Below are 272,585 nucleotides of genomic sequence, written 5' to 3'. Positions count from 1 at the left end.
CTTGTCTGCTGTTTACACAGCCTGGTTCCCAACAGGCCACAGACCAGTAGCAAGCCATGGACTGGAGGTTTAGGGACTGCTGCTTTAGGAGACCTTAACCTCCCCTGCTCTCCCTCTTCAGAATTTGGTAGAACTTGAGACTACAAAGCAGATGCTCCAAGTTGGCAAGGGTCCTACATCTTCCTCTTTCTTTCTTTCTTTCTTTCTTTCTTTCTTTCTTTCTTTCTTTCTTTCTTTCTTTCTTTCTTTCTTTCTTATTAATTAATTAATTAATTAATTAATTTGACTTCTATGCCACCCAATCCCGAAGGACTCGGGGTGGCTTACAACAATAATAAAAATACAATATAAATAGATACAAAGGGATAAAAAAGCACTTAGAAACAGAACTTTACATGTGGGTATACAGGCAACGCTCAACTTACAGCCACCCATTTCGTTAGCATGGAAAGTTACAGCAGCATTGAAAAAAGCAGCTTGCTCAGATTTATAACCATCGCAGGGGTCACTTGGGTGATAAAAATTCAGACACTTATACACTGCTCCCAAAAATAAAGGGAATACTTAAGCAACAGAATATAACTCCAAGTAAATCAAACTTCTGTGAAATCAAACTGTCCACTTAGGAAGCAACACTGATTTTCAATCCATTTCACCTGCAGTCGTGCACATTCAACTTTGTACAGAACATTCAATGAGAATATTTCATTCATTCAGATCTAGGATGTGTTCTTTGAGGGTTCCCTTTATTTTTTTGAGCAGTATATTTATCAATGCTCGACTAGGGGACAATATAGGGGAATTATTTTAGGTCTCTTTTCCTGGTTTTGCTTAGATTTTGCTTTGCTGCTTTGTTGATTTCAATGGGGTTTTTGTACCTGGCCAACCGTGGCAAAAAGAAGATTGCAAAATCAGGTATGATTCATTTAACCTTGCTTAGCCATGGAAATGTTGGTACCAATTGTGGTTATAAGGCAAGAACTACACATACATTGATTTAGGTATACATCGACATATATACTGTATATACAGTATACCCAATTCTTAGTAACAGAATAACAGAGTGGGAAGGGACCTTAGAGGTCTTCTAGTCCAACCCCCTGCTTAGGCCAGCTATCCTATCCCACTTCAGATAAATGGTTGTCCAATCTCTTCTTAAAAGCTTTCAGTTTTGGAGCATCCACAACTTCTGGAGGCAAGCTGTTCCACTGATTAATTCTTCTAACTCTCAGGAAATTTCTCCTTAGTTCTAAGTTGCTCCTCTGCTTGATTAGTTTCCATTTATTGCTTCTTGTCCTGCCCCCTCAGGTATCTTGGTAAATAGGTTGATCCCCTCAGATATTGGAAGACTGCTATCATGTCAGTCCAGAGCTTCTTTTTATTAAACCGGACCAATTTCTGCAACCGTTCTTCATATATTCTTCATATGTGCCTGCCCATCACCCTCTGCCCTGCCACCCCTGCCTGGCACTCACCATGGACTTTGCTTGGGGACAGAGAAGTTGCCGATTGGAGAGAGGAGGACCCATGAGATGCCAAGGTGTTGGGCTGGGGGCCGTTGTAGCTGTCCATAGCAAGCTTGTGCCTGAAGGCTTCCTCTTTACGGCGGTTGGCAAACCAGTTGTAAACCCGCACCTCGGTCACCAGGTTGGAGCCCAGCCCCTGGGCCTGGGATGGAGAGACGCCACGCTGAAGGCATTCTGCCCTGCCAAGGAAGGGCATGGTTGGGTCAGGTCTGGAGCAATCAAAGGACCTTCCCAACTGGATAGGTTCCCAATATGGCACAACTCAATTCCTGGAAGTTCTCAGTCACCGACTGGGAATTTTGGGCGGAACGGTGCTGATTCTCAACCTTAGTCACTTAAAGATTGTGGTTGTGGAATCCTTAGAGTTGAAGTCCACGCATCTTCAAGTGGCCAAGGTTATGAAATAATGTTTAGGAAAATCTGAGTGACCTCCAGATGTAACTGAACAGATGTCTAAACCAATCCGTTTTTGCTTTGAAATTCTTTGTTGTTCTAACTATAAGAGAAAAAATAATCCATTTCTCAGGGTTCCCCCTTCTCATAGGGAGACCGAACTTTATCAGAATACTGTAATAAATTGCTTTCAAATGATCCTCTGACTTGGTTGCTTATTGGGAAAGGGAAACCGAGGCAGAACCAAGGGTTGGATTTGGCCACCAGCTCCCAAGAGGGATCCCAAGGCCTTCTCCTCCCAAAGGAGCCCAACCCGGGACGGGCGTGAGGCAGTGCCCGTCTCCCCAGTACCTGTTGCATTCCTCCACCAGAGCCTCCCTCTCTTCCTTGCTGGGGTTCTTCTGCCTCTCGTAGGCTTGGAAGAGGATCTGCTGTGACGCCGGGCCCCACTTGAACCGGTTCCTCCGGCCCTTCTTGACCGGGAGCTCCTCCCCCATCGGGTCCTCCAGCATGGGGGCCTGGCCGGCGTGGGTGAATTCTGGAGGGGCAAAAAGAGACTCTGGGAAGGGATCAACGGGGCAGGGCTGGAAAGGAAAGGATTGCTGAGCTCTGCAGAAGAGAGCAGAAGACGTTCCTTTGCACAGACGTTTTCTTGGGATCTTGGTGGCTTCTGTTTTCAGCTAGACCCCCCCCCAAACACATACACATCTGTTCCCTCCAAGACTAAAAGTTATTTATTACTCTTTATTTATTTTGTCAAGCACATATTAGATAGTATATATAAGTATAAACATGGTTTGAATGCATGAAATGAATACAAATAAAAGGGAACATTAGGACGGGGACGGTAGGCATGATGGTGCGCTTATTAATGGTTGGGAATAATTTGTTCATTATTATTTATTTATTAAGCACAAGTCAATAGAGAGTGTACAATATTAAATATTCATGATTAAAACTTCACAATTTCACCCCACCCCAATAATATATTGGGATTAATGGGAACTGATGGAGGCCTGGTTTAGATCCCACCCTTAACATTTGTTATCTTTTAGGGCCTGAAGGATGCTGGGCAACTTCACATGCATGACAGAGAGGACATAGATAATTACATGTAGGTGTATAATTAATTAAATCCAATTAAACCTAATTGTGGGGTTGCTGCCTATCCTCTTGGCCCCATCGTCATCTTTTTTCGGGATAGAGATTCCAGAGTGACATTTGCAGATTCCCCATACACCCCCAACAAAAAATGTTTCCAAGGATCAGGATTTCAGATCCAGAGGATGACATGTCACTGTATTTCCACAGAAAACATTTTCTGCTCGGCTTGCAACCCAGGAAGGGGAAATAATATGCTCCCCGTCCTTTGGCAGGGATGGTTAACATCGGGCCATTTCCTGCTGAGAACCATCAATGAGAAACTAAGACAAAAGAGCTGCCGAGCCTCAGAACTGGATCAGAGCCTCTCATAGATGGAAGATGTCATTTTCCCAGGCCCACCCACCCTTCTGCCTCATCCTCTGCCCACAGCAGCTCTCTGCCCCACAGAAGGAGGAAGACCTGCCCAGATCTCAGGTGGAGTCTGCCAAGGGCACCGTCTCCCACCTCTGCGCTGGGAAAGCTTGCTCAGAGGAGCTATTTATTTATTTATTTGTTGGATTTGTATGCCGCCCCTCTCTGAGGACTCAGGACGGCTCACAACATAGCAAACAATATACAATGTAGAAATCTAAAAATCCAATTAATTTTACTAGAAAAACTTTAAAGCTCTACTACCATTTAAAATCATTAATTCCCATTCACATCACAAAACATATTACATTTGTTGGCCAGGGGGCCAGGGTCTAATGGCCCCAAGCCTAGCAGCACAGATAGGTCTTTAAGCTTTTACGGAAGGCAAGGAGGGTGGGGGCAGTACAAATCTCAGGGGAGAGCTGATTCCAGAGGGTCGCCCCCCCCCCCCCCCACAGAGAAGGCTCTTCCTCTAGGTCCTGCCAAGCGACATTGTGTAGCTGACAGGACCTGGAGTAGGCCGACTGTGGGACCTGACCGGGCGCTGGGATTCATGCGACAGAAGGCAGTCCTGCAGGTATTCTGGCCCAATGCCATGTAAGGCTTTGTAGGTCATAAACAATACTTTGAATTGAGTCTGGAAACCAACTGGTAAAGAATGCAGACTGTAAAGTATTGGAGAAATATGTGCGTGTCTGGAAAAGCCCACGACTGCTCATTCAACTGCATTTTTTACAATTTGTAGTTTCCGAACAGCTTTTCAAAGATAGCCTCATGCAATGCCTCCATCCTGGGCGTCTTGGAGCAGAGATACCTCCAAGCATCTGAGCTGGCCCGTGGTCTACACGCAGGAGTTTGGGGAAGGGGGCACGCCGCCGGTTGCTGTACTTACGCTGGGCCACCTCTCGCTGCTTGCGAACGTACCAGGTGTACAGGGCGGCTCTCTTCTGGGTCTTCATGGGGGTGCCCTTGTTGAGATGCTGGGAGAGGTGGGACTGGTTCAAGCCCGTTGTGTCCACCACCTCCCGTTGAGGGATATTGTGCTGCTGGAGGTAGGACTTCACCATCTTTGCCACCCTCCAGGGATCCTCCCTGGAAGAGACGGAAAGCAGCTGATTCAGAGGGGGGGGGCCTTGCCCCTCCACCGAATCTTGAATAAGAAAATGCATATGGCCACCCAAACTCACTCTTAGTGACTACGAGCAGTTTACAAGGATAAACAATCCAGAAAGTATAATCTTTTAAGTTACTATCACTGCATATGATTGCCAAAATGAGGATTCATGAATTTGATATAATTTAAGTGAATTAGCAAGTTGATAATAAGCAATAAGGACTTAGTACTCCAGAAGACAGGTGCAAAATACAGAAGGATCTTGACAAACTTGAACAATGGGCGCTATCTAACAAAATGAAATTCAATGGTGAAAAAAGTAAGGTTCTACATCTAGGAAAGAAAAACAAAATACACAGGTACAGTATAGGTGGTACATTGCTCAACAGTAGTAACTGTGAGATGGATCTTGGAGTCCTAGTGGACAACCATTTAAATAGGAGCCAGCTGTGTGCAGCAGCTGTCAAAAAAGCCAACACAGTTCTAGGCTGCATCAACAGAGGGATGGAATCAAGATCAGGTGAAGGGTTAATGCCACTTTATAAGGCCACACTTGGAATACTGCATTCAGTTTTGGTCGCCACAATGCAAAAAGAATATTGAGACTCTAGAAAATGTGCAAAGAAGAGCAACAAAGAGGATTAGGGGACTGGAGGCTAAAACATAGGAAGAACGGTTACAGGAACTGGGGATGGCTAGTTTAATGAAGAGAAGGACCAGGGGAGACATGATAGCAGTGTTCCAATATCTCAGGGGTTGCCACAACAGGAGGGAGTCAACCTATTCTCCAAAGCACCTGAGGGTAGAAGAAGAAGCAATGGGTGGAAACTAAACAAGGAGAGAAGTAACTTAGAACTAAGGAGAAATTTCCTGACAGTCAGAACGGTTGATCAGTGGAACTGCTTGCCTCCAAAAGTTGTGAATGCTCCAACACTGGAAGTTTTAAAGATGATGGACAACCATCTGTGTGAAGTAGTGTAGGGTTTCCTTCCTAAGCAGGGGGTTGGACTAGAAGCCTTCCAAGGTCCCTTCCAACTTTGTTGTTATTATTATTATTATTATTATTATTATTATTATTATACATATTTTCTTTTTTTTCTTACTTTTCTTTTTAGATTTCAGTATTAGTACATATAATATTGTGAATCACTTATTGTATAGTAGATTCTTTTAAGGGAATTTATAATATAACCATTGGAAGTAAGCATAAATTGCACAGTCAGTGTGTTCATATATAAAGTTTTTATGATAAAGGATTTGAATAATTGTAAATGTGAGTAAACCAAGAACTAAGATATATCGATGTTCCTGATGCAAATTAAGATATAAAAGATCAGTATTGCTGTTAATATGAGATCACAAGGCAAGCTAAAAGTTACAGTTTAACTTATTATTGGGTATACAGAAATGGTTAAAAAAAATTAAAAAGGTGAGTTAAGATATTAAAGAAGGAGAAGAAGCAATGAGGCTTAAGAAAATTAAGAAGCACATGAAATAACAACTTAGCTGTATAACTTAGCTTTAGCAATTAATCTGGAACATAATTTAATTGGTTGGTGGTGGTCCCAGGAGATGAAACTAGGTAAGGAGGCAGCATGAGTCAAAATATATGTACCAATAATTAAGATCTACCGTAAATATATCAGATAAGAAATTTTGAAAAAAAGAGGAGGATCATGATGAAAATGATTTAGGGGAATATTTCAATACATTAGGTAATGGTTATACAGTGGTACCTCTACTTATGAACTTAATTCGTTCCATGATCAGGTTCTTAAGTGTGTGTGTGTGTGTGTGTGTGTGTGTGTATGTGTGTGTGTGTGTGTGTGTGTGTGTGTATGTGAAATGTTTTTTTAGCTGGAATTTTTAAAATTAAGGGAGACTAGGATGGTCCCATTTCGGCCTTGTTCTGGCCTCATCAGCTAGCCACACCCTTCCTTACTGGGATTCGATCTCGTGAACTCTACCTTGTAAGGATTTACCAGATCGAATCCCAGTAAGGAAGGGTGTGGCTAGCTGATGAGGCCAGAACAAGGCCGAAATGGGACCATCCTAGTCTCCCTTAATTTTAAAAATTCCAGCTAAAAAAACATTTGACACATACAGAATATAGTTGTCGGCTATAAATATATTAATGGCCTTGAAATGGTCCTGGGTTGGGCCTAGAGGCAAAAAGGAGCTGTGACGTTCCTTAAAATATACCAGGGTGATCCGACATAAATAAATATATATATATATATATATATATATATATATATATATATATATATATATATGTCACATGTTTTTTTTTGCTGAATTTGAAAATTAAGGGAGACTAGGATAGATCTATTTCGGCTTATTTTGGCCTCATCAGCTAGCCATACCCACTGGGACTTGAACCTGCAACCTTTGCCTTGTAAGGCAGAGAATTATCCTCTAGGCTACAGTATCCAATCCCTTCAGCTCTGCACCAGGGAAGGGTTACATATTTTTGTGTCGAATATATATATATATATATATATATATATATATATATATATATATATATATATATATATACACACTGTATATATATATATGTATATGTATATATATATATATATATGTATGTATGTATCAAATGTTTTTAGCTGATACATATATATATGTATCAAATGTTTTTAGCAATATGTGTGTGTGTGTGTGTGTGTGTGTGTGTGTAGATTGTTCTGAGTCCGGGTTTTGCCCCGTGTAATATTTTGAGTGTCTATGCGACGTTTCGGTGAAATCACATTCACCATCATCAGGCTGAAGTTATAAGCTTCGTGCTGCTGTAAATATAGATATATGTTTTCAGGGTGGCCTCGTATGCTAGATCTAAGCATCCTGCGGGCACAGTCCAGCCTGTGTGCCATGAGTTTGACACCCCTGATCTAACTTGATGTTATTTCTGGGGAAAACACCCTGGAATGAATGACTAAGAAGTTGGTTTGAGCCAGGAGTAAAGCAGGGAGGGGCAGGAATCCTTTCTAGGCTGTTTACTAGTCAACATATTTACAAATGACTTTTGAGGAAAGGTTAGAAAATATGCTTGTCGCATCTGCAAACAACAGAACAAAGAGGTGGAAAAATTGAAATATTTTGATCAGTATTTCTCAACCTCGGTCAGTGTAAAATGGGTGGACTTCAACTCCCAGAATTCCCCCAGCCAGCAAAGTTGAAATCCACCCATCTTAGAGTTGGTAAGGTTGAGAAACGCTGGTTTAGACGACAATATCAAGATGCAAGAGGATTTTGGATTTTGACAAAGGCGCTCATCTCCCCAGTAGCAATTAATAGGCCTCAAAAACAACCCATAGATGGTGTTGTGTTTATTCTGGCACAGAGGCCTACAACCGGTTTTTAAAAGAAGTAAAGAGAGAATGAGACTATTAGATGTACAAAGATGGTGTGGAAATTAAAACAGAGGCAAGAAACATGAACACGGCAGAAGTTGGGAAGTAGAGAAATTGACCTCTTTGATCAGGATAAGACAAGTAGAACTTTGGTAAAATACTGAATATCTCTGATGGACTTTTTGTTGGAAATGGGAAAAATAAGTTGACAAATTATAGATTTGCTGTTTAAAAAGGGAGGGAGCTACGTTGTAACTTTAAAGAGGGAAGAGATATAATCCATTTGTTTGTAAAGAATATTGGAAGTCTTTTTCCTTTCCTTTCCTTCACTGTTTTTTCTACTTACTCTTTCATCTTTTATATTTTTCTTTTTTAAGTTTTCACTATATAATTTCAAATTTATGGGAATATATCCATATGCATAGCCATATACTATACATATACATATGAGAAATAAAGAGATAAGTGAATTTAAGGTGGCCACTGTAGCTTATTTTATTATCTTGGAAAAATGTCCAATATTTAATTGCCCCATAATGCAGTTGAAGAAAATTGGAAATCAATTTGAGTGAAGGGAACACACAAAAAGGGCCCATCTGTCACCAGAATGATCTCAGTTACTTTGGAAGAACCCGAAATGTGGGGTTCTTGGGGGTAACCATTTCCTGGAGCAACCACTTCCTCTCCAATGCTTTGAAGGGAGGCCGAAAGGAGCGCTCAGACTATGCCCTGTCTGGGCTGCCTCGTGTGGGGCAGAGACAGGGAACCAAGGTGGTCCTTAGAAAAGTACAAAGAAGCCCAAACATTCAGAATGTCACCCTAATCCCCATCTCTCTGCTTGAGGGCTTCTGGGTGTGGGACAGCTGAGGAGGGGTCCCGGATCCCCTCCTGCCCTGGGCTTCGGTTCCTGACCCCCAGCCTTTAGCCCTCCTGCTTTTCCCTATGGGGCTCACCCCTGAGGTTCAAGTTCCTCCCTTGCCCGGTCCTGAGGTTATTCCTGAAGGGCTTCCTCACCTCCCTTTTGTTACCTGAACAATAAGTAACCCAGGTAGTTAGTTATCAACTCAAAGGGAACAAGAGCCTGGTTGATAATTTATAGCAGCATCTCAAATTTAAATGGAAAGTAAATATCAAGTTGTTAGCATTAAAAGAAAGCCCAATCCTCAGAAGAGGGAATTTGACTTTCGGGGTGGGGGGAAGGACTCCATGTTCCTCCCATCCACATCGTTCCTGCTGAACTCTCCTTCTCCCCTTTTTCATTCTCCTCGACGTGCCAGGTGTCCCCCTGTCCTGCCTCCCTCAGTGCTGAGCCAAGCCGAGGTCAACCGGGACCTTGGGTTCTTGGGAAACCTCCCCGAGACTCCTCGCAGAGGGCCAAGCGGGATGCCAGACTGCGTGCCAAGGATCCGACCATCCCTGCTGTCCTTTGACCCGGGACGGTTCTTCTCTCTCGCTTTTGTGGAATGCAGCAGACTTGGTGGGGGGACGGACAGGAAGAAAGGTAAGTGATGTGTTTTGTTCTTCTGGATGGATTTGGCCCTCCCTGGCTTAGGCTGGATTCTGCGCTGTCTGAGGCAACCCCGACTGGAGATGTTGCAATTTCCAGACATGGGCCCAAATGGCTGCAAAGAAAAAGTGAGGACGGGACCCACCTGGGCCCTAACGTCCATTTCACAGAAGGTGATTCTAGTTTGCTTAAATGGGTTTTCTTATTTGGGGGATAGAATTCCATATTATTTGACTGAAAGAGTAGTAGATGCTTGGAACAAACTTCCAGCAGACATGGTTGGTAAATCCACAGTCACTTAATTTTAAACATGCCTGGGATAAACATAGATCCACCCTAAGATAAAATACAGGAAATAGTATAAGGGCAGACTGGACCAGGAGGGCTTTTTCTGTCGTCAATCTTCTATGTTTCTGTGTTTCTATTTCCCATCCAATTTCGATTTCTTCTCTATTTAAAATAAATCTTGCTTGGAATTGTCTTTCAGGAAGTGGCATCCTCCACAATGAAGGGCTTGAGGCTCAACCCATGCTCTAGCCCCTGCCTATCAATTGAACATTTGTGGGCGGCTAAAGCAAGGCCCTTTTCAAACTCTGGGAACCCTCCCAGCCTCGGCTGTAGCCCTCCTCCCCATTTTAGGGATTTGGCAAGGGTCCCTCCCTCATGGGTGCTCCATGCCCCCAACACATCTATGTTCCTGAATTTGATGGCAATGGCAGGCAAGCTTGTCAGTTGAGGTTCTGGAGGAGGCCAGATGTTCTCCAGGACATCCACGGAGAGAACCAAACCAGGAGAAAGAGATGTGCCAGCACATCTGCACCCATAGACCTGGGTGTGTCAATCATCTTCTGGGTCATGGTTTCCTCTAGGGTGCTTTTCTAAGGCACAAGTGGACAACCCCACCCCCCGTGAAAGTGTTTTGATTCTCATCCAAGAATCTAGATGAGAATCAAAGAAGCCGCAAGAGAAGTCCAGCTTGGAAAGCACCTTTAGGATTCTCATCCAAGACAGGCTTTTTGTTGGCTCCTTCATCTCTCTCTCTCTCTCTCTCTCTCTCCCTCCCTCCCTCCCTCTTTATCTCTCTCTCTGGAAGGGTCTGGAAGAGTTTCTGTTTGGCTGTGCAAAGGCCACCTCACCTTCTGCGCCTTTGCTGTTACCAGTATTTTTCCTAAGGCCAAAGTCCAAAGTGCCTCCACAAGCTGGACAAATTAACAGAGGTCCATGTTTACTCTCTCCTCCCTTACAAGATAAAGAGCACAATGTGTTCCTAGGAGAACAGTAAAAAGGCCTGGGTGTATTCCAGAAATCGCCCTGGAACAAGGCAAGGCAGGTCTGGCTTCACACCAGAGGCAAAAGGGTGGGCTGACTTTTGGGGTGCAGCTTTTGTTGGCTGCAATGGTGTCTTTTCTGTTGGGTTGGGATGCTCCTCTTCCATCCCTCTCCATGCCAATCATTTCAAGGTGTTTTCCCCTCTCCACAAAGTGGCTGCAACCACCTTGCTAGCCAAGGAAAGTGAACAGACCTGGTTACTGGGTAGAACTCTCACTTTCCTGTAAGAAGTCATTGACAGGCGTGAAAGGGACGGTAGGACATAATAACTGAGATTGATGTAAGATCCATCCTTTCCCATTGTGTGTTTCTACCTATGTGCTATATAATTGAAAACTTTTAAGAATGTATACCAAAAATGGGCAATGATCTGTAAATAGATATATTTCTTTATGTAACAGAAACAAAAATAAAACATTTAAAAAAAGAGAGAAAGGGACAGTAGGAGGTGTTTACGAAGCCACACTGAGATGGTCTGGCAAGAGAAGAGGAGCAAGGGAAATGTTCTCCTTTCAGTTCCTTTACACAGAAACTTCCTTTGCTGAGAACAGGCACCAAGAAAGAGTAGGATTACTAGAGTCGGCTGCACCCACAGATCAGTGCAATCAGCTGCTCTGAAATAACGGGGTCCAACCATGGCAATTTAAACACTTGTGGACTTTCAACTTTCCAGCCTGCTGGCTGGAGAATTCTGGGAACTGAAATCCACAAATCTTCTAGTTGCCAAGGTAAGACACTCCTGCACTAAAGAGTTTTGGAAAAGGGGTCTTAAATACACATTAAAAAGTCTCCCCCTCTTTATTAGCTCATCTGAGCCCATAGACTAGATTTGCATTAGACCCCTGGCATTCCACACTTTCAATCACTTAATAAGAGAGTGGAAAAGGTCAGTTTCAGCCCTGCAAGACTGATTTTATTTTATTGCATGATTTTCTAGACATCCAAATGAGTATGAGGGTTGACTCCAGAGGTTCTGTTCTTAACCAAGAACCTGAGAACCACCGATGTGTTGCCAAGAAATAGAACGGCGTTGTGCAAAATGAGGATGTCAAGTCTATTAATGCTTTGGGTGTTGCCCCTTCCTGTTGTTGCTGCTGTTATTTCTAGGAGGGATGGATGCAAAATGGTGACATGGGGTCAAAATGGCTGAATTTGGCAGAATACAAGGATATCCATGGGGTGTAGTCAAAGAAGTGAAGATGAGGGCCAGGATAGCATGATGGAAACTTTTTATGCTGTTGCCTATAAAAAACAGCAGAGCTTCACTGACTCCATTGTGGTTGCCATCTTGACTTTTCTGACTGTACCCTCTGGACCCTACAGATAGAATGGAATAGAATAACAGAGTTGGAAGGGACCTTGGAGGTCTTCTAGTCCAACCCCCTGCTCAGGCAGGAAACACTATACCATTTCTGATAAATGGTTGTCCAATCTCTTCTTAAAAACATCCAGTATTGGAGCATTCACAACTTCTGGAGGCAAGTCATTCCACTGATTAATCAAGTAGTTAATCAATTGAGATCCTTGTTATGAATGTTAGAGCGGGTTCACATTGTGGGTTCCTTTGATCTTGCCCTGGAAGGGTTTGCAAAAGCGAATACTGATGGGAGATGGGATAGCAGTCTTTGAATTTGTGTTATTTTCTGTTGCCCAGAGGTCTGAAACTTGATTCATAAACAGATAAAACGTGAAAAGCTATTTCCTAATAGTGGTCTACTCTCTTGGTGGAGCACTGAAGAAGTCTTCTCTTCACTGGAGGTTTTCAATCCCAGCGAGGGGTTGGACTAAATCAGGGGCTTCAATCTTGGCAACTTTTAAAACTTGGGTATTTAAACTCCTAGAATTCTGTATTATGCCTGGGGAATTCTGGGAATTGAAGTTCACCGAGTCTTAAAAGTTGCCAAGCTTGGAGACTCCTGGACTAAATGACCACTAATATCCCATAAAGCTCCAAGATCCTTTGAAAAAAAATTGTTCGGTTGATGCTGAAATTTAGCATCCTGGTCTTAAGGGCCCTGGGAGCTGAAGAACTTAGCTGAAGGGCTCACATGGCCCTCAAGTCACTGTCTATCCCTCATTTAATATGAGGCTCAATCCTGGTAATCCTGGATATAGCAAACTATGTTACATGTGAATTCAGTTAGAGTTTCATGTTCCTTCCAAATCCTCTACCTGAGACTAAAACACAGGCGATAAATCGTGATTTGGACTGTGGGAAAACTAGATATCCCGGAGAGGAGAATATGTGAGGGAAAAGGTGGTTTTGTGGTTTGTAACTAAGTGATCAGATAGTTTATGATAGGGAAATGTTCTGCCTAGGGGACAAAAGAGAAGAACCACAAACTGGGAGGGAGTTTCCCAGAAGGACGGAAGGCATCCATGCTCCCTTGAAGAGATTGTAGGAAAAGACAATCTGGTAGCCCCCAATAACACCTTTTAAGGCTCAATGGTTTTACAGGGAGTCATATTGTGCTCCCTAACAAAAGAGGTTACTCCAAAATAATGGTCCTCAACCATGGCAGAGCTGGCTGGGGAATTCTGTGAATTAAAACCCACACATTAAGAGAAACATTGATTTCAAAGGTGTTTCCAGGCACTTTCTGACCTATATTCTCGGTGGCCTGTCCAGAACTTCTGAAGTGTCATAATTCTGGAGCTTCTTCTGAATGTTCTCTAAGAAAACAACAGAAGGAAGGAGACGGGAGGTTGCTCTGGCCTAGGGATGGACCCCACATTTGAAGGGAGGTCCCTGAGGTCAGCTGCTGCCCCAAGTTATCATGGATCTGACAATGACGGGGGAACCTGATGAAGTCAGTCACTATGGTTGGCCTCATAAATCCACAAAGCCACCTGGTATGGCTTTAGGATAACTCAGCTAAATCCTAGATGAGCTAATTCCGTAAATTTATGTCAGATATTTTGAATTCTGAAATAGTGGCAGATCAGAGGGCCAATATTGTTGTCTTTGGGCCATACTCCTGCAAAACTGGCCAGAATACTCTCCTTGAGCACAGGCACCTAGTTCAGGTGAACCTCCAGCCTATCTATCTATCTATCTATCTATCCTATCTAATCTATCTAATCTATCTATCTATCTATCTATCTATCTATCTATCTATCTATCTATCTATCTATCTATCTTTCTATCTATCTATCTAATCTATCTATCTATCTATCTATCTATCTATCTATCTATCTATCTATCTATCTATCTATCTATTTATCTATCTAATTTTATTTATCATCTAGAGATCTAGCCAGATAGCTATCATCTATAATCTACCTACCTACCTCTAATTTATCATCTTTCTTTTTTCCTTTTCTTTTTTCTATTTCTATTCCTTTCTTCCTTCCTTTCTCTCTCTCTTTTTCGATCATCATAATCTATCTTGTCTGTCTGTCATCTCTCTCTCTTTCTCTCTCTCCTCTATCTATTTAGTGAATGACACAGAGTACTCGGATAACAATAGTAAAAATATATAAAAGAAACACAAAATACTATGGTACATGTATGAAGGAAATGTGTACATAAGTACTTAAGTTCCTTCAACTTGCAACCACAATGGAACCCAAAATTTTTGTTGCTAAGTGAGACAGTTGTTGAGTGAATTTTGCCCTATTTTACAACCATTCTTGCCACAGCTGTTAAGTGAATCACTGCAGTTGTTCAGTTAACACCGTGGTTAACTGAACCTGACTTTGCTTGTCAGAAAGTCGCAAAAGGTGATCACATGACCCCTGTAACTGTCAGTTGCCAAGCATCCAAATTTTGATCACATGACTATTGGGGTGCTGCAATGGTCATAAGTGTGAAAAATGATCAAACTGTCACTTCAGGTCACTAAACAAATGGTTGTAAACCAAGGACTACCTGTAATCTATTTTGTAAAGTACGAGGGATTCATAAGTTAATTATAGGTAATAATTCAAAACACGTTGGCTCATGAGAATGGAATAAGTATTCTGTATATTAACCTCTCGCCTAGTGCTGACCTGGGCAGAGACCCCCGCTCCCTCCCTCTCCCCTCCTGCCCTGATGGTTTCCCAGGACCCCTTGCAGGACAGGACAGGTGTTCTCTGGCTTCTGCGCTTTTCTCCAAGAAGAGACACCTGATAAATCATCAGAAGTTAATGATCAAAAGGCTTATCTGAACCTTTTCGTTTATAAATGTATAAGACAAAAGAGAAATAATAAAGCCACTGGATAATTAGTAACCAGTCCAGTCCTGAAACGTTGGAAACCAAGCTGACCCTAGGTCTCCACGCAGAGTCAGGGCGACTTGGGGGATGAGAAGAAGGGGTAGCTAGCTTGGAAGCTGAACCCCAGAAGGGGAATTAGCCAAGGGAGAGTGGGGAAGGTCTCCCTAGCTGCACAGAGGAAGAAGCCCAGAAGCTTGTCTGCTTTGCCCCACAGGTAAGGATCTCATCTAGGGCAGGCTTGTCCTTTTCCTAGTGAGGGAAACGTCCTCCAATCTCTCGGGCAGAAGAGCTTCTCAACCCTTGAAATCTCTCTATTTCCCTTCCTTCTGAAGGAGAGGCGTCTGCATTGGCCCTGGTCACCTCAATGTGGGAAGAGATGGCTGCTCCCAACAGATTTGGAGGGGCTTCACGTTTTCCAGGGGAGCCTTTCATTAAATGCCTAGTGCGGGATCCCTCTTCACATTTTATTTGGGCAGATCTATGACCCACTCTTTAAGAAAAATGTAGAAAAGGCAATGTAAAAACAACTTTATTTCAAAATGCACAAGTTCCGTAAACCTTTTGTATGATGAGTCTACTTTTTGCATGTGTTTGTTTATGCTTTATGTTTCAAAAAACCCAATAAAAAAATAATTAAAAAAGATAATAATAAAAAAGACAGAATCAGAAAACAGCTCCTGCATTAAGATACAGGAGAATGAAAGAAACATATGGTGGAGAAGAGGATTGAAGGGGGGGTTTCTTCCATCCTGTTCAGAAACTGCCAGGAGTCATGATGTGTGTGTGTGTGTGTGTGTGTGTGTGTGTGTGTGTGTGTGTAGGGGGAAAGCAGTCAGGTCAGGCAACATAATGTGTTTCCCCAAAACGCATTGCCCAAGAATAGAGGGGCCTCGTATGAAGGCTTGAATTAATCCTGTAGAATTATTCCCCCTCCAAGAATTCAACCACCCATTTTTAAGGTGGCTAGGTGCGGTCTAACACCCTCTGTAAGTTGTGTGTTTGTGCAACTTGCTTCATTGTATGTCGTGAGTTACAATCAATCCAGGCGAAAGGGACTTCTGCCATCAACCCAGTTCTTCACAGCTCCCCACCTTCATCAACAGCTTGTTCCCCGTTTGGTTCTATGGGGTTCCTGCATGCCGTTTCCTCCTAGCAGGATTTGAAACTGCCCCACCACCACCACAAAAAGCAGGATGTGGAAGATTGTTTTCTGCTTTGACTGAGAAAGGATCCCCCCCCCCAATCAGATGTGCTTGAAATGTCCCTTGTCCCTCTACCCTCTTTCAGGATTCATGGTAGAAGTTGGATCTCATTGTTTGCCTTGGGATAAACCTCTGACGTTTAAGTTAGTTGGGATCCCTAAACTACTCCTGTGGTCATCTTTCTCTCACCAGGCCCCTCTCCGTGCACATTGGACTGCACCTTCCATCATCCCCAGCCAATGCCTCCTTCAGAGGGATCCTATGGGGGAAAGGGGTCCCAAAATGAAGGAGGAAGAAGACAGGAGCCACGGACGAAGGAAGAGGGGGAAGAAGACTAGAAGTGTGCTTACTGTAATAATCTCTCCACCACAGCTTTCTGGTGAGCAGCTTCTTCGGGGCTGAGGTTTTCCAGTTCCTTCATGATCGGAGGAGTGAAGTCTTCCCCATCATCCGAGGTCTCCTCTTCCGACATCCTGGACTCCCCCATTCCATTGGGGAGATGCGAGATCATCTCGCCACAAGGCTCCCCCTTCTCCACCTGGAGGGCTCCACCGAGCGGCTGGCTCTCCCTGTGGTGCAGCTCAGACTCCGCCAGAGCCTTGATCAGGGTCTCCTTGCTGAGCCCTGATTCAAGCAGGGCTCCCAGCAGCTCCACCTGAAGATGAGTCAGTTTGGAGACCATGGTCCTGACTGTCCTCCTCACCCGGAACCTGCGCGTTCAATGCCTTTTGCCACCGAGATCCCTTTTGGGGCTACATCATGCTTCCCAAGTCAGCCATCCAGGCGTCAGCAGAGTAGAAATGGCCGCGGGATCTTCTTTTGCCCCCCCCACCCCCAATTTCCCTAAGACCAAAAAAGAGAGAGAGACAGAGAGAGAAAAAAAGCTGCCTTAGGCCCCCCACCACTGTCCTGAGCCAGTCCTGATAAAGGGACCCTCGCCTCTCTGTTTACATTGGAGCAATGCAAATTCTCCAAGGTTCATATTTATCTGTGTGCTTAGGCAAGTAGCTGAACTTTGGACTTCGGCATTGCGACAGCAGTTCACAAAGTGCGTTAGGAGGCAGGGAGGGCGGGAGAGCAAAAAATGAGGGAGAGGAAGAGAGAGGAGGAAGGCTTACGGAGAGAAGAGCCCAGGGACGCCCAAGGACCCCACGCCAAGATCCTCTTTCATTTGTGGGGAAAGGAGCTTCCAATCAAGGCGAGAGAATGGGGGACCTCATCTAACAAGCTCTGTGGAAGATGGTTGTCCCAGACAGATGGGCCCTCCAGAGCTCCTCTAGATTGATGGAGAGTCCTCTCCAGGACGGGTGGCCCTCTTGCAGGACAAACGTAGAGAGGAAGCACAACAGGGAGTATGTCCCCTTCTCTGCTGCCTGCCTGGCGTGACTTTCTTGGTTGCCTTGTGTCATGGGACCTTCTCCCTTGAGCTGAAGGCTGCTTTGCCGACCTCGCTGGTCTGTTGCCTTTTTTGGCAAATAAACTTCATCCCTGTTTCCTCTTGTAGGGAAGGGAAAGAAACAGGTTTAACTCCAAACGTAAGGGATGAAGGTGAAAGGCATGCAGCCAATAGAACCGTGGGTTGTGCTTCATCCCAGTTCTGTTATGGGGCATAGAAAAATCATGTTCTCTCCATTCCAGGTCTGAGCTACTTCCCCCCCCCTCACAAAATGTGGCAGATGGATTTGCACAATTGTGCTTTTACTGTCCGCACAAGCAATCTAGAGATATAACAACAACAGCAACAAACATATCACATAGTCCTAAGGCACCTTGAAAGCTAGTATGAAGATGTGTTTGAGTTGTTTTAGTTCAAAATATTGGTTTTACTGGTTGATCATTAACTTGTGAACTAATATTATTGCCTGCAATTTCACAATAATTGTGTTTTTCTTTTGATCTAGTTTCTCTTACTAAGCATCTATACAATGGCTCAGCATGAATGTTACGATTACGATTGTTAACTAATTAATTGTGAAACAATCAGTTGCTAGAGGCGTTTCGCTTTAATCTGCAGTGGCTAAAGGGATATTTTACTGATAAGCCTCCTCCACTCACTAAAAAGAGGGGGGGAAAAACCAATAAATAAGAGTCATTTTATTTGCAAGGTAGGTCCTTGACTTATGTCCGTAAAAGAGCCGGACCAGGATAAGAGTTGGAAGGGACCTTTGAGGTCTTCTAGTCCAATCCCCTGCTCAAGTAGGAGACTATACCTGTGATGGCAAACTACCCCTGCATTAAGATACAGGAGAATGAAAGAAACGTAAGAAGGGGAAGAGGCATTGGGTTGGGGGGGGTCTTCCATCCTGTACAGAAACTGCCAGGAGTCATAATTGGGGGGGGGGGGCAGTCACAGTGCTAATGTCAGGCAGCGAAATGTGTGGCATGTGGAGCCATATCAGTGGGCACGCAAATTCAGGTCCGGCAGGCATGCGCAGGCTGTCCAGCTGATTTTTTATTTTTGGCCCTTCTGGGGCCCCTGGGAGTTGGGAAGTTTCCAGCCTCTGGAGAAATTCCATTTTTGTTCTTGCCAAGTTCCAGAGCCTTTCTAGGATCCTGGGGACGGCGGAAACAGCCTCCCCCACCCTTGGGGTCCTCCGGAGGCCAGAAATGGCCCACTCCCCAACTTGAAATGGGCCATTTCTGGCCTCCGGAGGACCTCCCAGGGGGGATGGGGAAGGCCGTTGTCGCCCTTCCCAGGCTCCTAGAAAGGCTCTGAAGCCTGGGGAAAGCGAAAAAGAGGTGTGCCATCATGTGCCAGGAGTGGTGGGAGGGGTCACAGGTGCATGCATGTTGGGGGGGGCACATGCAGTGATGGGCTCCTACGGTCAAGAACACAGTTCCGGTAGCAAAATTTGGAGCTCCACCTCAGAGCACCCAATTTGCACTGAAAGATGTTGAAACAAAATGCATAAGCCACACCCACAGTGTGGTAGTAAAAATTTTGGTAGCCCATCACTAGGCACATGGAATTATGGGTGTGGGCATGCATGCACGTGACCCCCCACCCCCTGCGCTCCCCTGCTTTTGGCATGTAAAACAAAAAAGGTTCCCCATCCCTGCTCTATTCCATTTCAGAGAAGTGGCTGTCCAGTCTCTTCTGGAGTGATTGATGGGAGCAACCACCACTTCTGAGGGCCAATCATTCCACTGATTGATCCTTCTCAGTATTGGGAAATTGCTATACTTTGTCCTAGGGTGCTTCTCTCCTTAGTTGCTTCTCACCTTGCCTTCTGGTGCTTTTGGAAATAAGTTGACCCTGCCTTCTTTGTGGCAGCCTTCTAATATTGCAACACTGCTCTCATGTCACCCCTAGTCCTTGTAACTCATAATGGTAATAAAGCAGGCACTATAGGACTGGATCCATTTTTACAATCTTTTTTGCAGTGGTAATAAAGGGAATCCATTGGTCGTAAAACAAACCCATTGTTCCTCATACACCTTTTTGCTGAAACCAGAAATAAATGTGTGTTTTCAGCAAAAACGTTGTAAAATGTGGTCATGTGACCATGTGACACTCCAAACTCTTTTTATAGTTTTATGTATGGAATGCATGTGTTGCATGGTTTTTAAATGAGGGGTTTTTAGTTGTTTTTTAATATTAGATTTGTTTACATTGTCACGCTGTTTTATTATTGTTGTGAGCCGCCCCGAGTCTTTGGAGAGGGGCGGTATACAAATATAATAAATAATAATAATAATAATAATAATAATAATTATTATTATTATTATTATTATTATTATTATTATTATTAAACTCTTATAAATGCAGGCTTGTGGCCAAGCTCCAGATATGCAGTCACATCCACCCATGCTAACCATAATGGTCACCAGGAAGCTTATATCGGGCAGGGAGTCAATTTTGGGTGGAAAGCATAGCAAAGGCTGCCTCCTGATTGGTGCAGGGGGGAGGAGAGTGGCCTAGAGGCCTATAAAAAGGGTCTGCTGGCCATGAGTAGTGTCCCACTCGAGAGCTGATTCTTGGGGTTTGCTGGAGAGATGTTTTAAGAGAGAATTCAACAGTAGGTTAGGCCAGGAATGTCCATCCTTGGCAACGTTACGATTCGTAGACTTTAGCTCCTAGAATTCCCCTGCCAGCAAAGCTAAGGTTGGACATCTCTGATGTAGGCAGTGACTTTTAGACATGGATATTTTTGAGTTTGAAAAGCTCCTGATGGAAACAACCAACAAGAACTGTATTCAGGAGCCACCTGCTGTTTCCCTGTTGCAGAAAACCACAAGTAACTAGATTTTGTGTACCACAGTATGCAATGCGTGGTCCTTTCTTCATAAAGTGAAAAGACGATAATCCTAAAATCTACCAATGTAAGAGTCAAAAAGGGAGGGATAGGACCGGACCCAAAAAGTGACGCTGGGAGAAGGTGGCTGCCTGTGTATCTCTGGTCTTTGGCAACTCGCTTTTGTATCTCCGGTCTTTGGCAAACCCCCCCCCCCCATGCCACCTTCCTCTCCTTTGTCTGAGATTTTCCTCCAGTCAGCAGGGCAGAGTTGCCAATAAAGCTGCAATCTTGACACAGGTGTGGGAGGAGAATGGAGAGGCGCTTGTTCTTTAGGCTCTGCAGATACAGGCAGGCAGACAAAACAGCTGAAGAAAAACAGGCCTTTGTCTCTCAAAGAGAATGGATGGTGCAGAAGAGAGAGAATTATAGTGGTGTATAGAGACAGAGCAAAGCACGAGGCCCAGGGTCTTCACATGCAGAGAAGAAAAAGTAGAATAAATCCTGAAGAGAGAAGCATTTAGGCAGAAGGCAGAATGAGAGTTTTTCCTGGATGTCCAGTTGGCACCCCCAGTTTGATGACTATCCAGCTTCCAAGGAATGCTCCTGACTCTACTTCCAAATTGCTCTTTATTGGAAAAGGTATAAGATCTCCCGCTTGAGCAGGGCATTGGACTAGAAGATTTCCAAGATCCCTTCCAACTTTTATTCCTTTATTCTGTAATATCTGTTATCACTCTTAGTTGGAGTCTGCCTTTGGAGTCATAGAATCATCGGCTGCAGAAGGAGTCCCCAAAGAGGCCAAATTGCCACTAGGAAATAACTGAGCATTTTTTTTTGGGGGGGGGGGGTCATAGCACATAGAATCATAGGCCTGTAAGGGATCTCAGAGGTCTTCTAGTACAACTCCCTGCTCATGACAGGTGAATTTATAACATCCTTGTCAAATGGTTGTCCAGTCTCTTCTTGAAAATCTCCAGTGTTGGAGCACTCACAACTTCTAGAGACAAGTCGTTCCACTAAGGAATTGTTCTAACTGTCAAGAAATCTTTCCTTAGTTCTAGACTGGATCTCTCTTAAGTTTCATCTGTTACTCTCATCTTGCCTTCAGGGTCTTTGGGATTATTGGGGGGGGGGGGTTGTTGTTGACCCCATCTTTGTTGCAGCCTCTCAAATATTGGAACATTTCTATGATACTGTGATAGCCACTCAAGTTCTGGAAGAACCTATCATGTCCCCCAGCCCCCCTCTTTGTTAGAGTAGACAATCCCTAGTTCTGACAACTGTTCATCCTAGGTTTTATCTTCTAGTTCCCTACTTATGCTCTTTTCTGCATTGTTTTTAGGGTCTCAGCAACTTTTCTATGTGATGGTGACCCAAACTAGATAGTTCTCCAAGTGTGGCTTCACCAGTGCAGTGTAAAGCAGTACTAACACTTAACATGATCTTAAAACTTAAATCCCCCTGGTGATGCAACCTAGGACTGCCTTAACTGTGAGACCTGATTAATGGTATCCGTATTGATTACTGTTTTTTTCTTCTCTTTTTAGATTTGCTGAGTAGCTTGATGGGCAAAGAGGATACAAACAGGAGTGTCTGTTCACTGGAAAGAAAATCTGAAATGGGGTCAGGGGCTGTGCCCCAACAAAGCAATGCACCCTTTCTAAGCCTCTGCTGATGCCATCAAAGGAATTGAAAGGTTCCTTTGGCTCCTGAAAATTCCACAAGTTCAACGGGGCATATTTTCGTTCTGCTGAAGTTTTAGACATATAAAACTTAAAGAAAATAATATTAAAGAGTTGCCTCTAAATTTGAAACATCTCCAAAACAGATGATTAAGTCATTTATATTTTCTCCTTAAGGTCTAGAACAGTGGTTCTCAACCTTTCTAATGCCGTGACCCCTTAATACAGTTCCTCATGTTGTAGCGCAAATTCTTCCATCAGAGCTTTAAGTTGATTGGCAAGAAGGTCAGAGGGACATCCCCACTGCAAACACCTTATTGGTCAGATTGTAAAAATAGGTTCCTAGGTTCCAAGGCTCCAGAATAGAAGCTTTAGTTCCTAATATCATGGGAAATTTGTCTTTTCCCATGGTCTTAGGTGACCCCTGTGAAATGGTCATTCGACCCCCAAGGGGTCCCAACCCACAGGTTGAGAACCACTGGTCTAGAAAATAACATGCTGCAGTATCATCATCAGACAATGGATTCTAATTCAAATGTCAAATTATGTTTTGCAAGAGTGTTGACTACTGTGTTTCCATGAAAATAAGACCCTGTCTTATATTTTTGAATTCTGAAATAAGCACTTGGCCTTATTGCCATGCACTCCAAAGCCCATTAGGCTTATCAGAGGATGTCGTATTTGGGCGAAACAGGGTATTAGTATTTTAATGTAGTTTAAATATTGATTTTTCATTTAAACTAGAGAGGCTGTTGTATTGTACTGTTAACTTTATATGAAAAAAGGAGGTCACTTTTACGTTTGACTTTTGTTGTTTCTTTTTAATCTGTTCTGTTATTCCTATTCTCTCTATCGTAGTTTCAATTCAATTCAATTCAGTTCAATTCTATTAATTTATTTATTATATTTCTATGCCACCCAACTCCTGAAGGACTCTGGACGGCTTACAACAGACTATAAAATACATTTAAAAACATAATAAAAGATTAAGATGAAAACAGTTTTAAAAAATCACATTTATGCATATCATTCAAGGCTGGACCTCATGAAATTACCAGATCAACGGCTCCAAGCCTGCTGGAAAAGTCAGGTCTTCAATGCTTGCAAGAAGGTCAATACAGTGGGGGCAGTCTGGATCTCAGGGGGTAGTTGGTTCCAGAGAGCTGGGGCAGCCACAGAGAAGGCCCTTCCTCACGTGCTTGCCAGCTATGTTGGCAGGAGAATTTTGGGGGTTGAAGTCCACAAGTCTTAAAGTAGCCAAGTTTGAAGATCCCTGGCCTATATCAATGATTCCCAATCTTTGCAACTTTAAGATGTGCGGACTTCAACTCCCAGAGTTCATATCACTATTTTATTTATTTATTTGTTTGTAAAACATGTACAAGATAGCATATACTGTATATAAACATAAACTAAGTAAATACAGATAAATGAGGTCAACAGGATAGTAGGACAGGAATGGTAGGCACACCGGTGCGCTTATGCATGCCTCTTACAGACCTCTTAGGAATGCGGTGAGGTAGATTGATCTGGTGTAATCATTATTAATCTGGTGGAAAACCAAACTTTCCCTTTTCTCTGATTTAGGCACTTCACTTTTAATCTTTGTTATAGGTTAGATTTGGAAATGTTATATGTCTGTATTGGACTGAACAAGTGATTTCTTATTTATTTTATTTATTCTTTCCAGCTAACATGACCTAATTGCTTCTGTTACGATCTATAAGCGACATTGGGGAAAATAAAACCAAGCATTTGTCTATTTATTTTAGAATTTTCTGCTTTGTAAAAAAAAAAAGTATTTTTTTCTTAATGCGGGTGGCCAGTAGGCTGCACAAAAGTTGGGATCTGAAAGAGTAATTGATGCTTGGAACAAACCTCCAGCAGTTGTGCTTGGTAAATCCACAGTAAGTGAATTTAAACATGCCTGGGATAAACATATATCCATCCCAAGGTAAAATACAGGAAATAGTATAAGGGTAGACTAGATGGACCAGGAGGTCTTTTTCTGCTGTCAATCTTTTATGTTTCTATGTTTCTAAGAACTAGTAGCAGAGATACAAGGTTCTCCCTTGACTTAAGCGCCTCTCTGCAGCCCAAAATGCCAAGCTGGCGTCCCTTGCCCAGCTCTGAAGTTGGATCTTTTTTGACCAAGGAGTGGGGAAGAGGCTTCGGGGTGGAGAGGCATCCATTCCTGTCCTTGTGGAATGCAGAGAAGCTCCCTGCTCCTCACCTCCCAACCCACCTGCAAGGCCCCACCTACACCGAGATGCGAAAGGAGGAAAGACGCGGTCTCCATCCATTCCCAGGACTGACACAAAATCTTGCAAGAGAATGGAGATTCCTCCTCGCCTCCTCCGACTCAGGTGGACTCTTACAAACATTCTCCTACTTAGAGGCCTTGGGACAAGCACCAAGCGCTGAGCCAACTCTTGGCTTTTTTTCTTAGCAACTAGCCCCATTTCCAGCCCAAAGAAGTCGATTTCCCCCTCCCATCCTCTCCACTGGAAAGGTACTCCGGGGAGACCATTAGACTACTTGAGAGAAAGTGAAGACTGCAGCCTAAAGCCACCATATCATTATGATGCCTATACATTACAGAATTTCTCAGTTCTCCTGGGAAAGTTGCTAAAAAGGTTAATGATGTAATTACTGTTATTATCATAAGCTTAATGAATGGAATTGCCTCATTTACTTAAATGCTGCCAAGCTATTTGCTCCTTGCTGGACGCTTCCCCAAAGGATAGCATCTCTGCTAATCCTCCTGGCAAATTTGTTCCTTTTTTTCATGTTAAAAGCTGTGAAGGACTGCAAGACAAGTTGGAAGCCCCAGATTTAGTTCTCTGCTGCAGACCCCCATTGGGGGTGACTTTTTGCAAATCCTCAGGATTGCAAAATGTAAATAGCAAGACTTCCTCTGTCACTCTAACCTAGAATTCTGGGAGTTGAAGTTCACCCATCTTAAAGTTGCTGACGTTGAGAAGCCCCTTGGCAATCCTTCTTAAACTCAGCAGCTGGATTCTACATAGCAAGAAGACACAACATGTGCTAGTTTCTTTTCACTGGGGTTCACCATTATATGGTACAGTGTTCTATAGGAATCATAAGAACTTAAGAACCTAAGAAGAGCCCTGCTGAATCAGGCCAAAGACCATTGAGTCCAGCATTCTATGTCACACAGTGGCCCACCAATTGTCCATGGGGATCTTGAGTAGAAAACGAAGGCAAACACCTCCCTTTCCTTTGACCCCCAACAAATGGTACTCAAAGGAATCCTGCCTGCCTCAACCAACATAGAGGTGGCACATGGACATCTGTTTCAATAACCACCTATGATACACTTGGCATCCCTGAATCTGTCTAATCCTGCCTTGAAGTTATCAAGGCTGACAGCAATCGCAACCTCTTCTGGAAGTGAATTCCATAAATCAATGACTCTCTGGGTGAAGAAATATTTCCCTTGATTTGTCCTCACTTTCTTACACATGAGCTTTAGGGAGTGCCGCCATGTCGTAGTATTGTGTGATAGAGAAAAGAATTTTTCTCTATCCACCTTTTCTATCCCATGCATGATTTTATACACTTCGATCAAGTCACCCCTTAAACACTGTCTTTCAAAGCTGAAGAGACCAAGGCGTTGCAACCTGGTTTCATAAGGGAGGGGCTCCATTTCCTTTATCATTCTTGTTGCCCTTTTTTGCACCTTTTCCAGTTCCATTATATCCTTCTTGAGGTGCTGTGACAAGGAGTGTATACAGTACTCCAAGTGTGGTCTCACCATGGATTTGTACAGAGGCAATACAACACTTACCGACTTATTTTCGATTCCCTTCCTAATCATGCCAAGCATGGAATTTGCTTTTTTTTTACTGCTGCTGCACACTAGGTTGACATATTCATTGAGCTGTCCACCAAAACCCCAAGATCCCTTTCTTCGGGGCTTGACTCACAAAACATAATTAAAACAATAGTGATAGCACTTAGACTTATATTCTGCTTTACAGCCCTCTCTAAGCCATTTTACAGAGTCAGCCTATTGCCCCCAACAATCTGAGTCCTCATTTTACCCACCTTGGAAAGATGGAAGGCTGAGTCAACCTTCATCCGATGAGAATTAAACTGTTGAATTGCTGGCAGCCGGCAGTCAGCAGAAGTACCCTGCAGTGCTGCATTCGAATTACTGTGCCACCGTAGCTCAGAGTTTAGCGTTGGCAAAGCCAACCATTTGAATGCAGGTAGTTCTCTATTTGCAGCTATTTGTTTAGTGACCATTCAAGATTATAACCATTGAAAAAAGTGACTTATATGACCATTTTTTTCATACAATTGTATATCCCTATTGTCACATGATAAATATTTGGATGCTTGGCAGCTAGTTCATATTAATGGTATTAATGGTTGCAGTCTGAGGTCAGGTGATCCCCCTTTGACAAGCAAAGTCAATGGGTACTAGATTCACTTAACAATATTACTAACTTAAAAATTGCAGTGGTTCACTTAACAACTGTAGCAAGAAGGGTCATTAATGGGGAAATATTCATTCTCTTGCTTAGCAACAGAAGTTTTGGGTTCAATTGTGGTTGTAAGTCAAGGGCTACCTGTACAAAGATATAGGGTTCTTTGTTTTTTCATTAAGAGTAAAGATTGTTTTGTTAACTGTGCAAGCATAAAATAAATGAAATTCGTTTAAAAACAACCTGAGCTACTGGATTCTGAATCCAACTTTCCTTCATTCCTCAGTTCAGCTTAACTGAGGACAACTGACCACTTTGATTCTTTGTAAAAAACACACAAAAGGCCTTGGCCCCAACTGCATGGGTGGGATGAATCTCTGGATGGGACCACGAGGAAACAGGTGTTCTGCACCAGATACAAAAGTGTTTTCATCTGCTGTGGGTGGCAGTTCTCTAGTTGTATTTTAGGGCTGTTGAAGGACATGCTCAGCTGATCAAAGAGATCCGTCATGGGTGCCATGGGATAAAGGTGCTAATTGATAGCAAAGTAGGAAATAATTTTTCCCAGTCTTTTTCAGACATGTTAAGTCTATCTGTTGGCTTATAGATGTCCAAATTCTAAGCATGATTACTGCAAATTAGATCTTTTTACAGTGTGCAATTTAAAATAAATGTTAGGGTTTTTTAAATTTAAGGGATTGGTGGCCTTTCATTTGCTGCAATTCTTTTTTTTCCTTTCTAATTCTTTTTAATCTTCTGTTTTCCCAGTTATACATCTTGTGTTATAAGACAAAATTTTCTATTAAAAAATGTCAGATACTTACATACTCTTCCCAGAATATGTGATAGAAACAGATAGTAGAATCCTGAATCTGGCAATATTTCATCTGTAGATAATAATAAATAAATAAAGAATAAAGAACTGAACTTGAAAGAATCATCACCGAATCATCATTATTCTTGGTTTTGGGCCTGACAGAAGATCACTTGGAAGCTGCAGCGGCTACGCCTTGATTCATCCATGGAACACAACTGTTTTGAGAGCTGCAAATTTTGGGGAAAAAATTGATGGGTTAGGTTGCCACCTTTAAGATGGGCTTGTGTTATTAGATTGCAGAAGGGACGTCATGCAGGGTCCCTCTTTTAAAGAATGTTAGCTGCACTGTGTTAAGGCAATCTTTTATTATTATTATTATTATTATTATTATTATTATTATTATTAATTAGATTTGTATGCCGCCCCTCTCCGCAGACTTTATTTATCACTGCCCCCATTCTTTGAAATAGCCTTAAGGTTTGACTTGCCCCAACTTTATTGAGATTTAGGAAACCTGGCTAGGACTGGGAAGGGATTTGATTTAGAACAAGAAGATATAATAACATAGTTGGAGGAGGTCTTTGAGGTCTTCTAGTCCGTGGATCAAGCAGGAGACCCTAGACCTGTGTTGGCAAATCTATGCCATGCATGCCAGAGGTGGAACACAGAGCCTTCTCTGTGGGCACGCGGGCCATCGTCAGGTGCTCTTGTGGGTTCTGTTGCATGCATGTACACTGGATAACTGGTCTGGCGCACATGTGCACCAGCCAGTTGCTCTCTTCTGGGTCCAGACATGTGCAACAGAACCTGGAAGAGCAGCTATTAACAGTGCACGTGCCCAGAGGACTCTACGTGCCTCCTCTGGCACATGTGCCATAGGTTTGCCATCACGACCCTAGACCCTTTTATCTTAGGATGGATATATGTTTAGCCCAGGCATGTTTAAATTCAGTGACTGTGGTTTTACCAACCACGTCTGCTGGAAGTTTGTTCCAAGCATGTACAACTCTTTCAGATAAATGAAGGCAAGCCATACCACTGATTAATTGTTCCAATCTCCTCACAAACAGCAACAACATAATCTAAGCTGCGTTTAGGCACTAGTGAGCTCAAGGTTGAATTGTGCAGTTGGAAGATGCTTTATTATTACAGTATTATTATTTATTAGATTTGTATGCTGCCCCTCTCCGAGAACTCTAAGTCTTTAAAAGTCTTTAATCTAAGGAAGCAGATCTTGGATTCACTGAAATATTTGGCAAATTTAATTATTTATATGGGCACTAATCTTGCAAACATGACTTTTTGGGGCTAATCAAGTTAAAACCATGCAAACAAATAAGAGCAACCCCCCCCCCCCCCATGTTTTACAAAGCAGCCAGGTCTTAAACCAGCAACCTTTGCTCAAAGACCCCCGGCAAAGTAGATTTCACCATTAGTGTCCAGCTTGATCCTTCAGGAAATTCTGCCTGATGTCTAGGTTGAACTTGAAGCTTGAAATAAAGGCATGTACATAGCATGGAACCTTATGATCAGCTGTACATATCAAAGGGGGGAGGGTGAGTCCAAGGTGTGATCCCAGGAAATAAATATAATCCCAGGCTGGATGGGCCTGTCCTTGTGGCTTGACTGAGATGATTTTTGTGTGAAGCAGTATGCACAGCCCAGCACTTCTGCTACTCTGTTATCAAAGGCTGAAATATCAGGGATTAATAAACTGAGTTTTAAACCTGTTTGGATTGGAAGGTATCAATAACAGTTGATGCAGCCTGGGATTGTATTTATTCCCTGGGATCAAATTTTTGACTCACATTCCCTTTGACATGTGCAGCTGACAATAAGGTTCTATGCTATTTTCATGCCTTTATCTTTTTTCCCTATTGAAATGTATTTGCTCTTGTTGGAATTCATCATTTACCCCAACATCCTCTGAATTTTAATCAGTGTCTCTATTTTGTTGCTGGTTCTTGACCAAATAAAGATTACTTGTAGCTTAAATTAGATATCATTTTCTAATGAACCAAATATGACTTGAAAGAAAAATATCTGATTCACCTACAAACCAGATAAATCATATTTCCTAACTCATCCAATTCACATTAGTATATTAAATTGCAGACATACAACAGACCTCTGTAGTATGCCGCTTGACACTTCCTTCCAGTCTGATGCAGTTACTAATGTTAGGATAATAATTTTTTAAATTAATATACTGCCCAACTATCAGTGATGTTATAAATAGATTACCAATGGTTAAAAACATTTAATCAAGAAAACATTTTTCAAAAGTGCTGTGAGACATTACCTAGTTCCTGGGGCTAATGGCATGACTGGCCCGAGATCTCTCAGCTGGTTTTGTGCCTAAGGGAGGACTGGAACTCACCATCTCCTGGTTCCTAGCCTGACGCCTTAACACATTGATTGCCCCCTAGGCCGAATCTGAGCACTCCAGCAACATTTTGCTACAGAATCCAGTAAATGAGAGCCAGTTTAAGGCATTATCAGAGAATGTTTACTATTTTTAATTTATTTTTATTTTATTTTAGTTTGAAGAGTATGTACACTTTATTCAGAATATTCATACTGGCATTCATTGAATCAGCTATACATATAGTCGAGGCTCGACTACTGTAATGCTCTCTACATGGGGCTACCTTTGAAAAGTGTTCGGAGACTTCAGATCGTGCAGAATGCAGCTGCGAGAGCAATGTTACACCAACACTCTGCAGTCTGCATTGGTTGCCGATCAGTTTCCGGTCACAATTCAAAGTGTTGGTTATGACCTATAAAGCCCTTCATGGCATCAGACCAGATTATCTCCGGGACCGCCTTCTGCCGCACGAATCCCAGCGACCAGTTAGGTCCCACAGAGTCGGCCTTCTCCGGGTCCTGTCAACTAAACAATGTCGTTTGGCGGGACCCAGGGGAAGAGCCTTCTCTGTGGCGGCCCCGGCCCTCTGGAACCAACTCCCCCCAGAGATTAGAATAGCCCCCACCCTTCTTGCCTTTCGTAAGCTCCTTAAAACCCATCTCTGTCGTCAGGCATGGGGGAACTGAGATATTCTTTCCCCCCTAGGCTTCTACAATTTATGTATGGTATTTTTGTATGTATGATTGGTTTTTAAAATGAGGGTTTTTAGCTGTCTTAGTATTGGATTGTTGCATGTTGTTTTTACCACTGTTGTTAGCCGTTGTTAGCTGTCTACGGAGAGGGGCGGCATACAAATCCAATAAATAAATAAATAAAATACATATATTTATTTAAATTATTAGTGGAATACACAATATTTGTAGATGGCTAGTGAAACTTCTCAATAATGGAATGGTGGTAATTACTAGCTGTAAGACATAACAATCGTAAAGCTTTAAAAACCTACCATTGCCGGCGGACATGGGGGCCGTGAGTGATGAGACTATCTCCAGCCGATATGAGATATGATTGGATTGGATGAATGTATCTGAGTGTACATGGGGTCTTTTAAAATGTTTTGATAAATTTTCATATTTTATAGTTATTAGATTTCTTATATATTGTTATATTTAATGTTGTAGGCCACCCTGAGTCGCTTTGAGAAAGGCGGCATAGAAATCTAATAAATAAATCATAGCTGTAGTTTATTTATTTATTCAACTTCTATGCCGCCCAATCCCAAAGCACTCAGGGCAGCTTATACCATAATAACAATATAAAAATATACAACAATAAAAAAGTTGAATATAAGTTCTAGAAAAAAAAATACCCTTAACCCCAATAAAACCCATTTATATAAAAACCAATTGCATAGAACCAAGAGCTAAGCAGCAAAGTACATTATTCCTTGTGTTGGTGTCCTGATTTTTGAAGCCTAGTTTTGGTAGCCCTAGCCAAGAAATCACAAAGATGAAGCCAAGCCAGCTCTGCTCAAAAAAATAAAGGGAACACTCAAATAACACATCCTAGATCTGAATGACAAGAGCCGAGGTGGCGCAGCAGGTAGAGTGCAGTACTGCAGGCCATTGAAGCTGACTGTAGATCTGTAGGTCAGCGGTTCAAATCTCATCACCAGCTCAAGGCTGACTCAGCCTTCCATCCTTCCGAGGTGGGTAAAATGAGGACCCGGATTGTGGGGGCAATAGGCTGGCTCTGTTAAAAAGTGCTATTGCTAACATGTTGTAAGCCGTCTTGAGTCTAAGAAGAAGGGCGACATTAAAAAAATTGAATGAATGAATGAATGAATGAATGAAATATTCTCATTTAATACAGTACTTTGTTCTGTACAAAGTTGAATGTGCACAACAGCATGTGAAATTGATTGTCAATCAGTGTTGCTTCCTAAGTGGACAGTTTGATTCACAAAAGTTTGACTTGGAATTATATTGTATTCCCTTTATTTTTTTGAGCAGTGTATATTGTTTTCCACCTTCTTGCCAAAACCTTAAATGATAAACAAATTTTAGACTGGAATAACTAGGCACTATCCAGCTATTTTGATTTTTCTTAATAAATGGAGACCAGGAGGCTGCAAGTTCTAGTCCTTATATGCCGCCCCGAGTTTGCGGAGAGGGGCGGCATATAAATCCAATAAACCTAAACCTAAACCTAAACCTCTCTCAGGCACAGTTGGGAGACCTTGGGCCAGTCACTCACTCTCCGCCCTCGGAAGGAGGCAAGGGCAAAGCACTTCTGAAAAACCCTGCCAAGAAAACTGCAAAGCCTGAGCGGGAGGAAAACATGCCAGTCAACATGCCAGTCAATGGGGAAGGCCGGGGCTGGCAGATATCCAAATGGCCAAAACCCCTTTGGGCATCCTCTGAAGTTTGGCATTTCATCATTCTGCTAAACAAATAATTGTCAACATTGTCAAACTATTTACTATGTCTGCAGTACTATTACTACTAGTTTTTTTCTCATCATTCCTATCACCCATCTCTTCCCACTTATGACTGCATGACTGTGACTGCAACAAAGACAAATTCCTTGTGTGTCCAGTCATACTTGGCCAATAAAGAAATCTATTCTATTCGATTCCACTTATTGTTTGTATCCTTACAATTTTTATTAAGTTTCCTGATTGCTTATTTGACCCCTACGACAATTATTAAATGCTTTTTACCTCATGATGCTTGGCAAATGTATCTTTTTCTTTTATGAACACTGAAAGCATCTTCACCAAAGACAAACGCCTTGTGTGTGCAACCACACTGGGCCAATAAAGAATTCTATTCTATTCTATTCCCCCTCAGAAAGGGGTGGACTTCAACTCCTAGAATTCCCCAGCAAGCAGGGTGGGGAATACTGCCTGGCTTTGTTTGGACATAGGATGGACTAGGGAATGCGAGAGATATGGGGACCTCGGTGCTCCCTGCGCTGGGCCGCCCAATCCGCGGCCCGGTGACGGGCCCGACTGGACTTTCATACGTTCCCCTCAAGCAGGCCTGGAAGAACATACGCAAGCGCAGAAAGGCTGCCAAGCCAGCTCCGGCTGGACGGGGCCCCCTCACTCCGACTCGGCTTTCATACGTTTCCCCTCAGGCAGGTCTGGAAGTACCCGCGCACGCGCAGCCGGGCGGGCGGGGGCCTCCTCCCTCCGTCCCTTTCTCCACCAGGCGCCGCTGGCTCCCCCCCCAAACGCGCTCACTGTCGGGCACATGATCCTGCTCGGGCCACGTGACGCGCGCCCTCCTGCTCGCGCGGGCTGCGTGCGTGCGTGCGTGAGCGGGCGACGCGCCTCCGCCCCGCCCCCCTCCGCGCGAGAGCGAGCGAGCGAGCGAGCGAGCCCAGCGGCCTCCCCTCCGCCGCCGCCGCCGCCGCCGCTGCCGCCGCCCTCCCGCTCGGTTATGAGGCGCGCCCGCCGGCGCAGGTCTGTGCGGCGCGGCCGCCGCTGAGGCTCCGCCGCCTCCTCCTCCGCTCGGGCGGGGAACCGCCTTGCCAGCCGCCGCTGTCGCCGCCGCCGCCGGGATGGGCCGGGAGCCGCAGCCGGGCCGCCGCTGAGCACCAGACGCGGTGGGGGAGCCCAGAGCGGCAGCGGGAGGACGACGAGGAGGACGAGGAGGAGGAGGAAGGCCGGCCGGCGCCATGGCGGAGCAGACCTACTCCTGGTGAGCGCGCCGCCTCTCCGCCTTCCCTTCGCGGGCCGCGCTCCGGTTTTGAGGCCCGGGTTTCCCTCAGGCTTTGGGGCCTTTTGTCCCCCCTGAGGTAAAAGGGGCCGAGCGACCCCCTGCGGCGCTCGTATTTGTGTGTATGTGCGGGGGGGGGCGGCTGAATCGCACCTGGAGGCGACCACCTGGCTGGGAGGAAGGGCGGGGGGGGGCTCGGCCGCGGGCGTTGAGATGGAGCCGCTGGGCCTAGAAAGTGGGGCGCTCTGTGGTGGTTTATGTGTGTGGGGGGGTGGAAGATGGAGGAAGAGGAGGCCTCGCGCGCGCCTCCGTTTGTGTGTGTGTGTGATGTTGCCAGACAGGCTTGGGAACATCTGATAAAACAAGTCCGGGATGCTGCAACCGTCTCTCTTCCTCCTTCTCCTCCTCCTCTCGGGCCTTGGGGGCGCAGCAGCAGAGCATCTCACCTGCACGCACATCGCGCCGCCCTTGCTGCCTGAGTACATCCGTTGACTTTCCGGGGGTGGACAAGGCGCCTTTTAGGGGCCTCGCTGCCCTTCAGCCAGGAACAGGTTTGGTCCTGGGGAGAACAAAAAAACAAACAAAGCGGAGGCGGGGAGGGAGAGATGAAGAAGGCTGTTTTCCCAGGGGAAAGGGATGAATGATTGATTGATTGATTAATTAGATTTCCATGCTGCCCTTCTCACAGCAACTCAGGGCAGCTTACAATATTATAAATACAACAATATACACTGTTCAAGAAAAGAAAGGGAACACTCAACACATCCTAGATCTGAATGAATGAAATACTCTCATTGAATACTTCGTTCTGTACAAAGTTGAATGTGCACATCAGTAGGTGAAATTGATTGTCCATCAGTGTTGCTTCCTAAGTGGACAGTTTGATTTCACAGAAGTTTGATTTACTTGGAGTTATTTTGTGTTGTCTAAGTGTTCCTTTTATTATTTTTGAGCAGTATATAAAAGAAATCTAATTTACTTTCAAAGACTGATATAGATTGCTAAAAGTGTTAAAACTCCATATACAGACATACACATTCATCAGATTCAATCAATCATTGACAATCTCATAGCTCCCGCCCCCCCCCCCTGCCCGTTGGCAGAGGCGGGTCTTAAGAGCTTTATGAAAGACCTGGAGGGAGGGGGTGGTACATATCTCAAGAGGGAGTCTGTTCCAGAGAGCTGGGGCTGCCACAGAGAAGGCTCTTCCCCTAGACCCCGCCAGATTACATTGTCTGGCCGACCTGGCCTGGAAAATGCATGTGATTAAGAGAGCGCTTGGTTTTCTTTGTTGTCATGCTGATGGGGGCTCTTAGCAAGTTGCCTGGTTATGGGGGGGGGCAAGCTTGCTTTGCTTATGTCATGATAAAGGGGAGGGGATGCAGCTGTGCACGTGTCTCACAATGGCTTTTCTCCCTGAAATCTCCAGTTGTGAGAAGAGGCAGCATTGTCTTATCTGTTAATGCCTTCTTTAGGATGAACTCTGACAGAGGCATGATTCATAGTACGGTTCACACTCAACCATAATGTAGCTTAATTTTATTATTTATTTACTAATCTTAGGGACTACTTTGTCCAACAAATTCCTAGTGGTTTAGAATGTTCCTGTTAAAAGATCAAATTTGGACAACTTATAAAACACTAGATATATATTTTGATTATTGGGTCCTGTAAACCCAAGCATTGTACTTTGTAAAATGATGGTATATTGTTTAGTGTAATGTCTGAAAACGGTTAAGATCTAGTGGCCTTCATTTGTAAATGAATGGACATAATAAAATTATTATTTAATTACAATGAAAACTCGAACCACATGTTTTCTGAATAGTTTTTATCCCAGAGCTATAATTACACTTAACAATGTACTAGGGGGTCACCATCAGTGAACTGCTGGACAATACTACTTGGTCTGTTGTGTGGATGCTGGATGGCTCAGGTGGGAAATTATGGCAGGTTGAGCATGTTCTTTCAGATTGTTATGTATATTGAGATTGATCTTTGGCGTCCTATGGATTTCGTTGCATAGGTATACTGTGTACCTACATAAAATGACAATAAAGTATGTATTAATAATATTACATCATGTTTTTAAGTATAGTTGGGAATTTGCTATTCATACTTAGGATTCTCACACAAAGCAAGTAAAGGGAAAAGCTTGGGTAGCTATTGTGTTAAGTGGTGCTGTTTCATATTTACTGATCTTTTTGTAAGGTTAGGATTAGTTATTTGGCTAGAACCATTTTAGTCTAGTGGAAAGATAGGCGAAGTTGGCTCTTTTCTGACCTGTGGACTTCAACTCCCAGAATTATTGAGCCAATCATAATAGCTCAGAAGTCATAGAAGAGCTAACTTTGCCTATCCCTTGTCTAGTGGTTAAGGCAATAAGAGTAGAAACCTGGCAGTTGGGAGTTGTAGTCCTTCCTCAGGCATGAAAGCCAACTGTGTAACTTGGGGCCAGTTGCTCTCTTAGCCCAACTCACCTTAACAAGAATGTTTTTTGGAAAATAGGCGGAGGAAAGATTATTAGGCATATATACTGCCTTAGTTATTGATAAAAATAAAGGAATTTAAAAAAAAAACTGATTTCACATGGCTGAAAATTAGTGGAATGTAGGCTTAATTCCAAAGCTGGGTGCTTGTGAGGCAGTGATACAAGTGACCTCAATAAATTGTGGTTAAATTGAAATAACTAAATACTTAGAAAAATACTTTACTTGAAATTTTATGTTTTGGCCATCACATGCTATTTAAAATGATCTATAGCTAACATTCTAAATGAAATTTCAGTCTCGATTTCCATGATAACTGATGACATTTGTTGTTTGACAGAGGAGAATATTTGTAGTTCAGGGTTAAAACGAGGGGTCCTTGGGGCTCTCTGAACTTCTTTTCTTGCAGGTGTTTCATTACCAACTAGCAACATCATCATGTGATTCAAGGAAACAACCAAGCACATGGAGCATCTCATTTGTTCTTCTATTCAATTGTGTCTGATTCTTGGAGACTGCCTGGCACTTCTCTCTGGTTTTCTTGGCCAGTTTTTTTTCCAGAAGTGATCTGCCATTGCCTCCTTCCAAGGGCTGAGAGAAAGTGGCCAAGGTCATCCAGGACTAGGAATCATGGACTCCTGGTTTCCTGCCTGATGCTTTCACTTCTACCACAGATTGGCTATCAGTTGATAAATTAAAAAATATATATCTTGAGTCACAACAATATCCACTTGGAAGTTGTTGAAAAATTATTATATCAGAAATATTTCTGTTTAGGAGGTAAGATTGACTGGCCTATAATATCCTTATTAATTATATGATAAAAAGCATTATTGAAGAGGCAATAATTAAATGTACATACAGAAGAACAAGCTTGCTCTAAAGAACCAACATGGCTTCTACAAAGAGGTCAGCAAGCATGCCAGCTGGTTATAATCAACAGATTATATATTTGATATTTCAAACAGTTTTGTTGGTCTCCCTCATCCTAAGCACTTATAAAATCTTAAAAACATACAATAAAAAAGTGGGTCCTGCTGTAGATGTTCAAAATGGACGCAATATTTGGACAGTTACATTTAATTTATTTAGACTTAGAATTGAGTAGTAAATTGACCACTTTGCCAGTGATATCAGTTGTAAAATCAAAAGCAGACTGGGAACTTCAAAAAGATCTCTTCAAAGTAGATGAATAATGAAATACGTGGATTGCAATTGCAAAAAGTGTCTGGCACATTTTTTTCTTAAAAACATGTTACAATAATGGGATCCAAACTGGTGATAAGTGACAAGGAGGAGGTTCTTGAAGACAGACAATAGTAATTGTTACCCAGAGCAGTGGTAGGCAAAGCTGGCTGTTCTATGACTTCTGGACTTCAATTCCCAGAATTCCTGAGTCTATCATGTAGGAATTCTGGGAGTTGAAGTCCACATGAAGTCCAATTCTGGGAGTTGAACTCAGGAATTCTGGGAGTTGAAGTCCACATGTCATAGAAGAGCCAACTTTGCTTTACCCTTGACCCAGAGTATTATGGGTAATGTGAAAATGTTCCAACCAATAAATTCTTGAACCAAAGATTAACTGGCCACTATACTGTAATTTGATTGGACCACACTTGGAATGTTATGTGCCGCCCTGGTTGCCATAATTCAAGAAAATTGGGATATGTTATACATAGGAAAAGGCACAACAAAAGCATAAAAAATGATTAATGCGCTGGAATACCTTTCCAGTGAAGAAAAAAAGGGGTCTAGGAGTGAACATAAGATGTGATAAAGGTAAAATTAAGAAAATTATGGAAGATGTGAGCATACATTCCCCCCCCTCAATATTAAAGCATAGGTTTATTTGTTAAAATTAAATATAGGAAAATTCAACAATATACAAAATTTAAAAAGAGGGGATTTGTTTACATAATCCATGGTTAAAAGTATAGATCAAGTTACAGAGAATTATTATTGATATTGTTTTATGTTCTGTTTCCAAAAATCATGACCAGCGGATCTTAAATACCAGATTGACCACTGTGTTATCTAGAATGCTAAATTATATGAAGTTCATATGATCTACTAATCTCTTTAATTTTTGTGTCAGTGTGTTTAGGACTGCAATCTGAATTTTATAGTGATGTAATTGATCCAAGAGGTGAGAATTCCGAAGCTATAAGTGTAGGACTAATGTGGTACAGTATTTTGGATAGAGAAATGTGGTTTAAATTGACCTTTTAATTAAAAATTGCACTTGGTGGCTGTGGACATATATTGCAGTGTTCAGGTTCAGAGTTTGAGTTTCTCTCATTTCCTTGCAGAATTGTGTTCTGTTTTTTAAAAAATTGTATCCACATTAGAAAAACACTTGCTTCCAAAATCAGAAAATGGAGACTTTGTCATTTTGATTCTAGATTGCTGAAAACCTGTAGTTCTTATGGAAGCCATCTATGCTTAATATACTTTGTGTTTGCTAAACGTGAACATTTCATTGGTGAAACATTGCATTTTTGTACATTGTTTTACAATTGTGTCAAAATTATTATGTGACTGAAAATGACGACAGAAGCAGATTCAAACATGAGCAGCTGAATATCATCAACTTTCTCTCAGTATTAAGCTCTAATATAGGTAATCCTTAAGTTACGATCAAATTTGACCCCAAAATTTCTGTTGCTAAGCAAGACTGTTGTTAAATGATTTTTGCCCCATTTTATGACTTTTCTTGCCACCATTGCTTTAGTGAGCCAATGCAGTTGTTAAGTTAGTAACACGGTTGTTAAGTGAATCTGAATTTCCCATTGACTTTGCTTGTCAGAAGGTCATGAAAGGGGATCACATGACCCTAGAACTCTCCATAAATATGAGTCAGTTGTCAAATATTAGAATTTTGATCGCATGACCATGGGGACATTTCACTGTCATAATAAGTGAAAAAAACATGATATCACTTTTTTCCAATGCTGTTGGTAACTTTTAACAGTCACTAAATGAATGTTGTAAGTCAAGGACTAGCTGTTCTTTAGATGAAACATTTATTTACTTACTTACAATCTGGATTCTGGGCAAATTATTAACAGAGTACTGATATGAAAGACTACAAATTGTTTCAAATCGTTTTATCAACACTAAAACACCTCCCCCAAATGTTTCTGTAAATGAATATAAAAGACTCCATAAAATGGGACCAATGATGGGGGTGGGGGCTGGGTGATCACTTGGGAGTTTAGATTTCTGAAGTTTGGGGCCACAAAAGGAAAGGCTCGCTGCCTTTTGGGAGTGTGAGTTCATTGTTGGCCTTCTGAAGGTCCATCTTGGCAAGGAGGTCCAGGCGCTTTGTGATCTGTGGGTAATGAAGACACTTTGACTTGGACCCCAAATTCTACTGCTGGCCAATGCAGTGATTTTAGAAGAGGGTTTACCTCACATAGAAACATCGAATATTGACGGCAGAAAAAGACCTCGTGGTCCATCTAGTCTGCCCTTATACTATTTCCTGTACTTTATCTTAGGATGGATATATGTTTATCCCAGACATGTTTAAATTCAGTGACTGTGGATTTACCCACCACGTCTGCTGGAAGTTTGTTCCAAGCATCTACTACTCTTTCACTAAAATAATATTTTCTCACATTGGTTCTGATCTTTCCCTCCAACTAACCTCAGATTGTGCCTCCTTGTTCTTGTGTTCACTTTCCTATTAAAACACTTCCCTCCTGAACCTTAATAACCCTTTAACATATTTAAATGTTTCGGTCATATCCCCCCTTTCCCTTCTGTCCTCCAGACTATACAGATAGAGTTCATTAAGTTTTTCCTATAAGTTTTATGCTTAAGACCTTCCACCACTTTTGCAGCCCGTCTTTGTACCCGTTCAATTTTATCTTTTTGTAGATGAGGTCTCCAGAACTGAGCACAGTATCACCGGTGCTCTATACAGCGGGATCACAATCTCCCTCTTCCTGCTTGTTATACCTCTAGCTATGCAGCCAAGCATTCTACTTGCTTTCTCTACCACCTGACCGCACTGTTCACCCATTTTGAAACTCAGAAATCACTACCTCTAAGTCCTTCTCTTCTGAAGTTTTTGCTAACACAGAAGTGCCAATACAATACTCAGATTGAAGATTCCTTTTCCCCAAGTGCATTATTTTACATTTGGAAAGTGCAGTTTCCATTGCTTTGACCAAGCTAAATCATTTGCCATATTACAGACGCCTCCAGGAATATCAACCACACTTTAGAGTCATCCACAAATAGACAAACCTTCCCTACCAAACCTTTCCTATGTCACTCACAAATATATTAAAAAGAATAGGACCCAGAACAGACCCTTGTGGCACAACGCTTGTAACCAGTCTCTGCTCAGAATACTCGCCATTAAAAACAACCCTCTGACATGTACGCTTCAGCAAATCCACTGAACTATCCAGGGATTAAGTCCAATCTTCACTAATTTATTTATCAGCTCTTTATGTGGAATGGTATCAAAGGCTTTGCTGAAGTCCAAATAGACAATATCCACAGCACCACCTTCATCCAACACTTTTGTGACATAGTCAAAGAAACCAATGAGATTAGTCTGACATGATTTGCCTTCAGCAAAGCCATGCTGGTTTGGGTCCAATAAGTTATTGGTTATTAGGTGCTGATTTATCCTCTTTTTGAGTAGAGTCTCCATCATTTTAATTATAACTGATGTCAAGCTAACTGACCTGTAATTACTAGCTTCTTCTCTACTGCCCTTCTTGTGGGTAGGCACAACACTGGCCATTCATTCTCCAATCCTCAGGAACATCTCCTGTTAACAGGGATTGGTTAAATAAACCAGTCAGAGGGGTAGCAATGACAAATCTCAGTTCTTTAAGAACTCTGGGGTGGATGCCATCAGCACCTATTGCCTTATTTATCTTTAATCGTTCAAGTTCTTCTAAGACATTGGCCGCTGAGATCACTGGAGCTGAATCCCTACAGCTGGAAGCAATGCTATATCCACCCATAGTATTATATTGTAAGCTGCCTTCTGAGAAAACTGAACAGTAGCTATTCAAATGGTAAGCGATCTCCTTATTCCCATCAATGTATGTATGTTTCTATGGCCTTAGTTAGAAAGCGGCTCTGGTTGGTTCCTCTTTGTCTCAGTGGGGTATAAAAGGTCAGAAAGTAAACATCAGAATGCAAAATCTGCCTATCTCAATATAGTATGTTCTAGAACAGGGGTCCCAACTCCCGGCCCATAGCCTACTATCGTTCTGCAGTCTGTTTGGGACCAGGCAGCGAGTGCTTGCGTACAAAGCTCAATTGGTGCAAGTGATGTGTGTGCCCCTGTGCAAATGGAGATGCGCACATGCCTGCCATTCCCCACTCACCTTGCCGGTCTGCTCAGCCAGAAAGATTGGGGGCCTGCTGTTCTAGTTTTTCTGTGGAGTCAGATCTGCTCTGCCTCGTGAGACTTGACAATTGTGTCAAGACTCAACGACGTTTTGTTCCTCTTATATTGTTGTTTCTAAAAAGTGAAGGCGCTTTTGTGTACAAATTGCACACAAAATGCTTGCTCCTGATTTTGTGCCTCTACTGCGAGCATCCTGTGAGGGAGATTATGCCTAGAGGCTGAATCCTAAGGTCCATCCGAGAGCTTCTGTGGTTGAATGTGAGCTTGAATCTGGTTCTTGTAGTTGGGGCCCAACTTTGGAACATCTCGCTGACATGAAGAATATTGTCTAAAACTGTAAGCATTCTGTTCCTCAATTTTAACTTGAATTACATTGCTGCTTAATGCCTTTGGATGAAAATGGTGATGAGTGTTTGCCAAGCTCTCTGCCACACCTGATTTTAAGATTCTTTTAATTAAAACAAAAAAATGGAAATTAGTACACTGCAAAGCAGAACCTAAATTTAATTTATAATCTCAGCCTAGGCCTGTAACACCTCCCGTGTATAAAATATAAAAATGAGAAGCATCCGCAGTGTAGAGTTTTGTTGGGGAGCATGCCCACCTGCCCAGAAACATAGTAGCTGGAGAGAAGCTGCAAGCATTAGTGAGGGAGCAACTTCAATAGCTTGCCTCTGGCTAAATGGGAGTTTAGTGGCTAGCAGTGATTGCTTATATCAACCATTTTAGATAAGTTCCTTGCCTCTCCTAGTCATTTTCTGAAATGAGTGGCTCTCAAAATTAAATAAATACATAAAATAAGATGCTTTGAAAATTCCAGATATGCCCACCAGCCTATAAAGGTTGGGGATTGCTGGAGTTAGTGATTAGATGCATTGTTGCTTCACTCTCCCTAAATGTACTTTAATTATACTTACTTTGCCATCAAAACAGATTTATAGTTGGCAGTCGCCATAGTAAGCCCAATTTAGGTGTAGTCAAGCTGTTAAAAGTCTGTTATTGCAAAAATAATTTTATCGCACCTTTAAAGTTACTAATGTATTAAATCTTAAGCATGTACTTCATCTGATGGGAAATTAGGGTTGATTAAGGAGGAGAAAGCCAGTAACCATAATAGGCAAAGTGGTTTGTCCGGTTACTTTTCAGTTTGACATACAGTGGAACCCCGACATAAGAGCTGCTCTACTTAAGAGCAACTCGAGATAAGAGCTGGGAGGGGAGAGATATTTTTGTTCTACTTACAAGCCCAAATTCGAGATACAAGCGCCAAGGAGCTGTCTCCTGAAGCCAAACGCTAACTTCCGCGTTCGGCTTCAGGAGACAGCTGCGAAGCGGCGCGCATGTTTTAAAAGGTTGCAGCCGGCCTGGGGGGCTCGGGGGGGGGGGCCTTGCAGCTTTCTTTCTTGCTCTTTTTCTTTCTCTCTTTTACCTTCCCTTCCTCTATTTCTTCTTTTCTTTCTCCTTCCCACCTTCTTCCCTCCCTCCCTCCCTTCACTCATTCCTCTCTTACTCTCCCCTTTCATAAGTTTCCTTGCTTCCTTCCTCTGTTCCTGTCCCTTCCCTCTTTCTTTCTTTCTTTCTTGCTCTTTTTCTTTCTCTCTTTTACCTTCCCTTCCTCTATTTCTTCTTTTCTTTCTCCTTCCCACCTTCTTCCCTCCCTCCCTTCACTCATTCCTCTCTTACTCTCCCCTTTCATAAGTTTCCTTGCTTCCTTCCTCTGTTCCTGTCCCTTCCCTCTTTCCTTCCTTCCTTCCCACCCTCCGTCCATTCATTCACCCATTCCTCTCTTGATCGCTTAAAGCCGGTCCCTGGTGCAAAAAGGGTTGGGGACCTCTGTCCTACAGGATTGGGTGGCAGAGAAGTTGAACATATGTAAATTTAAAAGTTTAAGAAAGTTTACAAGTTAAGTGAAAGAAACTTCATTATTCATTTATATGTACATGTACATTTCTTCATTAAAAACATGTCTTTCTGCATAATTTAGACTAACTTTGTGAGTTTTTTGAGGGCTGGAACCAATTAAAATTATTTACATTAATTCCTATGGGGAAAAGTCGTTCGAGATAAGAGCTGCTCGACTTAAGAGCCCAGGTCCGGAACGAATTAAACTTGTATCTCGAGGTACCAGTGTACTTATGAGAGAGAGGACATCCCTGCCAGGGGCAGAAAAGACTTTGTGGATTATTATATCTTCATGTAAACTAATATATTAAACTGCAGAATGATTCATAGGTTGAAACATTTGGCTTCCAGACTGTTGTTTCAGGCATCTATAGGTAGAGATGCTTCCCTTAGTGATGGTCTCTGTCTCTTCCTCCTCCTCCTCCTCTTATTCTTATAGAAGGAACTTATCAGTGGGGTTAATAATCAGTGGGGACTCAGTAATTGGTGGGATGAACTCTGATGATGTCATTCTTGAAAATGGATATATAAAATCTATACCATATTGAAATAAATCACTTGCGTTGTTTTTATGCCATGTCTAAATATAACGTAGATTGTGGAATTAACATGATTTGTGGACTCTTTCTCTAAAAATTGTGCTTTCTGAAATATTTATTTCATTTATTAAACAAATTTATTTAGCCACCCAACTCACCCAAAGTGACTGTGGGGAAAAACATTTTTTAAAGAACATATGGGAAACTGCATACTAGATTCTTTAGAAATATCATGCTGACAGTTCCATCTTTTTTGAGATTTAAATCACTAGCAATATTTGCAGAAGTGGGAACTTATAACATGTTCTGAGCCAGTTTGGGATTTCACTTTTGAATTAGGTTTGTTTTATACATAATGCCATAGTAAATCATAGTTGCTTGTTTTCTTACATAATGCTGATCCATAGATTCTAGTTAGCAAATCTTGCTGAACTGTGTTTAAACATCATGCTAAGCTAAAACCAGACAACCTGAATTTCCACCTAATGTATGTATGTATGAACTTATAAATCATTCATTCCCATGATGGAGGTAATTGTCTTATATGGAAGTACTTTGGGGCCAGTAATGAGCCATATTTTTGCAATCCATTGTTCTAGGACTGTATAGGTTGTTTTCTGTTCTGTCTTTAATTCTAGCTTTAAATTAATCACAGTTCCTTGAGTTTGGAATGTCACTGAGATGTATTTAATTTTAAAATTAGAAGCAGATGCTTCCAGTTTATATGAGATATAAAAGAATAAGAGAATTTGGGATTGTTGCTCTATGTTTTATTCTTATATTGAGAAAAATCAATGGTTCAACACCACAAAATATTCCAGCCTAATAAGGGCCGTTTTCTGTATTCTAAGTTATAAATAGAATGTGATCTCAAAATGAACTTGGTTGTTTTGAAGAGTGTTATTCCAACAACAGTCTTGATCATAGAGAAATAACTTAAAAATTGAACTTCTTTTAATTTGAGCTTGAAATAAATATAAGTAGTTCTTGATTTATGGCTGGATATTAATGGTCATTTGCAGTTATGGCAGTCTTGGAACAGGCATTTTATGGCTATCATAAAACATTGTTCCCTAGTCACATGATCACATTTGGATGGCAGCCTGTTTGCATTGATGGCTAATTGCCATTTGCAGTCCTCTCTGCTGGCGTCCCCAGAAAGTCAGTGAAGAAGCCAATGGGGAAGTTGGCATGTGGACCGAATGGTGGAGTTGATGCCTGTTCCCCCAGCATGCTGAGGGATTTCTCCTCCAGCCTGCTAGAGGAATGGACCTGAAGCCTGGCAAAAACGCTAGTGAACTCCTACCCCAGCATTCTGGAAGCATTCTCAGAATGCAACTGTTTGCTATTGTTTCTTCCTTTAGAGAAATGGAAACAGTGGCATTCACTAAAATGCTAGCAAATGGCTGCATTCTGAGCCATCCGGAATGATGGTCTTCACAACAAGGGGACTCCAACCTTGGCAACTTTAAGCCTGGTTGATTCCCAACTCCCAGAATTCCAGGAGTTGAAGTCCTCTAGGTTTAAAGTTGCCAAGGTTGGAGACCCCTGGTCATGACTATTCTCTCCAAAATGCCCTCTCCTCATCCCAGCCCTCTCTCTGGTATTTCGCTTAATCGCCCAAGGGGTTGCTTAGGAATGCAACTGGAAGGGCTGAGATTGTGGTCATTGAGCGAAGTGGTCACACGGTTTCTCACTTAGCATCCAATTTGCTCAGTGACTGAGATTTTTGACCCAGTTGTGGTCATAAAGGGAAGACATCCTGCACTCAAAAAAAAAATTTTCATGAGACTTTAAGCTTTGTTCTTATGGATCATATTGAAGTGGCCTGCCTTATTTCAGGCTTGAAATAAATCAGATTTGTAATTTTGTATGTGCCTGTACATGTTTAAACCAAGTTTATACATGGTTTTATACTTTATAGATGTGTTGATAACTGGCTTAAATGTTTAATTGTGATGAGTTTATTACATTTGGCCATGCTGTTGTTTTATGTTCAGCTTCTGTTCTTGAGAGTTTAAAAAGCTGCCCTAGTAATCTGCTTACAGAATAGGCTGGCTTTGTGATGGTGTAGTACTTAAAGCAAATGAAGAATGGATTAGCCTGGCTGGACACAGTTGGATTCCGTCTCTGGATGCTTGCATATATCTCCAGACATATTAAACGTTTTATTACATTTAAATGGGCTTGGGAAAAATTTGGGTGTTGCTTATGCTTGTGTTTCCTGAATTGATCTGGAAATTAATGTTCCTTGACTTCAATATTGATTTTTCCCTCTTTAAGTATAGTTACTGCTTGAAGTTTTTTATTTGCAATCATGTCCATTATATTTTTTATTGAATTGTGCTGCATTTGAACATGCCATGAGGGACATTGCTGGGCGGGAAGGTATTCTAAACATCCAATTAATAGTAGTAATAATATTAGCTGCTGTTAGTTGTGGTATATCACAAGGGAAGCAGGAGAGCTGGTCTCCACTTAAAGCAGGGGTCCCCAAACTTGGCAACTTTAAGACTTGTGGACTTCAACTTTCAGAATTCGGAATTCTTGGAGTTAAAGTCCACAAGTCTTAAAGTTGCCAAGTTTGGAGAACCCTGGTTTACAGCATATACAGCAGAAGAGTGAGAAGCTTATGCAGAAACCATAACCCTGGGGGGGGGGAATTACTAACCCCCTCAGAGAGGGTCCGCAACTTGGGCGTCCTCCTCGATCCACAGCTCACATTAGAGAAACATCTTTCAGCTGTGGCGAGGGGAGCGTTTGCCCAGGTTCACCTGGTGCACCAGTTGCGGCCCTATTTGGACCGGGAGTCACTGCTCACAGTCACTCATGCCCTCATCACCTCGAGGCTCGACTACTGTAACGCTCTCTACATGGGGCTACCTTTGAAAAGCGTTCGGAAACTTCAGATCATGCAGAATGCAGCTGCGAGAGCTATCATGGGCTTTCCCAAAAATGCCCACGTCACACCAACACTCCGCAGTCTGCATTGGTTGCCGATCAGTTTCCAGTCACAATTCAAAGTGATGGTTAGGACCTATAAAGCTCTTCATGGCACCGGACCAGATTATCTCTGGGACCGCCTTCTGTCGCACGAATCCCAGCGACAGATTAGGTCCCACAGAGTGGGCCTTCTCCGGGTCCCGTCAACTAAACAATGTCGTTTGGCGGGACCCAGGGGAAGAGCCTTCTCTGTGGCAGCCCCGGCCCTCTGGAACCAACTCCCTCCAGAGATCAGAATTGCCCCCACCCTCCCCGCCTTTCGTAAGCTCCTTAAAACCCACCTCTGCCGTCAGGCATGGGGAAACTGAAATGTTCTTTCCCTCTGGGCCTCTACAGTTTATGCATGGTATGTCAGTATGTATGTCTGGTTTTTATAATAAGTTTTTTTAGTTGTTTTATTATTGGATTGCTACATATTGTTTTTATCACTGTTAGCCGCACCGAGTCCACGGAGAGGGGCGGCATACAAATCCAATAAATAAATAAACAAATAAATAAAATAACCATCCCTAAGTTTCTGTGGAGCAAAGGAAACATTTGTATGCTCTTCAGAAAGAAATAACTTTCTCCTAAAATGCATGTTTCAGAAACCATATAAAACAATGGGATAAATTCATTCTGAACATGGATCATTTAGAACACTAGATGTAGGTGAAATGGCTGAAATTGCATACAGTATTTATATGTTGCAGTTGGATTTACTATATAGTAATGCAGAACTTCATGTTTGCTTTCACAATGTTTATAGTTTGTTCATGAACTTGTGTGTTCCAAACAGAGATTAAAGATTAGATTTGTATTGGATAAAGGAGCTCAATTTACAAATGACTTGCTTATTTTATGCTAATTTATTTCAATCAATCATTTCAGTTAATTTTGACTTTTGATCTTGGTCATTTTTTTAGATAGGTGGTTTTGTGTGTATGTCTGTGTGAAATGGCCAGTCATGTACAAGTTACCCATCTATCTGTCTGGATCACATGTTCCCAATTGTTCCAAAAAACAATATACTGTACAGGATAGGTTTCTTTGGGAACCGACAACTGTATTGGACAGAGTACAGAATTTTAAAAACTCCGTTTATAACTTTTTGTTAATGAAGATTTAAAGACAGGAGGATTGTCTTAAATTCAGAGTTATTTTCCTTTATGATAAATACAATGTGCATGCAATATAGTATGAGTACTGAAATGGTTCTTCATAGAGAAAAATGTGGTTCCAATTATCCGCAAGTGAATGCTGGTCTATGGAGAACAAACATGTATAATTCATGCATATTCATAGGAAAGACGCTATGTATTGTTTGAATTCCAAATTCCTTCTATGGCACAAAATGCCGTTTATTGGCATAAGTTGGTAGCTGCGAGATGTGAATCCTATTCAGGATTTTCCATTGCTGACGTAGTTCAAAGCCTGGCACCTTTTTTGTGTTCTTTCTATAACTGGGCATTCAGCAAATCATTTGGCTTGAGATGGTCTCTCATGATTGGTAATACGGCATGGTTATTAGAAATTATCATTAATGGGAATTGACACTGTCAGGATATATTTTCTTAAAATGTATTTCAGTATCTGTAATTCTTCACTGATGAAAGCTTTACTAGACAGAAGCATACCTTTTTTATAGAATACTCTCATTTCTGAAGAGCAGCAGAAATCTGAAGTGCTTAGATTGCCCCTCCCACTTTAAATAGTGTGGCTAAAATAAAACAAATCAATCCAAAAATATAAATTTTATCTTAGTGCATCCTGCTGAATAATGGTTAGCAGTATAACAAGCTCCATAAGTAAATATAGTGCATGCATTGAAAAGTAATCAGATGCCATTTGGAGAATTCCATGCCAGCAGGGCACCATGGCTCTACTTGGAAAGCACAGTATTGATCTACTTTATTGCCATTATTGCGTGGTAATTACCACTTATATATAACACAAGAATAATCAATGATACATAATTTTTGATCAAAGGATTTTAGTTACAATAGTAAAAAAATAAGACAAAAGTAAATATCAAAAAGGGCAAGGAAAAAAAGAGAGAGAAGGAATATGATAAAGAAAACAACAAGCCTCTTTTTGGAATCCAATAAGAAAACATTTTTCTTTGTATTCCCCCTTTAATTTTTAAAACTTCAGGCAATTTCTTTTCTATATTCAATAAAGCAAAGCACCCTTTTCCAAATCATTATTTTGGCCTTCATTTGTAAGTCCATTTTCGGCAGATAATCTTGTCAGGAAAAAAGTGTCTGTCATTCTCTCACTGAGGGAATAATCCTCATTGGACATAATCTATCCATAGAATCAGACATTATTACTGACACTGGGTTAATATTATAACTTCTAATTTCTGGCTCTATTCTTCAAAGTTCTCCTTTTATATATATATATATATTGTTTGTTTGTTATTTATTTATTGTTTTTTATTTATTGTTACCTATTTACCTACCTATCTGCCACCCAGCTCCAATGGACTCCAATTGGACTAATACTTCCCTTGTTAATCATATTTTGTGCCATTTTGTAAATCCCAACTGACCAAGATCAAAAACTGAATTGTAATTCCCCCTCCCTTTCTTCTTATAATTTTTAATTCATGTTAAATGTCCTGTTTAAAAAAATTAAAGATATTTATCTTTGCTTTGAACCCTCAGAAAGTTATTTTTCTAGTTAATTCCAAAATCTTATAGTAGAGGTAAATATTTCAAATTTAACTGGACCCTGCCTTAATCCATTTGTAGTTTTCTTAGATCAAAATCTTATTTAACTTTTTGCTATTGATTTTATTTTTTATGTTCTTTTCACACTTATTGTTTCACACTTATTGTTTCAAATAACTTTAATTTCCAAAAGTGATTAGAAGGTGAAGCTTGTGAACTTGTCATGGGCCAGAACTCAGATATTGAGAAAAAGGCGCCAGCAGAACTTGTAGGATGTCAGCCTCAGAAGGCACAGAACTAAGAATAATCTGAGCTCATCAGGAGCTAGCTGGACAATTCAGGTGAATTTCATGATATCAGCTCCCCCCCTCCCCACTGAATAGAGGGAAGGCAAAGGGACATCATTCTATTAGTCTTCTGGCCAAGCAAGGGAGTAAATCTCTTGGTTGATACTGCTGGTTGCAGCCTCATTTAAGAAGCAGTTCTGACACTTGTTCCTTTTGCTTGGAAGCAATGTCTGGTCTCTGGCATCTTGAATGGCATCCCTGTTTGTGTAACAAACCCTGAACCTCTAGTCCAGGGGTTGCCAAGATTGAGAAGCCCTACTCTGACTCATAGGACTGACAAACAACTCTGACCCAGCTCTTGGAATATTAGATTGATTCTGGACTATTTTTTGGTGTGCTCCTATTTGAAAGCAATTCATTCAAGCAAGCACCTAAGACTCTGAGTTGGTTTCCCTGCTCCTATCTCTTGACTTGGAGCAAGCTGAAAAATAGCATACCAAGTATGTGTGAGTCAATAACTGAAAGAAACATTTGAACAATTTAGTTCAAACAATTGAACTGAAGCAGGACAATTAAAGCAGGACTCCTTTAAAAGCTCTGCAGTGTTTGTGAGCAAGCCCTGTGGTGTCCTCAGGAGGAGCAGCTGCAGGTACAGAGTTATATACAGTACTTCACTTTCCTGACCTGGGGAAGATTCCCCAAAACTGGTCTACTTATTGGGTCTTTGGCAGAGGTGAAATGCTATCGGTTCAGGCCGGCCTGCCCAAACAGGTAATAAAAAATGCTTTTAAAACTTTTTTTTAAAAGCTTCCGTTGACCAGCTGTGGCTTGTTTCCCAATTTCTGGTGGGCCCAGAAGGCTCATGTTTTGCTCTTCCCAGATTTCAAAAGAGTCCCTGGAGCTGGGAGAGGGTAAAAATGCTCTTTCCCATGCCTCAAAAATCAGATGGCCGGCACACACATGCACATTGGAGTTGAGTTATGGCAATGGCTCGTGAGCCAGCAGATATGGCTCTGTGTGCCACCTGTGGCACCTGTGGTTAGGTTGATTGTGGACACAGCAGATTCTCACAGCTGATCATCAGAACATTTTTTTAAAAAATTAGCATTTTTAAACTACTGGTAAAAATTCTTTTTTAAAAAAGTTACCCACACCCATCCAGTCACATGGCCCCATCAAGCCATGCCCCTCAAGCAATGCCCACAGAACTGGTAGGAAAATGTTTTGAATTTCACCAATGGTCTTTGGGCTTTGCCACAATTGTCGGCTCTGCTTTCCCAGTGGCATCTAGTTCACCATGCCTTATCTGGATGGCTGTAACATAAGAATGATCAATGAATGTATCATTAAGGATTGAAATGATTATAATAAATAAAATTTTTGCAACATAGAAATAACATCATAGTATCCTAAGAATATTTTTTTTGTGTGAAAGAAAATAATATTATTTGGACAATCTGTTGGAGAACAAGCTTTATGCTCTTCCATCAAAATGATTAAGGTCTGTATACCTTTTGAGAGAAACACATTTTAAAGACATTTTAATATCCCAAAACCATGTTCTTCTCTTATTATCTATATGTCAAATGTCTTTTATCATATTAATTGAAAATGTGAACTTTTCAATATCAAGTCCAGATTATCCCAGAAAATTCTGATTTTTAAAGACGTGTTCCAAAATGAGGACAGGTACAGAATCTCTTCAATTGCTTATGAACAATTTATTGGAAAAATATGCCAAGTTTTAGGGCAAAAATTGTGTCTTGCCTGAAATGATTTCCGCCATCATGTCTCTTATAATACCTTTCCTTTTAAAAATAACCCAATTTGCTCTTTAATAAAAAGTATGTATTATAGTGAAACTTATTTGCAGAATGCAAGTCCACTCTATGTTAGCAGAGCTTGTATTTAAGAGAAAATGTATTTCCTCTCTGATTTGTATAACTGGATGTGCAACATGGTCAATTATCTCCAATCTGGGGTATACAATTTGTCCTGGCCTTCCAGTTTTACAACCGTTGTAAATTAAGTGTGAATGCTTTTAATGAACCATGCAGAGTTCCTGCCAACAAACTGGATCCAAAGGAGAAGCTGATTAGTGAAGGAGAGATTCAAGATTCCCAGTGGTAGACTTCGCATTGTAATCATGTATTGTGTGGCAACACAGGGACTCTGCTCAAAACCCCATCTTGTACTGTAAAGATGAACAATTTCAGTAGTCAAACTCACCATGAACCTAAGGTGTATGAGAGCAAGCTGTAATGGAAGGTTTTTCCAGAATTCAACAGCATGTGGGCAAATCTTTGTCTAGCCCAGTAGTTCCCAACATTTTTTGGCCATGCCCCACCTAAGCATCTCTAAAATCCTGATGCCCCCTCCTCTGTGATATACAATTCTTACTATTCAAAAAGTGAACTCCATGTGGAGGAAGCCTAAAAGCCCATTAATCAAGATTCCAATTGCTCCCATTAAAAATCAAATTGGGAACCACATCTAATGCCTGCCTTTTTTTCCTAATTATTACAGAGCCTGGCATTTCCACACACAATTTCTTCTAACTAGTAATATTTCAGTGGATTACGTGATCTGATATCTAATTTAAAGTCAGATCTGGTAGCAGGGCCGCATCACTCTGGAACGGAATCTTTTGAGCTAGTAGGGCCCAGTCAATACATTTGTCCAGCTAGCGCTGTAATTCCTTTTTTCCTTCTTCAAAAAGGAGTGATCAGCTGAATCAAGAATCAAGGATGAAGTGGAATGGATCACTGACCCTACTGGGATTTGTATTTATACATTCACGAAGTGCCCAACTAATAATTTGTGGGTAGACTGGATATGTTAATAGGTTAATATGCCAAGAGAATGATTAATAGGTAATCATCTTGTCAGCTGTTTTGTGACACACACACACCCTGCGCACATTTTCTCATATGCTGAAAATGTCTTTAGTTGGCCAGGTCCAATAGTTTCCAGTCGTAAAGTTCATTGATATACTTTGCTGTTTGTGGGTGTGGTAAAAGGTATAAGATCTCCCACAGAAAGTCAATTAATTGAGAATGGGAGACATCTCATGGAACTGACTGACTTGGGAGCAGCAGAACTAAATGTGCATGTTACCACACACCGATTCCCCCCCATGTACCCGAGCCACACAATGCGTCTTCTGAACCCTCCCAACCTATGTGCTACCTCTTGTTCATCCCATTGTATCCTTCCCAACCTGTGCCTCTTGTGCACTTACCTGCACTGTCTGCAACGTACACACCTGCACACTCACAAACACTCAGTCATGAATCTGCCAGGGGGGGTTGAGACTTGCAACTTCCTGCTGGTTTCTCTGTTAACTTTGGTTTGAGGAAATGATCTTGCCTAATGACTGTGGAGTTCAATTAACAATCGCCTAGCGAAGCTCCATCTGCAGGATGTGGCAACACACGAAACCACACTCCCTGCGGTCTGCAGAAAAACCGCTCTCCACAGAACTGGTCCCTGGTGCCCAAAAGGTTGGGGGTCACTGAGCTACACAGTAGATAGCGTTTTAATAATATACGGTAAGTCTTGCTGAACATTTTCACAGTAATGCATTAAAATCAAGCCGGTTATATGGTGCAGCAGTGCAGAGATGCCTTGATAAAAAGAATAGTTGATATTGAGGAACAGCTTCTCCAATACATAGCAAAGCAGATCTTTCTGCATTTGAACAAATCCATGGTCGTGAATGCTGTGTACTACTGCAAGGAGACTTGTTAATTGATCAAATGCCATCAATCTACTACTAGACTCTCTAGATCAGTAGTGTCAAACCTCAGGGTTCTGTTTGACTTTGGGGGGAGGTGTGTGTCTCTGTGTGTGGCCACCTCGACATCACTCATGTCGAGGCACCTGTGGTGGCCCGAGCGCTCTGGCACTGAAAATGGGTTCCCGAGCTCCATTTCCAGCTCTGATGGCCTCCTGCAACCCTCTGCCATTGAAAACAGAGCTTGAGAGAGCTGTACATGGCCCTCCCCAGGTTCCATTTTCGCTGGCATAAACACTGTGGGCTGGTCCACTGTTTCCAGAGCAGCCCTGCAGCCAAAACTACCTAAGTACCCTGTGGGCCGGATCTGGGCCCCCGGCCTTGAGTTTGACACCTCTGTTCCGGATAATTTGCTTTCATGTTTCTTCCTATGATTCATGCTTATCTTCTAGTTCAGCTTCTCTCAGTGTATGTTAAAAATATTGATTGACTTAATAAGATAAGAATATATAGATTTGTCTCACTTCTTTGCTGACCTGGAGTTGGTTTGTTGCACCTGGACACGGAACAACCTGTTGTTTATGTAGATTTTGCATGACAATAGAGATGTTGTGAGATTCCCATTTTTCTAAGGACACCTCACAGCCTAACAGGGTTTCTAAAGCAACTCTCATTTCTTTTTCTACGTAGGGCTCTAATCTGTACTTTAAAAAATCCTTAATACTTTTACAAAGCAAGAATCGGTGTTGCCACTTTAAACATACCCTTTAAAACAGGGGTCTCCAACCGTGGCAATTTTAAGACTTGTGGACTTCAACTCCCAGAATTCCTCAGCAAGCAAGCAAGCTTTTTAAAAAAATACACCACAGTTTGCTCTCTCAACTCACAGCCACAGTTGAGTCCAAAGTTTCCATTGTTAAATAAGGCAGTTGTTAAATGAGTTTTGTCCCATTTTATGACCTTTTGTGCCATAATTGTAAAGTGAATCATGTAGTTGTTAAGGGAATTTGACTTTTCTTGTCAGAAGTCAGCTGGGAAGGTTGCATGGGCCTTGGAACAGTGCAAATGCGGTCAATACATGCCAGTTGCCAAGTGCCGAAATTTTGATTAAACTTTGCTGAGAAACATTTATATTATGCTGAGGTTCTTCACAAAAGATTTTCAGCAGGATAACAAAATACAATGGATTTACAGCAGTTTCAAAGAAGGAGGTTTGAGATGGGGTTTTCTTGCAGTGTAAATGTACAAAGGCATCTTTTTGCAAAATGTTTAAGCTGTTGCCTAAATCAATGCTTTATGAGTAAATGCTGCAAATAAAATTAAAACCAACTCCAAGAATAATCAGCTGTTTCATTTATTTTGTAAAGATTATGATAAGCATTTTGATAATTCGTTATTACAACCAGATGTTTGATGGCTTTCTCAAAGTGATTGACACATTTAGTAAATTTATAACAGAAATCAAATATACTTTTCAATTTCAAGTAATGGAAACAAAATTGGCATCTGTGGAAAATTTTAAATTTTTAAAAAAAACATGTTTTATTTGACAGAAATATCTAAGCAGCTTAATTAATCTCATATTTAGTTACACTTACTGATTTTTATCTCTGTATTTTTTGACTATTCAGGAAAGAAAATTCTGTCAACTATTAAAACAGTCAAGCAGATTAAAACTGCTGACATGGAGAAATTTAGAAACTATTTAATGTGCTCTGAGAATTGACAGGATGGCTGAATTCAGTGGCCTAAAAATCTTGAAGGGTGATGGTAAATACACTCGGAGAAAACATGTCAAGAGATAATTTTGCAACTATGCCACAGTGACTAATGAAAGCCTATTGTGTTCAAGGTGGAAATTTATAATTTCAGCAGCAGCAACCAGAAGCTGATGCTCTTTATCCACAATTGTGGAGTAAGTCTTCGGAGAAGGGTGGCATACAAATCGAATGAATGAATGAATGAATGAATGAATGAATGAATGAATGCTCATTAAAACTATCCATTTTACAACTTTGTACCTAGTTGAATTCAGTTCCTTTGCAGTTGTTTGTGTGAAAATTGATTTGATAGCCACTAAAGAGAACCTCCATAAATTCAATAAAACTTAAAATGATTTACAAAACTGAAATGTTAGAGGTGAATGAGAGTAGTAACTATTTATAAAGAGATATAAAAACCAGAAATGTTATATAGGTGGGTGATAAAATCTATTGCAAGCGTAAGAATTATTGAAAGACGGGTATCGCCTAGTGGTGGGAGCTGGGTGGCATATAAATTAAATTCATTGTAGGTAGTCCTCGACTTACAACCACAATTGAGCCCCAAATTTCCATTGCAAAGCAAGACATCCATTGAGGGAGTTTGGCCCCATTTCTCCATGTTAGTGGAAACAACATCAAGGAATGGGTAAACTCAGTCTATTATCCAGTAGGACTGAGTCTGCATAGTAGATGACTTCTGCTTTTTATTTTTAGTTTTAATAATTTTTATTGAATGTTTTACATTAAAAAATATTACATTCTGTTTATGGACAATTGTCCCACTTTCATTTACATTCTTTTCTTATTCATTTGTATCATATAATACTAATGTTTTGAAACATGCAATCAATTTCTGGTACCTTTTCTTACCACCCACTTATTTTGTATCTTCCAAGAATAGATTATTTCTAGCCTGTACATCTATTTGTCTGTCTGTCTGTTTGTTTGTTTATTTAATGCCGCCCTTCTCGAAGCAACTCAGGGCGGCGTATGACATAATGAAAATACAGTAGTAGGTAAAAAGAAATCTAATTATTGTTTATTAATAAAATCGTAAAAAGTCCCCATATACAGTCATTCCCATTCATTCACTTCAATCATTCACAACATCAGCTAGAGACAATCTTGTCTCTCACAGCCCCCATGCCCGCCAGCAGAGGTAAGTCTTCAGAGCTTTACGAAAGATCAGGGGGGAGGGGGCGAATTTGTTCCAGAGGGCCAGAGCCACCACAGAGCGAACTCCGGGGAGAGTTCGTTCCAGAGGGCTGGGGCCTCCACAGAGAAGGCTCTTCCCCTGGGCCCCACTGGACGACATTGGCTGACGGGACCTGGAGAAGGCCAACTCTGTGGAAACTAACCAGTCACTGGGGTGCATGAGGCAGAAGACAGTTCCATAGGTAATCTGGTCCTAAGCCATGTAGGGCGTTGTAGGTCATAACCAGCACTTTGAATTGTGCCCAGAGACCAATTGGCAACCAGTGCACCTCTGGAATGATGTTGAGATGTGGGCAGATCTTGGGAGCCCCACAGTAGCTCGTGTGGCTGCATTTTGCACAATTTGCAGTCTTAGAACACTCTTCAAAGGCAGTCCCATGCAGAGAGCTTTGCAGTAATCGAGCCTCCAAGTGATAAGGGCATGAGTGACTGTGAGAAGTGACTCGCTGTCCAAATAGGGCTGCTATTGGCGCACAAGGCATACCCCTGCAAACGCCCCCATCGCCACAGTGAGAGATGGTCTTCTAAGCTCAGCTGTGGATCAAGGAGGACGCCCAAGTTGCGGACCCTCTTTGAGGGGGGTAGAGACTCCCCTCCCAGGGTGATGGACAGTCGGTTATGTCCCTGTAAGGCAAAACCCACAGCCACTCCTTATCGGGGTGTTATCTAACCATATGTACCATTTATTCATTCATTCATCCATCCATCCATCCATCCATCCATCCATTTATTTATTTATTGGATTTGTGTGCCGCCCCTCTCCGTGGACTCGGGGCGGCTAACAACAGTGATAAAAACAGCATGTAACAATCTAATACTAAAACAACTAAAAAACCCTTATTATAAAACCAGACATACATACAGACATACCATGCATAAATTGTAGGGGCCTAGGGGGAAAGAATATCTCAGTTCCCCCATGCCTGACAGCAGAGGTGGGTTTTAAGGAGCTTACGAAAGGCGAGGAGGGTGGGGGCAATTCTAATCTCTGGGGGCAGTTGGTTCCAGAGGGCCGGAGCCGCCACAGAGAAGGCTCTTCCCCTGGGTCCCGCCAAACGTATCTTGTAATAAACCGAGTCATTGTTATCATTTATTGTTTTGGTGAGACTGTCCATCTCTATGCATTCTAGTATTTTGTTAATCACTTGTTCTTCTGTTGGTATGTTATGATTTTTCGACATCTGGGCAAATGTTATCTTTGCTGCTATTATTATGTGTAAAATAACGTATTGTGGTTTTTTATCTTGATTTCCGGTAAATATGCCTACTAAGAATAGTTCCGGTTTCATTTCTATATATTATTTTGTGATTTCTATCCATCTCCTTATCTTCTGCCAGTACTGTTTTGCTTCAAGGAAAGACCATCACATAAGTTGCTATATTATGTTTACACTTCCAACATTCTGGAGATGCATTGAGGTATGTTTTTGCAATTCTGGCTGTTGGGAGATGCCACCCATAGACCACCTTATATATATTTTATTTGGTAATATTTATTTATTTGGTAATATTTATATGTCGCCCCCTCCAAATAGGGCTTTGGGTGGCTTCCTTTTCTTTATATGCAATGGATCTCATCATTTTATAACTTTTGTTCCGTATACTCTCCCACTTTTCTAATTCTATGTTGTAGCCAAAATTTTGGGCCCATTTTATCATTACCTCCTGTTAAACCTCATCTTCCATTTTATAAGTCAATAAAAAATATAGAGTTTTGTTATCATTTTGGTGTCCTGTCCTAGCATGATTTTATCTAGTTCATTATCTTCTTTCTGAAATCCGTATTGTTCTATATCTTGTTTGTATCTAGACTTTATCTGAAGATATGGCCACCAATCAATTTCTATGCCTTACTCTCTTAATTCTCTTGTTTTTAGTTCTCTCTGTTCCTTTAAGATTTCTTTGTACAGTAATACCTCATCTTACGAACTTAATTGGTTCCAGGACGAGGTTCGTAAGGTGAAAAGTTCGTAAGATGAAACAATGTTTCCCATAGGAATCAATGGAAAAGCCAATAATGCGTGCAAGCCGATTAGGAAAATCCAAAACATTAAGGCTTTAAAAAAAAAAGCTGCCGGCAGACAAAGCTGAGGCGAACGGAGTGGGGGGAGGGAAACCCCTGGAGATCCAGAGGGGAGAATGGGGCAGGAAAGAGTGGAGAAAAACGGAGGAAACCCATGGAGATCCAGAGGGGAGAATGGGGCAGGAAAGAGTGGAGAAAAACGGAGGAAACCCATGGAGATCCAGAGGGGAGAATGGGGCAGGAAAGAGTGGAGAAAAACGGAGGAAACCCATGGAGATCCAGAGGGGAGAATGGGGCAGGAAAGAGTGGAGAAAAACGGAGGAAACCCATGGAGATCCAGAGGGGAGAATAGGGCAGGAAAGAGTGCAGGAAAACGGAGGAAACCCATGGAGATCCAGAGGGGAGAATGGGGCAGGAAAGAGTGGAGAAAAACGGAGGAAACCCATGGAGATCCAGAGGGGAGAATGGGGCAGGAAAGAGTGGAGAAAAACGGAGGAAACCCATGGAGATCTAGAGGGGAGAATGGGGCAGGAAAGAGTGGAGAAAAACGGAGGAAACCCATGGAGATCCAGAGGGGAGAATGGGGCAGGAAAGAGTGGAGAAAAACGGAGGAAACCCATGGAGATCCAGAGGGGAGAATGGGGCAGGAAAGAGTGGAGAAAAACGGAGGAAACCCATGGAGATCCAGAGGGGAGAATAGGGCAGGAAAGAGTGCAGGAAAACGGAGGAAACCCATGGAGATCCAGAGGGGAGAATGGGGCAGGAAAGAGTGCAGAAAAACGGAGGAAACCCATGGAGATCCAGAGGGGAGAATGGGGCAGGAAAGAGTGGAGAAAAACGGAGGAAACCCATGGAGATCCAGAGGGGAGAATGGGGCAGGAAAGAGTGGAGAAAAACGGAGGAAACCCATGGAGATCCAGAGGGGAGAATGGGGCAGGAAAGAGTGGAGAAAAACGGAGGAAACCCATGGAGATCCAGGGGGGAGAATGGGGCAGGAAAGAGTGGAGAAAAACGGAGGAAACCCATGGAGATCCAGGGGGGAGAATGGGGCAGGAAAGAGTGGAGAAAAACGGAGGAAACCCATGGAGATCCAGGGGGGAGAATGGGGCAGGAAAGAGTGGAGAAAAACGGAGGAAACCCATGGAGATCCAGAGGGGAGAATGGGGCAGGAAAGAGTGGAGAAAAACGGAGGAAACCCATGGAGATCCAGGGGGGAGAATGGGGCAGGAAAGAGTGCAGAAAAACGGAGGAAACCCATGGAGATCCAGAGGGGAGAATGGGGCAGGAAAGAGTGGAGAAAAAAGGAGGAAACCCATGGAGATCCAGAGGGGAGAATGGGGCAGGAAAGAGTGGAGAAAAACGGAGGAAACCCATGGAGATCCAGAGGGGAGAATGGGGCAGGAAAGAGTGGAGAAAAACGGAGGAAACCCATGGAGATCCAGAGGGGAGAATGGGGCAGGAAAGAGTGGAGAAAAACGGAGGAAACCCATGGAGATCCAGAGGGGAGAATGGGGCAGGAAAGAGTGGAGAAAAAACGGAGGAAACCCATGGAGATCCAGAGGGGAGAATGGGGCAGGAAAGAGTGGAGAAAAACGGAGGAAACCCATGGAGATCCAGAGGGGAGAATGGGGCAGGAAAGAGTGGAGAAAAACGGAGGAAACCCATGGAGATCCAGAGGGGAGAATGGGGCAGTAAAGAGTGGAGAAAAACGGAGGAAACCCATGGAGATCCAGAGGGGAGAATGGGGCAGGAAAGAGTGGAGAAAAACGGAGGAAACCCATGGAGATCCAGAGGGGAGAATGGGGCAGGAAAGAGTGCAGAAAAACGGAGGAAACCCATGGAGATCCAGAGGGGAGAATGGGGCAGGACAGGGTGGGAAAAAACTGGGAGGAACTCAAGTCTGGAGGTGGGGCATCCCAGCGGCAGGCGGCAGGTTCGTAAGGTGAAAAAAGTTCGTAAGAAGAGGCAAAAATATTCCGAACCCTGGGTTCGTATCTTGAAAAGTTCGTATGATGAGGGGTTCGTATCATGAGGTACCACTGTATATCTTCTTTGTTATCCATATCAATTTCGTTTGGATAAAGTAAGGCTTCCATAGTAGAGAGCCAGGTGGGTATTTTGTTATAGTTTTATTTTTTTGCCATATTTGGATGTGAATCTCTGATTAGGTGGTTTTGAAAATATTTATGAGTCTTGCACTTTCCGTCCCACAGAAAGGCATGGCAGCCTCTCTGGAGATCATGCCCTTCCAGAGTCAGAATTCTTTTGTTTTTAAATTTGGCCCCTATCGCCACCTGCTCTTCAGGGGCCACGGCCTCTCGGAAGGCCTCTCCCTGCTGGTTATAGCGGATGCTCAATAGCCCCGTTCTTCAATTCACATCAGGGTTCCATTTTCAGAGCCAGGGTAACCACGTATGAGAGGTCATTCCATCCCTGGGACAACAATAAAACTAAACTCAGAGCCTCTCCATCTATCCGACCGACCCATCCAACTGGCAGAATGCAATTGGCATTTCCATAGATATCAGTCTCCATCCCATATTTTCCACCATCTCTGAGCTGATTACACATCTAGCACACCCAGAATCCCAAAAGGCCAGCATCTTCCCCTGGGCACCAGGTGATGGCACCCGTAGTTCTACTGAGATGGCCTGGCCGTACATGATGAGAACGTTCTTTCCTAGGCCCCTAATTGGACACAAGAAGAGACATTTCCAGTGCAGTCTCCCTCCCAAATACCTAACCCTCCCTCTTCTCCCCCCCCCATTTCTATGACAGCCGAAGCAAGCAGGCAGTGTGGATGTTGACAGAGGGAGAGACTGTTTCCCACAGAAAAGAAAACACCCGGAGCCACAAAACCTGGGTAGGTGTGGCTGGGGTGTGTGTCATGTGACTGGGTGGGAGTGAGTGATGTTGAGTTGGCCAGGCTCACCCACTTTTTGTGGCTCCTAGTGTTTTCTTTTTTGTGGGAAACGTATCCAAATGGCTCTTTAAATGGCTGCAGACCCCTAGTATATATAGAGAAGATAAGTGCAGAGAGCACACAGCTTTGGGGATGGGGGGCTGTGCTAATTGTAATTGTATCCGATGTGATTCTGCCTAGCTTCACCTGCTGCTTCTTGTCTGTTAGAGAATTGTACTGCAGACAGCTAACACGAGTCTCCGTCTTTTTGTGTCATGTGCAGCTGAATATGCTTTAGGCTTTTCTTGCAGAGTTCTCCCTCCAAGCCCTTTATCATCCGGCTTGTGTTGCTGAACTCTCTCTCACATTTCCTTTGAAGGGTGCTGCCAAAAATGGGTCACACTGGACTCTGATCTAACCAATGCGGAGTTTTCCTCTCATGCTTTGTTTGCTGTTTATGAAGCTCAAGACAGCCTTGGACTCTCCAGGGTTGCTTCACCCTTGTTACTCTTATGCATTCCTGGCTATTTCTCCATAATGGATGAAACTATTATCCAGGATGGCTTGACTTAACCAGCTGAGGACTGAATTTGGGGCTCCGCCTTGCCTGGGATCCCTAGTTGCGACTCAGTCCTCAGACTGGACGGACCTGGCTTGGTCATCTCCATTCTTGTCAGTGTTTATCTGAGTCAGCGTCTCTACATCTTGGATCAAGAGTTTTGTCATTTCCTCGGCTCCTCAGCTGTCATCGGAGGGCCAGGTTGATTGGGGCTATGACCATGGGCTCACTCCGCTGCAGCAAGAGGCATCGAGATATATGGAAGCTCTGCCTCAAAACTGGAGGGTTCCCCTTCGACCTACTTCAGCACCTGTTGGGGGCTTTGGCTCCGTCCTCTTTTAGGCAACGCAGCATTGGCCTGGGGAGTTTTTGCACCAACCCCCTCGGACAATTATCAAACATGAAGCGGGAGGGCTCCAGTACTGAGAAGAGACTGTGGTCAGGACAGTTTAAATATTAACAGCCCAGCACGGTCGTAGGAATAACTTGGCTGGCAAACTGGGCACCTTCTCGGGCTCCGTTTCCCCACTGCCGCCATTTTCTCGTTGCTTCTGTGCCCACCTATGACGACCCTGTCGCTGGGGTCTTGTGCTTGTGCGACTGGAAAGCGCTGTGCTGACTATCAGCGGTGTGCCTGGGACAGCAGACGACCGGCAAACCACTCCCCACCGGTATTATTTTCTGAGGCTTGGCATTTTATCTAAGTGCAATATTGTTTCTGTACCTTCTTACAGTGCTGTTTGTTGCATAGATATAAATCACCTTAGAGTTAATTGATGGGATTATACACGTTTCTAGTTTTTTTGACATACAGTTGGCTGAGATTTCTCATTATCTGAAGAAGTAGATGGAAGGTCTTTTTACACCTTCATTTTTTTTCAAGCAGAAAGAATGCTTTTAGCAGGATTTTAATCCTCTCATGGTTTTAAACATTGTTTCAAATTGCCAGCTTGTTATTTTAAACTGTGTTTTTCTGTTTCTGTTGTTTCATTGTTTTAATTTATTTGTTTAGCATTACACCTCAGTAGTGTAAGAAATAAATCAAGTGATGTTTACCAAACAATAAACGCACTTCTTGTCCACAGGTTTATAATCTGAAAATATACAAAATGGGAGAAACAGACAAAAGAAATACCAGTTCTTAGGGCAACAGAGTTCTTGGCACGTTCCTCTCCTGCATCTGAGGGGAGAGCTAATTAGACAAGTCAGTTAGGAATTTTGGAATTGGAAAAGTTAATAAAAACTCATCTGATGAAATATTTTTATAGATTGTGCTTGTAAAACATAGTACAGCTGCTACACAGAAATCTTAATTGGAGGAGTCCATTTAAACCATTGAGATCAAACTTTTGGCTCAGTTCAAGGATTTAAATTAAACTATTCCAAACAAGAGGTCACCCCAGCTTGGTTTGAACACATCTTGTGAAAGGAAACCATCACCTTTCTGGCATTCAGTTGGAGCCTGCCTTAAATCCATTACTCCTTAATGCAGTGCTTCTCAATTATTTTCTGTTATTCCCCCCCCCCCCGGAAGAAGTAAACACTTCACCCTCCCCCCAAACGCTCAGCCAGGATGATTGTTTGCAATATTTGGCACATTTTCGCCGAAAAAACTAAAGTGGCTTATCAGCGTGATTGGGGTATAATGTGTTTACCGTAATTTATTTGGCTTCATGCTGTCCACTGCCAACATTTTTAGACAAAGTAAACTTACTGGTCTTTCCTCTTCTCCCACTGTAGTCACAGTGAAGCCAAGCGCTACATACACTTCATCATATTTCCTTGTTTTAGCTTTCGGGAGACTTATGTTTGTCTCATGATCTCCGTCTCTCTCCTTTCTTTCCATCCCTGTTAAATACTTTTCCATGGTATCTCTTAAGGTTTGTTATATGCACTTCATATCTCCTGCTCTGTCCTGTGTGCTATTGTTGAGTGCAAAAAACCCCTGCTCCCTGAGGCAAAAAAAAAGCACGCTTCCCGGGGTCATGCGCCCCCACCCCAGCATCCCTCAGCACTCCCTCCCCCAAGGGGGCCCACCTCACTATTTGAGAAATAGTGGAATATTCTGGAACAAAAGAGAGAAGCTTCCCAGTCTTGAATTAAGCCGCCATCTTGCTTGGATTTTTCCCTGTCTAAATCCTGACACTCTCCAGGGGTCGAATCATGACTTCTGTTGCAGCTCTCACTGAGGTTGGGGTGAAATGCACAACCAGATTTCATTAACATACAAATGACGCCTCACACCTAACCAGAAGATGACTCTCCCAGCAGCTTCATGGAGCTGCTGAATGGACCAAACCATAATATTCCATGAGAATGACCAGTGCAGTGCATCCCTCTGAATGCAGCTGAAGGCAGACTGCCATAGATCAAATGATCAGTTACTTCTACCTGTTCTCTATAATTGCAGTGACCCTGCTTTTTTAAAAAACAATCTTCTCTAAGAGGAGAATAATGGGGAAGGGATGGTAGACTGCAGGCTGTCCTGGTTCCCTGCAAAGTGGGCAGTGTTGCTGGCACTTTACCTTTTCTCTAAGAAGCATTTGCAGCTCCAATCCTGATCTCAATCCCTTCCCTAGCTGCTTCCCGTAGCCAAATGGAACAGGAATCCAATTTGAAAGTGACAGAAGAACTAAGACTACAGAGCTCTGTCCATTTCTTCAAGCTTCCCAGTCTCCAGCCCCTTCCACAGGGTACCACCTCTATCATCTCGCTACATTCTGTTCATTGGGTTTTGCTCCGAGCAAGAATGGGAATGATTTTATTCAGAAAGTGCCTGAGCAGATTATGGCAATTTAACCTAATAGGTTTTTCCAGTCTATCTTTTCTTACTAGGGATTAGCACACTCTAAATAGTAGTGCAACCGGCCAACATTCCACAGATGCAGCGAGGGCAGAGAACTCATTTGGAACATGCTCAGATTTGAGCTCAGAGATGTGCTTAGTCAAACTTCTTTCTCCTTTATGCCAGTGGTCTTTGCCTGCTTTATTTCTCTGAGCGTATCAGAAAACAAAGGGAATTTAAAAACATTGGTTGTAGAAGGGTTTGCTGGAAACAAGCTCAATTCCCCCCTCCCCAGATTAAAATATCCTTTATTTTTAATATTAAAAGAGACAGGATAGAAACAGGTTCTTAAAGGCAAAAAGCAGCCCCAATCTTCTTGCCATAGGGAAACAGCCTCAAATAGAAGAGACTGATCTTTTGGAAAATGAAGATGTAGTATCCATTCAGGAAGACTGGACCAATCTATTCATAAACAAAATGCATTGTCAGAAGGTTGGATCTGATGGAATGAAAATCTGCATTCCCCACCCAAATTCTAAGGAAAGGACACGACCTTTAGGACATAATAGGATTAATCCACTGCCATTAGAATAGCAAAAGGCACAAGGCTCATACATTGCATAACCCCCTGGAGCATCTCAATCAGAACCGTATACATATCCATCCACTCACTCAGCCATTTAGTCAGCCAACTCAGAAATATTGCTGCTATCACTGAAGTTACTGGAAACCAAATAAACCTTTCCTTGCCGTCAGTTAGCCTCCATTTTATTCCCAGCACCTTTCTCCCGGCTTGGAACCAGACCAGATTTTGCTTCCAACAAGTGGTTCTCCTTTGATACCATTTCAAGTCCCTCCTGCTTGTTTCTCTGCAATTGCACCTTCAGCTTTTATTTCTGGATCAGTTTCCCTGGGATTCTCTCACATTTTGCATTATTTTGTATATCTACCTCCAGATTCTTCAACCTAGAAGCCTTGCAGTGCTGATATCATAAGGCAAGGATTTTTGTCTTTTTCAACTCTTCAGCCCTTGTTCTTGCTATCCACGTAGCCTATCCTTATCTTGGTTATGGCTCAAAGTTTTACAGTGCACCAATAGAACTTTGAATGGCCTTGCTTTCTATTTGTATCAGTCTAAAAGAAAGATTCTCCAAACTTTGGCAACTTTAAGGCTCACGGACCTCAACTCCCAGAATTCCTTAGTGAACATGGGACTGGTTTGGGAATTCTGGGGGTTGAAATTCACAAGCCTTAAAAGTTGCCAACATTGGAGACCCTAGCCTAGAGGTTTGCATGGTCTAAATCCTTTGTGGAAGTCAAGTCCATAACCTTTCCTCTGTCTGTTAAGAAAATTAGCGAGATGGATATACAATTTGGAGATTCATTAGATCAGGGATGTCAAACTCAAGGCCCGGATCCAGCCAGCGGGGGTACTTAGATCTGGCCCGCAGGGCTACCCTGGAAACAATGAGGACCAACCCATTGTGCTGCTGCCAGCAAAAATGGTTTTCACTGGCAGAGGTTTGCAGGAGGGCATGGCAGCTGAAAATGGAGCTTGGGAGCCCATTTTTGCTGGCAGAGCGCTGGGGCTGCCTCAGCCACAGGTTGGCCACGTTCACCTTGACCATGCCCAGCCCCCCCAAAGGTCAAACACACCCCTGGTGTAGCCCTTAATGAAATCGATTCTGACAGCCCGGCATTAGATGACTTCAAGGTTATGCAGACTCCATGGAGGCTCGGTATGACATTGGTGAGGTGTATTATCTATGTAGAAAATTAGCAGACATCCATCTCCTAGAAGAATGAAATATTTTAGGAAATATTAAAAAGGTAGAATATTACATTTCCCTAAAGAAGAAATAGAGAATCATGCTCTTACAAAGACAGAAAGCAGACTCCCCCCTCCCCCCAGGACATATTTTGTCCCCATTAAGAAAGGTTGGGCCAGCCTTTTTACAAAACAGAAGACCTTAAACTCCTGGGTGAAGGGATTAAGGCATGAGCCTTCAGGACATAATGGGATTAACCCACCAAGACACAGAGCTCACTACATTGCACAAGTACATTGCATCATCCTTCAAGCTTCAACCAAACTTAGCTCAGACACACATGACCCTCTGGGTCGCCCAGAGTCAATTTTAGAGTGAGCAGCATAATAAATGAATGAATGAATGAATGAATGAATGAATGAATGAATGAATGGGAGTGACAAGAGCCAACAGTATATATGTTCTTGCACAGGAACAGGAAGGTCAAATACAAAGCCCAGAGAAGGTATAAAAGCCACACACACTCACTCCAGGTGGTCACCTGCCCAGAACCATGTGCTTGGTGGTTTTGTCCATCATTAAACCATCTTTCTAATCAGCCTCTATTTTGTCTTCAATGCCTTTCTCCCGGCATGGAACTGGATATTTCTTCCAACAATTGTTACATACCATGTTCAGGATGTGGACGGAGGTATTAACAAGATTATTCGAATGTACTGTTACCCTTTTCTCATTTGTGATAAACGATAGCTCCAGAAGAGATCTTAAAAAAAATCTCTAGAGACTGCAATGTGTAGGAATGTGAAGGCACAGATCGGGTGGTTCCATCCCAAAAAGCAGGCCTTTTTAGAAGAAAACAAGCCTAGGAGTAAGCAAATGGCTATGCCAATAAACTCATTGAGAAGTATTTAATGGTGGTTTATTTCCTTGGAAGAGGTGAGATATTTCTTGTAAAAACGGAAGAAAGCATTTGACAGCATCTGATCAGACTCATCAAGAGAGTTTTAAACTACAAAGGAAGAGGCTGAGTGACAGGGACCCAGAACCAAATATGCAACCAAGCACAGATGTACATCATAAATGGAGAAATGGGAAGCTAAGATGGAGGCTTCTGCATTTCTTAATAACTAAAAACTCAGTTCGTTTTGTTTGTAAATTGGATGAAAGTAAATCTTTTTCCATACCACTCTTGTAATATAGCATTTTAATCCAAATCCCAAACAGATTAATTCTCAGTTGTATCTTCTTTTTATCTACCCCTTTAAACCCATTCTTATGATATCAGAAAATCTTAAGAGAGGTTTATTAGTGCGTTGTTCCCAAATGTCCCTGAATTTTTCCAAAGTTAAAAAACTTTATTCTGTATTAGCAAGTCTTTATTTAATGATAATCTTTAGTTTTTTTCTGCTTGCTTCTAGTGCCAGCCTTCAAAGTTTCCTCTTATCATGTTTTTCTCTAATCCACAAACTTTTCCCACAGGAAGATTTCTTATACTTAAGTTCAAAATCTTCATATATTTTAATGGGATTTTAAACAACCCACAGAAAGGATTCTTCTAATTCATTTCAAAATATTATTTCTAAGCCATCTGCCCTTTACTCCAAAACCAACGTTCTAATCATCAATTTTCTGTTTATTTCAGAATATTGTTTTAAGTTTTTAAAGTTATATAAAACTTCTTTTGCCAAGGATTGTTGGAAAATCAATCAGTGATGGAATGTGCAGCTAGAGAAGGAGTTTGAGGAAGGGAAAAAATCTTAGCAACCCCACCTTGGTTTCCTAGGGAGAGGGCAACAAGAACAAGGGATTGTGCCCTCCTGACTGGACAGAGAAGGAAGGAGGGTAGCCACACCTAAATCTCCCAAGGTATATCTATTAGATTAGAACATGATAGCTAAAGTGGTGAGATTCTGTCTATTAGGTTTAAGCAAAGAAAGAACTGGACTCAATGGGATTTCACTTTGTCATCTTTGGGTTTGGTCTGACATCTGATGTGATGGAACCTGTCCTTCTGAAGGTTCTTAATATCCAAAAATCAATTAACAAGCAAGTTCCTGAAGTGATCTAGAAAGGAAGTGGGGGATCTCCGTATCCCTTTGAAGTCCCTGAATCCCAACTTGGGCAAAGCAGATTCCCCTCCCCGGCTTCCAGAGCTCTCAACTCCATAGAAGACAGCTGCTTGACAGTCTCCTTGCAGCGAGCCTCTGGATGGAGCGCTTGTGGGGGATCCCAGTGCTGGAATTTCAGGTGCCAGTCCATTTGCCTGGCCCTAGTTCTGCTGTGGTCATTGGCTCCACTGAAAATGGAGCGGTCTTCATTGCTTCCTGGAAAGTCCAATTGAAGTATTTTCGATGGCTGGAAGAGCTAGGGCCAGAAATAACAGGTGTAAATTATAGCTATCTAGACTTGATTTTCTAATGGCACAGTCCATCCTTTTTCTTGATGGTCCTACCAAAAGAACTCCCCAAGCATGTACCAGGTTACAAAGCCTGTAGCTCTCGTGGGGAATGTTCATGGGGGAAGTTGGTATTACTATTGTGTAGTGGTCAATAGATCATCGACTGGCATTGTGGTGAAGATTAGAGATGAGTGTCCTCATCTCTTTCCCACCAAGTGCGAAGTGGGTGCTGTAATAACTACCTGAATGCTAAGGGCATGAACACTGTTGTGTTTCATCACAAAATTGTTTCAGTTTATGTAGAGGACGTAATGTCAAAACAGCATGTGACAAAATGGGTACGGAATTTCAATTGAAGGAACACCTGAGTGGAAAACAACTTTTCCAATGACGAGGTGAAAATCAAAGTGACGAACTGGCTGAAAAAGGCGGTGGGAGACTTCTATGACGCAGACATCAAAAAACTCATCCCACAGATGACAAAAAGTATTGAACTGAAGGGTGATTATGTGGAAAAATAATGTAATACCTAGGCCACAATACATGTCACTTTTATTACAATATATTCCTTCTTTATATTTTTTAAAAAAATCTTGTAATCTTTCTGGATAACCCTCGTACGCTCAGCTGGGAGACCCTCACAGAAAGGGCTGCTTTAACGCTTTGAAAGGAGGGTCTTCCTTTGGAAAAGTGGTGTTTGGAAGTGCCCTCTTTCAGATGCCTTGCACAACTTTCTTTCTCATTGTACATTTAACCGTGTAATTGTAAGAAACCAGATCCTGGAGAAGGTTTTCTAAGGCATTATAATAATTAGGAGGAAAGGCAGTAGGTTGTTACTGTGTGTGTTTGAAGTTATAACAAACCTGCCTCTTGTGACTCTTCTGTAGAGCTGGAAGGCTGCCAGTTAGGTTCAGAGGTTTTGCTTCTTACTCCGAGAAGTGAAATTGTGGGATTCTGAACCCGAATCCTGCACTGCAGCTTCTACCCATCTGTTCCTTCATTCAGGATGTCTTCTAGGGCAAGGGTCTCTAACCTTGGCGATTTTAAGACTTGGGGACTTCAACTCCCAGAATTTCCCGGGATTCTGGGAATTGAAGTCCACAAGTCTTAAAGTCACCAAGGTAGGAGACCCCTGCCCTAGGGCAATAGAATAGTTGAACAGAAAGACTGACGGTCCCCTCATGGTTCCATTTCTGGAGCACTTTTGTTGCTTAGAAACTATAACCATCCGAGTGTCTGTTCTTTCTGCATGCTTTCTTGGGATATTGCTTTCTGAACCTGTTTCTTCCCCCTGTATCTTTCATTGGTAAAAGGGAGAATCACGTTTTGTGTCCATCACTGTCTTGAAGTGGCAAATGGCTTAATTATTCATGGTGACTGGCCTGTTTGAGATCCCTGTATAACGCAGAACTAAGTTGCAGGACACAGTGACCTTGGAAATTTGGGGGGGGGGAAATCTAGCAATAAGACCACATTTCCTAGAAGCGCACTGCTTGAAGGGGCCAGCGGAGGATAGTCTGATCTATATGATCTCAGGAAAGCTAATCAAGACCCAAGTTGAGGAGAAGTAGAATGAGGGATCACCAGCAAATGCCAGGTCTACAGAGTAGACTGGGAATTGGAAAAAGATCCCTGAAGAAGGCAGTGACAGTTGCTCTTGCCAAGAACGAAGACAGCTGCACCCGGAACTCTTCACATCCAGAAACAGAGTCTGCATTTCTTGCTTTCTCCTGCCATGGTTTTGCAGTTGACTTGCAAGGCAAGCTTTGTTTACAGCTGCACCTGTGGTTTACTTGGTGGGGGGTTCTTTTGCCCTATGGTATTTGTGTGCTGACTCTGCTTGTGTGTAATTAGTCTCCCTTGTGCTTGCCTCTCCCTGCTGTTGTGCCTATCCTATTCTTACAATCTGCCCAGGCAGTCAGTGGTCTGGCTTAAGAGACCCAGGGGGAATCTAGTGATGAAGGCTCCAGGCTAGAAACCAGGATACTGGAAGAGCTGAAGAAGCTTCCTGGATGAGAAGCGAAACATCTTCAAAGAAAATCCAGAAAGTCCAGTCACCCCTTGAAAAAGCATCTTTGGGTCAAGAGACTGGAAGTTCTAGTTTCACCTCAGGCGCAAAAGCTACCCGGGTGGTTCTCAGCCCCATTGTCAGTCTCAAGTGACAAGTTCAGAGGTGGGGCTGCTAAGGTGGCACGGTGACATGTGCTCGCCCCCGTGGCTCTGAGTGCTAGCGGAGTACGGGGCAATTATGCTACTGCACCTGCGCCATGCCCCCCACCCTGTTTACTAAATGAGATGTGTGGTTATGAATGAATTGTCTGGCTGATTTTAATATATTGCAATTTTAGTTTGTAATTTTTAATTGATGAAATTTGTTGTTGTATTGTTTGTATTATATCTTGTGAGCTGCCACGAGTCTTCGGAGAAAGGCGGCATACAAATCTAAATAATAATAATAGTAATAATAATATAATAATAATAATAGGCGCCCTGCGTGTCCGCACGCAATTTCGCTACCTGCCCAGTTGGAGTAGCAGAATTGCACTGGACTCCGCTAGCACTCAGAGCTACGGGGGTGAGCGCACGTCACCATTTCACCTTAGCTGCCCACCTCTGGACAAGTTGGTTGATCAATTCCTATCACAACCAATGGATCAATACTCAGTTCATCTGAAAAAGGAAAATAATCTTACACTTGTGGGAAAAATGCCAAGCTTCAAAAAAAAAATCAAAAAACACCCAGCCTCCTCTCAGTGGTTTCTCTCAGCTGGCAGATGAAAAGAAGGTTGAATAGAAGGCTCCCCTTATGTATCCATTTGACCTATTTCAGGAGAAGCACAGTGGAGGTGAGCTTGGGAAATATGTAGGACATGATTTGCACGTTGCTGTCAGAAAATAGGAGGATCTTAAAGCAAGTGGGGAGGGAGAGTCTTGTTGCCATGCAGGCTGAGCAGACATGTTACATCTCCAGGACCAATTATAAACCATGGAGGGAGGGGAACCTGTGGACAGGAAGGAGCCCAACGGTATGTCTTGACTATCATTTGACTAAATTATAATTAATAATAATGGTGTGTTCCCATTCAGATTATTACTCACTTTGCATCTGCACATATGTATTCTTTTGCAATGTGAATTTGAGTTGCTCCTTCATTTTAACATTCCATTTTGTATAATTTATTTTGTTTCTTGTTTAGAACTCTAGACTTTCCAAAGGAGCGCTGAACTAAGAGTTTACTTATACTGTTCATTCAGTATACGTAATAACCAGGATCATATTACAGTATAATGAATTCAGTATAATGACATCAATAGCATTCACAGTATAATGAATGCAGGATCATAAGTTTCCTAACAAACAGGAAGCAGCAGGTGAAGCTAAGCAGAATCACGTCAGGTACCTGTACAATTAGCACAGGTCCTCCCCAAGGCTGTGTGCTCTCTCCACTTCACTTCTCTATACCAATGACTGCGTCTCTAATGATCCATATGTTAAACTACTGATGTTTGCAAATGATGCAACAGTGATTGGTTTCATTCAAGACAAAGATGAATCCTCATACAGACGGGAGGTTGAGCAACTAGCCTTGTGGTGCAGCCAGAGCAATCTGGAACTGAACACGCTAAAAACCGTAGAAATGGTGATAGACTTTAGGAGAAACCCACTCATACTTCCACCTCTTACAATACTAGACAACACCATATCAACAGTAGAGACCTTCAAATTTCTAGGTTTGACCATATCCCAAGATCTAAAACGGACTGTCAGCCTGGATATCTACAAGGCAGGATTAGACAGATTCATGGATGCCAAGTGTATCATAAGAGGTTATTGAAATGGATGTCCAAGTGGACATATGTTGGTTGAGGCAGGCAGGGTTCTCTTGAGTACCATTTGTTGGGGGTCCAGGGAAAGGGAGGGTTTTGCATTCTCTGCTCAAGATCCCCATAGACAATTGATGGGCCACTGTGTGAGACAGAATGCTGGACTCAATGGGCTTTAGCCTGATTCAGCATGGCTCATCTTATGTTCTTATGACACCTAACATCAAAAACATCATCAAAAAAGCACAACGAAGAATGTTCTTTCTGCGCCAACTCGGGAAGTTCAAACTGCCCAAGGAACTGCTGATACAGTTCTATAGAGCAGTGTTTCCCAACCTTGGCAACTTGAAAATATTTGGACTTCAACAACCAGAAGTCCCCAGCCAGCATTCGCTGGCTGGGGAATTCTGGGAGTTGAAGTCCAAATATCTTCAAGTTGCCAAGGTTGGGAAACACACTGCTATAGAGGAATCATTGAGTCTGTCATCTGCACCTCTGTAACTGTCTGGTTTGGTTCTGCAACCCAACAAGACCGACACAGACTTCAGAGGATAATCAGAACTGCAGAAAAAACAATAGCTACCTACCTGTCTTTCATTGAGGACCTGTATGCCGTATGAGTCAAAAAGAGGGCCGTGAAAATACTTACTGACCTCTTACATCCTGGACACAAACTGCTTCAACTCCTACCCTCAAAACGACATTATAAAGCACTGCACACTAGAACAAGTAGACACAAGAACAGTTTTTCCCCCAAATGCCATCACTCTACTAAACAAATAATTCCCGCAACACTATTTCCCAAGTCTGCACCACTATTAATCTTCCCATCATTCCCGTCACCCGTCTCCTCCCACATCCCTCTTTGAAAAGCATAATCAAAAACAGTTATTGCCTGTGAACTGGGAGCCTTTTGCAAGCAGTATTTAAAAAGAAAAAACTGACTTGGAGCGTATGTGAGGATCCATATCACACATGTTGCACTGCCTTAAATCAAATGTGCCTTTTCTTGAAATCCCATGACTGCTGCAATATAAGTCCAGAATGATGCACGGCATGTCTGAGGAGTTGCAGTAAAGGCAACCTACCATGTTTTTGGAGTATAAGACGCACCTTTTTCCTCCCTAAAAGAGGCTGATAATTTGGATGTGTCTCATACTCTGAATGTAGCCCCCCAGCCCTAACTAGCTGCTAACAATCTTCCCAGCTCTTACCTTACAAGCTCTTTCATTGTTTCTCTGTGCGAATGTTTTCCAAGCCCTAAGTCTTTGCAGGGTTTTTTTCATTACAGTGATCCCTCGATTTTCGCGATCTCGTGCTTCGCGAAACGCTATATCACGATTTTTCCCACCCGATGACGTCACTCTCTTCCTTCCTTTCTCATCTTTCTTTCTCTCTCTCTTTCTCTATCTTGCTTCTTCCTCTCTCACACTCTCTTCCTCCCTCTCTCATCTCTTTCTTTCCTTCTCTCTCTTTCTCTATCTCTCCCCCTCTTGCTGGCGGGCGGCGGGCGGGCGGGCGGGGCGAGCGGGGGCATCAGCGAGGAAGACCCAGGGAAGGTTCCTTCGGCCGCCCAGCAGCTGATCTGCTCGGCAGCACGGTAGCAGCGAGGAGCCGAATTGGGGTTTCCCCTTTGCGTGGGCGGCGGGGAAACCCCGATCTTCGTCTGCTCGCTGCTGCTGCGCTGCCGAGCAGATCAGCTGCTGGGCGGCCGAAGGAACCTTCCCTGGGTCTTCCCCGCCGCCCACGCAAACTCCACCATCTGCGCATGCGCGGCCATGAAAAAAAGGGCGCGCATGCGCAGATGGTGTTTTTACTTCCGCAACCCTACATCGCGAAAAATCGATTATCGCGAGGGGTCTTGGAACGGAACCCTCGCGATAATCGAGGGATCACTGTACTCTAACTTGCTCTGAGTAAGTTTCTTTCCAGCCCTAATCAGATGCTAACAATGTTCCCATCTCTTCCCGGCTTACAAGCTCTTTCATTGTTACTCTCTGCAAAGAAGAATGTTTTCCAAGCCCTAAGTTTTTGCAAGGTTTTTTCCATTGCTCTACTTGCTCAGACTGTTTTTTTCCAGGTGCTAATGATGTTCCCAGCTCTTACTGGCTTGCAAGCTCTTTCATTGTTACTCTTTCAAAATAATTTTTTTTAAAGCCCTTAACCAGGGGATAAAATAATGTGCTGAAGCTGACTAGACTAAGGACGCTAGCCAGATGAATACCTGGTAAGCAGATTCTTTTCCCTATTTTCCTCTCCCAAAACTAAGGTGCATCTTATATTCTGGTGTGTCTTATGCTCTGAAAAATACGGTACTTGTTCATATACACACCGGATCCCCTTTTTTCTTTTTAAATCTGGATTACTGCAGTCCAGTTTCCCATTTGTCATATCATCAGGTTGCATTCATCATACTTAAGCAGTATGCAACAGGGAAACCTTATTTTGGGCATATGTCCTTTGTTCTCATTATGCGTTATTCCAGAAATAAGAATGATATGAACAGCCCTTTTGAAAATATTCTCCCAATCAGTAGCTTACCTCTTCAGCATGATGAACGGAGGTTTCTCTGTATTGCTCTAAGACTGTAGATGCCTGCAGAGTTGTATTTGGCCCTCACTGTTCTGTAAAGTAGAACAGTATTAACAGTATTATTTCATTTATGTGAGTGAGTGAGAAAGCTTGTATAAATATTTTGTTGACTATGGGCACAAACTGAATAAGTATTTTTCTGTTTATGCAACCAAAGATCTGACATTTTCCAAAGTTAAAACTAGTACAAACATGTTAACGAGATTCTCCTCTCAACAAATGTAATTAAATTTGACTCCATATCTCTTCAATAGAATTTTCTTAGCAGACTCCTGGATTTGGTTCCTTCTGAATTTTGGCAGTGTATTTCATGGATATAAGACAATTTTGCAGAAATTTATATAATAACATTATAACAATTGCACTTAGAACTAAACTGCTTTTAATTGAAGGTAACTTATAAAATTATTTATTTGCCACACATGAGTGTTGACAGAGGCCACTGAACCCAACTCTTTCAGTGCAGAAATCCAATTTACTATCCTTCTCTGTGTAAACTTACGGATTAAAAGATTTGGATGGACCTTATAGGTCATATAGTCCAACCCCCACAAACCCCGCATATAAATCCAATAAATAAATAAATATTGCACCAGCTGAAGTCTCCGAACGCTCTTCAAGGGTAGCCCCATGTAGAGCACACTGCAATAGTGAAGACGAAAGATGATGAGGGTGTGAGTGACACTGGGAGCACCTCCTGGTTGAGGTAGGGCCGCAATTGGTAGACAAGACGAACTTGTGCAAAAGCCCCCCTAGCCACAGCTGAGAGATGTTGTTCTAGCCTCAGCTGTGGATTTAGGTGGATACCCAAGTTGCGAACCCTATCTGAGGGGGAAATTGTTTCTTCCCCCCAGGACCAAAGACGGGCAGATGGGATTGTCTTTAGGAGGCAGGACCCACAGTTAATGTCACACAATTGTTGGCATTAACTACCAAGGGTATCAGCATATTGTATGCATCTCTGAGTTTTTGGGATATTGGCAGTGATATTACAAGCAGCAAGTATATTATGACATTGCAGGTAGACTGCATAGAACCGCAGGATTATCCTTGAATGAAATTCTGCTTTAGTTGCACCAGTATTATACTGGCCCACTCCTCTACCTCTAAAATTCATTATGTGAGGACAAGCATTAGCATGGCCATCTGTGTGGGCAATTAAAGAATTAATATAAATTTACAGAATTTATATTAATTTAGTTTATTGGTTGCTTACGATCTATTAGTGATGAGTGAATTGTGATAAAAGGAATGTATCTGAACATGAGAGCAAGATTATTCTTTTGTAATATCCATAAAGAATGAAATTGGAAAAAGAAAAACAAGTGAAAGAAACAAAAGTGATTGCAGAAGGAATTTAAGAAGAAAAGTAATGAATTCTGTATCAAAATTATTACAATATAATCTCCCAACAGAATGAATAGGAATGGATAAGGAAAAAGGATTTTAAAAACTGCTTAGAAAAGGGTAAAAAGAACCAGCTTCCAGAGTGCCACAGAACTATGATAGGAATATGTAATGGCGAGTTTAAAAAAAAAAAGTTAGTGGAATGACAAAGAGAAATGCAATGGATGACTAAAAAAGAATGTTAGAGAACAGTGCAGTACATGTGATTGTAAAGGAAGAAATAGTTGTAGAGAATATAGATAGATAAAATAGAACATATGGAAAAAAAATAATGGCAAAGTATAGTCAAAGAGAGCACACAATGGTTAAAAGGCAAAGAAAATGCAGAATACTGTATTTTTCAGACTATAAGAAGCACCAGAGTATAAGATGGACCTAGATTTTGAAGAGGAAAACAACGGGAAAAATAGTTTTTGGGTGTCTGCGCATCCGATTTTTGGCCTCCCTGTCCTCCAGGCCTGCAGGCCTCCCCAATCTGCTACGTGTCCTGTTTGTGCAAAAAAACCTAGCCCGTTTTCATGAATAAATGGGCCCGTTTTTGGCCTTTCAGACCCCCGTGTCCCATTTTTGCCTTCCTCAGTTCCCAGGAGCATTCTGCAGGCCTTGCACACCCTCTTTGCGTCCTGTTTTTGGCAAAAACGGGCCTGTTTTTAGCCTTCAGAATGCTTCACAAGTCCCGTTTTTGCAAAAAAATGGGCCCATTTTTGTTGAAAACTGAATGCACAAGAGGCTAAAAAACAGAACCATATTTGGTCTATAAAACGCGCAGACATTCTCCCCTCTTTTTTGGGGTGGGGGAATAGTCTGAAAAATAGTAACTGTGATGGGAGATTTTAAAAATGTTCTTGAAATTGGATGAAGACACCTAAACAAGGAGCCTTCAGGAGAGTGAGTAGAATTAAAAATAAAACTAATAAAATTATTAGGGATGAAATTGAAGTGAGGGCATACTGGGAGGTTTCTTTGGAAAGGATACCGGTATATGAAAGAACAGGATTGAAGTAAATGCTGTACATGTGAGCGCCCCAGAAAAAATGATAAAGGATGGTGGTGGTTCATAGATGCTCTATAAATACATTTTGAAATACTTACAACTGCAGATGAAGATAGTATATCTGGATAAAAGTGATTTGCTGTGCAGCTTGTTCAATGCGTGTCTGGGTGAAAATAATATTTGGAAGAATCTTGGTATTATTTCTCTATACAAAAGGAGAGACAGAGGGGTCAAGTATGCCTGCTGAAGGTTTTGGCAAAATTCTCATTGAAGTCAGGAAAGGTAAAAATCAAAAAACCATTGAGAAGGGCAGTGCCAGGCTGAGGGCAAATGCAGACCAGGCATTTGATCTTCAGCGAGTTATGTACAGCTGTATGAAGATGAAAAAAAAAAATTATGGTGTGTTTGTATATTTGAAAAAAATATATCTGCTAAGGTGGATTGGCTTGAGTAGGGCCAGTGTCAGCCTGCCAGATGCCAGAGGGCGCAGATGGTGTCCTGCTGGGCATTGTGCCTGTAGATTGAACCATGGCAGAGCCTTCCCCTGCCATCCCCAAGGCCTCTTCAGGATCCTCCTAGGCCAGCACCCTTCCTCTTTGGCTAACATAGTGCCAAGTGGTGGGGAAGTCCCCGGACCAAGAGGGCTGTATCCTGTCAAATTGAGCACCTTCCGAGTAAGCAGCCAGTTGCTGGCCCTGTAAGCAAGCCAAGCATTTAATTATTGGCAGCTGCTGAGCAAGGGAAGCTTCAGCTGGGTGCAATTCAGCAGGCAGAGGACTGCCTCTCATAGCTGGAAGCAGCTTTGGTTTCTGGCTTTCAGGTTTTCTTGGTCCTGGCTCTTAAGGTTTTTGGCCAAGCCTTGGGTTCTTCCACTGGCCTTTCCAAGAAATGGTACATTTTCTGATTAATGGACCAATTGACCTGGTTTATGTCTCCTTCTCAGCCTCCATTAAGCTAATATGTGCATACATGTTCCTTCTCAACTCTATTCCTGTTGTCTCTCTCATCTGCCCACAATTCCTTGGGTGTTTGACCCCCGCTGAAACTAGGATGTGAAAACGTTCCACATAAATATGGAATTGGGGTTAGTTGGTGAACATTGTAAGAGCAGTATACGATGGAAGTAGAGCAGGCAGGCAGGAGATGTTTAGTTCAGTACTGAATGGGGAATAAGACATGAGAAGGTAGATGAAAGTGGGTCGGGCTGTCTTAAGTCTTCCATCTTCACCACCCAGGAGGATTAAGCCAGCTGAAGAAGTAAAGGGAATTGGAACATTGGGCAAAAGCGATTACCATCAAGTGATGTCCAGAGGAGGAGTAATTGAATTTCTTTATACTAAATTATAGTCATTAGTAATATACTAGTTTATAGTAATTATATTTGAAGTTTATACTAAACTTCAGAAGCACAGTTGTTGGTGAGCACCATGTAGTTTGGATCCAATAGCTTGAAATCCTATTTTCAAGGAGAAATATATCTACAAAAATTATTTTCACATAACCTCTCCCATTGATCCATGTTTTGAAATTTTGCATCCATTTTATCATGCAATTTTTGGTCCTGTTCCCTTATCAATAAACAGTTTGTGAATACAATATAATGAACGATCTTAGTTTTATGCAAATGCTTCAGATTCTGTCATTTTTCTCAAATTCTTCTTCTTATTATTATTATTTTCATCATCACAAAAAACAGTAATATAGAGCAAACGAGATTTATATGCTGGATTTCGTATCACAATATTGGGTCGAACACTTCCCAAGCTTCTAGGATTGTGTGATTATTATTATTTTATTCACAAAAAAACAGTAATACACAGCAAACGAGATTGATATGATGGATTTCGTGTCACAATATCACAAGTTGAAGACTACCCAAGCATCTAGGACTGTGTGATCAATTTTCGTATGATGCGCACAGATCCAAGTACAGTGGCCTTTTGCAATGACCGATCGTGATTTTATCAATGTTTATTGTTTTCAAATGTCGGCTGAGGTATTTTGGCACAGCACCCAGTGTGCCGATTACCACTGGGACCATCTGTACTGGTTTATGCCAGAGTCATCATAGCTCGATTTAAGCCTCCAAGTATCCATCAAAGTCAATGTGTCATTGTGTTGGAAGAATTTTTTTCGGGGGGGGGGATCTTTCCTCCACTACCCTCTCTTTTGAAGTGGTTTATCCAGAGGTGTGGGTTTCTGCTGGTTCAGGCTGGTTCTGTAGAACTGGTACTGGGAATTTTCCCCTGTTCACTGAACTGGCAGTGATGGCCGTCTCGCCACACTCGCGAACTGGTTTTTCTCTTGTTTTTTTCCTCCTGCGCAGGTACAGAAGCTTTCTTTACTTCTATGCATGCCCAAAAGCTGGGTTTTTGATGCAGCCAGGTAACTTAGAACCCACCCCCGGGTTTATCTAAATTCAGTCTAGATCTCCATTCGTGTCTCTTGCAGTGATGATTTTCCCCTCTGCCATTTCCACCAGGATGTGGCAAAATTTTGTATGAAATTTTTAGGCAGAGCCCTGCATGGTTAAGTGTATAAACAAGGCAGAGAAAAGGCCCTATAAGTGGCCCAGCCTGGATTAACGCTGAAAAATAAGGCACTAATGTCATCTTAGAAATGTAATGGCTTTGTTAGCAATTACAAAATAAAATAATAATTAAATAATTGGATTGTTACATGCTGTTTTTATCACTGTTGTTAGCCGCCCCGAGTCTACGGAGAGGGGCGGCATACAAATCCAATAAATAAATAAATAAATGTAAAATATGGTTGTGTGAATCAAAGATTTGTAAAGGCAGGATTTTGAAAACCTCCTGTTTCATACTTACTGCTAAGTTATGGTGAGGGTTGCTTGTGTTTATTTAGCACTGTCAGAAATGTTCTCCCCTTCCCACACCCAAAGTGTGGTTTAATATGATATGTAAATAAGGTTAGTAGTCAACCCTCGCTTAAACAATTCTGATTTAGCATGATATGTGGATGTCTTAGTCTGGTTTTCTCAGGGCTTGTTTTGATTGCAGCCTTCGAAGCTTTCCTTCCCCACTTGTTTCCTGCTGCCTGCAACTGCGTTGTCATCTTGGTTGTCCCTATTTCCTCCTGTGCTTAGCCCTCTGTTTCTCAACTCTAAAGACTTCACAAGTGACCTGTAGACTTCAACCCAGGAGTTACAAAGTCCCCACTTTGTAGAATTGACTAGGCTGAAGGTGTAGCCAGCCTTTAATTGATATGCAGGTCAGGATCAGGGCAATTGCTTCGTTTACAGTAAGCTGCCTGTTTCCAGCAATTTGGCTTTTTCTTAATGTCTCCTGCTGCAGACAGATAAAAATGAGTTATGTCACCTTTTCATCTACTCTCAGGTAAAACAGCCGGAAACAAGACTAGATGAGCTGATTTTATTTAATTTTAAGGGTACATTAATAGAATCTTGCAAGTCTGAAGTCCCACCGTCCCTTTTAACCACGAGGGCAGGACCTAAAGTACAAAAATAAACTTTGAACTTCTGATCTGAGTTACACTTTTCACAATGCAGAAGGATGCAGTCTGCTTCAGGAGGGAGATTGTTAGAATTCAGTTTGAGCAGCTCCAACTGAAACTAGATTGACAGATCACTTGCAGTGCAGTCAGCAAATTACGACATGGGTGTTTTGTGGTTAGTGCTTTAATGAGTAATTTCACTTCTGGGATAAGGGAGAAAATAATTTACCTACAACCTTTTTTACATATCCTTCTTTGGGTTAAGAAACAAATTATTTTGAAACACAAAGTGCGGATTTACTTAACATTTAACAAATGGGTTTGCATTGTTCTAGAATTCAAAGCACTATGAATTTTTTACTGTGTATTGTAAGAATTGGTAGCGTAAAGGAAACCTGCTGCAGTCATAAACATTAATTGAGGAAAATAAACCTTTTCACAGAAGGGAAACCAAGCAAAAGACAGTAGTAAGCTGCATGATACCTGTAATAAAAAAATGCTCACCTCATAAAAGTCAAACTCTGCAACAAAAGTTTGCAAGTCTGATAATAAGCAGACATGAGTCCATTCCAGGATTTCTTCACTGCTTTGAAACTGGTTATCTCCTCCAGCGCTCATTTCACAGAAAACAAGCCATGAATTTCCCCAAATCATTTGGAAATTAATTTATCTGAAATGAATTGTTCTTCAAATGAATTTCCCACAGATTTATTACTTGAATAAATTACTGTTTAGCTAGCTCTGAATATAATCCTTTTCTTTGAGGCTGCCAAATCAACTTTCCCAGCTTGTTTCTCTGTCGCACTCCCTCCGTCTGTCTCTTTCCCTCCCTACCTCTCTCTTTTTCTATCTCTGTCTCGGTCTGTCTATCCCTCTCTCTGTCTCTCTCCCAGCAGTGGGCTACGAGACGGAACACTAGATTGTACTCGCCGCCGCAGCTCATAAGTTCTTGCGGGACCAGCACGATTTTGCTGCTGCACCTGTAGAGGAAGAAAAATTGTGCACGGAGCCACAGGGCGTCTGTGTTTCAGCTTGCGCGGAAGCAAAAAAACCTCGCCGAAACATGGGCACACCTGTGGTTCCATGCACAATTTTGCTTCCTCCACGGGTGCAGCAGCAAAATCATGCTGGTCCCACAAGAACTTACAAGCTGCGGCGGCAAGTGCAATTTAGCGTTCCGGTTTGCAGCCCACCGCTGCTCTCTCCCATTCTCTTGTCTCTGTTTGTCCCTCTCCCTCCCTCTTTCTGTCCCTCCCTCCCTCTCTCTTCTTTCTCTTTCTTTCCCTCCCTCTCTCATTCACTGTCTCTGTGTGTAAAAATATGCAAGCACATTTCATCCAAATTCATTTCTCCCTTCTCACCAAAAAACATAAAATAACAAAATAACTCTGCTGGATCAGAGGAAAAAGTTATTAATTCCATGGGTTTCTAGCAGCTGGGATTTAGAGGTGCATGACCTCAAGGATTACAGGTAACATAATCACCATAGACTCTCCGTGACCTCTGATCTCCCTTTGAAGCCATGCTGTTATATCTTTTGAGAGTGAGAGAGGTGCACACTCATCAGATGTATGCAGCCACCTCCTCATCTGTGGGGTTCAAACTCTGCTTCGGGAGTTGAGCTAAAGGGCTGTATGCAATTTAGGTGACAATATACACTGCTCAAAAAAATAAAGGGAACACTTAAACAACGCAATATACTGTAACTCCAAGTAAATCAAACTTCTGTGAAATCAAACTGTCCACTTAGGAAGCAACACTGATTGACAATCAATTTCATTTTGTTGCCTGCACATTCAACTTTGTACAGAACAAAAGTATTCAATGAGAATATTTCATTCATTCAGATCTAGGATGTTTTATTTGAGTGTTCCCTTTATTTTTTTGAGCAGTGTATATAATCACATCCATTTCTGTTCTGAGAACTTAAAGAAGGGAGCTGAATATCCCATTTTAAACTTCTCCCATAAAATTATCTGCATACATTTCTGTTGTTGAACAGATACTTTAAAAGAATTATGTTCTTTTGGTGTGAAACTTTTATGTTGTCTTTTATTCTTGGTATGGAATCTATCCGTTTTCTGCAGACCCAACTATGTATTCAGATATACTCTAGAATGCTAAATAACCTTCCCCAAGGGGTGCCCATTAAATACATTGAAGGGCAACTTTATCCCAGGCGGCAACAGTGGCTGAACTTGATGGGAATTAAGTTCCCACCCAACTGGATGCTGAGAGCATGGGAAAATCTGATTAAACTAGCACACAAACTCTTCTACTACCTCGTCAGCACAGCAACATCTTCAGTTTCCTTTGTCTAATAGTTGGTCTTGCGCAGAGGTGGGCTGCTAAGGTGGAACAGTGAGGTGTGCTCGCCCCCGTGGCTCTGAGTGCTAGTGGAGTCCAGCGCAATTAGGCTACTGCACCTGGACAGGTAGTGAAATTGTGCGTGGACACACAGGTACACCCATGGCCTAGGTGCAGTGGCAGAATTGCGCTGGGCTCTGCTAGCACTCAGAGCCATGGGCGCACCTGCATGTCCGCGCACAATTTTGATACCTGCCCAGGTGCAGTAGCGTAATTGCGCTGGATGTTGTTGGATGAGGGGATAGATGGGGAACTTATCAAATTTGCAGATGACGCCAAACTGGCAGGAATAGCCAACACTCCAGAAGATAGGTGCAAAATGCAGAAGGATCTTGACAAAGTTGAGCAATGGGCCCTATCTAACAAAATGAAATTCAATGTTGAAAAAAGTAAGGTTCTACATTTAGGCAAGAAAAAACCCCCGCACAGGTACAGTATTTGTGGCACACTGCTCAACAGTAGTAACTGTGAGAGGAATATTGGAGTCCTAGTGGAGAGCCATTTAAATAGGAGCCAGCCGTGTGCAGCAGCTGCCAAAAAGCCAACACAGTTCTAGGCTGCATTAACAGAGGGATAGAATCAAGATCAGGTCAAGTGTTAATACCAGTTCATAAGTCCACACTTGAAATACTGCGTTCAGTTTTGGTCGCCACGATGCTAAAAGGATGTTGAGAATATAGAAAAAGTGCAGAGAAGGGCAATAAAGATGATGAGGGGACTGGAGGCTAAAACATATGCAGGATGGTTGCAGGAACTGGGTATAGCTAGTTTAATGAAAAGAAGGACCAGGGGAGACAGGATAGCAGCCTTCCAATATCTCAGGGGTTGCCACAAGGAAGAGGGAGTCAGGCTATTCTCCGTACTGAAGGAGTGGGTCCAGCAGTCACATGGGTTGCTCCTGTCCAATCCGTTGGAACTGAGCCTAGTATTAAAAAAGACTGCTGGATCCGCCCCTTCCCCAGAATTCGCTCAGTTCGCATCCTCGGATGTGTGTGAATGCTCGTTCCTCTCGATAAAACACCTTCCCTTCGATCTCTCTTCAATAGCAAGTAAGATTTTTCCATTACTCAGCTTGCCGGCAGTTTTTTTCTCAGCCCTACAGGGCTTTGAGTTGGGGGAGAAGTTAGCGGCTCAGCCATTTGCGGTTTTTCCCTTCGTGCTGTAGCCGCGGCCGGTTTGTTAATTCCGGCCTTGGAGGTCCTGCCGTGAGCAAGCTTTATTTTTTTCAACTAATTAAGGGCTATTTACCTCCCGCGGTGTGGGACTTGTTTTGTCTCCCGGGCTTAGTCGCTCCTATTGCAAATAACGGAGCAGTTATTTTGGCGCCAAGGCTCTGACGCCCAGTAAGTTGCACTTTCGGTTCTGCCCTAAGGGGTCGGCCATTAGTGCCTACAGCCCGCCGCCTGACCCTGGAGTCGTCGCTTTGAGTTCCCTCGGGCCTATTCTCCACGGAAGTGGCCTCCAACCAGTGTGCCTTGGTTTTTCTTAAAGTTAAGTTAGTGAGGCCTGCCACGCTGCACTTAAGGACAAGAACTCTTGGTATCGCCCAGGATTGCCTCTTAAGGCGCAGCTGCTCCTGGGCCTAGGAGCAGGGTCACCTATCCTCTTGGGAATTCCACAAAATAATTCTTCTCTCCCCTATTTTTTGGCTCAAGCCTTGTCTTCTGTAATTGCTCAGACTATGGCTTCCCTTCCCAAGAGAGGCACTACCAAAGGTTCCAAAGAGGTTAGGCCTACTGGTAATCCTTCTGAGCTTCCCCAGGCCTCTTCCTCCTCTTCCTCAGGCTCTCAGTCTTTAGCCAAGCCCACTAGGGCTGAGAAGAGAAGGGACCTAGCCCTACAAAAAATACATGATAAATCAGCCAAACGTTTTAAGGTGCAGGCCCAAGTGCATATCAACCCTACCCCCCCGGAGGCCTCTAACCTGCCTCCCTCTGGGGTACCTGTGCTATCCCTGGATGAGCCAAACCTAAATCCACCCCAACCTAACCTATGGGGTTTAGGTCCAGAGGAGCCAGATATTACCGAGGATTTCCCCCAGCCAGAACCTGTTCAGGGCCTCAGGGATCCTCAGGCTTTTCCGGCTGATATTTCTTCCTTGCCACCGGAGTTTCAGTCTATCTTGACTATTCTGACTAACACTATTGATGCTAGACTCTCATCTTTAAATGTACCTCCTCTGTCTCATCCTCCCCCTCGCTCCTCCCGTCCCGTGAGTTCTTCTCCTTCCTACAGAGCCCCAGTCATGGAGGTCTCTGACTCCTCTCAGGAAGAGGATGAGGACGTGGATGCAGAAGAGGATGATGACCCCTTTCAGCGTCTGTCGGAGGATGAGGAATCTCAGATAAGATTCCAGCCCCAGCTGCTATTTTCCCTTCGCAGCTTTTCAAATCTCTCCTGCTAAAAGCTAGAGTATCCACGGGGCTAGCCGGGCAAGAGAAGCAAGCTACTCCTTCCACAGACCCCCCAGAGGAAAATCTTCCTTACTTCATGGAGGAACAGGAAGACAATGAGGTAATTCCTATGCCCAAGTTGTTTAAGGATGCCTTGCTTAAACAGTGGGACCACCCAACCATAGGCTTCACTCCCACTCCCAAGGACAAGAAGCTCTACAAGCTCTCCCCCTCCTATGAGGAACTCCTAACATGTCCCAGGCCAGATGAACCAGTGAAGACGCTCCACTCAACGGCTGCCATGCCTGGCGAGGCAGAGGAGGTCCTCCGGCCAGAGGACAAACGACTTGAACAAATGCTCAAAAGAAGTCTCCTTGCAGACTCATGGGCCATTAAGAGTGCTGCAGCGGCATCCTTCTTTTCCAGAGCTATGCTCTTATGGCTTCGTCAGCTCCAACTACACCTGCCTCCAGATGACTTACGGGGCCAACAGGATTTCAACAAAATTTTCGCAGCTGCCCAATATATAGCAGATGCTACTCTCCAATCTTCCAGATTTGCAGCCAGATCAGTAGCAGCCTCCACAACGGCCAGAAGGCTTCTATGGCTCCGCCCTTGGCAGGCGGGGGTAAGACAGAAATGGCAGTTAGCTATGGGTCCACTGAAACGTAACCTCCTCTTCGGAGATCTTCTGGACCCTCTCCTTACGGAAAACGCAGACAAGAAAAAGGTCTTGGGACCTACCACCAAGAAGGCCCCGAAACCGCAGTCCTTTCGGCGCACCGGGCGTCAGCAGGATCAAAGCTTCGCATTTCACAAGAGTCCAGGTCAGTATTCCCCTCGCTTTCGATCCCAAGCTAGAACCACCAGGGGCAGAGGGTCCCGCTATCAGAGAGGATCCTCTACTACCAGAACTTCCAAAAGAACCAGATGGTAAGTTTTCTCACCTGCCTATAGGCGGTCGCCTAGCCTGGTTCTCTTCCGCCTGGCACCGCTCTTGTAAGGACCCCTGGGTCATTGACACAGTGGAAAGGGGCCTAAGGTTAGAGTTTATTTCTTCTCCCCCTAACCGTTTTATTTCTTGTCCCTCCCCCAGTTCCTCTCCATCTCGTATTCGAATGGAGGAGGCTATTTCTCATTTGTTGACTATTAGAGCTATTCAACCGGTCCCCTCTCTCCAGAGAGGTTTAGGCTTCTATTCCATCCTCTTCATGGTCCCTAAGACTTCTGGAGGCTGGAGAGCCATCTTGGACCTAAAGAAATTAAACCGCTTCATTAAATATAGAAAATTCAAAATGCACTCCCTATCTTCCATTTTATCAGCTCTTCATCGAGGAGACTTTATGGTGTCTCTAGATCTCACTGAGGCCTACCTCCATATCCCCATTGCCAAGGTCCATAGGAGATTTCTGCGCTTTGCCTTTCAAGGCAGGCATTTTCAGTATAGGGCTATGCCTTTTGGGCTCTCCTCAGCTCCCAGGGTTTTCACTAAACTCTTGGGATCCTTGGCGGCTCATATCCGGGCCTCTCCCATTCATATTTTATGTTATTTAGATGACATTTTAATTCATGGTAATTCCAGAGCTGGTGTAGCTGCAGACCTCTCCTCTACCATGTCGGTTCTACAGAACCATGGTTTTTCCATAAACCTTAACAAGAGTCATCTTGATCCATCCACTTCCATCCTGCATCTGGGGACTATCATTAATTCCGAAATATCCCAGGTTTTTCTCTCCAATGAGAGAAAACGCAGCATTTTGGATCTCATTGCTCGCATCCTGCCCCAGCAATCGGCCTCCATTGTCACCCTATCCTCCCTTTTGGGTAAGATGGTGTCATGTATTGGTATTGTTCCCTGGGCCCGCCTTCACGCCAGGGAACTTCAATGGCTACTATTACCATTTCAGAGATCAGGCCACAGCAACTCGAACCGACGCATCACCATCCCACCGACGGTTCGCAGATTCCTCAAGTGGTGGACTTCTCCAGCCCTAGACAAGGGATCCCCCTTCCGGTGTCCCGACCAGTTTGTAGTCACCACAGATGCCAGCCTCTCGGGCTGGGGAGCCCACGCCCAAGGTCTTTTAGCTCAGGGCACATGGTCACCGGAGGAGGCTTCCAAGCCCATCAATTGGCTAGAATTAAGAGCCGTGTCTCTAGCTCTAAAGCAATTCCAACCTCACATATCCAACCAACATGTGCTGATTCTCACCGACAATATAGCCACCAAAAGCCATATTTGCAGACAGGGAGGCACAAGATCCAAGGCCCTCATGAGGGAGGCCCTGAAGTTGGGTCTTTGGGCAGAGAAAAATCTCCAATCGCTTCTAGCCGATCACATCTCGGGGAGCCTCAACGTCCAAGCGGACTGGCTCTCACGAGCCACCATAGATCCAGGCGAGTGGAATCTCCATCAGTCACTGTTCCACCAAATCTGCCTCAGGTTCGGCCATCCAGTGTTGGATCTATTCGCGACCAGAGACAATACCCAGCTTCCCCGCTTCATCTCCAGGTTCCCGTCTTCGGGAGCGGAGGCAGTCAATGCCCTCAGGAGTCCTTGGCCTCCAGGCCTACTGTATGCCTTCCCTCCAATTCCAATTCTGCCAGACGTGATCAACAAAATCCTCCTGGAGAAAGCACGTGTAATCCTGATTGCCCCTCACTGGCCTCGCAGGCCCTGGTTCGCGGACCTTCAACAACTGTCCGTCCAGGACCCCTGGCGACTCCCCGCTTCGGAGGATATGTTGCGGCAGGGGGCCTCCTTCCATCCGGATCCAGAGTGGTTCCACCTCACCGCCTGGCTGTTATCCGGAGGGACTTAGACCTGCGAGGGTATGACCCAGACACAGTGGAAATCATTCTGAAATCTAGAAGGGGGTCTACCAATCGGATCTACGACCATACTTGGTCCAAATTTCATCAGTGGTGCTCGCAGGAGGGCTTATCCCCCCTGTGTCTTCCCATACACAGGATAATCGCCTTCCTTATGAAAGGTTTTCACCAAGGTCTCTCTACCAGCACCATCCGCCGCCATCTGGCCGCTATCTCTTCCGTCTTGGCGGGGCCTCGCAGGCAGCCCCTACGCTCCCTTCCAGAAATCCAAGAATTTCTAAGAGGAGTGGCCAATCTCAGGCCTTCTAAAATCCACAGATATCCAACCTGGGACTTGCCACGGGTTCTCCACTCTCTTACTCAAGCACCTTACGAACCCCTGAACTCTGCGTCCCTCAGGTACCTATCCTTCAAGGTAGCATTCCTGGTGGCGATTACTTCCGCCCGACGCATATCTGAGTTGGCAGCCCTTTCTATCAGACAGGACCTCTGTCAGTTTCATCAGGATAAGGTGGTTCTGCGGCTGGACCCCACCTTTCTACCCAAGGTCAGTTCCATGTTCCACAGATCTCAGGATATCGTTTTACCTTCTTTCTGTCTCCAACGAGAGCATCCCCTGGCGATTAGATGGCACACTCTAGATCTCACTAGAGCGCTAAAGATTTATATCCAACGCACAAGATCCATCCGGAGATCTGAAGCACTCTTCATAGCCTACCATCCCAGATCCTTGGGATCCAGAGTGTCTTCCACAGTAATAGGTCGTTGGATCAGAGGGGCCATCTCAAAGGCCTACGAGACAGCTTCCCTCTCCATTCCAAGGAATATTACAGCGCATTCCACCAGAAGTGCTGCCACATCTGCCGCTTGGGCGACTCAGGCTCCGTTGGAAGAAGTCTGCAAAGCAGCCACTTGGGCCTCGCCAAATTCCTTTATAAAACACTACAAGATTGATTCGTACGCATCAGCAGACGCTGCCTTCGGAAGAAGAGTACTCCAATCCGTTATCTCTCACGATAGCAATGTACTCCCACCCTAGGGACCTATCTCTTGGGTATGTCCCATGTGACTGCTGGACCCACTCCTTCAGTACGGAGAATAGGCGTTGATTGCTTACCTGAACGCCTCTTCTCGTACGGTGAGTGGGTACAGCAGTCACTTCCCTCCCTTGTGTGGTCTTCTTTACCTTCTATTCTAATTTCTTATAACACATGAGAGTTGAACATTAAAGAGCTTCACTACTGAGCCTAGTCTACGGATTCGCGAATTCTGGGGAAGGGGCGGATCCAGCAGTCTTTTTTAATACTAGGCTCAGTTCCAACGGATTGGACAGGAGCAACCCATGTGACTGCTGTACCCACTCACCGTACGAGAAGAGGCGTTCAGGTAAGCAATCAACGCCTATTCTCCAAAGCACCTGAGGGTAGAACAAGAAGCAATGGGTGGAAACCAAATAAGGAGAGAAGAAACTTAGAACTAAGGAGAAATTTCCTGACAGTCAGAATGGTTGATCCGTGGAACAGCTTGCCTCCAGAAGTTGTGAATGCCCCAACACTGGAAGGTTTTAAGCAGATATTGGATAACCATCTGTCTGAAGTAGTTTAGGATTTCCTTCCTAAGCAGGGGGTTGGACTAGAAGACCTCCAAGGTCCTTTCCAACTTTTGTTGTTGTTGTTGTTGTTGTATTAAGAAAACATAATCAGTCTTTTTTTGTCAGTTAATGTCAATCAGAGACCTATTACTTTCAACAAAAATTTTGCTTAATCCCCTATCAGCATTACTCTCTTTCCATTATGTATAAGAGTTAGTTTAAATTGTCTTTCTTCTAGTCAAATATTCCTTCCTCTTTTGCAATAAAAGTTTCTTTTAAATCTTTACGTCCAAAGTCCAATATCAAATTTATCCCCAAGTCCAGTTCTGTAGGTTTTTTCTTCTTTCTCCCATAAGTTGTTTGAAATCCACTTCCGGAAGTGTGACACTTTCATTTCTTACTTCCTCTCTCTTTAGTGCTTAGTTCCACTTCTCACAATATTTAATTTCCCAGTAGAAGAATGCATAACAAAGTTTATAGCAAAAAAATCCAAGGTAATCTCACCGCTTATACTCTGACTTCTCCGTTGTCGTTTTACTTCCTTTGCATTTGTGTGCTATCAGTTCTTGTTTCAATTTCAGCTTCAACACCAGCAAATGCCACTTACTCGTTCTTAGAGTCTGGATCTTAGCACACTATTTAATCTTTTGTTGTCATTTTCATAGGTTTCACAGGTTTTGACAATTTAATTTGTTCTGATCTTCACTATAAATCCCAGCAACAGAGGTCCCACAAAGTCGGCCTTCTCCAGGTCCTGTCAACTAGACAATGTCGTTTGGCGGGGCCTAGAGAAAGAGCCTTCTCTGTGGGGGGCCTGGCCCTCTGGAATCATCTCCCCCTGGAGATTTGTACTGCCCCCACCCTCCTTGCCTACCTCAAGAGTCTTAAGATTCACTTATGTTGCAAGGCTTGGGCCGATTAGATCTTAGCCCCCTGGCCAACAAATGATTGTATGGTTGCTGTACAAATGGGTGTGATTGATTTTAATATAACTAGGGATTTGAGATAGCTATGTAATTTTAATATAATTGGATTTAATCTTATTGTAACCTGTTTTTTATATGTTGTAAGCCGCCCCGAGTTTTTGGAGAGGGGAGGCATAGAAATCCAATCAATCAATCAATCAATCAATCAATCAATCAGATAGATAGATAGATAGATAGATAGATAGATAGATAGATAGATAGATAGATAGATAGATAGCTGTCTCTCTTCCGCTTCCTGCTGTGCAGCTGTTTTTGCTCTGGACACTCCACAAATTGGCAGATCTCTTCGGAATCTGCAATGCCTCAAATGGGCATCGACTGCAGAAATTCATGCTGTAGGTCCAGGGCCCATTCCTACAGCACATACCACTAGGATAACCATCAGCGGAAGCCCCCCTTTTTAATGCTTGTAAATCTATGCTCTGCCTGGCAATTGTCATCTCATACAGAGCTTGAAAATAGCTTGGAGCAGTGTTTCTGAACCATGTTAACTTTAAGAGGAGCGGAAGTTGTAAGTTTGAGAAACGGGCTGGGAGTATTCCTGTAGTTAGAAGAGCCTTTAGGATTGTCCCACTGCATAGGCCGACCAGCTACTGAAGGTGTGGCTCTTGCAATTCTTTTTTAAAAAAAATAATCTTTGTTAAGTTTCTACATATAAAAATAGAAAGAACAGAAAAACAATTTAAACAAACAGTATACAAAGAAAAAAAAGGAAAAAAAACAAGATAGACAAATGAGCATATAAACTTAGACAACATATAAAACGTGTTCAGTTTCAGTGGTGTTCTATATATGCACAGATAGTTATTTGCTTATCATCAATAAATATTTTCTTTCACTACATACATATATTTATTTTTTATATAGAAGACCTAATTTGTCAACCATATTGTTGACTATCACTATCAAGCGGGTTTGTTTTCTTTAGTTCTATATACAGTAATAACCCGGTTATTGCGTCCCCGACCATTGCGAACAGGGTAATTTGCGATTTTTCAACCCGGAAGTCAAAACACCATCTGCGCATGTGTGCCCTTTTTTTCTATGGGCACGCATGCGTAGTTGGCGCCCGGCAGATCAGCTGCTGGGCGGCTTCCCTGGGTCTTCCCCCTCTTGCTGGCGGGAGGGCGAGCAGTGGGCATTAGCAAGGAGTTTCCCCACCGCCCACGCAAACTCCTTGCTGCCGCCCGCCCTTCGCCCGCCCACGCCGTTCATTCTTGCCGCTTTCGAGCTGAGTCCTGAAGCGAATTCGTTCCAGGACTCAGCTGGAAAGCGGCGAGAGCCAGCGCGGAGAAGCCGTTCGCTGGCGCTGGCTGTCGGCGCTTTTGAGCTGAGTCCTGAAGCGAATTCGCTCCAGGACTCAAGCTTGAAAGCGGCGACAGCCAGCGCGGAGAAGCCGTTCGCTGGCGCTGGCTGTCGGCGCTTTTGAGCTGAGTCCTGAAGCGAATTCGCTCCAGGACTCAGCTCGAAAGCGGCGAGAGCCAGCGCCAGCGAACGGCTTGTCCGCCGCCTGCCTGCCCGCTAGCGAGGAGCCGAAGATTGGGGGCGGCGCGGCTGTTTTAAAATGTCGCCGCCGGCATGGGGGGCTTGCCAGCACCCCCCGGACCTCCAACCCGGGTTTGGGGGGCTGCTAGGAAGCCCCCCATGCCGGCGGCGACATTTTAAAACAGCCGCGCCGCCCCCAATCTTCGGCTGCTCGCTATCGCTGCGGGAGTAAAAACACCATCTGCACATGCGCAGATGGTGTTTTTACTTCCGCAGCGCTACTTCGCGAAAACCCGCTCGTTGCGGGGGGTCCTGGAACGGAACCCTCGCAACGAGCGGGGGATCACTGTATTATGTTGTATTCATTTTGGATATTTCTGAGGAAGATACAGATTTGTTTTTAGGGGTTTTGCATTCCATCGATTTATGGTGCAATGTTTCTATATTTTCATTTTATTTGGGTACGAAAGGAAGGAGTGTCTAGTTTTGCGTTTCCTTTAAAATTTTAATGTATTTTTCGAGCCTTTTTTGCAATTCTTGTTATTCTGCTGTGAATACATTTTCTTAGTGATTATTGTCTATTAATGACTTATTGGGAATCACCCTGGGGATATTAAATTGAAGAGCCAAACAAAAATGTCGCTTGGCAGGGCCTTGGGGAAGACTTCTCTGTGGGGGGCCCGGCCCTCTGGAATCAGCTCCCCCCCTGGAGATTCGTACTGCTGCCACCCTCCTCGCCTTCCGCAAGAATCTGAAAACCTTTTTATGCCGCTAGGCTTGGGGTCACTAGACCCTAGCCTCTGCCCAACGAGTATGTCATATGTCTGTTGTCTGAATCTGAATGAATGATTCTCCGTATTGAAGGAGCGGGTCCAGCAGTCACATGGGTTGCTCATGTCCAATCCGGTGGAACTGAGCCTAGTGTTAAAAAAGCTTGCCGGATCCGCCCCTTCCCCAGAATTCGCTCAGTTCGCATATCCTGCGGTTGTATTGTGATAGCTCGTTCAACATTCTAACACCTTCCCTTCGATCTTTTTCTTCAAAAGTAGTAAGAATTGTTTTACCATTATTATTTACTTGCACTAATAGCGCCAGCCGTTTGCGGCTCGGCTTTTTTCCTTTGGAGAAGTTGCGGTTTCGTTTTCCCCCGGCGGTTTTGCCGTGTACGATCCCCGCGGCCGCTTGTGGATTCTTTTAATCCTTTGGCCTGGAGGTTCTGGTGCAAGTATTAATTTATTGATTTATTGATTCTTTATTGTATATATATATTAAAGGGCTTAAGAAATACCTCCTGCGGAGTGAGACGGCTTTCTAGTCTCCTGGACTTAGTCGATCGCTTCCCCTTTAAGACATATTCGGAGCGATTTTTCGGCGCGAAGGCCTTCGCGCCCTTTTTAAATTTAGGCCTCTCGTGTTGGCCTCCTGCCAGCCGCGTAGGCCTCAGTCCACCGCGTGGATCCCGGAGCGGGCCTTGGGACGCCCAGGCTAAATTCTCCACCGGCTAAGCCTCCAACCAGAGTGCCTTGGTTTACTTAATTATAAAGTTTAGGGAGGCTGGCCCCGCTGGATTTGGGGACACGAACTCTGGGTTTGCCCAGATTGTCCTCACGTCTCAGCAGCTTCGAGGCCTCGAAGCAGGATCCATTCCTCTTGGGAAGTCCTTGAAATTCTTCTCCTTATCTATTCAGTTATTGGCTCAGCCTTGTCTTCTGTTAATTGTCAGACTATGGCTACTTTTCCCAAGAGAGGCACAACTAAAGGTCCCAGAGAGGCCAGGCCTACAGGCGATGAGATTACTAGTATCCCCCAGGCCTCTTACTCCTCTTCTCCAGGGGCCCGCCCCTCGACCAAGGTCACCAGGGCCGAGAAGAGAAGGGACCTAGCCCTACAAAGAATCCATGACAAATCAGCAAAACGTCTAAAAGTGCAGGCCCAAGTACTCAGTAGTCAAGACCCCCCAGAGGCTTCTAGTCTACCTCCTTCTGGGGTCCCTGTGTTATCTCTGGATGAGCCTAACCTAGACAGACCCCAACCTAACCTATGGGGCATAGGTCCAGAGGAACCAGATATTATTGAAGATTCCCCCCAGCCAGGATCCTCCCAGGCCTTTAGGGATTCTTCTGCCATTCCTGCTGATATTTCTAGTTTACCTCCTGAGTTCCAATCTATTTTTGCTGTGTTGTCTAAGGCCATTGATGCCAAACTCTCTTCCATCAATGAGCTTCCCTTACCTCCTCCTCCTTTTCGTCCCTCCCGCCCCTTGGGTTCTTCCCCAGCGGTTAGAGCTCCTATTCAGGATGATTCAGATTCCTCTCAGGACGAATATGAGGATATGGAGGATGATGAGGACCCTTTTCAAGGCCTATCAGATGATGAGGAATCCCAAATAAAGGTTCCTTCTCCAATTACCATTTTCCCTTCTCAATTATTCAAATCTCTCCTCCTCAAAGCTAGGATTTCTACGGGATTAGCGGCCCAGGAGAAACAAGCCTCCACTTCCACTGATCCCCCGGAGGAGAATTTACCTTACTTCACGGAGGAACAGGAGGATAACGAGGTAATTCCTATGCCTAAATTGTTTAAAGATGCCTTACTCAAACAGTGGGATTTCCCAGCCTCTGGCCTTAATCCCTCCACCAAAGACAGAAAGTTGTACAAACTTTCCTCTTCCTATGAAGAGCTTCTATCCTTTCCCAAACCGGATGAACCTGTCAAGATCCTTCACTCGGCAGCGGCTGTGCCAGGAGAGGCGGAGGAAGTCCTCCGCCCAGAGGACAAGCGTATTGAACAAATGCTCAAAAGAGGATTCACCGCAGATTCCTGGGCCATTAAAAGTTCTGCAGCAGCCTCCTTTTTCTCCAGAGCCATGCTGCTGTGGCTTCGCCAACTTCAACAGCATATTCCTCCCGATGACTTGAGAGGTCAACAAGACTTCAACAAGGTCTTTGCAGCTGCCCAGTACGTGGCTGATGCCACCTTGCAATCTACTAGATTTTCTGCTAAGTCTATTGCAGCTTCTACAACGGCAAGGAGACTCCTATGGATTCGCCCTTGGCAAGCGGGAGTACGCCAGAAGTGGCAGTTATCCCAGGGACCCTTAAAGCGCGACCTTCTTTTCGGTGATCTTCTGGATCCACTCCTCACGGAAACCACGGACAAGAAGAAAGTTTTGGGTCCAACCACAAAAAAGGCTACCAAAACGCAGTCCTTTCGTCGCCCGGGGCGCCAGCAAGATCAAGCGGCTTCCTATCAGAGATCTCCAGGTCAGTATTCCCCCCGCTTTCGTTCCCAAGGTAGGAACTCCAGGGGTAGAGGTTTTCGCTTCCAAAGGGGAGCTTCCTCTAACAGGGCCTCAAAAAAACCTAGATGGTAATCTTTCCTCTATTCCCATAGGGGGTCGCCTAGCTCATTTCGCCTCTAATTGGCGTCTCACCTCCAAGGACCCCTGGGTCATTGACACTGTTCAAACAGGCCTTCTTTTAGAATTTATTTCTCCTCCCCCTAAACGTTTTATTTCCTGCCCTTCTCCCAGGTCCTCCTCAGATTGTAACCGTATGGAGGAGGCCATTTCTCATCTATTGTCCATCAGAGCCATTCAACCGGTTCCTTCCGGTCAGAAGGGCCTAGGTTTTTACTCCATCCTATTTATGGTTCCAAAGTCCTCCGGAGGTTGGAGAGCTATTTTGGATTTAAAGAAACTAAACCTATTCATCAAATATAGGAAGTTTAAGATGCACTCCTTATCTTCTATTTTGGCCGCCATTCACACGGGAGATTTCATGGTCTCCTTAGACCTCACTGAGGCCTACCTTCACATTCTTATAGCCAAATGCCACAGAAAATTTTTACGTTTTTCCTTTCAAGGCAGGCATTTCCAGTATAGGGCGATGCCATTTGGCCTTTCCTCGGCCCCTCGGGTCTTTACAAAGCTCTTGGGGTCCCTGGCGGCCTATATCCGGGCGTCTCCCATCCACATTTTATGTTATCTTGATGATATTTTGATTCATGGGAACTCCCTAGAGAAAGTGAAAACAGACCTTTCTGTCACCATGTCAGTCCTTCAGGACCATGGATTTTCCATCAACTTTGAAAAAAGTCACCTCCAACCTTCCACATCCATTTCTCACCTGGGTTCCATTATCAATTCAGAATCCTCCCAGGTTTTTCTCTCTCCCGAGAGAAAACTTAGTATAGGGGAGTTAATTTCTAACATTTTATCTAATTCTTCAGTATCCATAGTAACTCTGTCTTCCCTTTTGGGGAAGATGGTGTCATGCATAGGCATCATTCCCTGGGCTCGCCTTCATGCTAGGGAACTCCAGTGGCTCCTATTACCCTTTCAGAGATCGGGGCACAGCAACTCAAATCGGCGCATTGTCATCCCACCAAGTGTTCGCAGATCCTTCAAGTGGTGGAAGTCTCCGGCCATGGACAAAGGATCCCCGTTCAGGTGCCCGGATCAATTTGTCATCACCACAGATGCCAGTCTGTCGGGATGGGGCGCCCACGCCCAGGGGATGATAGCCCAGGGCACGTGGTCCCCGGAGGAAGCTTCCAGGCCAATCAATTGGCTAGAGTTAAGAGCCGTTTCCCTGGCTCTGAAGCATTTCTCTCCTCGCATTCCCAACCGGCACGTTCTCATTCTCACCGACAACATTGCCACAAAAAGCCATATCTGCAGACAGGGGGGCACGAGATCCAAGGCTCTCATGAGGGAGGCCCTCAAGTTAGGCCTTTGGGCGGAAAAACATCTTCGGTCGCTCCTAGCCGATCACATCTCGGGGAGCCTCAACGTCCAGGCGGATTGGCTATCTCGAGCAACGATAGACCCAGGAGAGTGGAACCTCCATCAAGACCTGTTCCATCAAATCAGCCTCAGATTCGGCCTACCAATCCTGGATCTCTTCGCGACCAATGCGAACGCCCAACTCCCTCGCTTCTTTTCCAGATTTCCATCCCCGGGAGCGGAAGCAATCAATGCCCTCCGGAGTCCATGGCCTCCAGGCCTACTCTACGCATTTCCTCCAATTCCAATTCTCCCGGACGTGATTCACAAGGTCCTCACCGAGAGGGCCCGAATAATCTTAATCGCCCCTCATTGGCCCCGCCGGCCCTGGTTCGCGGATCTCCAACAGCTGTCCGTCCAGGACCCTTGGCGACTCCCCGTTTCGGGGGATATGCTGCGGCAGGGGGCCTCTTTCCATCCAGACCCGGAGTGGTTCCACCTCACCGCCTGGCTGTTATCAGGAGAGACTTAGAACTGCGTGGTCATGACCCCGATTCAGTGGAGGTCATTTTAAAGGCCAGAAGGGGTTCGACCAATCGAATCTACGACCACACGTGGTCCAAGTTTCACCAGTGGTGTCTACAGGAAGGTCTCTCCCCTCTGTGCATCCCCATACACAGAATTATTTCCTTCCTTATGCAAGGCTTCCATAAAGGACTTTCCACCAGCACCCTCCGGCGTCATCTGGCAGCCATTTCATCTGTCCTAGGGGGTCCCCGCAGACAGCCTCTCCGATCCTTCCCTGAAGTTCAGGAATTCCTCAAGGGCATAGCCAACCTCAGACCTTCCAAGGTCCACAGGTATCCATCCTGGGATTTGCCACGGGTTCTCCATTCCCTCACGCAGGCACCATACGAACCCCTAAAATCGGCGTCCCTCAGGTACCTATCTTTTAAGGTAGCATTCCTGGTGGCTATTACCTCTGCCCGACGCATTTCGGAGCTGGCTGCCCTCTCAATCAGGCAGGACCTTTGTCAATTCCATCAGGACAAGGTAGTCTTGCGACTGGACCCCACCTTCTTACCCAAGGTCAGTTCCATGTTCCACAGATCTCAGGATATTGTCCTACCTTCCTTCTGCCTCCAACGAGACCATCCCTTGGCAATTAGATGGCACACCCTGGATCTCATCAGAGCGCTGAGAATCTATATCCAACGCACAGGACCCTTTCGGAGGTCAGAAGCACTTTTTATAGCCTATCACCCCAGAGTCATGGGGGCCAAAGTGTCTTCAACAGTAATAGGCCGTTGGATCAGAGGGACTATATCTAAGGCCTATGAGTCGGCTTCCCTCTCAGTTCCAAGGAACATCACAGCGCATTCCACCAGGAGCGTAGCCACCTCGGCCGCTTGGGCGACTCAAGCCCCGTTGGAGGAGGTCTGCAAAGCAGCCACTTGGGCCTCGCCAAATTCCTTCATCAGGCACTACAAGATTGATTCTTACGCTTCAGCGGACGCTGCCTTCGGCAGAAGGGTACTCCAATCCGTTATCTCACACGATAGCAATCTAATCCCACCCTAGGGACCATCTATTGGGTATGTCCCATGTGACTGCTGGACCCGCTCCTTCAGTACGGAGAATAGGCGTTGATTGCTTACCTGAACGCCTCTTCTCGTACGGTGAGCGGGTACAGCAGTCACTTCCCGCCCTTGTATGTGTCTTCTTTACCTTTCTATATCTTTCTTCCTCTAACAATGAGAGTTGAACACTACAGAGCTTCACAGCTGAGCCTAGTCTATGGATTCGCGAATTCTGGGGAAGGGGCGGATCCGGCAAGCTTTTTTAACACTAGGCTCAGTTCCACCGGATTGGACATGAGCAACCCATGTGACTGCTGTACCCGCTCACCGTACGAGAAGAGGCGTTCAGGTAAGCAATCAACGCCTATTTTTAATGTTTCAAGGTTTTTAGAATGGTTTTATTTAGATTAGTTATTTACGGTATATTAATTGGATTTCAGATGTTTCATTGAATATTGTTTTTTTAATATGTTGTGAGACGGGCGGCATACAAGTCGAATAAATAAATGAATAATAAATAAAAATATTACCTGGCATGAGGAGGAATTACATTTTTCTATTTCCTTTTATGATTGAAGATGCTGAATTTAATTTAATTTAATTTAATTGACTTCTATACCGTAGGACTCAGGGCGGCTTACAGCAATATAATATACAATAAAATACAATAATAAAAGAAGTCAAAATTAATACTAAAACATTAAAATAATAAAAACCAATAAAATCCCCCCACAGCAGTAGAAGTGGGTCTTGGGCTGTCCAACCTGAAGCTTGATTGCATAAGTCCTCCGTATTGTGACCCAGTTTATATTCTGAATCATGAAGTGGTACAGCTGGAAAAAGGCCATTGAGGGCATTGTGTTCAGCTTAGGTGTAGGATTTCCAATGATAGCATCTGCAGTGTGGAGCCTCTGCTTCAACAGACAATAAAAGAGGGAGCCCCACTGTGGATCAGTTGTTCTTGTGGCAGGATTGTTTTCCCCCAACATCTAATGAATCTCTTCCTTCTTTGTCTCTGATCTGGAACGGTAGTGCATAGATCTTGACTTTCTTCTCCATGGCAGCCTTTAAGGTATTTAAGACCATTGCCCATCCCCTCCACTCAGAGGTGGGCTGCTAAGGTGGAACAGTGACGTGTGCTCGCCCCCGAGGCTCTGACTGCTAGCAGAGTCCAGCGCAATTCTCCTATTGCACCTGGGCAGGGAGCGAAATTGTGTGCGGACATGCAGGGGTGCCTGTGTTTCAGGGCGGTAGCCATGGAGTCCAGCGCAACTCTGCTACTGCACCTGGGCAGGTAGCCATGGACGCCCCTGCATGTCCGCACGTGATTTTTCTACCTGCCCAGGTGCAGTAGCGTAATTGTGCTGGACTCAGAGCCACGGGACGAGCACACATCACCATTCCAGCTTAGCAGCCCACCTCTGCTTCCACGCCTCCAGTTTTCTCAAGGTGAATTTTAATGTAATTTATTTGACTTCTATGCTGCCCAGTCACGTGGGACTTTGCAATTCCTTCCATTTTCCTGGAACCTGGTCATCTTTGTAGCCCACTTGTTCCAGCAATAGCATGCTTACAGTTCTCCTGGAATGCCTGCATTTGGACCTCCTGTGTCCAGTAAATGGGTGAATGTTGAGTAGCTGAGCAAATAGACAAGTTAGATATTGCGACAGGTGCTTTGAGGCTTATTCTGAATTTCAATGAAACCTTTTGCCCAATCTTAAATTGGAATGGTTCATTATTATAATATGCTGTGTCTCTCTCTTGCCTTTCAGGGCTTACTCCCTTGTGGACTCTAGTCAAGTATCCACGTTCCTAATTTCCATTCTTCTCATTGTTTACGGCAGCTTCAGGTAAGGTCATTGTTTTTTGTATATTTTCACTCCTCCTCCTCTCCCCCAGCATGCCTATGAACCTGGCAGTTCTGCTCACCATGAATATACATCAGAGCCCAGAAGTAAATACAATTCAAAAGCTCTACAATTCAGGTCTCAGTGGGCTGTTCTTTCAAGTAGGAATGTGTATTGATGCTATTTCCCTGACATGTAGAATTGCAAACCAGGCCAGAACCGAAGAGCCCTTCCTTTAACATGTTATTTGTTCTTGGAAGCTTTCCTGGAAGCTTTTTTTAAAGGTTGTGAAGAAGCAATTACTTTTATTGTGACTTACTTAAAGGTGAAAATTGAAGCATTTGTCAATTTATTCTTAAGGCTCATTTTAATCCAACCTGCAATAAAAGTTGCAATCTGGCTCTTTTATCTGGAACACGCCAGATAATTCAAAGGAAGAGTGACACATTCCTTGAATTTCTACAAAAGAAATGAGCAGACTCCAGAGCTGTTACAGAAGCCTGGGAAATCTAAAAATAACATTGTATTGTGCAGTTGTTGCTCTTCTTCAGTGTTGTTTTTGTTAAATTCACAAAGATTAGATACTTTGGGAAAGAATTAAAATGTCCTAAAATTGCTATTGTTGTGCTTAAGAGGAAGGAAGCTTACAGGGAAGATATGTAGGCGGATAATTTATTAATCAATTAGTTTTATGACCTGTTTAAAAATAAAAATAAAGATTAAATACAAGTTAGGCTTCCAAAATAAAATAGGTAAGAGCAAATACAATAATAAAATATGTGCTAAATACAAATATCAACATTCAAGTTTAGCAGTTTAATTTAATATAATTTAAATGCTGCTCATTTCACTCTACAAAACGACTCATCACTTTTACATGATACCCCAAACTGTTTTATTTTTATTTTATTTATCAAATTTAGAAACCAACCATCTCCCTTGCAGAGGACTCCAGGCAGCGTATGAATAAAATATTAAATCCTAAAAAACTGTATACACTCTGATCAATTCTTACCTGAACTGCCTCGTCTATAAACGTAGCAGTTCTGCTCACAATGTATACATTAGAGCCCAGGAGGAAATAGGACTGTCTCCAATTCAGGTCCCAGTGGGCCATTCTTTCAAGTATGAATTTTAAGTATCCTATACAGTTGATAATCAAATAAAACACAAGAAGCAATATCTATGATGGCCAGGGCAACACATATACACATCTTCTCATATCACAAGTAATGGAAAAGCTCCTATTTGGCCATGGAATCCAACAACTGAAATCTTGCTCTAGGAAAGGTTTTTCGTAGCTTTGGGTCAAACTTATTGGCTGGTGTTTTTCAGTTTGGAAAGTGGTTTTGTTTTTAGCCAACCAATATAAAGATCAATTTTTTGCCAATAACTAGCACTCTGTTTAAAAATTGCCTTTGTGTGGGAGGCAGTTGAGATGACATTGAATGGAAAACCCATGCGGTAAAATAACTTCAGTATGTTGACGTACCCAGGAGTTGGGCTGAGTCATGAAGAGGAATGGCAGGATTTATATTTTGTGTAGTCATTTACAGAGTCATGGGGAAATCATTTTTTTAAAAGTTCGGTGACATAGGTATCCAAAATTATCTATGGAGATTCATCGTCATCTAGGACATGGTTCTCCCCAAAGTGCCTTTTCTGCATTGGGTAAAGGCCCACCTAGCAGCCAGTTATATGTCACACTTTTAGTTTTGCTGAATACCACCACTTTAGATTTTATTTTAGTGATGTTTAAAGAATTGAGCACACCGTAGTTTTTTAACTTCTGCAGCATTCTTCTCAGGACTACTTGGGAACATGCCGCCAGAGCCGTATTGTCAGCATATAAGAGGATATTAATAAATTGATCATGCATTTTTGACATATGCATGTTTAGAACATATAGGAATCCTGGGATATTGCTGTCATAAAGGCTTGAAAGCATTGAGGCTAGAACACTACCCTGTCTAGTAGCTTCATTAGAATAAGCATACTCTGAGTTAGAGACTCATTTACACCTATACACACTGGGTGTTTGAATACAGGGCCTTAACAAGAGTAAGAGTTAACGCCAGGTTTTCTGACCTGATTGATTGGTTGATTGATTATTGGCCATTGGGTCAGTTCTTAGCAACCACATCCAGAGATTCTGTCCACAACCTGATCCTTCAGGTCTTCCTATGATGTAAGCGTGGCTGCTCTAGCGGAGGCCATTCTGGTTGTCCTCTTCGCTTATCTTCCTTCCATCTTGCCAAGCATTATAGACCACTCCAGAGATCTAGGTTTTCGCACAATGTGTCCAAACTGTAATAATTTGAACTTGGTCCTTTGTGCCTCATGTAAAACCTTTGGATTAATTTGCTCTTACTTCTGCAGAAAAGGAAGAACTTTTTCTCATTTTAGATCATGTGTTAAAAAGAAAAAAAAGGAGGGCAAAAACGTTTAGACAAAGAGGAAGTAAACAAGCCCCAAAACATGCAGATACGCGGGGATGCCAAGTAAGGGAGAGAGAGATCATCTCTTTCGTTTCTTGTCAGCTCTACAGCCAGATTAGTAGAAAGCAGCTTTTTACCACCCTGGGAAATTCTGGGTGGGTGCATCTCCCCACTTCTTCCCTCGGGTGAATAAAGGGTGAATTTGCGTCTTCCTTTCTCTCTACTGAACTTGGTGAGATCCAGGCATCCCTACTTAGGCACGCTGTACCTACCTCCAGGTCAAAAGGAATAGCCAGGTAAAAAGGACAGTTATGTGATGTGGTGTATGGGGACAGCATTCAGCTACATAACTGTTCAACCTGGAGAGGGGCGGCATACAAATCTAAATAACAAACAAACAAACAAACAAACATGGTAATCAAAAACCCAACAAGAAGCTTAAACATGGATTCTGAGAACACTTACTGGTAGCACCAGAAGGAGCAGGGGAAAATCAGCTGCCTTCCCTGTCTTGTCTAAACTGCATGTAAAATGTCATGATGATGATGATTTTGTCAATAAAATGTGGACAGACTCCATTTCTGTTTGGAAATAAGTGGCTAGCTATCCTGACATTGACAATCCCATTAGAGCCCTGGTTGGTCTCCAAGTCACTTATCCAAAGATGGTCTCACCATCCCAATAAAGTGCAAAGCTTACTTAGGTGGATATATAAAGCATTTGTGTAAGATGCTTGGAAAATTCTACACAAAAGTGGGTACAAATTAAAAGGGAAACCCATGTTTTGATTGCACTGATATTCCATTTAAAGACACCAAAGTTCTGGCCCTTGCAGATGTTTTGCATGTGCTCGTTTTCTGTAGGTCCCTGAACATGGACTTTGAGAACCAAGACAAGGAAAAGGACAGCGGCAACTCGGCTGGACCCTTCAATGGCGGTAGCACCAATAACAGTAAGAGGCTTCCTTCAAAGGCCAGCTTTCATAACAGCGCTACTTTTGGGGGTAGACTGCGACTAGCACTGGCCCCTTCCTACAGCTGGCCAATCCACCTTTCAGAGTAGCCCTCCTGGAAGAAATAGGACTGAAGCTCCCTCTGAAAAACTGGGGTGTTTAAAAATCTTCTATTAATAGAAAGGAGGAGGGCTTTCCCGACAGGAATGAAGGTTAGGCTCCACCCCCAAGATGTTGTTTTCACTGCAGCCAGTCTTTTCGGTTGGGCTTGGAGCCTTCGATTTTGCCCATCTCTGCAAAAAGTATTGGCCAAAACACAGAACCTGCAAAGATCATAAAGCAAGGAATAGCTTAATTGAATGTTCCTTTTTACATACTGCGGGCATTTGCAAGATACAAAAAATGAGCTTATTTGTGAAAAGGGGAAAATTAATAAAAGGGTGGCAGCAATGACAAACTGCAAATAAAAGTCAGAAGTAAAGTCTTCCGGCTGGGGAATTCTGGGAGTTGAAGTCTGCCAGGCTTAAAGTTGCCAAGGTTGGAGATCTTAAAATTATTGCAGAGTTGGTCCCTCCTATAAAAAATGACACATTCCAGGAGCATGTTGAAGAATTAAAATGAAATTTAGCCTACTCAGGTTACTTTGCATGAACTAGAAATGTAGAACAATATCAAGATTTTATAAATCTTTTACTATCTTTCCTTGTAATAATTTTATGCGACATGCCCTAATACAATCAATCTAAAATTATTCATTTCTAATATATTGTAGGTTAATAACGGTTATTTCATTTTGAAGTAGCAATGCTTGTATCTATTTATTTATTTATTAGAGTTGAAAGGGACCTTGCAGGTCATCAAGTCCAACCCCCTGCTTAAGCAGGAAATCCTACAGCACCCCAGGCAAATGACAGTCTAATCTCCTTTTGAAAATGTCCAAAGTTGGGGAGTTCACAACCTCTGCTGGCAGGCCGTTCCACTGGTTGATCACTCTGACCGTCAGGAAGTTCTTCCTTATTTCTAGGTTGAATCTCTCCTTGGTCAGCTTTGAACCATTGTTCCTCTTCTTGCCCTGTGCTGCCCTGGAAAACAGCGTGACCCCCTCCTCTCTGTGGCAACCTCTCAAGTACCTGTAGACTGCTATCATGACCCCCCCCCTCTTTTCTCTAGGCTATCCATGCCCAGTTCCAGCAATCTCTCTTCATAAGTCTTGGTTTCTAGTCTATCTATGAAATATATATGTATCTATGAAATACTAAGAAAATTAACCTGATCTTGGAAGTCAACAAGTAGTACAATACTACTTTGAAGAAAGGCATATGAAATATAGTGGGGTTCATTCCATTTTTAATATTTTTAGTTTAAGAGATGTTGGTGCTATGTAAGTATGTTAGGGTAAAGTATTGAACGGTCTCCTAATAGGCTATGAGCTTTGAAACTACAAGCATTGAAACTATAATATTAACAATTAACATATTAGAATAAAAATAACGATGGACTTTGAATAGAGTAGAAGAGACTGAATTGTGACACCACTTTAAATCCTACCCTTCAAAGTGTTCATTCATTTTCAGCTCTCCAAATCCATTTTATTCTTGAGGACAAAGTCTTTTAATTAGTTCTGAATTTATATCAAAAGGAACAAAACCTTCTTGGGCTGATTAAAAAGTCAATTAGCCAAACCGCATTTGCTTAATCATTCTCCACTGCATCTGGAAGGAGAGTCCAACATGGGTAATGTACCAATCCTATTGGTAGAGACTGAGTTATAATTAGCATAATAATAGCTACCGCCCCCTTACTGCTCCCATGAGCCCCAGTTTTAAAAACTCAGTCCAAGTGTAGAGACATACTGAGTTTTGCTCTTAGAATATTTTAATAAATTGGTTTTTTTGACTTTTTAATTCTGTTCTTTGTCTTTCAGGGTGAAAAGAAGATCGAAGAGGAACAGAAGGAACGGGGTCTCTGCCCTCCGCGGGCAGCACCCCCAATGATACTCCTCAGGGGTTTTGTGTTCCCTCCGTGGGAACACCCCAGAGAGGAGCACCCAGCCTGGGGTCCCTGACCTCTGTGGCCAGACCAGGGCTGCGAACCAAAGGTGGGGGGGTCCGCCCCCCCCACTGGAAGGCTCGAAGGCGCTGTCACCAGGCTCATGGCAGAGAGCGGAGCTGCGCCTCTCAGCTGTTCGGCAGCTGCCGAACAAGCCGCCGCAACCACAGAGAAAGGCACGGAAAGCGGCGAAAGCAGGCAAAGAGTCGAGCCGCGCTTCTCAGCTGTTCGGCGGCCGTCAGAACAAGCCGCCGAACAAGCCGCCGGCATGGAAGCCGCGGAGCATGCCGAGGCCGCTGAGAATGCCGGTAGCCCGGCGAAAGCGGAGAGACCACAGGCACGCCGTGAGAGGAACGGCAGGAGTGGCCACTAGCCTCGGAGCGGCTGGAAGCTGCAGCCCCCCCCCCCGGGGGGGAAAAGCCGTGAACGGCGTGGGGGCCGCCATGTTGGGTTGCTGCTTGAACAACCCCGAATGGCGCCAAACGGAAGTCCTTCCGGCAGCTGGTGGGGGCGAAGAGGTCACCAAGCCTCAGTGCGCAGGCGTAATTGGGCTACAAGACGGTAGCCATTTGCTTTTGCTGAGTAATAAGGCAGTTAAGGCTTGGACAGTACCGGAGACTCCTCGAGATCACAAAGAGTGAGTAAGCATGGAGGAGCAATCGGGAAATGAGAAGGCAGCCTCCCCCGCTTTGCCCAAAGACAAGCCTAAAGGGAAAAACAAAGAGAAGTCAAAGACTTCACAGTCCCCTGCCTCAGCCTCATCCCTTAAAGAGGCCGAAAAGCGGATTAAGGCCCTAGAGAGGAAGCTGGAGGCGGCCCTACAAGCCTCTCCCTCAGCTGTGCCGCTGACTCAGAGGCAAGTCTCGCCTCCTGATCCAATAACCCCATTATCTGCCTTTGGGTTATCTGGAGCTATGAATGAAGGAGACTGGTCACCAGACAGGCAATCCCTCACATTGCCTCACGTCATGCCCTCACCAGGCTCTTCATGGCACAGGCCTGGGTCAGCAGACCATCCTAGACGGAGTTCTCAGGGCCCTTCTGCCACGTTCACGCCCACAGCGGCGGGACTGAGAGCACAGGCAAGCACATGGCAGGATATGCCACCCGACTTGCAAGAGATGATTGCAGATGTTTACTCTCAAGGCATAGCGACTGGAGCGCATCGATATGGTCAGCAGCCTTCACAAGCAGCAACAGGACATGTCTGGTCAGCACCGCCCCCCTCGGGTTTGGGGTCTTTATCAGAGGAACCGTTCACTGGAGAGGACAGCGATAGGGAGTATGACCTCTCAGAGGACGAAACAACCCCGGAACAGTTTAGTTTAGTTTAGTTTAATCAGATTTGTATGCCGCCCCTCTCCGCAGACTCGGGGCGGCTCACAGCAACAGCAATACAAGACAAATCCAATATTAAATTAATTTTAAGAACACCACAAGTTAAAAACCAATCATACACACTAGCATACCATACACAAATTTTATAAGCCTAGGGGGAAGGAACATGTCAATTCCCCCATGCCTGACGACAGAGGTGGGTTTTAAGGAGCTTACGAAAGGCTAGGAGGGTGGGGGCAACTCTGATATCTGGGGGGAGTTGATTCCAAAGGGTCGGGGCCGCCACAGAGAAGGCTCTTCCCCTGGGTCCCGCCAAACGACATTGTTTAGTTGACGGGACCCGGAGAAGGCCAACTCTGTGGGACCTAACTTGTCGCTGGGATTCGTGCGGCAGAAGGCGGTCCCGGAGATATTCTGGTCCGGTGCCATGAAGGGCTTTATAGGTCATAACCAACACTTTGAATTGTGACCGGAAACTGATCGGCAACCAATGCAGACTGCGGAGTGTTGGTGTGACATGGGCAAATTTAGGAAAGCCCATGATAGCTCTCGCAGCTGCATTCTGCACGATCTGAAGTTTCCGAACACTTTTCAAAGGTAGCCCCATGTAGAGAGCGTTACAGTAGTCGAGCCTCGAGGTGATGAGGGCATGAGTGACTGTGAGCAGTGACTCCAGGTCCAAATAGGGCCGCAACTGGTGCACCAGACGAACCTGGGCAAACGCCCCCCTCGCCACAGCTGAAAGATGTTTCTCTAATGTGAGCTGTGGATCGAGGAGGACGCCCAAGTTGCGGACCCTCTCTGAGGGGGTTAGTGACTCCCCCCCCAGGGTGATGGATGGACAGATGGAATTGTCCTTGGGAGGCAAAACCCACAGCCACTCCGTCTTATCCGGGTTGAGTTTGAGTCTGTTGACACCCATCCAGACCCCAACAGCCTCCAAGCACCGGCACATCACTTCCACTGCTTCGCCGACTGGACAAGGGGTGGAGATGTAAAGCTGGGTATCATCTGCATACTGATGATACCTCACCCCATGCCCTTGGATGTAGGCCTGTTTAAGCCAACACTGTTCAGGACTCTATTATTTAAGACTAAACAGGTGATGAATCTACCTGGAGCAACTAAGACAACAGAGGAGGCAGGCAAGACCCCAGACGCCTTGCTCCAAGAACCTCAACCCGAGTCGGAACATTTTCCAGCATCTAACATTTTTCTGCAGGGAGCCAAGCGCCCCTGGCAATACCCAGCAGCGGCTCAAGGCCCATCTAACCTAGAACGTAAATTCTACACATTCGACGACGAGGTGGAGAAACTCCTTGAGTTTCCACCCATAGACCAGCCGGTCGTGACATTGGTCTCCAGCGCCCTGGTGCCTTCAGAAACAGGGGAAAGCCTGAAGCCGGAGGACCGGAAGGCGGAGATACTCCTGAAAAAGGCACACCAGATGTCGAGCTGGGGATTCAGAGCGGCAGCTGCTGCATCCTTCATCAATAGAGCCTCTCTCCGGTGGTTGCAAGAGATGCAGTCCCGACTAGGACTGGAGGATGGCAGGTTACGTCAGGACCTGGCCAAGTTACGAGCTGCGGCGGAATTTTCCGCAGATGCCACACTACATGCGGCCAAATTCTCCAGCAGAAGTATGGCTACCACTATTGCAGCACGCCGACTCCTGTGGCTCTGACACTGGCCTGCGGATCTGAAATCCAAATGGCGATTGGCGTCAGCCCCGTTCCAAGGATCTATGCTGTTTGGGGATATATTGGACAAAGTCCTCATTGAGGACAAGGACAAGAGAAAAGTCCTACCCAGAACCGGCAGACGCCAGGACCGGAGATCGACGCCATATACAAGGCGCCAGACTCCCCGTTGGGATAACACCACAGGGGCAGGACAGAGCCACAGACCATACTCGCAGGGTCAGTTCTCGCACCAGACCTTCAGGAGTGACCGGGGGTCGTTCCAGGACAGACCCAGGGGATACCAGAACTCGAGGCAGCCCTTTCGGGGGAACAACCAGAGAGGCTTCCGCCATTCTAAGTGACTCTGCCAAGCAGCTGCCAATCAGGGGGAAGCTTCAACACTTCAGCGCTTCCTGGCACACTTCGTCTTCCGACCTATGGGTCCTGGCTACGGTGTCGGGAGGACTTCGCCTGGAGTTTGTGGGTCAACCCCCCAATCGGTTCATACACTGCCCGAGAATTCGGGAACCACAAAAGAAGCTGCAACTGCAAAAAGAAATCATGCATTTGCTGGAAATACAAGCCATAGAACCGGTACCACCCCAGGAAGAGGGCAAGGGGTTTTATTCAATGATCTTCATTGTCCCCAAGTCCTCAGGGGGTTGCAGGTTGATCCTCAACCTGAAACAACTAAACATCTTCATAAAGTACCGGAGATTTCACATGCACTCTCTACAAACTATCTTGGCCTCAATCAGATCACAGGACCTGTTAACGTCCATCGACCTGAAAGAGGCATACCTGCATGTTCCTATACACCCGTCGCACCGGAAATACCTTTGTTTCTGTTCCGAGGGAACACACTACCAATACAAGGCCATGCCATTCGGCCTTTCGTCAGCTCCACGGACTTTTACCTAGCTCCTGGATGCCTTGACAGCCCACCTGCGCTCTCACTCCATCAGACTGATGGCGTACCTGGACGACATCATTATACTGTCCAGGTCGCCAACGCAGGCTGGGCACGACTTAAACCGAACCATACAGACATTAGAGGCTCATGGCTTCACCATCAACGTGGAGAAGAGCCAACTGATTCCCAGAACCAGACTTTTACACCTAGGAGCAATCATAGACACCTCATCAAGCTCGGTCTCACTCTCCCCGGAGAGAATAACAAATATTCAACGTTTAATAGCCAGCCTCAATCAACACAGGCAGGCGCCAATGTCCCTATTGTCAAAGGTATTGGGGACACTGGTCTCAGCTATAGGAATTGTGCCCTGGGCCAGGCACCACATCTGGGATCTACAGTGGCTTTTACTACCGGCACAAAGAGCCAAGGTGAGCCACTCACACCAACGGATCCGCATACCGCGAAACGTCAGAGAGTCTTTGAGATGGTGGACATCTCCTGCAGTACTCAGGGGTTCCCCCTTTCAGATACAAGACAAGATGATTCTAACTACAGACGCCAGCCTCTATGGTTGGGGAGCTCACATCGGCCCCCACATGGCGCAGGGCACATGGTCTGCAGAGGAATTAACACCAATAAACATAAACTTTCTCGAACTCAGAGCGGTCTTTCTAGCTCTTCAGACTTTCCACTCTATTGTCCGGGACAAACACATACTAGTGCTTACAGACAATGTGGCGACCAGAGCCCACTTGAACCACCAAGGGGGCACGAGGTCGCGTCGCCTCATGGAGGAGACGGCAAACCTATTCGATTGGGCCGAACTTCACCTAGCGTCCTTATCCGCGGAGCACATTGCCGGGACCAACAACGCCCAGGCAGATTGGCTCAGCAGGACTACATTAGACCCATCAGAGTGGAGGCTGGATCCAGCGCTATTTCAACAGATATCACGCAAGTTCGGGAATCCATCTGTAGACCTGTTCGCCACTCACCGGAATACGCAAACCCTAAGGTTCTATTCACGATTTCCGGAACCGGGGACAGAGGGGGTCAACGCCTTGCTGTCAGCTTGGCCGACAGGACTTCTGTACGCATTTTCCCCAGTAAACCTGATACCAAGAGTCATAGAGAAAATTCTCCGAGAGAAGGCAGAGGTCCTGATGGTGGCACCGTACTGGCCACGCCGGCCGTGGTTCGCCGACCTGATGGCTCTATCAGTAACCCCACCATGGAGGATGCCAGACCACATCATTTCACTCAGCCAGGGGAACCTACAACACCCGGATCCCCAGTGGCTACAACTAACCGTCTGGCACTTGAAAGGCACAGATTAAGGCATCAAGATCTGCCAGAGAAGGTCATCGATACAATGCAGGCTGCTCGACGTCCCTCAACTTCTAGGATATACCAGGCCACGTGGGCTGCCTTTTGCACATTTTGTAGCAAGGAGGGCAAGAATCCCAGGGAGGCATCAGTGATTACGGTGCTGGAGTTCCTACAGGCAGGAATAGATCGGGGACTGGCTCCTAACACGTTAAGGAGACAGGTGGCAGCACTCTCCACCATGATTCAGACACCGGAGTCTCGTTCGCTAGCCCAACACTCGTGGGTAAGGGACTTTATACGTGGAGCCTCAAACACACATACGCCACCTGTGCGGAGGTTCCCATCATGGGATCTCTCGATAGTACTTAAGGCCTTGACGAAACCACCCTTTGAGCCTTTAAGATCAATTCCACTTAGGCTCCTTTCTTTGAAAATAGCCTTCTTAGTAGCAATCACTTCTGCACGCAGAGTGTCAGAGCTCTCAGCCCTCTCTGTGAGACCAGATTTATGTATCTTTTACCCAGATAGAGTGGTACTCCGCTTAGATCCGACGTTCATTCCCAAGGTGAACACCTTGTTCCACAGGAAACAGGAACTTATATTGCCTGACTTCTGCACGCATGGAGACCATCCGTCAGAGTTAAGATGGCATAAAGTCGACGTAAGACGTGCTCTAAAAATTTATATCAGGAGGACTGAAACATTCAGGAAGTCTGAGACTTTGTTTATCTCATTTTCTCAACACAGAATGGGACTTGGACTATCTTCAAAATCGATAAGTCGTTGGCTAAAGGACTGTATTCTGGAAGCCTACAGAGCAGGAGGACATGACCCCCCGACGGGCCTAACAGTTCACTCAACCAGGAGTGCGGCCACATCGGCGGCCTGGACGACACAGGCCTCGATAGAAGATATTTGCAGAGCTGCCACTTGGGCAGCACCTACGACATTTATTAAGCACTACAAGTTGGACTCATTTGCGTCCGCTGAGGCAGCGTTTGGTAGACGTGTGCTACAGAAAGTGTGTGCATCTCCAACGTCCCAGTCAAGACCTTCTCCCTCCCATGGGCAGTAAATCTTTGGTATAACCCATGTTGGACTCTCCTTCCAGATGCAGTGGAGAAGACCCGTTGTACATACCTGAACGGTCTTCTCGATGCACTGGAAGGAGAGTCCAAACCCACCCGACTAGTTGAAGTTCAGAGACGTCGGAGATGGGGAGTTTGAAGTTTAGTTGTAATAATAAAAGTTGGTTATCCTCTTACATTGTTTTTTCATTTTTAAAACTGGGGCTCATGAGAGCAGTAAGGGGGCGGTAGCTATTATTATGCTAATTATAACTCAGTCTCTACCAATAGGATTGGTACATTACCCATGTTGGACTCTCCTTCCAGTGCATCGAGAAGACCGTTCAGGTATGTACAACGGGTCTTCTAGGGATTCATTTCATAGTGAAAACGGTCACTGTAAATGAAATTTACAAGAATGGTCATAAAATAATGGGAGGAATCAGTTAACAAGCACATTGCTTAATGACTGAAATTCTGATCTCAATTGTGGCCATAAATCAGGGATTATATAATACTACTACCCCCCCCCCTTCTGAATATTTCCTATTTGCAATTTAAAAATATGCATATCCAGTCTGTCACTTTATCTTTTTGTGTGGCACCAAAATGCCCTTGTTGCTGTGGCTGTTGTGCAATGCCAAATCAGCGTTACCTTTTGTTCTGTTCCCCTGCAGGTATCCAGACCATTGATTCGACACAGGCGCTTTTCCTGCCCATTGGGGCCTCCGTGTCTCTCCTGGTTATGTTCTTCTTCTTTGACTCAGTTCAGGTGGTTTTTACAATATGCACAGCAGGTGAGGCTGGTTGTCTCAGGGAGAGGCTTCGTGGCTCTTTCGTGATTTAGAAGCTGATAGCTGTAAACTGATTTGAGCAGATTTGTTTTATTGATTTGGGTTTTTTTTAAAAAAATAAAGGTATTTATATAGCTTCCCAATTCACTCGTGATGACTTCAGGAAGCTCAAAGAAATAAATCCCAATACAAAACCCCAATAAACCTCCACCCACCCCTGTTGACAGCAATCACTTGATGGATTCTGGATTGCCAAACTTGTTGGCAAACTCATGCTTTTTTCACCTTTAAACCCTCACAGAATCTTGGGGTTCTAAGGAACAGCTTGAAAAACTTGGTGTAATATTTGCCTAAAGTCTAGTTATCTTGTGTGTGTATATCCAAGAGGGCTGAATAAACATATTTATTTTGTCAACCCAGACGCCATGACCAACACATGCTGGGAGTTGCAGCACAAAAGATTTGGGCACAACTAAATTGTTGGAAATTTGGAAATACGGTATTTTTTGGAATATAAGATGCAAACAACCCCCCCAAAAGGCTGAAAATTTGGATGCGTCTTATACTACGAATGTAGCTCTTTTTTTTAAAGCTTTTTTTCCTGTTTTGCTAATGATCTTCCTGGCTTGCAGGCATGTTTTCATTGCTACTCTCTCCAAAATTTCCCCCCCAGCCCTAATAAGGTGCTAACCATCTTCCCGGCTTGCAGGATTTTTTCATTCCTACTCCTTCCGAAGTTTTTTTTCCAGCCCTAATCAGAGGATAAAATAATGTGCTCAAGCTAATCAGACTAAGGACGCTAGTCAGATGAATACTTGATAAGTAGATTCCCCCCCCCCTTATTTTCCTCACCCAAAACTAAGGTGCGTCTTATTTGCTATTTTTAAGGTCATTTTATGTTTATTGTGAGTCTCTTGTTTTTATTCTGATTTTTATACATTGCACTGGTTCTCTTTTACCTTTTTATAATAGCAATGGTATTTTTTGGTAAACCACCATGAAATTGAAGGGCGGGCATAAACCTGTAAAATAGAATAGTTAAAATGAAATAAATAGCAGTACAACGTAATCCTCTGGGAAGCTCTTTTTCTAAAACTATATTTAAGTGGTTAGAAACTCCACAAGAGCCCAAGGTGCCGATTTCTTTCAGTGGAGCTGTGGAGAAGAACTCTGAAAATTAGCGTCCAAATATGCTGCTGATGTTGCTAAACTTTCCCAGTCGCTTCTTGGTCACCCTGAGTCTGCGGGATGAAAGTTGGGCCCAGTCACAAAAAGGCAGCCTCTGGTACATTGTGCCCAGTTTTTTGTCTTCTGCCAAATGTCACATATCCCTTTCAGAAAGTATTTGTTTCCTGGGTCGAAGGCCCTGGATAGCAAGCAACGAGGGTACTGATATTGTTCTTCAAGAAACAAGACTCTTGAAAGCAAAATTGTCTGAGTTAATTGTGGATGTCTGCTTTTCTTGGATTTTTGTGTGTGTGTGGCAATAGTGGCATTTATTATTGTTTCTCTTTCTGTTTCTCTGCAGTCCTTGCAACAATAGCCTTTGCTTTCCTCCTGCTCCCAATGTGCCAGTATTTAACACGACCTTGTTCACCTCAAAACAAGTAAGAATGAAGTTTGCTCATCTTCTGTGCCATTAAGAGATCCTCTTGGACTGGTAGTGAAATAGTTTAGCAGTGAATTCTGCAGGGGCTTTTCGTGCATGCAGAGAAGGTACCACGTGCAAAATTTTCCGGCAAGAAAACCCGAAGCTCCTTTTCCCAGGCAGCGTGGAGCACTGCTAGTGCGCAGATAATACTGAAACACAAAGTGTCCTCGATACTCTCTGAGCCGGGCGGTTTTCTTGGAGACGTTTCATTACCCAACTAGCTAACACTATCAATGCTAGAAGGGAGTGGAGTTTGTAGAGAGGAAGAGGAGGAGGAGGGCCTGTGGGGTCCTTGGTCCTCTCTGAGGTTTTCTTGCAGACGTTTCATTACGCAAACTAGGTAGCATGCACTTGATGTCAACTCTGACCATTTTAGACCAGGGGTAAGCAAAGTGGGCCCTTCTATGACTTGTGGACTTCAACTCCCAGAATTCCTGAGCCAATCATGCTAGCTCTGGAATTCTGGGAGTTGAAGTCCACATGTCATAGAAAAGCCCACTGTGCTTATCCCTGCTCTAGACAAATAAAGGCAAAACAACTCCACACCAGCAATCAGTACCCACATGAGCATAGATTGACACCAAGATTATCATCCGACCCAACAATCAAAAAATACACAATCAAGAAATTGCCAAATAACAGGAGCAATCCAACCAAAAGAACCTCCAAGACCACCAACACAGCTATGACAAGCCACTAGAACAGGGATGTCCCACGGACCATATGCATCACGTGCAGGCCATGCCCACCCCAGCCCTAAATAGGGGGAAAAGTCACATGACGGCAATGTTTGACACCCGTGCACTAGGATAACAAATCCCACGCTGATGATGTCACCCAGTTTGGGTGATGAAAAGTCTGCAAGAAAACAACCAACAACCCTTCAGTTCAGCCTTGACCAACAAATATTCTCCTTTATTTTTATTTTTTTAAAAAAATATTTTTTATTATTTTCAAAAGAAAACGAACAAAGACATACAACATTGAACATTTAAGGAGCTACCATTGCTCCGCTTATCATAGAAGTCTAACTAATACAGAATATAAAAAACTCTAACTATTATCAGATCTAAGCAGAAAAGCCACACTTGAAGATTACATTATCATTAAATTTAATTATAATTTTTTAAAATTAAGATTATTAAGTTTCTTTATGTTTTTTTTAAATAATAATATACTTATATGTATATATAAATATCAAAGAGCAATAAACAAATTATTAGTAATACAAAAAGAAGATAATATAAACACTTCTAAGTTAGTTATAATATAAACTATATAATTCTATCTTATGGTTTTTAGATAGTCATTTATTCTTATATATTTAATTTTTAATACTGTTTTTAACATTCCAGCAATCATATACTTTATCCCAAATTTTATAAAATTCTGTTTTGGTTTGATTGTTCAAACGTTTAGTCATCATGTCTAATTCTGCGCACACTATAATTTTTTTGAACACCTCAGTGTCTTTCGGTATCGTCTTTTCTTTCCATTTCTGCGCGAATGTTATTCGTGCCGCCGTCAATATATGTATTATTAAATAGTAAATTTCTTTTTTATACTTTATATTTGAAATACCCAATAGAAAAAATTCAGGAGATTTTTTAATCTTCTCCTTTGTTATTTCATTTATCCAATTCTCTACTTTATTCCAAAATATTTTTGTCTCCGGACAGGTCCACCATGCATGGTAATATGTGCCAACTTCTTTTTTGCATTTCCAACAAATGGGCGATACCGAAGGAAACATTTTAGAAATTCTGTATGGTGGAAGATGCCATCTATAAAACATCATAATTTGATTTTCTTTGAAAGAGATTGATTTTATTATTTTCCAATTATACATCCATATCTTTTCCCAAGTATCTAAATCAATCTCTTTGCCAAAATTTTTGCACCAACTGATCATATTATCTTTCAATATCCAACCTATCGTTCTATGATTTAGTAAATATTTATAAACATTTCCGATTGTCTTTGTTTGATTTTGGAATAATAATTTGCCCAGTACATTATTTTCTTTTTTAAAAATATAAGTCTTTACGTCTATTTGATATCTAGAACTAATCTGCATATAATGCCACCAATCTAAATCTATACCTAACTCATATAACTCTTGTTTTGTTCTTAATTTTAATTGATTATTTAACAAGTCACTATATTTCCAAATCTTACCTTTTCCTTTAAGATTTGGGTGTACTATAGCTTCAAGGGGTGAAACCCATTCTGGCATTACTAAAAAGTGATTTTTCTTTATTTCATTCCACACTTCTATCAATGCCTTTCTAATAACATTATTTTTAAAATATGAGTGGGTTCTTAACTTATCATACCATACAAATGCATGCAACCCGACCATCAAGTCGTGGCCTTCTAGATTAAGCAATCTTTGATTTTCTAGTGTAAGCCATTCTTTTATCCATGTCAGGGCCGTGGCATGATAATATAGTTTCCAATTTGGGAGACCCAGGCCTCCTCTTTCCTTACGATCTTCTAATGAATTTTGTTTTATTCTTGATTTTTTACCTTGCCAAATAAATTTTCTTATTATCTTATTCAATTCGGCAAAGAATTTCGTTCCTGGATTTATTGGAATCACTTGGAAAAGAAACAATATTTTTGGAAGGGTATTCATTTTAACTGTGGAGATTCTTCCTACAAGTGATAATTGTAGATTACTCCATATTTCTAAGTCTTTTTTAATCTGACTTAATAATTTTAAATAATTGTCGTTTTTTAAAGATACGGCTTTGGAGGTCATCCATATCCCTAAATATTTCACTTTTTTCGTGATCTTCATGTTTGATAGGTCTCCTAAGTATTTTCTCTGTATTTCAGTCATATTTTTTGTTAGTATCTGTGTCTTTTCCTTATTTATTTTCAATCCTGCAACTTTCCCATATTCTTCAATCACATTTATTAAGTTTAAAATAGATTCTATTGGGTCTTCCAAAACAAACACTATGTCATCAGCAAATGCTTGTGTTTTATAGATTTCTTTTCTAATTTCCAATCCTTTTATTTTCTTATCTGCTCTTATTTTTATCAACAATGCTTCTAAAGTTAAAATAAATAACAATGGTGATATTGGACAACCTTGTCTTACTCCTCTTTGTATAACTACTTTTTCTGTTTGTTCACTATTTATTATAATTTTAGCAGTTTGTTCAGAATATATAGCGTCTATTATATTAAAAAAACTTTGTTCCTACTTCCATCTTATTTAATTGTATTTTCATAAAATTCCAATCCACGTTGTCAAATGCTTTTTGGGCATCTAGGAATACAAGTGCCATTTGCTTTTCAGGGTGCTGCTCACAGTATTCCAAAGTATTAACTATTATTCTTAAATTATTTTTAATTTGTCTTCCTGGTAAAAATCCATTTTGATCACTATGTATCATATTATTTATAATATTCTCCTTTATCAATCACTACTGAAACAAACATCTGTCTGTTTGCTGATCCTGTACTGACCCAATCCACAACATTGTTGTGTAACAAAACATCTTTATCTAACAAGTTTTACAATATGGCAGCATAAATAAAAACTGTTAGCTATTCAAGTAAAAAATGTCCAGACATTATAGGCCTACTTAAAGGAGAAGGAGCTTCCTGGAGTCCAGAGGAAAGAAATGGACAATGCCTGGGTGACATACTCAATTTTGTGGGGCCACAATCCAAAAGCCCGTCTTCTGTTCACCCCACCTCCATTTTACAAGCAGACCCTCACAAGCATCTTCTGTGGGTTGCCATGCCTTTAGGGAGAGAATAATGGCTCCAGTTCTCCATCCTCATTTAGCATTGGCTTTTCAATTTCGACAGGGAATGGAAAAGATGTCCCAGTATATCGATTGGAGCCATACTCTCCTCTGAAATGGTGCTCTTGCCGAATAGAAAAAGAAAGAAAGAAATAGAAACAATAAATAATAATTTTAAAAATAGAAAAAGCCAGCTGGGTGATCTTAGGCCAGTCACATTCTCAGCCTAACCCACAACCTGCTCTAGAGAAAATAGGAAGATGATAGAATTTAGATCTGCTTGCTGCTTTGGTTTATTTATAAAGGTAATGAAAACAAGATAACATCCTGAAGTGAGAGACGCATGACAGATTCTCTGGCCCTACAAATATTTTCTTAAGAGAAAAAGGCTCAGGGATGGTATCTTTGAAGCGCCCCTTTCTGTTGGGAGCCCACGGAGCCAGCTCCCCCTTTCATAGAAAGGGCCACTAGGAGCCGCTGAGCATATTCTGCTCACAACCCTTATCCACTCAGGACTTATAAAGTTAGCAATAATAATAGCACTTAGAACTAAAATATTGGTGCTTTACAGCAGGGATCCCCAACCACCAGCCCACAGCCCACCTGAGCCTTTCAGAACCAGGCTGGTGGGCAAGTGTGCATCTCCACTCACGTGCACACTCCATTTGCACGAACGGGTGTGTGTGTCCCTTCTGCTCTTGCAAATGGAACTCTGCGTGCCTGCTACTGTTGCAAATGGAGCTGTGTGCAAGTACTTGCCCACTACACATGCAGAACACCCTCTCCCCTCCAGTCCACAAGCCCTCTCTAAGCAGTTTCAGCCTCTTTCTCCCAACAATCTGGGTCCGCATTTTACCCACCTTGGAAGGACGGAAGGACGAGTCAACCTTGAGCCAGTCAGGATTGAACTCTTGGCTGTGGACAGAGTCAGCCTGCAATGCTGTATTGTAACCCCTACACCATCAGGGCTCCTAAAGTTACCAGGCTGTGCAAGTCAGTTTTGTATTGATATTTTTGCACAGTAATTCTTTCTTTGCTTATATACAGGGTAGGGAACTATGGTCCTTTTATGACTTGTGGACCAATTCCATGAGGAGGACTCTGTAAACTGCTTAGAGAGGGGCTGTAAAAGCACCATGAAGCAGTATATAAATGCTATTGCTATTATACTTATAACAGCAATAGCATTTATATATTATTTATATTTATTACACATTCTGAAAGGCAGAAATCTAATGGTTGATCCAAAAAGAGCTTTTGTGGTTCCCTTTTAGTACTTTTTGGAGGACTGATCTTTCTGAGGGACTCTTTTCTTATGCTCTGTTGCCCTTGGAGTCCATATAACTGAGAGTTGGGGATGTTTTCTCTCCTTTAGTTGAGAGGATGTTAAACCTGTGGCCATATTTTCCAGGATTTCCTTTGGATGCTGTGGGCGTTTCACTGCTGCAGAGCTGCTCTCTTTCTCACTCTCTGTGATGCTCGTCCTTATTTGGGTCTTAACTGGGCACTGGCTTCTCATGGATGGTAAGTGCAGAAGATGCAAATGGGAAGGGTCAGACCTTCCTGAATTCCTCCCCCCACCTCCCCGACACCTCTCTCCTTCTCCCTCACCTTTCTCGTGGAATGGAGTATTTTATATGGCATTGGGATAAAGTCCTTGGGTTCAGAGAACTTCAGAATCCTTGCACAGACATGCTTTCACTTGTTTCATTTGCTTGTTTTCCATTAACTTTGATGGGTTGCCTAGATCGGCTGTTCTCAACTTCCATAAGTTCAAGATATGTGGACTTTTAATTCCCAGCATTCCCAGGCAGTGCTGGCTGGGGAATTCTGGGTGGGTCTTGAAGTCCACATACCTTAAAGTTGCGGAGGCTGAGAAGTGCTGATCTAGAGATATGCAGCCGCTTTGAATCCAACCAATTTCAAACTTTCAAGCAGGAAACGGGCTGCTTGCCTCATTCTGAAAGTATTTCAAAGACAGGCCTGTTTCGAGTCCGAGACATACTATTCTGAACTCAAAACACTTGCAGAGTTATTAAAAAAAGAGGATATTTTTAATCTGAAACCCTTCTAATACTGACTAAGGTTACTGCCCCTGAATTACTAGATGCAGAGCGGCAGCAAAGTTTGGGACCATACCTTTGGGACCGTCTTCCGCCTCATGCATCCCAGCGGCCAGTTAGGTCCCACAGAGTCAGCCTTCTCCAGGTCCCGTTGGCCAGACAATGTCTCTTGGTAGGGCCAAGGGGAAGAGCTTTCTCTGTGGTGGCCCCGGCCCTCTGGAACGAACTCCCTCTGGAGATAAGTACCTCCCCATCCCTATTGGTCTTTCGTAAAGCTCTGAAGACCCACCTCTGCTGGCAGGAATGGGGGCTGTGAGTGACGAGATTGTCTCCAGATGATATTATGAATCATTGACCTGGATGAATGTGTATGACTGTATATTGGGTTTTTCTAACATTTTTAGTAATCTTGTATAATTCTTTTTAAAGTAATTTACATTTCTTTATATATACTGTTGCATTTATAATGTTGAATGCCGCCCTGAGTCGTCTCGAGAAGGGCGGCATAGAAACCTAATAAATAAATAAATAAAATAAATAAATAAATAAAGTTTACGGTCAGAGTGCAGAAAGGGCCCTTCTAGCTCAGGCAGACAAAGGTCGCTGTGTTTGCAGTACATGGGCTTCATTCCTAGAGTACAAAGATGAAGCCTGCCTACTTTTTCCATGCAGGAAAAGCCATGGCTCAGCTTTCAGAAATTTAGGGAATAGGGCATGTTATCGTCCATAGTCTTCTACTACCCTAAGCATTTGGTGGCTTTTGTTCCAAACAGGTTTATATGTTTAGTTACTTCTGACTTGAACTTGGGTAGAGGTCATAGTTCCCTCTAAGCTGAGCAGTGAGCAATCGCTCACTTAAAAATCATCATCAACTCAGAGTTTTCCAAACCTGCCCAGAAGCTGAGAGGGAAATTTTATTATTATTTCTGTGCCGCCCAGTCCCGAAGGGACTGCCGCTCAGACACTATACTTTTCCGCCCACCCCCAAAAAAAATTAGAGAGAACACTGGTAGAGGTGGTATCTTGGTGATTTCCAGTGATCAGAATCCCCTATAGATAGTCTTCTCTCCTGTGGCCTTAACATGAGGAACAAGTGGGCATGATGGAAAGACAGCCGCTGTTAAAGAATGTGCAGAACCTTCGAGCTATCAAGGACATGCACAGAGAAAAACATGGGATTCCAGCAGATAACCAGGAGATAGGAGTAATTATTCAGTCATACAAAACAGATACATTAAAATTCAATTAGTGTTTACTTTAGAAATAGCACAGTCAAGTTATACAGTCGGGTTACACGTTAAAATCAGTCAATATCTCTCAATACAATAATAATATTACAAGCCTGTCTTTGTCTTACTACATCAGTCTCAGTGAATCAGCAGAAAGAACAGAGAGAGCATAGAGAGAGAAACATGCTTTCTGGCTCCCTCTTATGGTAATTTGCAGCACTACCTCTTAAAGCTATAGTACTCAATACAAACAAACATTCATTGTTAGCTCGTTTATATATTGCAAACCCAACTGTTTTGTACATAGTACTAACAATCGTTCAACCGCTATATTCCAGCTAGCTAGTAAAATTGTTTTTATATCAAACAGTTTGAATTTGGAAGGGCTTGTGGTATAACTTCCTGACCAAAGAATCCTATTGCGTAACCTGCTTCTGTATTCCTTGGGGGTGGGAGGGGGGGTTGGTTCTTTATCAGTTCTTCTGCCTAGTTCTTTCTTCAGAGAATGAAGAATTTCAAGCATTGAGAACCACCCACGTTTTTCCTGTGGAAATACTGCAGTTTTATCGTACCTCATCTAATATTTCCATATCTGATGAAGCCTGTAGGGCCTGTACATACATGATACCACACGGATTGGGTGTGAGTAGAAACCTGCTCTTGGCACTTTTCAGGGAAGCATCATCTTTAAATAAACAACCACTATTGTAGAATATTGAGATGACTTAGTTCAACTGGCTGCCCAAGCGGTAACTCGCTCTTACAACATTTCTAAGAGATGGCCGGCTTGACTCTCTTGAAACAGCTCCAGCAAAAGAAAGTCCATCAGCTCTCAAGGCAGCCCATTCCATGGGCTAGGAGAGTCTTGTTGACCTCACCTACAAAAAGATATTGATCAAATTGAATGGGTCCAAAGATGGGATGCAAAAATGGTGGAAGGTCTTAAAATGGTGGAAGGTCTATTAAGAAAGACTTCATGAACTCAATCTGTATAGTCTGGAGGACAGAAGGGAAAGGGGGGGGGGGGACATGATCCAAACATTGAAATATGTTAAAGGGTTAAATAAGATTTTAATTGCGCATGGATACGCAGGGGTGCCCGTGTTTTGGTGCGCAGGGAAGCCCCTACATGCCCGCGCACAATTTTGCTCCCTGCCCAGGTGCAGTAGCAGAATTGCGCTGGACTCCGCTAGCACTCAGAGCCACGGGGGCAAGCACATGTCCCTGTTCCACTTTAGCAGCCCACCTCTGTTCCTGGGGTCACGCAATCCCTTTTGCGATTTTCCAACAAGCAAAGTCGACCAGGAAGACAGATTGACTTATCAGCTATGTTACTCACTTAACAACTGCAGTGATTCACTTAATGATTGAGGCATAAAGGTCTTAAAACGAAGCAAGACTCACCTACAACTGTCTCGCTTAGCAGTGGGAATTCTGGGCTCAATTGTGATCATAAGTCAAGGACTACCTGTAGTCATGAAATGTTTTCAAAAGGTTGCCTCCTGTAAAAATATCTTTGGGACTACCTGTAGCCATGTTTTCTAACCTCTTGTCTAGGTCATTTGTGAATAAGTAAATAAGTAGACCAGGCTAAGAAATTAACACCGCAGGAAGACTAAAACTACTTTTACGGAGAATGGCTATAAAACAGCATACATCAAAAGTCTGTGCCATAAACCTGCTCCACCCTGTTCCAGTCCAGTGAATTAGGGAAGTATCTACCTGAGCTACTTCCAGATGTTACCCCAGTGCTTACTCCAGGAGTTGCCAGCTTCCTATGGGACCCACTGATGTGTCCCTGCTCTGCCTTCTGATCGGCCGACCCAGCCTCCCTTTGCCGTCTCCTCTGCCGGAGTCACGCGGGTTGAATGCTTTCCAAAAATTAAAAGCACATTGAGTCCGCTGCATTCCTGGGGTCAGCTCAACGGGTGACTGTCAGAAAGGGAGATCAGGTTGGTTTGGCAGGATTTACTCTGTGCAAGCCCCTGCTGGCTTTTGCCAAGCGATGCATTCTTCTCTCAAGGCGCACAAACCAACTGCCTAGTCATCGGTTCCAGAGTTTTGGCCAGGATTCACACCAACCTGGATGGTGCTTTGCTCTCCTTTCTCCCCCACCTCCCTTTCGAAAGTGGGGCAGCTTTTGCTTTCTCCAAACTTCTGACTCTCTTCCGTGGTTCCTCAGCTGCACCAGAAAGTCCTCCAAGACAAGACCCAGCGGTCCCTTTGTGCCTCTTGGATGATGTGATATTGGAGCCATGAACCCATTTGCATCCATGGGGACCCCTCAGCCTCCCTTTACTGCCTTTTCTTTGCCACGCCCTCCTTTTGAACACTATCATACTTAAAGCCCTTTGAATGCAATTCCCGTGTAGGAATTGGGCCCTCTGCCCATCTCGCCTTCCCCTCTTAGCAGCCGCCCACCCCTCCCTCCCTCCCGGTTTTGTCACCCCCAGAGCCAAAAGGGGCTTTATTGCTTTCGCCTTCCCTTGCAAGCTCTGCTTCTTTGGCTCTTCCGACTTCCTGGAGATTGACACTCATCTCCTTGTCCCCTTTGGTCAAAAGCTCCTCCTTAGGCACCTTGGGTGGGTCCCTGAGCTGCTTTTGTCTCACTGGGCAGCATCTTAGTTTTTGAGGAGTTCTCTTCCACTCCCTTTATCTGATAAATTTTGTCCCCAGGATTCTGCCTCGTATTTCTCTAAAAGTTGTTGGTCTCCTGAAATCTAACACGCATGTACAGCTGTGCTTCCATTTTCTCACTCTGTAATATCTTGAACCCCCAAGAGGGTGTCATTTCCGCCCAGGTTTCCACTGTTTCCCCCCCCCCCCCCTCTTCTGCCCACTCTTCCTTTTGATCAGAATCAGATTAAGGAGAAGCAATACCTTTGCCTTTGCTCCTAGCCTTCTGGGAAACAAAAGTCAGCAAGACCAGGGAAGAATTTAAAGAGTTTGCAATCATGCCTGAGCTAGTTTTTGAGCCAATGTGCAAATAATTGAAATCTCCCTTAATTCTCCCTCTCGTTCTGAAAGTTCTATCTTTTGTCCATTATGCAGGTCTTCTGCTTGTCTCTGTGGTTGTGAGCACATTGTCACGATTGTTTTGTCGATATAGTTTTATCCCAATCCCTTCAAATAAGTTCTTATCTTTAAATTACTGGAACTTTGAATAGTATATTTCCTTCACAGTTAATGTTACTTTCTTCTCTGCACATCAAAGGCATTGTACAATCTTATAAACAAAAGATAACATTTCTTGTAATTCTAGTGCCCACGGTTGCACTTTAAAAATGATGTAGACAAATTTAAATAAACCCAAAGGATGAAGAGTCCGCAGTAGAGAAAGCACATTTTACAAGAAGAGGTGAAGTAACTGTCTGGCTTAGTTTAGTGAACAGAATTTGTCCCAATTTAAGGGACATGTAGTATCCCATGAAGACCAAGGATTTGTTAGCCGGTTCTGAAAGTTGAAAAAACAGAAACAACTTTCCGTGTCTTGAAGAATCTTAACAGTGGGGCCATCTTGTCAATCTTCAAGCAGAGACCAGATAGGTACCTCCTGAAGGTGCCTCAGCTGCCTGATTTTGTGCATAAAGCTAAGACGGACTTAAGCATCCTGCTATGCTTTATTCTGTTTTTTCTACTTGAAAGTGCTGAAATATGGTGGGGAGTGATTTTGCCTGCAAAGATTATAGATTTAAATGTTTGCTTTGCAAAGTAGCAGAACACAGAAATAGAAGAATGTGTGCGAGAACTGCTAACCCCGACGGTGGGATTTAAAATTCATTTTGAAAGTGTTGAACTAGCAGCTTTTGCCTTATTCTTCAGAGATTCTGAAAGGCTGGGTCTTAATTGAAATATTTAAGGGTGTTTAAAACCTCATCTAGAGCAGCAGTATTGACTGACTTGAGGAAACCCACTGTGACCTAATAAGTAATGAAAAAGTGTGTTTTCCACAAGCCCTTTACCACCACAGGAAAGCTTCTGAAATTGACAGATTATTAAAATCAGGTTGCACGAAAGCCGTGTGGGATGATCACATTTCTTGGCTGTTTGAGGCAACGGCTTCTGTGCCTAGTGAGGAAGACTGCAGAGGCAGCAGGCTTGGGCCTCAGGAATGCACTTGGCTTCTCAGCACTTAATTTTGTTTGTCTTGACTCAGCTGTGTTTGATACAAGCCACAACAAGTCCTATTCTCTCCTTCCCCCCCCCCCCCCAAGATTAATGGCACCACCAAAGGGGGAACAGAATGAAAGCCTCTAGAAAATAAGCAGGGGAATAGCTGGTGCCCAAAGCTTTCCAAAGTAGCTGCCAGGCAAGGTGGACATTAAAACACTACAGATGTTCTCCTGAGAAGCTGCTTTTAAGAAGAGGTTGGCCAGCCGTACGTTCAGAATGGTATAGAACAGCAGCATCCAACCTTAGCAACTTTAAGACCTGTGGACTTCAACTCCCAGAATTCCCAGGCCAGCCAACCAGAGCTTACAAAACATTTGTCAGACCAATATTCGAATACAGCTCACCTGTATGGAACCCACATTGCATAACTGACATTGACACAATTGAGAGAGTCCAGAAATACTTCACAAGAAGAGTCCTTCAGCTCCTCCTCTCGAAACAAACTACCTTACTCCTCCAGACTTCAAATACTATAGTTAGACAATTCACAACTACGTCACCTCTGAACTGATTTAACTGTTGTTCATAAGATCATGCACCATAATGCCCTTCCTGTTAGCGACTACTTCACCTTCAACAACAACACAAGAGCATGTAATAGCTACAAACTAAATGAAAATCGCTCCAAACTTCACTGCAGAAAATATGATTTTAGCAACAGAGTGATCATGCCTAGAACTCAGTACCTGACTCCGTTGTTTCTTCCCCCAACCCCAAGATCTTCAACCTTAAATTATCTACTATTGACCTCTCCCCTTTTCTAAGGGGTCTGTAAGGGGCGTGCATAAGTGCACTATTGTGCTTACCGTCCCTGTCCTTCTGTCCTATTATCCCTTTTATCACTTCTTTATACTTTGTTGTGTTAATACAAACTATAATTCTATACTTGTTTGAAAAATATAATAAAATAAAAAAATAAAGTCCAAGGTTTTAAAGTTCCCAAGGTTGGACACCCACCCACACACGCTGATATTGGGCCTCCTGCTTTTGAGCAGAGGACTGGACTAGAAGACCTCCAAGGTCCCTCCCAACAATGTTAGCACATGACTGCTTCACTTCCTCATCTCAAAGACTCTGCTCTGTCCAAGTGCAGAATGGCAATGCTGCCCTCATGCTGGCCAATGAAATGAAGATGAGGCCTGAGCCGGACCAAGGAGGCCTGGGTGGCTTTCAGTGGAATCCCCTTTTTGGCAGCCCTGCTTGGAAAGATACATTTCTGTCTGATATTTGGGGTTGAAATTCGAAAGGGCCAAACAGCCACTGCACTAAATGAGTGGACTGCTGGGAGAGAGGCATTGAATAAGAACCTGGTCCATTTCCCCAGTTCTGATCTGGACATTTCTGCTGTTGCTTTAATTTGACGTTTGTTTCCCATATTACATGCAAGTAGTGCTTGACTTAACAACCGTTCACTTAGTGACCATTCAAAATCACAAGGGACTTACGATCCCGGTTCAGAGTTCCAACCTCTCCTACCCCAGGTGTGGTCACCCAACTGCATTGGGGCACTCGGCAGCCTGCACATATGTGACTGTGATTGGTGGTGTGGTGGGTTTTTTTTAAGAGCCTCGGTGGTGCAGTGGTTAGAGTGCAGGACTGCAAGCTCCTTCTGCTGCTCACCAGCTGCTAGCAGTTTGGCAGATTGAATCTCACCGGGCTCAAGGTAGACTCAGCCTTCCAACCTTCCAATGTCAGTAAAATGAGGACCGAGATGGTTGGGGGCAAGGGGCTCTGTAAACCGCTTAGAGAGGACTGTAAAAGCACTGTGGAGGGAGGGAGGGAGGGAGGGAGGGAGGGGAGGGAAGGGAAGGAAGGAAGGAAGGAAGGAAGGAAGGTCTGTGGTGGTGAAGTGATTAGAATACAGTACTGTCAGGAGTTCAGTTCTCGCCAGGCTCAATTTTGAATCAGCCAGCTAACTGCAATTAGGCAGTTCAAATCTCACCATCGACTCCAGGTTGACTCAACCTTCCATCCTTCCGAGGTGGGTCAAATGAGATCCCAGATTGTGGAGGGCAAGAGGCTGACTCTTTTTAGACTGCTTAGAGAGGGCTGTAGAGCACTATGAAGCAGTATATAAGTTTATTTTTTATTTTTGGAAGAAACTGGCTTTTACATTGTTGACTGAACAATGAGTTCAGTCAACAACCACACTGCTGCAAAAAAGGCCCAATTATGAGTTCATTTATGGTCGTAATTTGAGGACTACCTGACTCTTGTGTTTTCTACAGGAGCTCAAGGCCTGAGAGTGAAGAGTTCCTCCTGCCAGCCTCTTTTCCCTGACCCTGGACCCCCTGGGAGGGGGGTTGACCTGGGCAAGGCTACCGGGAAGCTTCCGTGTTTCCCTGCACCTGCTTCAGCCACCCCCATGCCCCCTGGACCCCTCCTCTACTCAGGGTTTGTCCTTTCCCCGGTGCCTCTTCTCCTCCTGCCTGATCATTCAGCTCTGACCTCGTCCCTTCTCTTCACAGCTCTGGCCATGGGCCTCTGCGTGGCCATGATTGCCTTCGTCCGGCTGCCGAGCCTTAAGGTCTCCTGCCTGCTGCTATCAGGGCTATTAATTTATGATGTCTTTTGGGTGAGTTTTTAGATACGCATCTGTATTTCTAGATATTTGTTGCAACCACAAGCGTAATCTTCTTCCAGCTTTAGAATTCGGCTTGCGGAATTTGACATCACAGTTACTTTTACAGGCTGGAATGCTTTGCATTTATCAGCTGTCAAAATGCCTTTTCATTTATAGAAAATGTAGGCTCACTCTCCCCCACCCCCACCCCCATAGACATTCCCCTGAGGCTCTCATGTTCACGTCAGCTGGGAAAAGTATGGAAGGAACTGCAATCTTCTCTAGGGGAGCTAAATATACATCTTAATGTATACATCTTAATGCACGTCAGAGTTTGGGAAATAAAAAGCTGCTGCATGATGTGCATCATAAACCAAGCTCACCATAAAAATCTTAACATATTGTGATTCTAAACATTCGCTTTATTTTATTTTATTTTATTTATTTATTTTGTTTGTTTGTTTATTCCTTTAAATTTGAAAGGCTGTATTAGGCATACTATATCAAGAGCTGTGACTTCATGGAAAGTCTGGGATGGAAGCAGTCCCACTTAGAAAGAAACCCCTGACCAGCTCTTTGGCAGCTGCTACTTTCTTTGTGCTTGCAGGCACTGAGAGAGATTCCCATCAAGTCATTTTCCTGCTCTCTTTCATAGACCTTGGTGCAGAGATGTCAATCTTGAGGTCTGGGGGCCAGATCCGGCCTGCTGGGTGCTTAGATCTGGCCCCTGGGACCACCCTGGAAATAGCGAAGGACCAACCTGTGGTGCCTCTGTCAGTGAAAATGGAGCTTGGAAAGGTTCTGTTTCCTACTGGCAGAGGGTTGCAGGAGGCCATCGCTGCCAAAAACTGAGTTTGGGAGCCTGTTTTCACTCGCAAAGTGCTTGGCCATCACAGGTGCCCCGACATGAGTGATGTCGAGCTGGCCATGTGCCCCCTCCACCTCCCAAAGTCAATCACAGCCCTGATTCGGCCCTCAATGAAATCAAGCTTGACACCCCCTGCCTTAGAGGCACAAGGGGTGGGCAGCCAGGCTGAAGCAACACCAGTGATGAATCCCCAAAGAGGGCTGGGGAGACCTTCAATGGGGATTTGTTATGTGGGGTTAAACCCCTGGCACAGCCTCCAGTTTGCTGTTTTGCAGAGTTGCCACACTGTGAAGACCTGTGTTTTTGGAAGCTGGGCTGTTTATTCTTCAGAGTTCAGGGTAGTTAAGTTGGACGAGCCTCCCGCTTCCTTGTTCACCGCTGACTAGTTATGTTCTTTTAAGAAGTCATAGACCAGGTGTACCCAAAGTTGGCTCTTCTATGACATGTGGATTTCAACTCCCAGAATTCCTGAGCTAGCATGATTGCCTCAGGAATTCTGGGAGTTGAAGTCCACAAGTCATAGAAGAGCCAACTTTGCCTATCCCTGTCATAGACACTACCAAGTCATAGAAAGAGCTGAATGATGCGAGTGGACAAAAGGGGCAACTGTTTAATTTCCCCACCACCCATTTCTGTATGGCTCCCACATCAGCCACGAGGCTGCCCAGCCTGGTCCCTTAGATCTGGTGGGTGCGCCTGGCAGCCGCCTTTTGCTTCCCTGCGGCAGGTCCCCAGTTGGCTGGTGGGAAGTCCGAACTCGCTCTCTCCCCCCTCCAGGTCTTCTTCTCTGCCTACATCTTCAACAGCAACGTCATGGTGAAAGTGGCCACGCAGCCGGCAGACAACCCCCTGGATGTTTTATCCCGGAAGCTCCACCTGGGGCCCAGTGTTGGCCGAGACGTCCCCCGCTTGTCGCTGCCTGGCAAACTTGTCTTTCCAAGGTAGGATTGAGTTTCTTTGTTTGCTGTCCTTGACTTCTCGACTTTGGGAACTGTTTTCAGGACATGATTGGGAGAAGGGGGGGGGACTTCTGATCCCATCAGAGGGGGTCCGCAACTTGGACGTCCTCCTCGACCCACAGCTGACTTTAGAACATCATTTGTTGGCTGTGGTGAGGGGGGCGTTTGCCCAGGTTCGCCTGGTGCACCAGTTGCGGCCCTATCTGGAAAGGGAGTCCCTACTCACAGTCACTCATGCCCTCATCACCTCGAGGTTTGACTGCTGCAATGCTGTCTACATGGGGCTACCTCTGAAGCTCGTTTGGAATCTACAAATTGTGCAGAATGCAGCCGCGCGAGCAGTCATGGGCTTACCCAGACGTGTCCATCTCTCTCCAACACACCGGAGTCTGCATTGGCTACCGATTGGTTTCTTGACCCGATTCAAAGTGTTGATTATGACCTACAAAGCCCTACGTGGCATTGGACCAGATTACTTGCAGGACCGCCTCCTGCCACATGAGTTCCAGTGACTGGTTAGGTTCCACAGAGCCGACCTTCTCCAGGTCCCGTCAACTAGACAATGTCGTCTGGCAGGACCCAGGGGAAGAGCCTTATCTGGGGGGGCCCCGGCCCTCTGGAATCAGCTCCCCTTGGAGATTCGCACTAACACCCCCCCCCCCGGCCTTTCATAACAGTCTAAAAGACCCATCTATGCCACCAAGCTTGGGGTTATTAGATTCTCCCCCCTGGCCAATGAATTTATATTGTGTTTGTTCATTGAATGGTTATGTATGTATTTTAATTGGCTCTTTAGTTTTTTAGTTGTAACTGAATTGTAATTATTTGGCATTCAATATATATTGTCTTTTTTATATGTTGTAAGCCACCCCAAGTACTCGCAGGGGGCGGCATATAAATCCAATAAATATAAACCTATGAAAGAGAGACCCCGACCTGGCTCCCCTGTCCGGCTTGTGGCTGCTGCTGGCCCAGAGGGAAGGGTGGGCTGGTGCTGGGGGCGTTAAATCCACTTGCTCTTTTGCAGTTCTACGGGCAGCCATTTTTCCATGCTGGGGATCGGAGATATTGTGATGCCAGGCCTCCTGCTTTGCTTTGTTCTGCGTTATGACAACTACAAAAAACAAGCGAACGGAGATTCTTGTGGCACAGCAGGACCCGGGAACATTTCTGGCCGGATGCAGAAAGTCTCCTATTTCCATTGCACTCTCATCGGATACTTTGTAGGTAAGAGGAAAGGACAGTTGGAAACGGCTGGGGCAGCTGTGGATCCCTCCACAGAAAGAATACGCTTCCCTCTTTAACCGTCTTCATAGCGTTGTCCTGAATCTCACCCTCTCACAAACTGCCCAGTTGGGTTTGCTGTTGTTCATAATTTAGGGTGGTTTATGATTCTTTTCCAAGTACAAAACAAAGCAAAGAAACTCTTAAAACTCTTATAGGTTGATCAAATCTTAACCTATGCACATATAGGTTGTCCACAATTGGGTGTGGGATATTGGTTGTCGAGAGAGTAGACATTAAGTGAAACATCACATTACTGCTTTGCTTAACAACCACAATGCTGGCCCTCTCAGTTGCTGCTGTTTAGTGATCTCAGGGGTCATTAAGCGGATGGAGTTCCAGGTGCGGGACATATCTGGGCAGGGGACAAACGTTGGAAGTGCTGTGGACAGTCTTCTCGCCTCAGATTGAAGGTCCTCCCTGCTAATTGTCGGCCCCTGAACAGAGAAGCCAGTGGCTTGTCCTTCAAAGGCTCCTTCCACTCCCTGAAATCCACATTGAGTGTATTATGTTTATGAAAACGACCCAAGTGCATTGCTCAAGGCACAAGGGTGTAAGCTGGCTGACCTTCGGCCTCTTTGCTCCACCCTGGGCAGGAAGCAGTGGCCCACCACTTCTGCAAACTCTTGCCAGGAAACTGGCAGGGACTTGACCAGGCAGTCGCCGGAGCCAAAAAATGACTCAAAGGCACAAAAATATACACACACATACGGCTTTACATGTGTCCCCACGCTCCTTACCCACCCACATTGCCCTTCTCTTCTGGCACTGAAAATCTTCCTTGATGAAATCCAAACAAGAGTTTTAGGGCTAATACGGATAGTCGGCCTGTGGCCGTTTCCCCCACCCCCCATGACACCCCATAGAAAGCCTTGACTTCCCTGGGGAAACTGGCAGATTGCAGATGGTGATTACAGGGTTGCGCAATGGATTGCCAAGTGCCCAAATAACAATCAATTTTTTTGCAGGGGAAGTTGGAACATTTTGTGATGGTCAGACCATAAAGCCCCCTTTCTGAGGCATTGTTAATCTGAACCTCATTCAAATGACACCGTTTTTGTGGAAATAGGGAGAGATGGGGAAATAGCCGTGTAAACCTGTATGTATTTTTGTGCCTTTGAGTCATTTGTTGGCTCCGGTGACTGCCTGGACAAGTCCCTGCCAGTTTCTTGGCAAGAGTTTGCAGAAGTGGTTTGTCATTTGCTTCCTGCCCAGGGTGGAGCGAAGAGGCCGAAGGTCAGCCAGATTACAGCCTCGTACCTTGAGCAATGCACTAGGTTCATTTTCATAAACATAATGCGCTCAACGTGGATTTCTAAATAGTTTCCAAATGGGATTTCTGGCAGTTCAGATGCAGAAGGAGAGCTGGGTCTTCAGTTCCCTGTATAATTGGCAGAAAACCTCTTTGTCATTGTAACAGCCCAGGGCTTGCCGCTTCCTGCCAGCTTTCCCAACCATTCGATTGTAGGAAGCCAGCAGGAAATTGCCCAGCCTAATGGCATTCCCATAACAATGGCACACCCATACTGCCTGGACTGCCATGGCTAAGCAAAGCAGTCACGTTTTATGATAGTGTTGCTTAGTGACGGCATTCCCGGGCCCGACTGCCATGATGGATTGAAGAGCAGTCTTTTCAAACAAATGTAGAAGAGGATTTATGCTGGGCATTCGAAGTAGAATAACTGAATTCATGAAGTATGGTAGCTTGAAGTTTTTTCTTTAGCTTTTTTTTAAACACGAGGTTTTCTAATAGACATGTAGTCATCGCCTTATGAGCATAATTGAGCCCAACATTTATGTTGTTAAGTGAGTTTTGCTCCATTTTACGACTTTTGTTGCCACAGTTGTTACATGAATCACTGCAGCTGGGGAACCCGGTTATTAAGTGAATCAGGCCTTCCCATTGGCTTCCCTTGTCAGAAGGTGATGACATGGCCCTGGCACACAACAACGGTCATAAATATGAATGAGTTGCCCAGCCTCTGAATTTTAATCCCAGAATTATGGGAAAGCTGCAAAGATCTTGTCCCTGTGAAAAAAACGTCATAGGTCACATTTTTCAGTGCCTTTGTTAACTTTGAACAGTCACTAAACAAACTGTCGTAAGTCAAAGATCACCTGTATGGCCACCTATATTTTAAACTAGTTTTAAGCATATAAGCTATCTGAGAAATGTAATTTTGGAGCCATTATTAACTCTCGGAAGCTTTTTAATTTTTAACTGGCAGCAAAGTTGGCCGGGGAATTCTGGGACTTGACACCCACAAATCTTAACGTTGCCAAGGTTGGAGCTCTTCTGTCCCAGGCCGCCTAGGGATAGTAGGTTTCTCCAGGGGTTGAATCTGCTGAGTAAAAACGAGCCTCTTCCAGCAGTGAATGTCCTTGCCTCCTTTGCAGGGCTCTTGACAGCAACCGTGGCGTCTCGCATCCACCGGGCAGCCCAGCCAGCTCTGCTGTACCTGGTGCCCTTCACCTTGCTGCCACTCCTCACTATGGCCTACTTAAAGGTAAGTGGGGCAGAATGAGGACCAGCTGCGGGAGCAGGGGGATCCAACCTGACAGCTTTTAATACTTGTGGACTTCAACTCCCAGAGTCCCTTAGCCAGCAAAGCAAAACTGGCTGAGGAATTCTGGGAGTTGAAGTCCACAAGTCTTAAAGTTGCCACGGTTGGAGACCCCTGCTTTGGAGAGTTTGATCTGTAGCCACAGAAGCAGCTGGTTCCTAGAAGGGTCTGTACAGTGGATACCTCTCCTTACAAACATAATTCGTTTCGTGATCAGGTTCTTAAGTAGAAACGTTTGTAAGAAGAAGCAATTTTCCCCATAGGAATCAATGTAAAAGCAAATAATGTGTGAGATTGGGAAAACCACAGGGCGGGTGGAGGCCCCGTTTCCTCCTAGGAGATTCCTAGAGAGGCACCACGAAGGCTTCTTCCCGCCTTTTCTGGCCCTGTTTCCTCCCAGGAGATTCCTAGAGAGGCCCACGGAGGCTTCTCCCCCGCCTTTTCCGGCCCTGTTTCCTCCCAGGAGATTCCTAGAGAGGCCCCACAGAGGCTTCTCCCTGCCTTTTCCGGTTACAGTTTTGGAGGCTCGGGTGTATAAGTGGAAAATGGTTCCTGAGAAGAGGCAAAAAAATCTTGAACACCCGGTTCTTATCTAGAAAAGTTTGTAAGAAGAGGCCTTTTAGGTAGAGGTACCACTGTAGTTCCTGCTTGAAAAAGGGGAAATGCACTTGTGCCTGAAAGGACTGTGATCTTAAACCATTATTTTTAGGTTAAGTTTTAAATATATCTGCCTGCGATTGCTTGAGACTGCCCACTGCCTGAAATCTTAACTCCTCAACTAATGCATACATGTTAAATATCTTTACTTCCTTCTTGAATCCTTCTTGCTATTAACGATTCCCGGCTTAATTGTCTGTGAGATAAGGAGAGAGTCCCTGGCTGGAAGCCAAAATCAATTAGGAAAATTCCTTTGACATGTTTCTGTCATTCTGTACAAACTTACAGTTCTCCGTGGATTTTTTTCCAGACGATGGGATTACTTTACGATGAGCTTACATGAGTTCGAACAGTCTGCAAGCAAAGTATTCCTTGAACCCTGTTGCTGGCACATCCAGCCATGATTGCAAACGTTGTTCACCACGCCCACTTCCCCTCAGAACATCCCTTATATACTGACAGGGCATGGCCAAGTGTCCTATAGATCGACTAACGCCAGGAACCCCTTTTCAGATAATCATGTCTACACCTAGTCCTCCTGACCCTTGCATCAAACAGGGGGTCCTCCTCCTCCTTCTCCTCTGATTCCCCATCGTCCTCTGACTCACTCAATCCCATAACCAGGGGTCCCTGGTGGGTCCTCAGTCTCTAGCACACTCTCACTCTCAGAACGCGGGCAGAAGATACCAAGACCCCCGTCTCAGGGGCCTCAAAATCTGTGACCAGCTGAGCTGGACATAACCACTCACAACACCACTAGGATGGTAATATCGTTCTGTATGCCTTGGGATATATGCTGCTCCAAAAAATAAAGGGAACACTCCAAGAATACATCCTAGATCTTTTTTTTTTTCCTGGGGTATAAATTTTTTATTGTTTTTCACACCTTACAGAGATTCCAATTTACATACTTCAAATTAAAATATAATACAATACAATATCAAATGCCAAATTCTTAGTCAAATTAATCAATTTTTTCTAATTATATATCCAATTTATTCTGTTATATATCATTCATCCTGTGCTACCTCCTTTCCAAATGCTATCATCCGGATTTTACATATTGTTCTTTGCTTTCATTTGTATTTAATAAAGTGCTATAGCTATCTATATTTCTCTTGGCTATAGATTATGTGAATAGTGCTTTCTTTTTTTCTTTTTTCTTTTTTCTTCTTTCCTTCCTGGGTTTTTAAAGAGCAGCAAATTCGGATATTTCTATTGTTAAGTGCAGCTATGATAAAATGAGGATATTTCAAATGAAAGCAGGAATGGGTTTACTAAGAACGCTAGAAAGGGACTGAAGCACGATGGCACAGTTATGAAAAATAGCAAATAGCCAAGAGAACCCATCCTAGGTCTGAATGAATGAAATATTCTCACTGAAGAATTTGTTCTGTACAAAGTTGAATGTGGACTACAGCAGGTGAAATGGACTGTCAATCAGTGTTGCTTCTTAAGCGGACAGTTTGATTCCACAGAAGTTTGATTGACTTGCAGTTATATTGTATTCTTTGAGTGTTCCCTTTATTTTTTTGAGCAGTGTATTAGTGCATTGAGCAGTGCATGGCCACAGAAGCATCTTTGGACAATGCTGGCTAACTCAGCTAAGAATTGGAGATGGGCACCCTGCCCTAGAGCAGTGATGGCGAACCTTTTCAACACTGAGTACCCAAACCGGAATGTGCATATGCTCATGCCAGAGCACTGGAAACCCAGAGACCAGCTGGCCAGTGCAAGCATGCACACTGGCCAGCTGGTCTTCAGGTTTTGGGTGCAAAGACCATCTGGCTGGCATGCATGTGCATACTGGAAACTGGAAGAGCAGCTGGCGATGGTCCACGTGCCCACAGAGGGCTCTGCATGCCATCTCTGGAACACATGCCATAGATTGGTTATCATGGCCCGAGAGCAATGATGGTGAACCTAGGGCACGGGTGCCACTGGTGGCACATGGAGCCGTATCTGCCAGCACGTGAGCCATTGCCCTAGTTCAGCTCCAACGTGCATGTGTGTGCCGGCCAGCTGATTTTTGGCTCTGGGAGGGCGTTTTTACCTCCTCCAGCTCCAGGAAAGCCGTTGGAGCCTGGGGAGGGCAAAACACAAGCCTACTGGGCCCACCAGAAGTTGGGAAACAGGCCATTTCCAGCCTCCAGAGGGCCTCCAGGGGGTGGAAGAAGCAACTGCTTTCACCCTCCCCAGGCATTGAATTATGGGAGTGGGCACTTGCAGTGTCCTGTGGCTGCAATTTGTGTTGGGTTTTTTGCCCATTTCCAACAACAACCAAAAGAAAGTATATTCAGGAGAACAGATTTGAACTAACAGCTATATTTTTCTCCTAACAACTGCCCTAAAAACAAACATAAAATTCAGTCTGCTCACCTGGGTGCTTGAGTATTCGACCCTCAATAACTCACAGTTAATTTCTGGTTGCACTTGTAAGAAACACCTATATAATACTAAAAGCCAATACAGGAAAATGTCATTAATTCAGAATGATCATAGGCTGCCTTTGAGACCATTCTGGGCAAAACATAAGACAGCGAAGTCTCCTTTTAACACAGGGATGCCCATTAAATTTAAACTGGTGTAAATCTTTTGGTGATTACAGGATTTTTATCTCATTTCTGTCAACGTATACAAATACATGATTGATGCAAATGATATAAAATATAACGGATGTAATTATGCACATTGGACAAATTACATGGATTTTGGAAATGGTGGATTGGAGACTAAAACGTTGTCCATCTGAACTCTTCTAAAGGGTGGGTGGCTGGAGATTTGATTTCTCCTGCGTGTTGACCTGTGGCTGAAAAACGTCCCTGGCTTAGCTACCACCCACTCAGCAAATACTCAGCGTTACAACAGTGCTGGAGGAAGGAGACGTCACAGTCGTCTGCCCTTGAATAAGGGTCCCCATGGTCACATAATCGTGATTTCAATGCTCCAGACAAACAATGGGGAAGCTGGCAGGAAGTTACAGGTCACAAGCATGAGTGTGCAGGAGTTGCTTAGTAGCTAGAACAGACATCTTAAGGTTTGACATAGTCCTGCCATTATAGCAATGGAGTTGCTGTTTCAAATGAGAATCATTAACCAAGGATTCTCTACGCTTCTTGCAACCTACCCACTTTAACTCTAAGTCAAGGGTCCACAAACTTGGCAACTTCAAGACTTGTGGACTTCAACTCCCAGAATTCTCCAGCCAACATAACTTGGGAGTATAATTCTAGGAGTTGAAGTCCACAAGTCTTGAAGTTGCAAAGTTTGAAGGCCTTGGCTCTAAGTGAAGCTGTAGGATTTCATCATGGAGCATCACGAACCACAGGGCCCAAAATATAAAGGACGTTGAAAGGCAAAATGTACTAAAGGTTGTGAGGCCTCTGGGGCCATTTTCTTAGAATAAACCTGGTCTTTTTAGGATGGCGGGTGAGAATGAGCCATTCCTGATGCCTCCCAGGGCAGCATGTGCAATTTTCTACTCCGTCTGGAGCTCATGAGATGTTCTGCTCGGCTTCTTGGCTAAAATGGCCCTTTAGATCCTTGGTCCCCAGGCATTTCCCTCCAGAGGTTCACACCAGCCCTTTGCATGGGGCAGAGTCTGAAATTTATTGATTGCCTCTGCAGTGGGTTCTGCCTTCTGCCCCTGCCAGCCTTTCTTAAGAGGAATTCTGTGAAAAATACTTCATAGCAGGCCAGGAATTATTGTCCCTTAGTGCAGGGGTTGTGCGCAGGCACATGTGCAAGGGAGTGCGTGGGTATGGGTGGGCACGCACATCCTTTTGGCACACTGGCCTAGATACTGATATTTAAATATAGATCTTTTTAATATTGATATTTTATTATGTTTTATTAATCTAGGTCAAATGTTAATATTTATTTATTAGAGTTGGAAGGGCCCTTGTAGATCATCTAGTCCAACCCCCTGCTGGTTCAGGAGACCTTATGCCACTCTAGACAGATGGCAGTCCAATCTCTTCTTGAAGGTCTCTAGTATTGGAGCATTCACAATGTCCACTGGCAGGCCGTTCCACCGGTTGATCACTCGGACCGTCAAGAGGTTCTTCCTTATTTCCAGGTTGAGTCTCTCCTTCCATCCGTTGCTCTTGGCCTGGCCCTCTAGTGCCCTGAAAAACAGCTTGAGCCCCCTCCTCTCTGTGGCAGCCCCTCAAGTATTTGTAGACTGCTGTCATGTCCACCCTGCCCTCCTCTTCCTTAGACTAGCCAGGCCCAGTTCCTGCAACTTTTCCTCGTATGTTTGAGTTCCCAGCCCCCTTATCATTCTGGTTGCTCTCTTATATACACATTGTATCTATACAACCTGTACATTGCTAGTGCACATCTGATACGCCGTACACTAAACAACCCGGTCTCTTTCGCAGGGCGATCTGCGACGCATGTGGTCGGAGCCCTTCCACTCAAAGTCCAGCAGCTCACGGTTCTTGGAGGTATGATGGAGCGGACGGACGGACAGCGGCCAAACTTCTGCCTGGTCCTGTTTTGACCCACAGCTTGCTTGCCAGTGCCTGAGGCTGGGCTGGGACTTTGGAGCATTGCCAGTTGGTGGAACTTGTACAGATGGACTTGCTGTCTTTCCAGGAGGAGAGGGGCAGAGCTGGAGACCCCCTGCCTGGCTCCCTTCTCCCCCCCGGACCCCCTCCCGTTTACAACTCAGTGCCAGACCACCTGCTGTTCTTGAGGGGTTCAGCAGGAGGAGGCAGCAGCTGGGTCAGAAAACTTGGCAGCACCACTGCTGAGCCATTGAGGGGCTTGTGAACACTACGAGGAAAAATGGCCACAGCACTTGGGAGTTTCCTGGAAAAACCCACCAGTACTTTGGATCCTGTTTTTCTGTTGGACTCGAGTTTCGGAAAGAACTGAATTCCTTCTCTCACTCGCCTCTCTCTCTCTCTCTTTCCTCCCTGCGGTGTGCGGTGACCTACAACACCCGCAGACATTGATTGACTTCTCGCAGTTATTACACCAGATTAAAAACTTTGTTGTAACGAGTTACATTTCCACCCGGATATCATAATGCAGTGAATAAGAGCACCACACACACACAGATACACACACACTCACTCCTACACTCCTCCTCCTCCTTTTATACATCCCTACAGACATATGCACATACAGCATTGTACATGTGTGTGGACCCACACAAAACACAGACCCACTCACACTGCAAGGGGTAAACTCTGCTAGGATCATGCTTTGTAGAGGGGCTTGCTGTAATTTTGAGCATGTAGAGCAGTTGACAATGGCTTTCTTGTATATGGATCTGCAAACAGCCCTGTGACGCCCCCCCTTTTCCTCTCCCCCCCCCACCAGTGGCGCCTCCAGCCTCGTTTTCTTTTAAAGGTGTAGTATGTTGTACTGAATGTCCTCCTGGATTTTAGGGAATTTTCCTTTTTTTGATTTGCAATCAATGTAGCAAACTTAGGGGAGGAAGAAAGACGAAGGCCTTCCCTTCCGGCCCCCGTTTTGTTTGTGGGTTTGTTTTTTTACAACTTGTCCATTACCGTTTTTAGTAGCGCTCTTCTTGACTTAATGCATGTATTATAGCAGCTGTTGTCTTCGTGTGTTCTGATCATAGTAATGTATGACTTGTAAATACATTTTTTCTATTTTCTATTTTTTGGTAATTTCTTTTGCATTGTTTCATTAAGTGTGTTGTATTTCTCCCCGTTACCCAGTGTTTAAAAGTGGGGGACCCCACCCTCTGCTGTTGTGATGGTCAACGTTTATGATGACTACTTTGTACCTGGGAGTCTCTTAAAAACAAAGGACTTTTCTAAACAAATTGTCCAGGTTCTGTTGTGTTAACTGTGACAGATCAACCGTTTCAACGTTTCCCGGCATCGTAATCTTTTTCTGGTCAAAAGGAGAGTTTCTGGTTTTCTATAGGTTTATGCCTGTAAAATCTCAAATCCCAGGAGGTTACAGGCCTTTCCTAGGCTTGTTTTTAATAAGAAGTTGGACCTGAGATGCTTTATTGACCTTCAATCATACATGAACAGCCACCTCCCAGCATGCAACTATCCCTCATTGTTTCCTTTCTCAGCCAGTTCCATGTTGCTTGCATGTCCCATTGGAGAACTTCCTGGAAGCATCTGGTTTAGGTGCCTGCAGGAGAAGGCGTGGTGGACCCCACTCACTTGATCCAATGGATCCTGCTCCGGTTTAGGAGGCACCTTGGGAAAAGTGCCACACGAAGACAATTCTTAAATTAAAGGAGCCTCAGGCTTCCCTCAAGAAGTTGTGGGTGTCCCACCACTGGTGGCTTTTCAAGAACAGACTGGCCATCCATTTAAAGGTGAAGGTGTTTCCACCCTTAGGAACTTTTAAGACGTATGGCCTCCGACTCCCAGAATTCCCCAGACGGCACAGTCTTACATTTCCAAGAATGAATCCCCCCAGTAGAGCAGAGATGTTTTCAAACTTGGCAACTTTATGGACTTCAACAAGTCCACAAGTCTTAAAAGTAGAGGGCCTCCTGCTTCAGCAAGGGTTTCACTGGTAGACCTCCAAAGTCTCTTCCAACTCTTGTTATTCTCCGTTCTGTATGTTTTATTTCAGCTTTTCTCCATCATGGAACTAGCAGGCTATCCTACATCCATCCCGGCCCTGACCGCTCTTAAGAGCGGCTGGACTTCTAAAGACGGCTGCTTCTGTTATCTTTATATGCGGTCCAGGTCAAAGGTCAGAGCATGTTGAGAAATTTTTGTTGTAAACAAATCCAGGACTTCTGTAATTTCCAAACAAATCTAGCTCTTGTACCGTGCATCAAAGACTCACAGTTTATCTTGGTGTAGTTGACTCATTGGAGCCGATCCTAAGAATTCCTGCACATTTCTCACACTCAATGAATCCGGCCGACCTCTGCTTGTATATCTTTCATGTTTGCTTGCTTTAAACTTGTTCTTCAGCCAGTTTCACTATTTGAAGAGCAGAGAGAGAGACCTTTGGAAAAGGAGCCACCTCGGAACGGAAGTTCACTTTGCATTTGTTCAAGTCACACGGTAGGAATTCACTTCCAAATACAGATTCTCTTAAAAGCGTTTCATTTGCAGCCGCTGTGCATTTGCAGGTGTGACAGCTGTGAAGGTGCTTGCAGGTTGCAAGATTTTTTTGTAAAAAAAATACAGGTGACGAAATCCTTCTCTGACTTCCGGTTTACTAATTTTGCATACTGGATTGTTGCACCCCCCTCCTTCCATACACCACCACCCCTGACCTACAAAAGTCTTGGTGGGTCCAGGCTTGAATTTTGAAAATCCCTCCTGAAATCCCCAGGGTTCTTTGCAGTTGAAAGTTCCTGTCGCTTTCAATCATTTTTTAAAATTCTTAGAAATCATTTTCTCACTTTCAATGATAGTGATGTAATCACTCGTATTAAAACCCATTTTGGTGCTTCTAGGAGAATTTACCTATTTGCAAGGAGAATTGACATATATTGTGGGTTATGAGACAATGTGAGGAACATTTTGAAGCCACGATGACCATTTGTTGGGCTTTTGTGGCTCGAGGGCTGGGAATTGGCAGGCAGAAGCCACAGCAGGTAAAAGGCCTGGAAGCCTGCAATGATATCTTGGTGTCAATCCACCTTCCTCCTGGAGGGTCTTTTGATGCGCTGCGATGGGTTGACTGGGATTTTCATGGCGCAAGAAGCGCATATGTGGTGTTTTATTTTGCTCTGCTCAGACCATGCCTTTCTATAAAATATCCCCAATGTACGCATATTTTTAAACCATACTTTTTAGAAGTCATATTTTTACAAGTCCGTTAAAAAGCAGCTCCAAAGTGGATGCTTATACTTGTACTATAATTAACATCCCAGCATCTTATAAAGTATATATTAATTTGTGCTTGTGGCTCTAATTTATTTAATGAGATGTGTCGGAATTATATGTCATGGAGGCACTGATTATCAGTGTCTGGTTTCTTCAAATCCATTTAAAAATGTTTTCATTTCTGATCCCTTAAAAGAGAAAAAAAAAGGGAGGCAACATTATTATACAGGCAGTCGATGCTGGGTTGTATTATATCAAATTACACATTTCGCTTTCTATTTAAAACTGTTCTCGTTTTCTGCTTTGAATTGGCTCTGTGGGAGGAAACAAAAGGCTCACTTCATGTTCTCCCACCAGGGCTGCAAAATGACTAGAAACTGGTGGCTTTTTTTCTTACTCTCTTGGCAAGATCCAGGCCTCCTTCCACCACAATTTTAGCCAGGACTTGAGTCTGAACAGAAGCCTGGAGTAGCAGAAAGCTCTTCTCCTAAGAGGCCCTTATCCTAAGAAAAGATGCGAGAGTCCCCTTGCAGGTGCCAGCTGGAGTGGGCAGCGCTGGAGCCAGAGATGGCTCTGCTAAGCCCTGCCAGTCGGAGATATCTTAGTGGCCAGAAGTCTCCGGCAGGGTCTTCTCCTCTGGATTGAATCCCCGCTTGTTGGCTCTTGCCCAACCCATTGCCTTGCCCAGCACTGCGTCAGCTACCAAATTTTTTATTACCATACTGGCTGTGGCTTATGCATTTTCTTTCAACATCTTTCAGTGCAAATTGGGTGTTCTGGGGTGCAGCTCCATTTTCGCTACCCCACTGTATTCCCCTCCACACACACCCGTCCAGGCCGCAGCCCACTCCTGATTATTTACTATACGGAGTATATGTACACACACGCACGCACAGCTCTTCTAAAATTATACACATTCAACCTCATTTACTGCGATAGGAAAAACATACCCAGAGCCCAGAAGGGGGCAAAAAATATCAAAATTTTGTTACCAGTACTGCGTACCTGACAGTACCTGTAGGAGCCCACCACTGGTCAGATGTCAGCTCTGCCGGCCTCTCAGGATTCCAGGGTGGCTGGACAGATGACCATGGAGAGAGCCAGGAGGTCTAACAAGATCACAGTCCCTGGTTTTTTATTCCCAGCATGTATCATCCCTCAAGGATGACCCACGTTTTGCCAAGGAAGCAAGAGAAGTTTGCCTTCAGCAGCTCTCCAACCCTTGGCGATCCCACCCTTGTGTCTTTTAAGACTTGCTCTACAAGGTGTTGTCTGGGCGCTGACGTATCGAGAACCGAGGAAGTCCCAAGGGTGAGCCTCAGTGGTGCAGTGGTTAGAGGGCAGTACTGCAGGCAATTTCTGCTGATCACCGGCTGCCAGCAGTTTGGCAGATCCAATCCCACCAGGCTCCAGGTTGACTCAGCCTTCCATCCTTCTGAGCTGAGGTGGGCTGCTAAGGTGCAACGGTGAGATGTGCTCACCCCCGGAGTCCAGCGCAATTCTGCTACTGCACCTGGGCAGGTAGCGAAATCATGCGCGGACACACAGGGGCGCCGGTGGCTGCCCAGGTGCAGTAGCAGAATTGCGCTGGACTCTGCTAGCACTCAGAGCCACGGGGGCGAGCACACGTCACCGTTCCGCCTTAGCAGCCTACCTTTGCTTCCGAGGTGGGTCAAGTGAGGACCCCGATTGTTGGGGGCAAGAGGCTGACTCTCCATAAACTGCTTGGAAAAGCACTGTGAAGCGGCATATAAGTCTAAACGTTGTTGCTATGATCCTTGAAGAGCTGTGGAAATGTAAGCAGCAGAAGCAACAGCAGCAACAACAACACATTTTGTTCACTTGCTTAAACATTTTTGCTAAATAGTTTTGATTCAGAAGCTCATAATTTTCTTTTCTTGTGGTGTAACCGTACAGGTAGCCCTTAAAACTGAATTCAGGCTGCTAAGCAATGCAGTTCTTAGGCAAATCATGGGATCAGACTCAAATGTTTTGACTGTTTATACCACAGTTAAGTCGATCGCCGTGCTCATTAATCACACAATTACTTAACAAATCCGCCTTCCCTGATTGGCTGCTTGTCAGAAGCCGGCTGGGAGGGTCCCAAACTGACCACAAGGTGACGCAACCATCACAGTGCGAGCGCCTAAGTTGTGATGACGTGGCCGCCAAATTGATGTTAAGAGCTGTAATTTCAAATTGTTTTCTGAATCGTTAGGGGAGTGATGAGAGCTACCCGTAGCTGTATGTTCTTGGGATGAAAGGACAGACGGACGGAGATCCTCAATGGCCCAACATCTTCCTGGGCTCGATAGGATCTCCTCCACCTGCTGACGTCTTCCACTTACGATGGGCGAAAAGTTTGATCCCAAGCTTGTGCTAGTTACTAATCCTGGAATGGTGCATTTTGAAGTTTCTTTTTATCCCCATCTGAAAAGACCCAATTTTACCTGCAATATCTTTATCAAGCTTTAAAACAGGTGTCCTCAAACTTGGCAACTTTAAGACTTGGGGACTTCAACTCCCAGAATTCTCCAGCCAGCATTAAAGCATCAAACTTGGCATCTTAAACTTGCTAAGTTTGAGGAGCCCTGATTTAAATGGCTACCTGAGTTGAATACTGCTCTAGAGGCAACCCTTTCCAAGCAAGAGATAACTTATATCACTATCAAAAGTTAAAGATTAACCAAAGTTAACTTTGCCCCCTGGAGGAAACGCTCTACAACAGTGATGGTGAATCTTTGGTTCGCGTCCATCCGTTGACTTCAACTTCCAGAATATGTTGGGGAAAGCAAATTGAAATTAACAAAAGAAAAGAGCTCCAAGCTGGAAACTAGAAAACTGCGAGTTCTCACCGTCCTGCCTTAGGCAGGAAAGCCGGCCAGGTGAGTTTGGGCCAGTTAAATTTCAGAGAAATTCTCAGACAAAAACTCCTGGCAGGGAAACCACTTGGGGGGGTGGGGGCAAGGCCCAGTAAGAGTCTCCCCTTCCTCTGGGAAGCCTCAGGGGACACCCCTCCTGCTTTGGGGTTCTAGCATACAAGAGGCTGGACCCTTTGAAGGTAGAAAAAGGACCGGGATGAAACCAAAGATACAACAAACTGTCAGTGCTCAAATTTAATAGCCCATGGTGATTGCATCAAGGAGGCCCCCTGCGTGTGGGGTGGAGGAAACTTGGCTTTGAGGCACAAACGAGGCACTTGGGACCCTTTAACGGCTACGGTTTGCTCTGCCACCAACACCAGAAACTTTTCAAAGGTCCGTTTCAGTTGATTTGGGTCGCTTCCCAAATTCCCGATTAATGTCTTTATCTCCCTGGTCTGTTTCCCCAACAACCCGCTTACTTGCAGATGTCCCTGAAGACAGAGAGAAGCTGCACTTGGGCAGGTGTGGCCTCCACCAGAATCTGTGTGGTCCATGATAGAGTAGACCTTGGCAAGAGCTAGAACAGTGATGGCGAACCTATGGCACGGGTGGCACGTGGAGCCATTGCCCTAGCTCAGCTCCAGTGTGCATGTGTGTGCCGGGCAGCTGACGTTTGGCTCACACAGAGGCTCTGGGAGGGCATTTTTGGCTTCCAGAGAGCCTCCAAGGGGATGGAGGAAGGCTTTTTTATCCTCCAGGGAAGCCTTTGGAGGGCGAAATACGAGCCTGCTGCACCCACCGGAAGTTGGGAATCAGGCCGTTTCCAGCCTCCTGAGGGCCTCTGGGGGGCGGTGGGAAGCTGTTTTCACCCTTCCCAGGCACTGATTTACGAGTGTGGGCAATCGCGCAGGTGTGATAGCATGTGCCCACGCGCTTTTGGCACCTGAGGGGAAAAAAAGTTTCGCCATCGCTGACCTAGAGGTCTTTGGCAATTGCGGGATACGAGGCATTTGTGCAGCCCCCTCTCAGGTCCTCCTTCCCCTGCTTGTTCCAGGTGCTTCTTCTCAACCTCCACTGGAGACGGGATCATGAACGGAGTGGGAGGCCCAGCCGGTCTCCTCCATGGCGAGCCAAGGGGCTTAAGCCAGTCCCTGACCTCTTCAGCGGCCTCTGCAGTGGTCCTCCCCTTCAGCCTCGATAGGCTTTCAGCAGCTGCCCCGCTATCACCAACCTCTGGATCTCGCTGGTTCCCTCGTAGATCTCGGTTATGCGGGCATCTCGATAGTGGCGCTCGGCCGGCATCTCTGTCACGTAGCCCATGCCGCCCAGGATCTGGATCGCCTGGAAGGAAAGCATTGGTTCTGGCACGGGTGGGAGAATGGAGGCAGCTCTCCTGCAAACCTGGCCGGTCTCTCCGTTATTATTATTATTATTATTATTATTATTATTAAACTTTCATTGTCCAGGGCAGAAGTCTAATTGCCCCAAGCCTGGTGGTACAGTATGAATCTCTGGGGGGAGCTGATTCCAGAGCCCCCCCCCCCCCCCACAGAGAAGGCTCTTCCCCTAGGCCCTGCCAAGCAACATTGTCTAGTTAACAGGACCTGACCGATCGCTGGGACTCATGCAGCAGAAGGCAGTCCGGCAAGTGTTCTGGTCCGATGCCATGTAGAGCTTTATAGTATGAATATTATATACTGTATAATATACACTTTGTCTCTATATTTATTCTGTGAGCCGCCCTGAGTTTTTGGAGAAGGGCAGCATACAAATCAATAATAATAATAATAATAATAATAATAATAATAATAATAATAATAATAATAATAATAATAATATGCTTGCAGATAGTATTAATCCCCAGATTTTGCCAGGATCTTCCGGCATTACAAGACAGAAACACAACTCACCTGCTGCTGCTGGTTGGCCAGTGAACTTTTCCTGAAAAAAATTGCAGCGTCCAGAACTCACTCACCTGGTGGGAGATGAAAGTTGCAGCCTCGGATGCCGACAGTTTGGCCATGGCGGCTTCCTAGGGAGAGAAAGCAGAGAAGCTGCCTGGCACGGCCATCCCTGGGAGGCTCAGGGCGCAAGTATGACATGTGTGTCACCAGTAACACGCCAGGCCCCCAGACCCTCCGGAAGCCGTGTGAGAGGTCTTGTACTTGGCGGGGCCTCTGAGGCTTCCAAAAACCATGCAACTTCTCTTTTTTTTCGGTGTTCTGCTTGGGCCTGGTTGGATCGGGATGAAGGAGCACCCGCTCGCAGAAAATTCAAACCAAACGCATCTCTAATTAAAAATGATTTGCTCAAAACAAGGTCAGGCTTTTAATTCATGTCAGCAGCGTTCCTGGATCAAATTGTTTAATAGATAAGGAGCAAGCTGCGAGCCAAATCCAATTACGTCATTTCTAAATTTTCTAACGTCCTTTTAAACATACTCAAGAAAGCTGCATCTCTGCAAGATTAACCTAAAGGAATAATAGCAGTTTTCCAGCAAAGCATTTCTGGAACCCCGGATCTAGGACCCACACCATTAACAAACATTGATTCTCCACAGCCCTTTCCCCATAAATCCTCACTTATATACTGTCTAGGTGTGGCCGACTGTTTCCTAGAGATATTCAATGTCTAGACTTTCTTCCATGGAGATTCACTTTCTAGAACTTTTCCCATAAAGATATTCCTGCCTGCTTCGTGACCTTGTGCCCATGCTGTGCCTGGGCCACTGTGTGCCATAGTACCAGTGGTTCGCCATCACCGCTATAGGCACTCACGGGCTATTTTCTAGGCTGCCCAGGAGATGCTCCAGTTGATAAAGACGGAGGTTACCTTTGTGTAGGGCTTTCCATCGTCACTCAAGGCGGCTGCTCTCCAGGTCAGCAGGCGAGCCCCCTCCAGCGCCACAGCCATGTCAGCCAGCTTAAACTAGACACAGAAGGGGTGGGTGGGTTACCAAGAAGCCACGGGAGTCTAGTCCTGTATCAACTCTAGTTAGGAGACCACCCGACCTTGGCTCAGTGTTTATCAATTATTTTCCATTGCGCCCCCCACCCCCCCAGGAAGAAGTAAACATTTCGTGCACACACACCCCAACTCTCCGCCAGGATGATTGTTTGCAATATTCAGCACGTTTTCTCTGAAAAAACTCAAGCGGCTTATCAGGGTGATTGGGGTATAATGTGTTTAAGTGACGCCTTAATTTATTTGGCTTCATGCTGTCCACTGCCAACATTTTTAGACAGTCAACATCCTGGTCTTTCCTCGTCTCCCACCGTAGTCACAATGCAGCCAAGCACTACATACGCTTCGTCATATTTCCTTGTCTTAGTTTTCGTGAGACTTACGTTTGTCTCATTATCTCCGTCTCTCTCCTCCTTTCCTTTCATCCCTGTTCGATATTTCTCCATGGTGTCTCTTAAGGGTTTGCTATCTACACTTCATATCTCCTACTCTGTGCTGTGTGCTGTTGTTCAGTGCAACCCCCCCCCTCCCTGCAGCAAAAGAAGCATGTGCCCTGGGGTCACATGCCACCCCTGGCATTGCTCCGCCCCCCCCCCCAAAGGGGGACCACTCCACTATTTGAGAAGCACTGCCTTCACTAAAGAGAAGATGGTGCCTCAGTGCTGCAGATGCCATGAAGGAGAGCCGAGCAGATGGAACCAGGGCATTTTCCATGAAGGATACATGGGCGCGATAGAGGGCAGAGGTGGGCCAAGGCGGCCATATTGTGACCCGTGGACTTCAACTCCCAGAATTCCTGGCTGGTTCAAGAATTCTGGGAATTGAAGTCCACAGGTGGTGAAGTGGCCAGAGTTCCCTCCCCCGTTACAGAGAGTCCTCAACTTGCAACCTTTCGTTTAGGGGTTTATTTGAAAATAGTGACGTGATCATTTTTTTCACACTTTGACAGTCGCAGCATCCCCTGGGTCACATGATCAAAATCCGGACACTTGGTAACTGACTTGTATTTACGATAGTTTCAGGATCCCGGCGGCGGTGTCACGGGATCTCCTTTCGCAATCTTCCGACAAAGCAATGGGGGAAGCCACATTCACTTAACGGCCGTGTTACTAACTTAATGTGCAGTGATTCACTTAAAAACTGTGCTCGCTTAACAGCTGTCTCACTTAACAACGGAGGTTTTGGTTCAACTGTATTATTTATTTATTTATTATTTAGATTCGTATGCCGCCCTTCTCCGAGGACTCGGCGGCTATTATTTTTACAAATAATTCTGAAAGCCATTTGGGAATCTTCTCACGCATCCCCTCCTGCAGTCGGGCCATCACTTCCCTTGGTGTTTCGGGTGTAGATGACCTGTGCTCTGTGCTACAACCATTTAGTAGTTGTAGATCAAGGACCATTAGGGTCTCCGGATGGAGCAGGGGGTTGGGCTAGAAGACCTCCAAGGTCCCTCCCCATTCTGCGTCCTTCAAGCCCCAGCATACAGTGGGACGTGGGCTGGAGCCCCAAATTGGGCAGGGGGAAGGTTGTGTGTTCTCATTTGGACCCCAGAAGCGCCCTTTTTTCACCTCTCTGATGAAAGTATTAGCATTTAGACTTGTATACCACTTCATGGTGCTTTGACAGCCCCATCTAAGTGGTTTATAGAATCAGCCTCTTGCCCCCAACAATCTGGCTCCTCATTTGACCCACTTTTGAAGGAGGGAAGGCTGAGTCAACCTGGAGCCGGTGATGAGATTTGAACTGCTGAACTATAAGTTAGTAGTTAGCTGAAGGACCCTGCACTGCGTCACCCCGGCCCTTGATGAGCATCTTCTGAGTTCCCGAAGGAGGACGGGAGGCCTGCCCACCCCTTACCTGGATGGCCTGCAGCTGGGTGATGGGGTGGCCAAAGGCCAGCCTCTTCTCGGCGTAATCCACGGCGCAATCCAGAGCCGCCTGGCCGATCCCCAAGGCCTGGGATGCGATGCCAACCCGGCCGGAGTCCAAAGTTTGCTGGGGAGAAGACAAGGGGGCGATGGGGGAGGGGCTTTGGGGTGGGTGGGTCTGGGAGAGGGGAGGGGTCCCCACTCTTCCCCCCTCCTGCACTCACCATGGCGATCTTGAAGCCCAGGCCCTGTGTGCCCAGCAGGTTCTCCTTGGGGATGCGGCAGTCTTCGAAAATGAGGTTGGCGGTGGAGGAAGCCCGGATGCCCAGCTTGTCTTCCTTCTTGCCCAGCGAGAGGCCCGGGCACGGCATGGGCACAAGGAAGGCGCTGATGCCCTGAAACAGACAACAGCCTTTCCCAGGGGCTCCCCAGACACCCCAAAGCCACGCCTGACCTTGCGGCCCACTAGGATTTGGGGAAGGGGAGGGCAGCTTCTCCCTCTCTAGGGAGCCTCGAGTAAGGTCACCTGCTCTGCTTCTGAAACCCCCCACCGCTAATGTATGAGCAGAGTAATCCTTGTTTACCAAGGTTGTGCACATGCAGAAAGTGTTTATAAGGAGATTAGTTGTGAATGACCGCTCAGCCACACACAGACATACTAACCTATATTAAAGTTCACTTTGAGAAATAACGTCTTCAGATGTTATCACTAAAGCAGTGATGGCGAACCTTTTTTTCCATGGGTGCCAGAAGTGTGTGGGCGTGCGGTATCACACATGCACAAGTGCCCACACCCATAATTCAATGCCTGAGGTGGGTGAAAACGGCCTCCCCCGCACCCTGGAGACCCTCTGGGGGCCAGGAATGGACGATTTCCCAACTTCCCATTGGCACAGTAGGCCCATTTTTATTTATTTATTTTTTATTTATTTATTTATTTATTATTTATTTATTTATTTTGTCCAAAACACAATAATACACAATGAAGGTCATAGAGGATACACTCAAAGTAAAATATATCAAAGAAATAATAGAAGAGAAAATATAGGAATAAAATATATCAATGAGAGAAGGAAAGATATAAGGATAGAAGAGAAGATATATGAGATATAGGAGAGACAATAGGACCGGGGACGGAAGGCACACTAGTGCGCTTATGCACGCCCCTTACTGACCTCTTAGGAATCTGGAAAGGTCAACCTCCCAAGGCTCTAGAGGCTTCCCTGGAGCCTGGGGAAGGCAAAAATGCCCTCTTCCATACCCCCCAAAGGCCCTCTGTAAGCCGAAAACACCCTCCCATAGCCTCTGTGTGAGCCAAAAATCAGCTGGCCAGCACACAAATGCATGTTGGAGCTGAGTTAGGGCAATGGCTCATGTGCCAGCAGATGTGGCTTCGTGTGCCACCTGTGGCACCCGTGCCATAGGTTCGCCATCACTGATCTAAAGTCATACACATAATAAGTCAGAATAACAATCCAAATACCAAGTACATAGTCTTTCTTACCAGTTGTCTTTGTCATAATCAGTAAACAAAGATATCAAGCAAACACATTTTGTCTATTATACAGTGTTCCCTCGATTTTCGCGGGTTCAAACTTCACGGAACGTCTATACCATGGTTTTTCAAAAATATTAATTAAAAAATACTTTGCAGTTTTCCCCCCTATACCACGGTTTTCCCCGCCCGATGATGTCATATGTCATTGCCAAACTTTCGTCTGCCTTTAAAAAACATTTTTTTAATAAACTTTAATAAATAAACATGGTGAGTAATAATCTAAATGGTTGCTAAGGGAATGGGAAATTGTAATGTAGGGGTTTAAAGTGTTAAGGGAAGGCTTGGGATACTGTTCATAGCCAAAAATAGTGTATTTACTTCCGCATCTCTACTTCGCGGAAATTTGACTTTCGTGGGCGGTCTCGGAATGCATCCCCCGCGAAAATTGAGGGAACACTGTTCATGACTACAAGACAGAGAGATTGCAGCGCTAACCTAACATTGAGTAGCCATTAACAGTAAATAGCCAGACAAAGAGAGTGTGTCTGAAGAGAAATAAGCTCTATAAACTCTAGCTCCCTCTTGTGGCAGTCTGCCACACCTGCAGCCAATATATTGCCAACCCAAGTTATGGACAGAGTCCTAACATCCCCAATGCCCTTTGTCCAGCACCAGCCACCGCTGGGGAGCTTGCCCCAAAGATCAGGACCTCCGATTCCCCTCACCCGCTTCATGCCTTCCTTTGAACATCTGACAACCACTGTGGTCCCCTCTTTATCTTCTCAGCCAGGTTCCTTCTCCCTCTGGGGCCCTTTCTCCCTACAGAGACCAGCTGCTTCCCCGGCCAAGGCTGGAGCCTACCTTGTGCTTCAGGGCTCTGTCGGTGGTGGCGAAGACCACGCTGGCCGAGGCCTCCCAGGCGTTGGTGATCCAGGCCTTGGTGCCGTTCAACACCCACTCGTCCCCAACCAGCTGAGCGACTGTGGACGCAGCACCGGCATCGCTGCCATTTCCTTGGCAGAAAAAAGACCGTCTGCAGCCGAAGTGTTGTGGCTACTGCCGGGCCAAGTGAATTACGCAGGGGGGCGGGGGGGGGGCAGGGGGAGAATGCTGCCTTTTGCTCTTGTCCAGCGAGCTCCGCCTGGCTGGCTGCACCAGGTGGATGGTGTCAGACCTGCCCCAATCTGATCCCTTAGGAAGGAGAGACCCTCGACTCCCATTCGGTTAAAGCAAAGGGTTCTTTTACTAGAGATGTCAGCTGTAGTAAAGTCAGGCTAGCTCTGATGTTTCTCTGCTCAGCCCATCACTCCCACCTACCCACCCCCGAGCAGTCCGTTTCCAGCCAATCAAAGCTCACCAAAGTGGTTTTTTGAGAACAACGAGGTGTTTTGGGGTAACCCACCTATTTTCTCAGGACATCAGGCCTTTGGGACCCTTTTTTAGTTTATTAAAACAAACTAAACACGCACAAAAAAAGGAGAAATGCTTCACCCCTTTTTGCATTTCCAGCAAACAGGAAGGGACAGGAAAGAAGAAAGACAAAGAAGGAAAGATGGGAAGAGAGGAAGGAAGGAGATATAAGGAAAGAGGGGAAGGAAGGAGAATGAGGAAGGAAGGAAGGAAGGAAAAAGAAGAGAAGGAAGGGTATAATAAGTGGGGAAGGGTCTCAGGGAAGTCCTGCCTTAGCACTTGGCCACCACAGGTGCCGCTCCCCACCGAGTCCCATGTCCGACCCACCACAGCCACGCGTCCCCCAGCCCTCCAAGTCAAACATGACCCTGATGCGGCCCTCTGTGAAACCGAGTTTGACTCCCCGGATATAAAACGTGAGGACTGCCAGGGGGCAACTCCCAAGCCCCCAAGTTACCTGGTTCGCTGAGGGCAAAGCACCCCACTTTCTCCCCGCTGGTGAACGGAGGGATCCACTTCTGCTTCTGCTCTTCAGACCCAAACTTCAAAACCGGCCCTAGATACAGCGACTCGAGAGAGAAAAGGCTCCCTGTGAATCTCACCCAACTCTGGCTTCCCAGGGCCCCTCCCGCATGGCCCCTCTGGGCAGGGCGGGGCCACTGGGGTTAGGGTCTCAAGAGAAGGGACCGCCGGTGGGGGACCTACATTGTTGACGCTCATGACGACCCCGGTGGAGGCGCAGCCGCGGCTGATCTCCTCCATGGCGACGGTGTAGGCCAAACAATCCAAGCCGGCTCCTTTGTATTTTTCGGGCACGGCCATTGCGAGGAGGCCCAGCGCCCCCATTTTCTTAATCTAGAAACGGGAGGAACAAGGTTAGAAAAGGGGACTTCCCATCGCCATCAATTTGAATTTTTTATTTTTCTGCACAAACTCCATCAGTATGCACATACCTTGAGATAATCAGTGATATATACACAGGAGTGGACAAAAAGATGGAAACACTTGACTTTTTGGCATCATGTTTGAACATGTTCAAATCAATCTAAACTTGATATATTTTAATGTCTGTTATTTGATATGTTTTTTTAAACTACTTTTTTTTTTACAGAAATGTAAGGAAATTGGTTATAACCTTCTAGAAATGGCAGACCTCTCAGACTTTCAAAGAGGCCAAATTGTTGGTGCACGACTGGCAGGCGCTAGTGTAACAGAAAATGCCCGAATGTTTGGCGTTTCAAGAGGTCATGTCTCAAAAGTAATGACTGCTTTTGAAAGAGAAGGGAAAACGTCCTCAGCCAAGCAAAAGGTCTGGTTGAAAGTGGAAGTTGTCTGAGAGAGACCGTCGGACTCTAAAGCGAATTGTTAGAGCGGATCGCAAGACTGCAGCTCCTAAAATCACTGCAGACCTCAATAGACACGTACAGAACCCAGTTTCCACAAAAACTGTTCGAAGGGAGCTTCACAAATCTGGATTCCACGGAAGAGCTGCAAGGTGTTTCTATTATTTTGTCTACCCCCCATATTATTAAATCAATCATAAATCCTGCTTTGCACCAAATTTTCCATTTCATTTCTTCAGTCTGTCTTTTGCACTCCCCCACCTCTTCCTTTCTCTCCTCCTCATCCTTTCTTATTCCTTCTCTCCTCTTCTTCCCCCCTCCATCTATCTTCTCTGCTTTCTTCTTCTTCTCTTCTTCTTCTTTCTTCTACTCTCTTCACTTCCTTCTTCCTCTTCCTCCCTTTTTCCTTCTCTTGAGTGCTTCTCCTCCTTAGTCATATCATAGTTGACAGACTGAAATTTTCTTTCCCTCTTTTAATCTCATATCGCCCCATCCTAAAATTATTATTATTTCTTTATATCGTTCTACAGTATATCTATTATTCTGTGTTCTTAAAGATGCCAACCTACTACCATGTTATAGGTATGTATTCTCTCTCTTTTTATGTGCCTGAGCATGTTGCATGCAATTTATTATTTTACACATTTTTAGAATTACAGTATTGAAAATAGAGGATTGATTGATATTGATTGATTGATTGGATTTATATGCCGCCCTTCTCCAAGGAGTCTGGTAAATACAGTATGAGGTTCTGGTAAAACAGGAACAATTAAAGTAGCTGAAGATTTCTTTGGAAAACTTGCTGATCGTCTGACTTGGGAGATTTAGCTGTCTGTGGGATGTGTTTCCTAGATTTCTTTCTCAGTATCTCTTGTCTGTTTCTCCTCTGGCATCCTCCTCTAGTATTCTCCTAGCAGCTGGGCCAAACATGGAATGGAAGGAGGTGATGGTGCTTTGAAGGGTGCTGTCATGGTCAAACGCAATAATTGTAACCTCATATGTTCTTTCCGCACCAACTCAGGAAGCTCAAACTGCCCAAGGAGCTGCTGATCCAGTTCTACAGAGGAATCGTTGAGTCTGTTATCTGCACCTCTATCACTGTCTGGTTTGGTTCTGCAACCCAACAAGACCGACACAGACTTCAGAGGAGAATCAGAATTGCAGAAAAAACAATGGCTGCCAACCTGCCTTTCATTGAGATCCTGCATACTGCACGAGTCAAAAAGAGGCCAGTGAAAATATTTACTGACCCATCACATCCTGGACACAAACTGTTTCAACTCCTACCCTAAAAACATCGCTATAGAACACTGCACACCAAGACAACTAAACACAAGGAGAGTTTTTTCCCCAAACGCCATCACTCTGCTAAACAAATAATTCCCTCAACATTGTCAAACTATTTACTAAGTTTGCACTACTCTTACTCCTAGTTTTTTCTCATCAGCCCTATCCCCCATTTCATCCAACTTACAACTGTATGACTGTAACTTGTTGCTTGTATCTTTAAGATTTTTTTATTAATATTGTTTCCACATTGCTTATTTGAGACCTATGACAATCATTAAGTGTTGTACCTCGTGATTCTTGACCAATGTCTCTTTTCTTTTATGTACGCTTAGAGCATCTGCACCAAAGACAAATTCCTTGTGTGTCCAATCACACTTGGCCAATAAAGAATTCTATTCTATTCTTATTCTATATGGCTGAGGACGGCCAATCTCCTGGATGGCAACTAAAGCAGCAGCATCTCACACCAAGAGAAACAAGGGCATGGAGAATGAGGAGCCCACCAATGCTAACCACAAGCCTCTTTTTCATTTGAGCACAGCGCTATCAGTGGACTGAAGGCAGAGAACCGTGCATTCTCAGCACCATCCACTTGGCCCCAGGGTGAAAGCTCAGCAAAGCAACTTAGCGTTTGAGCATCAATCAAGTTAGTAGCAGTTGCCGATGGCTCCAATCCAGGATCTACCCTCAAGCTAGAAAAACATTGATGCCCAGGCTGAGCAAATCTGCCAGCGTTACAACCTGTGGACTTCGACTCCCAGAATTCCTTAGCCAGCCATGCTGCGGAATCCACTGCCCCCAGATTTGCATTATCTCCTCCCTGCCAGTCTTCCAGAAAGCCGTCAAAACCTGGCTTTTCCAGCAGGCCTGGAATTAAGACTGATAGTTAGTACGCATGGTTTTTTTTAAATGATATATGTGATTTTATTGATTTTTTAAACTGCTTTTTTACTTGTATTGTAACTTGTTAGCAGTTCAAAGTCAATTTTGAAATTGAGCGGCATATTATTATTATTATTATTATTATTGATAATAATAATAATAATAATAATAATAATAATAATAATAATAATAATAATAATAAATCGTATGCGGCACAGATGATCCACTGGAACTTGTACCAGAACTACCATCTACCAGTGACAAAGAACTGGTGGGATCATAAGCCAGAAAAAGTGGTCAAAAATGAGCAGGCAAAACTACTGTGGGACTTCCGACTGACCGAATTTTGAAAAATAATACATCAGACATCCTGATTGTGGAGAAAAAGAAAGTATGGGTCATCGACATTGCAATCCCAGGAGACAGCAGAATTGAGGAGAAGCAGCTAGAGAAATCTGCAAAATATGAAGATCTGAAAATCGAGCTGCAACGACTCTGGCATAAGCTAGTGAAAGTGGCCAGTGGACACTGCGCTGGGCGCAGTGTCAAAGGATCTCAGAGGACATTTGAAAACCATAGGAATTGACAAAATCTCCATATGTCAGCTGCAAAAGGCCACTTTACTGAGATCGGCACACATAATTCGCCGCCACATAACGCAGTCCTAGGTGCTTGGGAAGCACCTGACTTGTGATGAAATATGAAATCCAGCATAGTGATCTCATTTGCTGTGTTGTACTGACAATAATAATAATAATGCTGGGAGGTGAAGTCTACTGGTTGTCCAAGGGACCCAGTTGCTCAACCCTAACCCTGATTCCTGCCCTTGCTGCTCCTTTTTAAAAAGGCGTGGCTCAGTTAAAGTCCAACAGGGACACACCAGGCAAACACAAATCAGGGCAAAAGATGTTTGAACCGACACGCCTGCCATAGGGGCAGAAAACAAGGAAATGGTGGCTGGAGAGTTCAGTTCACCTACAAAGCAGCTGCGCTTTTCACTTGAGAAATCAAAAGGCCTGGTTAAAGGGTTGGCAACGCCAGGAGGGAAGGCAGAGCTGCCCAGCCTGGGTGGGAATCCTGTCCTGGAAGGGGCCAAGGGGCCCCACCTCCCTTGCAAAATGAAAGTATTTTGCAAGGCAAAGCAATCCTAGCCGTCTAGCTCGGGGTAGGCATAACTGGCTCTTCTTCTTTTCTTTTTAAAAAAATAACCTTTATTAAGTATTTTAAAGGGAAACAAAAGAAAAGAATATAATACATGGTATAGCAATTATACCAGGTATAGAAAAAAAAATGGTAGAACAAAGTGAGGGAAGAAAAAAGTTGAAAATGGGGAAATTGGGGGATAAGGAAAAGGGGAGGGTGATGTGTCATCTATAGGCTGGCACTTCAGTGTTATATGACCAGTGGTTTTAAATGGGTGGTAGGTGTGGATATCTTCTCAGTTATTATTTGTTAAGATGATAGTACACAATTAATAAAAATTAGTATATCAATAAGAATAAGAATATTCTGCTCTCAGTTCTGGAGACCTCACCTACAAAAAGATATTGACAAAATTGAACGGGTCCAAAGACGGGCTACAAGAATGGTGGAAAGTCTTAAGCATAAAACTGATCAGGAAAGACTTCATGAACTCAATCTCTATAGTCTGCAGGACAGAAGGAAAAGAGGGGACATGATTGAAACATTTAAATATGTTAAAGGGTTAAATAAGGTTCAGGAGAAAAGTGTTTTCAATAGGAAAGTGAACACAAGAACAAGCGGGCACAATCTGAGGTCAGTTGTGGGGGAAAATTAGAAGTAATGTGAGAAAATATTATTTTACTGAAAGAGTAGTAGATGCTTGGAACAAACTTCCAGCCGATGTGGTTAGTAAATCCACAGTAACTGAATTTAAACATGCTTGGGATAAACATATATCCATCCTAAGATAAAATGCAGGAAATAGTATAAGGGCAGACTAGATGGACCAGAATGCTGGCTGGGGAATTCTGGGAGTTGAAGTCCAGATATCTTCAGTTGCCAAGGTTGGGAAACACTGATCTACAGCACCGTCTCTTGCCTCACGTATCCAATTGACCGGTTAGGGGCTGCAGGGTCAGCCTTCTCCAGGTCCCATCAGCCAGACAATGCTGGCCAGCGGGCCCTAGGGGAAGGGCCTTCTCTGTGGTGGCCCCTGCCCCATGGAATCAACTCCCCCTGGAGATCCCTACTATTCCCACTCTCCTGGAAGAGCTTAAAGACACATCTACGCCGGCAGCCGTGGGGCTGTTGAACTTGGCTGCCTTGTGCCAGCCCCCATTATTGTCTGACTGTTGGAGATAGGACAGAGTTGTATGAGATGGGCTATCTGTGAGGCGTTTTAAATTAAGGGGCTTTTTATAGGGATGTTTTTATAGCGTTGTTTTATATAATTTTGATTTCTTCCGTTGTTACATATCAATATGTTGTAAGTCGCCCTGAGTCTGAGGAGAAAAGCGGCCTAGAAATCCAATAAAACCAATAAATTCCTGAGGGAGCCTGATTGGCTGAGGAATTCTGGGAGTTGAAGTCCACCACTCGTGAGAAGAACCAAAGGGGCCCTGACCTCTTGACTGGGCGGGTCAGAAGGGGAAGGAAGGGCACCGCCAAGGACCGGCTCCTTTCCAGGAAAAGCAGCCGGCCCAGCGGCCAGGACCCGCGGAGCCCAAAGACGGTCACGAGGGCCCTCGAGACTCCTGAAAAAAGAGCCCTTCCTCACTTGGCTCGACGCCCGGGGGACTTTGGTCGCTAAACGGAGCTGTCGTAAATCGAGGACTGCCCGGAAGTCATTTCAGAGGCGACCAGAAGCCCTTCCCCGCCCTTCCCCCCTGGGAGGGGGCTGCTGGGACGGACCTGCTCGGCGGGGAAGCGGTGGTCCCGGTCGAGGCGGGCGGCGAGGGGCGCCAACTCCTTGGCAGCGAAGTCCCGGCAGGTCTCCCGCAGCATTTGGTGCGTCTCCGGCAGCCCCGCGTGCAGCAGCCGCGCTGGAGGAGGAGGAGGGAGAGGGGCTCAGCCGACGGCCGCCCCCCTCCCGGAACGTACGTCCCTCCCTCCCTCCCCGGAACTCCGCCGACCCACCTCCGCGCCCCCCAAGGACGCCCCGACGGCCCGCCAAAGCCACCAGCGCCGCCATCGTCTCTGTAGCCCCGCCCACCGGAGGGCGGGGGAGCACGTGCGCGCTGCGGATCCCCCCCTGGGCGGGGCCTCGCCCTCGCCCCTCCCTCGCGCGGAAGAGGGGGTGCGTGGGGGAAGTCCCGCGGGGGCGGAGGGGGGTCCTGTTTCCTCGTACTTGACAGCCGGTGGAAGGCCTCCCCCCCCCCCGACCCTCCTAGAGCGCAGGGGTAGGCAAAGCTGGCTCTTCTGAGGTGTGGACCTCAACTCCCAGAATTCCCCAGCCAATCATGCTAGCTCAGGAGTTCTGGGAGTTGAAGTCCACCCCTCATAGAAGAGCCAACTTTGCCTACCCCCTGCTCTAGAGTAGTGTTTCCCAACCTTGGCAACTGGAAGATATCTGGACTTCAACTCCCAGAATTCCCCAGCCAATCATGCTAGCTCAGGAGTTCTGGGAGTTGAAGTCCACCCCTCATAGAAGAGCCAACTTTGCCTACCCCCTGCTCTAGAGTAGTGTTTCCCAACCTTGGCAACTGGAAGATATCTGGACTTCAACTCCCAGAATTCTGGGAGTTGAAATCCAGATATCTCCAAGTTGCCAAGGTTGGGAAACACTGCTCTAGACTAGAGGACTCGAAGGGGCAAAGAGCGGCTGCAGGAGTTGGGAGGGCAGGGCGAGTCTAGGGAAGGGAAGGCTGCCAGGATTTATTCCAATATAATCTTCCCATATAATAGCAGTCTTCCAATATTTGAGGGGCTGCCCCAGAGAGGAGGAGGGGAGGGCGTCAAGCTATTCTCCAAAGCCTCTGAAGGCTGGACAAGGGATAATAATGGATGGAAGCTAATCAAGGAGGGAAGAAAGGAAGGAAGGAGAGAAAGAAAGAAAGGAAGGGAGCAAGTAAGGAAGGAAGGAGGAAATATATAATATAAATATATTATTTATTTATTTAGTCAGTCAGTGAGTTACCCAGTCCTGCAGGATTGGGCAGCACATAAGCCAAATTTATTTATTTAGTTAGTTAGTTAGTTCTGCAGGATGGGGCGGCATATAAGCCAAATCTATCTATCTATCTATCTATCTATCTATCTATCTATCTATCTATCTATCTATCTATCTATCTATCTATCTATCTATCTATCTATCTATCTATGTTCGTTCTGCAGGATTGGGCAGTATATAAGCCAAATCTATCTACCTATCTACCTACCTACCTACCCATCCATCCATCCATCCATTTTACTTATATGCCGGCCCAATCCCACAGAACTCAGGCCAGCTCACAATAAAAACTATACAATAAAAAGTCAAATTTCAGCATTAATGATAAAAACTCCTCAATAGAAAACCCTTCATAAACACTAAAAACCCTTAAATTAATAACTATAAAACCCCCTGGATTCAATCAATACTTTCATACCATCTGCATACCAGTCAATTGATGTTTGGCTGCTGGAGAAGCCGTTAATTCCTTGCTCTCTAGTCCAACCCTCTTCCACAGCCCGGCACCCATAAAAATTGACAGAGTTGAAAGGGGCCTCAGAGGGCATCTAGTCCCCCATTTTGCTCTCTAGGTCCAGTGTTTCCCAACCTTGGCCACTTGAAGGTATTTGGACTTCAACTCCCAAAATTCCCCAGCTATCAAATGTTGGCTGGGGAATTCTGGGAGTTGAAGTCCAAATATCTTCAAGTTGCCAAGGTTGGGAAACACTGCTCTAGTCCACCCACCCACCCACCCACCCACCCACCCACCCCCACCACCCATACAGATTGACAAGACTTGGAAGGGATCTTAGAGGGCATCAAGCCCAGCCCCCTGCCCTCCACCCTTTTGCATCAGGAGCAGCCCACCTCTGCTCTCACAGTTCGTTTTGGAGTCAGGTTTCACCTCATTTGTACTTGTACCTTATGCCCAGGTGTAACTTTCTCCACATTAAATTTATTTTTCTTAGATGAGGCCCTTTCTTCAAGTCTGTCAAGATCTTTATGCCTTCTGAGTTTGTCTTGGTGTCATCTGCAAATTGACCGAGTTCCGCTTGTATTCCATCTCCTGTTATTTACGAAGATGTTGAAGAGTACGGGGGCCTAAGATGGAACCTTGTGGTACCCTACTGCTTTTCTCCATGTAGATGTACAATTTAAAGACGATTCATTAAGTAGGGTCTGTCAGGCAGTTATGAATCCATCTGGTAGCGATGCAGTCTATCCCAAGCTACAAAGAAGTAAGTTGTGCTCTACTTTGTCAAATGCCTTGCTGAAGTTTAAATACACTGCTCAAAAAAATAAAGGGAGCACTTAAACAACGCAATATAACTCCAAGTAAATCAAACTTCTGTGAAATCAAACTGTCCATTTAGGAAGCAACACTGATTGACAATCAATTTCACATGCTGCACTGCTGCACGAATCCCAGGGGAAGAGCCTTCTCTGTGGCAGCCCCGACCCTCTGGAACCAACTCCCCCCAGAGATTAGAATTGCCCCAACCCTCCTTGTCTTTTGTAAACTCCTTAAAACACATCTCTGCCGCCAGGCATGGGGGAATTGAGACATTCTCCCCCGGGCCTACACAGTTTATGTCTGGTATGTTTGTATGTATGTTTTTGCTTTTTAATAAGGGTTTTTTAAAAAACTGACTTTTTAATTATTAGATTTGTCTTACATTGTTTTATTATTGCTGTGAGCCGCCCCGAGTCTGCGGAGAGGGACGGCATACAAATCTAATAAATTATAATAATAATAATAATAATAATAATAATAATAATGCTGTTGTGCACATTTAACTTTGTACAGAACAAAGTATTCAATGAGAATATTTCATTCATTCAGATCTAAGATGTGTTCTTTGAGTGTTCCCTTTATTTTTTTGAGCAGTATGGATTATGTCCACAGTATTTCATTGGCCTACTAATTAAGTCACCTTGTCAAAGAATGAAATAAGATTGGTTTGGCATGATCTGTTGTTGTGAGCCACTCTGAGTCTCCGGAGTGTTCCTGAGCTATTTCTATTTGTGGGAGCATTATTAACTGCCACTGAAAAAGGTTGTCCCCCCAAGCGATGTGGGAATTTGATGTCTTCCGATGCATCTGTTTACGCCCCCTTTCTAAGTAAATTTACAATCTGAATTTATGGAATCCATGCCCACATAATGACACAACACCAGAGTGGAATGTAGAGGGTTTTTTTTAATTACTATTGCTTGAGACAAAATAACACTTTATACAAACAAGTCAGCTAGATTACTGCAGATCAAGGAGATATAAAAACGATAGCATGATGGAGCCGAGACTATTACGGAAATCACCTGTGGGCGGGGAAAGGAGTGGGGAGGTTTGGAACGTGGAAAAATATCTTTGCAGAAAATTAGAAAAACTAGGAACCGTCTCTTGTGCATTTCACACTTGCCACATCAAGACTCTGTGAGGGGAGAGGACCCCTTTCACGGACAAAATCCCATGAAGTGCCAATGGCCAATTCAAAGCCACAAGATTGGTGTGTGTGTGTGTGTGTGTATGTGGGGCGCTTCTGGCCACAGTGCTCAATCTTCTTCCGTCCTTAGAAAATTCATTGCACTGTTGCTCTAAACCAGTGTTTCCCAACCTTGGCAACTTGAATATATCTGGACTTCAACTCCCAGAATTCCCCAGCCAGCATTTGCTGGCTGGGGAATTCTGGGAGTTAAAGTCCAAATATATTCAAGTTGCCAAGGTTGGGAAACACATCTCTAAACAACCATCTCGTAAGTCGTTGCATACAGAATTCCAAAACACCCAGTGTAGGAAATGAAATTCCCAGGCCCTGAGCCTGCAAATCAGTTCACATAACTGGAAACTACCAGAAGGGTGTGTGTGTGTGTGTGTGTGTTTGTGCCTACACACATGCTTGACACCCCCCCTCCCACCCAGCAGTCATGGCCAAGCTGCTTCTTCTCAGCAATGGGGCATGCTCCAGACAAATGACTACCAGTGACCCCAAAGGTAGCTGAGGACAGCTCTCCCCAGAACTGGGCTTTGCTTTCAAGAGGGGGTCGGGTGGGGGCAAGGAGCCTAAAGGGGAGAAAATCTCCATTTTGTGCCCCTTTTGCAGCCACGGGGCAGGTTTCAAAGCCACCGCTTGCCCAGGTCCCCCTCTGGTGCTCCGGCCAAAAGGGAGGCCTGGATTTCTAATCACATCCTGCTTTGGAAGGGCAGCCCCACTCTTTGCGTGCTCCCTTAGAAGAAACCCCCCAGCCCCTAAAACTGACCCCTGCATGCCCAGCAGGAGTGGTAGAGACAAGCTCCAGGAGAGAACGGAGGAGGGCGCAAAGGCAGAGGAGGCACTTGGGGCCTCCGGCAATTCCCTCTTGCCAGCGAAGCGCCCCATTTTTTTCCCCACACGTACACCCCATTTCCCTCCCGTTGCAGGGCCGCCAGTGGCAAGGAAGGCACAGAGGAAAAGTAGGAGGGGAGGGGGGTTATTGCAAACGGCCCCTGCTTTGGGGTCAGCCCTTCCGAGGCTTCCAGGCGAGACGAGCTGCCTGGGGACTCCGTTCAGCAGAGGGTAGTTCCAAAGGCACCTGGATTTAACCGCGAGGGGTCGGGATAAGAAAGCCCTTGGGAGAAAGGCACTTTGCCAGAGAGAGAGAGAGAGAGACGGGGGAGCATTGACCCACCATTCTCACCACCAGCCCTTCCCCGGACGGCCACAAGAACCTCCCCCTTCAAAAAACCGCAATTGAGTCTTGTGCCTGAAGCTCTTCTGCTGGGGACAGTTCAAGGCCCCCCCCCGCCACTAAGACGTTTCAATGTCGCTCTGTTTGGACCACTCCACTGCCTGCTGGAGCCCCCTCCCCCTTTGGAGACCGACTGCCATGGGGTGCCCCACAACCATCCCGAGGGGTTCCAGGCCTTCTGCCAAAGCAGCGCCCAGAGGGGCCAGCCAGATGGGGAGTCAATTCTCCCCTGCAGCCTTTGCCTTCCCTCAGCCAGAAGCAAGGCAAAATGGGAGAGGTGGGGAGGGCAGGGTGCCCCCCCCCCCACCTGGTGAAAGCTGCTGGGTGGGAGAAGCCAGGGAGCCCCCTTCTGCTGCTCTGGCTGCAGGGCACCACTTACCTTTACCGTACGGGCAAGACCTTTAGGGCTTGCCGTTGCTTGAATAAAACGCAGCGAAGTTCTATCCTCCCCCAGGAGCCCCCTCCGACCCCAAAGACAAACAGGAACATGGGCTCAGGTGCAAAGCAGGCCAAGAGGCAGCAGGGGGAGCCACTGCCTGGCGCCTGCCCAGCTCTCTCAGCCGTGGGATGCGTTAGGAAGGGGACTCTAGCCAAGCTTGGTCCATGAGAGGGGCTGCCCTATTGTCGCCAGGCCAGGATGCCGACGGAAGCCATGATGGAGCAAGGAACCAACGGCCCAGAGAATTCCTTTACTGTCCCAGGAGAGACCCCCTCCCGCTTGGCAGGCTGCTCCTCGAGCTTAGTGGGAACAAGGGGCAGGACCAGGTGGCCTCTGGCCCACGCAGTGTCCGCAAGCAATGCTGGGATGGCTACTGCCCGCCGTTGTAGGCGTAATCGGCCTTGTTGTGCATGATCAGCTTGTTGTCCACAAAGTAGAAGCTGTCTGAGCGGGTCTCGTAGGGGTTCTCGACCATCAAGCGAACTGCGGGGGCAAAAGAGAGGGAGAGGAGAAGGGTGAGCCACAGCCCAGGAACAGCCTGCAGGAGGTCACAGGCGCCGACCCTGCAGTGTGGGCAACCACAAAGTGGCCTGAAAATTTCGAGGGAGCAGGAAGCAGAGAGAGAGAGAGAGAATCTATCAGAAATAACTTTATTTCTTGAGATAATATTACGATGCAAGAACATGGTCTGCAACCATAGGAAAGGCTGATGTAAGTCATAATCAGTATGTAATCATGGGTTTGCTAATTGTGCTGGAACCTGATTGGCTGTAACCTATATATGAGTAACACCCTTGCATGGGTGTGGTTTGTGACTTTGTGGTTTGTTACAGTGATTGGCGGTTTAGTGCTCAGTGGTTTGTGGGTCGTTGCAGTGGTGGATGTAATAGTAGTGTATGATAGTACAGTGGTACCTCTACTTACGAACTTAATTTGTTCTGTGACCAGGTTTTTAAGTAGAAAAATTTGTAAGAAGAAGCAATTTTTCCCATAGGAATCAATGTAAAAGCAAACAATGGGGAAACCACGGGGAGGGTGCAGGCCCTGTTTCCTCCCAGGAGATTCCTAGAGAGGCCCCACGGAGGCTTCTCCCCGCCTTTTCTGGCCCTGTTTCCTCCCAGGAGATTCCTAGAGATGCTTTTTCCAGTTATAGTTTCGGAGGCTCGGCTTTATAAGTGGAAAATGCTTCTTGAGAAGAGGCAAAAAAATCTTGAACACCCGGTTCTTATCTAAAAAAGTTTTTTAAGTAGAGGCATTTGTAGGGAGAGGTACCACTGTACTGAGTACATATGCATGCTTATACTTTTCAGACGTCTGATATTGTTTTATGTACAATCCTTTTTTTTATTAATCGCATGTAATATTCTAATTTTCTGAGATGGGGGATTTGGGGTTTTCACCAGCATTCTTAGGTAGAGGTACCCCTGTATTGTGACCGTTTATTTAGAGAAACATTCTGCTAAGAAGAAAAGTAAAATATATTTTTACAAGAAAGCCTGTGGCAGTGTTTTTCAATGGTGAACTATGTCGAGTTGGTGGGGTTACCTTCCTCATGCGCAAAACTCTCCCCCAACAGAATCTGTGGGTTTCAGAGAAATTCAAGACTGTTTACCTTCCTGTTTCCTTCAAAACATTGAAAGTGGCGTCAATAATGGCACCAAAACAGATCACTATGGACGAATCATACAAAGAGCCGAATCCGGTGCTCTCAGGGGTTCTGTTAGGGAAGGCTGAAGACTGTCCGTCCCTGCTTGGGTCGTGGGACTCATCAAAGCCCCCCACCCAGGGACTTTTCCCCTGACCGGGCCCAAGAGCTACTCACTGAGGTCCTCCGACAGCTGAGGGAACTCGTATATGTGCTCACAGGTGTTCCGGCTGCAGGGAATGCAGAAGCCAAAATCAAAGTCAAAGTTCTTCAGGAGACGGTCTCTGAAGTAATGCCTCTCGATCATACGGAAGTTGGACACAGGCTTGTCTCCCACGGTGAACTCCACCCTGCAGGGAGAGAAAAGAAGGCGAGGGTCAAGGAGGACCTCCCCTCACCCCTCACGCATCAACTCATGCCCTTATCACCTCGAGGTTAGAAACATAGAAACATAGAAGTCTGACGGCAGAAAAAGACCTCATGGTCCATCTCGTCTGCCTTTATACTATTTTCTGTATTCTATTTTAGGATGGATCTGTTTATCCCAGACATGTTTAAATTCAGTTACTGTGGATTTATCTACCACGTCTGCTGGAAGTTTGTTCCAAGGATCTACTTACTCTTTCAGTAAAATAATATTTTCTCATGTTGCTTTTGATCTTTCCCCCAACTAACTTCAGATTGTGTCCCCTTGTTCTTGTGTTCACTTTCCTATTTCCAACGCTCTCTACACGGGGCTACCTCTGAAGAGCATTCAGAGACTACAAATTGTGCAGAATGCAGTCGTGCGAGTGGTCATGGGCCTCCTAAGGTATGCCCATGTTTCTTCAGCACTCCACAGACTGCATTGGCTGCCAATTTATTTATTTATTCAATTTTTTAAATTGGTTTCCGGATGCAATTCAGTGTTGGTAATGACCTATAAAGCCCTACATGGCATCGGACCAGATTACCTACCGGACCGCCTTCTGCCACACGAATCCCAGCGACCGGTCAGGTCCCACAGAGTCAGCCTTCTCCAGGTCCTGTCAACTAGACCAGTGTTTCCCGACCTTGGCAACTTGAAGATATCTGGACTGCAACTCCCAGAATTCCCCAGCCAGCATCTTCAAGTTGCCAAGGTTGGGAAACACTGAACTAGACAATGTCGCTTGGTGGGGCCTAGGTGTAGAGCGCCTTCTCTGTGGGGGCCCCAGCCCTCTGGAATCAGCTCCCCCTACCCGGAGATTTGCACTGCCCGCCCTCCTCACCTTCCGCAAGAATCTGAAAACCTATTTATGCCGCCAAGCTTGGGGCCACTAGACCCTAGCTTCTGGTCAATGAGTATGTGGTATGTCTGTGGTCTGAATCTGAATGATTGATTTTTAATGTTTTAGCTTTTTGATTAGTTATTTATATTAATTGGATTTCAGATGTTTTATTGTATATTGTTCTTTGGTGTGTTGTGAGCCGCCCCAAGTCCTCGGAGAGGGGCAGCACACAAATCCAATAAATAAATAAATAAACCCTAGAGGCGATCCTGAAGCCGCTGTGGGAAAGCGTGAGCAACCTTGACAGGATCCTGCCTGCATCATCACCAGCATTTCTCCCTTGGTTGTATGGAAAGGCTGACCTAGGAAGGGGATCCTGTTGTGAGTGGTCCACAACCAGCTCAGATTCTGAGGAGGTACTGTCTTGGTACCCCAGAACAGTGTTCTTGACAGATGAGTCAGAGAGTGAGAGTCGGGGAGAAGTGGAACCTGAGGAACCTCCAGAGACTGCAGAAACCCCAATTATGTCTGACTCAGAGGAGGAGGGGAACATGGGAATCAGGAGCCCCTATTAGATGTCCAGGTCTGGAGGTCACGAAGCAGACAGGAATATCTTTATGGGAAAAGTTCTAGAAGGTAATATCTCTCTGAAACAGAGTCTAGACCAGTGATGGTGAACCTATGGCACGGGTGCCACAGGTGGCACATGGAGCCATATTTATTTATTTATTAGATTTGTATGCCGCCCCTCTCCGAAGACTCGGGGCGGCTAACAACAATAAAAAAGACAATGTAAACAAATCTAATATTAAAAATAATCTAAAAAACCCCCATTTAAAAAACCAATCATACATACAAGCATACCATGTATAAATTCTATAAGCCTAGGGGGAAGGGAAAAATTTCAATTCGCCCATGTCTGACGACAGAGGTGAGTTTTAAGGAGCTTGTGAAAGGCAAGGAGGGTGGGGGCAACTCTGATATCTGGGGGGAGCTGGTTCCAGAGGGTCAGGGCCGCCAAAGAGAAGGCTCTTCTCCTGGGTCCTGCCAAATGACACTGTTTAGTCGACGGGACCCGGAGAAGACCCACTCTGTGGGACCTAACCGGTCGCTGGGATTCGTGCGGCAGAAGGTTGTCCCGGAGATATTCTGGTCCGCTGCCATGAAGGGCTTTATAGGTCATAACCAACACTTTGAATTGTGACCGGAAATTGATCGGCAACCAATGCAGACTGCGGAGTGTTGGTGTAACATGGGCATGCCTTGGGAAATATCTGCTAGCACCTGAGCCATTGCCCTAGCCCAGCTCCTACGTGCATGTGTGTGCCAGCCACAGCTGATTTTTGGCTCTGGGAGGGCATTTTTGGCTTCCAGAAAGCCTCCGGGGGGATGGGGGAGGGCGTTTCTACCCTCCCCCGGCTCTAGGGAAGCCTTTGGAGCCTGTGGAGGGTGAAACACAAGCCTACTGGGCCCACCAGAAATTGGGAAACAGGCCATTTTTGGTCTCCAGAGGGCCTCCGTGGAGGTGGGAAAAGCTGTTTTCACCCTCCCGAGGCATTAAATTATGGGTGTGGGCACTCGCGTATGCACAAGTGTGTGCAAACGCTCTTTCCGCACCCGTGGGAAAAAAGGTTCGTCATCACTGGTCTAGATAGTGAATATCTCTAGGAAACAATTGACCACACCTAGACAGTATATAAGTGAGGTTTTATTGGAAAAGAGGTGTGGAGTAGCAGCGTTCGTAGTGATATAGGTCTCAGATCCGGAATTCCAGAGATACTTTACTGGCAGACTCTTCCTGCTCATGTAAGCTTCATAACTATCATGCCATCCCCTGGAAAAGCCATGGGGAAATTGTAACTTTGTGTTTGAATTGCCAGAAAACAGTTCAAAGGAATTCCTAAATTGGGCTTGGCTTCCAGGTGGCGACCTCTTATTATCTGAGGCAATTAGGCCAGGAAAGTTGGCAGCATGGAAGAAAAGTTTAACCTATATTGTACTGGACGTTTTTAATATAAATGTATTTTCTTAGTTTGCAATCCCCGAGGGTCTGTGTGTATTTAAGTGAAGAACACAAATGGGTGAGTTGCAGAAAGCAACTCAGTTCATTCCCAGATCTTGTCTTTGCAATTCAAGCCTCCGTTTTTGTTCCCATTTGAACTTGGCAGTTTCCTGCAAACCGTTCCTTGACAGCTTGCCAAAGAAGAGAGAGCTCTGTGTGTTTTATCAGCTTTTCCATGAAAGGCTTTTAGTCCGACTAGTTTGATTTCGCTTGGACTTATGCAGGCTGCTAATGACAATAATTAGCAGCCCCTGAGAAGAAAAGGCTTGCTTTAATTTATTTGGATTTAGGAAGAAGACTGCTAAGGCAAGCAATTAACAGCTGCAAACAATAAAGAGGTTTCTGAGATGCTCTTTGTGCTGTGTGAGTCAGAACAGCCTAGGTCAGAGCAAAAGCAACCACAGCAACCCGTGGTTTCCCCCAGAGGTGGGCTGCTAAGGTGGAACGATGACGTGTGCTCGCCCCCGTGGCTCTGAGTGCTAGTGGAGTCCAGCGCAATTATGTTACTGCACCTGGGCAGGGAGTGAAATCGCGCAGGGACACGCAGTGGTGCCTGTGGCCCAAGTGCAGTAGCAGAATTGCGCTAGAATCCGCCAGCAGTCAGAGCCACAGGGGCAAGCACACATCATGGTTTCACCTTAGCAGCCCACCTCTGGTCTCACCCATCCCCAGCTCCTGCCCAGACTCACGTTGCCCCGACGGTGCGTAGGCGCAGGAAGGCCGGAGTGAACTGATAGCGAACGAAGCGTCCGGCGCTGCTGTCCGCCTCCCCAAGGTCACACTCGTAGTCCTCTTGCTCTGCAGGAATTAAAGGTTACAGAAAATTCAGCAGGCTTCCCAGTGGCCTGCTTTTCTGGAAGTGGAGCCACTCCAGGAAGACCCTGCAGCCACCACTTGCCCTTCCAGGTTTCGGCCTTCTGGGACTGCCTTTGCAATACGGCCAAAATCAAGGTCAGGAACAGGAACTGCGGAACAACCGAGGTAGCCTTGCTGGACCAAGCTAACAAAGCTAAACATGGCTTGGCTTTAGGTGGGTGAAGGGCTTAGATACCTTTGTGGGCACCTGGAATAATAGATGGAACCCACATTTAGACAGAAAATTCTCCCGGAAATGGATCGTCCCACACGTGATAGAAGCATAGAAACATAGAAGATTGACGGCAGAAAAAACCTCCTGGTCCATCTAGTCTGCCCTTATACTATTTCCTGTATTTTATCTTAGGGTGGATCTATGTTTATCCCAGGCATGTTTAAATTCAGTTCCTGTGGCTTTACCAACCACGTTTTCTGGAAGTTTGTTCCAAGCATCTACTACTCTTTCAGTAAAATAATATTTTCTCATGTTGCTTCTGATCTTTATCCCAACTAACCTCAGATTGTGCCCCCTTGTTCTTGTGTTCACTTTCCTATTAGAAACACTTCCCACCTTAACCTTATTTAACCCTTTCACATATTTAAATGTTTCGATCCTGTCCCCCCTTTCCCTTCTGTCCTCCAAACTATACAGATGGAGTTCATGAAGTCTTTCCTGATAATTTTTATGCTTCAGACCTTCCACCATTTTTGTATCCCGTCTTTGGACCCGTTCAATTTGATCAACATCTTTTTGTAGGTGAGGTCTCCAGAACTGAACACAGTATCCCAAATGATGATCAAGTAAGAGGCACAGATTTAGGGATTGTGAAACCACCATCTAATTATACTTGGACACAAAACATCCTTCTTGGAATTTTTAACCATTAGTTGGGTCTTGCGATTTAGAACAGACCATGTTACTTTACACCAAAAGTAACTTACCTAAAGTTGAAGGTTTGGCAATTTCAAAGAGCACCGTCCCAGTCTCCAGGTCCCGGATTTTAAACTTGGTGAAGTCGATATTGTAGATGTTGTCTTCGGGTCGGCACAGGTAATCTGGAAGAGAGGAAAACAGACATGATGCTGAGCCACGTCAAGCAACCTTGAAGATTTGAGTGGCTGCCTGGCTCAGCCCACCAAAAGGGCCTTTGCGTTCAGGGGGAGGAGGGGGAGAGCAGACAATACCAGGAAGCCTCTCCTGTGGTCAAGAGAGGCACCCGGTTAAAGGAGAAGAATCGGTGGAAGGATGTAAGACACAAACATAGGCAAGCACCGCAGCAGGGATTCTACACCCAAAACCCCTTTGGATTTAGAACTGAGCAACATAATTAGCAAGCTCGCTAATGGCACATTATTTAACCAAATGTGAAAGAAGAGTTACAACTGGTCAAGAGGGAATTAACACAGTCTACCTAAATCTACTAAATAAGTGCATCCTAGCTCAAGTCAGGACCCAAAAGACCAAATTTGTAGTACAAATAGATCATAATCTACTTAATCTGACCTTTTTAAAAAGTAGTCTTGCAATGAAAGGAAACAGAGGATGTGTAAGATGAACTCATTATATAAAAGTCAGAGTAAACCCTTTTATTCCCTTGTGACTTTGGAAAGAGCACCAGCCCTACATGCCAGCTAAATCTGCTATCTACTATTTAGATTTAGGATCCTCGATTTAATGACCATTCAAAGTTGCAATAGATCTGGAAAAAAAAAAGTTGCGACTGGTTCTTGCACTTATGCCTGTTGAAGTGTCTCCATGGTATCATAATTGTGAGATTCACTTAATTCAATTCAATTCAATTTATTAGATTTGTATGCCACCCCTCTCCGAAGAGGGGCGGCATACTTAATAGCCAAGGCAAGGGGTTTTTAGTTTTAATTATTAGATTTGTATTCTACATTGTTTTTTCTATTACTGTTGTGAGCCGCCCCAAGTCTATGGAGAGGGGCGGCATACAAATCTAATAAATAAATAAATAAATAAATAAATAAATAAATAAATAAATAAATAAATAAATAAATGAATGAATGAATGAATGAATGAATGAATGAATAAAGAAAGAAAGAAAGATCATAAAATCAGGGACAGCTGATTTAACAACTGATTCCCCCGTGATTCTTGTTAACTGACATAGTCATTGGATCTTTCTTAAGCAGCAGTTTAGGAAGCATCCATTGAATATCTGTCCTTTCTTCTCCAATTTTATATTTATTTATTTGCAGGGTTCGTAGGGTCACCTATGTCATGCAATGATTTTAGGCATTAAAATATATATGAAATAAATACAACTAAATGGGAAAACGGAAGTCCTCCCCTCCCCAGGCATCCGACCACACCACTCCGCAGCTCAATCCCAGTCCTAGTCCAATGCTGGGAGAAGAGCCAGGCCATCATGGCCCTCTGGAAAACCGAAAAGCTTAAGGTCTCTCAATGCTCAACTGGGAGGCTATTCAAAAGGGCCATGACGACATCAGGGAAACTCTTTTTGTGGCAGTCGTCCCAAAGGTTCTTCCACAGCCAACAGAAAAGGTTCTGCCAGAGGTGGTCTCTTATGCACTTATAACAGCTGGAGTGGCTGTGCTCAGCTCTGTAGCGGCTGCACTGGAGACACACGATACAAATAATCACATAATAGAGCTGAATTGAAAATGCTGTTCCAGCAAGGAAAGCAAGAAATTGCTACTCAGCCAAATTGTCCATTTAATACTATTTCCATTCTGGGCTATAATCTTGTAATGATCTCCCTTGCAATTCAACTGGAGTCCTTTTTGGTGACATCATCTTACAGGATGATATTATGGTTAGACATTGTTAAGATGGTTGTTAGTCAGAACCTCGCTGCCCTCAACCCCGGCAAGACAAAATGACAAAATAAAAGAGTTGGAAGGGACCTTGGAGGTCTTCTAGTCCAATCCCTGCTCAAGCAGGAGAACCTATGCCATTTGAGACAAAGTGGCTGTCCTGTGTCTTCTTAAAGACCTTCAGGGATGGATCACCTGCAACTTCTGAAGTTTAGTCGTTCCACCAATTAATTGTTCTTGCTGTCAGGAAATTTATCTCCTTGGTTAATTTCCATCCATTCCTTCTTGTCCTACTTTCAGGGACTCTGGAAAATAGACTGACCTCCTTTGTCTTCTTTGTGGAAGCCCCTCAAATGTGGGTAATCCAGACTGACATACAAAATCAGGGAGTCTTCCTGCAGCTGCCTACCTGCTTATTGGGGGCACGCTTACACCAACCATCAACGAAGCATGCGCAGCATCAAAGGTTGGCGGTGCTCATTAACAACCTTTCACATTCAATTGTGTAAATAATGCAGAGATCAAAAATAGTATGAATCCCAAGACAGGCCACAACGATGGAAAAAACACAGACCCATGGCAACGACTTCTTAACGGTGGAAGGTTTCAACATGTGCCAAGAAAAAGATACAAGTGCTACAGCCAAGGCTGGGCATTTCTGCTTCAAAGGCTGAAGAGCGTGTCTTGGCACACCATCTTCCATGATCTTGCTGAGATGCCTTCTCTGTTTCTGTGAACGCGACACAAAGGTTGTGTACAGAATCAGGCAGTTCCTCCGCTAGGTCATAAGGCTGGTGCAGATGCACTTGATGTGATGAATGGTGGGATTATGCTCGTTCAGCCATCTTGTAGTAAGATGCAGGTGCCAGTGGCATTCCATGCCATGCAGTCCAATACCTGTGCCATATACCATAAAACAAGTGATGGCAAACCTATGGCATGTGTGCCACAGGTGGTACACAGAGCCATATCTGCTGGCACACGTGCCCTTGCCCTAGTTCAGTTCCAATGTGTGTACCGGCCAGCTGATTTTTAGTTTGCACAGAGGCTCTGGGAGGACGTTTTTGGCTTCCAGAGAACCTCTGGAGCAGGGGTCCCCAAACCTTTTACATAGGGGGCCAGTTCACTGTCCCTCAGACTGTTGGAGGGCCGGACTATAAAAAAACCTATGAACAAATCCCTATGCACACTGCACATACCTTATCTTAAAGTAAAAAACAAAATGGGAATGTACTATTTAGAGGGGGGGGGGAAGAAGTCTGAAATTCATATATGTTTATGTTTTGTTTTTCATTTTCTTTTGTTAACATCTGATTGGCCATACAAGGTTTTCTTGGCTTATAGAAAAACATCTAAAAGAAGAAGGAAGCACTTTGGCATAATGGTTAATAAGTTAGAAAATAATTGGTGTTGCACTTTTTGAAGGAACATTAAGGAGGGAATGTAATTAAAAAAATGAATGCAACTGGATGACAAAATTAGAAAAAAAAAACTTTTGCAACTTTTTTGATGATTGATATTAGTTACTAAGAAAATGCCGCATTTTATTCATGGAAAATTAGATGGTACACTGTATTGTTTGAATGTATGTTAAGAGAAAAATAAAAAATTACCCCCCCCCCCCAAAACAGTCCTTCCTTCCTCTGTCCCTCCATTTCTCCTTCCTTCCTTCCTCTCCACTTCTCTTTCCCTCCCTCTCTTTCCCTTTTCTTTCTTGCTCTCTTTTCCCTGTGCTCCTGTTAATCACTGGCGGGCCGGATAAATGGCCTCAGCGGGCCGCATGCGGCCCACGGGCCGTAGTTTGGGGACCGCTGCTCTGGAGGGATGGTGGAGGGCGTTTTTATCCTCTGCCATCTCCAAGGAAGCTTTTCGAGCCTGGGGAGGCTGAAACAGAAACCTACTAGGCCCACCGTAAATTGGGAAACAGTCTGTTTCCAGCCTCTAGAGGGCCTCTGGGAGGCAGGGGAAGCTGTTTTCGTCCTCCCCAGGCTTTGAATTATGGGTGTGGGCGCATGCGCAATAGTGCTCATGCATGCTCTTTCAGCACCCAAAGAAAAAAAGGTTTGCCCTCACTGCCATAAACCATCTCTTTCTCATGGATTTGAACATCTTTGTTTTGGATGTGCACAAGGACATTTATGAGTTACCAAAATGGATCCAAGAATTGGAGCAAGCAGCAAAATGAAACAAAATACATTGCTTTTGGGGTAACACTAAGCAATTGGGGTGGGGTGAAGAGACACTACCCAAAGCTGTAAGGAATGCTACCGAAGTTACTCTCTGCCAACTTCAAAATGGATCTGGGCTGCCGCAGCCCTCTTTTTGTTTCTCATCTTCCCACATTGTATGGGGGGGAGGAGGAAACTTGGAATGTCGGACCAGACAATGACCAATCCATCCTCCCATGGGAACCAAGGTCATCTCAACAGGTGCCGGCCAGAGACTGGAAAGGGTTACCAGGGAGACGCCAGACCACCTAACTGGACAATGCAATCTGTGACATAGGAGGGAGGAGAATAGCTATTCTTTAATTATTCCAAAAACCGCAGGAAATAGTTAAAAGTTGGTTTTGCTTTCATGGTGTAGTCAATAAAACAGTTCTTTGAGAAAGCTGTCTGTGTTGGGTTCATCAGTCGGAATCTTGACACTCCCGTGAACAACTCTCTGCAATTGACAAGTTTGGCCTAACGCAACAGCAGACTACCTACAGGCATAGTTCCCTCTAAGCTGAGCAGTGAGCAATCGCTCACTTAAAAATCATCATCAACTCAGAGTTTTTCAAACCTGCCCAGAAGCCGAGAGGGAAAGTGTGAGAGGGAAGGAGAGAGAGAGGAAGAGAGAGAAACAGATAGAAAAAAGAGAGGAAGGAAAAGAGAAAGAAAATGAATGGGAGTAAGGAAGAGAGAAAGAAAATCAAAATCTAGTTTGAAACTAGCTCAACTATTTAAGTGGCATTTTGATATTGATAGAGTTGCCCTATTATGAGCTCACTGTTATAGACACATAGTACAGTATTTTATTTTGAAATTCTCTGAGGCAAAACAGGGTGGGTTTTTTATTTGTTTGTTTGTTTGTTTGTTTATTATTTCTGTGCCGCCCAGTCCCGAAGGGACTGCCGCTCAGACACTATACTTTTCCGCCCCCCTCAAAAAAATTAGAGGGAACACTGCCTACAGGTACATCATGGAGAGGACAAAGGGTGCCGAAACAGAACTGAAGTTGAGCAAGACCCAGCCGAAGCGGATGACCAAGGAGGGCAGCATCCTTACTTTTATTGTTGTGAGCCGCCCCGAGTCTACGGAGAGGGGCGGCATACAAATCTAATAAATAATAATAATAATAATAATAATAATAACAACCACCTTCCTGCAATGGGGTCCCTGAGGGGTGCTGCTGCTGGCATTGCCCAGGTGGGGCAGGATGAGGAAGCCAACAATGATGCCCAACAATGCCACTGGGAGTCAGAAGAACAAGGGTGAGGGACCCTCAGTCTGGGCTTCAGCTAGAGGAGGGGGTTCCAACCTTGGCAACTTGAAGGCTTCTGCAGCATGGCTGCCCAGGGGATTTCAGGAGTTGAAGTCATTAATTAAAAATAAATGAAATCCATTTCATTCATACTGTGCAATAGGAGACTCATTTGATTCCCAAGACAGGGTGCCCAGGGGGAAAGCATTTTGAAATTCCCTGACATTTCCCTGTAACTTGCGATCTAGTTAAGGCATGGTCGTAGATGCCATATTAAATGGCTAAGCCATGGAGCAATATCAGTAGCTGATATTGCCACAGTTATGCTCATTTTTGCTTGACTCTGCCAGGCAGCGTGATCCGTTTTTTTAAAACATGATTTTTCACTGACTTTTAAACATTTTAATACAGTTTGGTTCCCCCCCCCCCCCAATTTATTCCGGTTTTTTTCACGAATTCCTTGGTAATTCCCAAACCACCCATTTCCCTGATAATTCCCTGACTTCCTTGTTTTCCAGGTTTGTTGGACACCCTGCAAGAACAAAGAGGTTTGTCCTTGCTGTGAGTTTAGGGATGTGATTCAACTATATCAGGGGTCCCCCAAACTTGGCAACTTTAAAACTTGTGGACTTCAACTCCCAGAATTCTCCAGGTCAGGTATGCTGGCTGGAGGATTCTGGAAGTTGAAGTCCACCAGTCTTAAAGTTGCCTCCTGCTGAGTGTGAGATTTTAGGGCGGGGTGGGGGGAATCAGTGAAGGGCTACCAAAATATTTACTACCACACTGTGGGCGAGCCTTATGCAGGACACCCTGCATTTTCTTTCAACATCTTTCAGTGCAAATTGGATGCTCTGAGGTGGAGCTCCATTTCTGCTACCCCATTGCATCCCCCCCCCAGGTCTAGGCAGTAGCCCACCCCTGGGGGGAGTCTATCTTTCCATAAAGGGCTGAGCACGGGGGACATCTAGAGGGCAACCAGGGCACTTTGGCATTATCGGGGGGGGGGGGGGCTTGGATGCCCAAAAGGCCTAGTCCAGGGGTAGGCCAAGTTGGCTCTTCTATGACTTGTGAACTTCAACTCCCAGAATTCCTAAGCCTGTCATGCTAGCTCAGGAATTCTGGCAGTTGAAGTCCACATGTCATACGAAGAGCCAGCTTCGCCTACCCCTGGCCTAGTCCAAGTGTAGAAAAAGGTGCCTAAATGACTTGTGCACTGCAACTCCCAGAATTCCCGAGCCTGTCATGCTAGCTCAGGAATTCTGGGAGTTGAAGTCCATAAGCCATTGAAGAGGCAACTTTGCCTAGCCCTGGCCTAGTCCAAGCGTAGGCAAAGTTGCCTAAACCAGTGTTTTTCAACCAGTGTGCCATGGCACACTAGTGTGCCGCGAGACATGGTCAGGTGTGCCGCGAAGCTCAGAGAGAGAAAGAAAACAAGAGAAAGAAAGAAAGAGAAAGAAAGAGCAAGAGAGAAAGAAAGCAAGAGAAAGAGAGAAAGAAAGAGCAAGAGAGAAAGAGAACAAGAGAGAAAGAAAGCAAGAGAGAGAGAGAGCGGGAGGTAGGGAGGGAGAGAGAAAGAGAGAAAAAAAGAGGAAAGAAGGAAGAGAGAAAAAAAGAGGAAGGGAGACAAATAGAGCGAAAGGGAGGAAGAGAGAGAATTTTTTTGTCCAAACTTTTTTTAGCTCCCCCTCCCCCAAATGTGCCCCATGGTTTTGTAAATGTAAAAAATGTGCCGCGGCTCAAAAAAGGTTGAAAATCACTGGCCTAAACTATGCCCTGTGGACTTCAACTCCCAGAATTCCTGAGCTGGCATGATTGACTCAGGAATGCTGGGAGCTGAAGTCCATAAGCCATAGAAGAGCCCCCTTTGCCTTCCCCTGGACTAGGAGGTAAAAGGGGGGAGGGAGATGCTGAGGGTGTGGGGGGGCAGCCGGAAGACCTCCCACCTTTCCCTTGTGAGGGGCACCGGGCATAGTAACCTCTCCCCGACTCTTTCTGCGGAGGCAAATGCCCAATGTCCCCTCCCCGGGCCTTGAGGCCTGGCGGGGAGGGGGGCAGTGAGACCCCGCCGGGGGATGCAGCGGGCGAAGGCAGCCAGAGGGCCGGGGGGGGGGGGCATTCCATGAGGCGCCGGCATTCCGCACCCCCCGTCAACAAAGGGCCTCCATCCCAGCCGAGGAGGTCGCCACGCGGGCGGGAAGCGAGGGCCCGCATCCCCGGGAGGGCGGCTACTCACGCTCCGTGACGCGGCCGAGTCCCAGGACGTGCTCGGGCCGCACCGCCTCTAGCGCCAGCAGCTCCGCCTCCGTCCTAGGGGCCGGCGGGGCGGACCGCGGAGGGGGCGCGGCGGCGTTGGCGGACCCGGAGCTCCTCTGGCCGCGCAGCCGACTCAGTGCTCCGCCGGGCCCGGCCGCGGCCACTCTGGGCTTCGAGCCGCTCATCGCCGGGCCGGCCCCGCCGCCGCAGCCGCCACCGCTGGCAAGATGGCCGACGCCTCTCCCTCAGCCCCGCCGGTCGCCATGGCAGCCGAGGGGCGGGGCGCGCGGCCTAACAAGGGGGCGGCGGAGCAGCCCCTAGAAACGGAAGAGCCGGCCGGCGCGTGGCCACGCCCCCCTTCCCGCGCAATTCCGGGCCTCCCCGAGCCTGCTCGGGTTGTTCCGCTCTTCCGAGGTGTCGTCCGGCCCTTTTCCCACCAGGGGTAGGCAAAGTGGGCTTGTGGACTTCAACTCCCACAATTCCTGAGCCAATCATGCTAGTTCAGGAATTCTGGGAGTTGAAGTCCACACGTCATAGTTTATGCAGGGTTCTCGGGAGACTTTTTTTTTTTTTTTTAAAGAGCGGCGTGGCTCTAAAAAAAGGAAAGGGAAAAAAGGTCAGTTGCTTTTTGGAAAAATAATTTCCGACTCCGGGACATGGTGGCTGGAGAATTCTGGGAGTCGAAGTCCACACAACTTTTAAAAGTCGAGACTATCCTAAAGGGAATCCGATGACAGAATTTGTGGCAGAGAGCAGAGGACTTAAAACAGGGGTCTCCAACCTGGGCGGCTTTAAGATGTGTGGACTTCAACTCCCATAATTCCTCAGCCAGCTTGTGGACTTCAACTCCCAGAGGTTTTGCTGGCTGAGGAATTCTGGGAATTGAAGTCCTCAAGTTTTAAAGTGGCCCAGGTTGAGGATTCCTGACTTAAAACACACCTTCCTAGAAGAGAGGGAATATTTTTTTAAAACCATCAACCCTGTTTTTGCACTTCGGGATAGCAATAGCCCTTAAGACTTACCGTAGTTTTTGGAGTATAAAACACACCTGATAATGCACCTGAGGCTGATAATTACTTCCCCAGCTCTTACCTTGCAAGCTCCTTCATTCCTACTCTCTGCAAAGAATGTTTTCCAAGCCTTAAGTTTTTGCAGGGTTTTTTTCCATTGCTATAGTGCTCCGAATGTTTCTTTCCAGATGCCAATGATGTCCCCAGCTCTTACTGGCTTGCAAGCTCTTTCATTGTTACTCTCTCCAAATAAGGTTTGTTTTTTTTACAAGTCCTAACTTAGGGGATAAAATAATGTACTGGCTAAGGATGCAAGCCAGATGAGTATCTGGTAAGCAGATTCTTTTACTTGTTTTCCTCCCCCAAAACTAAGGTGCATCTTATACTCCGGTTTTATATTCCCCAAAAGTATGGTATATTTGGTGCCTTTTACAGCCCTCTCTCAGTGGTTTTACAATCATCCTATTGCTACCAACAATCTGGCTCCTCATTTTACCCACCTTGGAAATATGGAAGGCTGAAGAACAAACAAACTTAAGGCTAATGGAGGCAACAATATACTGTATCTGCTATCTTGGGAAAGGGATTCTTTGCAGTGGTTCAAGGATTTGTAGTTAGGCAGGAGTTATCAACTGAGATTGTAATTTTTCCACTTAAAAAAAATAAAAACGCCACTTCATTTAAGTGACAATATAATTTTTATTTTTTATTTTTAACACACTGCTGGTTAAAACTGCCAGGCAGTAGATTTCAGATATTTCCCTCAACCAGACATCCTGAGAGAGAGAGAGAGAGAAAAGAGAAACCAACAAAATGTATTTTAAAAAACAAACAAACAGCTTAAATGTACCAAAAATGGGGGTGGAGGGAATAATTAATGCAGAACTCATCCATACCTATTTCACTTCCCTGGGAAAAGAAATCTTTTGCAAAGCCAACGCAGTCAGACGAAAGTCCTATGTGCTTTTTTTTCACCCTTTGCCCAAGCTCCATATTAAATGCACACCGACACACATCCCAATAATAAAAAGAACCAATGCAAAATATGAAAAGACACAAAAGTAAAGGACAGTTGCACGCCACCACCCCATCCCGTCTCGACTTTGAAGTTATGAATGGCAAACCAGCGCAAGGAGAGATTTTGGGCAAGCTTGAAAACCGGCGGCAAACATTCTAGGCCAGGGGTCTCCAACCAGGGCAACTTTAAGCCTGGCGGACTTCAACTCCCAGAATTCCCCAGCCAGCTTTGCTGGGAGTTAAAGTCCGCCAGGCTTAAAGTTGCCCTGGTTGGAAACCCCTGTTCTAGGCTGCGTCGATGTTGCTTTAGCAAGCGGGGTCACAAACAAGAAAAGATAAAACATACACAACAGTACAATAACGGGCGAGGCCTCAATCTTCCGACAGTTGAGACTGCAGCCCTCAAAACCTGCATCTGCCTTGTTGGTAAATAACAAGGATGATCTCCCCTTAAACTTTGATCGTGACAAGATGACCTGGCTTAGGACAAGGGTAGGCAAAGTTGGCTCTTCTATAATGTGTGGACTTCAACTCTCAGAATTGCTGAGCTAGCCTGATTGGCTCAGGAATTCTGGGAGTTGAAGTCCACAAGTCATAGAAGAGCCAACTTGGCCTACCCCTGGCTTAGGAAGTGAAGGGGGGAGGGCAGAGAGAGAAAAGCCAGGTCTTTTCCCGGGGTGGAGGAGGGAAAGGGAGGGATTCAAACATCTCTCAAGGCACTCCCCAAAGGCACCCCAAATAATTTCCCAGATATTTAACCAGGGAGTGATCTCTCGGTTCAAGAAACCAACCCAGGGTCACAAGCACACACACAGCCCTGGCCAAAATATTTGGAAGCTGAATGCCACTCTCAAATCCCCATCAAGCCCAGCTTTGGGGGGTGGGCAGCCCAAAGGCAATGGGGGGAGGTTGGCTGCCAAGGCCTCCCGATTCCCTATCTAGCTTCCTGGGCTCTTCTGCTTTGAAGGAAGCAGCATTGGGTACCACCAGCTAAGCTCCCAAAGGAAGACGGCGTTTCCAGGCCCATCCAAAATTATCCATTTTTTCCTACTACTTTGGGGTTCCTTCAAAAGGAAGCTACAGTCTGTTCTAGCGACCTGAAGGTCTTTAGGATAAACACAGTTCTGCACAGTGACAACCCTAACTTTGCCTTTGAGTTTTGGGGGCCAGGGAGGTCCAAAAATATCCGTTTGCTTAGGCCTTCCTTTTGGCAAAAACACGATCTTACCACAACATATATGGGACACACTTTCAGCAAATCCAGGCCGACATCCTTAATTCCAAGCAGAGTTTTACCTTTGGGATTTGCTGATGAGCCCCCCCACCCTGCCCTCCAGCTGAAGGCAGCTGCAGACCTTCCCCAAGGATGCTCAAGTGGCCCTTTCTCTCTTTTCAAGGTATTTAAACCATGATACCCGATTCATAGCTTTCCTCTTCTGAATGTCTTAAATTGCTGCAGTAAGATAGGAACATTTCTCAATAGTGTATGTCTGATGGGACCTCTGAAGTGATAAAGTAGCCATTTATTCCCCCTCCTGACTAAAAGAGAGGGCGTTGTAATTTGTGCAAGCAAAATGTAGGTTTAAATATATATATAAATAAATAAAACAATCCAACGAAGGGGCAGCCGGATAGCATTGTGCCCAGTGATGCTACTACACAAGGACCGGTGCTCCAAGCACATCACGAAAGCATGCATCAGCATAAATGAACCCAGAACCCTGGCCCTTCTCCCAACAGCGGAAGCGATAGGAACCTTCATTACGTTTTGGCAGGCCTATCGTACGCTGTAGCCTGCAAGCACCAGATCTCCAGCTTAGGTAGAAGAGCCTCAAGGACCACGGCCCCTAAATCAAGAAGCCAGTTGATCCCCCCCCCCCAACTCTCTGAATCGAACTGTGCAGATCACAAGAGTCTTAATATTTTTATAGAACCTAAAAAGGGGCACAAACCACAACCGGAGAGTTGTAAGAGGCAAAATCTGTGGAAGAAGAGAACAGCTTCTGTTCTGATGTGCTTTGCGGAGGGCAACCCTGCAAGTATCTTGACAGATCGCCTGTTGATGTTCATTTTCAGAGTATGGAGAAGGAGGAAATACAGAGCCCTGGCCCAGGCTCATGGTTTTAAGGGCATCTCAGAGCAGGAAGTGAAGTGGGAAGGGTGAACCACTCCACTTTCTGCAAGGACATGGGGCTCCAAGGGCCTTTCTCATGCAAAGTTCCTACAAAACAAAGTTCCTTTAAAAAAAAAACCAGAAAGGCCTCGACATGCAAAGAAGCCTGTCAACTCATACCTGAAAAAAAGTTTTAAAAGGCAGAAGCAACAAATGCAGATTCAAATGCTGGCTTTGCTGCAGTTTCCTTCAAGAAAGAAAATACTAGAATGTCTTGCCACACTCAACGTATTCAAATTCTAAGGGAAAATTAGGGCCATGTTCTCTCTGTATATAAAATAGGGATAAACAAAGCTGCTCTTACTAGTGAATGACTGGAACCAAACCTTCTTAGGAGAAAAGGAATTGCCATTTTTTAACGCCCCAAGACTCAGAAATGCAGAATCTCAGTGGTGTTAAGTCTACTCATCCATATCAGAAGCAAACCAATCAGAGGTGGGCTGCTAAGGTGACCTGTGCTCGCCCCCATGGCTCTGAGTGCTAGCGGAGTCCAGCGCAATTACGCTACTGCACCTGGGCACATAGTGAAATCGAGCACGGACACGCAGGGGCGCCCGTGAATGGAAATGAGGTTGCAATAGCTCACTTGGTCTTCCTCCATCTTCAATTCATTTGTGGTGGAAACGTGCAGTTTTACAATCAAGTGGGAAATTAGGGTACGAGCAAGGCAAGGTAGCTTATAATGTTCTGTTCCTTTGCAAAATATAAGTCAGCCCCTAAATAAACTGCTACCAGGGCTTCTGCGTAAAGATGCAGGATCCAAAAACTGAACAGTAGCAAGATAAAATCGGCCCGTTGCCCTCATGGCTACGTACCTGAGCTCACATAACATCCAACAGCCCATTTATCCAGACTTGCAACATCAATAGCTTCTGATTCAAATTCTTCCAAGTTGGAAGTTCAAAGAATGTAGAACTTGGTGAAATTACTTTGGGGTAATGTGTGCGGGAAAAATGAAGGTGCAGAAACTTTAGGACTTGTAGACTTCAACTCCCAGAAATCTGGGAGTTTAAGTCCCCAAGTCTTAACGTTGCCAAGTTTGAAGACTTCTGTGCTAGCAGGTACCGATTGTCTCACAGGGCATAACCCAGAAGCCACTTCACCAACGACAGCCATGAAAATGGACATACTATCACGAAATATGGACCTCCATCAAACGGAAATTTAGAGCCAGGATGTTCAGAAAGAGCAAAGGGGAGCAACTTTCAGAGCAGGCTCTTGCAAATCCCTGCCAGCATTTTCAGCCAAATGGGGTTTATTCCTAAATAAATTGGGGCAGGGGTGGGCATACCATTACCTAGTAGATATACATATATATAAATAAATAAAAAGAATTTACTTTGAGGTGAAATGTCCAAAAGGAAGCCAAATCTGGGCAGGAAGACCATTTTCTGAACCAGCTAGAGAAAGACAGCTGCTGACTTGAGTTTAATATGTTTACTAGCAGTATGGGGGGGAAAAGCAAAACAGCTCATTTCCTTCTTTGAGATTGTAGCGGGAAAGAAACCGAACAAGTGCCTTAAAATTAAGCCCACAAACAGGGAAAATGGAAGAGATTATAGGAACAAAGATTAAACACGGTGGCAAAACCTGGCTGCTGTGGAGCTCAAGCCCCAAGAGCTGAATATCAACTGACCGACTGACAAGTAGAGTCATCTTGCTCCGCATGTGAAAAGGCCATTGAGGAAAATGTCTTCAACTCTGCCCAGATTCCACTGACATAATTACAGCAATGGAAAACCAGAAAGCCACATCAAAAGAGACGAGAGAGAAATATTCCTTAGATCCCAGTAAATATTTAGGGAGGTTAACAACAGCAGTCCCCCAACAACCCAAAGAGGGCATTTTTCGGTAGGTTATACTCAAGCAACCCGGCCTTTGCTTACAATACAATCTGCGCTCCACAGCAGGAAGCATCTTTTAAGGTCATTTCAGACTGTGCCCATAAAAAGACCCAGGAAAGTAAAGGCCTGATGGGATCTCTTCAAAGGGCCTGCATCTCTTTCAAAAGTGGCCTTGAAGCAGAGGCTGTGGGGAGAAAAAAATGTAATGACTGAAGGAGGTCAAAGACAAAACCCCTTTTGGAGATTTCCTAGCTTTGGACCTCTTAAGGAGAGAAAAAGGAGACACCACCTTGGATTGTGGAAAGTCTCCAGGCACCAGAAAAACGGAAGGCCGCCAGGGACCAGCTTCCTACATGCCCGCTGGAGTGCCAGCTTCTACTGGTCAGGTTTTTGCCATGTAACACGGAATGGGAAGAGGAGTGAAGAATGGAATCACACCATGGGGGAGGAGGGGGAGAGAAATTAAAGTTACACCAGAGGGGGGTGGAGCGAGAGGGAATTCTCTAAAGACAACTCAAGGCTTGCCAGAATTGTCATTTGCCTGAAAGTAAAGTCTTCTCAGAACGCCTGGCTGGGCAGGTGACCTAGGCGACCTGCTCAACCTGTCCCATAACCAAAAGCATGTTGACCCAACATCAATCCGTCAAGGTGAGCCTCCTCAGCTGGAGGAGAAAAGAAGTACCGTGTGTTTGAGATACAAATGTTCTAGCGGATGTCTACCCAATCCCCACCTCCACACCTGTGGATCCTTCCAGCAAAGGCTGCTCAGTGGCCGCTTTTCTTTTCAGCCAACCTTTGGATCATGGGCCTTGCCTCCTGCCCCTCTTGGCTCCGTCTGGCCCCTCGCAGGATATCGCTGCCCCGAAGATCCAGGTTCTGCTTCAAGACCTTCTGGACAGGAAAGGTGGACGCTGCTGGCCCACGGCTGGCCAAGACCCAAAGTTCTGCTGAGGAGGATGCAAACTCTCCCTTTATTGTACCTGCTGCTCCTTAAAAAGCCATTATTTTCCTTAAATATGGAGAAGCCAAGACTGACTTCACCTTCGGCCCCAATTCCTCCTCCCTGCCTTGCAGACCACTGTGCTTGCTGTCTTTTTCACAACCTGCAAAGGCAGAAGAGGGTTGGAATGAAGACGCCAAAGGCCACTAAGATCGGGAACATGAGGCTGCTGTTGTCCGAGGCATAGGGGTTGGGTGTGCGGGGGCCTGACTGCACCCGATTCTTATTGGCCTGCTTTTTAGGGCTGGACCCTTCTTCGTACTCCTCTTCATCTTCCTCCTCCTCTTTCTTCTCCAGGCCTGGGTGAGGCTGAAGCTTTGGAACATCTGTAGAAAGAAAGAAAGAAAGAAAGAAAGAAAGAAAGAAAGAAAGAAAGAAAGAAAGAAAGAAAGAAAGAAAGAAAGAAAGAAAGAAAGAAAGAAAGAAAGAAAGGAAAAACAATGCCAGAGTCTATAGCAGGTCTTCAACCTTGGCAACTTTAAGACTTGTGGACTTCAACTCCCAGAATTCTCCACCCAGCTATGTCCAGGAGTCTTAAAGTTGTCAAGTTTGGGGACCACTGGTCTATGGTGTAAAGCAAAAAAATTGCAGGGAGGCAAGGAGCATTTTTCTATACATGAAACCAGTGATGGCGAACCTATGGCATGGGTGCCATATTTGCTGGCACACAAGCCATTGCCCTAGCTCAGCTCCAACATGCATGTGTGTGACGGCCAGTTGATTTTTGGCTCACACAGAAGCTACGGGAGGCCGTTTTTAGCTAACACGGTGCCCCTGCGTGTCCTTGCACGATTTCGCTACCTGCCCGGGTCAGGCGCTAGCACTCAGAGCCACGGGGGCGAGAGCACACATCACCATTCCACCTTAGCAACCCACCTCTGTGTCTGTGTCTCTTCGGCCAGAAGGTTCGAGACATTTTTCCTGCCTCCAGTGGGAGGGCCTTCTCTAGGTAATATGGACCGGCTGTGTCTGGTTTACTGAACAGCGTACAAACAAGAGAAAACCTTTCCACTGGCTGGAAGCAAACATGTAGCAGTTACAAAGAAAAAGTTAATGTTTAAACACTGAAAAGCTAGAGCCATCTCTATTTGCTTTTTGCAGTGCTGGACTTTTGGAGACCCTGAACATACTGAAGGATAACTCCAGCTTATCGGTATTATATTTGTCACTCAGCCTAAATGGAGGTTCTACTGGGTTGCTAGTATTCAGGAGATGCTGCTTTCAATTGCCAGACATGTAAGCACAGCCAATCTGATACCGGCTTTGAGGCCAAAGGTCCACGTATTTTGAGCTCAACATCACCTTAAGTTCCTTAAATTATTCTATTGGCATGTGGCCTAGAGCTGTCCTTTGGACCGAGACAGAATCACCCGCCATTTCAAAGAAGAAATGGGGAGGCAAAGGAGTTACTCACCATCCACTGTTCCTGCCAGGACATACAGCGCACAGATTTTTGGATTATCATAGTACCCCTGTGGAAAGCAAGAGAGACTTGATGGACACCATTTTTTACCTTTGGAAGAGCTGGTTTATAAGAAAGGTTCTGTTCTTTTTTTTAATAAACTTTATTGGGTTTTTAAAAAAAAAAATCTTTAAAATCAATGGCATAACAAAGAAAAAAAAAGCAGTCACACATCTGTATTTCATCTGGTTCTGTTCTGTCCCAGCACCGAGCCCCCCAGAAATCAGATGAACACCAACGGATTAACTAATAAAGGGTTTTAATATTTACAAAAGTCTCAGTCATTTAAAGTCTTTTCAATAAAGGAATAAAGTCTAGCAAAGTCTTCTATTCTATTCTATTCCAATATCTATTCTATTCTTTTCCAATATCTATTCTATTCCAACATCTATTCTATTCTATTCTATAAGTCTAATGCATTAAATTAAATTAAATTTCCAGTGATAAAATGATACAAAATGTTTCCCAGTTCTGCCCCTCTCCGAAAAGAACAATAGCCGCTCATAGCTCAAGAGAGAACTCTAAGAAAAACAAGACTCTGATTATTATAAAATTTGGGGGAAGTTTTATGATTGGATAGAAAATTAAGAGATACATTATGTATTATTAGTAATTGGTTAATTTTGGAAAAATAGAAACAAGTGAATTTGATTTAAGCTTTGCAAACCAGATGGCAAATATGAGAAATGGTGGCAGCACATATAATGATATAACACAAAATTTACCTATTGTGTAGATTTAAACATATAGAACTTTATTTTATGATGTAGGTTACATTTTATGAACAGTTTCTTTTACTACAGATATATATATATAGAGAGAGAATTTTTAATCAACTATATAAGATTAAATTTAGATAAAAGAGATTTTATTAACATAGAAACATAGAAACATAGAAGACTGACGGCAGAAAAAGACCTCATGGTCCATCTAGTCTGCCCTAATACTATTTCCTGTATTTTATCTTACAATGGATATATGTTTATCCCAGGCATGTTTAAATTCGGTTACTGTGGATTTACCAACCACGTCTGCTGGAAGTTTGTTCCAAGGATCTACTACTCTTTCAGTAAAATAATATTTTCTCATGTTGCCTTTGATCTTTCCCCCAACTAACTTCAGATTGTGTCCCCTTGTTCTTGTGTTCACTTTCCTATTAAAAACACTTCCCTCCTGAACCCTATTTAACCCTTTAACATATTTAAATGTTTCGATCATGTCCCCCCTTTTCCTTCTGTCTTCCAGACTATACAGATTGAGTTCATTAAGTCTTTCCTGATACGTTTTATACTTAAGACCTTCCACCATTCTTGTAGCCCGTCTTTGGACCCGTTCAATTTTGTCAATATCTTTTTGTAGGTGAGGTCTCCAGAACTGAACACAGTACTCCAAATGTGGTCTCACCAGCGCTCTGTATAAGGGGATCACAATCTCCCTCTTCCTGCTTGTTATACCTCTAGCTATGCAGACAAGCATCCTACTTGCCTTTCCTACCGCCTGACCACACTGCTCACCCATTTTGAGACTGTCAGAAATCACTACCCCTAAATCCTTCTCTTCTGAAGTTTTTGCTAACACAGAACTGCCAATGCAATACTCAGATTGAGGATTCCTTTTCCCCAAGTGCATTATTTTACATTTGGAAACATTAAACTGCAGTTTCCATTGCTTTGACCATTTATCTAGTAAAGCTAAATCATTTACCATATTACAGACCCCTCCAGGAATATCAACCCTATTGCACACTTTAGAGTCATCGGCAAATAGGCAAATCTTCCCTACCAGACCTTCCCCTATGTCACTCACAAACATATTAAATAGAATAGGACCCAGAACAGACCCTTGTGGCACACCGCTTGTAACCTGTCTCTGCTCAGAATACTCGCCATTAACAATAACTCTCTGATGTCTATGCTTCAGCCAGCTTGAAATCCAGTGAACTATCCAGGGATTAAGTCCAATCTTCACTAATTTATCCATCAGCTCTTTATGTGGAACCGTATCAAAGGCTTTGCTGAAGTCCAGATAGGCAATATCCACGGCACCACCTTGATCCAACACCTTTGTGACATAGTCAAAGAAATCAATGAGATTAGTCTGACATGATTTGCCTTCAGTAAAGCCATGCTGATTTGGGTCCAATAAGTTATTGTTTTTTAGGTGCTCATTTATCCTCTTTTTGAGTAGAGTCTCCATCATTTTAACTACAACTGATGTCAAGCTAACTGGCCTGTAGTTACCAGCTTCTTCTCTACTGCCCTTCTTGTGGATAGGCACAACACTGGCCATTCTCCAATCCTCAGGAACATCTCCTGTTAACAGGGATTGGTTAAACAAATCAGTCAGGGGGGTAGCAATGACAGATCTGAGTTCTTTAAGAACTCTGGGGTGGATGCCATCTGGACCCATTGCCTTATTTATCTTTAATCGTTCAAGTTCTTCTAAGACATCGGCTTCTAAGATCACTGGAGCTGAATCCATACAGCTGGAAGCAATGCTATATCCCCCTATAGTATTATTTTGTAAGGTGTCTTTTGAGAAAACTGAACAGAAGTAGCTATTGAAATGGTCAGCGATCTCCTTATTCCCTTATTATTCTTTACATTGTTGTAACCTTTAGTAGTAAGACGGTGAGGGTAAAATTTTAATTTAGAATTTTAAGAATTGCTAATATTGTATAAAATTAACAGAAAATATTATACAGGAAGAGAGATGGAGTGATTAATGAGAAAAGAAAAGTTTGTATATGATTGATTTTAAGCATTTTTGTTGTCTTTATAACCATACATTGTTTTATTTTATGGTGGAGAAAAATAAAAAAATGTATACCGAAGAAGAGAGAACTCTATACAGGTAGTCCTCAACTCACAACCACAACTGAGCCCAATATTCATGTTGCCAAGTTGAAAATTGTTACATGGGTTTGTTCCATTTTATTACTTTTCTCATCGCACCCTTTTAAGTGAATCACTGCAGGGGATAAGCAAGTAAACGTGCTTGTTAAGTCCAGTTTCCCCCTTGACTCTGCTTGTCGGAAGGTCACAAAAGGAGATCATACAACTCAAGGACACTGCAACGCGTCATAAATGCGAGTCGCCTGTTAAGCCCCCGAACGTAAATCATGTGATCACAGGTCATAAGCACGGAAAGGGCCACTTTATTTTCAGTGCCCTTGCAATTTCCTTGTAGGGCTTTATAGGTCATAAGCAACAGTTTGAATTGAGTCCGGAAACCAATTGGCAGCCAATGCAGACTGTGGTCTGCACTGGCTGCCAATTAGTTTCTGGACTCAATTCAAAGTGTTGCTTATGACCTATAAAGCCCTACATGGCATCGGACCAGATCACCTGCGGGACCCCCTTCTGCCGCACGAATCCCAGTGATCAGTCCGGTCCCAGGTCCTGTCACCTAGACAATGTTGCTTGGGAGAGCCTACGGGAAGAGCCTTCTCCGGGGGCTCCGGGTCTATGGAATCAGCTCCCCCCCCTGGAGATTGGTACTGCCCCCCCCCCCCCGCCTTCCGCAAGAGGCTTAAGATTCACTTATGTCGCCAGGCTTGGGCCGATTAGATCAGTGATGGCAAACTTATGGCACGTGGCATACCTACTGGCACGCAAGCTGTTGCCATAGCTCAGCTCCAATGTGCAAGTGTGTGCCAGTCACCTGATTTGGGGCTTGCACAGAGGCTCTGGGAGGCCGTTTTCGGCTTCCAGAGAGCTTCCATGGGGATGGGCAAGGACGTTTTTACCCTCCTCCAACTACAGGGAAGCCTTTGGAGCCTGGAGAAGGTGAAACAAGAGCCTACTGGGCCCACCAGAAGTTGGGAAACAGGCCATTTCCAGCCTCCAGAGAGCCTCCAAGGGGTGGGGGAAGCTGTTTTTGCCCTCCCCATGCAATGAATTAGGGGTGTGGGTACTCAACGCATGTGCCATAGTGTCCACACATGCTCTTTCGTTACCCAAGGGAAAGAAGGTTTGCCATCACTGGATTAGATCTTAGTCCCCCTGGCCAACAAATTATATTATTATTATTATTATTATTATTATTATTATTATTATTATTATTATTATTATTAATTAGATTTGTATGCCGCCCCTCTCCGAAGACTCCCATACAAATGATTGTATGATTGTTGCATGAATGGGTGTGAGTGATTCTTAATATAATCAGGGATTTTAGATTGTTCTGTAATTTTAATTAATTGGACTGATTTTGTTGTGATTTACTGTTCTTTTATATGTTGTGAGCTGCCCCGAGTCTTCGGAGAGGGGCAGCATAGAAATCCAATCAATCAATTAATCAATTTCAAATGGACACAAAGCGGACTGTTGTAAGTTGAGGACTACCTGTACCTCTTTCCTGCCCTGATGGCCCCTCCATCCTCTTCAGACAAGGCTTGCTCCTGAATGAGGGAGCCATGGGGTGCCCTCAGCTCCTCTGCCTGCACATAGCCAATCTTCCGATGGGGAAATTGGCCTCCTGGCAGGGTTTTATTTTATTTTTACCTTGACAAACTCAATGTTAAGCTTTCCTGTGAAGGTGGAAACCTCTCCCTGAACACTCAGCTTCCCCTTCTTGATGTTGATGGGGACAATCTCATCGTGGGCCGTGCTGTGCCCCACTCGGTCAAAGATGTCCAAGTCCTTCACCACCATGTGGCCGTTCAGACGCACATCGAAAACCTGTGAGTAAAAAAAGTGGCAGTAAAAAAAAAAGCAAATTCCATGCTTGGCAGGATTAGGAAGGGAATCGAAAATAGGTCGGCAAGTGTTGTATTGCCTCTGTACAAACTGATGGTGAGACCACACTTGGAGTCCTGTATACAGTTCTGGTCACCGCACCTCAAGAAGGATAGAATGGAACTGGAAAAGGTGCAAAAAAAGGGCAACAAGAAGGATCAAGGAAATGGAGCCCTTCCCTTATGAAACCAGGTTGCAATGCCTTGGTCTCGTCAGCCTTGAAAGACGGCGTTTAAGGGGTGACTTGATCGAAGTGTATAAAATCCTGCATGGGATAGAAAAGGTGGATAGAGAAAAATTATTTTCTCTATCACACAATACTAGGACGAGGGGACCCTCCCTAAAGCTCATAGGGAAGAAAGTGAGGACAAATAAAGGGAAATCTTTCTTCACCCAGAGGGTCATTGATTGATGGAATTCACTTCCAGAAGAGGTCGTGACAGCTGTCGGCCTGGATAGCTTCAAGGCAGGATTAGACAGATTCAGGGATGCCAAGTGTATCATAGGTGGTTATTGAAACAGATGTGCAAGTGCCACCTCTATGTTGGTTGAGGCAGGCAGGGTTCCCTTGAGTACCATTTGTTGGGGGTCAAGGGAAAGGGAGGGTTTTGCCTTCTTTCTACTCAAGATCCCCAGGGACAATTGGGGGGCCACTGTGCGACACAGAATGCTGGACTCGATGGGCTTTGGGCCTATTCAGCAGGGCTCTTCTTATGCTCTTATGTTCGAGTTGAAAAAGGAGACAGAATTGTTACCAGCACGTTGGGAAAACAGGCCCAACAAGGCCCAGCCCAGGGAAGTTTTCAAGCTGCTCGAAATTCTCGCTGGGAAGAATGGAACAGGCACCCACCCGTCTACACTCCTTGATAAGGAATCTTGCTTAACTCAGGCAGCTATGAATTGTTTTCAATAAATGTTGGCCCAACTGAAATATTGTTTTTATTAACACTATTCTGAGATGGTGCCAACATCCGGAGCTGCTCATTGGACAAGAGTATATGCAACTCACTGGTAAACATAGAAACATAGAAGACTGACGGCAGAAAAAGACCTCATGATCCATCTTGTCTGCCCTTATACTATTTCCTGTATTTTATCTTAGGATGGATCTATGTTTATCCCAGGCATGTTTAAATTCAGTTCCTATGGATGGACCAACCACATCTGCTGGAAGTTTGTTTCAAGCATTTATGACTCTTTCAGTAAAATAATATTTTCTCATGTTGCTTCTGATCTAACCTCAGATTGTGCCCCCTTGTTCTTGTGTTCACTTTCCTATTAAAAACACTTCCCTCCTGAACCTTATTTAACCCTTTAACATATTTAAATGTTTCGATCATGTCCCCCCTTTCCCTTCTGTCCTCCAGACTATACAGATTGAGTTCATGAAGTCTTTCCTGATAGATTTTATGCTGAAGACCTTCCACCATTTTTGTAGTCCGTCTTTGGACCCGTTCAATTTTATCCATATCTCTTTGTAGTTGAGGTTTCCAGAACTGGACCCAGTATTCCAAATGTGGTCTCATCAGCGCTCTATACAGTGGGATCACAATCTCCCTCTTCCTGCTGGTTATACCTCTAGCTATGCAGCCAAGCATTCTACTCGCTTTCCCTACAGCCTGACCGCACGGTTCACCCATTTTGAGATTGTCAGAAATCACAACCCCTACCACACAAAAAACACAAAGTACCTTTAAATATATAGTCAGAACTGATATTTAAGGTCGTTCCCCCTACACAGCCCAAAATGGAGCACTTCACAGTCCGGCAGCCCTACCCTCACCAGCTCCACCAAAGCTTTTTCGCCAATGCCTTTCAAATGGTGCTTTTGTTCACTTTCTTTCTTTACCTTTTGCTGTGACTGTGCAAAATAGACCTCAGCAAACTTCAGCACCAGGACATAGTCGCCTTCTTCCTTGATAGGCACCTCGTAGCCAAAGGTTTCCTCGTTGTAGCGTTCCGTCTGGTAGAGAATTTGATCCTCGGGGTTGGAGCGCAAGATGGGCAGTTTCATGCCATAATCAGAAGCTGCAATTCCAATAAATACACATTTTTTCTTTTTGGGTATAAATTTTTTATTGTTTTTCACACCATACAGAGATTCCAATTTACATACTTCAAATTAAAATATAAATACACATTTTTTTCGAAGCACAAGGCAAGTTCACCTTTGCCCACGGGAAGGTGGCACCAAACATTTACCATATTTTTTGGGAGTATGCGACACACCTTTTTCCTCCCTAAAAGAGGCTGAAAATTTGGGTGCATCTTATACTCTGAATGTAGCTTTTCACGAAGCTTTTTTCCCCAGCCCTAACCAGGTGCTAACGGTCTTCTCAGCTCTCACCAGCTTGCAGGTTCGTTCATTGCTACTCGCTCAGAATAAGGTGTTTTTCAGTCCTAACCAGGGGATAAAATAATGTGCTGAAGCTGACCAGACTAAGGATGCTAGCTAGATGAATACCTGGTGGGCAGATTTCCCATTTCCCCATTTTCCTCCCCAAAAACTAAGGTGTGTCTTATACTCCAAAAAATACAGTAACTGTTTAGTTTCCCTCCCATCCTCCTAGATCAGTGATGGTGAACTTTTTTTCCCTTGGGTGCCTAAAGTACGTGTGCGTGTGCTATCTCGCAAGTGACAACACCCATAATTCAATGACTGGGGATAGTGAAAATGGCCTCCCTTGCCCCCATCCCCCCTTCCAGAGGTCTTCTGAAGGCTGGAAACAGACCATTTCCCAAACTCTGGTGGACCCATTAGGCCTGTTTTTTGCCCTCCTTAGGCTCCAGAGGCAAAAATGCCCTGCCTCATCCTCCCAGAGGCTCTCTGGAAACAGAAAATGTCCTCCCAGAGCCTCCAGGTAAGCCAAAAATCAGCTGGCTGGCACACACACATGAACACTGGAGCTGAGCTAGGGTAACGGCTCACATGCCAGCAGATATGGCTCCGCACGCCACCTGTGGCACCCGTGCCATAGGTTCGTCATCACTGTCCTAGATCCTAAGGCAACCTTTTGGCTTGCCTGGGCCGCATTAAGTGTCTTGGGTCGGATATAGGATAAACTATGTAGCAGGGGTGTCAAACTCAAGGCTCAGGAGCCGGGGTGCTTAGATCTGGCCTGTGAGACCATCCTGGAAATCGCCCATGGTCCTTTGGCCAGTGAAAATGGAGCTTGCGAGGGCTGCAGGCAGCTGTCCTGAGCTCTGTTTTCACAGGCAGAGGGTTGCAGGAGGCTGTCACAGCTGAAAACAGAGCATGAGACCCTGTTTCCGCTGGCAGAGCATTCAAGCCACCACAAGGTGATGTTTGCCTGGCCACGCCCCCACACCCCTCCCCAAGGTCAAACACAACCCTGAAATGAAATCGAGTTTGACACCCCCGCAATACAGTATAGTTCAGTGATGGAGAACCTACGGCACGGGTGCCACAGGTGGCACACGGAGCCATATCTGCTGGCACATGAGCCGTTGCCCTAGCTCAGCTCCAACGTGCATGTGTGTGCCGGCCAGCTGATTTTTGGCTCGCACAGAGGCTCTAGGAAGGGGGGTTTGGCTTTCAGTGAACCTCCAGGGGGGGATGAGGGAGGGCGTTTTTATCCTTCCTCGGCTCCAGGGAAGCCTTTGGAGCCTTGGGAGGGTGAAACACGAGCCTACTGGGTCCACCAGAAGTTGGGAAGCAGGCCGTTTCCGGCCTCCAGAGGGCCTCTGGGGGGTGAGGGAAGCTGTTTTCGCTCTCCCCAGGCATTGAATTATGGGTGTGGGCACTTGCACATACGTGATAGCATGCGCCCACCCTTTTTCAGCACCCGAGGAAGAAAAAGATTCACCATCACTGGTATAGTCAATGTGCATAAGTAAACAATTTCCTTTTAAAATCTTTGATATAATCTCGTGGAGCCGCGTTAACTAGCTGCTCAGGGCTTCGTGCGCCCTGCAGGTTGGACACACCTTCAAACTTTTAAGGAAAGAATTCCCTGATCAAATGACACACACATACACAAACACAGAAGCTACAAACACAGGGAGCTAACTTGAAAGACATCTGCAAGCTCAAACCAAGCAGGTCACAAGGTACCCCAAGAGTTCTGCCAGTGAAGTTGGCTCAGGACCTACTGGCCTATTTCCCGGCGACATGTGGCAGATCCACAAGGACTTCCCACTTTCGGTAGTTTTAACAGAAACATTTTCTTCCCTCCTAAATTAAGCTGCTCAATCAGGAACTCTTTGACAAAACCAGGAAGCCGAGGGTTGGGAGGGAGCTTCAAACTCTGGAACAGGGATGGAAACAAAGTCCCACGTGGCGCACGTCTTCAGCTGCCCCCCTCTCAGGGACGCTCCCGTTTGTGAGTTACCACCCCCCACCTAAGAATCCACTTGTTTATTTATTCGTTCAATTTCTAGGCTGCCCTTCTCCGGACTCAGCGCGGCTTTACAATATGTTAATAACAACAGTGGAAGAAATAAAAATTAAATAAAACAACACTATAAAACTTCTCTATAAAAAAGCTCGTAACTTAAAACATCAGACAGCTCACCTCATACAACTCTGTCATATCTCCGACAGTCAGACAATAATGGGGGCTGGCCAGCAGTGGGCTACAAACCGGAACGCTAAACTGCACTCGACGCCACGGCTCATAAGTTCTTGCCAGGCCAGCACGATTTTGCTGCTGCACCTTTGGAGGTAGCAAAATCGTGCACGGAGCCGCAGGTAAAACCTCACTGAAACACGGGCGACCTGCGGCTCCTTGCGCAATTTTGCTACCTCCACAGGTGCAGCAGCAAAACTTTGCTGGCCCCGCAAGAACTTACGAGCCGCAGCGGCGAGCGCAATTTAGAGTTCCAACTCGTAGCCCACCGCTGGGGCTGGCACAAAGTAACCAAGTTCAGCAGCCCCACGCCTGTCAGCAGAGATGTGTCTTTAAGCTCTTCCAGAAGGCCAGGACAGTGGGAATATTACAGATCTCTGAGGGGAGTTGATTCCAGAGGGCAGGGGCCAACCCAGAAAAGGCCCATCCCCTAGGGCAGTGATGGCGAACCTATGGCACGGGTGCCACAGTGTTACATGGAGCCGTATCTGCTGGCACGCAAGTTGTTGCCCTAGCTCAGCTCCAAAGTGCATGTGTGTGCCGGCCTGCTGATTTTTGGCTTGCACAGAGGCTCTGGGAGGGCATTTTTGGCTTCCAGAGAGCTTCCAGGGTGTGTGGGTGGGGGCGTTTTTACCCTCCCCCAGCTCCAGGGAATCCTTTGGAGCCTAGGGAGGGCGAAACACGAGCCTACTGGGCCCACCAGAAGTTGGGGAACAGGCCGTTTTTGGCCTCCAGAGGGTCTCTGGGAGGTGGGGGAAGCTGTTTTCGCATTGAATTATGGGTGTGGGTACGAGCATGGGCGATAGTGTGCGCCCATGCTCCTTCATCACCCGAGGGAAAAAAGGTACACCATCACTGCCCCAGGGCCTGCCAGCCAGCGTTGTCTGGCTGACGGGACCTGGATAAGGCCGACCCTGTGGGCCCTAACCGGTCGATGGGATACATGAGGCAGGAGATGGTCCTGTAGGTAATCAGGTCCTAAGTCATGTAGGACCTGATTACCTTTACATTTAAAGGTCAACAACAACACTTTGAATTGCATTCGGAGACTAGTTGGCAACCAGTGCAGCTTGCAGAGTGATGAAGAAACAGGGGCCTTATCTGGGTGGATCTCGGGACGGTAACTAAGAAATAAAATGCTTTCAGGTCTGCTCAATATTGGAATCTCATTTCTGGACAGTAACAGATACGGCTGCACTTCTCTCCGCAATGCAAGTCGTTAAATCAGGGCTGCCAAACTGTGGGCCAGATGTGTCATGTGCATGCCACGCCCACCCCTGCTCCACGAGGGGGAAAAAATGTCACAATATGTTATGGGATGGCAAGGTGACATGGCACGTTTGACATAAAACTTATCAGGAAAGACTTCATGAACTCAATCTGTAGAGTCTGGAGGACAGAACAGAAAGGGGGGGACATGATCAAAACATTTAAATATGTTAAAAGGTTAAATAAGGTTCAGGATGGAAGTGTTTTTAATAGGAAAGTGGACACAAGAACAAAGGGGCACAATCTGAGGTCAGTTGGGGGAAAGATCAGAAGCAACGTGAGAAAATATTATTTGACTGAAAGAGGAGTAGATGCTTGGAACAAACTTCCAGCCGACATGGTTGGTCAATCCACAGTAACTGAATTTAAACATGCCTGGGATAAACAGAACCATCCTAAGATAAAATACAGGAAATAGTAAAAAGGCAGACTAGATGGACCAGGAAGTGTTTTTCTGCCGTCAATCTTGTGTTACATCTGTCGGGTTACAAAACTAAGATCTTGAATTGGTGCTACAGGCAGTCCTTGAGTTACAACCAGTCACTTAGCAACTGTTCAGAGTTATGACGGGCATCCCTAGAGCTACTTACAACCCAGATGTGAAGTTCTGTCGTGATTATATATATTCTGGGTGCTCAGCCCCCCCCCCCTACATTTATAGCTGTTTGGGGTATCCAGCAAACCAAGTCCCCTGAAGACAATGGATTTGCTTAAGGTTCACGGTGTTTGCTTAATGATTGCAATGATTCTCTTAATAGACTGCCGCAAAATTGCAAAATGCCCATATTTCTCCAACACTACGTGGACTGCATTGGTTGCCGATTGGTTTCCGGACACAATTCAAAGTGTTGGTAATGACCTATAAAGCCCTACATGGCATCGGGGCAGACTACCTCCGGGACCACCTCCTGCCGCATGAGTCCCAGCGACCGATCAAGTCCCACAGAGTTGGCCTTCTCCTGGTCCTGTCAGCTAGACCAGTGTTTCCCAACTTTGGCAACTTGAAGATATCTGGACTTCAACTCCCAGAATTCCCCAGCTGGCAGTTGAAGTCCAACTATCTTCAAGTTGCCAAGGTTGGGAAACACTGAACTAGACAATGTCGCTTGGCGGGGCCTAGGGGAAGAGTCTTCTCTGTGGTAGCCCCGGCCCTCTGGAAACAGCTCCTCCCAGAGATTCACACTGCCCCCATCCTGCTTGCCTTCTGTAGGAGTCTCAAGACTCACCTATGTCCCCAAGCTTGGGACAATTAGGTCTCAGCCCCCTGGCCAACAAAATGAGATATATGCTGTATGATTGAACTGGTATGATTGTTTTTAAATATTGGATTTTTAGATGGTAATTTTAAATTTAATTCAATTTTCTGTTGTACTGTATTGTTATATTATATGCAGCGAGCCACCCCAAGTCCTCGGAGACGGGTGGCATACAAATCTAATTAATAAAATAAATAAGTAAGTAAAAGATTGAAAATCAGGTATAGTTACACAGGGACCCACTAATGATTGGCACAACTTATGACTGCAATTTATAAGGCCATTGAGTCAAGTACTACCTGTTTATTAACAGCAGGCTACTACATATTTTGAAACCACTTTAATCCTGAAATTCTCTTCACGGGGCTATTTTCATTTTAAGTGTTTATGAGATGTTTTCTTATGGCTTATGCATTCCATGGTTTAAATTCCAAGAGAACTTCTCAAGAGTTCTTTGACAGATGGGCGCAACAGATCTGCAAGGAAGTCGTGCCATTTTACACAGTGATTTCTGATGTGTCCTTGGAGTAGCTCTACTCCCCCTTTTGTTCTGCCTGTGGGAGAGAGGGAGGGAGAAGGGAACCACAAAACAACAAAAGGAGCTTCAACCACTGGTAGCCCAGAAGAAAATGCTTGAAGAACTAATATTAGGCTGTGCAAAGGTTATGACTGGATGTCAAAATGCCTAGCCTCAGCCTTATTACAGCCAAGCAGAAGCCTCCATTCAGCTATTTTTGGCATAAAAATCCCTGCAACTCCTGTGAGAAATGAGAAGTACATTCAATATTTCATAAACAGAAGTTGTGTCTCCTTTCCATGGACTTCTGCTAAAGGCAAATCGTTCCACATATGCCCCCCATTTGGAATGCTTAGTTCTCCTGCACCGAACGAGCCCAGAGTTAGAAATCGTGGCAAAATTCGAGCCGGCTCGAAGCAAAAGTTGAGTTGGCAACTTAAGCACGCCCTTTTCCAGAAACTGGGCTTTTGCCATGAAAGTACAGTGGTGTTTCCTTCCATTTTCAACTTAAATAGGCGTTGATTGCTTACCTGAACGCCTCTTCTCGTACGGTGAGCGGGTACAGCAGTCACATGGGTTGCTCATGTCCAATCCGGTGGAACTGAGCCTAGTGTTAAAAAAGCTTGCCGGATCCGCCCCTTCCCCAGAATTCGCGAATCCATAGACTAGGCTCAGCTGTGAAGCTCTGTAGTGTTCAACTCTTATTGTTAGAGGAAAAAAAGGATTATAGAAAGGTAAGGAAGACACATACAAGGGCGGGAAGTGACTGCTGTACCCGCTCACCGTACGAGAAGAGGCGTTCAGGTAAGCAATCAACGCCTATTCTCCGTACTGAAGGAGCGGGTCCAGCAGTCACATGGGACATACCCAATAGATGGTCCCTAGGGTGGGATTAGATTGCTATCGTGTGAGATAACGGATTGGAGTACCCTTCTGCCGAAGGCAGCGTCCGCTGAAGCGTAAGCATCAATCTTGTAGTGCCTGATGAAGGAATTTGGCGAGGCCCAAGTGGCTGCTTTGCAGACCTCCTCCAACGGGGCTTGAGTCGCCCAAGCGGCCGAGGTGGCTGCGCTTCTGGTGGAATGCGCTGTGATGTTCCTTGGAACTGAGAGGGAGGCCGATTCATAGGCCTTAGATATAGTCCCTCTGATCCAACGGCCTATTACTGTTGAAGACACTTTGGTCCCCATGACTCTGGGGTGATAGGCTATAAACAGTGCTTCTGACCTCCGAAAGGGTCCTGTGCGTTGGATATAGATTCTCAGCGCTCTAATAAGATCCAGAGTGTGCCATCTAATTGCCAAGGGATGGTCTCGTTGGAGGCAGAAGGAAGGTAGGACAATATCCTGAGTTCTGTGGAACATGGAACTGACCTTGGGTAAGAAGGTAGGGTCCAGTCGCAAGACTACCTTGTCCTGATGGAACTGACAAAGGTCCTGCCTGATTGAGAGGGCAGCCAGCTCCGAAATGCGTCGAGCAGAGGTAATAGCCACCAGGAATGCTACCTTAAAAGATAAGTACCTTAGGTACGCTGATTTTAGGGGTTCGTATGGTGCCTGCGTGAGGGAATGGAGAACCCGAGGCAAATCCCAAGATGGATACCTGTGGACCTTGGAAGGTCTGAGGTTGGCTATGCCCTTGAGAAATTCCTGAACCTCTGGAAAGGATCGGAGAGGCTGTCTGCGGGGGCCCCCTAGGACAGATGAAATGGCTGCCAGATGACGCCGGAGGGTGCTGGTAGAAAGTCCTTTATGGAAGCCTTGCATAAGGAAGGAGATGATTCTGTGTATGGGAATGCACAGAGGGGAGAGGCCTTCCTGTAGGCACCACTGGTGAAACTTGGACCACGTGTGGTCGTAGATTCGATTGGTCGAGCTCCTTCTGGCCTTTAAAATGACCTCCGCTGTATCGGGGTCATGACCACGCAGTTCTAAGTCTCTCCTGATAACAGCCAGGCGGTGAGGTGGAACCACTCCGGGTCTGGATGGAATGAGGCCCCCTGCCGCAGCATATCCCCCGAAACGGGGAGTCGCCAGGGGTCCTGAACGGACAGCTGTTGGAGATCCGCGAACCAGGGTCGGCGGGGCCAATGAGGGGCGATTAGGATCACTCGGGCCCTCTCGGTGAGGACCTTGTGAATCACGTCCGGGAGAATCGGAATTGGAGGAAAGGCGTAAAGTAGGCCTGGCGGCCATGGGCTCCGGAGGGCATTGATTGCTTCCGCTCCCGGGGATGGAAATCTGGAAAAGAAGCGAGGGAGTTGGGCGTTCGCATTGGTCGCGAAGAGATCCAGAATAGGTAGACCGAATCTGAGGCAGATCTGATGGAACAGGTCCTGATGGAGGTTCCACTCTCCTGGGTCTATCGTTGCTCGAGATAGCCAATCCGCCTGGACGTTGAGGCTCCCCGAGATGTGGTCGGCTAGGAGCGACCGAAGATGTTTTTCCGCCCAAAGGCCTAACTTGAGGGCCTCCCTCATGAGAGCCTTGGATCTCGTGCCCCCCTGTCTGCAGATATGGCTTTTTGTGGCAATGTTGTCGGTGAGAATGAGAACGTGCCGGTTGGGAATGCGAGGAGAGAAATGTTTCAGAGCCAGAGAAACGGCTCTTAATTCTAGCCAATTGATTGGCCTGGAAGCTTCCTCCGGGGACCACGTGCCCTGGGCTATCATCCCCTGGGCGTGGGCGCCCCATCCCGATAGACTGGCATCTGTGGTGATGACAAATTGATCCGGGCACCTGAACGGGGATCCTTTGTCCATGGCCGGAGACTTCCACCACTTGAAGGATCTGCGAACACTTGGTGGAATGACAATGCGACGATTTGAGTTGCTGTGCCCCGATCTCTGAAAGGGTAATAGGAGCCACTGAAGTTCCCTAGCATGAAGGCGAGCCCAGGGAATGATGCCTATGCATGACACCATCTTCCCCAAAAGGGAAGACAGAGTTACTATGGATACTGAAGGTTTGGATAAAATGTTGGAAATTAACTCCCCTATACTGAATTTTCTCTCGGGAGAGAGAAAAACCTGGGAGGATTCTGAATTAATAATGGAACCCAGGTGTAAAATGGATGTGGAAGGTTGGAGATGGCTTTTATCAAAGTTGATGGAAAATCCATGGTCCTGAAGGACTGACATGGTGACAGACAGGTCTGAAATCACTTTCTCTAGGGAGTTCCCATGAATCAAAATATCATCAAGATAACATAAAATGTGGATGGGAGACGCCCGGATATAGGCCGCCAGGGACCCCAAGAGCTTTGTAAAGACCCGAGGGGCCGAGGAAAGGCCAAATGGCATTGCCCTATACTGGAAATGCCTACCTTGAAAGGAAAAACGTAAAAATTTTCTGTGGCACTTGGCTATAGGAATGTGAAGGTAGGCCTCAGTGAGGTCTAAAGAGACCATGAAATCTCCCGTGTGGATGGCGGCCAAAATAGAAGATAAGGAGTGCATCTTAAACTTCCTATATTTGATGTATAGGTTCAGCTTCTTTAAATCCAAAATAGCTCTCCAACCTCCGGAGGACTTTGGCACCATAAATAGGATGGAGTAAAATCCTAGGCCCTTCTGACCGGAAGGGACCGGTTGAATGGCTCTGATTGACAATAAATGAGAAATGGCCTCCTCCATACGGTTACAATCTGAGGATGACCTGGGAGAAGGGCAGGAAATAAAACGTTTCGGGGGAGGAGAAACAAATTCTAACAGAAGGCCTGTTTGAACGGTGTCAATGACCCAGGGGTCCTTGGAGGTGAGACGCCAATTAGAGGCGAAATGGGCTAGGCGACCCCCTATGGGAATTGAGGAAAAAATACCATCTAGGTTTTTTTGAAGCCCTGTTAGAGGACGCTCCCCTTTGGAAGCAAAAACCTCTGCCCCTGGAGTTCCTACCTTGGGAACGAAAGCGGGGGGAATACTGACCTGAAGATCTCTGATAGGAAGCCGCTTGATCTGGCTGGCGCCCTGGGCGACGAAAGGACTGCGTTTTGGTAGCCTTTTTGGTGGTCGGGCCCAAGACTTTCTTCTTGTCCGTGGTTTCCGTGAGGAGTGGATCCAGAAGATCATCGAAAAGAAGGTCGCGCTTTAAGGGACCCTGGGATAACTGCCACTTCTGGCGTACTCCCGCTTGCCAAGGGCGAATCCATAGGAGTCTTCTTGCCGTTGTAGAAGCTGCAATAGACTTAGCAGAAAATCTAGTAGATTGCAAGGTGGCATCAGCCACGTACTGGGCAGCTGCAAAGACCTTGTTGAAGTCTTGTTGACCTCTCAAGTCATCGGGAGGAATATGCTGTTGTAGTTGGCGAAGCCACAGAAGCATGGCTCTGGAGAAAAAGGAAGCTGCTGCAGAACTTTTAATGGCCCAGGAATCTGCGGTGAATCCTCTTTTGAGCATTTGTTCAATCCGCTTGTCCTCTGGGCGGAGGACTTCCTCTGCTTCGCCTGGCACAGCCGCTGCCGAGTGAAGGATCTTGACAGGTTCATCCGGCTTAGGAAAGGAGAGGAGCTCTTCATAGGAAGAGGAAAGTTTGTACAATTTTCTGTCCTTGGTGGAGGGATTAAGGCCAGAGGCTGGGAAATCCCACTGTTTAAGTAAGGCATCTTTAAACAATTTAGGCATAGGAATTACCTCGTTATCCTCCTGTTCCTCTGTGAAGTAAGGTAAGTTCTCCTCCGGGGGATCAGTGGAAGTGGAGGCTTGTTTCTCCTGGGCTGCTAATCCCGTAGAAATTCTAGCTTTGAGGAGGAGAGATTTGAACAATTGAGAAGGAAAAATAGTAATTGGAGAAGGAACCTTTATTTGGGATTCCTCATCATCTGAGAGGCCTTGAAAGGGATCCTCATCATCCTCCAAATCCTCATATTCGTCCTGAGAGGAATCTGAATCCTCCTGAATAGGAGCTCTAACCGCTGGGGAGGAACCCAAGGGGCGGGAGGGACGAGGAGGAGGAGGAGGTACGGAAAGCTCATTGATGGTGGAGAGTTTGGCATCAATGGCCTTGGACAACACAGAAAAAATAGATTGGAACTCAGGAGGTAAACTAGAAATATCAGCAGGAATGGCAGAAGAATCCCTAAAGGCCTGGGAGGATCCTGGCTGGGGGGAATCTTCAATAATATCTGGTTCCTCTGGACCTATGCCCCATAGATTAGGTTGGGGTCTGTCTAGGTTAGGCTCATCCAGAGATAACACAGGGACCCCAGAAGGAGGTAGACTAGAAGCCTCTGGGGGGTCTTGACTACTGAGTACTTGGGCCTGTACTTTCAAACGCTTTGCTGATTTATCATGTATTCTTTGTAGGGCTAGGTCCCTTCTCTTCTCGGCCCTGGTGACCTTGGTCGAGGGGCGGGCCCCTGGAGAAGAGGAGGAAGAGGCCTGGGGGATACTAGTAATTTCATCGCCTGTAGGCCTGGCCTCTCTGGGACCTTTAGTTGTGCCTCTCTTGGGAAAAGTAGCCATAGTCTGACAATTAACAGAAGACAAGGCTGAGCCAATAACTGAATAATTAAGGAGAAGAATTTCAAGTACTTCCCAAGAGGAATGGATCCTGCTTCGAGGCCTCGAAGCTGCTGAGACTTGAGGGCAATCTGGGCAAACCCAGAGTTCGTGTCCCCAGATCCAGCGGGGCCCAGCCTCCCTAAACTTTGTAATTAAGTAAACCAAGGCACTCTGGTTGGAGGCTTAGCCGGTGGAGAATTAAGCCTGGGCGTCCCAAGGCCCGCTCCGGGATCCACGCGGTGGACTGAGGCCTACGCGGCTGGCAGAAGGCCAACACGAGAGGCCTAAATTTAAAAATGGGCGCGAAGGCCTTCGCGCCGAAAAATCGCTCCGAGATAGGATTTTTAAAGGGGAAGCGATCGACTAAGTCCAGGAGACTAGAAAGGCGTCTCACTCCGCAGGAGGTATATTAAAGCCCTTTAATCATATTACAATAATGAATCAATAAATCAATACTTGCACCGAAACCTCCAGGCCAAAGGATTAAAAGAATCCACAAGCGGCAGCGGGAATCGTACACGGCAAAACCGCCGGGGGAAAACGAAACCGCAACTTCTCCAAAGGAAAAAAGCCGAGCCTCAAACGGCTGGCGCTATCCGTGCAAGTAAATAATAATGGTAAAACAATTCTTACTACTTTTGAAGGAAAAGATCGAAGGGAAGGTGTTAGAATGTTGAACGAGCTATCACAATACAACCGCAGGATATGCGAACTGAGCGAATTCTGGGGAAGGGGCGGATCCGGCAAGCTTTTTTAACACTAGGCTCAGTTCCACCGGATTGGACATGAGCAACCCATGTGACTGCTGGACCCGCTCCTTCAGTACGGAGAAATTAATCTGCAATTCAGCTATTCGGCGTTTCGTAACACAACCAGGGTTTTTCCTGAAGAAAAGAACTAGCTGAAAAGAAAACCCTAGAATCACAAGCCACAAACCAGCCAGAAGCCCTGAAGCCAAAGACTTCCTCAGAGCAGCCAAAGAGAAGGAAGGCACGCACCGAAACCCCCAGAACTCTCCCTGCTCTTGCAGTCAGCAAAGCAAAGAGGCACAAAACTTTCTCAGAAGCAATCGTAGATCATCTTGAAGTGAAAAAGAACTCCGCTAAAACAGCCTTTTCATCTGGACTGCAAATGTGGATTGGGTTTATACTCTTCTCCAAATATTGGAGAGGTCAAAAGGGAGACAGGCTCTTGCTGTGTTGTGTTGACCACACAGATGTTTGAAACTATATATTGTAGCCCTTGACTTGAAGTTACAATGACGTTGAAAAAAGTGGCTTATAACTGACCCTTGCACTTACAACCAGAGGTGGGCTGCTAAGGTGGGATGGTGAGGTGTGCTCGCCTCCGTGGCTCTTGCTAGCGGAGTCCAGCATAATTACGCTACGGCACCAGGGCAGGTAGCAAAATCGCCCACGGGCACGCAGGGGCGCCCACGGCGCATGCACGCTATTTCGGCACCCGAGGAAAAAAAGGTTCGCCATCACTGATCTAGTCCACCCCCCAACCCACCCCCTACTGCCTCAAGCAGGATTCCGTACACCATTTCATAGAAACATAGAAGATTGACGGCAGAAAAAGACCTCATGGTCCATCTAGTCCAGTGTTCTCCAACCTTGACAACTTGAAGATATCTGGATTTCAACTCCCAGAATTCCCCAGCCAGCATTATAATATAATAAATATGATAAACTGATAAGTTAAAACTAAGCTGTCAACGAGACAGCAGGGGTGGGGTGGGGTTATGTACGTTCTGTTTTTGTTGTGTCTATGGTTTTCTCTTTCACTTCTTTTTCTGTTTGCTTTGATGGTGAATGTAAAGATGTAACGATTGAGAAAATAACCTTTTAAATGTATACTGTATATCTGAAATAATTTTTTTTAAAAAAATAAATATAATTGGAGAATAGTCCCAAAGGTGCCTTTTCAAGAGGCTACTGGACTTTCCTTTGAAGACATTTCGCTTCTCATCCAAGAGCCGAACAAGCTTCGTGGATGAGAAGCGAAACTTCTTCAGAGAAAATAGGCGTTGATTGCTTACCTGAACGCCTCTTCTCGTACGGTGAGCGGGTACAGCAGTCACATGGGTTGCTCATGTCCAATCCGGTGGAACTGAGCCTAGTGTTAAAAAAGCTTGCCGGATCCGCCCCTTCCCCAGAATTCGCGAATCCATAGACTAGGCTCAGCTGTGAAGCTCTGTAGTGTTCAACTCTTATTGTTAGAGGAAGAAAAGTTATAGAAGGTATAGAAGACACATACAAGGGCGGGAAGTGACTGCTGTACCCGCTCACCGTACGAGAAGAGGCGTTCAGGTAAGCAATCAACGCCTATTCTCCGTACTGAAGGAGCGGGTCCAGCAGTCACATGGGACATACCCAATAGATGGTCCCTAGGGTGGGATTAAATTGCTATCGTGTGAGATAACGGATTGGAGTACCCTTCTGCCGAAGGCAGCGTCCGCTGAAGCGTAAGAATCAATCTTGTAGTGCCTGATGAAGGAATTTGGCGAGGCCCAAGTGGCTGCTTTGCAGACCTCCTCCAACGGGGCTTGAGTCGCCCAAGCGGCCGAGGTGGCTGCGCTCCTGGTGGAATGCGCTGTGATGTTCCTTGGAACTGAGAGGGAGGCCGACTCATAGGCCTTAGATATGGTCCCTCTGATCCAACGACCTATAACTGTTGAAGACACTTTGGCGCCCATGACTCTGGGGTGATAGGCTATAAAAAGTGCTTCTGACCTCCGAAAGGGTCCTGTGCGTTGGATATAGATTCTCAGCGCTCTAATGAGATCCAGGGTGTGCCATCTAATTGCCAAGGGATGGTCTCGTTGGAGGCAGAAGGAAGGTAGGACAATATCCTGAGTTCTGTGGAACATGGAACTGACCTTGGGTAAGAAGGTGGGGTCCAGTCGCAAGACTACCTTGTCCTGATGAAATTGACAAAGGTCCTGCCTGATTGAAAGGGCAGCCAGCTCCGAAATGCGTCGGGCAGAGGTAATAGCCACCAGGAATGCTACCTTAAAGGATAGGTACCTGAGGGACGCCGATTTTAGGGGTTCGTATGGTGCCTGCGTGAGGGAATGGAGAACCCGTGGCAAATCCCAGGATGGATACCTGTGGACCCTGGAAGGTCTGAGGTTGGCTATGCCCTTGAGGAATTCCTGAACTTCTGGGAAGGATCGGAGAGGCTGTCTGCGGGGGCCCCCTAAGACAGATGAAATGGCTGCCAGATGACGCCGGAGGGTGCTGGTGGAGAGTCCTTTATGGAAGCCTTGCATAAGGAAGGAAATTATTCTGTGAATGGGAATGCACAGGGGAGAAAAGCCTTCCTGTAGACACCACTGGTGAAACTTGGACCATGTGTGGTCGTATATTCGATTGGTCGAACCCCTTCTGGCCTTTAAAATGACCTCCACTGTATCGGGGTCGAGACCACGCAGCTCTAAATCTCTCCTGATAACAGCCAGGCGGTGAGGTGGAACCACTCCGGGTCTAGATGGAATGAGGCCCCCTGCCGCAGCATATCCCCCGAAACGGGGAGTCGCCAAGGGTCCTGGACGGACAACTGTTGGAGATCCGCGAACCAGGGCCGGCGGGGCCAATGAGGGGCGATTAAGATTACTCGGGCCCTCTCGGTGAGGACCTTGTGAATCACGTCCGGGAGAATTGGAATTGGAGGGAATGCGTAGAGTAGGCCTGGAGGCCATGGGCTCCGGAGGGCATTGATTGCTTCCGCTCCCGGGGATGGAAATCTGGAAAAGAAGCGAGGGAGTTGGGAGTTCGCATTGGTCGCGAAGAGATCCAGAACTGGTAGGCCGAATCTGAGACTGATTTGATGGAACAGGTCCTGATGGAGGTTCCACTCTCCCGGGTCTATCGTTGCTCGAGATAGCCAATCCGCCTGGACGTTTAGGCTCCCCGAGATGTGGTCGGCTAGGAGCGACCGAAGATGTTTTTCCGCCCAAAGGCCTAACTTGAGAGCCTCCCTCATGAGGGCCTTGGACCTCGTGCCCCCCTGTCTGCAGATATGGCTTTTTGTGGCAATGTTGTCGGTCAGAATGAGAACGTGCCGGTTGGGAATGCGAGGAGAGAAGTGCTTCAGAGCCAGGGAAACGGCTCTTAACTCTAGCCAATTGATTGGCTTGGAAGCTTCTTCCGGGGACCACGTGCCCTGGGCTATCATCCCCTGGGCGTGGGCGCCCCATCCCGATAGACTGGCATCTGTGGTGATGACAAATTGATCCGGGCACCTGAACGGGGATCCTTTGTCCATGGCCGGAGATTTCCACCACTTGAAGGATCTGCGAACAACTGGTGGGATGACAATGCGACGATTTGAGTTGCTGTGCCCCGATCTCTGAAAGGGTAATAGAAGCCACTGAAGTTCCCTAGCATGAAGGCGAGCCCAGGGAATGATGCCTATGCATGACACCATCTTCCCTAAAAGGGAAGACAGGGATACTATGGATACTGAAGGTTTTGATAAAATACAAGAAATTAACTCCCCTATACTGAGTTTTCTCTCGGGAGAGAGAAAAACCTGGGAAGATTCTGAATTAATAATGGATCCCAGGTGTAATATGGATGTGGAAGGTTGGAGATGGCTTTTATCAAAGTTGATGGAAAATCCATGGTCCTGAAGGACTGACATGGTGATAGAAAGGTCTGCTTTCACTTTCTCTAGGGAGTTCCCATGAATCAAAATATCATCAAGATAACATAAAATGTGGATGGGAGACGCCCGGATATAGGCCGCCAGGGACCCCAAGAGCTTTGTAAAGACCCGAGGGGCCGAGGAAAGGCCAAATGGCATCGCCCTATACTGGAAATGTCTGCCTTGAAAGGAGAAACGTAAAAATTTTCTGTGGCATTTGGCTATAGGAATGTGGAGGTAAGCCTCAGTGAGGTCTAAAGAGACCATGAAATCTCCCGTGTGGATGGCGGCCAAAATAGATGATAAGGAGTGCATCTTAAACTTCCTATATTTGATGAACAGGTTCAGCTTCTTTAAATCCAAAATAGCTCTCCAACCTCCAGAGGATTTTGGAACCATAAATAGAATGGAATAAAAACCTAGACCCTTCTGACCGGAGGGAACCGGTTGAATGGCTCTGATGGACAATAAGTGGGAAATGGCCTCCTCCATACGGTTACAATCTGAGGAGGACCTGGGAGAAGGGCAGGAGATAAAACGTTTCGGGGGGGGAGAAATAAATTCTAAAAGAAGGCCTGTTTGAACAGTGTCAATGACCCAAGGGTCCTTGGAGGTGAGACGCCAATTAGAGGCGAAATGGGCTAGGCGACCTCCTATGGGAATTGAGGAAAAATTACCATCTAGGTTTCTTTGAAGCCCTGTTAGAGGAAGCTCCCCTTTGGAAGCGAAAACCTCTGCCCCTGGAGTTCCTACTTTGGTAACGAAAACGGGGGGAATACTGACCTGGAGATCTCTGATAGGAAGCCGTTTGATCTTGCTGGCGCCCTGGGCGACGAAAGGACTGCGTTTTGGATGCCTTTTTGGTGGTTGGACCCAAAACTTTCTTCTTGTCCGTGGTTTCCGTGAGGAGTGGATCCAGAAGATCACCGAAAAGAAGGTCGCGTTTTAACGGTCCCAGGGATAACTGCCACTTCTGGCGTACTCCTGCTTGCCAAGGGCGAATCCATAGGAGTCTTCTTGCCGTAGTCGAAGCTGCAATAGACTTAGCAGAAAATCTAGTAGATTGTAAAGTGGCATCAGCCACGTACTGAGCAGCTGCAAAGACCTTGTTGAAGTCCTGTTGACCTCTCAAGTCATCGGGAGGAATATGCTGTTGAAGCTGGCGAAGCCACAGAAGCATGGCTCTGGAGAAAAAGGAAGCCGCTGCAGAACTTTTAATGGCCCAGGAATCTGCGGTGAATCCTCTTTTGAGCATTTGTTCAATCCGCTTGTCCTCTGGGCGGAGGACTTCCTCTGCTTCGCCTGGCACAGCAGCCGCCGAGTGAATGATCTTGACAGGTTCATCCGGTTTGGGAAAAGATAGGAGCTCCTCATAGGAAGAGGAAAGTTTGTACAATTTTCTGTCCTTAGTTGAGGGATTAAGCCCAGAAGCTGGGAAGTCCCACTGCTTAAGTAAGGCATCTTTAAACAATTTAGGCATAGGTATTACCTCATTATCCTCCTGTTCCTCTGTGAAGTAAGGTAAATTCTCCTCCGGGGGATCAGTGGATGAGGAGGCCTGTTTCTCCTGGGCCGCCAATCCCGTAGAAATTCTAGCTTTGAGGAGGAGAGATTTGAACAATTGAGAGGGAAAAATAGTAATTGGAGAAGGAACCTTTATTTGGGATTCCTCATCATCTGAGAGGCCTTGAAAAGGATCCTCATCCTCCTCCATGTCCTCATATTCGTCCTGAGAAGAGTCTGAATCATCCTGAATAGGAGCTCTAACCGCTGGGGAAGAACCCAAAGGGCGGGAGGGACGAAGAGGAGGAGGAGGTAAGGGGAGCTCATTGATGGTAGAGAATTTAGCATCAATGGCCTTGGACAACACAGAAAAAATAGATTGGAATTCAGGAGGTAAATTGGAAATATCAGCAGGAATGGCAGAAGAATCCCTGAAGGCCTGGGAGGGTCCTGGCTGGGGAGAATCTTCAATAATATCTGGTTCCTCTGGACCTATTCCCCATAGGTTAGGTTGGGGTCTGTCTAGGTTTGGCTCATCCAGAGATAACACAGGGACCCCAGAAGGAGGCAGACTAGAAGCCTCTGGGGGGTCTTGACTACTAAGTACTTGGGCCTGTACTTTCAAACGCTTTGCTGATTTGTCATGGATTCTTTGTAGGGCTAGGTCCCTTCTCTTCTCAGCCCTGGTGACCTTGGTCGAGGGGCGGGCCCCTGAAGAAGAGGAGGTCGAGGCCTGGGGGATACTGGTAATCTCATCGCCTGTAGGCCTGGCCTCTCTGGGACCTTTAGTTGTGCCTCTCTTGGGAAAAGTAGCCATAGTCTGAACAATTTACAGAAGACCAGGCTGAGCCAAATCACAGAATAATTAGGGAGAAGATTTCAAAGCCTTCCCAAGAGGAATGGATCCTGCTCCGAGGCCTCGGAGCTGCTGAGACTTGAGGGCAATCTGGGCAAACCCAGAGTTCGTGTCCCCAAATACAGCGTGGCCGGCCTCCCTAAACTTAAATTAAAGTAAACCAAGGCACTCTGGTTGGAGGCTTAGCCAGTGGAGAATTAAGCCTGAGCGTCCCAAAGCCCACTCCGGGATCCACGCGGTGGACTGAGGCCTACGCGGCTGGCAGGAGGCCAACACGAGAGGCCTAAATTTAAAAAGGGCGCGAAGGCCTTCGCGCCGAAAAAATCGCTCCGTAGTAGAAATGTTAAAGGGGAAGCGATCGACTAAGTCCAGGAGACTAAAACAAGCGTCTCACTCCGCAGGAGGTATTTTTTAGCCCTTTAACAGTAATACAATAATACAATAATGGATCAATACTTGCACCCAGACCTCCAGGCCAAAAGGATTAAAAGAATCCACAAGCGGCAGCGGGGATCGTAAACGGCAAAACAGCCGGGGGAAAACGAAACCGCAACTTCTCCCAAAGAAAAAAAAAAGCCGAGCCGCAAACGGCTGGCGCTATTAGTGCAAGTAATTAAATAAAGACAATAAATCTTACTACTTTTTGAAGGAAAAGATCGAAGGGAAGATGTTAGAATGTTGAACGAGCTATCACAATACAACCGCAGGATATGCGAACTGAGCGAATTCTGGGGAAGGGGCGGATCCGGCAAGCTTTTTTAACACTAGGCTCAGTTCCACCGGATTGGACATGAGCAACCCATGTGACTGCTGGACCCGCTCCTTCAGTACGGAGAAACCAGAAAGTCCAGCTGCCTTTGAAAAAGCACCTTTGGGACAACTGTGACTGGAAGACTGAGAATCTCCACTGGACATTAGGGACCACCAGGGGAGGGAGGGGAGGCACTGGATGGGGGAAGTCAACAGGAAAATTTTAGCTCGCAAACTTTAATTCTGGCTTTGCTATATTGTAATCCACTTGGCTTTTAGTAAACTTATACAGTGGTACCTCTACCTACAAATGCCGCTACTTACAAACTTTTCTAGATAAGAACCGGGTGTTCAAGATTTTTTTGCCTCTTCTCAAGAGCCATTTTCCACTTACAAACCCAAGTCTCCAAAACTGTAACCGGAAAAGGCGGAGAAAAGCCTCCGTGGGGCCTCTCTAGGAATCTCCTGAGAGGAAACAGGGCCGGAAAAGGCGGAGAAAAGCCTCCGTGGGGCCTCTCTAGGAATCTCCTGGGAGGAAACAGGGCCTCCACCCTCCCTGTGGTTTCCTCAGTCGCAAGCATTATTTGCTTTTACATTGATTTCTATGGCAAAAATTGCTTCTTCTTACAAACTTTTCTACTTAAGAACCTGGTCATGGAATGAATTAAGTTTGTAAGTAGAGGTACCACTGTACCTTTCACTATAAATGGAGTCAAGGGTCTTTCTTAGCTAAAGGGCCAAGCTGGGGCAGGTCTGACAGCCACTATGTATGGGAAAACCTGCTCCAATTTACCTGCAGAACCCAGATACGCTCGTTTAGGGCAACATGTGCTGCCCACATTTTGGTAGTCATTCAGATTCAGGGGGAAAAAACCTCACTCCCAGGCACTAAGAAGAGAAGTTATTCAGGACTGAAGTCAGAGCACTCCTGCCCTGCTTCTAGTTTCATTTATCAAACACAAGCAACACAATCCCAGACAGCAATGAAGGTGCAAATGGCTGATGAGCATCTGTATTTTAAGTATGGCCACAGGACTTTCATGTGATAACAATACCAGTTGATAACAGAGCATTTCCAATTAACCATGAAGCTAATCTCTCTTTTGATCAACAAAGCCACTCTTCCTTCTCACACACAGGTCTCTTCAAAAACAATGCAGCTTTTATGAGACGTGTGGGTATGTTCATCCAAAAGCAACAGCAGGTTTATGTTTATATTTAAGCATCAATTATTAGAAGATTGACAGCTTTAGCACTCATCATTGAAGGTCCACTCACTCACGTGCAACCTTCTCTAATCAAGAATTGCAAAACTGGATCTGAAGAATAGAGAAGTAGCAGTTAAGCTTAAGAACCACCTGGCCCTTTCTTGAGCCAAGAATTCTCAATAATGCAGCACATGACAGACTAAAGCAAAGTGCATTCCCAGCTTAAAGTTCCCAGGAGGAGAAATGATTATTCTATCATTTGGCGGATTAAGCGCTCGGATCCTCCTATGAACTTGAGGGTCCCAGGTCTGCCTGGCTTTTGCAACTAGAGGAATTGCAGATTCTCAGCACATTTGCCAAGGCTCAAAAAAATCTGCCTAGAAACTTTTGCAAAGAAATGTCTCTGGGACTATCTGAAAGCAGAGAATCCTCTAACAAAGATATCTTCAAACTTGACAACTTTAAGACTTGTGGACTTCTACTTTCTTCAGCCAGCAAAGTTTAAGACTTGAAGTCCACAGGTCTTAAAGTTGCCAGTTGCTCTAAAGTGCAGTTCTCTACCGATAACGCAGAAAGACTTCCAAAAAAGGATGAAATCCAATGGAGGAAGAAGCTGATATAAGGGTCGTTCTTTGTCAAGTAGACCGGGTGAAATTGCAGCCTTATTTGAAAAGAAACCATCATAAAAACAACCTTTCTAATGAAATAAAAATGAAGATGATTGAAGGTGAGAAAACAGAGAGCGATAGAAAAAAACTTGTTCTTTCTAATGAAGATGATTGAAGGTGATCAAACAGAGCTCTCCGTTTTCTCACCTTCAATCATCGTCATTTTTATTTCATTAGAAAGAGCACTTTTTTTCTATCATATATGTTGGTTTTGTGATGGTTTCTTTTCAAATAAGACTGCAAAAAAACCACCTGGTCCACTTGACAAAGAATGACCCATAAACAATTACCAAGTAATGAAGGCTACCTGCCTGGTTGAAGGTGACCTCTTCATCCTGTAGCTTACAGCCAAACCACTAAAACAGTTCATAGCGCCATAAAGATTCAATAACTTTTGTTGATTGTTTGGATTTGAATTATAGCGTTCAAGGTAAGACCCTACACTTACTTTTAAAACAAGGGAAGGAAGGGATGACATATTCGACAGTGCACAGAGTGTAGGGCATGGGAGGAAGCTGTCCCCCTCCCCTCCTCTGACATGCTCAACCCCCCCTCAAATTCTGTGTCCAATTCTCCCCCCCCCCCCAATCCAAGCAGAATGTTGACAAACTGCAGTATGCCCAGAGGAGGGCTATCAATGTGGGGAAGGCCCCGGAAACCACAACTGGCAAAGACTGGATTAAGGAAGGAAGGGGGAATGTTTAGCGTGTAGCGCAGAGGCTGTGGAGAGCTGTGCTAGCGCTCTTCAGAGGTCTAAGACCAGAAGCCACAGACCCAAACTGCAAGGACACAGACTTGGGTTAGATAAAAGAGGCAGGAGAGGAAGAAGCCACCTCATGAAATGGTGTGCTCCTTTCCAAATCGAGGCTGCATTGATTCTGTCCCAAATGTGGTTGCAGCAGATCCTACACCATGCAGGATTTAAACTAGAGACCCATTCTAATTCTGTGATTTTGGGGAGGAAGTTAGAAAAAAAAGGATGCACAATGGAAAGAATTAACATAGAAAACACAACCTTGTGTTCAGAACACAAGATAATTTATTCTAGGAAAAATGAACATATGAAATATTAATAGAATAGAATAGAATTCTTTCTTGGCCAGGTGTGATTGGACACACAGAGAATTTGTCTTTGGTGCAGATGCTCTCAGTGTACGCAAAAGAAAATATAGATTTGTCAAGAATCATGAGGTACAGCACTTAATGATTGTCATAGGAGTCAAATAAGCAATAAGGAAACAATCAATATTAATAAAAATCTTAAGGATACAAGCAACAAGTTGCAGCCATACAGTCATAATTGGGAGCAAATGGGTGATAGGAATGAGAAAAAAACTAGTAGAAATAGTAGTGCAGACTTAGTGAATAGTTTGACAGTGTTGACGGGATTAATTAATTGAGGGAATTAATGTGAAACACACAGACACACACACAAAGAATGTCAACTATCCCACTCAATCATCTAGCAAAGAAAAAGTCCTGGCCATTTGTTCTTGCCAAGAGTATACTTTACTGAAGCTTACTTGTTTATAGAAAGTACTGTAATTTTCGGAGTATACGACGCACCTTTTCCCTTTCCCAAAAGCAGGTAAAAATTTAGGTGTGTCTTATAGATCGAATACAGGCATTTTTGGCTTCCTGAACCCTCTGTGCATTGCGTTTTCACCATCCCCGGCCTCCCAGAAGCACTCTGCAGTGCTCCACATGGCCCGTTATTGGTGAAAATGGGCCATGCGGAATGCTGCAGGGTGCTTTGGGAGGGGAGGGGGCTGGGAGGGTGAAAATGCAACAAGCAGGAGGCTTGAGAGCCCAAAAATGGGCCTGCAGAGCATTGTAGAGTGCTTCTGGGGGTCGAAGAGGGCAAAAATGAAACACGTGGAGGCCAAATTTAGGCCTCCTGTAAATTTAGGTGTTTCTCCTGCAAAATTTCCTCCTGTAAATTTGGGTGCTTCTTATAGCATGAAAAATAAGTGAAGCTGAAGCTGAGATTTTCCTGTGCAAACAATACAAAGTAAATATCCCCCCCACCCCATTCCCCAGTTATCTGCCAATGTCCAATCAGGTGCCTGTATATTGTTCAAGAAACAGGATCTCGGTTCCCAGCTTTGCATATAGATAGTTGACCTTGGCTGGCTGAAGTCTCAGCTGGGCTTCCACCTCCCACCCACCCACTTTTTCCTTCCTTGCAGCCCAATCATTCCCACAGCTAGAAACCCAGAAAACTCCCTGGACTTCCAAACCTTAAGGCTGAACTGAGGAGGAGAGTGCCAGGTAGACCAAAGGTCAGCTGGGGAAAAGTTGCTTTCACCTGGGAAAAGGCACCTGGGATATCTCCATGGGCTGTCCAGCATACAACTGGATCTTCTCCTACTTACACCCTCTCTTTGCAAAAGCCAAACTCTTTGAGGGTTTGATTGAGAAAAGACAGACTGCAGGCACAGCAGTCCAAACCCCCCGCATCCACAAGAAAGCAGAATATTGCAGCAAGCTTAAGCCTGAAATACTTTTTTATAGATTTGTGGCAAAGTTCAGATTTTGCAAGCCAACCTTTCCCAACATGGTAATATTCCAAAGTGTTGATACCTTAGATGACTGCTAACATGGAGAAGACAATCTAAATACTTGTGCAGGAGCACAAAACAAAATAATCTTTTGTTTTGTCATCAAAGGGCAATTTGGAAATCTGATGGCAACACAGAAAACGGGTGAAACGGAGGCTTGTTTTAATATATCTCACATATTGATTTTGAATGAAAGAAATATCAGGAATTTGCTTACTGTAAGTCCAATAGCTCAGTTAACATGGTCAGAAAATGCTTGCAGCATGATCACAGGGGCAAAATCAGAGAATCAAAATGTTAAAGGAGCCTAAGACCATCAAATCCAACTTCCTATCCAGGATAGGAATCTAAATTAATACATCTCAAAAGACTTGAGAAAGGAAGCCCACCATCGAGTAGCAATGAAAACAAGCCTGCAGAGACTTAGGGCTAGAAAGACTTAGGGCTGGAAAAACATTCTTCGGAGCTATTGGTGCAGCCTGCAAGTTGGTAAGATTGTTAGTGCCTCATTAGGACGGAAAAAAAAGCTTCAAAAAAGCTACATTCAGAGTATAAGATGCACCCAAATTTTCAACATCTTTTAGGGGGAAAAGGTATGTCTCCTACTCCAAAAATATGGTATTTGTCACTGAATTATTTGTAAAAATATTAAACGCAGGATACCAACCAACCAACCAATAAGATATTATTGCAGGTATTTGAAGAGAGCTCCACCTTCAATCTTCCCTTCTGAAAGTTAATCCTCCAAATTCCTTCAATCTCTCATCATGGGAACTGCTTGTTTATTTTCAGACTATTTCTCTAAGGCAGTGTTTCCCAATCTTGAGAACTTGGAAGATATTTGGACTTCAACTCCCAGAAATCCCCAGCCAGCATTCGCTGGCTGGGGAATTCTGGGAGTTGAAATCCAAATATCTTCAAGTTTCCAAGGTTGGGCAACATTGCTCTAAGGCAGCGTTTCCCAACCGGTGTGCCGCAGCACGCCAGGTGTGCCGCCAAGCTCCAGCTGGGCGGGGCGCTGCCGGTACTTCCGTCCTGGGGCTCCCGCTCGCAGCTGTCCCCCGGCTCCTGCTCGATGCCGCGGTTTTCGGCACTCTCCTGCTGGGCCCCAAAGAAGGAAGGCAGGAAGAAGGAGAGCTCCATTCTTCGCGCCTTTTTCCCGCCTTCCTTCTTTGGGGCCCAGCAGGAGCGCCGAAAACCGCGGCATCGAGCAGGAGCCGGTTGACAGCTGCGAGCGGGAGCCCCAGGACGGAAGTACCGGCAGCGCCCCACCCAGCTGGAGCTTCTCTGGCATCAACGGCAAGTGTCCTTTGTGGCCCGGCGGGAGGGCACTGGCGATGGGGGCGGGGGGGTCGCAGCGGCCGCAGGCAGTCGCGGCGAGATGGCGGCGGCGAGAGGGAGCGCTCTCTCTCTCTCTCAGCTGACTGCAAGCGGGAGCCCTGACGGTGGCGGTTGGACGTGCTGCTGGACGTCATACATGCTGGCGCTGCGGGCCTGGCATATACGGTGTCCAGCAGCACGTCCAGCTGCCGCCGTCAGGGCTCCCGCTTGCAGTCAGCTGAGACAGAGAGAGACAGAGAGACATATAAGAGAGGCAGAGAGAGAGAGAAAGAGAGACATAGCAAGAGAGGCAGAGAAAGAGAGAGAGACATAGCAAGAGAGGCAGAGAGAGAGAAAAAGAAAGAGAGACATAGCAAGAGAAAAAGAGAGACTTAGCAAGAGAGGCACAGAGAGAGAGAGAAAGAGAAAGAAAGAGAGACATAGCAAGAGAGAAAGAGAGAGAAAGAAAGAGTGATAGCAAGAGAGGCAAAGAGAAAGAAAGAGACATATAGCAAGACAGTGAAAGAGAGAGAGAGAGCAAGAGAGAGAGAAAAAAGCAAGAAAGAGATAGCAAGAGAGACAGAGAGAGAGAGAGAGCAAGGGAGAGAGAAAGACATAGAGAAAGGGAAGGAGGGAGAGAGAAAGAGAGCAAAAAAGAGAGGAAGAAAGAAAGAGGGATGGAGAGAGAGAAAGAAGGAAAGGAAGGAAAAGAGAGAAAGAGGGAGAAATAGAGCGAAAGGGAGGAAGAGAGAGGGTTTTTTTGTCCAAACTTTCCTTTAGCCCGCCCCCCCGCCCCCCCCCCTTTCAGTGTTCCCCAGGATTTTGAAAATATGAATAATGTGCCGCGGCTCAAAAAAGATTGGGAAACACTGCTCTAAGGTACCATGAGAGGTTTTTTCCCCCCAATATATATTTATTAAATTTTTCCATTTTTTTTAAAAAAAGTACATAATCATATTTACAGATGAATCTACATCATATATACATTCCTATCGACATTGTCTTCTAATTACTTTTAGATTTCTTAATATTTTATTTCGATGTTTCTGTTGAGTTTCTTTTTTTTGTACCATGAGAGTTTTAAATTCTGCTTTTACCTTTTAGGATGTCCAACTATCCCACTTATGTCTGTCAATTGCAAATCTGTTAAGCATTTGTCTCCTCTTTGCAAATAATTAATAAACTGTCACTTTTACAAACCACAGAGCTCAGGGCTGAAACTTCCGACAGCTCATGCCACTGAAGGAACCTTCAGCTTATGCAACCAAATCATATTCCATATCTGTAAACTCCCCTGAAAGATGACAGGCATTACTGGAGATTATGATCTGTTTTGTAAAACCACACCGTTTACTCATCAGGCCTACTTCCCCTAGCAGTGAAAGTACTTCTGGACATGTGCAAGCAGGAACTGCATCGTTGTGCCAAAGTCTGGTGTCTTTCCAATATCACCCTCTAGAATTCTGTCACAATGCTTAATGATTAACAGGCCTGCAAATGAGAATGGGGAAGGAGCCAAGAGAGTTGAGCTAAACTTAGGCAGAAAACTATTGGAACCACTGGAGCACAAAGTGATGAAACTGTCAAGCAACTTTGCAATGGCTTAACATTTTCCACTTTCCACCAGCCCAGTTTTGAGACACTAAACAACAGCACAGTGCAGAAAGGGGGAAAAAACCCACCAAGCAATGTAGAAAGAACAGGAACCAAAATCATTGCAACATTTTATAAGACAAGGAGGTAGAAAAACAGAAGTTTCTGGTTTACTCCAACCACAAACAGCTCCTTAAAGAGGCACCTGGAATTGGGGTGGTTATTTCTTTGAGAAGAAACCACAGCTATCTATCTTCATCAGAGCGACACGTATGACAGGCTGTCCCAACCCCCATCATCCGATGGGAACCAAAAGGAGAACAGGCCATATGCTCGAGTTCCTCACATTTGCAGTTTGCCATTCATACAAGGAAAGCAGATTATAATGACTTCAGAAAGTCTGGTTGGTCACTGAAGCCACAAAATCCAGCCACAATAAGCCGATATGGAGAGGGAAGGAAGAAAGAAAGAGAGAGAGGTGATAAGGAGATCTGTAGAAACCAAAAAGATGTTGGGAAATGGTGAAAGAAGAGAGAAGCCGATCAGGGAGGGAAGTTCTGAAGAAAGAGAACCGGCCACTGCAGTGAAGAGAAGCTCAGCGAGGTCAGAACGGCTGGCCTATCCCTCACCTTCCCTTCTGTATCCTAGAGAGCTGCAAAGAAGCATATTTCACTGCTTACATTTCTGCTTGCATGCAGAGGATGTATTGGAATTCACACCAAGGCAGCAGTGTCGCCAGAGATCGGGCCATGATTTCCCCAAAGCAGAAGCAGGGATAAGAAGGGCAGAATCCACAAAAAGGGGAAAAAAGGGGAGATCCCCTATGCATAGGATTTGTGGGTCAAACACACCTGGAAGCCCCAAAGCCGAAAATGGATGTTGCTGGTAATGACATTTGCATTACTCCTGGCCAACAACAGCAGGGATCTCAAAGTGCCTTGAAGTCTATGCACGTGGCCGATCAGTGCTCTCCCCCCCCTTTCACACCAGTATCTGTACAGCATCCAGAGCTCCATCTGCAGTTGGGGTGAGGGGCTAATTCCACCGCCTCTGCCCAGTATGCCTACCGAAAACCGGGCCTGAATACTGAGACGCCCTGGGAGCAGAGCCAGGTGTCCCTCTGGAGCAGCGAAAGGGGAAGAGGAGGCTTCCACGTGTACTTTCTGTGGCAGCTGTCACTGTGCCTCAAGGTGGAAGGCAGGGCCTGCATCACCCCTTTTCCCCCTAGCTTGATAGAAGGCAGGGCAGCAGGGTGAAATAGAGCCCCCCTCCCCACAATTGATAAGCAGTGCTGTCAAGCCCAGGGGACAGCTCTTTTCCTATTCCTGGGGGAGCCAACAGACACCCAGGACTTCACGGAGCCCCATCCTTCCCTCCTGCACGCCTCTGCAGTCTGACGCCAAGAGGGCAGTGTTGCAGGAGGCCCAGATAGACTGCCTCGATGCCTGGCAGCTCCATCGCAGCCCTGCAGGGGCCAATGTCACCCAACCAGCCAGCCCAGCAGCTCCCCTTGCCCTCCCCGCCAAGTGGCACCAGCCCTCCTCCCCACCTCAAGTACACAAGCCCCCCCTCCCACCTCAGTGGCACTAGCTCCCTCACCCCCACTTCAGGTGCACTAGCCCACCCATGAAGTACACAAACCTTCCACCCCCACCTCATGTGCACCAGCCCCCCTTCAAGTACACAAGCTTTCCACCCCTACCTCATGGGCACAAGCCCCCCCACCTCCAACTCAGGTGAAGCTCCCCTCCATGTGAACTACACAAGCCCCTCTACCTCAAGCACACAAGCCCACCTCAAGTACACGTGCCCCTCCACCTTAGGTGAAGCCCCCCCCACCTCAGGTGCACAACCCCCACCCCAAGTATACAAGCCCCCCATCCTCACCTCAGGTGAAGCTCCCCCAACTTCAGGTGCACAATTCCCCCCACCTCCACCTGGAGTACACGAGCCCCCCTCCCACCTCGGGTGCACAGCCCCCCACCTAAACCTCAGGTGAAGCCTCCCACCTCGGGTGCACAAGACCCCCCTTCAAGTAGACCCCCCCAAACTATACAAGCCCCTCCACCTCAGGCACACGAGTCCCCCCACCTCCACCTCAGGTGAAGCCCCCCCCAACTCAGGTTCACAAGCCCCTCCTTCAAGTATACCCCCCCTCCACCTCAGGTGCATAACCCCCACCCCCACCTCAAGTACACGAGCCCCGCCACCTCCACCTCAGCTACCCAGTGGAGGCTCTCCGGCGGGGCGGCGAGCTCACCTCGTCCCACCCGACCCTCGAGGGGGTCCTTCCGGAAGTGGATACCGTGGACGTCCACATGGGCCTCCCCGCCCGCGTTGACGGCCCAGACCACCTTCTCGGCCAGGCTGGGCCCGGCCACGCTGCCAGGCAGCGGCTCTAGCCCCAGCAGCACCAACAGCAGGGCCGCGGCCAAGAACGAGGCGAGGCGGAGCAGCGGGCCCCCGGCCACGGCCACCATCTCCGGCTCCTTCAGCGCTGCCGTCGCCTCAGGTCGGCAACGGCTCCGCCCCGCCGCCGCCGCCACCGTTGCCGCGGCTGCCCCTCTCGCACATGCCTCCCGCCGCCTCAGCCGCAAGGGGGCATCCCACCGTGCTGGCCGTGCCGGCTAACCTGACGCCAGCCAATCGCCGCTCGGTTTCGCGGGGTCGCGCCGTCTGGTTGGCTGCTGGAATCCCGCTATTTGCATATCGGCACGGCTGCCGGCCCATAGGTGCGCGGCAAAGGGATGGCAGCAAGGTACATTGAGAGCGCAAGCTGACGAAGCCGATTGGGGGGACTCTTTCGCCTATTGGCGACGCTTCCCGCCTTTCTGGGGGCGGAGCGTAGCCGTGGACCGTTCCACGGCGACCTGAAGGGGGTGCGAGTATTCGCTTCTCCTTGGCCAGCCTCTACTCGCCGCGGCTTATTACCAGAGAGAGAGAAGAAACGGAGGAGATGAGATGTCTATGTTTTCCCTGCCAAACGTTTCCCTGCATTCCCCTCCCGGGTCATCCCCCGATTTAGTGGTAGAGCCCAAAGTAGGCTGTCCAATTAGAAAGCTACAGCGCGGCTCCCAAGCGCGGTGGATTGTGGAGTCGTGCTGGCAGGAAACCGGAAGTTGATGCCCGGGTGCTCAGAGGCCTGCGGTTGTCATGGCAGCTCACGCCTGTCCTCGAGTAGCGGTTCCCTTGTGGGAACGGCGCTCCTGAGAGAACCCGCATTAACGTGGCATGCAAGGGAAGCATCTTATTGCTTCCCGTGACGAGGTAGCGGCTGTTCAGCCCATAGGCTGGTTTATTCGCAAGCATTGCCATTAAATCTTTAAAAGCCATGCTTATTTAAAATAAGTATAATCGATGTGCAAAGCAATGTTCTTTTCCAACTTAGCAACTCTAGAATGTGAGAAAGTCGACGTTTTAGTATTGGGCTATTGTTCATTGTGTGTCTGCACTTTACTTAGAAATAAGAGAGTAATAAATAGAATAGAATAGAATTTTATTGGCCAAGTATGATTGGAAACAAGGAATTTGTCTTGGTGCATATGCTCTCAGGGTACGTAAAAGAAAAAGATACATTGTCAGGAATCATGTGGTACAACACTTAATGATTGTCATAGGGGTCAAATAAGCAATGAAGAATCACTGTTGCTGCTTTCCTTTGTGCATGTGCAGAGTGCATTTGAGTGCAGGCCCTTGACTCCCTGCTTTCTCCGCATCTGGACTGCAGAGACTAGAGCAACAGCCCGGGGATCCTGGGAGAATCCAGCGCTGGCGCTTGAAAAGACCATCTATTCTGGCTCAATGGGAATCCAAACTGAAGCGTCCTTGACGGAATGGAGTCCTTGGCTTAGGGGTCAAACTGCTGTTGTTTGATGGAACAATTCCTTTTTCTAAAGGTTCAAAAACCAGACTCCCTGATTTTGCCCTTTCAACCAGGGTCCTGCGCAGCATCCTTCAAGTCTTTGAAGAAGGCTGTGCTCAGAACTTGAAAGAGGTTTTGGCAAAGAAAGATAACATTTTAGATTGATTTATTTATTTATTTATTTATTTATTTATTTATTTATTTCAACAACAACAACAAAATCAAAAAAATTAATTTCAACAAATGTCAAATCAGGCTGCACCATAACAAAATTGACAAAAGCGAAGGTTGTTTGATTGCATTCTAAATGGGAACACACACTTATGGACATATTTTCCCATGAAAGCGAGGAGAAGGTGATCACCAAATACTGTACTTTCTAATGGTTGATTCCTGCTTCAGGATAGAGCTTGGAATACAAGGCTATTTTTCCAGCTGGACATGTATTACTTGCAGTGAAGGGCAATTGAAGGTAAGGAAATAGCAAATGGGATGCCATAGAGCAGTGAGGGCGAACCTAAGGCACAGGTGCCACAGGTGGCATGTGGACCCATATCTGCGGGCATTCGAGGCTTTGTCCTATGTCAACACCAGCACTCATATGCACACTGGCCAGCTGATCTTCGGCTTTCTGGAGGTTCAGGGGAGAGACCATTTTCACTCATTAGGCTGTTTTCCCACCCTCCCCAATTTTCAGGAAAGTCTCCAGAGCCTGGGGATGGAGAAAAACAACCTAACAGGTCAACCGGAAATTCGGAAACCCGGGGGCAATTCCATCTCTCCGCCCATTACCCTGGGGGGGGGGATTATTGACCCCTTCAGAGAGGGTCTGCAACTTGGGCGTCGTCCTCGATCCACAGCTAACATTGGAACATCATCTTTTGGCTGTGGTGAGGAGGGCATTTGCCCAGGTTCGCCTGGTACACCAGTTGCGGCCCTATTTGGACAGGGAGTCATTGCTCACAGTCGCTTATGCCCTCATCACCTCGAGGTTCGACTACTGTAACGCTCTCTACATGGGGTTACCTTTGAAAAGTGTTCGGAAACTTCAGATCGTGCAGAATGCAGTTGCAAGAGCAATCATGGGCTTCCCTAGGTATGCCCATGTCACACCAACACTCCACAGTCTGCATTGGTTGCCGATCAGTTTCCGGTCACAATTCAAAGTGTTGGTTATGACCTATAAAGCCCTTCATGGCATCGGACCAGAATATCTCCAGGACCGCCTTCTGCCGCACGAATCCCAGCGACCAGTTAGGTCCCACAGAGTTGGCCTTCTCCGAGTCTCGTCGACTAAACAATGTTGTTTGACAGGACCCAGGGGAAGAGCCTTCTCTTTGGCGGCCCCGACCCTCTGGAAACAGCTCCCCTCAGAGATTAGGATTGCCCCCACCCTCCTTCCCTTTCACAAACTTCTTAAAACCCACCTCTGCCATCAGGCATGGCGGAAATGAGACATCTCCCCCTGGCCTATATAATTTATGCATGGTATGTTGTGTGTATGTCTTGCTTTTTTAAATAAGGGACTTTTAGAGATTTTTTAATATTACATTTGTGATACATTGTTTTTATTATTGTGAGCCACCCCCAGTCTGTGGAGAGGGGCGGCATACAAATCTAATTAATTGACATCCCCAACTGTCATAACTGACATCCCCAACTGTCATAACGTTCACTCCCAATTGTCATAACTGACACCCCCAACTATCATAACGGTCAACCCCAATTGTCATAACTGACACCACCAACTGTCATAATGGACACCTCCAACTGTCATAACGGACACCCCCAACTTTCATCCCCAACTGTCATAACTGACACCCCCAACTGTCATAACGGTCACCCCCAACTGTCATAACGGTCACCCCCAACTGTCAAAACTGACATCCCCAACTGTCATAACGGTCACCCCCAACTGTCATAACTGACACCCCCAACTGTCATAACTGACACCCCCAACTGTCATAACTGACACCCCCAACTGTCATAACTGACACCCCCAACTGTCATAACTGACATCCCCAACTGTCATAACTGATATCCCCAACTGTCATAACTGACACCCCCAACTGTCATAACTGACATCCCCAACTGTCATAATAGAAACATAGAAACATAGAAGTCTGACGGCAGAAAAAGACCTCATGGTCCATCTAGTCTGCCCTTATACTATTTTCTGTATTTTATCTTAGGATGGATATATGTTTATCCCAGGCATGTTTAAATTCAGTTACTGTGGATTTATCTACCACGTCTGCTGGAAGTTTGTCATAATAGAAACATAGAAACATAGAAGTCTGACGGCAGAAAAAGACCTCATGGTCCATCTAGTCTGCCCTTATACTATTTTCTGTATTTTATCTTAGGATGGATATATGTTTATCCCAGGCATGTTTAAATTCAGTTACTGTGGATTTATCTACCAAGTCTGCTGGAAGTTTGTCATAATAGAAACATAGAAACAAAGAAGTCTGACGGCAGAAAAAGACCTCATGGTCCATCTAGTCTGCCCTTATACTATTTTCTGTATTTTATCTTAGGATGGATATATGTTTATCCCAGGCATGTTTAAATTCAGTTACTGTGGATTTATCTACCACGTCTGCTGGAAGTATGTCATAATAGAAACATAGAAACATAGAAGTCTGACGGCAGAAAAAGACCTCATGGTCCATCTAGTCTGCCCTTATACTATTTTCTGTATTTTATCTTAGGATGCATATATGTTTATCCCAGGCATGTTTAAATTCAGTTACTGTGGATTTATCTACCACGTCTGCTGGAAGACAGTTGGGTCACCCCCAACTGTCATAACTGACATCCCCAACTGTCATAACTGACACCCCCAACTGTCATAACTGACATCCCCAACTGTCATAACTGACACCCCCAACTGTCATAACTGACACCCCCAACTGTCATAACGGCCACCCCAACTGTCATAACTGACGCCCCCAACTGTCATAAGGGACACCCCCAACTGTCATAACTGACACCCCCAACTGTCATAACTGACACCCCCAACTGTCATAACTGACATCCCCAACTGTCATAACTGACATCCCCAACTGTCATAACTGACAGCCCCAACTGTCATAACTGACACCCCCAACTGTCATAACTGACATCCCCAACTGTCATAACTGACATCCCCAACTGTCATAACTGACACCCCCAACTGTCATAACTGACATTCCCAACTGTCATAACTGACAGACTCAACTGTCATAACTGACACTCCCAACTATCATAACTGACACCCCCAACTGTCATAACGCCCCCCCAACTGTCATAACTGACATCCCCAACTGTCATAACTGACACCCCCAACTGTCATAAATGACACCCCAACTGTCATAACTGACATTCCCAACTGTCATAACTGACACCCCCAACTGTCATAACTGACATCCCCAACTGTCATAAATGACATCCCCAACTGTCATAACGGTCACCCCCAACTGTCACAACTGACACCCCCAACTGTCAAAACTGACATCCCCAACTGTCATATCGGTCACCCCCAAATGTCATAATTGACATCCCCAACTGTCACATCCCCAACTGTCATAACTGACACCCCCAACTGTCATAACTGACACCCCCAACTGTCATAAAGGTCACCCCCAATTGTCATGACGGTCACCCCCAAATGTCATAACTGACAACCCCAACTGTCATAACGGACACCCCCAACTGTCATAACTGACATCCCCAACTTTCATAACGGTCACACCCAACTGTCATAACTGACACCCCCAACTGTCATAAATGACACCCCCAACTGTCATAACTGACATTCCCAACTGTCATAACGGACACCCCCAACTGTCATAACTGACATCCCCAACTTTCATAACGGTCACCCCCAACTGTCATAACGGTCACCCCCAATTGTCATAACTGACATCCCCAACTGTCATAACTGACACCCCCAACTGTCATAAATGACACCCCCAACTGTCATAACTGACATTCCCAACTGTCATAACTGACAAACTCAACTGTCATAACTGACACTCCCAACTGTCATAACTGACACCCCCAACTGTCATAACGGTCACCCCCAATTGTCATAACTGACATCCCCAACTGTCATAACTGACACCCCCAACTGTCATAAATGACACCCCCAACTGTCATAACTGACATTCCCAACTGTCATAACTGACACCCCCAACTGTCATAACTGACATCCCCAACTGTCATAAATGACATCCCCAACTGTCATAACGGTCACCCCCAACTTTCATAACTGACACCCCCAACTGTCATAACTGACATCCCCAACTGTCATATCGGTCACCCCCAAATGTCATAATTGACATCCCCAACTGTCACATCCCCAACTGTCATAACTGACACCCCCAACTGTCATAACTGACACCCCCAACTGTCATAAAGGTCACCCCCAACTGTCATAACGGTCACCCCCAAATGTCATAACTGACAACCCCAACTGTCATAACGGACACCCCCAACTGTCATAACTGACATCCCCAACTTTCATAACGGTCACCCCCAACTGTCATAACTGACACCCCCAACTGTCATAAATGACACCCCCAACTGTCATAACTGACATTCCCAACTGTCATAACTGACAAACCCAACTGTCATAACTGACACTCCCAACTGTCATAACGTTCACTCCCAATTGTCATAACTGACACCCCCAACTGTCATAACGGACACCTCCAACTGTCATAACGGACACCCCCAACTTTCATCCCCAACTGTCATAACTGACACCCCCAACTGTCATAACGGTCACCCCCAACTGTCATAACGGTCACCCCCAACTGTCATAACTGACATCCCCAACTGTCATAACGGTCACCCCCAACTGTCATAACTGACACCCCCAACTGTCATAACTGACACCCCCAACTGTCATAACTGACACCCCCAACTGTCATAACTGACACCCCCAACTGTCATAACTGACATCCCCAACTGTCATAACTGATATCCCCAACTGTCATAACTGACACCCCCAACTGTCATAACTGACATCCCCCACTGTCATAATAGAAACATAGAAACATAGAAGTCTGATGGCAGAAAAAGACCTCATGGTCCATCTAGTCTGCCCTTATACTATTTTCTGTATTTTATCTTAGGATGGATATATGTTTATCCCAGGCATGTTTAAATTCAGTTACTGTGGATTTATCTACCACGTCTGCTGGAAGTTTGTCATAATAGAAACATAGAAACATAGAAACATAGAAGTCTGACGGCAGAAAAAGACCTCATGGTCCATCTAGTCTGTCCTTATACTATTTTCTGTATTTTATCTTAGGATGGATATATGTTTATCCCAGGCATGTTTAAATTCAGTTACTGTGGATTTATCTACCATGTCTGCTGGAAGACAGTTGGGTCACCCCCAACTGTCATAACTGACATCCCCAACTGTCATAACTGATATCCCCAACTGTCATAACTGACATCCCCAACTGTCATAAATGACACCCCCAACTGTCATAACTGACATTCCCAACTGTCATAACTGACAAACCCAACTGTCATAACTGACACTTCCAACTGTCATAACAGACACCCCCAACTGTCATAACGGTCACTGCCAACTGTCATAACTGACACCCCCAACTGTCGTAACTGACATCCCCAATTGTCCTAATAGTTACCCCCAACTGTCATAACGGTGACTTCCAAGTGTCATAACGGACACCCCCAACTGTCATAACTGACATCCCCAATTGTCATAACGGTCACCCCCAACTGTCATAATTGACACCCCAACTGTCATAACGGACACCCCCAACTGTCATAACGGACAACCCCAACTGTCATAACGGTCACTTCCAACTGTCATAACAGACACCCCCAACTGTCGTAACAGACACCCCGAACTGTGATAACGGTCACCCCCAATTGTCATAACTGACACCCCCAAATGTCATAACTGACACCCCCAAATGTCACAACTGACACCCCCAACTGTCACAACTTACACCCCCAACTGTCACAACTGACACCCCCAACTGTCATAACTGACACCCCCAACTGTCATAACTGACACCCCCAACTGTCATAACGGTCACTCCCAACTGTCATAACGGACAACCCCAACTGTCATAATGGTCACCCCCAACTGTCATAACGGTCACTTCCAACTGTCATAACTGACACCCCCAACTGTCATAACTGACACCCCCAACTGTCATAACTGACACCCCGAACTGTCATAACTGACACCCCCAACTGTCATAACGGTCACCCCCGACTGTCATAACGGTCACTTCCAACTGTCATAACTGACACCCCCAACTGTCATAACGGACACCCCCGACTGTCATAACGGTCACTTTCTACTGTCATAACTGACACCTCGAACTATCATAACGGTCACCCCCAACTGTCATAACGGTCACCCCCAACTGTCATAACGGACACCCCCAACTGTGATAACTGACACCCCCAACTGTCATAACGGTCACTTCCAACTGTCATAACGGACACCCCCAACTGTCATAATGGCCACCCCCAACTATCATAACTGACATCCCCAACTGTCATAACAGTCACCCCCAACTGTCATAACGGTCAGTTCCAAGTGTCATAACGGACACCCCCAACTGTCATAACTGACACCCCCAACTGTCATAACTGACACCCCCAACTGTCATAACTGACATCCCCAACTGTCATAACTGACACCCCCAACTGTCATACCGGTCACTTCCAACTGTCATAACGGACACCCCCAACTGTCATAACGGTCACTGCCAACTGTCATAACTGACACCCCCAACTGTCGTAACTGACATCCCCAATTGTCCTAATAGTTACCCCCAACTGTCATAACGGTGACTTCCAAGTGTCATAACGGACACCCCCAACTGTCATAACTGACATCCCCAATTGTCATAACGGTCACCCCCAACTGTCATAATGGACACCCCAACTGTCATAACGGACACCCCCAACTGTCATAACGGACAACCCCAACTGTCATAACGGTCACCCCCAACTGTCATAACGGTCACTTCCAACTGTCATAACAGACACCCCCAACTGTCATAACAGACACCCCGAACTGTCATAACGGTCACCCCCAATTGTCATAACTGACACCCCCAAATGTCATAACTGACACCCCCAAATGTCACAACTGACACCCCCAACTGTCATAAATGACACCCCCAACTGTCATAACTGACATTCCCAACTGTCATAACTGACAAACCCAACTGTCATAACTGACACTCCCAACTGTCATAACGTTCACTCCCAATTGTCATAACTGACACCCCCAACTGTCATAACGGACACCTCCAACTGTCATAACGGACACCCCCAACTTTCATCCCCAACTGTCATAACTGACACCCCCAACTGTCATAACGGTCACCCCCAACTGTCATAACGGTCACCCCCAACTGTCATAACTGACATCCCCAACTGTCATAACGGTCACCCCCAACTGTCATAACTGACACCCCCAACTGTCATAACTGACACCCCCAACTGTCATAACTGACACCCCCAACTGTCATAACTGACACCCCCAACTGTCATAACTGACATCCCCAACTGTCATAACTGATATCCCCAACTGTCATAACTGACACCCCCAACTGTCATAACTGACATCCCCCACTGTCATAATAGAAACATAGAAACATAGAAGTCTGATGGCAGAAAAAGACCTCATGGTCCATCTAGTCTGCCCTTATACTATTTTCTGTATTTTATCTTAGGATGGATATATGTTTATCCCAGGCATGTTTAAATTCAGTTACTGTGGATTTATCTACCACGTCTGCTGGAAGTTTGTCATAATAGAAACATAGAAACATAGAAACATAGAAGTCTGACGGCAGAAAAAGACCTCATGGTCCATCTAGTCTGTCCTTATACTATTTTCTGTATTTTATCTTAGGATGGATATATGTTTATCCCAGGCATGTTTAAATTCAGTTACTGTGGATTTATCTACCATGTCTGCTGGAAGACAGTTGGGTCACCCCCAACTGTCATAACTGACATCCCCAACTGTCATAACTGATATCCCCAACTGTCATAACTGACATCCCCAACTGTCATAAATGACACCCCCAACTGTCATAACTGACATTCCCAACTGTCATAACTGACAAACCCAACTGTCATAACTGACACTTCCAACTGTCATAACAGACACCCCCAACTGTCATAACGGTCACTGCCAACTGTCATAACTGACACCCCCAACTGTCGTAACTGACATCCCCAATTGTCCTAATAGTTACCCCCAACTGTCATAACGGTGACTTCCAAGTGTCATAACGGACACCCCCAACTGTCATAACTGACATCCCCAATTGTCATAACGGTCACCCCCAACTGTCATAATTGACACCCCAACTGTCATAACGGACACCCCCAACTGTCATAACGGACAACCCCAACTGTCATAACGGTCACTTCCAACTGTCATAACAGACACCCCCAACTGTCGTAACAGACACCCCGAACTGTGATAACGGTCACCCCCAATTGTCATAACTGACACCCCCAAATGTCATAACTGACACCCCCAAATGTCACAACTGACACCCCCAACTGTCACAACTTACACCCCCAACTGTCACAACTGACACCCCCAACTGTCATAACTGACACCCCCAACTGTCATAACTGACACCCCCAACTGTCATAACGGTCACTCCCAACTGTCATAACGGACAACCCCAACTGTCATAATGGTCACCCCCAACTGTCATAACGGTCACTTCCAACTGTCATAACTGACACCCCCAACTGTCATAACTGACACCCCCAACTGTCATAACTGACACCCCGAACTGTCATAACTGACACCCCCAACTGTCATAACGGTCACCCCCGACTGTCATAACGGTCACTTCCAACTGTCATAACTGACACCCCCAACTGTCATAACGGACACCCCCGACTGTCATAACGGTCACTTTCTACTGTCATAACTGACACCTCGAACTATCATAACGGTCACCCCCAACTGTCATAACGGTCACCCCCAACTGTCATAACTGACACCCCCAACTGTCATAACTGACACCCCCAACTGTCATAACTGACATCCCCAACTGTCATAACTGACACCCCCAACTGTCATACCGGTCACTTCCAACTGTCATAACGGACACCCCCAACTGTCATAACGGTCACTGCCAACTGTCATAACTGACACCCCCAACTGTCGTAACTGACATCCCCAATTGTCCTAATAGTTACCCCCAACTGTCATAACGGTGACTTCCAAGTGTCATAACGGACACCCCCAACTGTCATAACTGACATCCCCAATTGTCATAACGGTCACCCCCAACTGTCATAATGGACACCCCAACTGTCATAACGGACACCCCCAACTGTCATAACGGACAACCCCAACTGTCATAACGGTCACCCCCAACTGTCATAACGGTCACTTCCAACTGTCATAACAGACACCCCCAACTGTCATAACAGACACCCCGAACTGTCATAACGGTCACCCCCAATTGTCATAACTGACACCCCCAAATGTCATAACTGACACCCCCAAATGTCACAACTGACACCCCCAACTGTCATAACTGACACCCCCAACTGTCATAACTGACATCCCCAACTGTCATAACTGACACCCCCAACTGTCATACCGGTCACTTCCAACTGTCATAACGGACACCCCCAACTGTCATAACGGTCACTTCCAACTGTCATAACAGACACCCCCAACTGTCATAACGGTCACTTCCAACTGTCATAACTGACACCCCCAACTGTCATAACTGACACCCCCAACTGTCATAACTGATATCCCCAACTGTCATAACTGACACCCCCAACTGTCATAACTGACATCCCCAACTGTCATAACGGTCACCCCCAACTATCATAACGGTCACCCCCAATTGTCATAACTGACACCACCAACTGTCATAATGGACACCTCCAACTGTCATAACGGACACCCCCAACTTTCATCCCCAATTGTCATAACTGACACCCCCAACTGTCATAACGGTCACCCCCAACTGTCATAACGGTCACCCCCAACTGTCAAAACTGACATCCCCAACTGTCATAACGGTCACCCCCAACTGTCATAACTGACAACCCCAACTGTCATAACTGACACCCCCAACTGTCATAACTGACACCCCCAACTGTCATAACTGACACCCCCAACTGTCATAACTGATATCCCCAACTGTCATAACTGACACCCCCAACTGTCATAACTGACATCCCCAACTGTCATAATAGAAACATAGAAACATAGAAGTCTGACGGCAGAAAAAGACCTCATGGTCCATCTAGTCTGCCCTTACACTATTTTCTGTATTTTATCTTAGGATGGATATATGTTTATCCCAGGCATGTTTAAATTCAGTTACTGTGGATTTATCTACCACGTCTGCTGGAAGTTTGTCATAATAGAAACATAGAAACATAGAAGTCTGACGGCAGAAAAAGACCTCATGGTCCATCTAGTCTGTCCTTATACTATTTTCTGTATTTTATCTTAGGATGGATATATGTTTATCCCAGGCATGTTTAAATTCAGTTACTGTGGATTTATCTACCACGTTTGCTGGAAGACAGTTGGGTCACCCCCAACTGTCATAACTGACATCCCCAACTGTCATAACTGATATCCCCAACTGTCATAACTGACATCCCCAACTGTCATAAATGACACCCCCAACTGTCATAACTGACATTCCCAACTGTCATAACTGACAAACCCAACTGTCATAACTGACACTTCCAACTGTCATAACAGACACCCCCAACTGTCATAACGGTCACTGCCAACTGTCATAACTGACACCCCCAACTGTCGTAACTGACATCCCCAATTGTCCTAATAGTTACCCCCAACTGTCATAACGGTGACTTCCAAGTGTCATAACGGACACCCCCAACTGTCATAACTGACATCCCCAATTGTCATAACGGTCACCCCCAACTGTCATAATTGACACCCCAACTGTCATAACGGACACCCCCAACTGTCATAACGGTCACCCCCAACTGTCATAACTGACACCCCCAAATGTCATAACGGTCACTTCCAACTGTCATAACTGACACCCCCAACTGTCATAACGGTCACTGCCAACTGTCATAACTGACACCCCCAACTGTCGTAACTGACATCCCCAATTGTCCTAATAGTTACCCCCAACTGTCATAACGGTGACTTCCAAGTGTCATAACGGACACCCCCAACTGTCATAACTGACATCCCCAATTGTCATAACGGTCAACCCCAACTGTCATAATGGACACCCCAACTGTCATAACGGACACCCCCAACTGTCATAACGGACAACCCCAACTGTCATAACGGTCACCCCCAACTGTCATAACGGTCACTCCCAACTGTCATAACGGACAACCCCAACTGTCATAATGGTCACCCCCAACTGTCATAACGGTCACTTCCAACTGTCATAACTGACACCCCCAACTGTCATAACTGACACCCCCAACTGTCATAACTGACACCCCCAACTGTCATAACTGACACCCCCAACTGTCATAACGGTCACCCCCGACTGTCATAACGGTCACTTCCAACTGTCATAACTGACACCCCCAACTGTCATAACGGACACCCCCGACTGTCATAACGGTCACTTTCTACTGTCATAACTGACACCTCGAACTATCATAACGGTCACCCCCAACTGTCATAACGGTCACCCCCAACTGTCATAACGGACACCCCCAACTGTGATAACTGACACCCCCAACTGTCATAATGGTCACTTCCAACTGTCATAACGGACACCCCCAACTGTCATAATGGCCACCCCCAACTATCATAACTGACATCCCCAACTGTCATAACAGTCACCCCCAACTGTCATAACGGTCACTTCCAAGTGTCATAACGGACACCCCCAACTGTCATAACTGACACCCCCAACTGTCATAACTGACACCCCCAACTGTCATAACTGACATCCCCAACTGTCATAACTGACACCCCGAACTGTCATACCGGTCACTTCCAACTGTCATAACGGACACCCCCAACTTTCATAACGGTCACTTCCAACTGTCATAACAGACACCGCCAACTGTCATAACGGTCACTGCCAACTGTCATAACTGACACCCCCAACTGTCGTAACTGACATCCCCAATTGTCCTAATAGTTACCCCCAACTGTCATAACGGTGACTTCCAAGTGTCATAACGGACACCCCCAACTGTCATAACTGACAACCCCAACTGTCAAACCGGTCACTTCCAACTGTCATAACGGACACCCCCAACTGTCATAACAGTCACTTCCAACTGTCATAACAGACACCCCCAACTGTCATAACGGTCACTTCCAACTGTCATAACTGACACCCCCAACTGTCATAACGGTCACTGCCAACTGTCATAACTGACACCCCCAACTGTCGTAACTGACATCCCCAATTGTCCTAATAGTTACCCCCAACTGTCATAACGGTGACTTCCAAGTGTCATAACGGACACCCCCAACTGTCATAACTGACATCCCCAATTGTCATAACGGTCAACCCCAACTGTCATAATGGACACCCCAACTGTCATAACGGACACCCCCAACTGTCATAACGGTCACTGCCAACTGTCATAACTGACACCCCCAACTGTCGTAACTGACATCCCCAATTGTCCTAATAGTTACCCCCAACTGTCATAACGGTGACTTCCAAGTGTCATAACGGACACCCCCAACTGTCATAACTGACATCCCCAATTGTCATAACGGTCACCCCCAACTGTCATAATTGACACCCCAACTGTCATAACGGACACCCCCAACTGTCATAACGGTCACCCCCAACTGTCATAACTGACACCCCCAAATGTCATAACTGACACCCCCAAATGTCACAACTGACACCCCCAACTGTCACAACTTACACCCCCAACTGTCACAACTGACACCCCCAACTGTCATAACTGACACCCCCAACTGTCATAACTGACACCCCCAACTGTCATAACGGTCACTCCCAACTGTCATAACGGACAACCCCAACTGTCATAATGGTCACCCCCAACTGTCATAACGGTCACTTCCAACTGTCATAACTGACATCCCCAACTGTCATAACGGTCACCCCCAACTGTCATAACTGACACCCCCAACTGTCATAACTGACACCCCGAACTGTCATAACTGACACCCCCAACTGTCATAACGGTCACCCCCGACTGTCATAACGGTCACTTCCAACTGTCATAACTGACACCCCCAACTGTCATAACGGACACCCCCGACTGTCATAACGGTCACTTTCTACTGTCATAACTGACACCTCGAACTATCATAACGGTCACCCCCAACTGTCATAACGGTCACCCCCAACTGTCATAACTGACACCCCCAACTGTCATAACTGACACCCCCAACTGTCATAACTGACATCCCCAACTGTCATAACTGACACCCCCAACTGTCATACCGGTCACTTCCAACTGTCATAACGGACACCCCCAACTGTCATAACGGTCACTGCCAACTGTCATAACTGACACCCCCAACTGTCGTAACTGACATCCCCAATTGTCCTAATAGTTACCCCCAACTGTCATAACGGTGACTTCCAAGTGTCATAACGGACACCCCCAACTGTCATAACTGACATCCCCAATTGTCATAACGGTCACCCCCAACTGTCATAATGGACACCCCAACTGTCATAACGGACACCCCCAACTGTCATAACGGACAACCCCAACTGTCATAACGGTCACCCCCAACTGTCATAACGGTCACTTCCAACTGTCATAACAGACACCCCCAACTGTCATAACAGACACCCCGAACTGTCATAACGGTCACCCCCAATTGTCATAACTGACACCCCCAAATGTCATAACTGACACCCCCAAATGTCACAACTGACACCCCCAACTGTCATAACTGACACCCCCAACTGTCATAACTGACATCCCCAACTGTCATAACTGACACCCCCAACTGTCATACCGGTCACTTCCAACTGTCATAACGGACACCCCCAACTGTCATAACGGTCACTTCCAACTGTCATAACAGACACCCCCAACTGTCATAACGGTCACTTCCAACTGTCATAACTGACACCCCCAACTGTCATAACTGACACCCCCAACTGTCATAACTGATATCCCCAACTGTCATAACTGACACCCCCAACTGTCATAACTGACATCCCCAACTGTCATAACGGTCACCCCCAACTATCATAACGGTCACCCCCAATTGTCATAACTGACACCACCAACTGTCATAATGGACACCTCCAACTGTCATAACGGACACCCCCAACTTTCATCCCCAATTGTCATAACTGACACCCCCAACTGTCATAACGGTCACCCCCAACTGTCATAACGGTCACCCCCAACTGTCAAAACTGACATCCCCAACTGTCATAACGGTCACCCCCAACTGTCATAACTGACAACCCCAACTGTCATAACTGACACCCCCAACTGTCATAACTGACACCCCCAACTGTCATAACTGACACCCCCAACTGTCATAACTGATATCCCCAACTGTCATAACTGACACCCCCAACTGTCATAACTGACATCCCCAACTGTCATAATAGAAACATAGAAACATAGAAGTCTGACGGCAGAAAAAGACCTCATGGTCCATCTAGTCTGCCCTTACACTATTTTCTGTATTTTATCTTAGGATGGATATATGTTTATCCCAGGCATGTTTAAATTCAGTTACTGTGGATTTATCTACCACGTCTGCTGGAAGTTTGTCATAATAGAAACATAGAAACATAGAAGTCTGACGGCAGAAAAAGACCTCATGGTCCATCTAGTCTGTCCTTATACTATTTTCTGTATTTTATCTTAGGATGGATATATGTTTATCCCAGGCATGTTTAAATTCAGTTACTGTGGATTTATCTACCACGTTTGCTGGAAGACAGTTGGGTCACCCCCAACTGTCATAACTGACATCCCCAACTGTCATAACTGATATCCCCAACTGTCATAACTGACATCCCCAACTGTCATAAATGACACCCCCAACTGTCATAACTGACATTCCCAACTGTCATAACTGACAAACCCAACTGTCATAACTGACACTTCCAACTGTCATAACAGACACCCCCAACTGTCATAACGGTCACTGCCAACTGTCATAACTGACACCCCCAACTGTCGTAACTGACATCCCCAATTGTCCTAATAGTTACCCCCAACTGTCATAACGGTGACTTCCAAGTGTCATAACGGACACCCCCAACTGTCATAACTGACATCCCCAATTGTCATAACGGTCACCCCCAACTGTCATAATTGACACCCCAACTGTCATAACGGACACCCCCAACTGTCATAACGGTCACCCCCAACTGTCATAACTGACACCCCCAAATGTCATAACTGACACCCCCAAATGTCACAACTGACACCCCCAACTGTCACAACTTACACCCCCAACTGTCACAACTGACACCCCCAACTGTCATAACTGACACCCCCAACTGTCATAACTGACACCCCCAACTGTCATAACGGTCACTCCCAACTGTCATAACGGACAACCCCAACTGTCATAATGGTCACCCCCAACTGTCATAACGGTCACTTCCAACTGTCATAACTGACACCCCCAACTGTCATAACTGACACCCCCAACTGTCATAACTGACACCCCCAACTGTCATAACGGTCACCCCCGACTGTCATAACGGTCACTTCCAACTGTCATAACTGACACCCCCAACTGTCATAACGGACACCCCCGACTGTCATAACGGTCACTTTCTACTGTCATAACTGACACCTCGAACTATCATAACGGTCACCCCCAACTGTCATAACGGTCACCCCCAACTGTCATAACGGACACCCCCAACTGTGATAACTGACACCCCCAACTGTCATAACGGTCACTTCCAACTGTCATAACGGACACCCCCAACTTTCATAACGGTCACTTCCAACTGTCATAACAGACACCGCCAACTGTCATAACGGTCACTGCCAACTGTCATAACTGACACCCCCAACTGTCGTAACTGACATCCCCAATTGTCCTAATAGTTACCCCCAACTGTCATAACGGTGACTTCCAAGTGTCATAACGGACACCCCCAACTGTCATAACTGACATCCCCAATTGTCATAACGGTCACCCCCAACTGTCATAATGGACACCCCAACTGTCATAACGGACACCCCCAACTGTCATAACGGACAACCCCAACTGTCAAACCGGTCACTTCCAACTGTCATAACGGACACCCCCAACTGTCATAACAGTCACTTCCAACTGTCATAACAGACACCCCCAAATGTCATAACGGTCACTTCCAACTGTCATAACTGACACCCCCAACTGTCATAACGGTCACTGCCAACTGTCATAACTGACACCCCCAACTGTCGTAACTGACATCCCCAATTGTCCTAATAGTTACCCCCAACTGTCATAACGGTGACTTCCAAGTGTCATAACGGACACCCCCAACTGTCATAACTGACATCCCCAATTGTCATAACGGTCAACCCCAACTGTCATAATGGACACCCCAACTGTCATAACGGACACCCCCAACTGTCATAACGGACAACCCCAACTGTCATAACGGTCACCCCCAACTGTCATAACGGTCACTCCCAACTGTCATAACGGACAACCCCAACTGTCATAATGGTCACCCCCAACTGTCATAACGGTCACTTCCAACTGTCATAACTGACACCCCCAACTGTCATAACTGACACCCCCAACTGTCATAACTGACACCCCCAACTGTCATAACTGACACCCCCAACTGTCATAACGGTCACCCCCGACTGTCATAACGGTCACTTCCAACTGTCATAACTGACACCCCCAACTGTCATAACGGACACCCCCGACTGTCATAACGGTCACTTTCTACTGTCATAACTGACACCTCGAACTATCATAACGGTCACCCCCAACTGTCATAACGGTCACCCCCAACTGTCATAACGGACACCCCCAACTGTGATAACTGACACCCCCAACTGTCATAATGGTCACTTCCAACTGTCATAACGGACACCCCCAACTGTCATAATGGCCACCCCCAACTATCATAACTGACATCCCCAACTGTCATAACAGTCACCCCCAACTGTCATAACGGTCACTTCCAAGTGTCATAACGGACACCCCCAACTGTCATAACTGACACCCCCAACTGTCATAACTGACACCCCCAACTGTCATAACTGACATCCCCAACTGTCATAACTGACACCCCGAACTGTCATACCGGTCACTTCCAACTGTCATAACGGACACCCCCAACTTTCATAACGGTCACTTCCAACTGTCATAACAGACACCGCCAACTGTCATAACGGTCACTGCCAACTGTCATAACTGACACCCCCAACTGTCGTAACTGACATCCCCAATTGTCCTAATAGTTACCCCCAACTGTCATAACGGTGACTTCCAAGTGTCATAACGGACACCCCCAACTGTCATAACTGACAACCCCAACTGTCAAACCGGTCACTTCCAACTGTCATAACGGACACCCCCAACTGTCATAACAGTCACTTCCAACTGTCATAACAGACACCCCCAACTGTCATAACGGTCACTTCCAACTGTCATAACTGACACCCCCAACTGTCATAACGGTCACTGCCAACTGTCATAACTGACACCCCCAACTGTCGTAACTGACATCCCCAATTGTCCTAATAGTTACCCCCAACTGTCATAACGGTGACTTCCAAGTGTCATAACGGACACCCCCAACTGTCATAACTGACATCCCCAATTGTCATAACGGTCAACCCCAACTGTCATAATGGACACCCCAACTGTCATAACGGACACCCCCAACTGTCATAACGGACAACCCCAACTGTCATAACGGTCACCCCCAACTGTCATAACGGTCACTTCCAACTGTCATAACAGACACCCCCAACTGTCATAACAGACACCCCGAACTGTCATAACGGTCACCCCCAATTGTCATAACTGACACCCCCAACTGTCATAACAGACACCCCCAAATGTCACAACTGACACCCCAACTGTCACAACTTACACCCCCAACTGTCACAACTGATACCCCCAACTGTCACAACTGACACCCCCAACTGTCATAACTGACACCCCCAACTGTCATAACGGTCACTCCCAACTGTCATAACGGACAACCCCAACTCTCATAACGGTCACCCCCAACTGTCATAACGGTCACTTCCAACTGTCATAACTGACACCCCCAACTGTCATAACTGACACCCCCAACTGTCATAACGGTCACCCCCAACTGTCATAACTGACACCCCCAACTGTCATAACTGACACCCCCAACTGTCATAACGGTCACCACCGACTGTCATAACGGTCACTTCCAACTGTCATAACTGACACCTCCAACTATCATAACAGTCACCCCCAACTGTCATAACGGTTACTTCCAACTGTCATAACTGACACCCCCAACTGTCATAACGGTCACCCCGAACTGTCATAACAGACACCCCCAACTGTGATAACTGACACCCCCAACTGTCATAACGGTCACTTCCAACTGTCATAATGGACACCCCCAACTGTCATAATGGACACCCCCAACTGTCATAACTGACATCCCCAATTGTCATAACAGTCACCCCCAACTGTCATAATGGTCACTTCCAAGTGTCATAACGGACACCCCCAACCGTCATAACTGACACCCCCAACTGTCATAACTGACATCCCCAACTGTCATAACTGACACCCCCAACTGTCATAACGGTCACTTCCAAGTGTCATAACGGACACCCCCAACTGTCATAACGGTCACTTCCAACTGTCATAACAGACACCGCCAACTGTCATAACGGTCACTTCCAACGGTCATAACTGACACCCCCAACTGTCATAACTGACATCCCCAATTGTCATAACAGTCACCCCCAACTGTCATAACGGTGACTTCCAAGTGTCATAACGGACCCCCCAACTGTCATAACTGACATCCCCAATTGTCATAACGGTCACCCCCAACTGTCATAATGGACACCCCAACTGTCATAACGGACACCCCCAACTGTCATAATGGACACCCCCAACTGTCATAACGGTCACTTCCAACTGTCATAAGTGACACCTCGAACTATCATAACGGTCACCCCCAACTGTCATAACGGTTACTTCCAACTGTCATAAATGACACCCCCAACTGTCATAACGGTCACCCCGAACTGTCATAACGGACACCCCCAACTGTGATAACTGACACCCCCAACTGTCATAACGGTCACTTCCAACTGTCATAACGGACACCCCCAACTGTCATAATGGACACCCCCAACTGTCATAACTGACATCCCCAATTGTCATAACAGTCACCCCAAACTGTCATAACGGTCACTTCCAACTGTCATAACGGTCACTTCCAACTGTCATAACAGACACCCCCAACTGTCATAACAGACACCCCCAACTGTCATAACGGTCACTTCCAACTGTCATAACTGACACCCCCAACTGTCGTAACTGACACCCCCAACTGTCGTAACTGACATCCCCAATTGTCCTAATAGTTACCCCCAACTGTCATAACGGTGACTTCCAAGTGTCATAACTGACACCCCCAACTGTCATACCGGTCACTTCCAACTGTCATAACGGACACCCCCAACTTTCATAACGGTCACTTCCAACTGTCATAACAGACACCCCCAACTGTCATAACGGTCACTGCCAACTGTCATAACTGACACCCCCAACTGTTGTAACTGACATCCCCAATTGTCCTAATAGTTACCCCCAACTGTCATAACGGTGACTTCCAAGTGTCATAACGGACACCCCCAACTGTCATAACTGACATCCCCAATTGTCATAACGGTCACCCCCAACTGTCATAATGGACACCCCAACTGTCATAACGGACACCCCCAACTGTCATAACGGACAACCCCAACTGTCATAATGGTCACCCCCAACTGTCATAACGGTCACTTCCAACTGTCATAACAGACACCCCCAACTGTCATAACTGACACCCCCAACTGTCATAACGGTCACCCCCAATTGTCATAACTGACACCCCCAAATGTCATAACTGACACCCCCAACTGTCACAACTGACACCCCCAACTGTCATAACTGACACCCCCAACTGTCATAACTGACATCCCCAACTGTCATAACTGACACCCCCAACTGTCATACCGGTCACTTCCAACTGTCATAACGGTCACTTCCAACTGTCATAACAGACACCCCCAACTGTCATAACAGACACCCCCAACTGTCATAATGGGTCACTTCCAACTGTCATAACTGACACCCCCAACTGTCGTAACTGACATCCCCAATTGTCCTAATAGTTACCCCCAACTGTCATAACGGTGACTTCCAAGTGTCATAACGGACACCCCCAACTGTCATAACTGACACCCCCAACTGTCATAACTGACACCCCCAACTGTCATAACTGACACCCCCAACTGTCATAACTGACACCCCCAACTGTCATAACGGACACCCCCAACTGTCATAACGGTCACTTCCAAGTGTCATAACGGTCACTTCCAAGTGTCATAACGGACACCCCCAACTGTCATAACTGACACCCCCAACTGTCATAACTGACACCCCCAACTGTCATAACTGACACCCCCAACTGTCATAACTGACACCCCCAACTGTCATAACTGACATCCCCAACTGTCATAACTGACACCCCCAACTGTCATACCGGTCACTTCCAACTGTCATAACGGACACCCCCAACTGTCATAACGGTCACTTCCAACTGTCATAACAGACACCCCCAACTGTCATAACGGTCACTGCCAACTGTCATAACTGACACCCCCAACTGTCGTAACTGACATCCCCAATTGTCCTAATAGTTACCCCCAACTGTCATAACGGTGACTTCCAAGTGTCATAACGGACACCCCCAACTGTCATAACTGACATCCCTAATTGTCATAACGGTCACCCCCAACTGTCATAATGGACACCCCAACTGTCATAACGGACACCCCCAACTGTCATAACGGACAACCCCAACTGTCATAACGGTCACCCCCAACTGTCATAACGGTCACTTCCAACTGTCATAACAGACACCCCCAACTGTCATAACAGACACCCCGAACTGTCATAACGGTCACCCCCAATTGTCATAACTGACACCCCCAAATGTCATAACTGACACCCCCAACTGTCACAACTGACACCCCCAACTGTCATAACTGACACCCCCAACTGTCATAACTGACATCCCCAACTGTCATAACTGACACCCCCAACTGTCATACCGGTCACTTCCAACTGTCATAACGGTCACTTCCAACTGTCATAACAGACACCCCCAACTGTCATAACAGACACCCCCAACTGTCATAATGGGTCACTTCCAACTGTCATAACTGACACCCCCAACTGTCGTAACTGACATCCCCAATTGTCCTAATAGTTACCCCCAACTGTCATAACGGTGACTTCCAAGTGTCATAACGGACACCCCCAACTGTCATAACTGACATCCCCAATTGTCATAACGGTCACCCCCAACTGTCATAATGGACACCCCAACTGTCATAACGGACACCCCCAACTGTCATAACGGACACCCCCAACTGTCATAACGGACAACCCCAACTGTCATAACGGTCACTTCCAACTGTCATAACAGACACCCCCAACTGTCATAACAGACACCCCGAACTGTCATAACGGTCACCCCCAATTGTCATAACTGACACCCCCAAATGTCATAACTGACACCCCCAAATGTCACAACTGACACCCCCAACTGTCACAACTTACACTCCCAACTGTCACAACTGACATCCCCAATTGTCATAACGGTGACTTCCAAGTGTCATAACGGACCCCCCCAACTGTCATAACTGACATCCCCAATTGTCATAACGGTCACCCCCAACTGTCATAATGGACACCCCAACTGTCATAACGGTCACTTCCAACTGTCATAACTGACACCCCCAACTGTCATAACTGACATCCCCAATTGTCATAACAGTCACCCGCAACTGTCATAACGGTGACTTCCAAGTGTCATAACGGACCCCCCCAACTGTCATAACTGACATCCCCAATTGTCATAACGGTCACCCCAACTGTCATAATGGACACCCCAACTGTCATAACGGACACCCCCAACTGTCATAATGGACACCCCCGACTGTCATAACGGTCACTTCCAACTGTCATGAGTGACACCTCGAACTATCATAACGGTCACCCCCAACTGTCATAACGGTTACTTCCAACTGTCATAACTGACACCCCCAACTGTCATAACGATCACCCCGAACTGTCATAACGGACACCCCCAACTGTGATAACTGACACCCCCAACTGTCATACCGGTCACTTCCAACTGTCATAACGGACACCCCCAACTGTCATAACGGTCACTTCCAACTGTCATAACAGACACCCCCAACTGTCATAACGGTCACTTCCAACTGTCATAACTGACACCCCCAACTGTCATAACTGACACCCCCAACTGTCATAACTGACATCCCCAACTGTCATAACTGATATCCCCAACTGTCATAACTGACACCCCCAACTGTCATAACTGACATCCCCAACTGTCATAACGGTCACCCCCAACTATCATAACAGTCACCCCCAATTGTCATAACTGACACCACCAACTGTCATAATGGACACCTCCAACTGTCATAACGGACACCCCCAACTTTCATCCCCAACTGTCATAACTGACACCCCCAACTGTCATAACGGTCACCCCCAACTGTGATAACTGACACCCCCAACTGTCATAACGGTCACTTCCAACTGTCATAACGGACACCCCCAACTGTCATAATGGACACCCCCAACTGTCATAACTGACACCCCCAACTGTCATAACAGACATCCCCAAATGTCACAACTGACACCCCCAACTGTCACAACTTACACCCCCAACTGTCACAACTGACACCCCCAACTGTCATAACTGACACCCCCAACTGTCATAACTGACACCCCCAACTGTCATAACGGTCACTCCCAACTGTCATAACGGACAACCCCAACTGTCATAATGGTCACCCCCAACTGTCATAACGGTCACTTCCAACTGTCATAACTGACACCCCCAACTGTCATAACTGACACCCCCAACTGTCATAACTGACACCCCCAACTGTCATAACTGACATCCCCAACTGTCATAACTGACACCCCCAACTGTCATACCGGTCACTTCCAACTGTCATAACGGTCACTTCCAACTGTAATAACAGACACCCCCAACTGTCATAACAGACACCCCCAACTGTCATAATGGGTCACTTCCAACTGTCATAACTGACACCCCCAACTGTCGTAACTGACATCCCCAATTGTCCTAATAGTTACCCCCAACTGTCATAACGGTGACTTCCAAGTGTCATAACGGACACCCCCAACTGTCATAACTGACATCCCCAATTGTCATAACGGTCACCCCCAACTGTCATAATGGACACCCCAACTGTCATAACGGACACCCCCAACTGTCATAACGGACAACCCCAACTGTCATAACGGTCACCCCCAACTGTCATAACGGTCACTTCCAACTGTCATAACAGACACCCCCAACTGTCATAACAGACACCCCGAACTGTCATAACGGTCACCCCCAATTGTCATAACTGACACCCCCAAATGTCATAACTGACACCCCCAAATGTCACAACTGACACCCCCAACTGTCACAACTTACACTCCCAACTGTCACAACTGACATCCCCAATTGTCATAACGGTGACTTCCAAGTGTCATAACGGACCCCCCCAACTGTCATAACTGACATCCCCAATTGTCATAACGGTCACCCCCAACTGTCATAATGGACACCCCAACTGTCATAACGGTCACTTCCAACTGTCATAACTGACACCCCCAACTGTCATAACTGACATCCCCAATTGTCATAACAGTCACCCCCAACTGTCATAACGGTGACTTCCAAGTGTCATAACGGACCCCCCCAACTGTCATAACTGACATCCCCAATTGTCATAACGGTCACCCCAACTGTCATAATGGACACCCCAACTGTCATAACGGACACCCCCAACTGTCATAATGGACACCCCCGACTGTCATAACGGTCACTTCCAACTGTCATGAGTGACACCTCGAACTATCATAACGGTCACCCCCAACTGTCATAACGGTTACTTCCAACTGTCATAACTGACACCCCCAACTGTCATAACGATCACCCCGAACTGTCATAACGGACACCCCCAACTGTGATAACTGACACCCCCAACTGTCATACCGGTCACTTCCAACTGTCATAACGGACACCCCCAACTGTCATAACGGTCACTTCCAACTGTCATAACAGACACCCCCAACTGTCATAACGGTCACTTCCAACTGTCATAACTGACACCCCCAACTGTCATAACTGACACCCCCAACTGTCATAACTGACATCCCCAACTGTCATAACTGATATCCCCAACTGTCATAACTGACACCCCCAACTGTCATAACTGACATCCCCAACTGTCATAACGGTCACCCCCAACTATCATAACAGTCACCCCCAATTGTCATAACTGACACCACCAACTGTCATAATGGACACCTCCAACTGTCATAACGGACACCCCCAACTTTCATCCCCAACTGTCATAACTGACACCCCCAACTGTCATAACGGTCACCCCCAACTGTGATAACTGACACCCCCAACTGTCATAACGGTCACTTCCAACTGTCATAACGGACACCCCCAACTGTCATAATGGACACCCCCAACTGTCATAACTGACACCCCCAACTGTCATAACAGACATCCCCAAATGTCACAACTGACACCCCCAACTGTCACAACTTACACCCCCAACTGTCACAACTGACACCCCCAACTGTCATAACTGACACCCCCAACTGTCATAACTGACACCCCCAACTGTCATAACGGTCACTCCCAACTGTCATAACGGACAACCCCAACTGTCATAATGGTCACCCCCAACTGTCATAACGGTCACTTCCAACTGTCATAACTGACACCCCCAACTGTCATAACTGACACCCCCAACTGTCATAACGGTCACCCCCAACTGTCATAACTGACACCCCCAACTGTCATAACGGTCACCCCCGACTGTCATAACGGTCACTTCCAACTGTCATAACTGACACCTCCAACTATCATAACGGTCACCCCCAACTGTCATAACGGTTACTTCCAACTGTCATAACTGACACCCCCAACTGTCATAACGGTCACCCCGAACTGTCATAACAGACACCCCCAACTGTGATAACTGACACCCCCAACTGTCATAACGGTCACTTCCAACTGTCATAATGGACACCCCCAACTGTCATAATGGACACCCCCAACTGTCATAACTGACATCCCCAATTGTCATAACAGTCACCCCCAACTGTCATAACGGTCACTTCCAACTGTCATAACAGACACCGCCAACTGTCATAACGGTCACTTCCAACTGTCATAACTGACACCCCCAACTGTCATAACTGACATCCCCAATTGTCATAACAGTCACCCCCAACTGTCATAACGGTCACTTCCAACTGTCATAACAGACACCGCCAACTGTCATAACGGTCACTTCCAACTGTCATAACTGACACCCCCAACTGTCATAACTGACATCCCCAATTGTCATAACAGTCACCCCCAACTGTCATAACGGTGACTTCCAAGTGTCATAACGGACCCCCCCAACTGTCATAACTGACATCCCCAATTGTCATAACGGTCATCCCCAACTGTCATAATGGACACCCCAACTGTCATAACGGACACCCCCAACTGTCATAATGGACACCCCCGACTGTCATAACGGTCACTTCCAACTGTCATAAGTGACACCTCGAACTATCATAACGGTCACCCCCAACTGTCATAACGGTTACTTCCAACTGTCATAACTGACACCCCCAACTGTCATAACGGTCACCCCGAACTGTCATAACGGACACCCCCAACTGTGATAACTGACACCCCCAACTGTCATAACGGTCACTTCCAACTGTCATAACGGACACCCCCAACTGTCATAATGGACACCCCCAACTGTCATAACGGACACCCCCAACTGTCATAACTGACATCCCTAATTGTCATAACGGTCACCCCCAACTGTCATAATGGACACCCCAACTGTCATAACGGACACCCCCAACTGTCATAACGGACAACCCCAACTGTCATAACGGTCACCCCCAACTGTCATAACGGTCACTTCCAACTGTCATAACAGACACCCCCAACTGTCATAACAGACACCCCGAACTGTCATAACGGTCAACCCCAATTGTCATAACTGACACCCCCAAATGTCATAACTGACACCCCCAACTGTCACAACTGACACCCCCAACTGTCATAACTGACACCCACAACTGTCATAACTGACATCCCCAACTGTCATAACTGACACCCCCAACTGTCATACCGGTCACTTCCAACTGTCATAACGGTCACTTCCAACTGTCATAACAGACACCCCCAACTGTCATAACAGACACCCCCAACTGTCATAACTGACATCCCCAACTGTCATAACTGATATCCCCAACTGTCACAACTTACACTCCCAACTGTCACAACTGACATCCCCAATTGTCATAACGGTGACTTCCAAGTGTCATAACGGACCCCCCCAACTGTCATAACTGACATCCCCAATTGTCATAACGGTCACCCCCAACTGTCATAATGGACACCCCAACTGTCATAACGGTCACTTCCAACTGTCATAACTGACACCCCCAACTGTCATAACTGACATCCCCAATTGTCATAACAGTCACCCCCAACTGTCATAACGGTGACTTCCAAGTGTCATAACGGACCCCCCCAACTGTCATAACTGACATCCCCAATTGTCATAACGGTCACCCCAACTGTCATAATGGACACCCCAACTGTCATAACGGACACCCCCAACTGTCATAATGGACACCCCCGACTGTCATAACGGTCACTTCCAACTGTCATGAGTGACACCTCGAACTATCATAACGGTCACCCCCAACTGTCATAACGGTTACTTCCAACTGTCATAACTGACACCCCCAACTGTCATAACGATCACCCCGAACTGTCATAACGGACACCCCCAACTGTCATACCGGTCACTTCCAACTGTCATAACGGACACCCCCAACTGTCATAACGGTCACTTCCAACTGTCATAACAGACACCCCCAACTGTCATAACGGTCACTTCCAACTGTCATAACTGACACCCCCAACTGTCATAACTGACACCCCCAACTGTCATAACTGACATCCCCAACTGTCATAACTGATATCCCCAACTGTCATAACTGACACCCCCAACTGTCATAACTGACATCCCCAACTGTCATAACGGTCACCCCCAACTATCATAACAGTCACCCCCAATTGTCATAACTGACACCACCAACTGTCATAATGGACACCTCCAACTGTCATAACGGACACCCCCAACTTTCATCCCCAACTGTCATAACTGACACCCCCAACTGTCATAACGGTCACCCCCAACTGTGATAACTGACACCCCCAACTGTCATAACGGTCACTTCCAACTGTCATAACGGACACCCCCAACTGTCATAATGGACACCCCCAACTGTCATAACTGACACCCCCAACTGTCATAACAGACATCCCCAAATGTCACAACTGACACCCCCAACTGTCACAACTTACACCCCCAACTGTCACAACTGACACCCCCAACTGTCATAACTGACACCCCCAACTGTCATAACTGACACCCCCAACTGTCATAACGGTCACTCCCAACTGTCATAACGGACAACCCCAACTGTCATAATGGTCACCCCCAACTGTCATAACGGTCACTTCCAACTGTCATAACTGACACCCCCAACTGTCATAACTGACACCCCCAACTGTCATAACGGTCACCCCCAACTGTCATAACTGACACCCCCAACTGTCATAACGGTCACCCCCGACTGTCATAACGGTCACTTCCAACTGTCATAACTGACACCTCCAACTATCATAACGGTCACCCCCAACTGTCATAACGGTTACTTCCAACTGTCATAACTGACACCCCCAACTGTCATAACGGTCACCCCGAACTGTCATAACAGACACCCCCAACTGTGATAACTGACACCCCCAACTGTCATAACGGTCACTTCCAACTGTCATAATGGACACCCCCAACTGTCATAATGGACACCCCCAACTGTCATAACTGACATCCCCAATTGTCATAACAGTCACCCCCAACTGTCATAACGGTCACTTCCAACTGTCATAACAGACACCGCCAACTGTCATAACGGTCACTTCCAACTGTCATAACTGACACCCCCAACTGTCATAACTGACATCCCCAATTGTCATAACAGTCACCCCCAACTGTCATAACGGTCACTTCCAACTGTCATAACAGACACCGCCAACTGTCATAACGGTCACTTCCAACTGTCATAACTGACACCCCCAACTGTCATAACTGACATCCCCAATTGTCATAACAGTCACCCCCAACTGTCATAACGGTGACTTCCAAGTGTCATAACGGACCCCCCCAACTGTCATAACTGACATCCCCAATTGTCATAACGGTCATCCCCAACTGTCATAATGGACACCCCAACTGTCATAACGGACACCCCCAACTGTCATAATGGACACCCCCGACTGTCATAACGGTCACTTCCAACTGTCATAAGTGACACCTCGAACTATCATAACGGTCACCCCCAACTGTCATAACGGTTACTTCCAACTGTCATAACTGACACCCCCAACTGTCATAACGGTCACCCCGAACTGTCATAACGGACACCCCCAACTGTGATAACTGACACCCCCAACTGTCATAACGGTCACTTCCAACTGTCATAACGGACACCCCCAACTGTCATAATGGACACCCCCAACTGTCATAACGGACACCACCAACTGTCATAACTGACATCCCTAATTGTCATAACGGTCACCCCCAACTGTCATAATGGACACCCCAACTGTCATAACGGACACCCCCAACTGTCATAACGGACAACCCCAACTGTCATAACGGTCACCCCCAACTGTCATAACGGTCACTTCCAACTGTCATAACAGACACCCCCAACTGTCATAACAGACACCCCGAACTGTCATAACGGTCAACCCCAATTGTCATAACTGACACCCCCAAATGTCATAACTGACACCCCCAACTGTCACAACTGACACCCCCAACTGTCATAACTGACACCCACAACTGTCATAACTGACATCCCCAACTGTCATAACTGACACCCCCAACTGTCATACCGGTCACTTCCAACTGTCATAACGGTCACTTCCAACTGTCATAACAGACACCCCCAACTGTCATAACAGACACCCCCAACTGTCATAACTGACATCCCCAACTGTCATAACTGATATCCCCAACTGTCATAACTGACACCCCCAACTGTCATAACTGACATCCCCAACTGTCATAACGGTCACCCCCAACTATCATAACAGTCACCCCCAATTGTCATAACTGACACCACCAACTGTCATAATGGACACCTCCAACTGTCATAACGGACACCCCCAACTTTCATCCCCAACTGTCATAACTGACACCCCCAACTGTCATAACGGTCACCCCCAACTGTGATAACTGACACCCCCAACTGTCATAACGGTCACTTCCAACTGTCATAACGGACACCCCCAACTGTCATAATGGACACCCCCAACTGTCATAACTGACATCCCCAACTGTCATAACAGTCACCCCCAACTGTCATAACGGTCACTTCCAAGTGTCATAACGGACACCCCCAACTGTCATAACTGACACCCCCAACTGTCATAACTGACACCCCCAACTGTCATAACTGACACCCCCAACTGTCATAACTGACACCCCCAACTGTCATAACTGACATCCCCAACTGTCATAACTGACACCCCCAACTGTCATACCGGTCACTTCCAACTGTCATAACGGACACCCCCAACTGTCATAACGGTCACTTCCAACTGTCATAACAGACACCCCCAACTGTCATAACGGTCACTGCCAACTGTCATAACTGACACCCCCAACTGTCGTAACTGACATCCCCAATTGTCCTAATAGTTACCCCCAACTGTCATAACGGTCACCCCCAACTGTCATAATGGACACCCCAACTGTCATAACTGACACCCCCAACTGTCATAACTGACATCCCCAACTGTCATAACTGACACCCCCAACTGTCATACCGGTCACTTCCAACTGTCATAACGGTCACTTCCAACTGTCATAACAGACACCCCCAACTGTCATAACAGACACCCCCAACTGTCATAATGGGTCACTTCCAACTGTCATAACTGACACCCCCAACTGTCGTAACTGACATCCCCAATTGTCCTAATAGTTACCCCCAACTGTCATAACGGTGACTTCCAAGTGTCATAACGGACACCCCCAACTGTCATAACTGACATCCCCAATTGTCATAACGGTCACCCCCAACTGTCATAATGGACACCCCAACTGTCATAACGGACACCCCCAACTGTCATAACGGACAACCCCAACTGTCATAACGGTCACCCCCAACTGTCATAACGGTCACTTCCAACTGTCATAACAGACACCCCCAACTGTCATAACAGACACCCCGAACTGTCATAACGGTCACCCCCAATTGTCATAACTGACACCCCCAAATGTCATAACTGACACCCCCAAATGTCACAACTGACACCCCCAACTGTCACAACTTACACTCCCAACTGTCACAACTGACATCCCCAATTGTCATAACGGTGACTTCCAACTGTCATAACGGACCCCCCCAACTGTCATAACTGACATCCCCAATTGTCATAACGGTCACCCCCAACTGTCATAATGGACACCCCAACTGTCATAACGGTCACTTCCAACTGTCATAACTGACACCCCCAACTGTCATAACTGACATCCCCAATTGTCATAATAGTCACCCCCAACTGTCATAACGGTGACTTCCAAGTGTCATAACGGACCCCCCCAACTGTCATAACTGACATCCCCAATTGTCATAACGGTCACCCCAACTGTCATAATGGACACCCCCGACTGTCATAACGGTCACTTCCAACTGTCATGAGTGACACCTCGAACTATCATAACGGTCACCCCCAACTGTCATAACGGTTACTTCCAACTGTCATAACTGACACCCCCAACTGTCATAACGATCACCCCGAACTGTCATAACGGACACCCCCAACTGTGATAACTGACACCCCCAACTGTCATACCGGTCACTTCCAACTGTCATAACGGACACCCCCAACTGTCATAACGGTCACTTCCAACTGTCATAACAGACACCCCCAACTGTCATAACGGTCACTTCCAACTGTCATAACTGACACCCCCAACTGTCATAACTGACACCCCCAACTGTCATAACTGACACCCCCAACTGTCATAACTGACATCCCCAACTGTCATAACTGATATCCCCAACTGTCATAACTGACACCCCCAACTGTCATAACTGACATCCCCAACTGTCATAACGGTCACCCCCAACTATCATAACAGTCACCCCCAATTGTCATAACTGACACCCCCAACTGTCATAATGGACACCTCCAACTGTCATAACGGACACCCCCAACTTTCATCCCCAACTGTCATAACTGACACCCCCAACTGTCATAACGGTCACCCCCAACTGTCATAACGGTCACCCCCAACTGTCAAAACTGACATCCCCAACTGTCATAACAGTCACCCCCAACTGTCATAACGGTCACCCCCAACTGTCATAACGGACACCCCAACTGTCATAACGGACACCCCCAACTGTCATAACTGACATCCCCAATTGTCATAACGGTCACCCCCAACTGTCATAATGGACACCCCAACTGTCATAACGGTCACTTCCAACTGTCATAACTGACACCCCCAACTGTCATAACTGACATCCCCAATTGACATAACAGTCACCCCCAACTGTCATAACGGTGACTTCCAAGTGTCATAACGGACCCCCCCAACTTTCATAACTGACATCCCCAATTGTCATAACGGTCACCCCAACTGTCATAATGGACACTCCAACTGTCATAACGGACACCCCCAACTGTCATAATGGACACCCCCGACTGTCATAACGGTCACTTCAAACTGTCATGAGTGACACCTCGAACTATCATAACGGTCACCCCCAACTGTCATAACGGTTACTTCCAACTGTCATAACTGACACCCCCAACTGTCATAACGATCACCCCGAACTGTCATAACGGACACCCCCAACTGTGATAACTGACACCCCCAACTGTCATACCGGTCACTTCCAACTGTCATAACGGACACCCCCAACTGTCATAACGGTCACTTCCAACTGTCATAACTGACACCCCCAACTGTCATAACTGACACCCCCAACTGTCATAACTGACACCCCCAACTGTCATAACGGACACCCCCAACTGTCATAACTGACATCCCTAATTGTCATAACGGTCACCCCCAACTGTCATAATGGACACCCCAACTGTCATAACGGACACCCCCAACTGTCATAACGGACAACCCCAACTGTCATAACGGTCACCCCCAACTGTCATAACGGTCACTTCCAACTGTCATAACAGACACCCCCAACTGTCATAACAGACACCCCGAACTGTCATAACGGTCACCCCCAATTGTCATAACTGACACCCCCAAATGTCATAACTGACACCCCCAACTGTCACAACTGACACCCCCAACTGTCATAACTGACACCCCCAACTGTCATAACTGACATCCCCAACTGTCATAACTGACACCCCCAACTGTCATACCGGTCACTTCCAACTGTCATAACGGTCACTTCCAACTGTCATAACAGACACCCCCAACTGTCATAACAGACACCCCCAACTGTCATAATGGGTCACTTCCAACTGTCATAACTGACACCCCCAACTGTCGTAACTGACATCCCCAATTGTCCTAATAGTTACCCCCAACTGTCATAACGGTGACTTCCAAGTGTCATAACGGACACCCCCAACTGTCATAACTGACATCCCCAATTGTCATAACGGTCACCCCCAACTGTCATAATGGACACCCCAACTGTCATAACGGACAACCCCAAACGGTCATAACGGACAACCCCAACTGTCATAACGGTCACCCCCAACTGTCATAACGGTCACTTCCAACTGTCATAACAGACACCCCCAACTGTCATAACAGACACCCCCAACTGTCATAATGGGTCACTTCCAACTGTCATAACTGACACCCCCAACTGTCGTAACTGACATCCCCAATTGTCCTAATAGTTACCCCCAACTGTCATAACGGTGACTTCCAAGTGTCATAACGGACACCCCCAACTGTCATAACTGACATCCCCAATTGTCATAACGGTCACCCCCAACTGTCATAATGGACACCCCAACTGTCATAACGGACACCCCCAACTGTCATAACGGACAACCCCAACTGTCATAACGGTCACCCCCAACTGTCATAACGGTCACTTCCAACTGTCATAACAGACACCCCCAACTGTCATAACAGACACCCCGAACTGTCATAACGGTCACCCCCAATTGTCATAACTGACACCCCCAAATGTCATAACTGACACCCCCAAATGTCACAACTGACACCCCCAACTGTCACAACTTACACTCCCAACTGTCACAACTGACATCCCCAATTGTCATAACGGTGACTTCCAACTGTCATAACGGACCCCCCCAACTGTCATAACTGACATCCCCAATTGTCATAACGGTCACCCCCAACTGTCATAATGGACACCCCAACTGTCATAACGGTCACTTCCAACTGTCATAACTGACACCCCCAACTGTCATAACTGACATCCCCAATTGTCATAATAGTCACCCCCAACTGTCATAACGGTGACTTCCAAGTGTCATAACGGACCCCCCCAACTGTCATAACTGACATCCCCAATTGTCATAACGGTCACCCCAACTGTCATAATGGACACTCCAACTGTCATAACGGACACCCCCAACTGTCATAATGGACACCCCCGACTGTCATAACGGTCACTTCAAACTGTCATGAGTGACACCTCGAACTATCATAACGGTCACCCCCAACTGTCATAACGGTTACTTCCAACTGTCATAACTGACACCCCCAACTGTCATAACGATCACCCCGAACTGTCATAACGGACACCCCCAACTGTGATAACTGACACCCCCAACTGTCATACCGGTCACTTCCAACTGTCATAACGGACACCCCCAACTGTCATAACGGTCACTTCCAACTGTCATAACTGACACCCCCAACTGTCATAACTGACACCCCCAACTGTCATAACTGACACCCCCAACTGTCATAACGGACACCCCCAACTGTCATAACTGACATCCCTAATTGTCATAACGGTCACCCCCAACTGTCATAATGGACACCCCAACTGTCATAACGGACACCCCCAACTGTCATAACGGACAACCCCAACTGTCATAACGGTCACCCCCAACTGTCATAACGGTCACTTCCAACTGTCATAACAGACACCCCCAACTGTCATAACAGACACCCCGAACTGTCATAATGGTCACCCCCAATTGTCATAACTGACACCCCCAAATGTCATAACTGACACCCCCAACTGTCACAACTGACACCCCCAACTGTCATAACTGACACCCCCAACTGTCATAACTGACATCCCCAACTGTCATAACTGACACCCCCAACTGTCATACCGGTCACTTCCAACTGTCATAACGGTCACTTCCAACTGTCATAACAGACACCCCCAACTGTCATAACAGACACCCCCAACTGTCATAATGGGTCACTTCCAACTGTCATAACTGACACCCCCAACTGTCGTAACTGACATCCCCAATTGTCCTAATAGTTACCCCCAACTGTCATAACGGTGACTTCCAAGTGTCATAACGGACACCCCCAACTGTCATAACTGACATCCCCAATTGTCATAATGGTCACCCCCAACTGTCATAATGGACACCCCAACTGTCATAACGGACAACCCCAAACGGTCATAACGGACAACCCCAACTGTCATAACGGTCACCCCCAACTGTCATAACGGTCACTTCCAACTGTCATAACAGACACCCCCAACTGTCATAACAGACACCCCCAACTGTCATAATGGGTCACTTCCAACTGTCATAACTGACACCCCCAACTGTCGTAACTGACATCCCCAATTGTCCTAATAGTTACCCCCAACTGTCATAACGGTGACTTCCAAGTGTCATAACGGACACCCCCAACTGTCATAACTGACATCCCCAATTGTCATAACGGTCACCCCCAACTGTCATAATGGACACCCCAACTGTCATAACGGACACCCCCAACTGTCATAACGGACAACCCCAACTGTCATAACGGTCACCCCCAACTGTCATAACGGTCACTTCCAACTGTCATAACAGACACCCCCAACTGTCATAACAGACACCCCGAACTGTCATAACGGTCACCCCCAATTGTCATAACTGACACCCCCAAATGTCATAACTGACACCCCCAAATGTCACAACTGACACCCCCAACTGTCACAACTTACACTCCCAACTGTCACAACTGACATCCCCAATTGTCATAACGGTGACTTCCAACTGTCATAACGGACCCCCCCAACTGTCATAACTGACATCCCCAATTGTCATAACGGTCACCCCCAACTGTCATAATGGACACCCCAACTGTCATAACGGTCACTTCCAACTGTCATAACTGACACCCCCAACTGTCATAACTGACATCCCCAATTGTCATAATAGTCACCCCCAACTGTCATAACGGTGACTTCCAAGTGTCATAACGGACCCCCCCAACTGTCATAACTGACATCCCCAATTGTCATAACGGTCACCCCAACTGTCATAATGGACACCCCAACTGTCATAACGGACACCCCCAACTGTCATAATGGACACCCCCGACTGTCATAACGGTCACTTCCAACTGTCATGAGTGACACCTCGAACTATCATAACGGTCACCCCCAACTGTCATAACGGTTACTTCCAACTGTCATAACTGACACCCCCAACTGTCATAACGATCACCCCGAACTGTCATAACGGACACCCCCAACTGTGATAACTGACACCCCCAACTGTCATACCGGTCACTTCCAACTGTCATAACGGACACCCCCAACTGTCATAACGGTCACTTCCAACTGTCATAACAGACACCCCCAACTGTCATAACGGTCACTTCCAACTGTCATAACTGACACCCCCAACTGTCATAACTGACATCCCCAACTGTCATAACGGTCACCCCCAACTATCATAACAGTCACCCCCAATTGTCATAACTGACACCCCCAACTGTCATAATGGACACCTCCAACTGTCATAACGGACACCCCCAACTTTCATCCCCAACTGTCATAACTGACACCCCCAACTGTCATAACGGTCACCCCCAACTATCATAACAGTCACCCCCAATTGTCATAACTGACACCCCCAACTGTCATAATGGACACCTCCAACTGTCATAACGGACACCCCCAACTTTCATCCCCAACTGTCATAACTGACACCCCCAACTGTCATAACGGTCACCCCCAACTGTCATAACGGTCACCCCCAACTGTCAAAACTGACATCCCCAACTGTCATAACGGTCACCCCCAACTGTCATAACGGTCACCCCCAACTGTCATAACGGACACCCCAACTGTCATAACGGACACCCCCAACTGTCATAACTGACATCCCCAATTGTCATAACGGTCACCCCCAACTGTCATAATGGACACCCCAACTGTCATAACGGTCACTTCCAACTGTCATAACTGACACCCCCAACTGTCATAACTGACATCCCCAATTGACATAACAGTCACCCCCAACTGTCATAACGGTGACTTCCAAGTGTCATAACGGACCCCCCCAACTGTCATAACTGACATCCCCAATTGTCATAACGGTCACCCCAACTGTCATAATGGACACTCCAACTGTCATAACGGACACCCCCAACTGTCATAATGGACACCCCCGACTGTCATAACGGTCACTTCAAACTGTCATGAGTGACACCTCGAACTATCATAACGGTCACCCCCAACTGTCATAACGGTTACTTCCAACTGTCATAACTGACACCCCCAACTGTCATAACGATCACCCCGAACTGTCATAACGGACACCCCCAACTGTGATAACTGACACCCCCAACTGTCATACCGGTCACTTCCAACTGTCATAACGGACACCCCCAACTGTCATAACGGTCACTTCCAACTGTCATAACTGACACCCCCAACTGTCATAACTGACACCCCCAACTGTCATAACTGACACCCCCAACTGTCATAACGGACACCCCCAACTGTCATAACTGACATCCCTAATTGTCATAACGGTCACCCCCAACTGTCATAATGGACACCCCAACTGTCATAACGGACACCCCCAACTGTCATAACGGACAACCCCAACTGTCATAACGGTCACCCCCAACTGTCATAACGGTCACTTCCAACTGTCATAACAGACACCCCCAACTGTCATAACAGACACCCCGAACTGTCATAACGGTCACCCCCAATTGTCATAACTGACACCCCCAAATGTCATAACTGACACCCCCAACTGTCACAACTGACACCCCCAACTGTCATAACTGACACCCCCAACTGTCATAACTGACATCCCCAACTGTCATAACTGACACCCCCAACTGTCATACCGGTCACTTCCAACTGTCATAACGGTCACTTCCAACTGTCATAACAGACACCCCCAACTGTCATAACAGACACCCCCAACTGTCATAATGGGTCACTTCCAACTGTCATAACTGACACCCCCAACTGTCGTAACTGACATCCCCAATTGTCCTAATAGTTACCCCCAACTGTCATAACGGTGACTTCCAAGTGTCATAACGGACACCCCCAACTGTCATAACTGACATCCCCAATTGTCATAACGGTCACCCCCAACTGTCATAATGGACACCCCAACTGTCATAACGGACAACCCCAAACGGTCATAACGGACAACCCCAACTGTCATAACGGTCACCCCCAACTGTCATAACGGTCACTTCCAACTGTCATAACAGACACCCCCAACTATCATAACAGACACCCCGAACTGTCATAACGGTCACCCCCAATTGTCATAACTGACACCCCCAAATGTCATAACTGACACCCCCAAATGTCACAACTGACACCCCCAACTGTCACAACTTACACTCCCAACTGTCACAACTGACATCCCCAATTGTCATAACGGTGACTTCCAACTGTCATAACGGACCCCCCCAACTGTCATAACTGACATCCCCAATTGTCATAACGGTCACCCCCAACTGTCATAATGGACACCCCAACTGTCATAACGGTCACTTCCAACTGTCATAACTGACACCCCCAACTGTCATAACTGACATCCCCAATTGTCATAATAGTCACCCCCAACTGTCATAACGGTGACTTCCAAGTGTCATAACGGACCCCCCCAACTGTCATAACTGACATCCCCAATTGTCATAACGGTCACCCCAACTCTCATAATGGACACCCCAACTGTCATAACGGACACCCCCAACTGTCATAATGGACACCCCCGACTGTCATAACGGTCACTTCCAACTGTCATGAGTGACACCTCGAACTATCATAACGGTCACCCCCAACTGTCATAACGGTTAATTCCAACTGTCATAACTGACACCCCCAACTGTCATAACGATCACCCCGAACTGTCATAACGGACACCCCCAACTGTGATAACTGACACCCCCAACTGTCATACCGGTCACTTCCAACTGTCATAACGGACACCCCCAACTGTCATAACGGTCACTTCCAACTGTCATAACAGACACCCCCAACTGTCATAACGGTCACTGCCAACTGTCATAACTGACACCCCCAACTGTCGTAACTGACATCCCCAACTGTCCTAATAGTTACCCCCAACTGTCATAACGGTGACTTCCAAGTGTCATAACGGACACCCCCAACTGTCATAACTGACATCCCTAATTGTCATAACGGTCACCCCCAACTGTCATAATGGACACCCCAACTGTCATAACGGACACCCCCAACTGTCATAACGGACAACCCCAACTGTCATAACGGTCACCCCCAACTGTCATAACGGTCACTTCCAACTGTCATAACAGACACCCCCAACTGTCATAACAGACACCCCGAACTGTCATAACGGTCACCCCCAATTGTCATAACTGACACCCCCAAATGTCATAACGGTCACCCCCAACTGTCATAACGGTCACCCCCAACTGTCATAACTGACACCCCCAACTGTCATAACTGACACCCCCAACTGTCATAACTGACACCCCCAACTGTCATAACTGACACCCCCAACTGTCATACCGGTCACTTCCAACTGTCATAACGGCCACTTCCAACTGTCATAACAGACACCCCCAACTGTCATAACAGACACCCCCAACTGTCATAACGGTCACTTCCAACTGTCATAACTGATACCCCCAACTGTCGTAACTGACATCCCCAATTGTCCTAATAGTTACCCCCAACTGTCATAATGGTGACTTCCAAGTGTCATAACGGACACCCCCAACTGTCATAACTGACATCCCCAATTGTCATAACGGTCACCCCCAACTGTCATAATGGACACCCCAACTGTCATAACGGACACCCCCAACTGTCATAACAGACAACCCCAACTGTCATAACGGTCACCCCCAACTGTCATAACGGTCACTTCCAACTGTCATAACAGACACCCCCAACTGTCATAACAGACACCCCGAACTGTCATAACGGTCACCCCCAATTGTCATAACTGACACCCCCAAATGTCATAACTGACACCCCCAAATGTCACAACTGACACCCCCAACTGTCACAACTTACACTCCCAACTGTCATAACTGATATCCCCAACTGTCATAACTGACATCTCCTTATGACAGTTGGGGATGATGATTATGACAGTTGGGGGTGACCGTTATGACAGTTGGGAATGACCGTTATGACGGTTGTGGGCGACCGTTATGACAGTTGTGGGCGACCGTTATGACAGTTGTGGGCGACCGTTTTGACAGTTGGGGGTGTCGGTAATGGATGTTGGGGACTTCAGATCGTGTAGAATGCGGCCGCGAGAGCTATCGTGATGCTTCCCAGATTCGCCCCTGTCTCTCCAACACCCTGTGCCTTGCACTGGCTGCGGATCAGTTTCCGGTCGCATTTCAAAGTGTTGGTAATGACCTTTAAAGCCCTACATGGCATCGGACCAGAATACCTCTGGAACCGTCTTCTGCTGCACGAATCCCATGGACCGATAAGGTCCCACAGAGTTGGCCTTCTCCGGGTCCCGTCAACTAAACAATCGTTTGGTGGGCCCCAGGGGAAGAGCCTTCTCTGTGGCGGCCCTGGCCCTCTGGAATCCACTCCCCCAGAGATTAGAACTGCCCCCACCCTCGTCTTTCGCAAATTACTTAAGACCCTCCTGTATCGCCAGGCATGGGGGAATTGAGACATCTCCCCCAGGCTTTTATAGTTTTATGTATGGTAGGCGTGTGTTGCATGGTTTTTAAATGATGGGGGTTTTAGATGTTTTTTTAATATTAGATTTGTTTACATTGTAAACAAATTTTAATATTGTGAGCCGCCCCGAGTCTTCGGAGAGGGGCGGCATACAAATCTGATTAATAAATAAATAAATAAATAATAAATTATTTTTATTGTTATTAATTCAATGAATTGAAGAGGAATGGATTAATATATACTTTAAGAGGGGTCTCCAAACTTGGCTAATTTAAGACTTTTATACTTCAGATCCTATAGCTGGCTGGGGAATTCTGGGCGTTGAAGCCCACACATCTTAAAAGTTGCCAAGTATGAAAGACTCCTGCTTTAGAAGCCAACAGAAAGGATTGAAAAGAGATCTAGACTGGAAATAATCAATGTGGCAAAGGCAACTATCAGAGGAAGCACTTCAAATCCATAATTATGGGATGTGATTACAGCCTGGCTTGGTAACAGCCAACGTGAAAAGGACTTTGGAACAGTAAACAAGGCTCTTGAGTTTGTGCCAGCCATGGGATGTGGCTGGTAAAAGAAAGACAGATGCCATTTGGGGCTCCTCATCACAAGTGTAATTTTTGAATCACAGAGAACAAGGAAGCACTCTGCCGGCCAAAAACAGGGCGCATGGATTTTTTGGCCTCCACCGCCCACCAGAAGCACTCTGCCAGCCCTCGCAGATTTAAGTGCTGTGCTTGGCCAAAGGCTGGGGGCCAATAGATGGATGTGGTGATCTGGCTGGGGTCTCCTAGTCCCCGATGGGGCGCTCTGTCCCACCGGCTGTAGTTTGTGGATGCTTGCTGCAATTGCTGCCAAAGGTGCCTCAACAAAGTATTGAGTGAAGGGCCTGAATACTATCTATCTATCTATCTATCTATCTATCTATCTATCTATCTATCTATCTATCCATCCATCCATCCATCCATCCATCCATCCATCCATCCATCCATCCATCCATCCATCCATCTACTTCTGTGCCGCCCAATTCTGAAGGACTTACGCCAATGTGACAGTTATTCCTTTTTAATTTACATTTACAGACACTCCTAACATTCTGTTTTCACTTTGTCATTATGGAGCAAGTGAGTAGATGAATGAGAAAAAATGAATTTCAGCGAGTGTAGAATCAGGCTGCAGCAGAACAAAAGTGAAGGGGTCTCGATACTTTCTGAATGCCCTGTATATAAATGTGTGGACTTTACAACAGACAAGACAAAACCAGGGGTGGGCAGCAGGCAGAAATGAAGATGTGTGCGCAGCTCCAGCTGATCAGTGGCTGTCACTTCCTGGATTACTGGGCTCGGCTCGGCTCTCCTTTTTTCCTCTTTCCTCCTTCCTGGCCTCGGACAAGCTTCCCTCTCTCCTGCCCAGCTCCCCTCCAGCCTCACGTGGCTACCTCCCACTTGAGCTGCAAGCAGAAGATGTGGGTGGAAGCGGCACTGGCAGCATTTATGCTTCTGGCAGCACCCGTTCGCCTAGCTACCCAGCCTGAGTGGTGGTGGGGCGTCCCAGGAAGGAAATGCGAAGCAAATTGTCACCCCGGGCAAGTGACACTAGTAAGGTTGTAAGTCGAGGACTTAACAGTTCACTTGAACCTGGCCACATGGCCAGCAAGCCACTCCTATGCAGTCATATGACCATTAAGCAACACCCACAGTGTGGCAGTAAAAAGTTTGGCTGCCCATAATGTAGCATGATGGAATCGAATAGGATTGGTGCTATAATGTGACATCCTAAGGAAGCTAACCATCCCGCTGCTGCTTGTGTGGTTGCAAAGAGACCGTCTCAAGCGCCTTGAAATATCCTGAGAGGACATTCATTCATTCATTCGATTTTTATGCCACCCTTCTCCTTAGACTCAGGGCGGCTTAAAACATGTTAGCGATAGCACTTTTTAATAGAGCCAGCCTATTGCCCCCACAATCTGGGTCCTCATTTTACCCACCTCGGAAGGATGGAAGGCTGAGTCAACCTTGAGCCGGTGATGAGATTTGAACCGCTGACCCACAGTCAGCTTCAGTGGCCTGCAGTACAGTACTCTACCTGCTGCACCATCCCAGCTCTTTGCAAACTACAGTGATCCCCCGTTTATTGCGTCCCCAACCATTGCGAACAGGGTACTTCGCGATTTTTCAACCCGGAAGTCAAAATACCATCTACGCATGCGTGCCCGTTTTTTCTATGGGCACGCATGCGTAGATGGCAACCGGGAGATCAGCTGCTGGGCGGCTTCCCCGGGTCTTCCCCCTCTTGCTGGCGTCAGCGAGGAGTTTCCCCACCGCCCACGCAAACTCCTCGCTGCCGCCCGCCCTTCGCCCGCCCACGCCGTTCATTCTCGCCGCTTTCGAGCTGAGTCCTGAAGCGAATTCGCTCCCGGACTCAGCTCGAAAGCGCCGAGAGTCAGCGTGGACAAGCTGTTCGTTGGCGCTGGCTATCGGCGCTTTTGAGCTGAGTCCGGAAGCGAATTCGCTCCCGGACTCAGCTCGAAAGCGCCGAGAGTCAGCGTGGACAAGCCGTTCGTTGGCGCTGGCTATCAGCGCTTTTGAGCTGAGTCCGGAAGCGAATTCGCTCCCGGACTCAGCTCGAAAGCGCCGAGAGCCAGCGCCCCCCGGACCTCCAACCCGGGTTTGGGGGGCTGCTAGGAAGCCCCCCATGTCGGCGGCAAACAGCCGCGCCGCCCCCAATCTTCGGCTCCTCGCTAGCGCTGTGGGAGTAAAAACACCATCTGCACATGCGCAGATGGTGTTTTTACTTCCGCAGCGCTACTTCGCGAAAACCCGCTCGTTGCGGGGGGTCCTGGAACGGAACCCTCGCAATGAGCGGGGGATCACTGTATACGTGTTATTTGTTCTAGAGGTGGGCTCTTCCTAGTTCGCACCAGTTCTAAAGCTGTAGTGATGCCACAAATCTATCTTTTGGGAGGCGGGATTTGGGGTGGTTTTTTGGCTATTTTTGGATTGTTTTTCAGCACCACGTATGTGCACAAAGCGCACATGGCATGGCCACTGGGTGCACAATGCGTGCACAGCCATGCAGTATGGGAGGAAGTGAACCGGTGGTTTGTTCCAATGCACCAGGTGTATTGCAGGCATTTGCCCATTTCCCACTTAAAAGAATTTTGTCTTAGTTCCCGCATGGCCTGTCCTGGTTCTGTTAAAGAAGCTCCATATCTTTCGGGGCAGAAGCCTTCCTGGAAGTGGTATTGTTGAATCCGTATGATCTGTTTGGTTATAGAGTCTTCGGAGAGAGGCGGCATACGAATCTAATAAATTATTATTAAATATTTTTTTTAAAATTATTATTATTATTATTATTATTATTATTATTATTATTAATTATTATCTTTTGGGAGGTGGGATTTGGGGTGGTTTTTTGGCTATTTTTGGATTGTTTTTCAGCACCATTTTAATCGCCCTTCATCTAGATCTGGGCTCTCCAAACTTTGCCACAGTAATGGGTTGCGGCCAGTACGGGCCACTCTAGTGTAGTAAAAATGAAGATGTGTGCGCAGCCAGGTTGCTTGTGCGTGAGGGATTTCGCCGATTTTTGGCGGTTTTTTTTGCCTCTGCATGTGCGGAAGCAAAGAAATTGTTGAAAATTGGCTAAATCTGACGTTTGCGAGTGTCCTCACTTGAAATTTGGCTTCTGCGCATGGCCAGGAAGCTAAATCACGTGGACATGTGTGCAGCCACCCATCAGACATGCACACGCCCTCGCTTGTCTCCAGGAGTGCACTGGTGAAGCCTGGGAGTTAAAAGAACAAACTCCCTCCAGAGATACGTACCGCCCCCTCCCGCCTGGTCTTTCGTAAAGCTCTGAAGACCCACCTCTGCTGGCGGGCATGGGGGTCATGAGCGACAAGATTGTCTCCGGTCGATGTTGTGAATGATGGAATTGGATGGATGTGGATGATTGTACCTGGGGGTTTTAGAATCTTTGCTAACTTTGTATATTTCTTTTTTAAAAATAATTTGATTTCTTCACATAACATTTACAATGTCCTACACCACCCTGAGTCACTTTGAGAAATGTGGCATAGAAGTCTAATAAATATAGATATATATTGTGACACATATACATATACTTGTGACACATACAAAATATAGTTTGTCGGCTATGAATAAATTAACTACCTTGGAAATGGCCCTGGGTTTGGGCCAAGAGGCAAACAAAGGATCTATGATGTTCCTTCAATATACCAAGGTGATTCAACACAAAAAACATATAACCCTTCCCTGGTACAAAGCTGAAGGGATTGGATACTGTAGCCTAGAGGTTAATTCTCTGTCTTACAAGGCCAAGGTTGCAAGTTCAAGTCCCAGTGAGGGCATGGCTAGCTGATGAGGCTGAAGTTTCGTGCTGTTGTAAATATGGAATGTTTGCAACTGCCATTTCTTCCTTATATATAGTGTTAGGGGTGGAGATTTGGTTTGAATGTAGCAAATAGATTGGGTGACTATGTTTTAGTGATTTGATTGGTTGGTGGAATCACAATTACTTGAAGAATTGACATGGCGATTATTATGAAATGTTTTTTTGTTTAAGGCTGGTTTCCAAATCTCTGGTAGGCGGGACGTATCATCCCTTTGGTTCATGCAGAGGGGGTGTTTCTCAATCTCTATAGCTTCCATACACGGGGCAAAACCCGAACTCAGAGCAATCTACATACATATACCCGTGAAAATCTATGAAAACACACACACACACACACACACATATATATATTCCAGCTAAAAAAACATTTGACATATATATATATATACACATACATACATATATTATAAATAAATAATTAAATAAATATAAAATTAAATTAAAATAATAAAATAAAATACCACAAGTCCATGAGGAGGAGGGAAGCCTATAAATTTAATTAAATAAATAAGTCTTAAAGTTGCCAAGTTTGGAGAGACCCCTGATCTAGTTCAAAAGACTGTGGCACTGTATAGTATTCCAAACCTAAGCCTGGTGCAAAGTAGAGAGTCTAATACGTACTGTATTTTATGTACACTGCTAAAAAAAAATAAAGGGAACACTTAAACAACACAATATAACTCCAAGTAAACCAAACTTCTGTGAAATCAAACTGTCCACTTAGGAAGCAACACTGATTGACAATCCATTTCACCTGCTCTTGTACACATTCTACTTTGTACAGAACAAAGTATTCAATGAGAATATTTCATTTATTCAGATCTAGGATGTGTTATTTGATGGTTCCCTTTATTTTGTTCAGCAGTGTATTTTATCTCTAGGATTCGATGGCCTGTTGATTTTATTCTCAAGCTGTTTTTGTCGCCTGGAACCAGGAGGGGGCAGTGTTAGAAAGAACATGGAGCCCCGAGAGTGGTGTGGATTTGAGGATTCAGGGAGATATTATTCTCCTTGTTGTGTCATTAGTCTTTTGAACTAAGAGAACCTGAAGAGAATGGTAGTGTCAAAGGAGGGTCCTCTCCAGAGCTGTGTTAAAGCTCCGACATCTTTCCCTCAATTGTTCTTGCATGTTTTTCAGTGGGTAGCAGAAGGCTCCTTCCACCTATGGTGCTGGACAAGCTCTTTTGCACCTATCCTAGCAACAAAGAAAAGCATGGCCTCCTTTCTGTTTTTCTTTCTTTCTTTCCTTCCTTCCTTCCTTCCTCCCTTCTTTCGTTCCTTCCTTCCTTCTTTCTCTCCTTCTTTCCTTCCTTCCTCCCTTCCTCCTTTCTTTCTTTCCTTCCTCCTTCCTCCCTTCCTTCTATCTTTCTTTTCCTTCCTTCCTTCCTTCCTTCCCTATCTATCTGTCTGTCTATCTATCTATCTATCTATCTATCTATCTATCTATCTATCTATCTATCTATCTATCTATCTATCTATCTATCTATGAAATTTGTATGCCACCCAATCCCAAAGGACTCTGGGCAGCTTAAACAATAACAATAGTATAAAAAAAAGTTTTTAAATCATTAATGCAGTCATATCATGTCATGCAATCTTAAGAGTGTTGATTGCTCAGGGCCCCCAGGCCTGCCAGCAAAGGCAAGTTTTCAAGGTTTTCCGGAAAGCCAGTAGGGTGGGGGCAGTAGGGATCTTAGGGGGGTAGTTGGTTCCAGAGAGCTGGTGCTGCCACAGAGAAGGCCCTCCCTTTTCCTTCACTGCTTCCCTATTTACTTTTGTATTTTGTATTTTATATTTTATTTATCTCTCTATATAAAAGCGAAAAACACTCACGCCGTAATCACAAAATCTCCAGAACCGTAAAGCCTACATACTTGAAATTTGCCACCTATGCTCCTCTTGGCTTCTAGGTGCTCACTAAGAAATGACCATCAGAGGGGGTTGTGCGTACATGTGTAGGAGGAAAAAATACCCAGGCAGCGCTGGGTCATCGTCGGCTAGTAACTCAGCAAAATGTTAAAACACTGATTTAGGGGTAGTGATTTCTGACAGTCTCCAAATGGGTGAAGAGTGCGTTCAGGCGGTAGGGAAAGCGAGTAGAATGCTTGGCTGCATAGCTAGAGGTTGTTTTCTTCTGGGCCCACTGTACCCTAGGGGTCATTCTTTGTCAAGTGGGCCAATTTTCTAGAGCTCCTCAAACTTGGCAAAAAAGCTTTGCAGAGCTCACGGGACATTTTGTCACCCTGTACTTAAAGGACTCTGAAACCTTGAATGTTTGGAACAGGAGTCTTCAAACTTGGCAACTTTAAGACTTGTGGACTTCCCAGAATTCTCCACCCAGCATAGCTGGGTGGAGAATTCTGGGAAGTCCACAAGTCTTAAAGTTGCCAAGTTTGAAGACCTCTGGTTTGGAATATGGACCTAGAATTTTGCACACCTCAGTTTTATACCATAAGGAATATATGTGCAAAGTTTCATTGAAATTGAAGGTGGTCGAGTGGGGACACCTGATC

General features: G+C 45.6%; 5 protein-coding genes and 1 long non-coding RNA gene across 7 annotated transcripts in view; 2 read left to right on the top strand and 4 right to left on the bottom strand.

Moving 5' to 3' along the window:
* HNF1A (HNF1 homeobox A) overlaps nucleotides 1–18,197 on the bottom strand; it is a 226,160-nt gene extending 207,963 nt beyond the window's left edge. For both annotated transcript variants that reach the window (XR_011559964.1, XM_070762428.1), the window contains exons 1-4: nucleotides 16,493–18,197; nucleotides 4,327–4,526; nucleotides 2,271–2,457; nucleotides 1,476–1,705 (exon numbers count right to left, since the gene is read on the bottom strand). Coding sequence is in view for 1 of the 2 variants with exons in the window: in XM_070762428.1 (XP_070618529.1) it covers nucleotides 1,476–1,705; nucleotides 2,271–2,457; nucleotides 4,327–4,526; nucleotides 16,493–16,824 (949 nt within the window). In the remaining variant the exon portion in view is untranslated. The remainder of the gene's footprint in view (nucleotides 1–1,475; nucleotides 1,706–2,270; nucleotides 2,458–4,326; nucleotides 4,527–16,492) is intronic.
* On the top strand, nucleotides 14,963–23,828 carry LOC139173026 (uncharacterized). Its single transcript, XR_011559967.1, has 3 exons — nucleotides 14,963–15,154; nucleotides 16,335–16,521; nucleotides 21,928–23,828. It is a non-coding gene; the product is annotated as an uncharacterized lncRNA (long non-coding RNA).
* Nucleotides 23,829–33,183: 9,355 nt separating this feature from the next.
* Nucleotides 33,184–141,075, top strand: SPPL3 (signal peptide peptidase like 3). The gene is made up of 11 exons (XM_070762437.1): nucleotides 33,184–33,408; nucleotides 100,858–100,935; nucleotides 104,234–104,322; nucleotides 113,381–113,500; nucleotides 115,026–115,104; nucleotides 120,324–120,436; nucleotides 128,846–128,952; nucleotides 130,586–130,749; nucleotides 131,795–131,994; nucleotides 134,449–134,558; nucleotides 139,655–141,075. The coding sequence occupies exons 1-11, from the start codon at nucleotides 33,386–33,388 to the stop codon at nucleotides 139,724–139,726; spliced, it is 1,155 nt and encodes a 384-aa protein (XP_070618538.1). The 5' UTR covers nucleotides 33,184–33,385; the 3' UTR covers nucleotides 139,727–141,075.
* A 5,091-nt stretch (nucleotides 141,076–146,166) lies between these two features.
* On the bottom strand, nucleotides 146,167–160,545 carry ACADS (acyl-CoA dehydrogenase short chain). The gene is made up of 10 exons (XM_070762436.1): nucleotides 160,287–160,545; nucleotides 160,062–160,192; nucleotides 154,378–154,527; nucleotides 154,130–154,241; nucleotides 153,124–153,275; nucleotides 150,989–151,159; nucleotides 150,754–150,891; nucleotides 148,762–148,857; nucleotides 147,905–147,961; nucleotides 146,167–147,270 (listed from the first exon to the last, which is right to left on the bottom strand). The coding sequence occupies exons 1-10, from the start codon at nucleotides 160,339–160,341 to the stop codon at nucleotides 147,118–147,120; spliced, it is 1,215 nt and encodes a 404-aa protein (XP_070618537.1). The 5' UTR covers nucleotides 160,342–160,545; the 3' UTR covers nucleotides 146,167–147,117.
* A 2,936-nt stretch (nucleotides 160,546–163,481) lies between these two features.
* UNC119B (unc-119 lipid binding chaperone B) lies at nucleotides 163,482–180,030 on the bottom strand. The gene is made up of 6 exons (XM_070762278.1): nucleotides 179,779–180,030; nucleotides 172,221–172,334; nucleotides 171,113–171,221; nucleotides 167,289–167,461; nucleotides 164,050–165,949; nucleotides 163,482–163,916 (listed from the first exon to the last, which is right to left on the bottom strand). The coding sequence occupies exons 1-5, from the start codon at nucleotides 179,981–179,983 to the stop codon at nucleotides 165,837–165,839; spliced, it is 714 nt and encodes a 237-aa protein (XP_070618379.1). The 5' UTR covers nucleotides 179,984–180,030; the 3' UTR covers nucleotides 163,482–163,916; nucleotides 164,050–165,836.
* Nucleotides 180,031–181,487: 1,457 nt separating this feature from the next.
* MLEC (malectin) lies at nucleotides 181,488–223,910 on the bottom strand. The gene is made up of 5 exons (XM_070762277.1): nucleotides 223,545–223,910; nucleotides 194,893–195,071; nucleotides 192,810–192,986; nucleotides 188,257–188,314; nucleotides 181,488–187,168 (listed from the first exon to the last, which is right to left on the bottom strand). The coding sequence occupies exons 1-5, from the start codon at nucleotides 223,762–223,764 to the stop codon at nucleotides 186,939–186,941; spliced, it is 864 nt and encodes a 287-aa protein (XP_070618378.1). The 5' UTR covers nucleotides 223,765–223,910; the 3' UTR covers nucleotides 181,488–186,938.
* Between the last annotated feature and the right edge of the window lie 48,675 nt (nucleotides 223,911–272,585).

Source organism: Erythrolamprus reginae, chromosome 10 (assembly GCF_031021105.1).
Source record: "Erythrolamprus reginae isolate rEryReg1 chromosome 10, rEryReg1.hap1, whole genome shotgun sequence".
In the NCBI taxonomy this organism is placed as follows: Eukaryota; Metazoa; Chordata; class Lepidosauria; order Squamata; family Dipsadidae; genus Erythrolamprus; species Erythrolamprus reginae.
Note: the sequence above shows the minus strand (reverse complement) of the source record. Positions and strands in the feature narration are given on the sequence as shown.

Coding starts and splice junctions, on each gene's coding strand:
- SPPL3 (XM_070762437.1), top strand. CDS start 33,386: ATGGCGGAGCAGACCTACTCCTG. Junction 120,437..128,845: donor GCACTGGCTTCTCATGGATG/GTAAGTGCAGAA, acceptor TTCTCTTCACAG/CTCTGGCCATGGGCCTCTGC. Junction 134,559..139,654: donor TCACTATGGCCTACTTAAAG/GTAAGTGGGGCA, acceptor TCTCTTTCGCAG/GGCGATCTGCGACGCATGTG.
- ACADS (XM_070762436.1), bottom strand. CDS start 160,341: ATGGCGGCGCTGGTGGCTTTGGCGGGCCGTCGGGGCGTCCTTGGGGGG. Junction 160,193..160,286: donor CGTCCTTGGGGGGCGCGGAG/GTGGGTCGGCGG, acceptor CTCCTCCTCCAG/CGCGGCTGCTGCACGCGGGG. Junction 154,242..154,377: donor TCGTCATGAGCGTCAACAAT/GTAGGTCCCCCA, acceptor TTCTCTCTCGAG/TCGCTGTATCTAGGGCCGGT.
- UNC119B (XM_070762278.1), bottom strand. CDS start 179,983: ATGAGCGGCTCGAAGCCCAGAGTGGCCGCGGCCGGGCCCGGCGGAGCA. Junction 172,335..179,778: donor ACTCGGCCGCGTCACGGAGC/GTGAGTAGCCGC, acceptor CCTCTCTTCCAG/ATTACCTGTGCCGACCCGAA. Junction 165,950..167,288: donor TCAGCTGTCGGAGGACCTCA/GTGAGTAGCTCT, acceptor TTGCCCCCGCAG/TTCGCTTGATGGTCGAGAAC.
- MLEC (XM_070762277.1), bottom strand. CDS start 223,764: ATGGTGGCCGTGGCCGGGGGCCCGCTGCTCCGCCTCGCCTCGTTCTTG. Junction 192,987..194,892: donor TTGCACAGTCACAGCAAAAG/GTAAAGAAAGAA, acceptor TTTTACTCACAG/GTTTTCGATGTGCGTCTGAA. Junction 187,169..188,256: donor CCTGGCAGGAACAGTGGATG/GTGAGTAACTCC, acceptor TTCTTTCTACAG/ATGTTCCAAAGCTTCAGCCT.